The 269,792-nt window shown below is 36.8% G+C and overlaps 2 protein-coding genes across 11 annotated transcripts; one reads left to right on the top strand and one right to left on the bottom strand.

Annotated features, from left to right (window-relative positions):
* Positions 1-98,813: 98,813 nt before the first annotated feature.
* On the bottom strand, positions 98,814-117,684 carry LOC140159987 (zinc finger protein 330-like). The gene is made up of 12 exons (XM_072183254.1): positions 117,670-117,684; positions 116,837-116,851; positions 114,066-114,200; positions 112,551-112,570; positions 110,917-110,987; positions 109,524-109,603; positions 108,420-108,550; positions 107,623-107,726; positions 106,734-106,780; positions 106,089-106,206; positions 102,853-102,954; positions 98,814-100,107 (listed from the first exon to the last, which is right to left on the bottom strand). The coding sequence occupies exons 1-12, from the start codon at positions 117,682-117,684 to the stop codon at positions 99,863-99,865; spliced, it is 1,083 nt and encodes a 360-aa protein (XP_072039355.1). The 3' UTR covers positions 98,814-99,862.
* Positions 117,622-254,338, top strand: LOC140160672 (rho GTPase-activating protein 26-like). 10 transcript variants are annotated; one of them, XM_072183946.1, is made up of 33 exons: positions 117,622-118,118; positions 146,476-146,571; positions 151,401-151,462; positions 153,702-153,773; positions 157,100-157,201; positions 159,019-159,129; positions 164,157-164,199; positions 172,991-173,052; positions 177,761-177,823; positions 178,854-178,917; positions 181,539-181,636; positions 188,505-188,542; positions 192,692-192,748; positions 193,979-194,057; positions 195,141-195,180; positions 195,420-195,482; positions 196,075-196,149; positions 200,047-200,146; positions 200,912-200,970; positions 201,590-201,695; positions 203,254-203,413; positions 204,084-204,339; positions 215,577-215,618; positions 220,464-220,589; positions 223,844-223,897; positions 228,328-228,357; positions 232,936-233,028; positions 234,702-234,761; positions 242,424-242,478; positions 243,275-243,352; positions 247,759-247,854; positions 250,641-250,726; positions 252,766-254,337. In XM_072183946.1, exons 1-33 carry the CDS (start codon positions 117,965-117,967, stop codon positions 252,864-252,866), a joined length of 2,781 nt encoding a protein of 926 aa, XP_072040047.1. In that variant the 5' UTR covers positions 117,622-117,964; the 3' UTR covers positions 252,867-254,337. The 10 variants fall into 10 exon arrangements, with proteins under 10 accessions (XP_072040047.1, XP_072040050.1, XP_072040049.1 ...); XM_072183949.1 differs by lacking the exon at positions 234,702-234,761 and having other exon boundaries at positions 252,766-254,338; XM_072183948.1 differs by lacking the exon at positions 215,577-215,618 and having other exon boundaries at positions 117,623-118,118.
* The last annotated feature ends 15,454 nt before the right edge of the window (positions 254,339-269,792 follow it).

The following is a 269,792-nucleotide window of genomic DNA, read 5'->3' as shown; positions in this document are numbered from 1 at the left end:
ACTGAGCCAACTGACAATCAGCTATGAGAAGTTTGATAGTAATCCTTGATATTGCTGAATAGAATAAATCAATACTGATAGGTCTATTTATCTAATGTACGATGTTATTCAAATTGGCCTATAAACTAGGAATATAATGTGAAATGACTATCAATCGATCAATCAATCAAGTTGTCAAGTTATCAACAATCAATAATAAACCGACGTAGGCCTATCATGGAATATTACTAACTAGGCCTACTAACTAATATACCAAATAAATAAAATAAATAAATAAGTCAGTAAATAAATAAATAGGCATAGGCCTAAATAAATAAATAAATACATAATGCAGAATGCAGTTAGTATTTTAGTTGCAAAATTCCAAACATTCGATTCACACATTCTATTATAATTTTCTGCTATACACGCAAAGGACCTGTGCCTTTAATATGTCCGCGCATAATCAATAATGAGTCTTTCACCATGCTCACACACCATGTTAAACTATTGTATCCCTGCAAGTATTATACTGACCAAGTCCTAACACCTCAATGAAATGGATGCTATAACGTACCCAATCAAGCGAACATGTCAAGGTCATATCAGGGCGTTATACAAAGAATGGTCAAAGGTCAACGTTTCCAAAGAAGTATAGTAATAGATGTAGACACAAGCTTTCGTGCGGGAAACATAAACACATAGTCGTCAGTCGTGTGGTTTTTATGAGATTTGATACGGCGCTGAAGTCTATTGGCTGTCCCAAAATCAGTACCAGACCCGGTTTCCAGACGGCAATGTGTGTGTTGTTACAAGGAATGCAAACTCATTTTATCAATGAGTGAACCACATAGAGGAATACGACATCTATCGTGAGCCAATCTGCATTCTGTTGCCTACAAAAGCCGACGATCAGGTAAAAATTCTAAAAGCAGCGTGACTAGATATTTGCGTTAATTTCATGATACGTGTAAAACGCATTGAAAACGCCAAATTGCAGTCATAAAATATATAATATTAGTAAATCACCCAATCGAATGTTAACGTAGGTATGTGGAAAAGAACTGCAATAACAATAACAAACTATGTGCCCAAAGAGTTGTCTTTGGCATGTCGCTTTTTTTGAAATATGACCAAAAATATCAAATTTTGGAAAAACGCCCCAAAATTTAAAACAAACACGAACCTTCAAAAATAAATATATATTAGCACTCGGCGGCCCAGTCACTACTTGCCGCTGTGATTTGGGGTAACTCATTGCTTCCCCTCTCCAGATACCGGAACTTGAAGGTCGCTCATACCCCAGCCCTTAAGTTTTCTTAGGAATTTTTAGATTTTACAAAATTGACGCTTCTGATAGAAATTACAGATATTGTTTAAAATGGTGAATTCCAAGTTAGACCGAAACGATATGTTTTAAAAATGTGTAAAATCACTGTGCACTGACCATGTTTAGCACTTTTTCATTGTGTCCTGATAATTCAAGTAAAAAGTTACTTTCTATCGATTGTTTCCCGGATTGCTTGTGATGTTTACGAATATAGAATAAAGGATTTGTTCCGCTTGAGTGACTATAATACTATCCTTTCTTTGGCGGCAGTTTTGAATATAATCATTGTGATGTAATATTCATCATTTGAAATGTTGGTAGAGATTAATCTTGTACATATTCCGGCTGCAAACTATTGTTTTATCAGGTTAAATTGTTTTGTCAGCTGATTATTATTCTGTGGGTTGTACATACTAATGTAATACATAATGTATCAGTTGGTGTAACCCTCAAAGATTGTTTATGGAAGTGACATTTGTACTTATATTATTTTGATAGCAAGAGGTTTTTTGTTATTGCCGGGTGTCCCAGAATGATCTGTATTTTATACAGAACATACACTTTAGTGAACGTACACTTTCATACCCGGCGGTGCGTTCAATACAAACAATAAAGGGATACAATCATGTAAAAATATTTACAAAGATAATTGTAAATAAATTAAGGGATGTGGAATGAGCGTTTCGACAGTATGTTTTGTGGGACATGAGAGCACATCAGACATATCGAACCGCATTCTGAATACGAAGAAAGTCCCTCTGATATCAAATAATTTTCATTTTTTGAAATTCGCGATACAATACAAATTTTATGACAAATTATTAAAATTTGATATTTTTAAAATTTTTGATATATAACAGTCGTCGAAGTAAACTTATAAAAATCCTAATGATATGTACTTAAAGTGTATGTACCTGGGAGGAAAAGTCGACGATCAATTGAACATTTTGAACTTTCATATTGAAGATACCACGTTTTTTCCCCCAAAAGACCTAATTTTTTTGGTGTTTTGGGGAAAAAATCCATATCTTCAATATGAAAGGTCAAAATTTTCAATTGATTTTGATCGGCTTTTCATCCCAGCTACATACACTTTAAGTGCATATCAGATTTATAAAATTTACTTCGAGGACTGTTAAATATCAAAAATATCAATTTTTGATTATTTACCATAAAATGTATCTTACATTGCAAATTTCACAAAATCAAAATTATTTGATATCAGAAGGACATTATTCATATTCAGAATGCAATTCGATATCTCTGGTGTGCTCTCATCTCCCACAAAATATACTGTCCATATGCTCATACCCCATCCCTTAACTGAATGAAAATAATAAATGAAAATAAATTAAGTGATAAATGAAAATACAAAACATACAAAAACTAATATCTAAGTCTAAGACACTATAGTACGAGATAAGTCAATAATACTATTACGTCAAACACCAAGCACGCTTCAGATAACTCTTACAGAAGGTGTCGAAAATGGTACTGATGTTTTCCGTGTTCTTACGACAATCATATAAGCTAGTATTACCTAAGGTCAGTACCGGACAAATTGAATTGTTTAGCACGAATACCATTGTTATTGGTCATATTGTTTGTAAATCGAACTTCTATATAATATATTACATTAAGTTTTCTTAGGAATTTTGATATTTTACAAAATTGACGCTTCTGTTAGAAATTACAGATATAATGGTGAATTCCAAGTTAGACCGGAACGATATATTTTAAAAATCTGTCAAATCACTGACCATATCGATATCTATCGATTTTTTCCCGGATTGCCTGTGATGTCTACGAATATAGAATAAAGGATTTGTTCCGCTTGAGTGACCTAATACTACCATTTCTTTGGCGTCAGTTTTGAATATAATCATTGTGGTATGAGATTCATCGTTTGAAATGTCGGTTTAATCTTGTACAAATTCCGGACATATTCCGTTTTATCAGATTAGATTGTTTTGCCAGTTAAAGTGTGTTTCTTTGCTGATTATTATTCTGTGGGTGGAACATTATGTAATACATAATGTATCAGATGGCATAACACTAAAAAATTGTTTATGGTAGTGATATTTGTAGTTATATTATTTTGATGGCAAGAGGTTTTTGTGTGTCCCAGAATGATCTGTATTTTTACAGAACATACACTTTTAGTGAACATACACTTTCATACCCGGCGGTACGTTCAATACAAACAATAAAGGGATACATATAAAAATATTTACAAAGATAATTGTACATAAATTAAATTTAAATAATAAACGAATATAAATTATAAGTAATAAATGAAAATACACAGGTAAACTAATATTTAAGATACAGTAGTACGAGATAAGTCAATTACCTCAAATACCAAGCACGCTTAGTCTTATTTCCTAGGATTAGTACCGGACAGATTGAATTGTTTAAGCATGAATATCATTGCTATTAGTCATATTGTTTGTAAATCGAGCTTCTTTAAAAAAAAAAGTACATACATTAAGTTTTCTTAGGAATTTGTAGATTTCACAAAATTGACGCTTCTGATAGAAATTACAAATATTTTTTTTAATGGAGAATTCCCAGTTAGACCGAAACGATCTGTTTAAAAAATCTGTCAAATCACTGACCATATCGATATCTATCGATTGTTTCCCGGATTGCCTGTGATGTCTACGAATATGGAATAAAAGGTTTGTTCCGCTTGAGTGACCTAATACTATCCTTTCTTTGGCGGCAGTTTTGAATATAATCATTGTGGTATGAGATTCATCGTTTGAAATGTCGGTTTAATCTTGTACGTATTCCAGATATATTCCGTTTTATCATATTAGATTGTTTTGCCAGTTAGAGTGTGTTTCTTTTCTGATTATTATTATTTTGATGGCAAGAGGTTTTTTGTGCCCAAGAATGATCTGTATTTTTACAGAACATACACTTTAGTGAACATACACTTTCATACCCGGCGGTGCGTTCAATACAAACAATAAAGGGATACATATAAATATACTTACAAAGATAAGTGTACATAAATTAAATGATAATATTAAATGAAAGTGAAATTAAATAAGTGATTAATGAAAATAAAAAAAAACATACTAAAACTAATATTTAAGCACAGTAGTACGAGATAAATCAATAATACTATTACGTCAAATACTAAAGCACGCTTCCGATAACTTTTACAGGTGTCGAAAATGGTACTGATGTTTTCCGTGTCCTGACGACAATCATAAATTATAAGCTCGTATTAACTAGGGTTAGTACCGGACAGATTGAATTATTTTAACATGAATATCATTCCTATAATATTAGTAATATTGTTTACCGTTCGAACTTCTACCTATATAGTACATACATTAAGTTTTCTTAAGAATTTTTAGATTTTAAAAAAATTGACGCTTCTGATAGAAATTACAGATATTTTGTAAAATGGTGGATTCCATGTTTGACCGAAGATTTGACCGAAAAATCTGTAAAATCGCTGACCATATTTAGCACTTTTTCGTTGTGCTTTTTCATTGTGCCTGTTCTTCGAATGCTTGTGATGTTTACAAAGCAATCCTTGTATGGAATAAAGGATTTGTTCCGCTTGAGTAAACTAATACTATCCTTTCTTTGGCGACAGTTTTGAATATAATCATTGTGGCGCGAGATTCGCCCGGGAGATTCGTCATTTGAAATGCTGGCAGAGATTGATCTGGTACCGTATAGTTCGGCTGCAAACTATTGTTTTATCAGGTTAGATTGTTTTACCAATTAAAGTGTTTTTCTTTGTTGATTATTATTCTGTGGGTGGTACATAATATGTAATACATAATGTATCAATTGGCCTGACCCTCAGAATTGTTTATGCATGGTAATGACATTCGTAGTTATATTAAACACCTCAAATAAAGAAAGTCCGCAGTTACGTAACCCATCCTACACCAAATCTTGATCTTGTTATGACAATTTGATTGATAAGTTCGTGTGCAGAATCTTGTTAGCTCCAATTTGATACCAAATTTGCTACCAAATACTCTAAATTGACAGAGATTGATACCAGTGTATGAAAGTTGGTGCATTTTCAAAAGTTGCAAATCAGAACGGTGCAAATGAAAACGATGCGCGAGATCAAAATTGCTATTTTGCGTGGTCACGCTTGCTTGCGATGGACCTCCTGATGACTATCCCACGTGCCGGTACAATGCGCGTTTTATTCAATCCAATTGTTTAATGGAAACGCATGGATGATGAGAGATGAGAATGAGGCGCCGCTGAGTGGCCGTGGGAAACGCCAAACTTCGAAGATATTGATATATTGGGAAGAACCACTTTTACAAGTGGCAGTTCTAGAGCACGGATAGACTAAGCCATAGTCGAATTTTATTAAAAATATGTTATTATTAGTCATGATGAACCCAAAATTATACTGATGTTTATTAAAATTAAAGTATTCAATAGTAAAATGGTCATAAAGAGTTAAAAATATCAGATGATTAGTGACAATAAAAGTAATTGAATGCAACATTATCTTGCATACTTATAATGGCTCACTTTAATACTGAACAATTCTGATTTTGGAATCTACCAGTTTATTGATAGCGAACCCCGAAAATCTAACAAACAGAGGGAGTGCGGTGACTGAAAAGATCAGATACAGATGTGAAAATGTGAACTCCATTCTTTAAAGCCAAATAAAAGTACTGGCCTTGATGAGATCCCAGCCAGATTTTTGAAGGATGGTGCAACAGGTTTAAAAGATCAATTAACGCACATTGTGAACTTATCATTAACAACTAATACAGTTCCTGAAGAATTGAAATCCGCCCGTGTTCGGCCACTTTTCAAGAAAAATAGTAGGTCTGAAGTGGGTAATTATAGACCCGTCAGTATTCTTTGTATAACATCGAAAATTCTTGAAAAAGCTGTTTTTGTTCAAATTGATTCCTACTTACGGGAAAATAATATTCTTTATGGACATCAATCTGGTTTCAGGAACTCATTTTCAACAGATACATGTTTAATCCATCTTACAGATTATATAAACAGTCAAACTTCAAAAGGCAACTACACTGGACTAGTCTTATTGGATCTCCAGAAGGCATTCGACACTGTCGACCATGACATTCTATGTGGAAAACTTGGGGCCATGGGTATTGACTCGGTGGAATGGTTTAGATCATATTTGAGCGGTCGGAAGCAGATTGTCCACGTGAACAAGGTGGATTCTAACCCCCTTCCAATCTCTTGTGGAGTTCCACAGGGCAGTATCCTAGGGCCACTCCTTTTTTGTGCTATATAAATGACATGGCCGTCAGTGTCGAGTGCAAACTCCTGCTTTATGCAGATGACAGTGCTCTGCTAGTTTCAGACAAAGATCCAAAGTGTATTGCTGATAAATTAAGTAAAGAGTTAGACTTGTCGTCAATGGCTTGTTGATAACAAACTTTCCTTACATCTTGGAAAGACTGAGAGTATAATTTTTGGTTCAAAAAGAAAGGTGAAACAAGTTGAAGATTTTTCAGTTACATGCAATAGTAATCAAATTAAGCCTACTAATTCAGCTAAGTATTTAGGGGTAACCCTTGACGATTCGTTATCTGGGGAAGAAATTGCCCGTGATATTCTTAAAAAATCTGGCGCTAGACTGGCTTTCTTGTATAGGTATGGTCATTTTTTGAATGAAAAGTGCCGTAAAACTCTGAGCACTGCCCTGATTTTATGTCACTATGACTATGCATGTTCTTCATGGTTTTCAGGTTTGTCTGTACATTACAAGAAAAGGTTACAGACAATGCAAAACAGAGTGGTAAGATTTATTTTAAACTTAGGTCCTCGCTCTCATATTGGACAGAGAGCGGGATAGAGTTGGATTTCTCTCAGTGAAAGATAGGGTGATTCAAATGAAAATGAATAACGTTTTTAAAATTTTTCAGGGTACCGCCCCAGATTATCTTAATTCCAATTTTACCCGTATTTCGTCCATTCACAAATATAGTACCAGGGGTAGCTCAGGCAATTTCATTGTCCCCAAAGTCAAAGGCCAAGCATACAATACTTTTTATTTCACTGCTATTCACCATTGGAATTTGTTACCCAAATCAATCAAAGAAATTGGGAATTTGCCGCAATTCAAACGTGCTGTGAAGAAGCACCTTTCCGAACAGGCTTGGCTAGCTGAACGTGATATTATGCATCACGAAAATTATTAGGCCCTTTTTTGCTCGTTTGTTTTTCGTCTTTGTTATGTTTTGCTCGTCCTCCTGCCGTAATCATTGCTGCTGCTGCTTTATTGTTTTTTGCCTTACAAGGACCCCAATGGAATTAAGATTTCTTCGGAAGGCTTTTTGGGCTATCCTTGGTACTCATTGGTATTTATTCCATTGTCACCTCGTGCAATAGTTTATTCTGGTACCATGAATTACATACATGTACAGTAGATTTTAAAGTATTTTATCCATAATGTGCAATCTATTGTATTTTCTTTTTGTTTGCAATTTTTGATGTATATTGAGTGCTAAATAAAATGAAATGAAATGAAAAATCTAACAGTTGCACACAAATCATAAATCAGAGTTTTATGCTTAAATGTAATAGCCAGAGTATGCAAAATGGGCAAGTGGACTACGGAGAAGTCTAGAGCGAGGATATTATAGTTTTAATTTGGCTAGCATGTGTAAGGCTGTTTAAACTTAAACCTGGACTTTATTACAATCGCAAATTTCCAATTTGCGAGTGTTCTGTTTTTGGTCAGTTCTTCTTTCTTTCTTTCTTTCTTTCTTTCTTTCTTCTGTCAAACTTTTAACGAGCCATTGTAGCCATATGCTTTAGGCCAATGTAACCATATTTGGTCACAAGGACCATTGGGTAGGGGCACAAATGTTACATGACCAACTCGAGGTCAAAGGTCATCCAAAGGTCATTATGGCCAAAATGTGATTTTCACTAAAAATGCTTCTTCTTCCACAAATTACATAATACAATGACGTCACTTGCATACCTGCATCGCCTTTAGCCAGTGTCTAAAAGTTGTACAAAGAATTGGGGTCAAAGGTCATTAAGGGGGTAAAATCTTACAATATTGCATTATCTCGACATCCATAAGGGATATGGGGCTCAAACTCGTTAACAACAAATATCATGACCAGGGGAACATTTTACAGGGGTCAGGTCAAAGGTCAGCAGAGGTCATATTTTAGAAATGCATTTTCTGTACATCTGTACGGGGTACGGGACTCACACTCTGTGACAACAAACTTGATGACCAGGGGAATATATTGGAACACTTTGCAGGGGTCAGGTTAAAGGTTATCTGGGGTCAAATCTTATAATTTCTTTTTCTGGACATCTGTAAGGGGTATGGGGCTCAAACTCAGTGATAACAGATCTCATGACCAGGGAACATTTTGCAGGGGTCAGGTCAAAGGTCATGCAGAGGTCAAATTTTAGAAATGCATTTTTGGACATCTGCAATGGGTACGAGGCTCAATTTTGATGACAACAAACCTCGTGACCTGTTAAACATTAAGGTTAAAGGTCAGATCAAAAGGTCATTAAAGGGTTACATGCCTGGCGATTGTCTGCGCTCTGTGAGCGCAAATTATCTCTAGTTTTAACTGTTTTTCCTCGTTATCATAACACGTTTCTTTCTCGCATTGTTCCTTTCGATGTGCTAAACCTTCATTCTCATCATTCATCCATACATTTCAAATTTACAATTGAATAATTGTACCGGCACTTGGGATAGTCGACAGGAGCCCATCGTGGTCAAGCACGCTTGACCATTTTCATATACAGCCTGTCTCCAAAAAAATTGTGCAAGTGAAAAGCGCCCTCTTTGGCAATTAGAAAATACCGTTGTGACATGATGCTTACATTAACGTCAAAGGCACAGTCTTAGCTCTACTACCGTTTGTTCTGTTCAATTTGCTCTTTTTAATCTCGAGATATGTTTAGTTAATAACGAAAGGGTAAAATCACAATTGTGCCACTTTTACTAGGGAATAGGGCTGTACATGTAAATCAATGATAGCTGATGTTGATGCGTCTAATGTACTTCTCCCTTCAGGGCTCGTGCATTAGACGCATCAACGCCAGCGTGCGTGCATTATTTTGTCTAATTTCATTAATTTGTCAAATTGCATGAACTTGTCAAAGTTCATTAACCTTAATAAGTGTGCAATACTTGTTTGTCTTTTAACATGTCTTGAATGACAAAGAGAACAGTATTTACCATGGTAAAATCATTGACATGCATGCACATGTATTTAATTTTACAGCAGAATGGGAAACATTTATTTATTGTTTAATTTGCCGTAAGTGGAAAAAGAGAATCATTATACCTGTATCATGATAAAACACTGAAAACAATTTTGTATTGTTGTGTAATTGAATAATTCTTTTGATTTCACGAAGGAACTCTTGATAAACTTGATGCTATCATTGATTTACATGTACAGCCCCTTCCCTAGTAAAAGTGGCACAATTGTGATTTTACCCTTTCGTTGTTAAGTACAAATATCTCGAGATTAAAACAAGCAAATTGAACAGACTAAACGGCATCTGAGAGCTAAGACTATGCCCTTGACGTTGATGTAAGCATTATGTCACAACAGTATTTTCTAATTGCCACAGAGGGCGCTTTTCACTTGCACAATTTTTTTTGAGACAGGCTGTATTGGTATCAATCTTTGTCAATTTAGAGTGTTTGGTACCAAATGTTGTATAAAATTGGAGCTAACAAGATTCTGCACACGACCTTATCAGTCAAATTGTCATAAAATTATCAGGTTTAATTTTGGTGTAGGACGGGTTACATAACTGCGGACTTTCTTTATTTGAAGTGTTTATTTAGTTACAGTGTCTTGTCGAATAGTTGCGGATATCAGACCGTTTCTTTTTAAAACATGTTAAAAATAATATTTAAATGAGGAAGGTATCTCGTACACGGAGTATCTTTACATAAAAATACACAATTCAAAAGTGTCATCAGTAACGGTTAAAACATTGTACTTGGCAAACATAGGTACAGTATGACTTCTCTGTAGTGATATTAAAATTTATCCTTATTGCCCACTTTTGAAGCTTGACAAGTTTGTCCAAATAGGATTAACAAGTATTTCCCTTGATATTATACTATAGTTCAAATAAGGCAAAATAAGGTACAGTAAGGAGTGAATAATGTCCGGTTTGGGATCAAGTGTTTAAGTTTGTTCATCACACCAATATTTCTAGCAATTGATTTGGACACAAAATTGTTCCATGTAAGGAAATTAGCACACCCAGAAATTTGGTATGTTTAACTCTCACAAGGCAGGTAGACCACCTGTTGCCTAAAACTACATTCAAATTTATCAAAAAAAGATATCATAATGTGGTGTTCAAAGAATCATATAACTCGTTTTGCTAGCATTAAAGCCATACATGTACGATTTCCGTGAAATTTTTATTTTATTATTCTTTACCCAAATGCTGAAATAATATTAGTAATAACTGTTCATTTTAAGCTAAAATAACAAGGTAAAGTAAAAGAAAACCCACTGGCTATTTTAGCCGTTTAACATGGAGTTCTATGGGGGACTTATGACTTTATGTCAAAAGTGCTTTGTTGACCTACAAACACAACAAATTTGGCTGATTCCATTTAGGTGTAAGTTGGGACATGTGTAAACATTTCAAATACGGTATGCCAAAAAATCAGGTTTGAAAAAAATTTCAATTTCATATTATAAGATTGTACATTATGGCTTTAACTGATAATTTGTTAGCTTTGAACCAATTGAATACATGAATACAAACACAAAAGTCCATGCGAAGTTATTTTGAGAGAAAAACCCGCGTATCATTTTAATTCCTTCAGTTAGATTTACCTGGTCAATATGGTAAGTTTTACGTGCAAATGAGTGGATTAACCTGTATTAGGTATGACGATTAGCATTTCAGGGACTTCGTGGGGTTCATTTTAAATTTTGGACTTTTTTGAATCATATACAAAGACAACAATTTTAGAATGAGATTACCACTAGTAAGATAATACAAAATAAAGCACACAGGTATGTATAATGTTGATAAGCATTCTGCCATGTAATATAAACCACACACTTTCCTTTATTAAACCCATTTTTTGTTCAAAAGTCATTCTCTAGCAATGAATGTGTTACAAGACTCAAATCATGGAATTGGGTGATTCTTTCATACATGCTATTTTCACATGCCCAATAGACACAGAGGATGAATTTGAGTTGTTCTTTCATACATATAACAGGCCTATGTATAGCAACAGTTTCCCATGCTTAACTCAATTTGGCCAAAGTATGGACTTTTGTATTCATATATTCAATTGTTAACTTATTTTAGTTCCTCATTAATTTGATTTTCCTTGTTGGGATGCGACTACAGAATATTTTGTGTCATCAGCAAAAATGATGAAATCTAATACATTTGAAGCGTTAGATATATATCATTTACATACAGTATAAAAAGTAGAGGGCCTAGTATCGACCCTTGTGGAACACCACATATGAATTATATGAAACATCATTATTGTCATCATCATCGTCATCATCATAACTGATCTTTCTTCGTCATCATCATCATCTGTTTGCTAGCTGTGAAGAAAGTGAGTGATTGAGGGAACAAATTGAAGAATAATTTTCTACTATCAGAGTGCCGGATGCATATTATTACGCAGACCCGGGACGCAACCAAGACTACTTTCGCAACTGGCATGACTTAATTCATATTCAATCCTAATTATGAAGCAGAAGCACTGATATGTCCATTTAATTTTACTTTAGACTTGGGTCTGTTTTGTTAACGCAAGCACATTGTTCTTTCTTCATCAAAACCAAATGTCAATACAGTACAATGAGATGATGTCGATGATGGTGTCTCTCGACAGGCTCTCGACATTAAATATGGTCTAGTCAACTAGCCTATATGACTCTGTTTGATCTAAAAAATTTGATTTAATTTCTGTACGTGTAGTATCTAACTAACAATAAAAAAATAGATAATATAAAGTGAAGTAACATGTGTATCCATCTTTTACTATAAAGTACACTAAACTGAAACTACTTAAACATATTCAAGCAAATTAAAATTGAAACTAATAAAACTAAGCCAAACTTACATAAATCAAATTAACTCAGTGATTCTTAAAAAACATAAAAACCAGATAATAGGACTCACTTTCGATTTATATTTTGATGTATTTGCTGTGAATTATGTCCTTCACCGTTAGTGTTGGACTATGCCTTTAGTCATGTTAGTGTTCATGGTGTTGGACTATGCCTTCAACATACGAAGCAGCATGCAGTGCTTAGTGGTGAGTTTCGGTTTGTAGACAGGGTTAAATATGGAAATTGCTTTGGAAAGAATTTATGACGTAAAAAGCCGGTAACCTGAGAACTTTTCCATTTTTTTTTTCAAAGTAGCCTCCAAGATCCTTTGAAAAGCATGCGGGTAAAAAAAAAATCTTGCATATTAATTCGTTTAGAAAAAATAGCGTGAAATTTGAATTACGTTCTGGTACACCAGAACGAAATTACAACACATTGTCTATGGAACAATGTAATACACATAATCATGCATAAAACGCAAAATCGGAATCAACTGTAATTTTGGGAATAAGCTTTTTTCGTAGAAAAAATGTCATAAAGAGGATGATAGGATCACGAAATACTCCTTGAAGTGGTATACTTGACCAGATTTTGGATTGGTACTAAAGTATAACTAAGTGAAATAAGTAAAATTACCGCCAACATTGAAGAACGGCATAGCCAGTCGCAGAAAATGTTATTTGAAGTGTAAAACAAGAATGTGATAGTTGTCTTTGACCTCCGGAACTCATAATTAAGTATTTTAAGTGTGGTAAAGCGAGCTTATTCAAAATGCCAAAATGGCCACCAGAATATCCACTATGTATATTGAAGAATAGCAAAATATCAACCACAAGACCGTAAGAATGTTACTTAAAGTATAAAAAAGAATGTAATGTTTTTTCATATATTTTTTTATTTATAACATTCGGCCGAAGCCTAGACGCTAGACTATGCCATAGTCGAATTTTATTAAAAATATGTTATTATTAGTCATGATGAACCCATTTCGTTGAACTCAAAATTATACTGATGTTTATTAAAATTAAAGTATTCAATAGTAAAATGGTCATAAAGAGTTAAAAATATCAGATGATTAGTGACAATAAAAGTAATTGAATGCAACATTATCTTGCATAGTTATAATGGCTCACTTTAATACTGAACAATTCTGATTTTGGAATCTACCAGTTTATTGATAGCGAACCCCGAAAATCCGACTATGGACTTTGAATTTTAAGCAGAACTTTACCCGGGACTTTGCTCTCTAAAACACACTGTTAAGCATACTTGTTTATCAGTCCATTAATCACAAGTACTAAGCATGGTATAGTACAAGACGCGCTAGATGTTTGATGAGAGATTAACTTTCGCGTCAACACAAAAGCGCCGCAAATACCACAGATAGTTGTGTACGGTGTAGTTAATGGTAATGGCGCGGGCCCGGAAGATTTAAACCATAGCGAGATATGGGCGACCAATCACAAGGCAGATCTATTTAAAGATGTATTACATCATGGCCAATTTAAGTTAGGCCAGAAATTGGCCTAACTCTCCATAGAGTCCCGTGTTAAAAATCTTAACCGCAAGGCAAAGTCAGTAGTCCACGTGGGAAGCTAACAAACAGAGGGAGTGCGGTGACTGAAAAGATCAGATACAGATGTGAAAATCTATCAGTTGCACACAAATCAATATAAATCAGAGTTTTATGCTTAAATGTAATAGCCAGAGTATGCAAAATGGGCAAGTGGACTACATAGAAGTCTAGCCGAAGCCAGGCAAAGCCCAATAGTGCTCAGAGGCCACTATCTATAATAAATTACTGAGTTTTTCGAGTTGCTAAGGCTAAAAACTTCTACGTTTTACATTATTTCGGAAAACGGATTTTTGCGTTGCGTGGAGTAAAGTTGTCCGCACCCCAATAAAACGTCCAATTTTGTTTTTGTTTACGTTAAGGGTGTCAAATTATGTTAATTAGTTTCAAAAGCACTAGCAGGGCACTTGCATGCTAAATTTCATACACTAATGCACAAATCAATTGCAGTCCTGGCCCCCGGGGGCACTAATGCACAAATCAATTGTAGTCCCGGCCCCATCAATTGTAGTCCCGGCCCCGGGGGGCACTAATGCACAAATCAATTGTAGTCCCGGGGATAGCGGGGACCTACCCGGGGATGTAATTTTGGAAACTGTTACAAACATGTTACAAACGCCCCATTACATCCTGGCTAAGTCACCGCTCGGACCCTGCTATTGCCAGGCCCCTTACGTCCCGGGTACACTCCCGGGGTAGATCCCGGCCTGTTTGAGAGGCATTACATCCCCGTACAGAAATTGAGCTGTTACATCCCCGGCCAAGTCCCCGCTCGGACACCGCTCGGACCATGCTATTGCCAGGCCCCTGGGGGCCGGGACTACAATTGATTTGTGCATAATGTTGACATAGCCTGAAATAGGCCTTCCCTCATGCCATCGGTGTGAGGATATCATGCCTGTAGTCTGAATTAACCATATTAACTTGGCCCTATTATTATTATACCTCAGGCATTCAATATCATTTTTTTTTTTCCAGACTCAGGGTTGCCATAATCATCATTTTTGCAGATCCAGACTCAGGGTTGCCAAAATTTTCAGTCAGAATCATAGGTAAAATCACCCAATTTTTTCAGATCCAGACTCAGGTTTGTAAAATCACCCAATTTTTATTTGCATAAACTATTGGCTTCTGGCAATATACAAAGTGTGGAAAACATTTCAAAATTCACCTCATTGGGCTACCAAATTGTGGTTTCAAATGTACACATTGTGGATAACATTTTAAAAGTCACCTAATTGGGCTACCAAATTATGGCTTTGGCAACCCTGTCAAGACTATGAACATCTCATTTACACCTATTTTGACACATCTTGAGATCAATAATGACTGTCAACAAGGGTCAATGTCCTTTTTGGATGTTGGAGTCTCCAAATGGTCAATGTCCTTCTTGGATGTCAAGACTCATGTGTCATCTCATAATACCTAAACCAACCAATGGCTATAAAATATTGATCTGCCATACACACACCTTGAACATGTACATTGTAACCTAATTGTTCTGCCATATACAATGTATACACACATTTAACATGTACATGTATGTGACCCAATGACTTTGTATCTCTCATTTGCATAATGCATGTAATGATATTGGTCTCAGCTGGATGATATTGACTTATTCTTGAGGGGCTCTTGAGGACTTTTCTTTAAGTTCAACTTTTCATGAGTTTGAATGCAAATTTTGAGCTTTTTTCTCAACTTTTCATGAGTAATTTCATCTTCTCATGATAAGTGTCATCTACACCTATGAAGACTTTGATTGCACTTTTTTCGAGCTATTTCTCAGCAAAGATGCTTGGGCAGCGTCTCTAAAGATGGTATGATGGCATGCAGCCATTTTAATAAGCTAATGAATTCCATGTACATGAATGAATAATAGGCCTAGGCCTGTCTGCCTTATGGAAATTCTATGTGATCAAGATATATTGTACATGCATTGTACCTAACTCTGCAACTTTATGTATAGGCCTATCATTGATAATTGTGTCAGAAATGTGAATAAAGGCTGTGTTCATAATTTACTTTAAAAACAATCCCCTCGCTATTGTGATTTCTAAAGGATAATCTCACTTACGAAACTAATCACAATCAAAAACATTTACACACCCAACATATCACTACAATTCACCAACCGCCGAAAGGCTGTGACCGCCAAAGATTGTGACCGCGAAGCACGGGTGACCGCTAGTATACATATATATTAAAATTCAAGGGATGCCAACCGGATATGATGGGACAGGAACATGGGAAGAGATCCGATTTTAGATACAGGAAGAATACCAGAGTTCCTGGAGAAAAATCTGCGAGGATGAGCAATTGAGCATGGATCGGCAACCAAACTCACATGTAACAACGCGGGGAATTGAACCTGGGCCGCAGCGGTGAGAAGCGAGTGAGGAGACTACTGCACTAACCCACTCTCCCTAGTTGTCTTTGACCAATGTTACCTCTCGTGTTGATCTTCATAACTCACATTAATTAATTTAGTTCTTGGACATCCTCGATCATCATTGTTTCAACTCATTTAGATTCCATTTTGATAACACTGTTTCTACTCACTCTATCTATCATGTCTATAATCAGCGATGTCTCCAACTCTCCTGATCGCTATTTTCTTGCCAGGAATTGAAGTTTGCTTTTTTAAAAGCAAACTTAAAAAGCATGTACTTTTAAGTACATGCCAGAGTCTGCTCATATGGTAGCAACGATATGTCTGGGATCTTTTTTCTCTTTGGAAAACTTAAGGAGTGAATAATGTCCGGTGTGGGATCAAGTGTTTAAGTTTGTTCATCACACCAGTATTTCTAGCAATTGATTTGGACACACAATTTTTCCATGTAAGGCAATTAGCACACCCAGATGCAGGGACAGACTTAGGTTTCAATTTTCTACTGGCCCTCCGGGCCAGTGAAACGGCAAATCTACTGGCCCTGCAATAAATTTACTGGCCCAACTTTTTCAATATGTTCTACTGCAAAAAGTGCAAATAAAGAAGCATGTTCCCATGCCCATAACCAGGGGGCAGGTGGTGAACACCCCCTCGCCAAATGCCAAAAAAAAAGTCCCCTATTTTGACCCAAAAAGTCCCATTCATGAGCGTAGCAAGCGAAAAAATAGAGGTTTTCAGTCCTTCGGTCAAAAAAGGTCAACATTTTGAACAAAAGTCCACTTTTAAAAATAATGGTTACGGGCCTGCACGTAACATGTTACTTGTTTGTTAACATTATTTTATTCTGTGCCACCATGGACCCTAAAAATCTTTTTCCAGGATCTATGGTGCCACTTTAATTCAAGCAAACCTGAACATTTTTAATTGTTTTGTACTGAACGTACTCAATATAGAGAGACTAGTCACTAGTTCAGTCAGTAGTCCTTCCTTATTATAGTTCCAAAAGTTCACAAAAGAAAAGGTTCAAGTATGCGGTATTTGCGATATCGCTATCATCATCAGATAGAGCATGAAAGAGCTTGGAAATAGTATGTAGGCCTACATCGCCGTAAAAAGCGGCCGTATATTTCCAACTTGCTTGCAACGCAAGGATAAGAATAAATAGACAAAAAATCATTAAATAAAAATATAAATTACACACAGGTGACAAGTGGAGCAGAAATTGTGTCCAATTGTGTCCATCACTGATAATATCTTGTCTCATAATAGTTATATCAGGATCAAAAATCTAGTGGCCCGCAGGGCCAGTATTGTTGGAAGTTTACTGGCCCGAGGCAAAATCAACTGGCCCCGGGCCACCGGGCCACTGCTTAAATCCGTCCCTGCCAGATGTCATATCTTGCTTCATTAACGCTTTTCCTCTTTACTCCATACAGAAGTGAAATTAGTCTCCTCCGCAGCCAGTTTGGTTACGCTCCCTCCACACAAACAGTCTGCCAATTGCCACTTATAACGCCGTTTCTGATTGGCTACACGAAAGTAGCCGTAGAGCTGTACATACGGGAACTTGATTGACCTCACTCAGCTGGCGAGATGGCAGGTCAAAATTGCTCATGAATAATAAAGTAGCCGTCTAGCCGATCGACCAATTGAAAGCTTTGTTTGACGTCAAGCTGGATGACGTCGACAGAAAACCGTTAGCGAATCAAAAAGGACCAGTTCGTGATCATTGGCAGACTGTTTGTGTGGAGGGAGCGGAACCAAACTGGCTGCTGTGGAGACTAAAGTGAAATATACATTTGAAGCTATTCTGATACCTTTTCTGATGGAACATCTGATACCACAAAGTTGCAGAAGATGTTAAAAACTTTGGCTTTGATTCCAGCACTTGCAAGTGAAAAACGCCCTCTTTGGCAATTAGAAAATACCGCTGTGACATAATTCTTACATCAATGTCAAGGGCGCATCAGTCTTAGCTCTCAAATGCTGGATGTTCTGTTCAATTTGCTTGTTTGAACCTGTCACTCTCAGTTATGGTGTGCCACAAGGGTCAGTGCTTGGCCCTCTTTTGTTTACTTGTTATTCCAACCCCGTTGGGGAAATTGTGCGCTCGTACCAATTAAGATATCACATCTATGCTGATGATTGCCAGATTTACGCATCTTTTGATCCTCGCATTCCTAAAGATATGGAAATCACTCTCATTAATATAACAAACTGTATCGCTGAAATCAGGAGATGGCTTTCAACAAATTACCTTAAACTCAATGACTCAAAATCCGAGCTTTTCATTACTGGATCTAACTACAACTTAAAACTCGTTGATACTAAAAACACCGAACTTGTCATTGGTGGCTCAAGTATCAAGCTCTCCCTTGTCATCCGGAATCTTGGCTGTTTTCTTGACGTAAACTTATCCCTCACGGCTCACGTCAACAATCTTCGCAAAACAATCCTATTCCACATCAAAAATCTCTTGCACATACGTAGATTCATTGACAAAGAAACATGTCACCATGCAGTTCGTGCTCTAGTTATTTCCAGGCTGGACTATTGTAATGCTGTCTTCACTTTACTATCTGCCAGGGATAAGGATCGTTTACAGAGACTGCAAAATAATGCTGCACGTCTTGTGTTTGCGGTTGGACGTCGAGTCGAAGCTAAACCACTTATTCATAAACTGCACTGGCTGCCTGTTGAGCAGAGAATTCTGTTCAAAGTCCTTTTGTATGTTTACAAGGCATTTAACAACTTAGCTCCTAAGTACATCGCTGAACAATTCACTGTTTATGTTCCATCCCGGCCCCTTCGATCAGCCATGGACACAAATCGGCTTGTGATACCGATGTCGGAATTGGTCACTGTTGGTTTCAAAGTTGTCGCAGCAAATGCCTGGAACTCTTTGCCGAGACAATTGCGGACTGCTGGAACTACAGAAATTTTCAAGGGAAATCTTAAGACTTTTCTATTTTAAGAACTTTGTATTTCATTTATTTGTTGTAAACGCTATGGTACCTTGTGAATAGCGTCCTAAATACCTGTTTGTTGTTGTTGTTGTTGTTGTTGTTTCAATCTCGAGATATGTTTAGGGAGTGTTCAGAAATACTTTGGTGGGGGGGTTGGTAAAAAGGGAGGGGGGCCAAAAAAGTTTTGGACCTTAAAAGAGAGGGGACCAAAAAGTTTTAGATGGTAGAAAAGGGGGGTCAAAAAAGTTTTCCCCTTTAAAAACCCAAAATTTTTGCGCGCTTCGCGCGCATTGACACTCTCTATATCACTTTTAACATGGGCAAGTTTGGGTTTTCCGTGCTTTTCTTTGAAAAAATGACGGCACTTGGTGTACACATATCTATTAATTAATATAACATTAAAGATGATCAGCAACATGCAACATCTGGGTTGTCTAAGAAATACTGTCACTTTAATATCATAGAATTTTATATCTCTTCAAAGTAGGCTACAAACATGATTATGTACCAATCTGATCAAAATACAACTAAATCAAGAAAATATTGCAAATAAATATTTTACTATTTCTCATTGCAAAATTATTTTGTACACATAGGCCCATGGGTAGATTTACCATAAGACAGAAATTAATCTCATATTTGACCATTTTGCATAAACTTTTTGCATAAATTAGTTCCAATTTTGACAATATTTGACCATTCAAGCTTCAATATGGCCAAATTTTTTGCGCGGTTTGCGCGCATTTGTACTATCATAATAGCCACGGATCCAAATTATATGCTGATGTGCCTATGATTAACCTCCAAATAAATCCTCTATTTCATTTATCCCTGTAAAATCAGATAAACACCCTAATTTGGGACAAATCTAAATTAAGTATAAAATGAAAATTTCATTGTGCTTGTATTTCATGTGCAATTGTCCCACCGGGAATGTTTCAAACATTTGCCTCCCTCAATGACATGTGACCCAGATACCACACCACCATGACCACTGGAAGCAACATTATTAAGTATAATGTTTGTTATACGATAATGGGGGGGGGTCAAAAAGTTTTGTCTGTCAAAAGAGGGGGTCAAAAAGTTTAGTGGTCCATCGAGGGGGGTCAAAAAAGTTTTCGAGGGAAAAATTGGAGTTAAACCAGCCCCCCTACCAAAGTATTAATGAACACTCCCTTAGTTAACAACAAAAGGGTAAAATCACAATTGTGCCACTTTTACTAGGGAAGAGGACTGTACATGTAAATCAATGATAGCTGTTGTTGATGCGTCTAATGCACTCCTCCCTTCGGGACTCGTGCATTAGACGCATCAACATCAGCGCGCGTGCATTATTTTGTCTAATTTCTCTCCCAACAAATAAATACGCGTTAATTAACCTATAAGTATGCAATATTGTTTGTCTTCTAACATTTCTTGAGTGACAAAGAGAACAGTATTTACCATGATAAAATCATTGACATGTACATGTATTTAATTTTACAGCAGAATGTGAAATATTTATTTATCTTTTAATCTGTTTTAAGTGGGAAAAGAGAATCATTATACTTGTATCATGATAAAACAGTAAAAACAATTTTGTATTGTTGTGTAATTGATGCATTCTTTTGATTTCACGAAGGAACTCTTGATAAACTTGATGCTATCATTGAGTTGCATGTACAGTCCTCTTTCCTAGTAAAAGTGGCACAATTGTGATTTTACCCTTTCGTTATTAACTAAATATATCTCGAGATTAAAACAAGCAAATTGAGCAGAACAAAAGGCATTTGAGAGCTAAGACTACGCCCTTGACATTGATGTAAGCATTATGTCACAACGGTATTTTCTAATTGCCAAAGAGGGCGCTTTTCACTTGCACATTTTTTTATTATTTTGAGACAGGCTGTGTATCAGGTTAAGATGTGAATGTTCTGGTCAAATCCATCAAGTCAACGACATGACCATGATGACAGTTGCCTTTGCTGGTAGTGTCAATTCTCTAAGGATCCATTGTATCTGGTGAACTGTTCTTGAATAGAAATGAAATCTGGACGCTTTTCCGGGTTGTTTTTCTTGTCCCTGCATCTGCATTCGCCAAGCTTATCGAGACAGGTAGTATTTTGGACACTCCACGGCTATCATGAAGTCCATGCATCTGGCAAGAAGCTTTTACTTCTACTACTTGCTGTCACATTACAATGTAAAAAGTTATCGAAGCTAACCAAGCTGTATCAGAAAAGCAATTCGACATATACAATGTGAGGGTAGTGAGGGTGTAACCTAAAGCACTGACCACCTTATCCTTGACCGAGAGGTATTGTCTGCCATCTGGATGTCCGAACTCCGAACTGTTCTGAATCTCAGGATGCTTTCATGTATAGTGCACACCCCACCGCACCGCTTAGGTGTGTATCTGGGGTGAGGGGCCAGCAACCACCACTCTAAGCTGCTGCGAACCACTGATTGGCCCATGTGGTTGTCTATAGTACCTATTTGCCTAGTCCTTGACCTGTTTGTTTGTTTGTTTGTTTGTTTGTTTGTTTGTTTGTTTGTTTAAACGGTCGCTCCGTGTGGAGTGTCACTCCTCATTGGCTATTGTTCACTCTAGCATTTTATTTGAATAAAACAATCCTGGGAGAACAGCAGAACACTGCCAGCAAAAGCAGCGGGTTCGCAATGGTGTCAAATAAAGAAAGCATTTTAGCAAATCTGAAGAATGAAGCTATCTTCTGTTTGTGTACAAATAATGCACCTTTTAAATTATTACAAAGGAAGACACCATTTTGATTCCAGACTTAGACAGTAATCAATATCAATCAGAGGCTGACACAAAGGTCATCTTGTATGCAAATCATGTATTGCGGAATAATGATGACAGCATAGCAATCATCCATTCACATTCGTGAGACATAAATAAAAACTTTCTTGCAGATTAATTCGTTTTGCAAAAATATCGTGAAATTTGAATTACGTTCTGGTACACCAGAACCAAATTACAACACATTGTCTATGGAGCAATGTAATACACATCATGAGTAATTCACAACGCAAAATCGGAATCAATTGAAATTTTGGTACAAAGCTTTCTTCGTGTATATCTACTGAAAAATGTCATAAAAAGAGCATGATAGGATCACGAAATACTCCTTTAAAACAATTTAACAATTTAACAACCCCGTAGATCCCCTTTCTTCTCTAATTAGCCTCGTTGCTCGCCTTTCTGCTTTAGTTAGCCTTGTTGATCACCTTTCTTCTCTAATTAGCCTCGTTGATCACCTTTCTTCTCTAGCTAGCCTCTTTGATCACCTTTCTTCTCTAATTAGCCTCGTAGATTACTTTTCTTCTCACATTTAGCTTCGTTGAATACATTTTCTTCTCAAGTTAACCTCGTTGATAGCCTTTCTTCTCTAATTAGCCTCGTTGATCACCTTTCTTCTCTAATTAGCCTCGTTGATCACCTTTCTTCTCTAATTAGCCTCGTTGATCACCTTTCTTCTCTAGCTAGCCTCTTTGATCACCTTTCTTCTCTAATTAGCCTCGTAGATTACTTTTCTTCTCATATTTAGCTTCGTTGAATACCCTTTCTTCTCAAGTTAACCTCGTTGATAGCCTTTCTTCTCTAATTAGCCTCGTTGATCACTTTTCTTCTCTAATTAGCCTCGTAGATCCCCATTTCTTCTCATATGTGGGGAATGAGTCGGATGTCGCTAATATTGTTTTGAGATATTGGCAAAAACAGTGCTCAAATTCTTTTGTTTAATATTGTTTTCAGCCATTGCTAAATTGCTCATAACTCGGTAACCAAATGTGTGATTATAATTGGGGTTTGCATCAAAATGTAGCATTTATAAACTGACAGAAAATGATGCAAAAAACTTCTAATTGAAAATTGCCGACATGTGACTCATTCCCCTTGATCATGTCACATAATTCGTCACCCTCATAACCAAAGTGCCTAAGTCATTATTACATGTTTCTTATTTGCAGTTTTGATTTTCTGAGTAATAAACCTATAATTAATAACATTTCCAGTCGCATTCTTCATCTCTTTTGATGTATTCCACAAGTTAATGAAGAATGTGGCTGGAAATTTGATTAATGGGTTTATTACTCAGAAATTCAAAATTGCAAATGAGAAACATGTAATAATGACTTAGGCACTTTGGTTATGAGGGTGATTAAGCCTCGTTGATCACCTTTCTTCTCAAATTAAACTCGTTCATCACCTTTTATTCTCAAAATAACCTCGTAGATCCCCTTTTTACTCATATTAAACCTCGTAGATCACCTTTTCTTCTCAAATTAACCTAGTAGATTCCCTTTCTTCTCTAATTAGCTTCGGTGGTAACCTTTCTTCTCTAGTTAGCCTCGTTGATCACTTTTCTCCTCTAATTAGCCTCGTAGATCACTTTTCTTCACACATTAAGCCTTGATGATCACCTTTTTGTCTCAAATAAACGTCGTTGATAACCTTTCACCTCTAAATTAGCCTTTGTAGATCACGTGTTGTCTCACATTAAGCCTCGTAGATCACTTGCACTTTTCTTTTCATATTAAGTCTCGTTGATCACCGTTTCTTCTCAAATTAACCTCGTTGATTACATTTCTTCTCTAATTAACCTCGTTGATCACCTTTTCGTCTCAAATTAACCTCCATGATCACCTTTTCTTCTCAAATTAACCTAGTAGATCCCATTTCTTCTGTAATTAGCCCGCAAATCCCATTTCTTCTCTTATTAAGTCTCGTTCATCACCTTTTCTTCTCAAATTATCCGCGTAGATCCTATTCCTTCTCTAATTAGCCTCATAGAGCCCCATTTCTTCTCATATTTAGCCTCGCTGATCACCTTTTTCTCAAATTAATCTGGTTGATCATCTTTCTTCTCAAATTGCCTACATGTAGTAGTCCCATTCTTCTCAAATTAAACTCACAGATCCCATTTCGTCTCTTCATTAGCCTCGTAGATACCCATTCTCATTATTAAGCCTCGTTGATTACTGGGGTTGATCACCTCTCTTCTCAATTTAGCCTCGTAGATCCTCTTTTCTTCTCATATTCAGCCTCGTTCATCATATTTTCTTCTCAAATTATCCTCGTAGATCCTCTTCGTTCTGTAATTAGCCTCGTAGATCCCCTTAAATTATGACGGAAAAGCTAGATATAGCTGATTTAAAAGTTATATTTCATTATTTCCGTGCTAAATGGGCGTGGCAATTGGCCATATTGATGACGAAATGTGATTCTTACTGGCATTAAGGTCAGAACTGGGTAGCTGCCGATGATGTTATTTGATAATGTTTGCACGTAGGGAACTTAGGGGCTGTCATTTTTTCTTCGGAAGGAAGGGGTCATGGATTTATTTATTTGGGAGTCAAGATAAGTATTCCCCCGTAGTGCCGCCAATGAACATAACTCTGACCCTAATTTTAACTCTAATTATAACGTAAATTGAGGAAACTATATAACTTTAGCCCTTTTCGGCATAATGACCCTCTCAAACTAATAGGCTAGATGTCCCCGCCCGACCTCCTCAACTCTAACTTACTCATTCGCTCGCAAATGGACAAAAAAACAAATTCAAAATGTGTTTTAAGCACCTTTTGTGTCCCCATGCTAAATCGGTAATCTGTACACCCTTTGTCACCCTTTGACGTACAATTTAGAGTATAAACACGTAGATGACTGTACATGATCTAATCATCCCGGCTGGAAGATGTTGAGGAAGACTCGTATACTATACATCACGCTCATACGTTATATGACAATTTGACGTACAATCACGTATGTGATGCATGGTTTGAGGTTTATTCAGCTAGTAAGTTAGACCCGTCATACACATTATTGTCATGGTATTATATTGTAATTGTATACGTCAATTTTGTTCAGTTTGATTCAACCGGCTTATAAAGTTTTACTTTACACGGAAGGGGAAAGTTAGCAAAAAAAACAATTAATTTATGAGTGTAAAAGGGGGGAGGGTGGTTTTGGGGGAAGGGGGGGGGACAAATAATATTTATAAAATTATAAGTAAGGCGAGAAAGAGAGAAACCCTGTTCTACGGGCGAACGGACCTTTCAAGTAGGGTCGGTCGGTCGGTTGGTATTTTTTTTAAAATTTTTAAATAACCCAAAAAATTACAAAAATCTGTAAATAAATTTCAATTTGAGAAAATACAAAAAAAATTGTCCTGAAATTTCCGAAATTTGGGGTCGGCATTCATTTGTACAGGAAAAATTTGTTTCCCAATTTGTTCAAAATAGAACAGGGTTTTCGTTTTTCGTCGCATAAATAAATAAATAAATAAATAAATAAATAAATAAATAAATAAATAAATAAATAAATAAATAAAAATAAATAAACATTAGTTATGTTTGTACATGGGGGTGCTGTGCAATAATCATGATCCTTTGATATCCATGATTTATCCTTGCAAATTTATAGCATCGAACCTCCAGCCAATGTTCCTTGCCAGTGCTAGCCACGAAACAAGGTCACAACTGTAGCCACTCCTTCAATGATCGCCATTTCAGTGATTGACAGTGATGTAATGCAAATATGGCGCTGGCCATCTGGTCACGTGCGCATTTATAAAAGCGCATTTATATATACAACCGAAGTCTACTGATATATGACAGCAAGAAATGGTCTTACATTCAATCGTTTTACTGTTTAAAAGAGCATTTCGTGATCCACAGCCTCATCCCACCCCCACTTTTCTAAAAAAAAGTTGAGATTTTTATAACACTGGAAACCTCTGGCTACATAATGCTTATGTATCAAATATTTCTTGCAGATTAATTCGTTTAGCACAAAATATCGTCAAATTTGAATTTCGTTCTGGTATACCAGAACGAAATTACAACAGTGGCCAATGGAGCAGTATAATACACATAACCATGCATAACTCGCAAACGCAAAATCGGAATCAACTGAAATTTTGGGAATAAGCTTTTCTCGTGGATATCTACTGAGGATGCTAGGATCACGAAATCCTCCTTTAACATGTTTAATCACCATTAGAAACGTATGTTACCCATAGAAAATCAAAGGGCATTGATTGAAATTGATGTTTAAATCAAATTACAAAAGATTTGAACCCCGGGATTTTCCAGAATGAATCTCAGAAGGTTTGCCTTTGATTTATAAACAATAAGAATTAGTTTGGGAAATTTGACCGATTTTTCAATTCCAAGTACTGTCGATTTATCGGTTTTGACCCTGCGGTGAACGCACCCCGACGCTAATACGTTTTGTGTGTGGGTGTGTGTGTGGGTTTTTTTTGCTTGACGCTGTGCGGTGAATACATGTTGACGCTGTGTGTGTGTAATATTTCACAAAATAGGTTATTGGACTATAAAAAAAATGCGTGCCGATTTAAAGCCACATTATAACATTTGCTGGGGAAGACGCCCTCACTGGATTTTTAAAATTCCCATTTTTACACGATTAAATTGTACTTTATTATACCAATATACCCTGCAAAAATCAAGACTCTAGGTGCTGTAGTTGTGTCAAAATCCGAGATTTTGAATAAAACGCCGGATTCGGCGCTTTATTATTACGATGGAATTATTAGTCGAACGCATACACGATGTTCATAACACACAGTACGTACCAGCGTGCGGAACGCTTAATTTCTTTCTGCAACCATAATGGGCCGCAATATATCAGGGTTAGGGTTATGGTTATGGTTATGGTTAGGGTTAGAGTTAGAGTTAGGGTTAGGGTTAGGGTTAGGGTTAGGGTTTAGGGTTAGGGTTAGGGTTTAGGGTTAGTGTTAGGGTAAGGGTTAGGGTTAGGGTTAGGGTTAGGATTATATTCGTATTTATTAGTACTAATATTAGGGATGACCAATGAACCATCAACTTGATTAGAACACTCCCATAGACATGCAGGGAGCTCAACTGTGCACTGCTTGCACAGACATTTCTAAATTGAGCTCATTCTTTTATTTTTCATAATTTTTCTGTAAAAATTGGAGATGTTAATGCCAATTATGTTTTGTAACTATCCTGCAAATTACAGTATCATAACTTATTTGGTTTTTCTGTAAGTGTGAGTCAAAATTGGTCAATCGCCACAGTGCGCTTAATTGCCAGTGGCCCAGTGCAGCACTGCTCAGAATGGCACAAAATATTCAGATGAAAAAGATCAGGTGAACACCTTGACCTACTGAGCTGTAATTTGGCAGAGTTGTTGTTATTACCTCTATCATACCCTCTGTAAAAAGAAAAAAAACGGACAAGTAGATCTCGAGTTAAAAATTAAATCACCAGCTTCCCTAAGGAATTTCCAAACACCTTTCGAATCATGTTAAATAGACACCTTTCTGAACATAAATGTGAAGTTTCATGCTCATTTTTGTTGTATTATTCACCTGATCTCAACCCTAAACATTTTCTTATATTTATACCATCTGCACTGACTTGCTGCTATACACGCACAGGAGCTGTACTTTTAAAATACGCGCCTAATCAATAATGAGTCTTTCACTCCATTGTTAAAGTACTGTGCTCTCTGTAGCATATGGAGTGACCAGGCCCTGGATGTGATGGTTTTGTAGCACATGACAGTATTCATTCAAGCCTATCAAGGTCTGTTATTAGCCACTTGCTGAATGGCTGGGCATTATCAGCTATCAAAGAGATACCTTATGCTGCTGCCAATCACAATAGAGGTTAAACATTTTTGTTAAAACCCCAGAAGTGATATCAGGATAAAGCTGTGCATGTTGGTACTTGATTGTTTGGATTCCTATGTTGAAAATCCCTTGTAGTACATTAGTATTTTTCTTATGTGTAGTGTATATTGTTGTGGAAAAAAAGTTCACCTGGACTTTTGATTTTGTGCCACTTTGGCCATTATGGATGATTTTTGGCAAATGTTTTCTAAAAGCATGATTTCAGTGCCTCGGTTTGAAGAAATACTTAATGCTATTGACTCGTAAAGTTCCATTTCATAAGAAACGCCTTAGCTACTTTCACAATATGCTTGTTTCATGTTTGCATATATATTAAAATAAAGAAATTTAAAAAGGTAAATATATGCTTATACCAATTTTGCTCACATTGCTATATTTAGACTTTGTCAATTTATTTCGTTCCAATGACCGGTCAGAATGGGAAACTTTGAAAATTCATAATTCGAAAAGTTTTTGACCGATTATGACCATTTAACCACCACAATACTTCTGTTGATGAGTTCTTTCCAGAAAACAATCTTTTGTAGCAAAGGGGCAACATGAAATTATGATGGTCATCCCTACTAATATACTAGTAATAGTATATTGTGTGTATGCACTTTATTCCGTAATCAATAAGTATCATAAACAAACACCTTTCTGGCACAACGAATCATAGCACAGTCGTGTAGGCATTAGACAATGGATACATAGATTGTGGGTTCGAACCCCAGGTAAACCGTTGTAGAATTTTTAATTCTATCGATTTCTTTTTATTTTATTAAGTAAGAGGAAATGGTAATAAACTCGTGTTATATCTAGCCTCATAGGCCTATAATTACATGTATGTACTATGTGTTATCGCATTGCGGCCCATTCAGCATCGAAGTGGTTACGTAATTCTCTTGGTTACCGGATCACGCTATTTTGATATGCCTTCAAGTGCCATATACTTTGTGTGGTGATTGTTTCGATCGTGGTTCATAACTCAAGCGCGTGATCCCGTTGACATAGTAACATTACGTAACTTCGATACTGAATTATGGTTGCAGAAAGAAATTACGCGTGCGGGACGGTGATATACACAACAAAGGGTCGTACCACAACATGACCGAAGGAGTGGTAAGTATTGGCGACATGTGCGCTGTTAGTAAATTCCAATTTTCGTTGCTTTGCCGTAGTTGTTCGGCTCAAAATTAAAAGGGGATATATCTGGCAGTAAAAGCTAACATTTTATGGCAAAGAAATGCTAATCTATTTTGTTTGAAAATGTTATAATTATATAATATGGCTTTAATAAAAGGAACAAGAGTATCCTATTTCCTGACGCCGCGCCATACAGGGTGTCCCAGAAAACGGGTGGATGAATTTGGACGTAAGTCGAAAAATAGACATCAGAATACACAAATCTAAAAATCAGCGTGTAGCCCATGTTATTCTGTATCTTCGACTGGAATCGGTTGACTGATTTTGAAGAAATGAGCGACTGCATAACGCATGCGTCAATTCACTTCATTCCAAGTTTGAAAGAAAGATCATTCAACACAATGCGCACTAGTGGTTAACTGGCAACGGGCTTCATATTTTGTACCGTGAAATCCTTTTCGTTCTTATAATCTATTTCTTGCAAAACATTTAATTATGTTTTATTCAAATTTGAAAACCTGCATGATATTCAAAATGAAAGCTTGCATGTAAGATGATGCTCGGTACTTGTAAATATCTTTTTCGTTAATGTTGATATAAATGTTGCATGAAGAATTATTGCAAGAATTCCCAGAATTCCATCTGGCTTAAAAAAATTCTCACACAAATGAATGTTTTTGGAATATTTACAAGAAATTGTAATGCCAAGTTTAAATCTTTTAAATCTTCAACATTAATGTTGCATGATATCAAATTTCACACGTAAAGCTATAAGCACTTGTTCATTGCCATTCTTGGCTCAAATGTTCTTTGGAAAGTTAAAATATAACACAATAAAATGAATATTAAATCTGTTCATCTGGACTTACTATTTTTTTGATAGCGACAGTATCGCGTCTCATCCAAGACGCATCATCAGGCTGACTGACCAGTTGTTGACTATTGACCTGTGACGTACTTGATGGTATGACGTCACAGGGGAGTCGCCGGGGTAGTTTCCGGATTGCTGCGTCGTAGGTCCTTGACAGGTTGTGGCGAAGTCCCCCTCCTCTGTTGAGCGAAGGTTCCTCCCGCCGGACATGTATTGCCTCCTTAACTCCTCTTTCAAACCACTTATGTTCTCTGTCGAGCACTAGCACATCCTTGTCCTCAAAAGAATGATTGGCAAATTTGAGGTGCGTATAAACTGCAGAATCGTTCAAACCTGTAGAACTGGGTCTACGGTGCTGATACATACGCTTGTGCAAGGGTTGTTTAGTCTCCCCTATATAGGAGTCCTCACAGTCAGAGTCTTTGCACTGGATGGCATAAACAATATTACTTTGTTTATTGCGGGGGGGGGGGGTGTCCTTGGGATGCACTAGTTTCTGTCTCAAAGTATTGCCCGGTTTCAAGGAGACGGGGATGTTGTGTTTCCCGAATATTCGCTTAAGCTTCTCCGAAACCCCAGCAATGTATGGGATGGTGATGTTCCTTGGACGAGTGCTCCTTGTGGCAGAGGAATCAGACGAGATGGATTTTGAGTTCTCGCGAGGTTTGAGAGCTTTCTCAAATGTCCAGTTCTGGTACCCACAAGTACCTAACGCAGCCTGATGATGCGTCTTGGATGAGACGCGATACTGTCGCTATCAAAAAATAGTATGTCCAGATGAACAGATTTAATATTCATTTTATTATGTTTATCTACCTGGATGACTGAGAATATTCAAAATATAACACAATTTGCACAACCTGAAGAATTAAAGTTGGGAAGCTTCCAATTGCAGAAATCAAAGTTTTCTCTGACAAACTGTTATTCATCTTCAGTGAAAGCGTGAATAACATAACGGATTATAAAATAGATAAATGAGATGCACAAGCTTTAGGAAGCGTTAAGCGGCGAGCAAGTATGAAAAAAGCGCCTGTTGATCAAACTTGGAATGAACTACATTGATGCGCGTATTATGTAATTGTTAATTTCTTCGCAACCATTCAGTCGAAACAAATAAAATTTTAGTATGTGATGCACAATAAAATAGGCTATGTGCTACATTTTTAATTTTTTGTTTTTAATGTCTAGTTCTCGACTTACGTTCAATTTTATTCACTCGGTATTTTTTTCTGGGACACCCTGTATGCTTAATAGCTCACAATCAATAAAACAATGGTTCCACTACCAATGACTACAGCTATTTCAACGAGGAAGTTCAGAAAAGATAATGATCTCACCAGTTCATGTCATGGAATAATAATGCACGTTACCATGTTTACCATAATTACGCTGACGACAAATTTGGGTAACAATCAACATCCGGTCTGTGCAGTTGGTATGAGAAGAGTCTATTGATTTGAATTGCACAATCACATAATGATAAAAATACATTCATTTTTACAGAGTCATACAACAAAAGCTTTAAATTTAAGACGCTCTATAAAGCAAAACCATCAGTACAAAAAACATAAAGATAGACCGGTATTAGAAATAGAAGATCGGATAAAATAAATGAAGAGATGAGTTTTAAGTTGTTTTTTGAACTGAGTCTGTTAGAGGCTGTTTGGGAGTAAATTGCAAAAAGCCGGAACAGCAAAATGAAAGTTACGTTCACTGGCCGATTTAAGATTAACACGGGGGAGATTTCAAAAATCTTTCAGTAAAAGATCGAAGTGTTCGAGCTATTTTGTAAATTGTACGTACAGAGCGTAGCAGAAAGGTAAGTTGGTAAACGTATCTTCAAAGTGCCGAAAAGAAAGAACAGCTGACTTATACTGAATCCGAAATTCTAAAGGCAGCCAGTGAAGCCATTGTGATGGGAGTGATATGCTCATATTTCCTTTAGACGACAATTGCGCCTCATATACCAGTTCCGGCCTTGATATTATTCCGACAGCCTGTCACTAATTCACAATCAATTTGAAACATTTTTGAACAGATTTTTAATGTTGAGGTCCTACTCTATTGTTCTCATAAAAACAAGAACGATCCTAGGCCTTACATGACATTTGACCCCAACTTATAATTTTATATTAAGCTTTGTTTGTAATTTAAAGGATCCTTTAGCTTGGGTCAGTGCTTCTTATGGGCAGGTTTGGTCAAAATCGGTGTTAGCGTCCGGCACTAGTATAATCTTAACGACAAATGAAGAAGAAATAACGATTTTGGAGCTTCACACCGCCTGTATAACACATAATGAAAATCTATTTTAGCTTACTCACACAGGGGTGTAGCAAGAGCATCAGGGGCCCATGGACAAGGAGCAGTACGGGCCCTTTTAACCAGGTCAGGATTAAGCCTACCTTATTGGGGCCCTGGGCCAGGCCAAAATTTGGAGGCCCCGAACTCACGTGCCGAGGAAGGTATGTGCACTCAAGTCAGTGGCCAAGTTTTGGTTTAACTAATGGGCCGGGGGACCAAGGGGGACTAACATATTTTGTTCAATTAAATTTTAGACTATTTTGGCCCCAGATCAACATAAACTTTGGTATTTGAATGCGCGCGAAGCGCGGACAATTTTACAATTTTGCCCTATTTTGACAAAAAAACATGCTGTTATTGGGGTTAAAAGAAAGATGCATAAGGCAATTTTGGGGCCCCCAAAATTTGGGGCTCATGGACCCGGGCCCATCTGGCCCAATGGTATAAAAATCCGGCCCTACTCTCCATTATCAGCCCTTATTTAATTTTCGCTTTTGTGCTCGGGGCCCCTGAACCCTCGGGGCCCATGGACTTCGTCCACCCTGTCCCCCCGCTTGCTACGCGCCTGTACTCACACCTTGACCTACCTTGACCTATGCCGTTCACTCCAGCTGGGGGTTAAGTGGTGGCATCCGCATCACAATGTCCCGCCAAACTGTTCTGTCATCTGCTGTACGACTGGCATTTACTATGGAGTTTAGGTTAGGTTGTTTCTTTTGCAGTCAGCTAGCAGGCAGTCTCTCCACCTCTTTGGTGGTCTTCCTCTAGGTCTATACATGCGAAGGCCATCTTTGGAAGGCGTGAGGGAGGAGGCATTCTCTGGAGTTGGCCAAAATAATGCAGTCTCTTCAGGGTTATTCTGTCCAAGATGGAAAAGGGTTTTGCGGATGGTGGTGTTTCGGATCCTGTCTCTCCGTGTTACTCCCATTATATTCCTAAGGCACATATTATCTCGAAAGTCGATTGAGCAGTCGATTTTCATCCTCTCTTTTCAATGTCCAAGTTTCTGCTCCGTATAGTAATATTGACAAAACAAGGACCTTGTATAGCTCAATCTTGGTGTTGGTTTGGATATTCTTAGAGCTCCAGATACTCAGTCTGTAGTCTCTGCACAGCTCACAGGGCTTTGCCTATTCGAAGTTTAATATCTTCTGAGCAGGATCCTTTTTGGGTGATCTTTCCTACCAGGTATGTAAACTCCTCCACCTGCAGAAGTTGAGTATTGTCAATTGTGATATTCAGATGGGTGTCCTCTTTGCATATGGCCTGGACTTTTGTTTCAGTGATATTTATTTTGAGTCCGAAAGCTGAGCTGCTTTGATGAATGAGGTTAACCAGTGTCTGGAGGTCTTCTTTACTATTAGCAATTAGTGCAATGTCGTCTGCAAATCGTATTTGTTCACCACTTGTCCTTGGATGTTTACTCCTATGTTGGTATCGTGCAGGGCGTACTAGTTACCTCCAGTAGGATGTTAAAAAGTTGAGGTGAGATCACACATCCTTAGCGAGCTCCAACCAAGGTTGTTAACCAGTCTGTTAGTTCCCCATTTACCTTTACAGTACTTGCAGATTTCTTGTAGAGAGCTTTTAGGAGACAGGTGATTTTGTTTGGGAACCAAAGAAGCCAAGTGCCATCCAAAGTCCTTCCTGCCACACTGAGTCGAAGGCTTTTTCGAAGTCGATGTAGCAACAGAAAGGGGCCTTCCTCATTTCAAGATGCTTCTCAACTATTTGCCTGAGGGTGAAGAATTGGTCTATGGTTAAACGTCCTGGTCTGAATCCTGCTTGGGACTCTGATAGGATTTCTTCAGTTCTTTTCATGATTAGGTGTTGTAGAATAATTTTAATTACTTTGCATGCATGGCTAAGCAAGCTGATCCCTCGGTAGTTGCCGCAATCAAGCTTGTCTTTCTTCTTGTAAACTGGTGTGATGATAGCCCTCCCCCAGTCATCTGGGAAAATTTCTGTCCCATATTTTGCTTTGAGTTCTTCAGCTGTGATGTTGTCATATCCCGGGGCTTTGCCGTCTGACTTCTTTTTAAAGGCACTTTCAATTTCCTCTCGTAGGATGGCTGGCCCTGTCTTGCAGCTAGGCATCTGAGGAACACTTTGCGTTAGCTCCTCATCTGTTGGGTTCTTTTTGTTGTATAGTTCTTGAAAGCTTTGTTTCCACCTATCTTTTACTTCCTCTGGCCATTTTTACTTTTGACTGTTTGCATTCTGATAAAGAAGAAGCGGAAAACTGAATGCGAGGCTAAAGATGTACATTACATACGCCCGGGTCGCGTTAAGGGGTACTACACCCTGCCCAATTTTGTGCCTATTTTTGCATTTTTCTCAAAAATTACAGCACATTTGGGACAAATAAGATATGTATATTATAGGGGCAAGGACTACAACTACTGCACTGGAAATTATATTCCAGCACAGATAACGGTTGTGGAGTTAGGCCTACAGTCAAAAATGAGGGAAAACCAATATTTGATCAATAAATCAATAACTACTTGCTTTGAGTTGCTGAATTTTCAGTATAGTAGTTGTAGTCCTTGCCCCTATAATATACATATCTTACTTGTCACCAATGTGCTATAAGTTATGAGAAAAATGCAAAAATAGGCACAAAATTGGCCAAGGGTGTAGTACCCCCTTAAGCAAAGTTAATTAGCCAACTAACTATAAGGACTATCTAGCTGAGACTGGGTACATAATAGCATTTTGCTAATTTTAATCTGCAAAATTAATTAGGCTTAGTTTTTTGAAAAAACAAAATCAGCTCTAATAGCCACTAATTAATTATGCAGATTAAAATTAGCAAAATGCTAAACTTACTATAATACTTCTATTTTACTTGTACTTGTTATGTACCAAGCCTTAGCTAGATAGGCTTTATATTTACCTGGCAAATAAACTTTGCTTAATTGGGCATTGTTATGTAATTTACATCTTTGTTCTCGCTTTCAGTTTTCTGCTTCGCTAACTCCGGCCTAATTGGACAGGTATTGGAGTTAACAGAGCCAAACGCCACCAACGGCAGCGAAGTGGCCAATAACGAAAAAGGTGGATACGCACGACCCACTTGTGAATATCACAATTTAGTATAGTGCCCTCTATTGAATGCATTTAAATGCTATTTGGAGTTTTTTAAATGCTGTTGCATGAAGGTTACATTCGTTCTGTTACATAATAATATTAGTTGTTAGTCAGCCGTTAGGGTTAGGGTTAGTAATTAGGGTGAGGGTTATGGATTAGGGTTAGGATTAGGGTTAAGGTTAGATTTCCATAATAAATTTTTACACTGAGCATTGTGAACGTTGTCTTAATAAAGCTATTTCCCTCAATAACCTTTTAAATTTTCCCACGTCATTTCCTTCATTCTTTAGGCCCTGCCTTCTATCGGGGGCTAATTTATAGTTTAAAGGGCATATATATTGCTCGGACAACATCATATCATTGGCAAGCTAAGTTATGAGGCCATGAAAATAACTCCTTTTTTGAGAAAATAAGACGTTTAAAATTGATATTCCGCAAAAACCAACTGTAAGAGGTGAGTTCCTTCGAACGAGACAGATTTGACCTAGAATAAAGTTGACGTCATGAAATGAAATGTGCCCGCTTTGAAAGAATGGGCTGTAAACACTCTCAATGCACAGAACGTATACTGTTGTTGTTCCAATCAAGTATTACAAATTTAATGGTTTTTAAACATATGGATAAAATCAGCCGCTTCTTTATTATATATTAGTAAATTGTGATATTACAATTCCTATGTGTATCAACATCATGAGAAATATTTGGACTAAAAAATAAAAAAATATTTTGAGCTTAGAATTTGAGCGTGATCAATCTGAGACTAGTATAATCTAGTATATTCAGATATACTAGTCTCAGTGATCAATATTGTATTTATTATGCAGATAAACAATTTCAATGGGCCAGTAGCTATAACATTTTGTTGACCATTGAAGGCAAGGGCGTAAATCGGGTGGGGGACAGGGGGACACGTCCCCCTCACTTTTCAAAGTGGGGGGGACACAATATCAAATGTCCCCCCCACATTTTGGTCCCCACCCCCAAAAAAAAAAAAGGAAAGGAGAGAAGAGAAAGGAGAAAAGGAGAAAAAAAAGAGAAAGGGAGAAAAGAGAAGAGAAAAGGGAGAAAAGAGAAGAAAAATGTTAAATTGCACGTAATTGAGTAGGCCCATCACTGCCCATACCTAAAAATCTGCACAGCCGGGTCGATCGTAAGTATAATATATTATAGGCCTGTGATTATTTTGGGCATTGCTTGAAGGCGAGTCCTCAGCCCAAAAGCCTGTACTGCGGGCCCGTCGATATGCAGGGCCCGTCACATTTTATCACCAAAGTCAGTTTTAAGACGGACTCAATGCTGACTTCAACATCAATCCATGCATGCTTTAGTAATAATTGCGAATCTCAAATCTCAAGAAAAATTTTGCAAATTGAGTGAAGTCCCTTTTTTTATGATAACAGTCAAACAGTGTAAAAATTATGCACCAAATGACTTCAATTGGACCTTCATTTTGCAAAATTTCCAACGTCTTAACATCCCCCCTCGGACACCCCCCTGTGTCGCTTTCGCTTCTGTTTTAGTGAAGACTTGTCCACAAGTTAGGCCGTCATTTCACAATTTTCAGCTGTTTCAAGCTAAAATTTTACCTAATAATAGTGCCAAAATAGTCCACCAAATGGCTTCAATTAGGTTTTCATTTTGCAAAAGGTTCTTACTTCTGACGGGGAACATCCCCCTCAGACACCCCCCTGCGTATACATAAACAAGTGGTCACTTTCGTTTCTGTTTTACTGAAGACTTGTCCACGAATGGCTTAATTAGGCCATCATTTCACAATTTTCCAGCTGTTTCAAGCTAAAATTTTACACAAAATAGTGCAAAATGGTCCACCAAATGGCTTCAATTAGGTCATCGTTTTGCAAAAGTTTCTGCGTCGCGGGGGCGCGACGTGCGGTGCTATCGCGCCGAAGTATCAATGACTAATAATTTTCATTGTGTCCCCCCACTTTCAAAAATGGATTTACGCCCCTGATTGAAGGTCGCGCATTTATACATGAATCATAGATCATCTGGATGATCTATGCATGAATGAACAGGAAAAGAGCTCTAGGCCAGATGATGGTGGATGCGATATCGCTATTTTTGACGTCGCCATTGGATTAACACATAATCATGAAATCTTCACAAACAATTCTAAATTTGTTATGTGGTGTCAAAGCAAAATTATCTTACTCTAAAACCGTTGGGGTTCTGCAAAGTACCCCACTGCAAGTATGTTAATTGTCCATTTATAATCGCTAACCGTGTATTGTGAATGGGGCTGTCAGCCCTGTATCTTCGCCAGCCTCGTACGTCCGTGTTGCGTGTCCTATGCCGCCTGCTCTAGGCCATTATGTTCATCGTGAGCATAGGGGAAAGGCGGGTAATCCCACTCTTGATATTGGTATGGTTTATTCTATCTTACGTTGTTTTAATGTGTAGTAATACTAGGCTTAAATGAAAAGATGATGGGATTACCCCACTCTCTCCTATAGTGTCCGCTTCATTTACTTGCATCATTCAGCCCGCTGCCATGAAAATTAATTTCGCTTCGAACGGGGGAAGGACCCGTACGAGGCCGAACTTTACCAACACAATTTCTCTTTTTTCAGGAGAAATAAGCATAAAAAAATTGCAACGAGTGTCAACTTGTAATGTAATTATTATTCTCTTCGAATGGAGTTAAACTTGTTTTTGCAATAGATATGCCATTTAAGCTTCATGGCTACTCAAAACCACAATCTTCAACCTTCAACAATAATTTTTGTGAGCACTATTGTTTTGGGTTTTTTTAGGGTTAGGGATTATGAATATATCATATATTTCACACAGTAAGGGGGATACTGGGTTGACCAGATGATATCCCGCTCCCCAATGGTCATTACATCACCATTTACTGGTGAGTGGGTGATTTCAAGGGCGCAGTACACCAAATCACTACGCGAAAGGTGGAATGGCGATGAGATCCGGTTAAAAGTAGGCCATGGCTTCTGCATAGGAGACAACGTGCTGTCCTTAGGGACCATGTTCTTTGTGTTCTGATTTAAATAAATAAAAGCTAGTTTATTAATCACTATATGTGACCGTCCACGGCGAATGAGCCGTAAATTCCTCCCCCGGTCAATTTTGTTTTATTTCGTGTTTAAAAGATAAACATCATAAACTTAAAAATGGTATATCATTTGACTTCAAACGATATCCAGAAGCGAGGTTAAGGTTTGTTAAACTTTGCTCCTTCAACAAAATTATAGCTTTTACGTTTTTACATGTGTCTCTTTTTCCACATTGCTGGCAATAAATATCAAACAGTCATAATTGGCGGTCATTTCAAATCATCCCCAAGTCAACGAGGTTTAAGAAAGTTCTCTCATTGTTAATTGTTGGTTATGCATACCTGTACAAAATATAATGCCTGGTAACCCACCACTTGAACAGTATTTAGCAAAAAAGCAAACAAAGACCAGAGCTATTAAAAGTTCTATAGCCATCTAAGGCTTATTATCCACTTCAACAATAGGATTATTGATTAGTTTTTGACTACCAAAATAAGACAGATGTCGGGCCAGCTTAAGTTACCGATGAATACGACCTTCGTACACATTTTACACCGTAACTCAGAATACACTTTAGGGAATTTACGGCTCATTTGTGCTGCCGGGTCACATATGGAATTATACAAGAAATCACAAGAAATGTAGGCCCTGTCCGAATTACTGTAATGCAGCATATGCTAGTTTTAGTTTTGATTCAACATTTTTAATTTAAAAAAAAAAAAATCTATAATGTTAACCAAAATTGAAGCTTAAATGAAAATTCAGGCCTTAATTAACACTGGGATCACGTAAAAAACTGAAAAATATTGTCACTTGGGGTAGAAAACGCCGCAACGTCGGGTAAAAAATGTTGATTTTACGTGCTTTCCAATGGTGAAATTATTTGGTGGTGTGCCCTTCATGCATACATCAACGTCAAGGGCGCAGTCTTGGCTTTCAAATGCTGTTTCTTCTGTTCAATATGCTTGTTTTAATCTCGATACATATGTTTAGCTAACAACGAAAGGGTAAAATCACAATTGTGCCACTTTTGTTAGGAAGAGGGCTGTACAATGTATATCATTGATAGCATCAAGTTTATCAAGAGTTCCTTCGTTAAATCAAAAGAATACATCGATTACACAACAATACAAAATTGTTTTATCATGATAGATGTATAATAATTATTCTCTTTTTCCACTTTAAACAGATTAAAAAGATAAATAAATATTTCACATCATGAAATTAAATACATGTACATGTCAATGATGTTATCATGGGAAATACTAGTAGTGTTCTCTTTGTCACTCAGGCAATGATAAAAGACAAACAAATATTGCACACTCTGTTGTAAACTAAAAATCATGTCAACAAAATATTGGATATCGTATATACGTTTGAAATTTTACTAAGCAATTGTTACATAATCATTTCTAAACCTACAAATGAATGTTCTTTTATTAACTGTATCGTACAGCTATTTGTATATAACATTTTATTCAATTTTCTAAAAAGTGGCACAAAAGGGTGTACATTTTGTGTTTAGTGAAGTATATCTCAGGATTGCCGAAACCAAATAAATGAAACAAACGGTATTTGGAAGCTAGGACTGCTACCTTGACGTTGATGTAAGCATCATGTCACAACAGTATTTTCTAAATACCAAAGATGGCGCTTTCCACTTCCACATTTTTTTGATATAGGCTGTAAAATCTAGCATGCGCAATTTAATCAGATTTACAGCTATCACACAGATATATTAGTAGTGCATAATAAGACCCGCCCACCACACTCACTGCCAAACTTAATTGTTGTAATAAACTTTAGGAGTAACCCGTCGAATTTGTCAAACTAGTCAGTATTAATACAGTTGGCAGTAGCTAAACCACAGTGACTTATTGAGGACAAATTAGACGTTTGCATTTGGCTCTGGTCTATTACAGGGTAAGTGTTTGTGCCTGATGATCTCTCTGATTTCATTTAATTCACTTCCCCGTACTACCTCTGTCGATGTCAATATTTAGGGAATGTGCTTATCTTTAATAGGCCGTGGGCACTCGAATATGAAAGTGACGTACCTGTGCCTTTCGGAGTACGACACTAAGGGTCAATCGGTGGCGATTTTTGTCGAAAAAAGAAAAGAGGGTCAGTGGCAGTTCTAAGAAAAGCTAAGAAAATGAGGGTCATTATGTGTAGAAAACGTACGTTAAAACGTAAATTGCCTCACATGCTGCAGTTTTCATATGAAATTCACTAGACCTATGTTTTGCGGGGCATAGTTTATGTTAAAACCACAGAGAACCTATTCTTGAGAGGGCACTTTATTCACGTGGTTTGCAAATGAAAACTGTCCGCACTATCGATTGATTACGTAACTGTTATGAATAATTTATTAGGTTTTTCAATGCAATCGCCTCGACCCATTAATACATATTATCTGTATTATCAAAGTACTTGGAATAGCAATCCGATGAGTTCACTGAACTACGCCCTAATACTGATGGAGTTTTAATGGCGTTAATCCTCTCCATACACAGATGAACAAATACAATAGATGAAGGTCAACACGTATGACCTCCTATGTGACATGTTATGCAAAAACCTGAATATCATAAAGATCAGTATTCGTTTGTGCATATGAACTGCACGTTTACGTTGCTAAATATTACTCATTATAATTATATTATGACAAATATTGGTATTATGACAATACGATATATACTTGTATATAAAACGACTAATAGATGTGCCCATTTTATAGGTGCACAAGTAGATCCGTGTTGTTTTTAATTTTCATTTCTTTTTAATGAAAGAATTAAGATTTTCCACTGCACGGGGGCCACAAGGGTGATACTAATTTTAATGCTATATTTTCAAAACAAATACGTGTTCCCGGTTGGCTCTATAGCGATTTCACAGAAAAGGTATTTCTAGTACAATGCAGCGTCGGACTCAAGAGCGTATACTTTGTGAATAAAAAGTTCATTACTATTCTGTTGTGTTGCTATCTAGCTGAGAGCGTAGCCTAAGTCATTATAGACTCCAATAATGGCTCTCCATACACAAATGAACGAACACAAAGGAGGGTAGTCTCCTCCGTGGCCAGCTTGATTTCGATGGAGCGAAACCATATTGGCTGCGGAGGAGACGGGTAATTTTGCCATGCAAATGAGCTGAGTGTCGTAGCCCTGGTTAAAACGCTACAGTATTTTGTTTAGTTTTCCAATGAGTTTCCAGAATATTCTATGTACAAACAATAGAGACAAAACAAAACAAGTGAAAACTAATGTATGATGACAAAATACATAACTTTTAATGAATATTATGGAATATATTCACGGGGGGCACATAACAATATTTAAAGTAGAATATATATTCTGGGGTGTAAATTTACATTAAGGTTACTGTTGATCAATGTTACATTAAGGTTACTCTTGCTTTCTGGCCAGGCGGGCCCTTCTATATTGGAACTACATTAAAAGAACTCAACTATGGGAGTATCATCTAGGTTTCATTATCATTGAGGTATAGGACTTTTTATTTTTTTTTGGAGAAGAGCAGGTAGGGCAACTACTTGATTATATTTCTACATGTTCATACTACATACTCTGAAAATGGATGGGGGTTATAGCGCCCTCAACGGGCACTCTCTCCATAGGGCTACATGTAAAGACCAGTTATAGACAAATGGCCCTAAAATAAAATGGCCTCGTTCAATTTTCCTCAAATTTTGCATATGATGTAGATTTAACATCTGGAATGTAATGCTGGTGGTGTCGTTGTTGCTCTTCTAAATTCATTTTTAAAATGTCCGGCCAGACCAAGGTGAGTCTCCGGCCTCGGGCATGCCGGTCCCGCGGCCTTGATGTGTTTTTTTTGTAACATTGACCAACAGTAACCTTAATGTAATTTGGCACAGCAGCAGAATATATTCTACTTTCAATATTGATGTTTTTAACTTTTACCCCTTAATTTCCCTCATTCTTCAAGCTTTGCCCTCTAGCTAATATTTATAGTTAAGTTTGTTGGATATCCATATTTCGCGGTTTGAGGTTCTTTGTAGCACTGCAGGGCAATCTAGTTGGATATCCAAATTTCGCGGTTTGTGGTTCTTTGTAACACTGCGGGGCTAGTTGGATATCCATATTGAGCGGCAGTTGTTTGCGGTCTTTCGCGGTTTGTGGTTTTAATTTGTTGGATATCCATATTTCGCGGTTTATGTTTCTTTGTAGCCCTGCGGGCCATTCTAGTTGGATATACAAATTCCGCAGTTTGTGGTTCTAGTTGGATACTTTTTTCAGCGGCGGTTGTTGGCGATCTTTCGCGGTTTGTAGTTTCAATTTTGCCTTAAATTTCCGACCACCCCTCCACCCCGGGATGCTTTAACTGAATTATTTTCCATTATTTAAATTCTATGGTGTCAAGAATTACTCTTGCTTGATATGATAATTTATCTTGCCATGTTGACTTGACCGTGACGTGACGTGACAAATGATCCTGCTATGCCGACATTCATATTTTGATAAGTTGACTTGGCATGATTATTTATTTCGCAATGACGACATCCAATTTTTTGGTATGTCGACTTGGCATGATAAATTTCTGGATGACGAGGTAATTTATATCGTCACGTTGACATAATGCTGATAATAAGTCGACATGGCAAGATAATTACATGGCAAGATAAATGTGAATGGCTGGCTGGCTAATAGGCATATGCCTTATAGGCTATAGAGCTGCAGAGTAATTGGTCACAGGGGTGGATTTAGGGGGGGGCGTAGCCGGCGCGCGCCCCCTCTATTTTTTGATTAACAACGGCCGCCGGCCTAACTTAAAATACAAAAAATGAAAGAAATTAAAAAAAAATGAACAAATTCGGCCATGAACAGCAAACAAAATGGGCCAAAACCGTTGAGTTTTCGAGGGGTAACCCCCTTAACACCATTTTTTCGTCGTCGACCAAAAAGCGCCCCCTCTATCAAAAATTCCTGGATCCGACCCTGGGTTATGGCTAAGTATCGTGCACTGTGTCTCTAGTTTTTCTTTGAATTTATTACTAACTTCCACAGAAATATATATACTAATTACATATTCTGGGCATAATTTTTAAGGCATTCTTCTCCCCCGAATTAGGTAATAACATTTACCCCCACTGAACCTAAAAAAAGAGAAAAGGTCAGGATTTTTAACTTCTTACCTAGAACTAGAAGGTAATATCCCATCCTCTGTTTGTGCAAAGTTGTGCATTTTCGTGTTGATGCTCATAATTATGTTTTGCCTCATTTAATAAAGCCTGATATGTCACCAATAAAATCAATTCACAATTTTACGGTATAATTTTCATTTTGCAGCTTGCCCACATAATTATCAAGATGGCAGCGGAATCGAGTCAATCAAGTCTTGACATGCTTACGTCGGCAGTGAGAGCCGGGGAAAGTGTCTTGGACGTAATTAAAAAATCCGTCGACACCTTCAACCAGATTACCGGCAGCCAAGACATTTGGGAAAAAAATCGGCCACTACAAATCACCGTACTCAATTTAGACCCCGATCGTACCCTAGTGATGGGCGATAATTGGTTCAGCACCGGAAGGTTCTGGATGACACCCTATTGGCCCATCCATCCGGGTCAGAGTACGACCTTTTACGTCTGCAACAGAGATCTCGCAATGACAACCGGTGTCAGCGGAGGTGTTCAGTTTGATCTCTACCCCAAGTACGGACATGACGACAAGAGCAACATGGATTCCAGTCATTACTATTGCACCTTCTCAAACCCGTGGTTAGGCGTAATCAAAGGGAGATGTGAATACGCCCAAAGAGGAATCGAGGAGGTTTGGAATGAAATGGATGACGACGCCATTGTTAGAGAGGATATGTTTGGATTCTACAGAGGCAATACGCCAGGAGTCACTGACTCAAAGAATGGTGATAAAAAATTGGTGTTTATTTGGAAATCAGGAGCGTTGAAATGGTAACTTTCTGAGGATTTTGATCTGAGAACTATCACTAATCTGATCACAGTTCTGATACTTTATTTTATTCACTACTTCTTCTATATAGAGCCGTTTTACTCCCTATTCCAGAAAAATACAGCACTTTTTTTTTCATTAAAAATATTATCCTGTTTTGCCAAATGAGGCATATAGCTAAATCCTAATCCATTAGTTCTAACTGGCAATAAGAGTCCAATCTTAATATTTGGCCAATTTGTGAAATAAGGACCAAAAACATGAGTTTTCAGAGTGTTTTTCGTGTGCGGTGACAATCAAGCCCAAAGACTTGTACTAAGACTTATTTCAGGAAATGCATTCTAATTTTAGGGGGAAAACATTTTCTAGTATCTTTATGACCAATTATCAAAATTAACATAAAATCATAATTTATTGGCAAGATCATTGCCTATACTCCAAATTTTGAATGCTTAGACTTGTGTCAAGTCTTTGATTTTTGTGACAATTGTTAGAAATCATGCATTATAGTATATTTTTGACCCGTTTGCCCTTAAATTGCAAAACTATTAAAATCTAACTTTTATTGCCAACTTGAACTTTAGAGGATTAGGATTTACCCATGTTTCATTTCACAAAACTGGATAATACTTTTTAATCCCAAAAATTAGTGCTGTATTTTTCTGGAATGGAGAGTAGTCATCGGACGAAATTCGACACACTAGTTTCATTCTTTGATCTTTGATCGATAACAAGGTTTTTTGATGGTATGTACGTCTAATCTGTAGTCATTTGTAAGTAAAGGTGAACAATGATGGCGCTATTTATCCTAAATCTTGTTTGCATGTTTAGAAGTGGTGGGCACTTGTATAATGGCATTAGAACATCAGAAAAAGACTAACAAATGGCAAGGAATTTTTCAAAAACTTTTTATTATGAAATGTAAGGAATAACTCATATTATTTGGCTAATTCAAATTTAAAATGTATGTAAATAGCGCCCTCAATTTGCACACAAAGTTATGTGTACTTTATAGAATAACAATAATTACCACAAAAATACATAAAAATATGAATAATTTGATATAGAAACGAGAATCTATGTTTAAAATAGCTATCAAATATCTGTGTATAATAGTGTGATAACTGTTGACATTCTCCAGGTCTAGAATTGAAAATTATAATAATGTTTTGTTTGAAAATTTAATAAATATCGCATCAAACAACCGTGACAGGAAACATGCAATACATACACATACATTTGGTGTACATGGTTAGCGGGATTTTAGTGAAAGTCTTCTTCGTTAAAAAAAAAAGGAAAATTTGTGCTTTAACTTGACAAAATATCAAATGGAACTAGTGGCAAATGGTGGTCATAGACCACAAACCTAGCTGGGGCGTGTTGGTGTTGTGGAGGTATTTGACCCCTGCAAAATGTTCCAAAATGTTCCCCTGGTCATGAGGTTTGTTGTCACCGAGTTTGAGTCCCGTATTCCTTACAGATGTCCAAAAATACATTTATAAGATTTGACCTCTGCATGACCTTTGACCTGACCCCTGCAAAATGTTCCCCTGATCATGAGATTTGTTGTCACAGAGTTTGGGCCACATACCCCTTACAGATATCCAGAAAATGAAATTATAAGATTTGACCCCAGATAACCTTTGACCTGACCCCTGCAAAGTGTTCCAAAATGTCCCCCTGATCATTAAGTTTGTTGTCACCAAGTCTGAGCCCCGTACCCCTTACAGATGTCCAGGAAATTCATTTCTAAAATTTGACCTCTGCATGACCTTTGACCTGACCCGTGTAAATTGTTCCCCTGGTCATGAGATTTGTTGTCACCGAGTTTGAGCCCCATACCCCTTACAAATGTCCACATAATGCAATTGTAAGATTTTGCCCCTTTAATGACCTTTGACCCCAATTCTGTAAGCAAGTTCTAGGCGTAGGGTATAGCCGATGCATATATGCAAATGACATCATTGTACTATATAATATGTGACAGGAGAAGCATTTTGAAGGTATTTGGGTAAATACGGGAAATGCCCCCTTAATGACTATTTACCCCAATTCTGTTTGGACCCTATGGGCACTGGATATAGCCAATACATATGTGCAAGTTACGTAATTGTAGGGTGTAACATGTAGGAGGAGAAGCATTTTGAAATTTATTGCCAGAAAGAAGAAGAAGCAAGAAAGAACTAGTGGCAAATGGTGGTCATAGACCACAAACCTAGCTGGGGCATGTTGGTGTTTAAGAGGTATCTGACCCCTGCAAAATGTTCCAAAATGTTCCCCTGGTCATGAGGTTTGGCATCACCGAGTTTGAGTCCCATACTCCTTACAGACGCCCAGAAAATTAAATTATAAGATTTGACCCAGATAACCTTTGACCTGACCCCTGCACAGCGTTCCAAAGTGTTCCCCTGGTCAGTAAGTTTCTTGTCACAAGAGTTTGAGCCCCGTATCCCTTACAGATGTCCAGAAAATGCATTTCGAAAATTTGACCTCTGCATGACCTTTGGCCTGACCCCTGCAAAATGTTCCCCTGGTCATGAGATTTGTTGTCACTGAGTGTGAGCCTCACACCCCTTACAGATATCGAGATAAGGCAAAATAGATTTTACCCCCTTAATGACCTTTGACCCCAATTCTGTGTGCAAGGTATGGGCACTGGATAAAATCGATGCACATGTGTAAGTGACGTCATTGTGATATGTAATATGTGGCAGAAGAAGCATTTTGAAGGTATTTGATTATATACCGGTAATGCCCCCTTAATGACCTTTGACCCCAATTCTGTTTGCACCCTATGGGCATTGGATATAGGCGATACATATGTGCAAGTTACGTAATTGTAGGGTGTAACATGTAGGAGCAGAAGCATTTTGAAATTGTTGTTGCCAGAAGAAAGAAAGAACTAGAGCAACTGTGCCCTTTGCAAGGGCACGAGGTAAGTTAGGCGTATGACTGTGATGACATCATCACGCAGCAATACTGTGCAACGTTGACCTTTTCGGCTTCATATTCTGAGCAACGTTAAATTTGACCTCGGATGACCTTTTCGGTTTTACACTCCCCAAGTGTTAGGGATCATTTGCCGCAAGTTGCAGCCTGATCGGAGCAACTTACAATTTGACCTCACCTTTGAACTTGGATGACCTTTCCAGTTTCATACTTCTCAAGTGTCAGGGATTATTTTCCCCGAATTGCAGCCCAATCAGAGCAACTTTAAATGTTACCTGACCTTTGACCTCGGATGACCTTTGCGGTTTAATACTTCCCAAGTGTCAGGGATCATTTTCCCCCGACTCACAGCCCAATTGGAGCAACTTCAAATTTCACCTGACCTTTGACCTCACATGACCTTTGCGGTTTCATACTCCCCAAGTGTCAGGGATCATTTTCCCCGAATTGCAGCCCAATCAGAGCAACTTTAAATTTGACCTGACCTTTGACCTCGAATGACCTTTGCGGTTTAATACTTCCCAGGGATCATTTCCCCGTCTTACAGCTCACTTGGAGCAACTTCAAATTTGCCCTGACCTTTGACCTCACATGACCGTTGTGGTTTTATACTCCCCAAGTGTCAGGGATCATTTCCCCCGACTTACAGCCCAATTGGAGCAACTTTAAATTTGACCTGACCTTTGACCTCACATGACCTTTGTGGTTTTATACTCCCCAAGTGTCAGGGATCATTTTCCCCGACTTACAGCCTAATTGGAGCAATTTCAAATTTGACCTGACCTTTGACCTCACTTGACCTTTGTGGTTTTATACTCCCAAAGTGTCAGGGATCATTTTCCCCGACTTACAGCCTAATTGGAGCAACTTCAAATTTGACCTGACCTTTGACCTCACTTGACCTTTGTGGTTTTATACTCTCAAAGTGTCAGGGATCATATTCCCCGACTTACAGCCTAATTGGAGCAACTTCAAAATTGACCTGACCTTTGACCTCACTTGACCTTTGTGGTTTTATACTCCCAAAGTGTCAGGGATCATTTTCCCCGACTTACAGCCTCATTGGAGCAACTTCAAATTTGACCTGACCTTTGACCTCACATGACCTTTGTGGTTTTATACACCCAAAGTGTCAGGGATCATTTTCCCCGACTTACAGCCTCATTGGAGCAACTTCAAATTTGACCTGACCTTTGACCTCACATGACCTTTGTGGTTTTATACTCCCAAAGTGTCAGGGATCATTTTCCCCGAGTTACAGCCCAATCGGAGCAACTTGTAATTTGACCTGACCTTTGACTTCACATGACCTTTGTGGTTTTATACTCCCAAAGTGTCAGGGATCATTTTCCCCGAGTTACAGCCCAATCGGAGCAACTTGTAATTTGACCTGACCTTTGACCTCACATGACCTTTGTGGTTTTATACTCCCAAAGTGTCAGGGATCATTTTCCCCGACTTACAGCCTAATTGGAGCAACTTCAAATTTGACCTGACCTTTGACCTCACTTGACCTTTGTGGTTTTATACTCTCAAAGTGTCAGGGATCATTTTCCCCGACTTACAGCCTAATTGGAGCAACTTCAAAATTGGCCTGACCTTTGACCTCACTTGACCTTTGTGGTTTTATACTCCCAAAGTGTCAGGGATCATTTTCCCCGACTTACAGCCTCATTGGAGCAACTTCAAATTTGACCTGACCTTTGACCTCACATGACCTTTGTGGTTTTATACTCCCAAAGTGTCAGGGATCATTTTCCCCGACTTACAGCCTCATTGGAGCAACTTCAAATTTGACCTGACCTTTGACCTCACATGACCTTTGTGGTTTTATACTCCCAAAGTGTCAGGGATCATTTTCCCGAGTTACAGCCCAATCGGAGCAACTTGTAATTTGACCTGACCTTTGACCTCACATGACCTTTGTGGTTTTATACTCCCAAAGTGTCAGGGATCATTTTCCCCGAGTTACAGCCCAATCGGAGCAACTTGTAATTTGACCTGACCTTTGACCTCACATGACCTTTGTGGTTTTATACTCCCAAAGTGTCAGGGATCATTTTCCCCGACTTACAGCCTAATTGGAGCAACTTCAAATTTGACCTGACCTTTGACCTCACTTGACCTTTGTGGTTTTATACTCTCAAAGTGTGAGGGATCATTTTCCCCGACTTACAGCCTCATTGGAGCAACTTCAAATTTGACCTGACCTTTGACCTCCACATGACCTTTGTGGTTTTATACTCCCAAAGTGTCAGGGATCATTTTCCCCGAGTTACAGCCCAATCGGAGCAACTTGTAATTTGACCTGACCTTTGACCTCACATGACCTTTGCGGTTTCATACTCCCCAAGTGTCAGGGATCATTTTCCCCGAGTTACAGCCCAATCGGAGCAACTTTAAATTTGACCTGACCTTTGACCTCACATGACCTTTGTGGTTTTATGCGGTCATATTTCAACATTTTACTTACCCCTCACCCCCCTTATTCACCATTATTGCGTCATCTGTAGAAACTATATAGTGGGATTATTGATTTTCATAAATGCATCATGGGAAGGCGTGATGCAGTTTTAGCCAAGATATCACCCACACACACCCCCCACACCCTATAGCCATCAGTGGAAATGATGTAGCTGTTTATATCTAGCATACAGGCATCACATCACAAGTTACACTCAAGATATGTAACAAAATTGGCATCTGAACATACCTCAGTTTGTTTCGTGTGAATCGCCCACTTGTGGTTTCATACACCCCAACTGGGCTGTTCCAGTTGACATTCATACCTCTCCGGAAGACATTATCTTAATCTCCCACACAGGGCGTGTGAATTTCGAATGGGCCTACCTCAATGGGTGACTCCGTTTGTAATATTCACTCCCTGTGTGGACGATTCCAGTCATGTCTTGCATGAAGGGTGTATGGATTGCAGTTGGAATAGCCAAAATTTACACGTTTTGATGTATGGATTGCAGCTGCAATAGCCAGGCAGCGACTGGTATGATAGAGCCGGCAACTTGTGAAACCGCCCGGCCGTATGACATTTTCCACACGGTTGACGATGAAAATTTACTGAATTTAGAGAATGCACGGCACTCACCACCTAGCACTAGACGAATCCAGACGAAATTTTACACGTTTTGAAGCACAGACAGCAGAACCATTGCCTGTGGTTATCTCTTGTTTATCAAAACACTAGACTAGATGTCTCCATGTTTTGCCCCTAATTATAATGGGGGGTGCGGCACATATGAGGCAAAAATGACCATTTTTGACCCCTGTGACCCCCCTGGATGACCTCCCATATTAAAACTTTTTAAGACTTTTGTAGCCACTTACCCAATACGGCTTGGCTATGCGTTTGGTCCACATCCGATCACGGATGTAGCACTAGTAGTCAATTGTGAGAAAGAAAGAAAGAAAGAAAGAACTAGAGCAACTGTGCCCTTTGCAAGTGCACGAGGTAAGTTAGGCGTATAACTGTGATGACATCATCACGCAGCAATACTGTGCAACGTTAAATTTGACCCGACCTTTGTCTTCGGTTGACCTTTTCGGTTTCATATTCTGAGCAACGTTAAATTTGACCTCGGATGACCTTTTCGGTTTTACACTCCCCAAGTGTTAGGGATCATTTGCCGCAAGTTGCAGCCTGATCGGAGCAACTTTAAATTTGACCTGACCTTTGAACTTGGATGACCTTTCCAGTTTCATACTTCTCAAGTGTCAGGGATTATTTTCCCCGAATTGCAGCCCAATCAGAGCAACTTTAAATTTTACCTGACCTTTGACCTCGGAAGACCTTTGCGGTTTAATACTTCCCAAGTGTCAGGGATCATTTCCCCCGACTTACAGCCCAATTGGACCAACTTCAAATTTGACCTGACCTTTGACCTCACATGACCTTTGCGGTTTCATACTCCCCAAGTGTCAGGGATCATTTTTCCCTGAATTGCAGCCCAATCAGAGCAACTTTAAATTTGACCTGACCTTTGACCTCGAATGACCTTTGCGGTTTAATACTTCCCAGGGATCATTTCCCCCGACTTACAGCCTAATTGGAGCAACTTCAAATTTGACCTGACCTTTGACCTCACTTGACCTTTGTGGTTTTATACTCCCCAAGTGTCAGGGATCATTTTCCCCGACTGACAGCCTCATTGGAGCAACTTCAAATTTGACCTGACCTTTGACCTCACATGACCTTTGTGGTTTTATACTCCCAAAGTGTCAGGGATCATTTTCCCGACTTACAGCCTAATTGGAGCAATTTCAAATTTGACCTGACCTTTGACCTCACTTGACCTTTGTGGTTTTATACTCCCCAGGTGTCAGGGATCATTTCCCCCGACTGACAGCCCAATTGGAGCAACTTCAAATTTGACCTGACCTTTGACCTCACATGACCTTTGCGGTTTTATACTCCCAAAGTGTCAGGGATCATTTTCCCCGACTTACAGCCCAATCGGAGCAACTTGTAATTTGACCTGACCTTTGACCTCACATGACCTTTGCGGTTTCATACTCCCCAAGTGTCAGGGATCATTTTCCCCGAGTTACAGCCCAATCGGAGCAACTTTAAATTTGACCTGACCTTTGACCTCACATGACCTTTGTGGTTTAATGCGGTCATATTTCAACATTTTACTTACCCCTCACCCCCTTATTCACCATTATTGCGTCATCTGTAGAAACTATATAGTGGGATTATTGATTTTCATAAATGCATCATGGGAAGGCGTGATGCAGTTTAAGCCAAGATATCACCCCCCCCCACACACACACACCCCCACACACCCACACCCTATAGCCATCAGTGGAAATGATGTAGCTGTTTATATCTAGCATACAGGCATCACATCACAAGTTACACTCAAGATATGTAACGAAATTGGCATCTGAACATACCTCAGTTTGTTTCGTGTGAATCGCCCACTTGGGGTTTCATACACCCCAACTGGGCTGTTCAGTTGAAATTCATACAACCTCTCCGGAAGACATTATCTTAATCTCCCACACAGGGCGTGTGAATTTCGAATGGGCCTACCTCAATGGGTGACTCCGTTTGTAATATTCACTCCCTGTGTGGACGATTCCAGTCATGTCTTGCATGAAGGGTGTATGGATTGCAGTTGGAATAGCCAAAATTTACACGTTTTGATGTATGGATTGCAGCTGCAATAGCCAGGCAGCGACTGGTATGATAGAGCCGGCAACTTGTGAAACCGCCCGGCCGTATGACATTTTCCACACGGTTGACTATGGAAATTTACTGAATTTAGAGAATGCACGGCACTCACCACCTAGCACTAGACCAATCCTGACGAAATTTTACACGTTTTGAAGCACAGACAGCAGAACCATTGCCTGTGGTTATCTCTTGTTTATCAAAACACTAGACTAGATGTCTCCATGTTTTGCCCCTAATTACAATGGGGGGTGCGGCACATATGAGGCAAAAATGACCCTTTTTGACCCCTGTGACCCCTGGATGACCTCCGATATTAAAACAGTTTAAGACTTTTGTAGCCACTTACCCAATACGGCTTGCCTATGCGTTTGGTCCACATCCGATCACGGATGTAGCACTAGTAGTCAATTGTGAGAAAGAAAGAAACAAACAGCAAGAAAAAAATAAGTTAGGCTGCACGCCTAACTTAAAGAAAGAAAGAAACTAGAGCAACTGTGCCCTTTGCAAGGGCACGAGGTAAGTTAGGCGTATGACTGTGATGACATCATCACGCAGCAATACTGTGCAACGTTAAATTTGACCCGACCTTTGTCTTCGGTTCACCTTTTCGGTTTCATATTCGGAGCAATGTTACATTTGACCTGACCTTTGACCTTGGATGACCTTTTCGGTTTTACACTCCCCAAGTGTTAGGGATCATTTGCCGCAAGTTGCAGCCTGATCGGAGCAACTTTAAATTTGATCTGACCTTTGAACTTGGATGACCTTTCCAGTTTCATACTTCTCAAGTGTCAGGGATTATTTTCCCCGAGTTGCAGCCCAATCAGAGCAACTTTAAATTTGACCTGACCTTTGACCTCGGATGACCTTTGTGGTTTAATACTTCCCAGGTGTCAGGGATCATTGTCCCCAAGTTACAGCCTCATCGGAGCACCTTCACATTTGACCTGACCTTTGACCTCACATGACCTTTGTGGTTTTATACTCTCCAAGTGTCAGGGATCATTTTCCCCGACTTACAGCCTAATTGGAGCAACTTCAAATTTGACCGGACCTTTGACCTCACATGACCTTTGTGGTTTTATACTCCCCAAGTGTCAGGGATCATTTCCCCCGACTTACAGCCCAATTGGAGCAACTTTAAATTTGACCTGACCTTTGACCTCACATGACCTTTGCGGTTTCATACTCTCCAAGTGTCAGGGATCATTTCCCCCGACTTACAGCCTAATTGGAGCAACTTCAAATTTGACCTGACCTTTGACCTCACATGACCTTTGTGGTTTTATACTCCCAAGTGTCAGGGATCATTTTCCAGAGTTACAGCCCAATCGGACCAACTTCAAATTTGACCTAACCTTTGACCTCACATGACCTTTGTGGCTTCATACTCTCCAAGTGTCAGGGATCATTTTCCCGGACTTACAGCCTAATTGGAGCAACTTCAAATTTGACCTGACCTTTGACCTCACATGACCTTTGTGGTTTCATACTCCCCAAGTGTCAGGGATCATTTCCCCGACTTACAGCCCAATTGGAGCAACTTTAAATTTGACCTGACCTTTGACCTCACATGACCTTTGCGGTTTCATACTCCCCAAGTGTCAGGGATCATTTCCCCCGACTTACAGCTCAATTGGAGCAATTTCAAATTTGACCTGACCTTTGACCTCACATGACCTTTGTGGTTTTATACTCCCAAAGTGTCAGGGATCATTTTCCCCGACTTACAGCCTAATAGGAGCAACTACATATTTGGCCTGACCTTTGACCTCACTTGGCCTTTGTGGTTTTATACTCCCCAAGTGTCAGGGATCATTTTCCCCGAGTTACAGCCCAATCGGAGCAACTTGTAATTTGACCTGACCTTTGACCTCACATGACCTTTGCAGTTTAATGCGGTCATATTTCAACATTTTACTTACCCCCCCCCCCCATTATTTACCATTATTGCGTATCTGTAGAAACTATAAAGTGGGATTATTGATTTTCATAAATGCATCATGGGAAGGCGTGATGCAGTTTTAGCCAAGATATCACCCCCCCCCCCACACACACACACCCACCCCAACCAGTTCCGATACATTTCTTCAAGAAAGAAGAAAAGTACGTGTGTGCAGTACCAGTGCAGCACAAAAGCTTTTATAGTACTAATATATACCACTGCATCACTAACCTCACAATATTCAGATCAAATCTGATTGAATGAAGTCATTTCCCACAATAGCCTATTTCACAACCACATGTAATAGCTTCTAATACCATCTCTACATGTACATGTACAAACAACTGCAATCACACCTATTTAAAGATATGACTATCTCAAGCAATGCATAATACTGTTGTAGCTGTTTATATCTAGCATACAGGCATCACATCACAAGTTACACTCAAGATATGTAACAAAATTGGCATCTGAACATACCTCAGTTTGTTTCGTGTGAATCGCCCACTTGTGGTTTCACACACCCCAACTGGGCTGTTCCAGTTGAAATTCATACAACCTCTCCGGAAGACATTATCTTAATCTCCCGTGTGAATTTCGAATGGGCCTACCTCAATGGGTGACTCCGTTTGTAATATTCACTCCCTGTGTGGACGATTCCAGTCATGTCTTGCATGAAGGGTGTATGGATTGCAGTTGGAATAGCCAAAATTTACATGTTTTGATGTATGGATTGCAGCTGCAATAGCCAGGCGGCGACTGGTATGATAGAGCCGGCAACTTGTGAAACCGCCCGGCCGTATGACATTTTCCACACGGTTGACGATGGAAATTTACTGAATTTAGAGAATGCACGGCATTCACCACCTGGCACTAGACCAATCGAGACGAAAATTTACATGTTTTGAAGCACAGACAGCAGAACCATTGCCTGTGGTTATCTCTTGTTTATCAAAACACTAGACTAGATGTCTCCATGTTTTGCCCCTAATTATAATGGGGGATGCGGCACATATATGAGGCAAAACTGACCATTTCGGACCCCTGTGACCCCCTGGATGACCTCCGATATTAAAACATTTTAAGACTTTTGTAGCCACCTACCCAATACGGCTTGGGTATGCATTTGGTCGAAATCCGATCACGGATGTAGCACAAGTAGTAAATTGTGAGAAAGAAAGAAAGAAACAAACAGCGAGAAAATAATAAGTTAGGCTGCACGCCTAACTTAAACAAACAGCAAGAAAAAAACTAGAGCAACTGTGCCCTTTGCAAGGGCACGAGGTAAGTTAGGCGTATGACTGTGATGACATCATCACGCAGCAATACTGTGCAACGTTAAATTTGACCCGACCTTTGTCTTCGGTTCACCTTTTCGGTTTCATATTCTAAGCAACGTTAAATTTGACCTCAGATGACCTTTTCGGTTTTATACTCCCAAGTGTCAGGGATCATTTTCTCCAAGTTACAGCCTGATCGGAGCAACTTCAAATTTGACCTGACCTTTGACCTCACATGACCTTTGCGGTTTCATACTCCTCAAGTGTCAGGGATCATTTTCCCCCACTTACAGCCTAATTGGAGCAACTTCAAATTTGACCTGACCTTTGACCTCACATGACCTTTGTGGTTTCATACTCCCCAAGTGTCAGGGATCATTTCCCCCGACTTACAGCCCAATTGGAGCAACTTTAAATTTGACCTGACCTTTGACCTCACATGACCTTTGTGGTTTTATACCCCAAAGTGTCAGGGATCATTTTCCCTGACTTACAGCCTAATTGGAGCAACTTCAAGGAGCAACTTCAAATTTGACCTGACCTTTGACCTCACATGACCTTTGCGGTTTTATACTCCCCAAGTGTCAGGGATCATTTCTCCCGACTTACAGCCCAATTGGAGCAACTTTAAATTTGACCTGACCTTTGACCTCACATGACCTTTGTGGTTTTATACTCCCAAAGTGTCAGGGATCATTTTCCCTGACTTACAGCCTAATTGGAGCAACTTCAAATTTGACCTGACCTTTGACCTCACATGACCTTTGTGGTTTTATACTCCCCAAGTGTCAGGGATCATTTCCCCGAGTTACAGCCCAATCGGAGCAACTTGTAATTTGACCTGACCTTTGACCTCACATGACCTTTGCAGTTTCATACTCCCCAAGTGCCAGGGATCATTTCCCCCGACTTACAGCCCAATTGGAGCAACTTTAAATTTGACCTGACCTTTGACCTCACATGACCTTCGCAGTTTCATACTCCCCAAGTGCCAGGGATCATTTTCCCCGACTTACAGCCTAATTGGAGCAACTTTAAATTTGACCTGACCTTTGACCTCACATGACCTTTGTGGTTTTATACTCCCAAAGTGTCAGGGATCATTTTCCCGACTTACAGCCTAATTGGAGCAACTTCAAATTTGACCTGACCTTTGACCTCACTTGACCTTTGTGGTTTTATACTCCCCAAGTGTCAGGGATCATTTTCCCCGAGTTACAGCCCAATCGGAGCAACTTGTAATTTGACCTGACCTTTGACCTCACATGACCTTTGCAGTTTCATACTCCCCAAGTGCCAGGGATCATTTCCCCCGACTTACAGCCCAATTGGAGCAACTTTAAATTTGAACTGACCTTTGACCTCACATGACCTTTGCAGTTTCATACTCCCCAAGTGCCAGGGATCATTTTCCCCGACTTACAGCCTAATTGGAGCAACTTCAAATTTGACCTGACCTTTGACCTCACTTGACCTTTGTGGTTTTATACTCCCCACGTATCAGGGATCATTTTCCCCGAGTTACAGCCCAATCGGAGCAACTTGTAATTTGACCTGACCTTTGACCTCACACGACCTTTGCAGTTTAATGCGGTCATATTTCAACATTTTACTTACCCCCCTTATTTACCATTATTGCGTCATCTGTAGAAACTATAAAGTGGGATTATTGATTTTCATAAATGCATCATGGGAAGGCGTGATGCAGTTTTAGCCAAGATATCACCCCCCCCACACACACCCCCACACAAACCAGTTCCGATAGCCTACATTTCTTCAAGAAAGAAGAAAAGTACGTGTGTGCAGTACCAGTGCAGCACAAGAGCTTTTTAGTTCTAATACCACTGCATCACTAACCTCACAATATTCAGATCACATCTGATTGAATGAAGTCATTTCCCACAATAGCCTAACAACCACATGTAATAGCTTCTAATACCATTGCCAACTCTACATGTACATGTACAAACAACTGCAATCACACCTATTTAAAGACATGACTATCTCAAGCAATGCATAATACCGGTACTGTTGTAGCTGTTTATATCTAGCATACAGGCATCACATCACAAGTTACACTCAAGATATGTAACAAAATTGGCATCTGAACATATCTCAGTTTGTTTCGTGTGAATCGCCCACTTGAGGTTTCATACACACCAACTGGGCTGTTCCAGTTGAAATTCATACAACCTCTCCGGAAGACATTATCTTAATCTCCCACACAGGGAGTGTGAATTTCGAATGGGCCTACCTCAATGGGTGACTCCGTTTGTAATATTCACTCCCTGTGTGGACGATTCCAGTCATGTCTTGCATGAAGGGTGTATGGATTGCAGTTGGAATAGCCAAAATTTACACGTTTTGATGTATGCATTGCAGCTGCAATAGCCAGGCAGCGACTGGTATGATAGAGCCGGCAACTTGTGAAACCGCCCGGCCGTATGACATTTTCCACACGGTTGACGATGGAAATTTACTGAATTTAGAGAATGCATGGCACTCACCACCTGGCAATAGACCAATCCTAACACGTTTTGAAGCACAGACAGCAGAACCATTGCCTGTGGTTATCTCTTGTTTATCAAAACACTAGACTAGATGTCTCCATGTTTTGCCCCTAATTATAATGGGGGGTGCGGCACATATGAGGCAAAAATGACCATTTCTGACCCCTGTGACCCCCTGTATCACCTCCGATATTAAAACTTTTTAAGACTTTTGTAGCCACTAACCCAATACAGCTTGGCTATGCGTTTCGTTGAAATCCGATCACGGATGTAGCACTAGTAGTCAATTGTGAGAAAGAAAGAAACAAACAGCAAGAAAAAAATAAGTTAGGCTGCACGCCTAACTTAAAGAAAGAAAGAAACAAACAGCAAGAAAAAAATAAGTTAGGCTGCACGCCTAACTTAAAGAAAGAAAGAACTAGTGCTACTGTGGCTCACGAGCCACGAATGTCAGGCGATGACTTCTGATTGATCTCATTTGACCTTTGACCTCGGGTAAACGTGAGTTGACTACTCATGCTATCTCAAATCAAGGATAATTTGCATCACATTTAAGCCCAATCGGGCCTATTTTAACATTTGACCTCATTTGACCTTTCCTGTCCTGTAACCTTGGATGACCTTTACGGTTTTATACTCCCCAAGTGTCAGGGATCATTTCCGCAAGTTGTTACAGCCTGATCGGAGCAATATTTATTTTGACCTGACCTTTGACCTCAGATGACCTTTATGGTTTCATACTCCCCAAGTGTCGGGGATCATTTTCCCTAAGTTACAGCCCAATCGGAGCAACTTTAAATTTGACCTGACCTTTGACCTTGCATGACCTTTTTTAGTTTTATACTCATGAAGTGTCAGAAATTGGTTTCCCTGAGTTACAGGCCAATCGGAGCAACTTTAAATTTGACCTGACCTTTGACCTCAGTTGACCTTTGCGGTTTTATACTCCTCAAGTGTCAGGGATCATTTACCCCGAGTTACAGCCCAATCGAAGCAACTTAAAATTTGACCTGACCTTTGACCTCACACGACCTTTGCAGTTTTATACTCCCCAATTGTCAGGGATCATTTTTTTCCAAGTTACAGCCCGATCGGAGCAACTTTAAATTTGACCTGACCTTTGACCTCGCATGACCTTTGTGGTTTCATACTCCCCAATTGTCAGGGATCATTTTCCCGAAGTTACAGCCCTATCAGAGCAACTTTAAATTTGACCTGACCTTTGACCTCACATGACCTTTGCGGTTTCATACTCCCCAATTGCCAGGGATCGTTTTTTTCAAGTTACAGCCCGATCGGAGCAACTTTCAATTTGACCTGACCTTTGACCTCGCATAACCTTTGTGGTTTCATACTCCCCAATTGTCAGGGATCATTTTCCCGAAGTTACAGCACTATCGGAGCAACTTTAAATTTGACCTGACCTTTGACCTCACATGACCTTTGCGGTTACATACTCCCCAAGTGTCAGGGATCATTTCCCCAGAGTTACTGCCCCATCGGAGCAGCTGTAAGATTTGACCTTAGATGACCATAGATTCACGATCCCCTTATGATTATTATATATAAGTTTTAGCCCAATCGGACAAATTTCAAACTTTGCCCCCCCCCCACAAACCCGAGTACTGGTATTCACCATTATTGCTATATCGCATTTACCATATAGCCTTAGTGTGTATGTATTGATTTTCATAAATGCATCATGGGAAGGAATATAATTTGACCACCATCCCTACCGCACAAGCAACTATATAGCATACCTTTAGTGTGTATTTTCATAAATGCATCATGGGATAGCATAATTTCCAAACCTAACAACTCTTACCTCTTATTATCAAAATAGCAGCACAATATTTACTGTTAATTTTCCTGGAAACTTAAAACCACACCAGTAGACATGCCCAAGCATGCAACGAAACTATATGCTTATCTCTTGTTATCAAATAGCTGTTTCCCTGCACAAGGTCGCTGCCTCTAATGATAGCTGCTTCATTACATTTCACGCAAATATTTTCACAAAATGACCCTATTAAGCCTTACATGAACTTTGACCCCAATCTGTGGTACAACTTATTTGAAGCTTGGGCCAGCGGTTCTTGCTGACCATGTTTGGTGGTCATCGCATGTCATTTAAAGATGCAGTAGCATTTTTAAGATTTTCACAAAATGACCCCTAATAACCCTTACATGACCTTTGACCCCTATCTGTGTAGAAGTTATATTAAGCTTGGGTCAGTGCTTCTTGTGGCCAAGTTTGGTCAACATTGGTCCAAGCGTCTGGCACTAGTAGCAATTTTTGGTTCTACTAAAGAAGAAAGAAAGAAAGAAAGAAAGAAAGAAGAAGATTTAGGAGCTTCACAGTATATCAGGCGGATAAATCCGCCTGACATAAAGAAAGAAGAATCGGAGAGCATTACAGTACCTAGCTGGGGGGTGTAAACCCCCCAGCTAGGTAAGAAAGATCGGGTAGTAAAACAGTACCTAGCTCGGGGGGTTGAAAACCCCCCAGCTAGGTAAATAGGAGTTTCCGAGCGTGTAAAATTATTGTCTGTGTTGATAAGGTGCAAAAGGCTGGCCTCCACCTACACAAAATTATAGGAAAATCCGTTTTCAATGGAATGTTTATTTTTACAATCGCAAATTTCCAATTTGCGAGTGTTCTGTTTTTGGTCAGTTCTTCTTTCTTTCTTTACCTAGCTGGGGGGGGTAGACCCCCCAGCTAGGTACTGTAATGCTATCCATTCTTTCTTCTGGCAACAAATTGCGCATTTTTTGCTCTAGCTTAGACATGCTTTGACCGATTTTGAACTAACTTGGTCACAACCATCATTGACCACGACCATACACGTCACCTGACTTTTAGTAGGTTAAAGGTTACAGAGGGGTCAAATAGGCTAAAAATGTGATTTCAGCTAAAAATTCTTCTTCTCCTACATGTAACATTCTACAATGACGTCACTTGACCATAAGCATCGGCTATACCCTGTGCCCATAGTGTGTGAACAGAATTGGGTTCAAATGTCATTAAGGGGGCATTACAGGTATATAACCAAATAACTTCAAAATGCTTCTTCTACCACAAATTACATAGCACAATGACGTCACTTGCACGTATGCATCGACTATACCCAGTGCCTATAACTTGTACACAGAATTGGGGTCAAAGGTCATTAAAGGGGTAAAATCTTACAATTGCATTATCTGGACATATGTAAGGGATATGTGGCTCAAACTCATTGACAACAAATTTCATGACCATGGAAAAGTTTTACAGGGGTCGGGTCATAGGTCACGCAGAGGTCAAATCTTAGTAATGCATTTTCTGGAAATCTGTAAGGGGTATGGGGCTCAAACTTGGTGCCAACAAACTTCATGACCTGGGGAAAATTTTGATACATTTGCAGGGGTCAGGTCAAAGGTCATCTTAGGTCAAATCTTAGAATTTCATTATCTGGACATCTGTAAGGGGTTCAAAGCTCAAACTTGGTGACAACAAACCTCGTGACCAGGAGAACAATTTGAAGGGGTCAGGTCAAAGGTCATCTGGGGCTCGGTGTCAACAAACCTCATGACCAGGGGAACATTGAACATCTTGCAGGGGTCATGTCAAAGGTCATCTGGGGTCAAATCTTAGAATTGCGTGACAATAAACTTGATGACCAGGGGAAAATTTTTGGAACATTTTGCAGGGGTCAGGTCAAAGGTCATCTGGGGTCAAATCTTAGAATAGCATTTTCGGGACATCTGTAAGGAGTACGGGACTCAAACTCGGTGACAACAAACCTCATGACAGGGAAATATTTTGGGAACAGTTTGCAGGGGTCAGATACCTCAACAACACCAACAAGCCCCAGCTAGGTTTGTGGTCTATGACCACCATTTGCCACTAGTTCTTTCTTTCTTTCTTCTGTCAAACTTTTAACGAGCCATCGTAGCCATATGCTTTAAGCCAATGTGATTATATTTGGTCACAAGGACCATTGGGTGGGGGCACAAATGTTACATGACCAACTCGGGGTCAAAGGTCATCCAAAGGTCATTATGGCCAAAATGTGATTTTCACTCAAAATGCTTCTTCTTCCACAAATTATATAACATAATGTCGTCACTTGCATACCTGCATCGCCTTTAGCCAGTGTCTAAAAGTTGTACAAAGAATTGGGGTCAAAGGTCATTAAGGGGGTAAAATCTTACAATTGCATTATCTCAACATCTGTAAGGGGTATGGGGCTCAAACTCAGTGACAACAAATCTCATGACCAGGGGAACATTTTACAGGGGTCAGGTCAAAGGTCATGCAGAGGTCAAATTTAAGAAATGCATTTTATGTACATCTGTAATGGGTACGGGACTCAAATTCTGTGACAACAAACTTAATGACCAGGGGAATATTTTGGAACACTTTGCAGGGGTCAGGTCAAAGGTTATCTGGGGTCAAATCTTATAATTTCCTTTTCTGGACATCTGTAAGGGGTATGGGGCTTAAACTCAGTGTCAGCAAATCTCATGACCAGAGGAACATTTTGTAGGGGTCAGGTCAAAGGTCAAATTTTAGAAATGCATTTTTTGGACATCTGTAAGGGGTATGAGGCTCAAACTCGGTGACAACAAACTTAATGACCAGGAGGAATATGTTGGAACACTTTGCAGGGGCCAGGTCAAAGGTTATCTGGGGTCAAATCTTAAACCATAATTTCATTGTCTGTAAGGGGTATGGGGGCTTAATTTTGGTGACAATAAACCTCGTGACCTGGGAAACATTAAGGTCAAAGATCAGGTCAAACGGCCATTAAAGGGTTACATGCCTTGCGATTGTCTGCGCTCTGTGAGCGCAAATTATCTCTAGTTGTATCTTAATTTGTATTTTACTTTGTTGTATTAATGATATATACCTACTTCTTGTACCGGCTTTATCTGCTTATATTTAATTACTTAATCATGTTGTAGTTGTTTCATTAAATTTTGTCTATTTCAAGTTATATCATGTGTAAGTTTAAGTTATATTTGGTAGTCTTAGGTTTTTTATTTAGTTGTTATGCATGTTTTTTTTGCAAAGCGCCTTGATGCTTTTTTGCATGTGCGCTATATTAAATCTTTGTTTATTAGTATTATTAATCTTATATCCCACCGATAATAGCGGGTAAAATGACGCAATCGTCAATTTTTCCGTCTCCCCGAAAAATTTATTTTGCCCCACTGACAAAGAAAGCTGGCTATGCCCCATTTGTTTACATTTCAGACAATCCTGGCGAAAAAGCTTGCCACACCAAATAGCATTAAATGGCCAACATCCTTCCCCGTTCCCCTAAGGCAATGTTGGTTTGGACAACGTCATCATTTCTACATTATAGTCTCCCAGCATTGAAAAATGGGGGTTGGGGAAGGGGAGAGTATAAGCTAAAAACGCACTTTCAATGCGGAACTAACATACTTAGCCCATGGCAGCGATATGAGACAAACTGGCTCTGGTGAGTGCTTGCTACAATGCTGGCTGGTGTAGCAACGACTTTCCGCCAGGATTGTAGGTAAAAAGTAGGCCTACTGGGCCTACTACCACAACAATATTCCACAGAGTATCAACTTTAAGCTGGACTATGATTTTTAGGCCTGCAATTGAATATATGAATACAAAAGCCACCTAAGTCCATACTTTGGCCAAATTGAGTTAAGCATGGGAAATTGTTGCTATACATAGGCCTGTTATATGCATGAAAGAACAACTCAAATTCATCCTCTGTGTCTATTGGGCATGTGAAAAATAGCATGTATGAAAGAATCACCCAATTCCATGATTTGAGTCTTGTAACACATTGATTGAAATCCAGTATGTATAAAAGTCCACTTGTAACACATTCATTGCTGGAGAATGACTTTTGAACAAAAATGGGTTTAATAAAGGAAAGTGTGTGGTTTATATTACATGGCAGAATGCTTATCAACACTATACATACCTGTGTGCTTTATTTTATATTATCTTACTAGTGGTAATCTCATTCTAACATTGTTGTCTTTGTATATGATTCAAAATCTAAAATGAATCCCACGAAGTCCCTGAAATGCTAATCGTCATACCTAATACAGGTTAATCCACTCATTTGCACGTAAAACTTACCATATTGACCAGGTAAATCTAACTGAAGGAATTAAAATGATACACAAGTTTTTCTTTCAAAATAACTTCGCATGGACTTAGGTGGCTTTTGTATTCATGTATTCAATTCTATTCCTATTTTTTGGAAAAACAATTGATTCAAGTGGCTACGTGTATTACATAGGATGATTTTTGTAAAAATAGAGCGTTAACTTTAAGGTTGGTCTTAACCCTGGAATCATAGAAACTTTTGGACCACATACCCGGCCACATAACTGCTAGACTGTTGGTCTAAAGTATAAAAGTATACATATTGAGAATGGCAAAGACTTGATGAATTCATCCGTGGGGTCAAATTAGAGCAAAAATTTCTCTGGACCGCGCAGCTCCGAAAGACCCTTGAATTTTTAGGAAAACAGATCCCAATAAGACCCTTAAAAAGCTCTTAAGTTTGATACCTATAAAAAAAGATACTCCTCACTGCTTATTCCTCTCAATGCTGTTTTTTTTTCTAGATGATTTTCAACCTGAGAATCAAGAAAGACCCTTTAATTTGCCAGTTCGCAGCACCGAAAGACCCCGTTTGACTAATACACACCAAAGACACACCATTTCCAGTTTCGCAGGGAACATACCCCGCATCAAAAAATTATGATATCCCCTCTCCCCACGATATGACTTTCCTCGACGTGATTTGCCTTTATTAAATGTGGAAAAATATTAAGTTATTCTTTTTATATGTTCATGATGATGATATTGCAGCTGTTCATAGACTCATGCTTTAATATTCATGTATATCCATTAGTGAACGCCTATAAACACTTACTGCAAGTTTACATAAAGTCTGTTCTATAGACAAAAACATGATTTATGTTTTTATCAGCTATAACAAGGGGCGGTCAATAAGTTCGTAGAACAAGGTACTCGAAAGAGTACTATCTCGCTTTTGAGCATACTCACTGCACTGCATACCTTAAATGGGAGTATTCCGATTGCTCTTTGAGCCACTCTTCATTGAAGGCTCACCAGCATTGATCAGCAGCAAACCTGATATTATGAAGGTAGGACTTAAAATTCTAAAATATGTTTCACTAACTGGAAGCCATGTTTGGGCCACAGTATGGTTGCTTTAGTTAACTGACCCCTCTATCGTGAATGACAGCTTGACAAACTGACAATAGGGTACAGGACACAATCCGAGAACAGCCCTTTTCCTACTATACCACCAACCGTCTTCAATTGATGGTTTGCCTCAATTTTGCTATCAAAATTGTATGCAATCATATAGAAAACTGCAAATTAAATATGCCCGACTTCAGACTGATTTTGCTCGATCACGCCAAATATTTTGTGGTTATCTCATCTTTGTTGTTTGGTTCTTTATTCATTAATCATTATCAATGCCACACTGTACCAGCATATATATCATTAGCGGTGACGTCAGCAAGTCTTTTGGACTTTTTGACTCATTCCATCCTCGAACTCTAATGACCATTTCGTTGCTGTTGAATATCAAGGACTTCAACATCATTTACAGCAACTGTACATTGTTAAATTTCATTTGAGCTCTCACCACCATCGGTAGACATTTCCATGATGACCCTCTGGTAGTACCCGTTAATTGTCCTCTCCATATGCATTGATGCAAAAATGGAATATTTTTGCAGTAACATTTGTTTGTAAAGGAACACTTGCTCTCTAATGAGACCAAAATCTTTACCATGTGATAAAGTCAGCATACCTTGTTCTATGAACTTTTTGACCCCACCTCGTACTTTCATCTAAAGATATTTTTATTGCTCCCAACCCGGCACGTTTTTCTGTCATAATTTATGTGGCCCGGTACGTGTCAAGCCAAAATGTCACATTTATTTCTCTATGATGTCATGGTAACCATGGTATCAACATTTGGGACATCCGAGTCATAAGTACATGAATCTCTCAGCAAATATAAGTACAGTGTGTCCCAAAGTAAACATCTCAAAAAAAGTTAGTACTAACCCCCCCTTAAACAGTGTACTTCGGTTATATTTAATACGCTTTTATAAATACGCACGTGACCACCTCCGCGCTGCCATGACAGTAAGTCTCGAAGTGACCTTCTACATAGCGAGTGGTCATCCTATGCATTTGAATGTAAAGGCGGAACAACATGAGACTGCTGTGCAACAAAATTGTCTATTTTGTACAACTTTGTGATTATATTGTAAACGTTTCCGTCGTTGAATATTTTTTTCAGTCGTCAAATACTTTCAAAATTTTGTTTTTGATAACGTATTACAAAGTCGGAATTGCAAAATGTGTAATAATTTTGCAATTCAATTAATACTTAAATTTGATGATATTTATCTACGGAGTTCCTATCCCTTTCTGTATAGTGGTCAATGCATGAGGATTTAGTCACGCTTGCTGGTCTTGGTATGTGGGTATAACCGAAGTACACTGTTAAATAATGGTCATTATTCAAAAACGGGCGATTGTATTACAAATCTGTAAAATGCGTTGGAAGCAGAATTTATTTCTTCACATTTTGACACCTAAATTGTAGCAATTGACTAAATATTGACGTCACAGCGTACATTTAAATCAATGTAACCCAAGATTTGCAAGTTGCAGTAAATTCTATTGATTTGTATTCAGTATATTATGGAAGGAAATCTGTGTTAATGTTATCTGAGTGTTTTTGTATTGTTAGAAGTGCAACTTTTAAATCAGGACCTCACTACATTAAATTAACCGGTGTTTTATTGTTTTCTGGGCTATCGTACCAAATGCGATGTCAAAATGCGCAGAAATAACTTCTGCTTCCGACGCATTTTACAGATTTGTAATACAATAGCCCGTTTTTGAATAATGGATTTAAGGGGTTTAGTTACTTTTTTTTAGATGTTTATCTTTAACATTTTGAACCATCATATCTCTCAGTCTCACGACTGTTATTGTAAGGAAAATTCAAATAATGCGCCAGAAATGGACCCTGACACTTGAAAAAAATCCCAATTTTAAAACTAAACCACATTTGGGTAAATTTAATTTTTTTTAAATAGATGCCGTATCTTATCCTGCACATTATGCCACCCCGTTGAATCCAATGTGACCTCAAGAAGTTAAGTTACAAGCATTTGATTAGACGAAGGTCCAGTTTTAAAAGTGATATATTTCACTTTTTTCCATTTTCGCCCATTTTCCTCCATGGCAATCGATCAAGCCTATGAAACAAGTATTCCTGAAAAAAATTGGTGTCAGTTCCAATTTACAATGTAATTATTATTTGAATGTAATGTTAAAGAGAAGTTTTGCACTGTAGCGCTGACAAGAACATGATTGGTAGTTCATATAATCATTAAATAGGCCCACATGTTTTGGCGCAACGTCAGCCTTCTATTCTTCAAATCTTTTCAGAGGGCGCACCACCAAATCACTCCACGATTTATGTACCAGTGAAATTCGGTTAAAATAGTCCACCGCTTATTTGAGCTTGTTGCGGCTTTATTTTCTAAGATAATTGTCAAAATTCGCCCGTTTTCAGCTCATTTGCTTCTGGCAAGTGTCTACATGAAGGAATCTGAGAAAAATCCCAATATTTTATTTCAGAGGTGAAGTTTTGGCGCAAATTTGAACAACGTCCGGTTTCAAAAATGAGTGATTTGTTAGGGTTAAATTTGAAATGGAGCCTTGATCTTTGGTTCGAGTTGTATTTTTTCCTGAATGTATTTTATGCTTTCTCTCCCCCACCAGCTCCAAGTACAGATAAAATACAAAAAGCTGAAAAAAAAAAAAAAAAAAAAAAAAAAAGATGTGGACACCGTCGGCTTCCCCCGTGTATTATTCGCCGGTGCCATTATCACGTGACTGTAGAAAAATGCTGCTGCCACCAGATATAGGCTAATTAAAACAGCGTATTACTAACAAGACTTATGTTTGAAAGCTGTCCTCAGATCGATGCGTGAAGTTTCGATATTATCAAGGCAGAGATTGCGTCTGATGACGTCATCTGTCAAAGTTGTTGATGATGACCCGGCGGTAACGGCGCCTATTTTAAGCTTATTGTTAATTTTGCACCTTCAAACCATCTCAAAAGTTAGGTCTTTATAGTAGGAAACTTTCTTTAGCAGGGGGCACCATGTCAACAATGCCTAGAAAATTTGCTTTTGCCTTGTAAAAGTACGTAATTTTTCGGCATTTCCTGGTATCAGGTCGATTCGGCCCAAACCAATTCGTCCACAGTTGACTTGGCCATATGCCAATTCATGCATTGGCCCCAAGCTAAGTCAGCCACAAACCAATTCGATATTGACCAAAAGGGATAAACGATTTAATATGTTAATGAATATATGTGACCGTCCATCACGAAACAGCTGTAAAGTCGGCTGGCGGTCAATTTTGTTTTATTTCGTGTTTAGAAAATATATCATAAGCTTTAAAATGAAAAATCATCATGATGCAGTCATGTCTACAGTAGAATTCATCTCGACCTTTGCAGGACTTAACCCCATTAAAAGCTATTAAACCAAGATAACACTCATTGAAGCAGCTCAACTGATTAAATCAGATCTTCTCTGGTTGTGCACAAGTGTCTGTTTTCAATGTGCGACATCGCAATAAAGCTGGTATTATAGCTTCAGTTGGGTAACCGATTATAAAGGAAACGAAAGGAAACAATGGTATGTGTACCTTTGTTCACGAAATGAGACAAAGATCTGCTTTTTGTTAACCAGCATTCTTCAAAATGAGCAACATAATGATTGTTGACTTAACACGGTTTGGAAATAATTTCTTCATATTTTTGGTGTTATCTGTCGTTTACATATCCTTCCTAAAACACAAAAGTGCGACCCTCTCCAAACATCTAAATTAGCTAAAAATTTAGGACATGTTACAAAACTATATTTTCTAGAACCTATTTAGAATAGTTAAAATGTAGCTTGTACCGTTTTTTGTGGCATCCTTCAGAAGTGAGCGGTCCGATACCAATATTTTCGGTCAAATCTCCATTCAATTAACACGGGGAGTTGGCTAGCTATGCCTTGCCCTCACTCATATTTTACAAAAGTGCGACTATTTCTGAACATCTAACCTAGCTGTAATTTTAGGTCATGTTAGAGAAATATATTTGCTAGAAGTTTGGAGAATAGTTAAAATATTGGCTGGTTATTTTTCACACAGTGATGTTAACTAGGCAAGTGCCCATTCTTCCAACGTACATCATTTGTAGAGGTCACGCGTCAATGGTGAGAGCACTGTGTATTGTGTATAGGAAAACGGACAGTAACTGCAGTATGTTTGACTCCAAACGATACCCAGAAGTAAAAAACAAGGGGGTTAAGTGCACAACGTACAAAAAAGTGACTATATCTCATTAACCGATGATCCTACAGATATGCGACCACTGACTTTTCTGTTCCTTTTGACATATGGCACGACTCTCTAAGATATTTGGTTACAAATTTTAAAAAAGTGACTATATCTTATTGACCAATGATCCTACAGATATGCGACCACTGACTTTTTTTTTTGTTCCTCATGACTAAGGGAAAAGTTTGACATATCTCACGACTCTGTAGGAAATGATGTACATCATCATCATCCTACATCATCATTTTATTTTCATACAAATCGACCCCGGAAATCGACATACAAAATATATATAAAAGACACAACATTTGAATGAGGAGATGCTCAAAAGGCCTGAAGCGAGCACCCCTTACACTGCCTTAAGTTACAACATACAATTACACAAAGCTAACAAATAAAAGAAAGAGGAGAAGAACATGCAAAGAAAGAAGCAATATAAATATTTATAACATTTCATATCTAGACATTCCACAGTTCACAGAAGAAATTGATAGTTGGGGTGGAGATGGTGGGGATGGGTGAGGTCATTAAATAATGCCTAAATATTAGATGTAATTTTTATTAGACTTTTCTTTATTTGTAACTTAAACTGGTTTACTGATTTTGCCATCTTTATATATTTATCAGTAATATTCCATTTCCTAGGACCGGTAGCTCACCGGAAGCCCGTGTTGTGAGGGCCACAATAACTGCGGCTACGTACCCTGCTACGTACAGATACGCGAACGCTGACTTTTTTTGTTCTTTATGACCTGAGGAAAAGTTCGACATATCACACGACTCTTTAGGATATTTGGTTTAAAAGATAGAGGGTTAAGTACACAAAGTACAACGAATTGGTTTGTGACCGAATGCCAGACATCAAGGCATCTAAATATACAGATTTGGTGTAAGAACAACGGTATGGAGAAAATCACGAAATAGTTACATTTGGCCAACTTTTTTTGTAGGCCTACATCAATATACAGGGTTCGAATTAGCATGTGGGCGAATTGGTTTGGGGCTGAATTGACGAATAGTATTGATATCGATATTGATATTTTTACCCACGTGATATTTCGATATGATGATTCGAATTGTCACGTGATCGTCAAACCTGTACTAAAGGTGTCAGTTCTGCAGGAACTGACACAAAAACGCATAATGGTATCATGAATGGTGATGGTGGAGTCGCTGGGTTTACAGAGAACGCAAATGCCCTGCTGAGATAGGTGGCTGCTGGGCCAGTAACCAGAGAAATTAAGGAGTTTGAAAGTCTGGAGAGTACTTCACAACCTGACAGCTATTATAATAGTTCTGACGCTGAATCTACAATCAAGTCAATTGAGAGATTACAATACTCAAGAGTTTTGTACAGGAGAGGCTGATTGAGAAGAAGTCAGTGGTTACGACTATAACGAAAAATAATCTCCCGTTGTTCGCTCACCAAATATCGCAGACGTCATCAAAGTCGCATATGAAGTCAACTTCACTAAAGAATAATTGATGTTGTTTTGCAACTTTTTTTTGTCAGACGCATGAGGGCAATCTGGAGGATTTTTTTGCCAACGAGAATAGTCCATAGCTCATTGATCTCTCAGATGAGAGAACGCCTTGAGGCTTGTCAGCGTTTCGCCGCTAGGGTTATCTTGCAGTCCTGGAATCTCAGCCACGAGGATCTTCTCCTGAAGTCTGACCTTCCCTTGCTCTCCAATCGCAGGGACTATGCTACTCTCTGTCACCTGTATAAGATCCTCCATCATCTTTCCTCCTCTCCTAACCCTTACAACCCTCACCCCCGGCCTTCACTCCGTAACCTGAATTCCCAAGCCATCGTTCCACCTTTCCGTCGTCTGACCTTGTGCCAAAAATCCTTTTACCCGTATGCTCCGACACTCTGGAACTACCTCCCTGAGGACATTATCCAATGTAATTCGCTGTATTCCTTTAAGTCAGCCCTTCGTGCCCACCTTGGCTAGCCAGTTCCGTTTGGTGTTTGTTTATTCTGTGTTTTTGGTTTAAGTTTTCTATTTATTTTTGATGTTTTGGCCTCCCTTTAATTTATTGCTTTTGCAATATTGGGCTGTGCCAGGCCTACGGGCCGAATGGTATAAATAAATAAATAAAACTCAATTATGGCACAAAATCAGATCTCGTGCAGTGTATTGAGCGGGTGCTATGTCCACACTGCAATATGGTTCTTTGCAACCATGAAGAGAACGATACACGGCAGTTGCTTCACGCTTCGGATGCTGCTCGGGCAGGATACCAAAAAAATTCTGATACAGACTGTTGATACTGATGTCCTTGTCCTTGCAACAGCTTTTTACCAAAAGCTTGCTGTGGTTGAATTGTGGGTCGGCTTTGGCAGCGGTGCTACTTTGCCGCTCATTATGACATTTCAGACTCTCGGTGTTGGAAAGAGTCATGCCCTTCTGTTCCACAGCCTAACCGGGTGTGATACAAAATCGGCATTCCGTGGAAAAGGAAAGAAAACGGATTGGTCCACATGGACATCTTTCCCAAAGTTAACATTGCTTTCCTTTCTACGCTAATAACGCTATACTCACCTGAATCAATCATAGCTGATGACGAGTCACTTCTTGAGCGATTCGTGATACTCATGTATGATCGAACAAGTTCAAATGTCAATGTCGCACGAAAGCAGCTCTTCACAAATGAGGCTCGATTTACCGATTCTATTCCACCAACGAAGGCAGCCCTGAAACAATACGGGAAGAGGATAATCTTTCAAGCCGCATTTTGTTGGTAACATTCTCTTCTTTCTGTATCAAACTGTGTTATACATTGCTTACACAGTGTATTCTGTATCACATTGTATTCATACTTATATACATTGCTTACACAATTAGCTTTCAGACATAGGCCTAATGCTATCTACTGAAGATAGCAACATATTCATGTATTTAACACAATATAGCTATGATACGTTAAGCTATCTACTGAAGATAGCAACATATTCATGTATTTAACACAAGATAGCTATGAGACATTAAGCTATCTATTGAAGATAGCAACAAATTCATGTATTTAACACAAGATAGCTATGAGACATTAAGCTATCTATTGAAGATAGCAACAAATTCATGTATTTAACACACAATAGCTATCAGACATTATGCTATCTACTGAAGATAGCAACACATTCATGTATTTAACACACAATAGCTATCAGACATTATGCTATCTACTGAAGATAGCAACACATTCATGTATTTATCACATAGCTATCAGATATTAATATAGCAACACATTCATGTATTTAACACACCATAACTATCAGACATGCTATCTACTGAAGATAGCAACACATTCATGTATTTAGCACATAGCTATCAGACATTATGCTATCTACTGAAGATAGCAACACATTCATGTATTTAACACACAATAGCTATCAGACATTATGCTATCTACTGAAGATAGCAACACATTCATGTATTTAACACACAATAGCTATCAGACATTATGCTATCTACTGAAGATAGCAACACATTCATGTATTTAACACACAATAGCTATCAAACATTATGCTATCTACTGAAGATAGCAATACATTCATGTATTTAACACACAATAGCTATCAGACATTATGCTATCTACTGAAGATAGCAACACATTCATGTATTTAACACACAATAGCTATCAGACATGCTATCTACTGAAGATAGCAACACATTCATGTATTTAACACATAGCTATCAGACATGCTATCTACTGAAGATAGCAACACATTCATGTATGTAACACACCATAGCTATCAGACATGCTATCTACTGAAGATAGCAAAACATTCATGTATTTAACACATAACTATCAGACATTTTGCTATCTACTGAATATAGCAAAACATTCATGTATTTAACACACCATAGCTATCGGACAATATGCTATCTACTGAAGATAGCAACACATTCATATATTTAACATATAGCTATCAGACATTATGCTATCTACTGAAGATAGCAAAAGATTCATGTATTTAACACATAGCTATCAGACATTTTGCTATCTACTGAAGATAGCAACACATTCATGTATTTAACACACCATAGCTATCGGACAATATGCTATCTACTGAAGATAGCAAAAGATTCATGTATTTAACACATAGCTATCAGACATTTTGCTATCTACTGAAGATAGCAACACATTCATGTATTTAACACACCATAGCTATCGGACAATATGCTATCTACTGAAGATAGCAACACATTCATTCATGTATTTAACACAACATAGCTATCGGACAATATGCTATCTACTGAAGATAGCAACATATTCATATATTTAACACAAAATAGCTATCAGACAAGATAGCTATGATACGTTAAGCTATCTATTGAAGATAGCAACGAATTCATGTATTTAACACAAGATAGCTATGAGACATTAAGCTATCTATTGAAGATAGCAACAAATTCATGTATTTAACACACAATAGGTATCAGACATTAGGCTATCTACTGAAGATAGCAACACATTCATGTATTTAACACACAATAGCTATCAGACATTATGCTATCTACTGAAGATAGCAACACATTCATGTATTTATCACATAGCTATCAGATATTATGCTATCTACTGAATATAGCAACACATTCATGTATTTAACACACCATAGCTATCAGACATGCTATCTACTGAAGATAGCAACACATTCATGTATTTAGCACATAGCTATCAGACATTATGCTATCTACTGAAGATAGCAAAACATTCAGGTATTTAACACATAACTATCAGACATTTTGCTATCTACTGAAGATAGCAAAACATTCATGTATTTAACATATAGCTATCAGACAATATGCTATCTACTGAATATAGCAACACATTCATGTATTTAACACACCATAGCTATCAGACATGCTATCTACTGAAGATAGCAACACATTCATGTATTTAGCACATAGCTATCAGACAATATGCTATCTACTGAAGATAGCAAAAGATTCATGTATTTAACACATAGCTATCAGACATTTTGCTATCTACTGAAGATAGCAACACATTCATGTATTTAACACACCATAGCTATCGGACAATATGCTATCTACTGAATATAGCAACACATTCATGTATTTAACACACCATAGCTATCGGACAATATGCTATCTACTGAAGATAGCAACATATTCATATATTTAACACAAAATAGCTATCAGACAATATAGCTATCAGACATTATGCTATCTACTGAAGATAGCAATACATTCATATATTTAACACATAGCTATCAGACATACCATCTACTGAAGATAGCAACACATTCATGTATTTAACACACCATAGCTATCAGACAACATGCTATCTACTGAAGATAGCAACAAATTCACATATTTAACACAATATAGCTATCAGACATTATGCTATCTACTGAAGATAGCAACATATTCATGTATATAACACACCATATCTATCAGACATTAAGCTATCTACTGAAGATAGCAACATATTTATGTATTTAACACACCATAGCATCGGACAATATGCTTTCTACTGAAGATAGCAACATATTCATGTATTTAACACACCATAGCTATCAGACATTATGCTATCTACTGAAGATAGCAACACATTTATGTATTTAACACACCATAGCTATCAGACATTATGCTATCTACTGAAGATAGCAACACATTCATGTATTTAGCACATAGCTATCAGGCATTATGCTATCTACTGAAGATAGCAAAACATTCATGTATTTAACATATAGCTATCAGACATTTTGCTATCTACTGAAGATAGCAACACATTCATGTATTTAACACACCATAGCTATCGTGCAATAAGCTATCTACTGAAGATAGCAACATATTCATGTATTTAGCACATAGCTATCAGGCATTATGCTATCTACTGAAGATAGCAACATATTCATATATTTAACACAAAATAGCTATCAGACAATATAGCTATCAGACATTATGCTATCTACTGAAGATAGCAATACATTCATATATTTAACACATAGCTATCAGACATACCATCTACTGAAGATAGCAACACATTCATGTATTTAACACACCACAGCTATCAGACAATATGCTATCTACTGAAGATAGCAACAAATTCACATATTTAACACAATATAGCTATCAGACATTATGCTATCTACTGAAGATAGCAACATATTCATGTATATAACACACCATATCTATCAGACATTAAGCTATCTACTGAAGATAGCAACATATTTATGTATTTAACACACCATAGCATCGGACAATATGCTTTCTACTGAAGATAGCAACATATTCATGTATTTAACACACCATAGCTATCAGACATTATGCTATCTACTGAAGATAGCAACACATTTATGTATTTAACACACCATAGCTATCAGACATTATGCTATCTACTGAAGATAGCAACACATTCATGTATTTAGCACATAGCTATCAGGCATTATGCTATCTACTGAAGATAGCAAAACATTCATGTATTTAACATATAGCTATCAGACATTTTGCTATCTACTGAAGATAGCAACACATTCATGTATTTAACACACCATAGCTATCGTGCAATAAGCTATCTACTGAAGATAGCAACATATTCATGTATTTAGCACATAGCTATCAGGCATTATGCTATCTACTGAAGATAGCAACACACTCATCAAAACGTAGTTCTATGTCTGTACAACGTTGCTTAAAAAGTGAAATAAAAACATTTTTATTGGCAACACCTTGTGCAATCCAAACGTGACCAAATCCTCTAGAAAACAAAATGTTTTTGACAGCTAGTGCCCAACACTCCTGGCCACGTTCGGCTTTGTTGTACTGAAATTTATAACACTGAATGTTCTATTATGACTTAATTCAAGAATATATAACCAATTTCACAGGCTCGCCATCTTCAAGACGCAGTATATGGCCGAGAAATTTGAGTTGATGAATCTTGACTCTGGCAACCAGTGGAGTGGTGTTGGTCAGGTTGTAGATGGTTTCGTTTGGAATCCGATCCACACGCTTGATGTTTAACACGACTCTGTAGCAAGATGTTGCAAATGCATTGATCTTGTTTTCCATGTCCTTGACTTTTTCATGACTCGCACCCGTACAAAAAGACAGTAACACACGTTGTCTGAAACAGCTTGATTTTTGTTTCGATTGGCAGGGACGGGCTTCTCCAAAGGCGTTCCAGTTTCCAGAAAGCTGCCCAGGCTAGTGCTTTTCTTCTTTTTAGGTCTCCAACACTAGAGCCCATCTTGGAACCCAAATACCTGAAGTCTGTGACATGGTTGATGGTACTACCATAGACTTCAAGTGCTGGTTGGGCGTTACAGTTTGCAGTCATATATTCTGTCTTAGGTGCGTTGATTACAAGGCCTAAATCTGCTGCTGCAGTTGCAGTCCTAGTAAGCTGTGACTGGGCCCGGTCTATGGAAGATTCCAGCAGGGCAATATCATCAGCAAAATCCAGGTCATTCAGCATCTTGGCAGGATACCTGCTTGACCGACGTGGGTAGGTAACAATTCCAGAAGTTGATTTCATCAGAAGGTAGTCTACCAGGATAATAAACAGGAATGGTGCCAACACATCACCCTGAAGCACTCCAGTTGTTACTTGGAAAGGCTCTTAGATACTGCCATCTACCATAACGGCACTATTAGAGTCTTTGTAGAGCACCTGGATGGCATTGACCACAACCTTTGGTATTCCATAATGCCGCAGCACTGAAAACATGACGGACCTGTTGATGGAGTCGAAGGCTTTTTTGAAGTCCACAAAAGTGACTGTTAAGGGAAGTTGGTACTCCTTGAAGCCTTCCATGATCCTCCTCAAAATGTGTATTTGCTGAGCACAGCTGCGACCAGATCTAAAGCCAGCCTGGTTGCTTCTCAGTAAAGGATCAATGTGGGGTCGGATCCTGTTCAGAAGGATCTTGTTGTACACTTTTGCGGCAATGGACATAAGCGAAATACCACGGTAGTTTGTCATGAGAGAGAGAGAGAGGTCACCTTTCTTTGGTAGATGAATGATTACATTCGTAACCCATTGACGTACAGAATTCGAGAATCATATCAATCATGCTATCCCCTCCTCCCTGAAGTGCTTCTGCAGTTATAGCACAGTCCAATCCTGCTGCCTTGTTGGTCTTCATGGCTGCTATTGCTTTGACTACTTCTTCACGAGTTGGGGGCTCAGTGATAATAGGAAGATCTTCAACAGCTGGTGCAGGAAGGTCTGAAGCTGCTGCGCCACTGTCGTTGTTAAGGAGTGAGCTAAAATATTCCTTCCATTCCTCAAGCAGTTCATGGTCACTGGTTGGAGCGGATCCATCTCTCTTTTTGACTTTCACCCCTTTCCTTGAGTTCTTCCCAGAAAGCGAGTGTATAATTTTCCAGGTGGTGGTATAATTCCCCATCTCGTCGGCCAGCTTCAGGTCTTCCATCTGCTTATTGAGGGTAGCAAGCTCATCAGATTTATAGGAGTTGTTAAGGCTGGTGTTCAAGTTCCTCCATCTTTCTCTAGATTGACGAGACTTTGAAATGGAGTACCGCTTTTTGTCTTCTTCTCTTTCAAGTTTAAGTCTGATGGTTGCATCTGATACCCAACTTGGTAGTCCGCATGGCTCTTGCTTTCCAATAACTTTCTCGGCAACTTCACGGACCGCTGTTTCGAAGGTCTCATACCTGTCAGAGATGGGTGTGGTGTCATCCATGCTCAAGATCTGGAATCTGTTTGATAGCTCCAGCTGAAATTCCTCCTTTGTATCAGGATCTTGCAACTTCTTCCAGTTGAATTTTGGTCTCTTGCAAGGTTTTCCTTTGCTAGTTCGCAGACTGGCAGCTAGACGGATGCTCACAATACGATGATCGGAGTCCTCCGTGCCTTTGCTTGGTAGCAGAACTGAATGATAAAACCCAGTTCCTATCATCTGACCAAAGTTCATCGGTTGGGCTTGGTGTAATGAGACGATGTTCTTGAATTCCGGCAATGTCAATACCTGCATCAGCACAGCCCACGAATAGCTGATGCATTTTCCCTTGTTGATTTACAGTACGGACATTATAAGTAGATATTACAAGAGGTTTGAAGGTAGACAGGCGACAATAATCAGGGCCAACAGTTCGTGATGGTGTGCCGAGTTCCCGCTGGTCCGTCATGAAGTCAACAGTAGACTGCCGCTCATCTACCCTCGGTATTTTCGAAGATTTGCTTGTAGTTTTCGTAATCATATGAATTTTGCTGGGAATTATTTTGGTCCAGTCCCAGCAGCTTTACGGGTGATCAGCCCTGTTTCAGCTTATTTCTGGACACACAGCAGCCGAGATCTACCAATATGTAGTAGTTCGCCCTGATCTGGAACATGTTGGCCAGTGTTGGAAGGTTGACCAATGATGACATGTTCAACACCAGCCTAATGACCGTTGAGAAGTAAATCTTCCTCTTCCGCTCTTTGGCCCATGATGAAGATTTAGAGCCATTGGGATAGGCTACTCCAATATGGGCAAATTTTTTGGAGACTCTGAGCTGCCCAGTAATCAGAGTCCCCCTCTTGGCCTCGTTGATGTAGTCCAAAGGAGAGCGAAGCAATACGTTTGACATCAACTTGGATGCAGGAGCTGCCGGAAGGTGTTGAAGTTCATTCACCAGACCGCCTTAGGGGCTCCACTCCGGATTTGTGTAAGGTTTACTCCCTAGCCTTTGCCTCTCCCGAGGCGCTCACAAGGCAGTGAGGTTCATCCACATTTCTACACAAAACTCTATGATTGGGACAGGAAGAAAGAAAAGATGAAGAGGAAGAGGTAAGAATAGACACAACACAAGCTGGCACCCACACTAGCTTTTACCCGACAAAAGGAAATGGACGATGATGTCCGTCTGTGGACAACCTTTTAGTCCACAGTCCGGATTTAATTGACGGCATCGCCCATTTCCTGATGCCCGTGTGGGGTTACGCTGTCACCTTCACACTGGGGATCTGTGTCCTGTACCGCCAGTGTGAAATGATTTATGTACCCATCAGTACTGGAATTCAGCGCCTTTACCCTAGTATGTGGAATAAGAACTCCCATCCTCTACGAAACTTAGGACGGAAGCTCCAATCAAAAAACAACACCAGACAATAAAACAAGCTACCAAGCCAACTAATTTGGCTCACCTTTCCTAACCAGCTGTGTTGCGAAAGGAAGTTTCAAGGTAGAGAAGGTAGACAGATAGAAGGATGAAAAGTAGAAAAGGATGAAATATAGAGTAGTGTAGGTAGGAGCATCCAAAAGGGACAAAATATAGTACCCATTAGAAAAACCAGCATAGATGGAAAGAATGGGCAAAAAGTGCCAAAATGCTGGTAAAAGGTAATTTTCAGCTCCTCGACACTGGGATAAGGTGTCTTCCTTTTATACTGTATCACTGATCAATGCTAGATCATCAGCATAGAGTAAGTGGTTTATATATGCGTCGCCAAGTTGGATTTCCTGGATGTCGGAAGAATTCAGCTGCTGACTCAAGCTGTTGAGAAACAAATTAAAAAGAAATGGTGATAATACAGACCCTTGCTGAACACCTGATAAACAAGGAAAAGAATTTGTGACTCCATTAGGAGTTTTAACATGTGCATTTAATTGCATATACATGGAACGCAACACTTCAAGGATGTTACCTGTAATTCCAGCATCTTTTAGTTTAGAAATGAGCAGTTGGTGATTCACAGAATCAAAAGCTTTACGAAAATCTACGAAAGCAATATATAATCGACCTTTTTTACGTGACAAGTATCTATTAATTACTGTATACATAATAAAAACATTATCTGTTGTGCGATAACCTTTTCTGAAACCAGCTTGTTCTTGGCAAAAGAAATTCACTGCGTCTGCCCAGAAGTTCAATCTATTCAGGAGAACTCCCGAGAAAACTTTAAATAGAACTGAAATAAGTGATATTCCCCGATAATTACTGGGCTCATCACGTTTACCTTTTTTAAAAATGGGGACAATCAGCCCAGTGGCCCACTGCAAGGAAAGCAACCAGAGCTTAATATTGCATTGAATAAACTTACAAGCATATCGAGCAAGACTTTTGGCGAATGTTTAAGAAATTCAGCAGGTATGCCATCAATACCAGTCGCTTTGCCCTGTTTCAAAGAGTTCACAGATTTAGCTACCTCATCCTCAGTTACCTCAGTGTTAAGAAACGTATCCCATTCGGTGTCACTTTTATTGGCCTCCTCGGAGTGGTTATCAGGAGGACACTCACTTTCGATAATTTCAATATCATCATCACTGGCATCATCTTTCTCTGGGTTAAAAAGATTTCTAAAATGATGCAGCCACTGATTGGTTGATATACGATCAGATACACTTTTAGGAGGTGACTTTAAGGTTAGCCGAGAGTTTTTCATGCGCTTGATTTCAGAGGGGCGTAAGTTCATAACAGAAACAGCCATGCAGAAAATGAACAAGCGAACTGGGACGTAGGCCTACTTACAATAGAATATTGATCCACGGTCAAGACATGAAACTTGGCTTAGCTCGTGCCCGGAGCTCGTGAGTCGGGGGCGGGCGGGGGGTTTATGAGGGCGACATGCCGGGTCGGATGCCGGGGAGGGTACAAGCCATTTTCGGCAATTTTCATAAGGATTTTATAAATTTTAAAATTGATTGGGGCACTTCGTCAAGCTACGCCCTGGAAAATGTGTTGATTTTGAATTTATAGCCTTGATATCTTTGATGAAATAAATCAATGCTGCTATTCCCCTGATTACAATGTAATAGGGTACAACAATAACATCAACAACAATATCAAAAAGCAATTATTTGCAAATCGAATTTGGGAAGAATATTCAAAAAGACAGACTTAGCAGGCCTACAAATTTCTGAATTAGGCCTATATAAAGTGAAAAACAAGCAATCACGATTCACTGCAGTCAGCGAATCAATCAAATAAAACTAAAAAGAAAGGAGCAAGAAAGAATAAAGAAATAGTGAAAAGAGAAAGAAAGAAAGAGAGAGAAAGAAAAAGAACGCAAAAAGAAAGTAAGAAAGAAAAAGAAAGGAAGAAAGAAAGAAATGAAAAAAAGAAAAAAGAAAAAGAGAAATAAAAGAGGAAAGAAAGGAAGTAAAAATGAGAAAAGAGAGAAAAAAGGAAAGAAAATTCAGCCACATGGGGACTCGAACCCACAAAAATTGTTCATAACAGATTCCCAGTCCAACGCTCTATCCACTGGACCATACATCAGCTTACACAATTTCTTATTCTCGAAGCGGATATGTAACTATAATTTGATGTAATTACTTGATTACAATCGCGTCCGCACAATGGCTCTTAGAATAAACACGCATGTCGGCGCTGAAATTTTGAACGAACTGATGGAGGAAAAACCTTGTTTTTTGCAATACTAGCTTCAATTTGGAGTGAAAATCAAATGGGATAGCAATTGGCAGAATGTTGAGAAATAATGTAGGTATTCAGATGTCTAAATTAACGCCCCGTTATCAAGATATCGATAATTTCACAAAACAGTTTTTCTCAGACAAGATTCTCGAAAATGTTCCCCAAAAACGGGCTTTTTAAATTTGATCGGTACTGTATTTGGTTCTTCCCCATGGCAACATTATTTCTTTAATCGATTTGTAGTACAATACAAAAAAGGAGAAAACAATCACTCGGCGTGGTTTTATACGGAGCGAACATTTGAAAAAACTGCATGGAACGTGTTTTTGATCTTGTGAACATGGTGCGTAAAAATGATTTAAACGAAGGATTTTCAAGCGGATTCTAAATTTTTTTATAAACACACAAAAATAATGTAAAGATACATCCATGCACCAACATTTGACTCACTGCGATATTTGATTGCTGAGAAAACGCGGTTTTAGAGAACAACTTTATACGTCTTTTATACGTTTTTTATACGTTTCTTCGTGTAACCTTAATTGTGCCCAGAAAGTTTTGATATCATTACTGTTGAGGGAATCAAGAAGAGCCTGTTGCTTCTCTTTCCTGAATAAATATTTCTTTTTCTTTAAAAGAATTTTATACTGCTGTTTAATGATCTTATATTCTGATAAAGCCTCTTCTGAACGACTCAATCTAAACCTGTTAAGTTTTCGCTGAACCGTATTTTTAAGCTGCAAACACTCGGCATCAAACCAGCTGTCTTGTTTCTTTGCAGTAGTTCTAACTTGCTTTTGTTGTCGGAACATACTTTTTCCAACAAAGTAGAACATGTCACCATGGTCACCAAGAATTGAAACTGCTTGATCAATATGGAGTTCACGCAAAACCTTTCTAAATCTGTTATTCATGTTGATGAAGTCTGGATGTTTCCATCTTTTCATAAATGAATGCAGGCAATTGGTATTCCAAACAAAGCGCTTCAATAAGTTATTCATGGTGGTGCCTGCCTCATCATCATCTTCTTTATCTGAAATGTTAACATTCTCATTGTCCAAATGGTTCTCAAAATGCATGTTAAATACAATGGGCATATGATCTGACTCAATTCTGTTGTAAATGGCAACGTCAGTAATAAGCGGGAAAATAGTTGGTTTGGTAAGTAAATAGTCGACGACACTTTTGCCTTGATGACTAATGAAAGTGAATAATCCGGAAGCTTGGCTATTAATTCTTCCATTCACAATTCTGAAGCCAGTTCCTTTGCTAAAATTTAACAAATCTTTACCAAAACTGTTGATTGTGCTGTCAGAATTTTTTCTCTTACACATTTCTTCATCCTCTTCATATGTCTCTGGGAGCCAACCATCAGGGCATTCATCTCCTTCCATAAAGTCGTCCTGATTACCTGTTCTACCATTAACATCACCGACTATAATGAACTTGAATTCACTGAAACGAGACTGGTAATTAGAGTATTCAGATTCGAGAATGTCATAAATATCTTCATTAACATTAAATGGGGAGTTATGGGGTGACCTGTAAACAATACACACAATTAAAGCAATACCATCATTTGATGATATTTTGACCCTACCAGACAATATGCTATCTGCTGAAGATAGCAACATATTCATGTATTTAACACACTATAGCTATCAGACATTAAGCTATCTACTGAAGATAGCAACATATTCATGTATTTAACACGATATAGCTATCAGACAATATGCTATCTACTGAAGATAGCAATACATTCATATATTTAACACATAGCTATCAGACATTATGCCATCTACTGAAGATAGCAACACATTCATGTATTTAACACACCATAGCTATCAGACAATATGCTATCTACTGAAGATAGCAACAAATTCACGTATTTAACACAATATAGCTATCAGACATTATGCTATCTACTGAAGATAGCAACATATTCATGTATTTAACACAACATAGCTATCAGACATTATGCTATCTACTGAAGATAGCAACATATTCATGTATATAACACACCATATCTATCAGACATTAAGCTATCTACTGAAGATAGCAACATATTCATGTATTTAACACACCATAGCATCGGACAATATGCTATCTACTGAAGATAGCAACATATTCATGTATTTAACACACCATAGCTATCAGACATTATGCTATCTACTGAAGATAGCAACAAAAACACGTTTTTAACACACCATAGCTATCAGACAATAAGCTATCTACTGAAGATAGCAACAAATTCACGTATTTAACATAAAATAGCTATCAGACAATATGCTATCTACTGAAGATAGCAACATATTCATGTATTTAACACACCATAGCTATCAGACATTATGCTATCTACTGAAGATATCAACATATTCATGTATTTAACACAATATAGCTATCAGACATTATGCGGCTATCTACTGTAGATAGCAACATATTCATGTATTTAACACAACATAGCTATCAGACATTATGCTATCTACTGCAGATAGCAACATATTCATGTATTTAACACACCATACCTACCAGACATTAAGCTATCTACTGAAGATAGCAACATATTCATGTATTTAACACACCATAGCTATCGAACAATATGCTATCTACTGAAGATAGCAACATATTCATTTAACACAAAATAGCTATCAGACAATATAGCTATCAGACATTATGCTATCTACTGAAGATGGCAATACATTCATATATTTAACACATAGCTATCAGACATTATGCCATCTACTGAAGATAGCAACACATTCATGTATTTAACAGACCATAGCTATCAGACAATATGCTGTCTACTGAAGATGGCAACACATTCACGTATTTAACACAATATAGCCATCAGACATTATGCTATCAATTCAATTCAATTCAATTCAATTCCCTCAAATGAGGGAAATTTATTCGGTATATAGAGGCCAATATTAACGTATACATCAATAATATTAACGTATACATCTACTGACGAAAGTATATATCTCTCTTCTTACATGCATTAAATAGATATTTACACAAATTTTTCAAGATCCTGCTATCAGAAGTCTGCATGAATTGACAATACTTCAGTTCAGATGGGTTTTCACGATAGTATCTAGGAATAAAACGTTGCCGCTCATTCCTAAAATAATCACACACTAGAACAAAATGCAGTTCATCTTCGACCAACCCAGACTCACATAATTTACAGAGACGTTCTTCGCGTGGTATACCTTCATATCTTCCTAAGACTACTTCCAAATTAAACTACCCAGTCGGAGTTTAGTCAACAAAATCTTCAACATAACATTTTCAATTATAAATAAATACTTTTCACATATGATCTCAGTCTTAAAGATTGAATAGCATAACACACCATATCTATCAGACATTAAGCTATCTACTGAAGATAGCAACATATTCATGTATTTAACACACCATAGCATCGGACAATATGCTATCTACTGAAGATAGCAACATATTCATGTATTTAACACACCATATCTATCAGACATTAAGATATCTACTGAAGAGAGCAACATATTCATGTATTTAACACACCATAGCATCGGACAATATGCTATCTACTGAAGATAGCAACATATCATGTATTTAACACACCATAGCTATCAGACATGCTATCTACTGAAGATAGCAACACATTCGTGTATTTAACACATATAGCTATCAGACATTATGCTATCTACTGAAGATAGCAACAGATTCACGTATTTAACAGACCATAGCTATCAGGCAATATGCTATCTACTGAAGATAGCAACAAATTGACGTATTTAACACAAAATAGCTATCAGACAATATGCTATCTACCAAAGATAGCAACATATTCATGTATTTAACACACCATATCTATCAGACATTAAGCTATCTACTGAAGAGAGCAACATATTCATGTATTTAACACACCATAGCATCGGACAATATGCTATCTACTGAAGATAGCAACATATCATGTATTTAACACACCATAGCTATCAGACATGCTATCTACTGAAGATAGCAACACATTCGTGTATTTAACACATATAGCTATCAGACATTATGCTATCTACTGAAGATAGCAACAGATTCACATATTTAACAGACCATAGCTATCAGGCAATATGCTATCTACTGAAGATAGCAACAAATTGACGTATTTAACACAAACTAGCTATCAGACAATATGCTATCTACTGAAGATAGCAACATATTCATGTATTTAACACACCATAGCTATCAGACATTATGCTATCTACTGAAGATAGCAACGTAGTCATGTATTTAACACAATATAGCTATCAGACATTATGCGGCTATCTACTGAAGATAGCAACATATTCATGTATTTAACACAACATAGCTATCAGACATTATACTATCTACTGAAGATAGCAACATATTCATGTATTTAACACACCATAGCTATCAGACATTATGCTATCTACTGAAGATAGCAACACATTCATGTATTTCTAAAACACAATATAGCTATCAGTCATTGTGCTTTCTACTGAAGATAGCAACATATTCATGTATTTAACACAATATAGCTATCAGACATTATGCGGCTATCTACTGGAGATAGCAACATATTCATGTATTTAACACAACATAGCTATCAGACATTATGCTATCTACTGCAGATAGCAACATATTCATGTATTTAACACACCATACCTACCAGACATTAAGCTATCTACTGAAGATAGCAACATATTCATGTATTTAACACACCATAGCTATCGGACAATATACTATCTACTGAAGATAGCAACATATTCATATATTTAACACAAAATAGCTATCAGACAATATAGCTATCAGACATGCTATCTACTGAAGATGGCAATACATTCATATATTTAACACATAGCTATCAGACATTATGCCATCTACTGAAGATAGCAACACATTCATGTATTTAACAGACCATAGCTATCAGACAATATGCTATCTACTGAAGATGGCAACAAATTCACGTATTTAACACAATATAGCTATCAGACATCATGCTATCTACCAAAGATAGCAACATATTCATGTATTTAACACACCATATCTATCAGACATTAAGCTATCTACTGAAGAGAGCAACATATTCATGTATTTAACACACCATAGCATCGGACAATATGCTATCTACTGAAGATAGCAACATATCATGTATTTAACACACCATAGCTATCAGACATGCTATCTACTGAAGATAGCAACACATTCGTGTATTTAACACATATGTGACGTGTCACGTCAAAAGGAGACACTTTTGGGCGGGTTATCAATTTCGATGTTTTTACATATCTTAAATATAAAGATATTTTGCTCCACAACACCGTTTTCCCCAATGAAACCGGACATTCCTAAGCGAAGATATTGAGTTCATAAGTTATGGTATTATAAAATTGGAAATTGAGATATTTGCCTTCAAAAATATTATTGACAATGTTGAGAGTAGGAATTACCTTGAGACATGTCTCAAAAAATACAAGATGCTAGTTATATTCCGGTCTGAAACTATCAGACAATATTTTAAACAATTATAACATCATAAATTCACAACAAACCCAAATTGTGAAAAAATCACCCCCGGGCAGACTTTCGGCTATTTCTCCATTTACGATCCTGCCCAAAAGTGTCTCCTTTTGACATGACACGTCACATATAGCTATCAGACATTATGCTATCTACTGAAGATAGCAACAGATTCACGTATTTAACACACCATAGCTATCAGACAATATGCTATCTACTGAAGATAGCAACAAATTGACGTATTTAACACAAAATAGCTATCAGACAATATGCTATCTACTGAAGATAGCAACATATTCATGTATTTAACACACCATAGCTATCAGACATTATGCTATCTACTGACGATAGCAACGTAGTCATGTATTTAACACAATATAGCTATCAAACATTATGCGGCTATCTACTGAAGATAGCAACATATTCATGTATTTAACACAACATAGCTATCAGACATTATGCTATCTACTGAAGATAGCAACATATTCTTGTATTTAACACACCATAGCTATCAGACATTATGCTATCTACTGAAGATAGCAACACATTCATGTATTTTTAAAACACAATATAGCTATCAGTCATTGTGCTTTCTACTGAAGATAGCAACAAATTCACGTATTTAACACAAAATAGCTATCAGACATGCTATCTACTGAAGATAACAACACATTCGTGTATTTAACACATATAGCTATCAGACACTGTGCTATCTACTGAAGATAGCAACACAGTCACGTATTTAACACATTATAGCTATCAGACATTATGCTATCTGCTGATGATATCAACGTATTCATCTATTTAACACATATAGCTATCAGACAATGCTATTTTCTAAAGATAGCAACACATTCATGCAATTTAACACAATATAGCTATCATCATTATGCTATCTACTGAAGATAACAATACATTCATGTATTTAACACACCATAGGTATCAGACATGCTATCTACTGAAGATAGCAACACTTCGTGTAAAACACAACAAAGCTATCAGACACTATGCTATCTACTGACTGAAGATAGCAACACATTTGTGTATTTAACACTATATAGCTATCAGACATTATGCTATCTACTGAAGATAGCATTATATTCATGTCTTTAACACAAAGCTATCAGACACTATGCTATCCACTGAAGATAGCAACATATTCATGTATTTAACACAATATAACTATCAGACATTAAGCTATCTACTGAAGATAGCAACATATTCATTTATCACACCATATCTATCATATACTGCGCCAATAAAGTACCCTTACACTTGGAAAAATAATCACAATTTCAAAACTGAACAATATTTGGGTAAATTTGTTTTTTTAATATATGCATTATCTAATCTTGCACATTATGACACCACATTGAATCCAATGTGACCTCAAGAAGTAAAGTTACAAGCAATTGAACAGACGAATGTCCAGTTTTAAAAGTGACAAACTGGCCTATACAAGGCGCAAAAAGATTCCAACAAGCGCAACAAAGAGACAACACAGTTTCTTAAATGAAGCGTTATTTAAAGCAGTTTTTATTTCATTTTTTACTTCTTTGTACTTTCATAACTTTCATTTTATTTGTCAGTTCTTTTGTTTCAGTTTTCTTTTGTTCCTTTTGTTTTAAATTAAGCTAAACGCATAAATTAACCAATCACCACTCTCAAACCAGATTTGTGGCCTGTGGAGTTTTGATAGGCGAGTTTGTCACTTTTGAAACTGGACCTTCGTCTAATCAAATGCTTGTAACTTTACTTCTTGAAGTCACATTGGATTCAATGTGGTGTCATAATGTGCAGGATTAGATAGTGCATCTATTGAAAAGAATGACTCAACTATTGTTCAGTTTGGAAATTGTGATTATTTTTCCAAATGTAAGGATACTTTATTGGCGCAGTATATATATATATGCTGTCTGTTAGAGATAGCAACATGTTCATGTATATAAAACACAACATAGCTATCAGACATGTCAGAGTATGCTATCTACTTAATATAACAACATATCTGTGTATTTAACACACCATAGCTATCAAACATATGCTATCTACTAAAGATAGCAACATGTACGTGTATTTAGCACACCATAGCTATCAGATGTTGCTATCTTCTGAAGAAGGGAACATAATTCATGTATTTAACACAATAACATATCGTTGTGAGTTCGGCAGACGGCCGAATCTGGATTCGGCTTTTGGTAAATTCACAGTGCACATGATTATCTTTGAAATAGAGAACAAGGGATCAATGCACAACCCCATAATAGAGGGCAGTATATCAACTTTTTAACGGAGATCATATGACAAACAGCGCAATAAGTAATCAAAGAGGGCGGCATACAGGGTTAGCTAGCGGTGTACCGCAGTATAGTCGAAGATTATAACCGTTAAAAATTGATATGTTGCCCTCTTATAGGTAAAGCATCGATCCCTTGTTCTCTAATTCAAAAAGAATGCATGCGATGAATTTACCAAAAGCCGAATCCGGATTCGGCAGTCTGCCGAATTCATAACGATATATAGCTATCAGACCTTGGCTTGATAGCTTGATGGCTTCTTGGCCTGTTTGGATGAGACCATATGTGACCGTACAGCACGAATGAGCCGTAAATGTCCTCAATTGTATTCTGAGTTACAGTGTAAAATGGGCACGAAGGTCGTATTCATATGTACCTCAATTTGGTGCTACGTGTACCTCATTTAATGAGATACACGTAGCACCAAATTGAAATACCTATGAATATGACCTTCATGCCCATTTTACACTGTAACTCAGAATACAATTGAGGACATTTACGGCTCATTCAGTGCTGTACGGTCACATATGTCATGTGACTTTTGGCATTATTATTTAGAGCATATCAATCAGCAGGCTACTAATTTTCTTCAAATTCAGGGGATTATCTAGTTCAAATTACAAGTTCAAAACAACACTCTTCACGGTATATAGTACTTGGTGTTCACAAACACTTGTTAGGGGGCCTGATGCAAAATGGGGGGGGCTTTAAAGTTTTGACCCTCCTGGGAGGGGGCTGAAAAATTGACCACAAATTTTCCTGGAAAAATTGAGTTTATATATGCTTTTCTATGAAAAGGGGGGCAGAACAAGTGTTCCAACAAGTGTTTGTGAACGGTCCCTAAAATTCCGTTCCCACAAACATGACAAAACCAAGAACACATCGGCAGACATAATTTTGAGATCACAAGGCCTGAGTCTTAAATGATACATACAATAAATTCCAGGGAGGGCGGGGGGGGGGGGGCACTCACTAACAATGAATGATGGGGAGGTGCTAATGCTATTTTCAGTAGATAGAGAGCATATTATTATCTCAATACACAGATGTGTTGCTATATTCAGTATATAACATAATGTCTGATAGCTATATTGGGTTAATACATGAACATATTGCTATCTTCAGGAGATATAATTATGTCAGATAGCTATGGTGTGTCAAAGACATGGATTTGTTGCTATCTTCAGAAGAAAGCACAGTATCTGATAGATTTGTTGTGCTAATACATGAATGTGTTTCTATCTTCAGTAGATAGCATAATGTCTGATACCTATGGTGTGTCTGATACCTATGGTGTGTTTTAAAAATACATAAATATGTTGCTATCTTTAGTAGATACCATAATGTCTGAGAGCTGTGTTAATACATGAACATGTTGCTATCTTCATTAGATATGATTATGTCAGATAGCTATGGTGTGTTAATGTTAAAGACATAAATTTTTTGCTATCTTCAATAGATAGCAGAATGTCTGATAGCTTTGTTGTGCTAATACATGGATGTGTTGCTATCTTCAGATAGCATGTCTGATAGCTTTGTTGTGTTTTACATGAAGTGTTGCTATCTTCAGTAGATAGCACGACTGATACCTTTGTGTTAAATACCTAAATACGAGGGGCAGTCAGTATGTTTTAAGAGTTGACTCGTGACGTCATATGTGGATTGTTTTCATGGCATTTCTCAATGATTACATAAACACTGTACCTTCGTCTTTCAAACAACACATGTAAAAATTATATCATACACATGATTATGTAACAGCATTAGCATAAAATCAATATACTAGGGACACTGCCAAATCACGCAAAAAGGCGGGCCTTTTAAATTACAGAAAAAACACGTGTTTACAATGTCCGAAAATAGCAAAAGTACAAGGTGCATATGGCTAGTTTTGGGCAGGAATAAACACTAGGTCCTCCGTTTGCATTTGGTAAAATATGAGACTTGCCATTAAACTTTGGTGGAAATGGGACGTCTGGAAACTTCAACAACTTTAGGGCTTGAATGGAAGCAAAATTATTCTGCAAAAATGGCGAAAATGAAAAAGCAGTTATTACAAATGACATTAATTATCTCCAAAATGAAACAGACTAAAATATAATGACTGGTCACGTGTGAGAGCTGGTACTCAGTGCGATGATAACTGGTGCAAATGAAACAACAATCTGCGCATGCGCAGGTGGGATGACCGATACAACATGGTGGAAATGCACGAAAATTGCTCAATTCCATGTAAATAGGGCCTAAAATATTACAAAATGCTATGAAAATTGTAATTTAAATATTCATATGAATTTTTATGGATGATCTCAACCTGAAATGAACAGAAAAGTTTTAAAAGTAAATTTCTCATTCAAACGATGGCCTCTCTCTTTGTACAACTACTTTTTGTATAAATGTAACAATGGTACAATAACAGTTATATTTTAATCACGGATTCAAATATTTTCTAGGGAGACTCGCGTTTAAATGTTTGGAGATTAGTCAACAGAACTGGCAAAAAAATTTAAATTTCCACGTTTGCAATTTTGGCAATATCAAGATTTTTAAAGAAGGAAAAGCCTTGTTTTTGTCAAAAATAAGACATATTTGACCACGCATTTTAAATAAACTAAAACCTTTACAGCCCAACAAACATGGTTTAATGAACTGGTAGTTTGTGTTCTATTACTGTTCCAAAAGGCAGCATTCTCCATTCTTTAATTCCAGAGAAAATATTGAAAATACAACAATACATCATTTCAGCCTCTTATTTCCCTTAACAAAAACGCCTCAATTTTACCAGGTGACTCTAGACCATTGATTTTATGCTAATGCTGTTACGTAATCATGTGTGTGATAGAATTTTTACATGTGTTGTTTGAAAGACAAAGGTACAGTGTTTATGTAATCATTGAGAAATGCCATGAAAACGATCCACAAATGACGTCACGAGTCAACTCTTAAAACATACTGACTGCCCCTCGTATGTTGCTATCTTCAGTAGATAGCATAATGTCTGCTGGCTATGAATGTGTTACTATCTTTAGTAGATAGCATTATCTGATAGCTATGGTGTGTTAAATACACAGATATATTGCTATATTCAGTAGATAGTATAATTGTCTGATAGCTATGTTGTGTTAATACATGAACATGTTGCTATCTTTAGTAGATAATATATGTATGATAGATATGGTGTGATACATGAATATGTTGCTATCATCATTAGATAGCATAATTTCCGATGCTATGTTGTATTAAATACATGAATATGTTGCTATCTTCAGTAGATAGCATATTGTCCGATGCTATGTTGTGTTAAATACATGAATATGTTGCTATCTTCAGTAGATAGCATAATATCTGATAGTATGTTGTGTTAAATACATGAATGTATTGCTATCTTCAGTAGATAGCATATTGTCTGATAGCTATGTGTTAAATACATGGATGTGTTGCGATCTTCAGTACATAGCATGTCTGATAGCTATATTGTGTTAAATACTTTAATATGTTGCTATCTTCAGTAGATAGCATAATGTCTGATAGCCATATTGTTTTAAATACTTTAATATGTTGCTATCTTCAGTAGATAGCATAATGTATGATAGCTATTGTGTAAAATGCATGAATGTATTGCTATCTTCAGTAATCATGTATAATTAGGGGGCTGGCATTTTCTTCGGAAGGGGTGGGTCCCAAATATACTAGGGGTCATAAAGTTTTGGAAAGAAAAGCGGGGGGGTCATAAAATGTTTGATGACCAAAATGTAGGGAGTGCTGCATCAGATTCTTGGAATTGTCAAAATATATTTGTGTCATTTGACACGAAATATGACCGAAATGACCTCCGTGCTGTTTGTGTACATGCACATGATTAGAAAGATGCCCGGTAGAAAGACGCTGATTGGTCCATGCTGCCAGACCGTGCTTGTCAATATATAAAAATGTAGGATAAGTTCTTCTAATTATAGAAGTACGCAAATAAAATCTTGCAAAGACAGATATAAGAAATTTTGAACATTTGTCCAAAATTGGGAACAATTTCTAAATAGGTCTACTAGGCCTATTAAAGTGACTAAAAAGAATGGGTTTACTATCACTTTCCTTCTTTTATTCATGCATTTTGTGTTTCTTATCTAATTCTATCAAAAGTCCAGAAATCTGACAATATTCTCACTTTCAAAAATAAGGAAATTTAAAATTTCCAGAATTGTGACAATGCTCCATTGTCATTATTAGGAAGCTTCTTACAAATTCTAGAATTGTGACAATACAGGGTGTCCCAGAAAAAATACCAGGCAAATGAATTTGGACGTAAGTCGAGAAATAGAAATCAAAATCCAAAACTCTAAACATCAGCGTGTAGCCCATCTTATTGTGCATCCTATACGTCAATTGTACTGGAATCGGTTGACTGATTGCGAAGAAATGAGCGATTACATAACGCATGCATCAATTCACTTCATTCCAAGTTTGAAAGAAAGATCATTCAACACAATGTGCACTATTAGTGGTTTACTGTCAATGTGCTTCATGTTTTATTCTGTGAAATCCGTTCTTAAACAATTTGTTTCTTGCAAAACATTTAATTAGGTTTTGTTAAAATTTGAAAACCTGCACGATATTGAAAATGAAAGCTTGCATGCAAGATGATGTCCGGGACTTGTAAATATCTTTTTTCGTTAATGTTGATTTAAATGTTGCATAAAGAATTATTGCATACAAGAATTCCAGCTGGCTTAAAGATATTCTCCCACACAATAAATTGTAATGCAAAGTTTAAATCTTTTAAAACTTCAACATTAGTGTTGCATGGTATCAAAAATCACACGTAAACTCTAGGCACTTAATCATTGTCATTCATGGCTCAACTGTTCTTTGGAAAGTTAAAATATAACATATTTGCACAACCTCAAGAATTAAAGTTGGAAAGCTTCCAATTGCAGAAATCAAAGTTTTCTCAGACAAAGTGTTATTCATCTTCAGTGAAAGCATGAATAACATAACACCGTCGGATTATAAAATAGATAATGTGGACTAAATTTAATGAGATACACAAACTTTAGGAAGGGGTGAGCGAGTATGAAAAAAGCGCCTGTAATCAAACTTGGAATGAACTGAGTTGATGCACGCATTATGTAATCGTTAATTTCTTCCCAACCAGTCGACTGAATCAAATACAATTTTCGTACGTGATGCACAATAAAATAGGCTATGCGTTACATTTTAAATTGTTTGATTTTGATGTCTACTTCTCCACTTGCGTTCAATTATATTCACTCGGTAATTTTTTCTGGGACACCCTGTATGAAAGCACTGTGCATGCATGGATATCATGTGATGCAATGAAGCCTAAGTCATTATTATACTCAGGGAATCGGTGGCTGGGCCAGCGAAACTGCCGTGGGCACAGGCCGGTGATCTTGTGCATAGCATGCGAGAGTTGGAGGTTGTTCTTTAACTTTAGGGTACGGTTAGAGTTAAGTAACATGTTTTTCCTAGATTTAGGCCACCTTAATCATGTCTTGTTCCAAATTTTTTATTCAGAACTGTACGTAGACTCCAAATATACTTTTGAAAGAAAAATCCTCAAAATTGGTATTTTGACCATTAAAATAATTGTTTGATGTATAATAGTATTTTATTAAAAATTCATAATTAAAAAAGTAAATGAGATATTTCAATTTTCTGTTTGATTTTGAGAGCATTAATTAGTCAATTTACATAAAGTAGTGCAAATAACATGGGCTCAAATTTGATTGCAAATGTGGTTTCTAGAAAAGGGGTAAATTTATTTTGTTGCAAAAGCCCTTACATTCACAAAAGGTGCGATATAAAATAATTAAATAAATAGGAAGGCTTGAAAATTGTACCAAACACTATTCTTTTAGTTTCTATTCATTAACACTTTATCCGAACCCAAATTTAATCCAATCAAACAAGTAATACTTGCACAATTAAAAAAAGCTGTTTTTTCTCAAAAAGTGGACGTACGGGCTTTTGCAACAAAGCTCTTCAAATACAGAGTACATTCACAAAGGACATACCGTCGTCTGTATTCCATAGTGGCGTATAGTGGGGCGCCGTGAATAAACAACTTTTCGAGAAAATCGGGTTTGAAGAAATGCCAATTTAAAATCGAGTTGTGTAAATCAGACATTCATTATATTTTGTAAATGATGTGAAATTTCTGTAGTAAACTAAATAGATTTTATTGTTATATATTTTCAAAAGAAATAAATACATACTATTGCTGGCAAACTGAAAATAAAACAAACAAACAAAACGCAATACCCTAACCTAACGTTAACCGTACGCCACCTCGGTCGCTGTGTAATCCCTATGGCGTTACTTTTCGTCGTTCATATTCCATAGTGGCCTATAGGTCCGATACGTGTACGCCACTATGACATACGATGTTTTTCATTTTTGCCGATATTTCATAATTATAAAATTTGTATAAAAAGTGGCGTATGGTCGATACGCCACTATGGAATACAAAAATGTCACTTTGTAACTATCGCATACATTTAATTAATTAATTACTAATTAATTAGCTAATTATGACTGATGAGACTTAGAAAAATGAAACAGAACACCCTTAAAAACATATGTCCCAATGTGCAAAAAATGACCAAAAATCACTACATGCCACTATGGAATACAGCCGACGATTACCACTGATTATACAAGTGTTTTCAAATAAAGAACAGCAACTCAACAGTGTACGTCTTGAAACTCCCAACTTGCGACTTTACGCTCATTTCATGGGAGGTCACATATGACAACATTCAAATTCAGATAAATTTCATGCAAATAAATATCAAGGTATACAAAATCTTTCAAGATATTCCTTTATTAATATTATATTCTGTAATTATCAACTTTTAACAACAATAATTATAATTTATACTTTAAAATACCAAATCTTTATCAAATATTTACTGATCCCAAGATTCACCGCTTATAATAAAACAAATGCTTCTCCTGTAAAATAATGAAAAATGTACCCAGCAAACACAAAATGTTTTACAGAAAATGTTTAAATGTCAGGTTATATAAAGGGTATAAAATGTTTTAATATTATCATGCAGAAATTATTTTTGGAAATGTGATCCACAACATTCTAATATGTTATTAAGTTCTGACAGAATATGTTACAAAAATGTTCACGAAAAACTCTTTTACAATAACATTTTGACAACACTGATAAAATGTTATTGTAGTGTTTTTCATATTCATATCAAATGTTTTGAAAATGTTTTCATGACCTTGATATAATCCAACATTTAAATGATGTTAAAATGTTATGTCCACATCCAAATAAGTTTATAACAAGTTTATAATGTTTTAAAAACATGTTTGTGTTTGCTGGGGACTTGCATTCTAACGATTTGAGACCAGTTAAAAAAACCAGGAACATGGTCATTCTTTTTTAATTATCTCGCTATCTCTTATTTCAAGTTGAACTATCCAGGTGGAAATTTGTGCACATTTACAATGTATGTTAAGATGCAGCTGAAAAAAGTAATCTAAAAATGTTAAAATCTAGTTGAATTTGACAGCTTTTGGTCCTTATTCAGGTAAATTTGATATTATTCCCAAAATATTCCACACCTTTTCCGCTTGTTTTTGAAGAAAAAACAACCATTTTTGGATCTGGAATTGCTCAAACTGTTTGATTGTAATTCCAAACTCTTCTTCAACAGGAGAGGGGGAGGGGGGTCAAAGGACAAACCCTTTTTCTCTCCTGTGAATAAACAAAAGTGGAGCATAAATTATGTTATTTTGTTAATTAAATTGAGAATAAAATAAAATGAGTGATTGGGTGAATGAAACTATAAGAAAGCTTTCGAGAAAATTCACCAAAGGGACCAACTAATCACAAGGATAATCTGTGTGGAAACTTATTATTATGTAGCAATTTGCCAACAATATGGACCAACATTTTTTTCTTCAAATTTGGCATGGATATCACTCAAGTGAGCTTGTTAATGGAAAGTCTGGAAAGAAGCACACTCCCAAATAAGGTAAAAGGTAATTCCAGTTGAAATCCATACAGCCCCTATGGAAGACATGACCTTTATCTTCCACACACAGGGTGTAGATTTCCAATGGGGGTTACTTGAATGGATGATTCCATTTGAAATCTACACCCCCTGTGTTTGACTTTAGGTGTGTGGATTTAAATATGAATAGCCCAATGTCAAAAATTCTAGAACAAAAATAAAAAAGAGATAAAAATCAAGTTTTACCTACATGTTCAAATTTAATGTGAGCAAATTATATTTTTTTATTTTAAAGTTACTCATACTACAGGCAAAATATCTAATTCTTGATCATGATATTGTACCTTCTGCGACAGTGTACCTTTTGTGGAATAACACAATTGTGCGACCTACATAACCGAACCTTGACCTTGCCAGCGATGACCGTATTCGGAAACCTAATTGGTCAATTCTCAAAAGCTGTGTTTACGTCGTAAGCGGGTGGTCTTGTGCATACCCAAGTTGGCTCTCATGATCGAGAATTAGATATGTTGCCTATAATATATTTACAACATTTATAGAACTTGATTAACTTTCTCTTGAGTTGTTTAGTATAAATTATAAATACACCAGGTACAAAAAGAAACTTGTCAGTTATATTCATCCTTGCTGTTCAATAACTTGATAATTTTGGATTATTCTGAAATATACATTTTGTTAATTGGACTTTGCTTTCTCATTTGTCACCCTGTTCGTGGAAAACGAACAAGAATTGACCAAGATATGCGCCTCCAAATCCTCAAACTCAAAAGTTGCATTTTCAACGATTTTCAATGGAAACGCATCGTGGTATTGCACACAAGCACCACGGGCCAATCAATAAAGCACACAGTGTAACAGGCACAATTGAATCGTTAAAATTGCAACTTTTCATTTTGGGGTTTGAGAGTTTGAGGCGCATATCTTGGTCAATCTTGCTCAATGTTCATCCTTTAATTGGGCTCTTCCATTTAAAATCCACACTCCCCCTGTGGAAGATTTTGGAAATATCTGCCACAGGGGGAGTTTGAATTTCATATAGCATATTAGGCAGCCCCATTTGAAACTTGCCCTCCCTCTGTTGAAGATTCAGGTTGAATCTATCTCAGAGAGAGTACGACATTTGGTTAATATGCTAATTCCATTTGAAATTCATACTCCCCCTGTGGGTGATATTTCCAAAATCTTCCACAGGGGGAGTGTGGATTTTAAATGGAATAGCCCATAGGATTATGATTTGATTTAGAGAACTAGCGTATTGTTGTTAGTTGCTGTCGTCGATCTATTGTCTCATATAATGCCAAAAAAAACAAGTTTGTTTCCTGTAGCGCGCGCATTTCGTTTTTGACGGCTTTTTTGCGCATTTAGATTTTTTTTTTCACTTTTAAAAAAAAAAAAAAACTACTGGAGAAAACATCACACATTTTTTTAATACTTTTTTTGTGTCAGAGAGACCCACTGTAAATTTCCATTCCAATTTACAGCAAAAAAGGTTTTTTTTTTCTTTTGAAGACATGGATTATAAAAAAAAATAAAATAAAAAACCGCATTTCGCATTTGACTTTTTTGACCTGCTACAGGAAACAAACATGTTTTTTTTTTTTTCAATACTGGTAACATCATTATTTTAAGTAGAACAAGGCAAAGCTGAGTTACTTTACGCCAAAAATAATGATGTCGCCTGTTGTATGATGCGATAGATGCACGACAGCAGCTTAAAACAATACCTTGATTCTCACTCTTAAACACTTCAATTCGAATAAAAATATTAATCATACCAAATTTTAATTAAATTTCATCCTACATTTTACAAAGAATTACCCCCCCATGTCGAAACTGATTCCGGTCAAGATAATGATTTATCTGCCTTGTCTTCTTTTTCATAATACTCGTATAACGCTTGTCCCGATGCATACATTGTACCCCACACCACCCCCACCATGGAGCAACTGATACCCAGTTACACGATTATGACTTATCTGCCTTGTCTTCTTTATCATAATACTCATATGACGCTTGTCCCGATGCATACATTGTACCTATGTTGATATTACCTAATTCATTAGCTACACTATCTTCTGCTTCCTCTTCTTCATCCTCTTCCTCCTCATCATCATCATTGTAATCATCATCATCATCATCGTCATCTGCTCCGCCACCATAGCTGTAGCTTGCTCCACCATCACCAACTGAAACTCCACCGAAAGTGAATCCTGAGTAAAGAAGAGAAGGAAGTAGGATTTATATTGGTAGCAGCACCTTAAGGGATCTAAAATGAGCGTTTATTGCGTTTCGAGTAGTATTTTTGTGGGACATGAGAGCACCTCAGACCTATCGAATTGCATTCTGAATCTGAAGCATGTCTTTCTGATATCAAATAATTTTCATTTTTGAAAATCACAATATAATACAAATTTTATGACAAATTATAAAAATTTGATATTTTTCAAATTTTGATATATAACAGTCCTCGAAGTAAATTATATAAATCTAATGACATATTCTTAAAGTGTGTATGTAGCAGGGAGGAAAAAGCCGGACGGTCAATTGAAAATTTTGACCTCTCATATTGAAGATATGGATTTTTTTCCCAAAAAGACCTAATTTTTGTTGGTGTTTTGGGGAAAAAATCCATATCTTCAATCGTAAAGGTCAAAATTTTCAATTGATCGTCGGGCTTTTCATCCCACCTACATACACTTTAAGTATAAATCATCAGATTTATAAAGTTTACTTCAAGTACTGTTAAATATCAATTTTAATGATTTGCCATAAAATGTGTATTAAATTGCTAATTTCAAAAATCAAAATTATTTGATATCAGAATGACATTCTTCAGTATTCAGAATGCAATCGATATGTCTGATGTGCTCTAATGTCCCACAATAAATACTGTCCAAACGTTCATACCCCAGCCCTTAAAAAACATGAATTCTCGCTATTCACAATAAGGCGCCGCCAGCGGTTTGCGATAATAATCGTGATGTATCATGGGAAAGGTCGAAATCCAAGTCCGCGCATAATCTGAATATTACCATGCTATTACATAGGAACACGTGACAATATTTTTTAGTTTGTCAAAATAAAGGTGTTACACGCGAATCGATACTCAATAATACTTAATAATGTGATTTGAAATGTGCACAATTAATTTTTTCTCTATCGATTTGCGTGTAATACCGTTATATTGACAAACTAAAAATAATGTCACGTGTTCCTATGTAATAGCATGGTAATATTCGTATTGCGCGTACTTGGATGTCGACCTTTTCCCATGATACGACCGATTTTCCCATGATACATCACGATTACATCGCAAACTGCTGGCGGCGCCTCTTATTGTGAATAGCGAGAATTGTATAAAATTAAATGCACATGGGATATGTGAAATAACTTCTTGTAGTTTACACTAGTTTGATGTGGGGAAACAAATCTACACAAGTCATACATAAGGGGAAACATGGGTAGAGAAGTGGGTAAAGTTTAATTGCCAAAGATGTATAATTCCACGGCCCATAGAAGAGTAAAACCTGCAAAAACAACAGGAACTAACAAGAATCAAGTAAACAATACAAAAGTGCAACTCTTTGATGCACTGTAATTCGCCAACGAGTGCATTATTTTGCCAACAATACTTGCTTTTTGCTGACAAATCTAGGTGTGGGGGGGAGGGGTCTCATTACATACCCCCCCCCCCCCTCGCTAGCTACAGCCCTGGCAACAATAAACCAAACAGATGAAAACAAATGATATGGTTTCATCTATTTATTGTTGGTTTAGTATAGTATGCTTAGGGTTGCCAACAATTTGAAAAGTTACCCAATTTTGCCCTTAACCATTGGTTTCTATGGGAGAGGAAACTACCGGAAGTTGCAGTAGCCAATGTTGATAAGTCGCCCAATCATTTTTTTTAATGATTAGTTTCTAAAGGACAGGAAATTGTCAAAAGTCACTGAGAAAATCTTCTGCAGTCACCCAACTGGGCTACCAAATCACAGATTTGGCAACCCTGTGTGTGCTCACATTTATTACTAGTCCCTTTGAATCCTGTTTGAATTTGAAGGCTTTCCCCACATCAAGTTGATCAGGGCATACTCAAGATCAAATCCATTGATCTTTGATGTGTTTTGTATCCTCATCCAGTGGTCTCACCATTACTTTCTTTGTATGTGAAGTAATTTTACTTCATAGATTGGTAAGTCTAATTTCTTGAGCTTGTTTAGCTGATAATCAATAAATGTGCCATATCTGACACACTACAAGTAAAATACTGCACAGTGTGATATTTTGCGCGGTGTTGATTTTTTGTGAATTTCGGGGCATTTTTGCAGTTTCATATTCATGATTGCAAACAGTTATACATTAAGGGGGTACTACACCCCTCGATTTGTGTCTATTTTTGCATTTTTCTCAAAAACTAATAACACACTGGTAGCAAAAGTTATATATAATATAGGGGCAAGGAATCCAATTACTACACTGGAATTTCAGTGACCCAAGACAAGTGGTTCGTTATTTATGATAAGAAATAAGGTACCGCTAGGATGTACCTCATTTCCTATCATATATACTTAACGCTTGTCTTGGGTCACTGAAATTTCAGTGTAGTAATTGGATTCCTTGCCCCAATAATATAACGTAACTTTTGTTACCAGTGTGTTATTATTTTTTGAGAAAAATGCAAAAATAGTCACAAATTTACTACAGGGGTGTAGTACCCCCTTAAAGCCTATGGTAACAAATATTTTGCGAGCTCTTACATTTGCAGTTCTGAAATTAAACATGAAAATATTAACGTCACAAAAATCACTGTTGCATGTTGCAAGAAATATCAAAGGCCCATCTGCAATAGCTGCCAGGTATCATATTTGATTGCGTACACTATACAATGCAGAAATTGTCAAATGTCTACAGGGCAGCTATTGCAGCAGGGCACTAACCCCTCAAAATGCACTCACCTCCACCTCCTCCTCCTCCCCCCCCTCCATAGCCTCCATAATAACCACCGTAATCATCATCATCATCACCACCTGCCTTCCTCCCATAGTCATATTTCCTCACTGTAAAGATGAAACAACATGGAAAATAGAATGACCTCTTACATACACATCCACATCCTAACCATAACCCTACTACCCTAGTAATAGATTGAGGCACCGACCACGATTGGGGGCAACGGATCTAATTGGGGGGCACAAGCTTTTTCTGCAATTTTCCCACGGGGCACAAGCTGTTTTTTCGATTAGAGGGCACATGCCCCCCCCATGACACTCACGCCACTGCTTCAGATATATGCAAATGCAGCTACTGTCTGAGTGGTGAATTAATCAGACAGCTATGTTATGTACAAAGGTATAGTATGCAAGATTCTGAAAACATAATAATGAAGTTAATCGCTTATTCTGTGTAGGCTGCAGAGTGGATTTTGCTTCTGCCCACCCAGCTAGTCAGAGTACCAAACAGCCAACCTGCACCAAAACATAAGCCAAACACAAAAGGGTTGTTGCGGGACCAAAAATACAGGGGAATAAAAGCATGGTGATGCATGGAGTACATAATTATAGAGAAGCTGGTTTTTTTTTTACCTTGACATACTAAGTTCCTTAATTTCCTGGGTCTGAGACTACACTTGGGACATGGAATTGCATCTCCTTTGTTGTATTTAATACGGCTGGGTAATCTCAACATGAGGGTCCCAAAATTGACCCTTGCGGAACACCCCATACTATACATGTTACTTTTCTTACCTGACATACTGAGGTCCTTAGTTTCCTGGGTCTGGTAACTACACTTGGGACATGGAATTGCATCTCCTTTGTTGTATTTAATACGGCTGGGCATTCTTAACATGAGGGTCCCAAAATTGACCCTTGCGGAACGCCCCATACTATACATGTTACTTTTCTTACCTGACATACTGAGGTCCTTAGTTTCCTGGGTCTGGTAACTACACTTGGGACATGGAATTGGGTCTCCTTTGTTGTATTTAATACGGCTGGGCATTCTTAACATGAGGGTCCCAAAATTGACCCTTGTGGAAGGAACACCCCATACTATACATGTTACTTTTCTTACCTGACATACTGAGGTCCTTAATTTCCTGGGTCTGGTAACTACACTTGGGACATGGAATTGGGTCTCCTTTGTTGTATTTAATACGGCTGGGCATTCTTAACATGAGGGTCCCAAAATTGACCCTTGCGGAAGGAACGCCCCATACTATACATGTTACTTTTCTTACCTGACATACTGAGGTCCTTAATTTCCTGGGTCTGGTAACTACACTTGGGACATGGAATTGGGTCTCCTTTGTTGTATTTAATACGGCTGGGCATTCTTAACATGAGGGTCCCAAAATTGACCCATGGAACGCCCATACTATACATGTTACTTTTCTTACCTGACATACTGAGGTCCTTAATTTCCTGGGTCTGGTAACTACACTTGGGACATGGAATTGGGTCTCCTTTGTTGTATTTAATGCGGCTGGGCATTCTTAACATGAGGGTCCCAAAATTGACCCTATGAACGCCCATACTATACATGTTACTTTTCTTACCTGACATACTGAGGTCCTTAATTTCCTGGGTCTGGTAACTACACTTGGGACATGGAATTGGGTCTCCTTTGTTGTATGTATTTAATACTGGCTGGGCATTCTTAACATGAGGGTCCCAAAATTGACCCTTGCGGAACGCCCCATACTATACATGTTACTTTTCTTACCTGACATACTGAGGTCCTTAATTTCCTGGGTCTGGTAACTACACTTGGGACATGGAATTGGGTCTCCTTTGTTGTATTTAATACGGCTGGGCATTCTTAACATGAGGGTCCCAAAATTGACCCTTGCGGAACGCCCCATACTATACATGTTACTTTTCTTACCTGACATACTGAGGTCCTTAATTTCCTGGGTCTGGTAACTACACTTGGGACATGGAATTGCATCTCCTTTGTTGTATGTCAAACCGCTTGGGCAATCTCGACATAAAGGTCCCAAAATTGACCCTTGCGGAAGGAACGCCCCATACTATACATGTTACTTTTCTTACCTGACATACTGAGGTCCTTAGTTTCCTGGGTCTGGTAACTACACTTGGGACATGGAATTGGGTCTCCTTTGTTGTATTTAATACGGCTGGGCATTCTTAACATGAGGGTCCCAAAATTGACCCTTGCGGAACGCCCCATACTATACATGTTACTTTTCTTACCTGACATACTGAGGTCCTTAATTTCCTGGGTCTGGTAACTACACTTGGGACATGGAATTGCATCTCCTTTGTTGTATGTCAAACCGCTTGGGCAATCTCGACATAAAGGTCCCAAAATTGACCCTTGCGGAAGGAACACCCCATACTATACATGTTACTTTTCTTACCTGACATACTGAGGTCCTTAGTTTCCTGGGTCTGGTAACTACACTTGGGACATGGAATTGCATCTCCTTGGTTGTATTTAATACGGCTGGGCATTCTTAACATAAGGTTCCCAAAATTGAACATTGTGGAACACCCCATACTATACATGTTACTTTTCTTACCTGACATACTAAGGTCCTTAGTTTCCTGGGTCTGGTAACTACACTTGGGACATGGAATTGCATCTCCTTTGTTGTATTTAATACGGCTGGGCATTCTTAACATAAGGTTCCCAAAATTGAACATTGTGGAACACCCCATACTATACATGTTACTTTTCTTACCTGACATAATGAGGTCCTTAGTTTCCTGGGTCTGGTAACTACACTTGGGACATGGAATTGCATCTCCTTGGTTGTATTTAATACGGCTGGGCATTCTTAACATAAGGGTCCCAAAATTGACCCTTGCGGAACGCCCCATACTATACATGTTACTTTTCTTACCTGACATACTGAGGTCCTTAGTTTCCTGGGTCTGGTAACTACACTTGGGACATGGAATTGGGTCTCCTTTGTTGTATTTAAAACAGCTGGGCAATCTCGACATAAAGGTCCCAAAATTGACCCTTGTGGAACACCCCATACTATACATGTTACTTTTCTTACCTGACATACTGAGGTCCTTAGTTTCCTGGGTCTGGTAACTACACTTGGGACATGGAATTGCATCCCCTTTGTTGTATTTAAAACAGCTGGGCAATCTCGACATAAAGGTCCCAAAATTGACCCTTGTGGAACACCCCATACTATACATGTTACTTTTCTTACCTGACATACTAAGGTCCTTAGTTTCCTGGGTCTGGTAACTACACTTGGGACATGGAATTGGGTCTCCTTTGTTGTATTTGAAACCTTTTCTTCTCACATGGTCGTCACAGAAACAAACCTGAAATTAGTCACGACAGAATAATGTGCAAACGTTGCTATCAGTTCCCTTAATGTTTGTATACGATAATAATCATAGTAACTCAATTTTCATAAATGCCTCCTGTGGCCTCCATGGACCAGATTGTATCACATATATAAAAATCTAATATAAATTTGACTAAAACTAGTTTATTGCAATTATTCCAATTGTTTATATATCGTCTTCTACGAGTCAATGGTATATGTCTAAAATGCTATCAGAAGTACAGTAACACATTCGCTGAAAACTACTATAATAGTGAAAGGCACTGCATAAAAGTGTATTTTGCCAACATCAAAAGGCAAGATTGCATTTGTAATATAAGTTCAAACATCAACAAATAATTCACCAATTCTTCAATGTTTGGTCTCGATCTTGTAGTATCAAGGACTCAGTCAATGTGTAGGTCTTGGTCTTAGAAGTGAAGGTCTAGGTGTTGATCTCGACTACATCACTGCTGATGACAGTGCAATGCAATAAGTAACAAGTGAATGTTACACACTTACCTTACACTTCAGACATGAGAATTGACCAAGGCGATTACACGAAGAACCTGCAAATATAAATAAACAATACAATATTGAACAAATTACAGATAAGTATGTTATAAATAGTGGTCACCATTCACTGGGATAACATGGAAACTTTAACATCAATACTAGGTTTGTTTGGACTCATATTGAATGCATTTTTCAAGCTGGTTCCAAATATGGTGATAAATTGTGATCATTTTGAATTAATTTTAACAATATTGCACAATTTGTGTCCTGCTTTGTCAACATATTTAACATAATGGTGAAGAGGGCCACTGAGGGAAATATAGCTTTTGCTTTCATTAAATTCAGGCTTCTAGCAAAAAAAAAAGCACCATTTGTTTTCTCATATTTGCCGTACAGTATGTTGATAGAGAAATTCAGATTTACTATGATCAACTCGTAATAAGCCAGAATTATTTGGTTTTTGTTATTGCGCGAGTCAATAAAGACCCAACTTATGTCCTGTGGCATAAAATCTATAAAAAAAATATGACCAGTGATTTTGTTTTTTTGCACAGGTCATTCTGCTTCCAATTTGATAGGCACTGTCCATGTTTTTGTAAATGTTTTTGATATTACTCCTTTAAAAGGCATTATTGTTGTACAGCCCCTTATGGAATCACATAATGAAAGCCTTTACACTTATTTACTCAAACGTAACCCCCATGGGCACTACTGCCTGTGTTACTGAGTTCCTGATTGCTTAGTTATATGATATCTGAGCAACCAATCAAAATATAGCTTTACGTTCTCTCAGCAATTAGCGTTCAGCCCTACTGACTTTTCTTACCATATCCCTGATTGGCTCAATATATGATATACTACTCTTTTGTACCCAATCAAAATAGTTCTTACTTACACTTAAACGAATCTCCATCTATTTGCTGACAGCTGGCTTGATGTTCAAATTGATCATCCTCACATAGGAAGCCTGCACAGAAACTACACTTGAAGAGCGCCCACCTAATAGATAAACAAAAATATCAAAACATGATAAAGCAGAGAGAGACAAATTATTTGTCTAGGCCCAAGAATCCAAAAATGATGTTTTTACTCACTGCGACCATTGGTTCAGAAATTATGTGCTGCAACGGGTCAAGAGTACATTTCCAAGTTATACAGGAATCAAATATTAAAGATCCTGCAACTTAATTAGGGTACCCATTTACCATATTAGAACACCATTTTACCATATTAGGGCATTCTTATACCATATTAGGTCTGACTTACCATGGTCACAAAACTCCTCTCTCACATTTTGTATACCCGGTATCAAACAGAGAACATTCACACACGTGTGTAGAAATGTATTTCTTGCTGTGATCATTATTAGGACACCCTTTTACCATTTTAGGTGGCAGAGCGGAACAGGTTTCGACGTATAATCAGAAGGTTGCAGGTTTGAGCCCGGCGACCCCATCTTGCTTACTCCTCTCCACCCAGCTAAATGGGTATCTGCATTCTTTAATGCTGAGAAGGTAGCAGACTCGCTGTGGAGGAGCAACATATTTCATGGTGGAGTCTGGCCTAATCACTTACGAAAGAGATATCGGAACTCTGTCCTGTAAAAATGCAGGGTTGACTTCTTTACCTTTTCACCATATTAGGGCACCTTTTTACCATATTAGGACACCCTTTCACCATATTAGGGCTGACTTACCATGGTCCCAGACTCCTCTCTCACATTCTATACAGTCAGCATCAATCAGAGGACATTCACACGCATGTGTACCAAGGCATTTCTTGCCGTGACAAACCCATGCCTCACAAAAATCACATATAGCTCCCTGAAATACCAAAAGATAAAATAAATGAAATAAATGTTGGCTTTTATAAAGTGCCTTTTTACCAGATCTGAAGATTCAAAGCTCAATTTTGCTGCCATGGTGAATCATCAACCTATCCGCACTTATAGTAGGAATTCCAATTGAATGAACGCAGCGTTCAATAGCGTAACATTTTTTGCGTACACTGTGTGACGTATGCAAGCATGTGCGACTGTGCATGCGTAACGCGGAAGTGAATAAAACCATGCCAATGCACTTGTGATCGATTAGCATTGTATCCAAGGTTGTGCGTTTACGTTGTAGTTTGAAATACGCGATATACAATCACAGTTGGATCAAGTACAGCTGTTGAAAGCTGCGTTCATTCAATTGGAATTCCTACTGTAGATTGTAACATCCACCAATTGATTGTGCACTGTGCAGCTCCCCAAATTCCATTGGGTGAAGGAAATTTTTGATAACCAAACAACTAATCACCGATTTTGAAAGATGTGAAGTTTCAACTTTGCGGTTCTGAGGTTTGAGAGGTTAGTGCAAGATAGAGAGCATTACCTGCAATAGCTGCCCTATAGACATTTGACATTTTCTACATTCAACATTGGGCAATCTCAAAATATGACATACGGCAGCTATTACAGATAGGGCCTTAACATGTGATTTGAACAATAAGAAAGTTTTTAGCGGGTTCGCCGTCGGACAAGTTTAGTCCAACAGCGAGCCCGCTAAAAACTTACTAACTGTTATGAACTGCTGTTGTAAAAGCCTATCCCAAAATATGTTTATGAACTTATTGCTTGGAAATTGAAATTTGATCAACTTGCTTTTGCAAAAGTGATGGTCATTGATTGATTGGCTAAATACTAAAAACGGAAATAAATAAAGAACATGCATGTAATGATGCGATTCGCTTTTCTGCAAACGTGATCAAGTATTAATTCACTTTCTGGTTTTATTTGACCCAATATCAACTTACCACCATCCCTAATCCCGTAGCATGAAGACCTGGATGTCTCACAACACAGTCACCACCTTTGGCCATACACTTGGTTTTTCCTACAAAACAATTGTAACATGGTGTTATGGGATAGTTTATCGACTAAAAGTTCACATTTAAATAAGGGCCAAATACATGCTTTTTAGGGTGTTTTCGTAATGCTGCGACAATCAACCCCAAAGATTTGCATGAAGATTAGTTTCAGGTATGAATTCTAATTGTTCATATCTTTTTTATAATCAGTTATCAAAATTAATGTAAGATATTACAATTACAAGCAAACTCTGCTTGCATATACTCTGGGTTGCTCCAAGTCCTTGTGTAATGTAATGTAATGTAAGATGGAAGGTGTTGTCCACCTCTGGCCTCCTTTGGCCTTTTGGACGGCTCCGCCATGCCTAATTAGTGACATGTTAATCAAATTATTCACTTTAAGAAATTTATTAATCTAAAAAAATAATCAATGAAATGTATGTAATGTTATGTATGTATTACACTTTGGCATGGAAATAAAATATCTAGATCTATCCTTTCAATATGTTTACTCCGAAAAAACAACCCAGGAGTAGCACTTGATTGAGTTGCTGGACATCAATTGACTTGCAAGAATCTACTGTATAAGTGGCAATTGTTGCACAATTAAGGGGGTACTACACCCCTGGCAATATCATGAATATAAATTGCCTATTTTTGCATTTTTCTCAAAAATTATAGCGCATTGGTGACAAAAAATAAGATATGTATATAGGGGCAAGGACTACAACTACTGCACTGAAAATTCAGCAACTCAAGGCAAGTAGTTATTGATTTATTGATCAAATATTGGTTTTCCCTCATTTTTGACTGTAACTCCACAACTGTTGTCTGTGCCCTATAATATACATATCTTACTTGTCACCAATGCGCTATAATTTTTGAGAAAAATGCAAAAATAGGCAAAAAATTGGCCAGGGGTGTAGTACCCCCTTAAGGAATCGGATATCAACGTTTGCACAGTATTTTCTTGTGGGACCTGAGAGCACATCAGACACACCAAATTGCATTCTGAATACAAGGAATGTCCTGATGATATCAATTTTTTTTTTAATTCGCTATATAACACAAATTTTCAAATGAGAAAAACTGAGTAAATTGACTCACGGATCCCGTGAATATTCTAGCCAAAACTTATTAAAGGCAAAACTTATTCTTTTGCTTCTGAACACATAAGTTCAAATTTTACACTCGTGTGATTTCACAAAGGCATGTTCAAAAACATGCAAAGTGCATTTTGCGTAGGTTCTGTGCCCTATTTCGTGTACGCCATTCTCAATCCACAATATTAAAAGTCTCGTCTATTAAAACTTGAATAATATAATCATTGTAGACCTACCACAATGGGCACACACAGGAAGTTTCTGTACGGCACTACAAAAATAACAAAAGGCACGATTCTTCTGACGACTGTGGAAAGATGACATAAAATAGAGTTAACATATTGGTTTATGATTGATTACTGCATATAGACATCAAAATTTTTTTTGTAAAATATGTAGCATAAAATCAAACAAACAAAACACTACAATTTAGAACGGAATAGATTCAAAGATCACAAGCAGTCAGATGTTATGGGTTGCTCATTTGATGAAACCACCAGTGTTACCATGAAACATCACTAAAATGTCAGGGACTGTCTTTTGGAATTTGCAGGAGAGCATTAAATAGCTCTTCTGGAGCCTTCAAGTAGAGCTGTTTAGAGCATTTACAATTGAATGCAAGGAGAGAATGGTCAACTAAGGAGAGCTAAAAATCACTCTCCTATGTCAGATTTAAGGAGAGCAGTAGAGAGCGATTGCTCCCGCTCTCCTCAAAAGGCAGTCCCTGAAATGTAAGTTAAACTTCTTCACTTTTCTTTGGAAGTGTTCAAAATTAACAAAATCAACAATATTTCCATGTTTTTAATTGTGGTAGCTATATACTGATCGAGAAAAGTCTGTTCTGCAAAAATGCCCACTTTTACAGTCCTAGATAACTTACCTGATTGATCTTTTTGTAATATTGAGTGGCAATGACTATAATCAAAGACAGAATTAAAAAGACTAGTTTGCGTCTGGCGTCATCTGTCAATCAAACTTGGGCACGGTTTGTTTACAAGTGTCGTGATGATTGAGATTCTGAACACGACAATAAAACAGCTTGCCTTATGGATGATTTTACACCTTTAAATATATAAACCATCTCAAAAATTAGGTTTTAGTAATAGGAATTTTGCTGAAGGCACTGTGTCAACAATTCCAAGAAAAGTTGCTTTTTGCCTTGTAAACGTACCATAATTTGTTTGCATTTTCTGCACCAGATGAATCAACCTTCCTTTTACGCACTATTAACCAATCAAGGGTCGTGGGGAGTTTGATTGACATTGACGTAAACTAATCTTTTAATTCTGTCTCAGATTATACATAATTAAAGTGGTGCTACACTATTTTTTCATTTTTCTCAAAAATTATAGCATATTGGTGACAAGTAAGATATGTATATTATAGGGGCAAGGACTACAACTACTGCACTGGAAATTTTATTTCAATACAGACAACAGTTGTGGAGTAATAACTACTTGGCTTGAGTTGCTGAATTTCCAGTGCAGTAGTTGTAGTCCTTGCCCCTATAATATACATAACTTACTTGTTACCAACGCACTATAATTTTGGAGAAAAATGCAAAATATTGGCCAGGGGTGTAGTTAAACTGACATTCCTCATGAAATAATCATGTGAATTTGACAATCTTTCTTCCCTTATCATTTTCCATTACCTGTCTTAGATTAAAATTGAAAAATATCACGCAACGTGTGTTTCGGTAAAGTCATTTTGTTAGTGGGTCAGAGAGACAAATGTTTGACATTTTACTCTGTACCTCACTCTATATCGGCCTATTCCAGTTGAAATCCATACACCCCCTATGAAAGACGTGGCCTTAATCTCCAATATGGTATGGATTTCAACTGGAATAGCCAATTAGGGCACTTACTGTTTACACTTGTCGCATTCCTGAAAAGAAAAATGAAACAAAATTAATGTTAAGGGCTAAGGCATACATTCACTAAGTATTAATTACTGTATACACTGCTATCTATGCTAGAGTTGGGCGACTATCACTGTTTTCCTAGTCGACAGCAAATAGTCACGACTACGACTATAGTCGCGACTATCTGTGGTCAGAATTGGACCAAAAAATTGGGTGAAAGTTTGGTGCAAATTTACAATAACAAGTCAACAAGACCATTTTAATGATGATTTATGAACTTTTTGATTACTAGTTTGTATAGTGTTACTATTGGTAAGACAATGACTAACGTTTTTATCACATTTTCATAGTTTATATGTAAGTATTTGGTTGGTTTTGGTGTGGATATCTGGCACTTTTAACATGATTTTGTAACATTTTAATTTATTTGCGTTTGACGAGTTTTGGTTTTCAATAGTCGTAGTCGCGACTACCAGTAATAGTCGCGACTAACAACTATTGGCGACTAAGTCGCCCAACTCTAATCTATTCGTACATTATTTTTCGCGGTTTGGGGATTTTTTTAAAACTGAACAAGTTCTTTATTTCGCATAATTCATGTAAGTGTAAAGATAAAAACTGTATTTTTGCATGTTGCATGTCCACTCACAAAAATAAAACCCTCACAAATAATACAGTATAAGCCCATGAATTAAGCAGGCCTCAAAATAAGAAAAAATCCAAGGGTCCTCTGGACCCTTGCCTTTGAAATTTTAAGGGTCTGAGCCCGACCCCTTGCCTTCAAATTTTCAAGAGAGAGAATTAGGCAAAGATTTAATTACTACTCCCAATTATGCAAAGTTAATTTCCTAACTAACTATAAGGACTATCTAGCTGAGACTTGGTACATATTATGTAGTACAAGTAAAATAGAAGTATATTACATTTAGCATTTTGCTAATTTTAATCTGCATAAATAATTAGGGTTAATTTCTTGAAAAAATAAAATGATCTCTAATTAATTATAAACTGATTCTGCTATTCAGTGAGGTATTTCTAGATACTATAAACCAATGTTGCACACTGTACCAGGGAAGAAATGCATTGTGGGAAGTGTAAAATATCTTCTCTGGGTATGAACTCTTAGACTTTTAGCATAATTCGGGGTACTCAAGTTTGGTTTTGGTAGGGATGTGCGCTGAGATTTTGGCAGTAGACCCATAAATATACCAATTTTTCAAGAAATTTGGACCCATTGATATACCAAAAGTCAAAAATGTTGGCCGAATTTACCCAAAATTGTCTTTGTTTTTACAAATTTTGGGAAAATTTTGAAAATTTTGGCTAGATTAAGGAAAAATTGGCCTGTTTTCCGAAAAAATTGAGAAAACTTTGAAAAAGGACCCATTCATATACCAAAATAGGCTTTGAAAAAGGGTCATTGATATACCAGAAGGCTGAAAATGCTACCCATGTTTGCATGCACGTCCCGTATGGTCATTTAAAGTACTGAGTACCCCCCCCGGGCATAATTCTTACCATGATAAAATTACAAGGTTTTTCTACAATGCTTTTATTCTCTGCTGATGTCCTGATCTCTCTCTGTCTTTCACGCTGCTTCTCAGCCTTCTTACGAGCTCCGTCTTTTCTTAGGCATTGTGACTGGTGCTGGTACTAGTAGTAGAGTAAAATTAAATTAGTATATTTCATTTTGTGTACATTCATAAATATATATGAAAATAACATTGACACAAAACTATACAGCACATGAGGCCCTCATATGTGATGCGATCAAGCAAAATCAGTCGGAACTCGGAAATATTAAATTCTTTTAAATAGGATAGTCAGGCCCGTACGCAGGGGGGGTGCGACCGCACCTCACCCAATTTGCAAAAGTACACAAAACTCCCAAAATTTATTAATTTTGCGGCGTAGCAAAAAAAAACCAGGTTTTTACGGCTTTTTGGTCAAAAAAAGGTCCAAATTTTGGGGGAAATCAGCACCCCCAAAAAGAAATCCTGCGTACGGGCCTGAGGATAGTAAAAAACCTTTACAAAGCTGCATTTGCAGAAAACCCCATTGAATTTGAACAATCAATTCTTAAGATATGACCAATTAAAGAATTTCCAAAACAACAAATAACAAAAGGAAATATTTCCTTTGTTTGGCTGTATCTCAAAATCAATATTTCTGAGTTCCGACTGATTTTGCTTGATCGCATCACATATACTCTATCACCTTACCAAGTTTGAAGTTGATCAGTTATTGCATTTGACGCTGCTGAGTGGATTAATGAGTTTGCTTCCGTCTGCATGCCCGCCCAGACAGCCGACCAACCATCCAACCCTCAAATTAACCCACGTTTAGTAGTAACTCAAGGTAACTCTTGTAAGGCGATAGAAATTTTTTGTATAGTCACACATGAAACGGTTGCGCACAAAATCATTTTTTGTCATCAAATAAAACTATTTTCCCAAAGATGTACAATTATGCCTACTGATTTTTACATAATTCTTGAACCTCAGTAGAGCAAAATCCTGTTCAAAAACTTACAATTTGGTCATGTGGTTTGGGAAATACTGGCCTAATTGGTCATAATTGGCAATAATGGCACCCACACACATATATACCATTCATAACCTCATTATATACAGTAAGTGCAATCCAATCAAAAGAGATTGATTGCCAGACCTCGCACTTATTGCGCGGTCATTAAAAACTCACAATGACTCCTGACGCGGCGCGCTACAATGACTTCACGTGCGTGCTAGGGCGTGCGTGCTAGGCCGTGCATGTATAAGCTAAGTATTACGGCAACGCACACGCCGACGCGATTCCTTTGCGCTTCTGTGATTGGTAGCTCTTGTTGTCGGCGCGAATGTTAAATTCGCCTGGTCGATTTTTTTTTGTAGGGTAGGTAAAATAATTACAAGCAACTATTGACTCGTTTTGACTAGAACGGGCATTTAATTATTTCACAACAATATTTGATAATTTTACAAATAAGTGAAGGTGGAGTTGTACTCTTTGTTCATTCATCATTATTGTTATTAAAGAGTTTAACTACCATTAAATATCCACTCGTATATCATTATTGTTGTTGATATTATTAAAGTCAGAAAATGGCAAGTAGAAGTAGTTGAAAGTTATTTTAAAGGAGAAAATTAGAAATAAAAATAAAATAATTAATTATTTTCAGATTTTCAATTTTGGACGCGGGCGGTAAACAGGAAACTAATAATCAAAAACAGCATTTTCTGACATAAAATGCCATTTTGATTTGTTCAAAATATCAGATACGACGGTAATGAATGACAATAATAACTTTGCACCTTCTATTTTGAGTTCATTGTGTGAAATTGTCAGGTTTTGTTTTGGGCCTCGGTATTTTTCCTCGACCTCGGTGCGCCCTTGGTACCTTGGTCCAAAACAAAACCCTCAACTTTCCCACAATGACCTCAAACTAGATGGTGCGCAGTTATTATTGTCTAATTGTTTACCTGAAAATTACTTCCGGTTCCAAAAGTGTTATTTTTGTGATTTCAGCAATTTTTGAAATATGAATAATGAAGAAGAAAGTAATTTTGACCCTGGATTTTTAATATTTGCATTTAAATAACACTAAAATAAACAAATACTATACCTCATGGCATCATGCTACTTCAGTTTTATTCCCACAATTATCGCTCCGTGAATATGCAAATTTATGACAAAAACAGGATTTTCCCCAAAATGGGATAAACTATTAAAAATTATCGCTCTTATGATTTTCCCATATGGGGTAAACTAAAAATTGCCAATTTTGTGAATCTTTATCTTGTAGTATATTTGTATGGATTGTCCAATTGATTTCTGGGGCCTGGGAAACGGCCAATGCAATCAGGCAATTCAAAAAGTTTTTTAAATCAATGATTTTGCAATTGCAGATGAGAAGGAACACATGAACAATTCTGACAGAAAAAGTAACTCGACCAGGAGGAGGGTATAGGTTTGAATTTCTCATGTGGCCGCCCTACTATTAAAATAATGCAGCTCAGCAAATCAGCATTATGTTCAATATGATCATGTTATATTAATGATGTTGACATGGTTGAATGTTCAGTTGACTGTGTTCCAATATCTGTGCGTGTATGTATTCATGCATTGCAAATTGAAGTTGCAAGTCAATCATGATGATCATGTCAATATTGTCATTGTCCATTGATTGTCAATCATCATGATGAGTTTCACTTTTCAAGCATGCAAGTTTAACTTCAACTTTCAAGTTCCTGTGCATGTGTACTACACGCATAATATTGATCAAAACTTACACTGAATTTAATAATCTGCTTTGTTGATCACTGTAGCAGTGCGGAAATATCATATGTTTCTATCGAATAACGTAGAAAGACACGTCTTGTTGTAAACAAAATGTGACAATCCATGTCACAATGTCACATGTGAATAATCAGTGATGCCAACGCCGCGCCTTAGGCGCACAATTGGGCTACTTGGTGATCACTTGCCGCTACTCAAAAAACCGTGCCGCTACTTGTCTAAAATTGGGCTACTTTTGCCAGTCTCAGGCCGCGGCAGTAATTTGATGTATTTTCCTTTCAATTTAGCCGATTTATAAAGGTTTTGAGTCTTTGAAGCTCTAAATTGAAATTACAATGGGTTTTGTGCCATTTATTGATCGGTCAGTAATTTCCCAGTAAGTACCGGAAGTTTTAAAGCGGGTTTTAAACCGGGGTTTTAAAGTCAAGTGCTTTTCCGCCCAATTGGGTGTTTTGCATTCTAAATTCGGGTAAATCCGCCAAAATATCCGATATTGGGCGCTTTTTTGGAAGCTTAAAAATTGGGCTACTTGAGAATCCTTTACCGCGGCCTGGCGAGTCAATGCGCCGCGCCTTGGCACTGAAAAGTTTTGGCAACACTGCATGTGATAGTACGACGGTACCCAATTATAAATAGTCTAATTAGCGTAGACACGGACGAGAGTACGGAGCAAGTTAGATGCTGAGAACCACTCCCACTTACTTGTACAATACACTTCCGGGTTGCAGGTGTGTGTACTGACCTCTTGGCACCCCTTTATCGTGAATTTTTAATGAAATAAATACAAAACGCCCCCTGAAATCAGTGAAATATTTTGAAGCCAAACCGGTTGTATAAACATTCCAAGGTATCCAGCAATAGCTACTTTGGCGAATATCACTGAAGCACAGTGGTTAGTTTCGCTCAGTTTGGGAAAGGGACTCCTTAAAAAATATCTGAAAAATATTAGGGTTTTAGAAGTTTGTAATGCGCTTGCGCACCTCATTAACTCGCCATATTGGGTTTTGGGTTGGATCATTCACAGTGAGTCAATTTTGACATTGGAATGTTGATCTACTGACTGCCTTTATAATGGCTTTTGACGATTGAAAACTATTGGAATATAACAGTACATAGTCACGATGGGTCTCCAACCATTGGAATATAGTGAATGTTACTTGGACAGTCCTGAATTTCGGGAGAATATACACGCTCATGAAGCGGAGTTAGAACGCACCAACAAGGCGATCAAGGATCTGATACGAGACAGCAAAGCTTTGCTGGCAGCAGCTCGCAGTAAGTATACACATGATACACTCGATCAGCATGATGAGTATCAATGTTTTAGCTTCGCGTTTATTTTATCAATGTTGAGTGATCAATATTGCCTTCTGTATGTCATCATTTAGATGTGAATTATGTGACGAATTTGGAGACTAACAGAACACTGACATATTATAGAGTGATAAGTTAATTTCCAAGCATGCAAGAGAAATCATCAGGGCCAGGGGTGAGGGGTGGTGTAACTGAGCCTGGGCTGGCACTCGCTAAAGTCACTGAGTCATGCAATTCAAGTACCAATATTGATTACCTGAAGTGGCCTACTGCAAATGACCAGATATAACCTTTCTGATTTTCTTGTATCTTATTTTGCAATAACAAAACCATGTTTTCCTTGATTTTGGTATGAAATTGAGCAAATAGAATTAATTGTCATGTCAATTTGGAGTTATTAGGGCAACTAAAACTGATATGTGTACATCCATATGAAAACGATGCACTTGTCGGCTGCTACATGTGTCTCATTTCACATAATGGCTAGGAATAATTACCAGACTCATCTCAAGTGGAGGTCACTTCAAATCACCCCAAGTCACACGGTAAAGGAATGTTCTCTGTATTCCTAAATCATGTGACTTGGGGGATGATTTGAAGTGACCTCCACTTCAGATGAGTCTGGTATTTATTCTTAGTTATTATGTGAAATGAGACACATGTAGCAGCCGACAAGTGCATCGTTTTGATATGGATGTACTGTACACATATGAGGTACATTGTAAGTTTTATATGTTTGGAATCTGTATTGCCTATTCTGAAGGAATGATTGCCATACATGTAAACAAACCATCCCTTGGCCCATATGGATATGGTGTACTACTTTTCAGTACCCTGTTTTCCATGGGTGACTGTAGGAACCCATGGGTTCGATCCATGTAGTTACCCTGTTCAAAAATGATCCAATTTTTGTGTAAACTTAGTGAAATTTTGCCTGTCAACTGGTGATGTTTTCAGTGGCGGCGCCAGGAATTTTTTCGTGGGGGTGGGGAAGTGAATTTCAGGGTGGGAGGCAAAGTGAATTTCAGGGTGGGGGAGGGCAAAATAACCAATTTTTTGCAAAATTGCAGCAAAAATTAGAAATTTTCGTAATTTTGGTTTTTTACTGGGGTCATTTCCCCCTGATGCCCCCCCCCCATGGCGCTGCCACTGGATGTTTTAATTGTTATAGGTTGTCGCCAACTGGGGATATCCCTGGTTGAGGGTACAATCAAGGGTAGCGCTAAGTTGCTTTTTGGGGTCCCGGACCCACCAAAATAGAGTTGGGACCCCCTGTTTTTAAATTTTCTGCAAGTTAAGGGGTCCCTGTAGACCCCCAGTTTTTCAATCTAGCGCTATTGCAGACATACTATTTATGCTGCATTTGTGCAACTGGGACTCGCCAAACTCTACTCCGGACCCCCTACTTTTTAATTTTTTGCAAGTTCGGGGGTCCCTGCGGACACTCGAGTGTTTAGTTCTAGCGCTACCCCTGGGTACAATACATACACATGCAGCCAGCAGGTAGGTGGGTGTGGGGTCAGTGATATATAATGCCTCAAAAAAAGGGTCAGCCATTCCTGTAATTCTGAAAAGTTACAGACCCCGGTAAAAAGTTATCGGCCCAGGAAATTAAGCAGGGAGTATGATTCGGGTTGAAAATAATGAAATAGTATACATGTACCAGGTACTTCAAGATGTGCTTTTGATTTTGTACAGCTTGATCACAAGACTTGACGAGAGACTCAAATCTTGACTTGTCTTGCCTACTCTTTTAAGTTTTACCCTTGAAGCTTAGAGTTAGGCCAAAAAAAATTGTTTGCTTGTCCTTCACTGCACAACTTTTTCAGAATTGGGTCAGTTGGGCAGGATTAAAAAAAAAAAATGTTTAAAAGGTCATAGCCAAAATATTCATGACTGTAGTGTATGCCTTTATAATTAGCTTTATAAATACTGTAGAGTGGGGTGAATAGGGACAGTTTTGGCTTTTGGCACTCTCTAGATTGTATTTTTTTGTAGTAATGACACACCCGTTTTCAACATGCTTTGGTTAATGGTTCTCTGTAAGGCAAAAAAACCCAAATAACTGTGGCTGGTCAAAGCGGCGGTTTTTTTTGGAACAATGATGTCAATATTCTATGCTCAACACCACACATGCCCCTGCAAAAGGCCTAAGTAATTCAATAATTTCATTAACCAGAAAATCTTTTAGGTTCAATTACTCTGTACACAAGCCATCAATAATGACATAAATTTTCATTGGGCTATTCCAATTGAAATCCATAAGTGTTCATGTAGTATGAAAGACATGACATACATTGTAGACAGGGAGTGTGGATGTTATCTGGGTTTGCCTAAATTTGTGACTCCATTTGAACTTTTCCCTCCCTCTGTGTGAGAGCATTTAGGAATTGTCTTCTATATGGGTGTATGGATTTCAACTGGAATAGCCCAGAATAAGGACTGACTTTACACTACAGTACTTTTAAGGTTATGAGATCACATTCATTGTAGTATCCCACATGAATTCAAATGGCACTGTGTGTTTATTTATCTTCAAAGGGCAAATAGCTGAGAAGTATTCATTTCTTGAAATTAGCTCAGGTATACATTTTTGTTAGGGATGAAGAACTTTGTAATTTTTGACAAATTGTGTTGCTGGTGGAGTGGTTGTCAAATTATATGGAGCATTCAGCCACAGACCCTAGAAGGGTCTATGATTCAGCAGTATTAAAAGGGCATTCCACAGCCTCATCCCCCCACTTTTTTCAAAAAAAGTTGAGATTTTTATACCACTGGAAACCTCTGGCTACATAATGATTATGTATCAAATATTTCTTGCAGATTAATTTGTTAAGCAAAAATATCGTCAAATTTGATCATTCTGGTACAGAACGAAATTACAACAGTGGCCTACGGAGCAGTGTAATACACATAATTATGCATAACTCGCAAACGCAAAATCAGAATCAACTGAAATGTTGGGAGTAAGCTTTTTTCTTGGATATCTGAAAAATGTCATAAAAAGAGGATGCTACAATGTAGGATCACAATTTTATTCACAAAATCCTCCTTTAAGGTTACGCTAAATTTCTATGGTTCTCATCCTAATGTGGGCTGTACGTAGCCACCTAAACCAATTTTTTCTCCAGAAAATAAACATCGTGAGACCTAAAAATCATAGGTCATCTCGAAGCTAACATTCTAAGCATTATTATTAATTATTATTTATAAATCTAGCTCATACACAAATGTACTTTTTCAGTGTTTCAATTTTGTTCACGCCACATGAGCATGAAGATTTTTGTGACAGAGGCCATAATTTAGTGATGTATGCCCCGATTTTGCTTTTAATTTGGCTACAGATAATAAACAGTTCAATAAAATAATGTCACTATTTAGCCTGTATAAAGCTTGTGTTGATTTCATTTTATAAGCTTAAGCATTGACAAAATTTGCATGGAATCTGGTACCACTTGTTGTCTTAAATTGTAACAATAATATTGTTTTTGTGTATGATATTATCGCCAGAATTCTTAGCTACATTATTTCTATGATACCTTACCATAACATATGTGGTATGCTAGTGTTACTAGGATTCACCAAAAATGAAATATCTGGGCGTTTAGGCACACTCCGCTGTCATTTTTTGACGGTTTTCAATTACCGAGTTACGGCCACTGCATAAAATACACGCCTAAAAAATCGCTCTTTCATCAACATCTTTCATTCTGTTGATGTCAAAATGGACATGACGATTAATGAATAGCGTTACATGCTAATCAGTAACTTACTTCTTACCAATTTGGTCCAAAGATGCCAAAATTTCAAATTATTTATCCTTCGGACACTTGATTTGAATTCAGCATTTCAGCGTGTATAACGTGTGTTGCAGGTGTGTTGATTTCTGAAGAGGTCACAAGGTCACTCACGTTGTGTGCCCTGTGACAACTCGTATCTATTACAAACTCGGCCTTATTTCAATTTGACCCGCTATGTCAAACAACTGTGTCCAATTTTCTTTGCCATTTTCTTCCTCTCCCACTCTCCTTCAGTCCCTCTTGCTTTCCCCTCTATTTTCTCTCTCTCTCTTTCTCGCAGAAAATATATAATTAATCCATAGGGCCTGCAATAGGCCTAAAACCAATCTTAAAAAATATTAATTGGCTGGCATTTTCTTCGGGGGTCCCAAATATACTGGGGGGGTCGTACATTTTGGAAAGAAAAATAGGGGGTCATACAATTTTAATGACAAAATGTAGAGAATCTGAGTCACAAGATGACTACAGATAGTGTGTTTATTTTATTTAAAAGAACCGATTTCAATACAATTTTAGCCTGTTTAGGGGAGCTTAGGGGTAAGGTGTAGGCCTATCGGTGGTGTCCGGGAAGGGGGGGGGCGCAATTTTATTGGCGCTGACTTTTTGTAAATTTGGGACCCCCCTTCCAAAGAAAACTTCACAGCCCGTACTACATAAAAGTAATGCATGAGAAAAAAAAACACATGAAAACTAGGCCTAATAGGCCTATACCTAATGGGTTGTGAAATATGCCTAATATGGAGACAAATTTTAATGGCCTTTATGACAAACAATACCCCCGCATGGCAAAAAAAAAGCATGAAATTTTTAGTAGGCCGAGAGGGCAGTGGCGGATTCAGGAATCGCGCGACCATCGGGAGGGTGTCTGAGGGGGATGTGAGCCCCGAAAACGGAGGGGGGGGGGTACCAGTGCAGGGCCTCAAATTGCAAAACCTGTTTCTTGATGACCTACTATCAAAATGATTTTGCTGGAACAAATTCGCATCGAATGGAGCAAAAGTTTAATGATATTAAAATGGACCTAAATACTCAGGCGCTTATATAGGCCTACTGCCTTGTCAATCCCAGTCCAACAATTAAGGTGATGTTGAAAAAAAATGAGACCCCTCAACTTTTGGGATTGTTACAAAATTCAGAGATGCACAGACAGACCCCCAAAAATCCTGAACTTGCAAATCGTAGCGAGCGTAGCGAGTGGAGCTCTCGCCCAGCATCCGGGGAGTGCGGGGGCCCGCTCAAGAGCCCTGGTGGGGGTAAGCCAGATGGTTTCTGCACATTTCGCACCACAGGAAACTTCTACACTTTTAATAACAAGTGCTTCCTTCTTCCAGAAAACATGCTTTAAAGTTTCGAGTTTCCTATACTTTTATGCACAAGAGACACTCTTATAAAAATGTTTTTGGTTTTATTACATGACCAATATGGCTGATGTGGAATTGAAGCAGAAAATTGGTATCCACTGCTTCCCCCACTCCACCACACCTACCGGCACCCCATCCTGGGCCTTCACGTCCAGTGTGCTTTTGGTTAAAATTTCAAGACGACAAACATTTTAGCAGATTTAGCACCCCAAAAGAGACCATTTTTGACATAAAAACCTGAGTGTTTTAGACTTTTTGAAAAAAAAAATCATTCCTTCACTCCTAAAAAAGTGGTTTTAAATGTTCAGTTTCCTATACTTTTGTACATGAGAGACATTCTTCAAAGTTTTTTTGACCCAATATAATATTAAACATGGCCTACATGACTGAAATTGATAGTACATATGTATAGGCCTATAATGCATAATATAAAAACAATGATTCATCAAATTGTCCCCCCCATCGGGATGTGGGAGGGCCCACACCGGGTACTAATGCATGAAGAATACATTGTATGATATATAAGAGTAATTTGTAAAATTCGGTATGTTAAACATACAGAGTGTCGCTACAAATTGGGACTTGAAGTAGGCCTATATCCCAAGAGAAATACATACACACACTCACTCACCCCCACCCAACCTCCCCCACCCCACCTCAAGTCCTCATGAGTACCATTATCTAGCCGAGTCATCCAGTCAGGGTTCTAAGGAATTTTCATTTTAAAATTCGCAATATAAAAACAATAATTCATCAAATATTTGACCCCTCCTCCTCTTCGGGTATGTGGGAGGGGCCCACATGGGGGGGGGTAATAATGTACATGCAGAATACACTCTATGATAAGAGTAATTTGTTGGAAAAATGAGACCAAAAGTCGCCCCCCCCGCCAAAAATCGCTTGCTCCCCCCCCTCGCGGCCCGCCAAAAAATTGGTTCCCCCCCTCCTTGCACATGCCAAATTTTTGGGATGTCAATTTACAAACTTTAAATGGTCTTTATACATGTTATGAAAGAGCGTGAAAATTTGCATATTTAAGCTTTTCCGCACGGTTTTCCTAAGCATTATTAGAGTGTTTTATTAAAAGGCGCCCCAAGAATGTGTTCCAAAAAGCCCCAAGAATGTGTGCCAAAATTCACTTGCCCCTCCTCTCGGCCAGCCGAAAATTGCTTCCCATCCCCTTTCGGCTCGAATTTCTTATCCCCCACCCCTAATTTTACCCTCCCATGGCTCATAATTATTGCACAGCCTTTAGATGTCCCCATTTTCTCTGCTAAAACAAACAAAATAAACATGAAACACCCACCCCAACGAACTAACTAAACAGAGCCCTACAAACAAATAGGCCTACATCTTGAAACGCAAGTCCGTCGGCCGTTCGTGGTATATAAAACATGAATGTAATAGGCCTACCCGAAACGATTCTGTCAATCAAACTCCAGCACAGCCCGTTATTGCCAGGATTTTAGTGTGAGGGATAGGTCGAAAAGACAAATTTTTATCCCAATTTGTAAATTTCTTATCTCATTTTTAGTCATTTTAAGGCCCGGTTTTAAGGACTCTTTGCTGTTCCCATGTATTCCTTAAAATGATCTGTGGGGGATGTTCCCCCACCGACTCCCCCTTTTTCCCCCCCTGGGTGCCCCACTCCCACCCAACCAATCACAGGCCTCAAAAAATATTGACCTGGCCGGTCGGGTTTTTTCTGGCTACATTACAATAGGGCAGTGTCTTTGAGGCCGAAAGTGCATCTTGGGTCGAGCTTGCAACTGATGATCAGTATAATTGCATGAGGCTGACATCTTTATAGTATGTTTTATAGCGATAGTTGTGTTATGCATGACAGGTGACAAGCTATTGTTTATCAATCAAATTTGTTACCAAGCATCGGTAAACAAATTTAACAATAGGAGCTGACTGAAGGTGACAAAATAAGCTAAAATGGTCATTTTACACTTTAAAAAAAAAAAAAAAAAAAATTTTTTTGATTGATATGCATGTTTTCTTACGTGTAAGATGATAATATATTTTTTGAGCTGACAAAGCCATAACAGATTTTGTTTAACCTTAACCCTAACACCCCAAGCAAACTTTTAGACTGCACTTCTGTATCTAACAGAATCCAACAAAATAGTTAACAGCACACTGCTGAATCCAACACAATCCAGCACATGGATTGTGTTGGATATAGAAGTTATAACTTACAAGAAAGTACCATGGTTCTTTCTAATAGACTGCTGTATCCAACAAAATCCAACAATATTTATTTTACGTACACACTGCTAATTCTAACAAAATCCATCAGATTTCTGAGAATGCTGCCATGCTAAATCTAACAAGATCCAACACACATAGTTGTGGTAGCAGACATTCTATATCTAACAAAATCCAACGTGTTGGATCCTGTTGGATTTAGCAGGTTGTTTAAAGGGGGAAACAATGTGTTAGATTTTGTTAGATTCTGCAGTGTTCCAAAGTGTCAAATTTGTTGGATTTTGTTAGATTCTGCAGGGTCCAAAAGTATTTTCTCGGAAGTAAAGGCTCGGAAAGCGACCATTTCTGGTTTAAATTTGGTTGTATTTTGTATTATTTTGTTCTTGTATTTTCTAAATATATTTTGTCAAAGTTAGCAGGGATAATAAGCATTTACTTACAACAAGTCAGGGTCTGGATTAGCATAACAGTATGTTAACATTATACCGCAAAGTTAAAAGGAAATAAGCAATGTTTTCACATATTTATCAAATTGCTTTTTGTTCATTGCCAATCTGCACTTAACCCAACACTTTATTGTTTTGGCCTGGGGAAAACACGGGGTACAAAATCCCATCAAAGGGTTGCCAAACTACCAAAGTTCTGCAGGATGGATGCAATATAAGGAAGAGGGTCATTCTCCTGCACCACAAATTTTGTTGGCTTGTCATGGGGCTTTTTCCCTGAACTAGGTGACTTTTCCCAGAGAGAGTTTGGTAATTTTGGACCAAATTCGAATTGCAAAAGTCTGCACTCGATTCTAGAAGCGTTTTCCCTGAAGTCCCATTGACGCAACAGTTAAGAAAAACATGCGCAGGAGAGTGAAAAGTAGCCAACTGATCGGCGGGATTGAAGAGTCGCATATTATAAGAGAGGTGGTGTCTCTCAAAAGCCAGGTTGAGGAAAGTAGAATATATATATATATATATCATTATACAGATATTTTTGGCTGTATATTAGCTTTGGGAAAGCTTTATTATGCAGAATTTTTAGGCCATGCATTTTATCTATTTTGGCATACTGCTTTTTAGGCCATGCATTTTATATTAGATTTTGGCATACTGCTTTGCCAACCCTGGTTTGGACGAATTTTCCACCACCTCTCTGGCCTAGTGTCGCAAACTAGGCATTGCAGGTCCGAGCATTATTCATGCTTTGTCGTCAGGGGAGATTTTTTGATCAGGGGAGCTTTCTTGATCAATCCCTGGACCTATGCATAGACCAATACGGCTAAACAAATTTAACTTCAAAGAAAAACTTTTTAAATTTTTAAACAAATTCAGTGTGCCAAAAGTAATTCTTAGACTAAAGCTAAGGGCCTGGAGTTATCCATGGACGTATATTATTTTCCTTACCCACAAGTTTCTGGTATCATATGCTTACCAGGGCATTGAACTTTATGTGTATCTTTCTCAAAAGTTAAGAGGGTTGAATGACCTTTTATGATCATTGATTATTGATCACTAAAAGATCATCCAACCTGCCTAATTTTTGAGTGCTCAAAGATGCACACAGTTCAATGCCCTTTTGAGCATATTTCTAGGTTTTTATTCTTTTAGCTTTTAATCACAGATTATAGATATAGATATAGAATAGATATAGAAATTATTATTACCACTCCTGATCATAGCTGGACATCGACATTGACATTGAACTTAAAACCAAAGTTTATATTGCCCTAATCAACTGGTGTGAAGACTTGAAGATAAGGACTTTGGTGGACTTCCTTGGATTGCTGCTTTACAATAAAGGTGAATATTTTATTTTATATAACCAAACATGAGCAAGAGACAATTTTATGTTTTTTTTCCTTGATTTAAATCAGTAAACAGATGAATCTACTGGAGAAAATAACCAACTATTTTTGTCTATCGTGATGTGAAAGCAAATAGGCTTGAATATTTCCCAAATTAACTGAAGTGTTATTATTCTAATAAATGTTTACAGAGAAGATCATGAGAACAAATTCAAAACCCTTTTAACTTCTTTTATGACATTTGTCCACTAATTTCTTAGTCATGCTAAATTGCCACTCTAATAAATGTTTACAGTGAAGATCATAAGAACAAAGACAAATATCCTTTTAAGCTCTTTTATGACATTTGACCACTACTTTCTTTGTCATGCTAAATTGCCACTTGAAAAGTATAAATCAAAAGTTTATTGGGCTGTTCCATTACAGTAAAGGGCTTTTCTAATTTTTTGTTCATATTTTTGTGTCTATTCCCCCCATTTCATCAGAAATCTACCCTGAAATAATGAGCTCCCTGAGAGAGGTTAGAGCATTACAACAATCCCTCAGCACTAAAGAAGGGCAAACATTTCTCAGATCGGCCCTAAGTGTTCATAGAGACATCATGGCAAAAACAAGCAAGAGGAGTGTGGAGAGAGGAGAAGAGGAGAAAATGGTTAAAAAGAAGAAGACCGGAAGCAGCAAGGAGATAGAAGAGAAGAAGAAAGGAAAGAAAGGAAAGAAGACAAAAGAGAATGGCCTGAAGACATCCAAAGTGAAAGCCGGAAAAGTGACAAAAAGACCAAAGAAAACTTCGGCAGCAAGCAAGAGTGATGACAAGATTGGTGGAGAGAGTGACGAGAGGCCAAGTAAGAAGAAGGGGAAGAGCCTTGTAGCAACAAAGAAAAGCAAACTCTTCGTGCAGCATCAGAAAGCAGAAGAGAAGAGAAATCTGCAGGAGGCGAAAAGACAAAGTGCCCGTGAGGCAATGCGTAGAAGGGAGACGGAGAGGGTAGAGGCCGCCCGCCCTGAAAACCGTGTTGGGCTCTACGACATAGAGGGAGAGTCGACACCTAGTGTCAGTGAAGACGACGATGATGATTCTGATGAAGACTGGAGGACGAGGATGATGATGATGATGAGGAGTATGAGGAGGAGTACGAGGATGATGTGGACCCTGAATTCCAGCCTTGTACCAGTGCTGAGAATGTCGATGAAGATGGTGATGGAGAGGTTCCACCAGAGGTTCCACAAGATGCTCCTCCAGTCAGACGCCGGAAGGCAGCCCCAGTGGAAGCCGATTCCGACGATGACCCAGACCCACCAAAACCAGGGCAAGATTATTATCGACCGGACAAGTTCGGCTGGTGCAGAAGTTTAGAAGATGTAAGTGTGCAGCCTTTCAAAGGTGCAACACCACATGGACCAACATTCCAGAAGCTTCCAGAACCCATGGACTATTTCCTAATGTTTATGTCCATAACCATCATCAGCAGCATTGCCAAATGGACCAACAAGGCAATGAAGACAGCAGGACAACATGTCCAAACCTCTGTGGAAGAAATAAAGGCATGGATTGGGATACACCTGGTGATGGGACTGGTGCGGATACCCTACTACCAGGATTACTGGTCCAAACATCTAGGGTATCGCAATAATCTGATTGCAAGCACCATGTCCCGTCACAGGTTTGACACACTGTCCAGTTTTCTTCATGGTAATGACCCAGATGTGGAACCACTTCCCGCCCAGATCAGACCGACAAGCCAGCGGTGGAAAAGAAAGACCTCCAGAAACAGCTTGGGCCAGTGATGCCGGTGTGGGAGGAAGTAATATTGAACTCCCAAAAAAACTTCAACCTCGGTCACAACGTTACCATCGACGAGGCAATGGTTAAGTACCGAGGCTTTAGAGCCACAACCAGGAAGTTTTTATGCCGCTGAAACCAATTAGATCTGGGTTTAAACTGTACGCACTGGCTGATTCCATCACTGGCTATACGGCAAATTTCATTACCCACCCATTCAATGGTGGTAAGCCATCAACGATGAAGGACATTGCCATGACCGTCATGCGCCCTTTTCTGTTCCGCTTCCATCATCTCTTCACGGATAAATTATACACATCCGTGAATTTGGCTAACGATCTTCTGGCTAACGAAACATACCTGACAGGAACTGTAAAAAGTAATAGCTCAGGTCTGCCAGAAGATTTCAAAGCAGCTTCACCCAAGATCAAGCGGCTCGGTAAATGTGACCGTGGAACCTTTTACACACGTCAGCATTCACAGCTGACGTGTGCCTACTGGAAGGACTCCAGAAGCGTGGAGATTCTTAGCTCCGCCCACCAGGGCTACAGAAACAAGAAAGACGACCACGTCATACGAAAGGTCAAAGATGATGGAATGAGGGAGCGAGAAGAAAAGGAGATCAAGGCGCCAAAACAGGCCATTGACTACATCAAGTCCATGGCAGGTGTTGACCGCGCTGACCAACTCCGGAGCTATTATACCTGTGCCCGGAAGGCTAAGCTATGGTGGCGCCAGATCTTCTACTACTTGATAGATGTCTGCATGGTCAACGCCTGGATATGCTACAAGATGCACAATCCACCTAAACGTGGCAAGGCAGCAGCCACTGACGACAGCGGGGCTGTTGATGACATCAGTAAAAACCTGACACATTCAGAGTTTGTGATGAAAGTTGCGGAGCAACTCATAAGAGGTCATACTGACCGCACAGGTGGATTTGAACCACCACAGGCCAATCCTTTACCGCTTCCACAACATGCAGCTCCAGATTGCCGGTGGGTCAACTTGCAGAGAAAGCATGCAAGGCAGTGTAGCTGGTGCCGATCCAACGACTGGCGCAACATTTCTGGCAACATACCTACCACTCGCTATGGATGCAAGATTTGCAATCAAAATCTGTGCCAAACCTGCTTCTTGGACTATCACGGCCTTCGTTGATAGTGAGTTGCCTTCAGTATCAGTGTCAATACATGGGTTCTGGAAGTGGTGGTAAATGTTGGTCTATGATACATGGTGGTGGTGGTGGTGGTGGTGGTGCACATGTGTATAACCCTAACTGTAATTAACCCCAATCAGATTAACCCAAACCTAAATTAACCCTAATCCTAAAATGAATATAATTTTATATGCTTACACTGTGTTTCTACTCTCTTTTTACAGCTCAAGCCGCTACTGACGAGGACCAGTCTGAGACTGCTACATTCTACATCTGTAGCCGTTCCTTACTACTTTGAGGAACCCCTTTGAACCAGTCAGCCTGCTGCTTTCTGAATGATTTGCCCACAACGGATGGGCGAATCTTCAGCCTCACCAACTTTTTTTTTTTACTTGCTGCAAAACGTCTGCCTTGCAGCAAGATGCCCTTGCTGATCCAGCTTCTCTTCTTTTAAGGGCCTAGCCTAAACATTAAAAAAAAAAAAAAGGGAGGGGGAGGGGGGATGGGTGGGAAGGGAAAAAATTGCTTCTATTTGCTGAGACTAAACTTTGCACTGATCGTGAGAGATTTGCCCAGCTTTTCATCCTTTATGATGCATGTAGTATTGAAATATTTTCTGTGCTTTTCAGCTTAAAAACTTTGTGTGGGGAGTAGATTCCCTGGCTTCTCAGCCTTAACTCTTTTGAGCCATTTTTGTGATTTTTGAGACCAAAGATGTGATGTGTAAAATCTCTTTTGAGCCATTTTTGTGATTTTTGAGACCAAAGATATGATGATTTTACACATTTTTTTACTTCTTGCAGCAAAATGTCTACCTTGCAGCAAGATGCCCTTGCTGCTTCAGCTTAATCTTTTATGGGCCTACCCCCCCGCCTAAACATTTTGTGCAGTTTTGCCTGGCTTTACACTCTTACATTTGAGGCATTTTGTTCCGCATCTTTGGGCGGCTTCTCAGCCTTACACTCTTGGCGGGTGGGGTATTATATTATTCTTTTTAACTTTTTGCAGGATCTCAGCGGCTTTTCAGCTTATATCTTTTAATTGGGGAGCATTTTGTTACAAGTATGCCTGGCTAAGCTTTCAGCCTCATCTCTTTTGGGTTTCACAAAAATGTTTGGCAGCTTGGTAAAACTTTTTTGTTCATGGGGGGGGGGGGTCAAAAATGTTAGGCTATTTTGGTATAACTTTTTTTTTTGTGGGGGGGGAGGGGATTCCTATCTTTTCAAACTTTGTTGTACGGTATCTTACTGGCATTGATGATATGGGTTGATTCCCAACTATGTAAAATTTTGATTCTTTATGTTTCAGTTTGCATTGTAATATCTGAGCCAGAAATTTAAGCCTACAACTTTCCGTTATATTATGGTATAATGTTAACAAACTGTTATGCTAATCCAGGCCCTGACTTGTTAGTAAATGCTTATTATAAATATCCCTGCTAACTTCAACAAAATATATAGAAAATACAAGAACAAATGCTATCCAACAAAATCTAATCCAGTTATGACTGCTAAATCCAACAAAATATAACAAAACCTATCACACCTATGAGTGTTAAGTGCAATGTTGTTCAAATGCTAAATCCAACAATATCCAACCAAATTTATGACAGTATGAGAAAGCTTGTAGTCGCCTGCTCCGCAGCCGACTGATGATGATGATGATGATGACTGCTAAATCCAACAGAATCCATCTCTACAATACTCTGCCCAGACTGCTAAATCTAACAAATTCTAACAAATTCTATCTATGGTTGTAAAGTGCATACATGCTGTTTCCAACAAAATCCATCAGTTAACTTAGTAGAACCCTGCTCAATCCAACAAAATCCAACAAGACTTATTTATAGACCCCACAATGCTAAATCTAACAGAATCTAACAACATTTTACAGTGTTTTACATTTTGTTGGATTCTGTTGGATTGGGCAGGGTTAGGGTTAAAGGCCCATTCAGGGATTTGCTCATCCGGAGGAAAGTAAAAATCATTAAAATTCAGATTTTAGCAGGGTTCGGTTTTTGCCGGCAAAAACCTGTTTTTGCCGGCAAAGTGGCAAAAACCTGGCAAAAACTGTTTTTGCCAGTTTTTGCCTGGTTTAAACCGGCAAAAATGGCAAAAACTGGCAAAAACTCACATATAGTCACTCAAATATTAAAAAGTGACACAGAAAGCTCATAAACAGTAACACACAACGTTTAACGAATCATTCAACATATTTTTTGTCTCATATAAGTCCTTAAAATGAAAAAGTTTTGAATTTGATACATGCCACATTTCGGTTAACTGCACTTGAGCTATGAAAACGCATGCCTTTTAATTTCTTAATATATTGCTTATAATTACAAAATCTGGCCTTGTTACACTCGGGAACTTATTTTTGTAACTTAATTATTTGTTTTGAGATGAAAAAACTGAACTATAAATCACTTTTTTAGTTTTTGCCATTTTTGCCGGCAAAAACTGTTTTTGCCAAGTGGTTAAAACCGCGGTTAAAACCACGGTTTTTTCCACCTGTGGCAAAAACCTGCGAACCCTGGATTTTAGCACCTTTGTTAGTGTCATAGATGTGCTAAGATATAGCCTTACAATGGTGGTTGAGGCAATGAGACATTTTACATGAATTTGTAATAAATCTAAAGCAACTACTGGTACATCATGTTGTTTTTGAATGAGGCTTCAACTTTGTCAATATTGCTGTTTTCATCGTTTTTTGCCAAATTTTTCATAGCAAAAATATGTACATTTGTAATGATAATTTCAATGATGAATCCTTCACTCTTAGGCAATTTATAAACAACTTTTTATTTTTTTAAACACTTATGATGGGAAGGGATCACTGCTGGGCCTCGGAAGTTACAAGTGTTAAAATAAAATGGCTGTACAAAAATGTCATGTGTTGTACTCTCTATGAATGTACCACATCATCAACGCACGAAGTGAAGTCAAAATGAAGAAATCAAAAAAATTCAGTTGACCATCCCTTAAAATCTGGAAATGCCCCTTTTAAAGTTCAAAGTTAAATGATAGTTGGGGTACATTATTTTCAAACTTCTGGTTATTTAGAAAGAACTGGTTTGGGGTGTTGGTTTGTTCTTCAAAATCCCCCCCCCCCCAAATCTAGCAAAAGTATTGATTCCTCAGTGAACATTTTAATACAAATTTTTCCAGAAATTTTGAACAGAATTAAATCATCAAAATAACAAGTATATTTTGGGTCTCTTTCTTCATCAGATTTAGTAAATTTTATGGGGTTTGGTTTTAAAAACTAAGCTGCACATCCCAACCTAAACCAATGTCAAGAACACCCATGGGCCAGGGGGTGGTTTGAGGTGGCCTACATGTACATGTACAATGTATGTTGCCCACCTTGCCCGTGGCCCGTGAAAAAAATTAAAAAGGATCATATTTGGATGTCAATTTAAAAAGACCTAAGTTGCAATAAATAAATGTTAATAAATAAATTTTAATTTTAATTTCAATTTACCATAATTGAAATGATAATTAAATTTGAAATGTTGAATTCAATATAAAATGATTAATTAAACATGAAAAATAGTACTACAGTACTAGAATTATGTACCACGATACGTCAATACGAAAAGAATGTATAAATAAATTGAAATCAGAGTAAAAAAATATTGGAAATAATGAATAAATTAAAATGAATAAATTCTAATAAATTAAACTAGTGTACATTACAAGTATGTACATGTATGCCAGTATCAAAAGTAAAGAAATTAAAATGCATATAAAAATTATAAATGTCCAATTTGAAATGAATGATTAAATTGACATAAATAAAGAAACGCATCAATATAATTGAAATTATGTGATTAAAATTAATTTGTAATTTTGAAAAAAAACACCAAAAATAATAGCATTCATCATAGATTTTAAATCTATGCATTCATGTAGGCCTACATGTATTTTGAATTTGCCCAAAGCCATTTGACTCTATACTGCCAACCTGACCAGTATATCCAATAGTACATTCAGTGCAGGCCATCACATCGTGGCTTCAAATGACGAGTATGATGAGTCCTGCATTGTGTATGTAGATCACAATAGTTATGCCCAATGACTTTACACACATACATGTATAGTCTGGTTGACTTACAATGGTATTTAAATTTGAGGGAGGATTTGTGCAGTATTTATGATTTTAATTATTCTAGTGGATGGCTGTGTACACCAGCGATGACTCATCCAAGCCAGGCAGTGAAAGTATTTATAGACTAACTGACAATATCAGTGATGAATTGTGATGATAAATTCTAAATATGTACCACACATTTTTGCGCATGCATTTACTGTAGGGAGACTGGGGTAATTGTGGCCCCCATTTGCATTTTTAGTTACCATTGTAAACTGTATGAACTGAAAAAGTAAATTTTCCACATGAGTGGATAGAGGCAATATAATGGATACCTATATAGCCTACATATAATTTGAAAATATATTGCAATTTGCATAATAATTAACATTTATATATATGTTGAGTTTTAAGGGCCACATGTGCAATGTATTGTGGGTAGTTTTGGGACACTTTGCCCTCTGACCTATCAGGAAAATAGTTTTTTGTGGGTTTTTTTGTGCGTACAAAATATTATTTAAATATTTTTACTAGGATTGAAATTGTTTAAAAAACATGATTAGTTCATAAATTTATTATTTATTATTTAAAATATTGTTATGATAACATTATTACAATAATAAATGAACGAATAATAATTGCAGCAATTTCCATGATATGTCAGAGGTCAAAGTGTCCCAAAACTGCTCTATCAAAAACTGGAAGTTGCAATGCCGATTGGGCTTCTTCTTCCTTATAAGTGCCTCCCTCATATGTATGAGTATTGTCGCACTGCGTACAGACAAGCTGTACTTATTTTTTACTCTGGAACCTAGAGTAGATGAGTGTATTTTGAAGTACAGTCAACATGACCGGGATGATCACCTGCTCTTTTCGAATAGCCTGTGACGTTCTTTAACGTGCACACTACATTAATGTGAGAAAATATGCATGTACACTGGACCGACAGCTGAAAGTGCCCTCCGGAGCACTAAGCAAGTAGAGTGAAGTGTCTTGCTCAAGGACACAAAGAGCCGGACCTGGGATTCGAACCCTTGACCCTTGGGTCCACAGTCCTATGCCTTAACCGCTAGGCCACGCTCTCCTCTATGAGAGCTTGATTATTATCCTGTGCATTGGGGCAATTGTGACCCTTGAACAAGGGTCGCGCTGGTGCGCGTCTGCGCGTCAGGGACGCGTGGAACTGTTGTTGGGACGCAATAAAATTAACCTTAAGCTTACCTAATGCGTTAGACAAGAATATCTCAGACGCTCAGAAAATCAGGCATGTAAAACCTTATGGACAGGGCACAAAACAAATGCGATCATTTCAGACAGAATGTCAAAAATAAATGCTCCAAGAACTATATCAGATCGTTCACTCTGAATACCAATCTGTTGAAACATTGTGCAAGTCAAGGCTCTGCGAATGAAATAGTGTGACAATTGACTCCACTTGCGAAAGAATCTCTCCTTGTATAAACTGTCAGTGGGGATTTCCCCGATCATGCATTAATGTTTACTACTGATGATCGTTTTATCGGGAGTTTTATACCATAGTAAATCATCATTTAACTAATTTTCATGTCATGCTAAGTAAAAATGGAGTTTCCTCAACACAAAAAAGTCAACTTTGTATTCTTTATTGATGGCAAATACAACATGTAGGATAAAATTGCAGTAAATTAGCGGCACATGGTAAGCTTTGGGGTGTTGAATTCTGCACCTTTTTACATTAAAAATACACATTAACATAGTCACGTCGTGTGATCATAATTTTTCAGAACTTTGCCAGTTTTGAAGGGGTTGATTCAGGTTTAGGAGGTGAAAGGTCAGAATTAGGGTTAGGACTACGTTTTCAATAATTAAAGGTTGGCGTTCTGACTAAATAAAAAGCTCCACTAACAATAACATTTATACATGATGAACAAACAGGACTGGATTGTAAAAAAACAATCCCTAGTTTTGGGGTTTGCACTCCCATATTTTGGATTTTCTTGAAGTTCAGAGGTTGTGCAATTATGAGGGTAAAATTGGGGGGGGCAAGAATTTTTGGCAGCCGGGGTCAATTTTTGGCAAGTCAAAAAGGAGGGGGGGGGGGGGCAAGTGCAAGTGATTTTGAGCACACATTCATGGGGCATGTTCAAAACTAAACGCTCAAAACAAACTTGAGAAATAGTAGGCTTATGGAAACTTTTACATTTTCCTGCTTGCATTTAATACAATTTTTAGCAGGCGGGTGCAAGCAATATTTACCTTTTTTTATCTTTTTTGAAATTTTACCCCTGGGAGGCTCATAATTATTGCACGCTGTATTTTGTTGATGTAAAATGCATAATACAACCCCATGTCCAGTATATCGTAACCTCTAATATTAGTGGGTGATGTTTCCATAGTCGGACTCGGACCCCTTAAAATTCCCATTGGACCCCTTAAATTTGACTTTTGGAGGGCTGAATGAGTCCAACAAAAATCACACGGACCCCTTAAATTTTGAAGCCAGCGCTACCCCTGCCCTTGAACAAAATAAAGAATTTCAAGGGATATTGTGAATCCAGTTATTCCTGATATCAATTAAATATAAATGTGTTTTAATTGTCATTGCAATAATTTCAGGCCATTTGAACTTGTTAATCTCCCACCAAAAGGGCATTTTAAGGGCTCTATTATGAGCATTTGGATAGTATTTTTGTGGGACATGAGAGAGAGAGCACATCAAACATATCAAATTGCATTCTGAATACGAAGAATGTCCTGATATCAAATACATTTGTAATTTTGATTTTTTCAAATTTACGATTGTTTTAATTGATGGGTCCATATGACCCAGTGATATATTTCTATTTCTATCTAGGAAGGATTCTATTAACCTTTGGTGTGATATATTTGATAAATGGTATGCTGCTTTGTATGATTCCAAAGGTCACTGTGAAGTATTTATATTGACTTGGCACTATATATATACATAGTGTTTCCAAAACTTGTCATCGCCAAGGGGCGGTGATGGCTAAATGGAGAGCTCGGCTCAGTAATTAACTTTGTCATTTAGAGGGTATAGTTTATGTGCACAATGGGCAAGTTGATAATGGGTAAAGTCTAGTTTGAACATTAACCTGTTTACCAGTCCCAGTTTACAATCCCCACCATTGCAGCAGTGCCCCAGCCCCACATTTCCTGGGATCGGGGTCGGGACTGGGGAAGTACTGAATAGTTCATTATGCATAATATACAGGGTTCGAATTCGGCTGTATCGCATAGCAGTTTGCTCCACATTTTGAAGTAACTGCTACCCAATTTTGCATTTTTATAGCACTTTTTATAGTGCTTTAGTATGGAAGTATCCTGATTATGATGAATTTATAGCCAAAAACTGCTACACAAAATTTTTAAATGAATTCGAACCCTGATAATATACATGCCAGTGGGTACGGACTGTCGATGTCAGGATTTTATAAAAAGTGATTTATTGTTCAATCAATATTGATAAAAATCAATCAATCGATTTTCCTTCCAATTTTACTCATATCGTGTAGGCCTTTCATCCATAAATTTATTTTGACATATCCCATACCTACTTTGATATAAAATTGGATCGGTTGAGCCCATATTTATTGAGTCGAGCTATGAGTTTTAAAATATTGGACGAGACGTAGTCGAGTATAATATTTTACAACTCATAGCGAGACCAATAAATATTAGCGTAAAGCATCCATTTTATCATTATTATGTTTTGGATCCAATATTATCACAACTTGGATCCATCAAAACATAATAATGTATGTAATAGGATGCATCATGCCATTTGGACTCACAAATGCACCAGCCACCTTCCAGCGACTTATGGAGTGCTATGCCATTTGGACTCACAAGTGCGCCAGCCACCTTCTAGCAACTCATGGAGCTCAATTTAAGTCCTTTCCCCAATTTTTTTTTTCATTATTGGCAACTTGTATCAATTTTCTTCAGAAAGTGATATCGGCGTTGTTGATATTATTGGCTAGCCGATTTCTTGATTTTTATCGATATATATCGACAGTCCTTATGAGTGACTTTTGTGGCTGGGCTCACTTCGCTCCCATGTATTGCCTGCCTAACATTGGCCTTACTAGACATTTTCACAACTTGCTCTAAAATTTAATTCACTGGGGTCACTGCATCTTTTATGATATAGCGAGGGCCTCTGATCAAGAGCTTAGGGGTGGACATCATATCCTGCATTGGGATTTCCTTTATAATTATAAATTAACCCATACCAATACCATTCCTCTTGTGTGTCAGCTTTATTTGTCTCAATATTTGAGTGCAAACACTTTTAGGACATGATCTGGTTCAATCTGCCCGAAAGGAAATTTCAATCACCGTATAACTATATATGCATGCCACATGATGCCAGTACCTCTTTGATAATCTGGTGTATCTACAAATTGCTAAGTGACATTTATATGTAGTGGAAACACAATTGAAAGTAAAGATCATCAACTCTTCATTATTTCACAGGAGATAGACACTGATGACCCAATAGTCTCATCTGTAGTGGCTTAGTTCAGTAACCTTCACTCAACAGTTATAACTTACAATTTAAGTAACCTCATGTTGGGGAGGATGAGTTTTTACAAAACATTCAAAGGTCTCAAACAAGGCCAAAAAAATAAAATTGGGTTGCCTTGTGGTTTTTGGTTAGTCGCTAAAGGGCAACCCAACAGTTTATATTTTTTGGCTACAGTATGTCCTGTGATATTTGAATGTTTTATAAGATCTTAATAAGGGATGTGTTTGGAGGTACTAGGTGGAATGACCCAGCCCCTAGCCAGGATTTTTTTTGGGGGGGGGGGGCTGATTTTGAAAAAGTGGACTTTTTTCCAAGCGGGGGTCCGGGTGGGGGAGGATAATTTTGTGAAAAGTGGACTTTATTCCCCAAATTTGGAGCTTTTTGACAAAAAAAGCTTTAAAAATCATTACGCTTTTTGGACTTTTTGTATACTTTTGCAAATTTGGGGGGAATGCAAACAAGAAAGCTAGTTTTTCAAATAAAAAATTTTCACCTTGAACACAATATTACCGACATCCGCTGCAATAACCTGTGCAACATTCCTCCCTATGCGTAAAGATATTCCAAATATTCCGTAATAATATACGATAAATATGCGAAACTAAGCAGCACTGCTACAAGACAGTATGGTTACGTTTCCAAACATACGAACAAAATTACCATTTTTGTTCATATTTCATAGTGAATTGAATCTGACTTCGCAGAGCAAATGTTATTGAGCAGAGAAATGAAAATTTTGCGGCACCGAATTTCGCACTGCAAAAAAAACACCATTGGTGACGACACGACCTGAGACCAATACACCGTATTTAGTGTTACATACATGTACCAGTATGTATACTGGCAAAGGTGATATTTCATTTATGACCATTTTAATTCACAAAAGCTAGACCTGATTAATTTGCTTGAGTTCCAATTTTATTTTATTATCAACACATTCAAACTCCTCACCATAAAATAAGCAATGCATGGTGTTGAAAATATTTTGTTTTCTTACAGCGGTCACTCACTTCCCCTTCCTCCAAATGACTCATCTCTAACTGGTTTCCACCATCTTTCTTTTCTGAGGTCACCATGGCAACCAAATCAATTTGATCAAAGGATGACTACAACTACTCACTGTACTAGTGAGCCAGTGACCCCAGGCCACAAAAATGAGCATGGCTATACAGGGTGTCTCTAAAAAAACCCAAAACTGGTGGAAATGTTATGTTGTTAGTATGGTATTAAAATGATGCAAATCAAAGGAATCGAATGATGTGATTTATTGAGTAATATTTTAAAAGCAGTTACCACATATTTTTAATTGGCCCATCGGTTCTTGATTTAGAACAATTTGAAAATTACACCACATTTTTAATCCATTCCATGAATCATTGGTAGAAGTTGTGTTCACATTGTCAGATTGTACCTTGGGTGTAACTCAAAATGTGAACACAACTAGAGATGTGTATTGGACCATTTGTGCTTATAGCGCTTCATACATAACTCAATGTGACTGCTGCATTGAATCTGTGGAAAGGATTCAAAATGAAAATCATTGTAAAAATCTTATATTTCAAGAATGAGTAGTCAATTTTCAAATTGAAAAGTGTATGAAATGCTGTATTCAATCTTGTTTGATTCAGGAATTAAAATACAACAAATTCTGATGCTACAGTTCTTTCTGAGACACCCTGTATGGTATTATCTATAAATAGTGTGACAGTCTTTTAAATAAATTATAAGGCATTTGTGGTGTAGTTTTGTGGTTATTCATCATTTATACATGTATATGTACATGGGGATTGGGGAAGTCCATGCCAAAATTGGAAAATGATTTGACATGAGATTTCTAATAAGTTGGCGGACATTTGTGGGTTTACACAATACACATCATTGATACAGGCCCAACCGACCCAGATTTTGCATTTTGGTGATGATTTTTTTAACAGATTGGAAGTGGATTGATTTTCAAGCTCTCATTTTAAAGGTAGACACAATATTGTTGGTCAAAGCAGCCAAAATATCGATTTTCATTATCTAAATCAATATATTATTGAAAAATTATATTTTGATGTTTTGCAAAAGTTCATTCTACAAATCATATACTTTGAAAACTTGCTTGATTTATTGTGGTTAATGAGTTATGTACGTTTTACAAAAGTGTTGTTGTTTCAGCCCTTTTTGCAACATAACTCAGGAGGACCTAAAAAAGTATATCTGTGATATTTGAATTCTGCACGTATTCTTCTGCATGTTCGTTATAAAATGATCAATGCAATTTTTGCCCAAACTCACTACCATTCGCAAGATACTGTGAACTATCAAATTGCAACAGTTTAAAGTAGTTGCTAACCTTAATAGCCTCTTCAAGAGAAAAACTCTTAATCGACCAGCCGACTCTACTTGGTTTTTTTTGGGGGGGGGGGGGGACTAGTGAGCAATATCACTGTACAATGGCAAGAATCTAAAAATTTGGAATTTTGACATATTAATAGTGTATATGTACATATGTGCATGTGGGTCTATTTGTTAGACATGTACATGTGCATATTGCACAGTGGTGTAGATTTGCGATTATTCATCAGACATGTAGCGCATGGTGTGAAAAAAAACCAATTATATGATTGAATTATATTTGAGGTGTGCTGGGTCAAATATTACAGAACATACTCATACTAGTATGAAGCAATGTGGTTTGATTCCACATTATTGGTGAGAAATATTAAAATATGGCCTTAATCCAATAATTTAATAATGGCAATTGGCAAAAGTATTTCTGAAGAATTTCTCTTATTGTACAGTAATAATATGTAGTATATGGTCATTTTCACGGTAAAGGGTGTAACTTTTGATTTTTAGGGTCAAAATTTCAAACCACTTAAATATGTTTCTGTTTACTGTAATCATGCATAGAAGCAACTTAAATTCCAGTAAAATAGTGTTTCAAGGCTTAAACCTTTTGATTTCTGATAAAAATTTGACATTTCCATAACATTTTGGTTAAAATCTAAGAAAAAATGTATTTTACATAAGCTCAGAAAATTATGACATGAAAGCTGGAATACATGTGAAATCCCATTCCAAAGTAAGTCAACAGATATAAGTTAAATTTTATACCATGTTTTGCTATGTTTGTAATTGCAATTTTGAAAATTTTTAACATCAAGGGTCATTTGCAATGGAAATTTCCCAACCTTAAACATATTTTTTAAGTTTTAATTGGGTTCCTAAAATAATTTAAATGTCTAACTTCATGTACAATACTACTTGATGAAAGGAACCTCCCAGCCAAGTTTCGCAGAAATTGGTGTTATTTGTTAGAATTGGCAATTCAAGCGATTTGTGTTTCGGAGGCTTCAGTTAACAACACAGGTGATCATAAAAGTAAAATATTTGGCTAACTACTACAAGTTGACATGAAAAAATAGGTAAAAAATATCACAATTACCAATTTTCATGCTTTGCTTCTAAGTATTGAATTTCAGTTGTGACAAAAATTAAATTATCACAGCAAGTCATTTTTTTTTTTTGTTTCGAGGCTTCATGTTTACAATGGTTAAACATGGCAGAAGTAGTTTTTTGAAAACAACACTGTTGGGATCATATAAGCTGTTATTTTCTTGTGTGTATTGAATCAATGATTCTATGCGGCAGATATTGCAGATTTATAACATGATAATTTTTTCACCCATTTGTTAAGTATGGTGTTATTTGCATGTGAAGCCTCCGACACGGGCTTTCTTGGATATCAGTATATTTTTCAAGCATTAACCATAATATCAATTTTTTTTAAAATTTATGACATTCTGCACATATCATGCAACAATTACAATGCAGATATCAATATGGAACATACCAATTTAGTATGCATAGATGATAATTAAGTTTACTATTGTTTCGGAGGCTTCATTTGTTTCGGAGGCTTCAATTGTTAACGGAAAGTTTGTATTGGGTCCCATTTTCAAACGGTGATATATATCTCCATGATTTAAAAACAAGTGACTTGAGGATCTACTTTGCTACATTTTGATAAATAGATTGGATGAGCTCTTTTATTTATATTTGCCCAAGCTTGCTGAACAGTTTGTTTCGGAGGCTTCAAAAAGTTAACGGAAAATCGGCTCTTTGAAGTCAAGATTTTATAAAAATTTTAAAAGCTTGCAAATCAACTAATTTTTGTTACCCATTTCAAGTTAAGATATCAACTGTTATGAATCAAGAAGAAGTGAAGAAATAACCAAGAATTATGAACCAAAGCTATACCCACAAAGTTTGTTAACAATTGTTAACGGAAAATGAAGCCTCGAAGCGACAAATATCGAAGTCCGGTTCTCAAAAATACAGGGCTGTTCACAATTAAATCTAATGTGGCAGTGTTTACTGAACATATGACCGTACTTTCAGGATAAGAAAAATTATCCATGAACTAACTGAAGAAAACACAGGGTTTTACAAAAATGTTACTGTTTTTTACAGTTTTTCAAAATGGCAATATTAGGTACATTTAAGCCTGCTGAAACTGAACGCAGTAACTCCCGAAGATGATTATGCTACCCAAGGTAGCTGCTAACTAGATGACTTATGTGGCCAAAAATCATGGAATTCTGTGGCTTTATTAGAAAACTACGGATCAAAATGTTAAAAATCCAAAGTTACACCCTTTACCGTGAAAATGACCATATATCAAATGTTAATTTGAGCTTGACAGAGTCTTACAGAAGAAGTAAAATGGTTTTTAAAATCTGGGAAAATACCAATTTTTCATTGTTTTTGAAAAAAAAATTGTTGTCAAACATTGGTGTAGGGAAAGGGAAAAATTAGTGATGAATAAAAATGATAAATGAATGAACTTTTGTGATAAATTAAAGGTCACTGGTCAAATTCTTTCATATTCTAATTTCTAAACTTGCAGCACACTTACGATTTAAAAAACAATCTGTTTCCAAAAAAAAATGCTGTAGTATTAAGAGACAAAAACATGTAGGCCTACATGACGTATATAACAATGAATGCCCCATGGGATTAGGATATTATACAGAACATATTTCAGGTGGGGATTAGGCCTACCGCTGTTTAGATTTGTATGTACCATGGGGTGTTTTTTTTTGGGTGGGGGGGTGTTCCACCATCTAAACAAAAAATATATTGTATCTTGCTTGTTTAATTTTACTGAGGATTTTATTGGGTGTAATGAGAAAAATATAAGCTTTCTTCTGACATCAAAATCTCAGTTTGATGAGGAAATATGGAGATGAGAGGCTGTCAATCGGGTCACACATCTTCAATGAGAACGTTTGTGATTTAAAATCATAAGCCAGGGGTGGATTCAGGATTTCTAAAAAGAGGTGGTACAAAGAGGAGCCGAGTGACTGATATAATCCCAAAACAGGCTGAATTTACATGATTTACATGTAGCTGTTATAATAAAAAGAGGAGGCATATCGCCTCCCTCTGGATCCGCTCCTGTAGGCTTTCAAATGTTGTTGAAGGCCTACAGGTGTACTAATACTATGGATAAATTAATGAGATCTTTTGAGTAGAATATTTCCTGTTCAGCCTGGTTTGAGCAAATTTGGTTTTCTAGTGAGTGGTTGATATTGAGTGTGAACTTGATCACTGTAGTAAATTGTAAACTAAATCCAGTCACCTGTCAAGACTACTGTGGACCAGATGTTGCTATCCCATAGTGCATTGCAAGCTATTGCAGCCATCAACCACAATTTTATAGAAACCCTGCTATGAAACCTGGTACTACTAGTACTTGAGGTGATAGCATATTGTGTTATGGGTCAAGTTTATTACGCACAAGATATAATATTCTGCATGCATAAAACTTTTCAAGTTTTTTTAGTATCACTATAAACATCATCCAGATCAATTTATATATTCAGATAAGAAAAATCTTGATCATGTTGATCAAAATATCCTCCTAATGACCATTATCAATCCTATAGGCCTTACAATTGAATCACAGAAAATCTGTGGTTGAATGCAGAACAAGCCCGAGAACCCCGGGGGGGGGGGTACTCAAGTTTGGTTTTGGTAGGGACGTGCCGCTGAGAATTTGAAAGTGGACCCATAAATATACCAATTTTTCAAGAAATTTGGACCCATTGATATACCAAAAGTCAAAATTTTCGCCAAATTTAACCCAAATTGTCTTAATTTTTACAAATTTTCCCAAAATTTTGGGAAAATTTTGAAAATTTTGGCCAGATTAAGGAAAAATTGGGCTATTTTCCGAAAAATTGAGAAAATTTTGAAAAAGGACCCATTCATATACCAAAATAGGCTTTGAAAAAGGGGTCATTGATATACCAAAAGGCTGAAAATGCTACCCATATTTGCGGCACGTCCCCGTATGGTCATTTGTACTGAGTACCCCCCCGGGCCGAGAACAAGCCCAGTTCGCAAACTGCGACACCCCTTGAATAACGATCGTAGCGATCCTCAAGCGTAGTGAGCTATTGTTGGAAAATCATACAGGTATCACTCAAGAGTCCACAGAGCCTGCCCTAGTTGAATGTAGTGAAAAGGTGTTGAAATAGGCTCCTTTATCAATCATGCTGGGAAGAGATTGAATCCACCTATGATTGGGGACCTCCAGGCCAGCATACTTCCATAAATTGTTGCTATGACAATTTATTGTCAAATATGTTGGTCATGCTTGCATTAGGTTTATGATTACAAAGAAAATTTCCTTGAAAAGGAAACATGTACATGACGGGGATGTGACTACTTCTCTGGTTGGAACTGGCCTGGCCTGGAAAAAATATGTCTTATAAAAGCTGCCTTATTACATTTGTTAAATGTGGTATGATTGGTCATCCATGTTGTTTTTCGACAAAAATAACCCCCAAAATCAGTAAAAATGTATAACACTTTAAATTAGTGAAAAATATTTCATTTATATGTGTATGTGTAAAAGCTAATTTGGCCAAATGACTGACTTTAGCCCTTATTGAAGCCTTCCTCGACGGCACTTAATTTGGTTTAGAACCCTTAAAATGTTGTACCTTACTGACGCGAGTATAGTCCCACCCCGTTTTTTTAAAAGTTTTTTATTTTTTCGGTTTTGTAGTGTCCCTGGACCTAGACCTAAATGCTAGGATCATTCATGGTTGACCTAAAAAAAAATTGAATTTTGCACGATGTTTTGTGTTTTTTTAAAATATGAAAATTGATACTTTGTTTTCATGTCATACTCGATTAATAATATCAAAATGCATTGAATTTGAATGCATTTTGAAATCATTAATAGAGTATGACATGAAAACAAAGTATCAATTTTCATATTAAAAACACAAAACACCGTGCAAAATTCAATTTTTTTTTATTTCTTTATTTTTTTTAAATCAACCATGAATGATCCTAGCATTTAGGTCTAGGTCCAGGGAAACTTCAAAGTCGAAAATTTGGGGGTGGGACTTTACCCGAAGGTGGGACTATACTCGCGTCAGTACGGTATTTTGTCCGTGAAATAATGAACTTTTTCCAAAAACAGCCGGCACTAGGCTACATTCTGCAATAATTTTTCAAATTCTTTTTAAATCTCATTATTCTAATACCTAACTCTTGTTTTGGTCTTTTTCTTTTTACAGATCTCTCGAAAGCACAACGGACATTTTCAGATTCTCTCATCAATTTCAATTTTGAATGCATCGGTACTTCCCAAACAGATGATGAAGTCGATATTAGTAAGTATGGTACAATGTACCTAGTGTACATGTAGATGTAGAATGCAATACCTAATAACTAGTATTGAATATCAAATGTCACACACACACATACTCATTAGGATCTAAAACATTTCCATCTGTCAAGATACAATTTGAAGGTTTGAAAGAAAGGCCTTTATGCAATAGCTGCCCTATCTTATAGATAATGTGACTATTTCTGCATTCTATATTGTACACTTTTGACACCTAGCAGCTATTGCAGGTAACCTTTTCTTGCACTACACCCTTGAATTCTACAAACACAATATGCTATTACACATAGCATAGAATCATCTTTGAATGTTTTGGCTACAACATCATACTCCACAACATGAGGTCAAGTTATGAGCAACAAAAGTTACATTTGGTTATTGAACTATGCCTTTGGAAATGAGGTCATTTTGGCAAAAAGTGACCACCACACCTCCATACACCATGAATTAAATCAGCTAGCCTGCTATCCCTAAAATGAAAATTAAATTAACATTATTGTAAGGGCTCGGATAGGGACGTTTCACATTATTTTTTGTGGGACGTGAGAGAACATTAGACATCATTAGATCATAAATTGTCACGGTACAAATGAAATTTCTCAAAGTATGTCTGAAGTTTTGCTTTGTGTGTTGTTACCTATCCAAGCAATAGGCTTTCATTTGATGTGAGTACATGTTCTATAAAATGGGCAATTAATGATCTGGATTTTAGCGTAAAATGTAAAAATGGTAATTTTTGCGCTACATTTAGTTTTTTGCTTTTCATGCAACTAAAATAAAAATGTATAAATATTCCTTTTAAACAGGTCATAGTAAGGAAGCAGATAAGATATTGTACACTTCCCATAATGCATTTCTTCAATTTCGATTTACTGTATTGATTTGCTATCCAGTGCAACATGGGTTGGTAGATGGTGACGAAATGTACCTCATTGAACAGAGCACATCCAGATCTAGCAAAATATGTTTATTTCTTGACTATCGACCCATGTTTAGCAAGTCAATTCTCAACATGAAAACAAAGGGAATCTGTACCTAAAGTAATAGTGTCATTTGATGTAATGGGATGATGCATTGTCATGTTGCAAAGGATTCTGGGAAGGTTAAGAAATCTTCTCTGGTAAGGAAGCTTAGGCCATCTAATTTAATAGTTTGTCTCAAAGCCCCCCACCCCAACAGCATTAGTAAATTCACCCACTTTTTGCGTGTTATTCCTGCTGGCCTTGAGTAAATTTCATTTTTTCAAAAATCCACCACACAAAAATCTCACTTCTGACATCACATCTTCAGATATAAAAATAGCCTACATATGTAAGTACTAAATCTTGAACAATAAAATCCTTTGTCTTAAACACAGTGAAACTATGTGTGCATATTCCCTGACATATTCTTTTCAAAAAGCTTGTCCCACAGTTTGATAAAAAAATTAAAAGTAAAAAAAAAAAAAAAAAAAAACGCATTCCGCATTAGGTTTACAATTTGGGAAGGGCTTTGAGACAAACTTGTCAAATTAAGATGGCCTTAGAATCACATGAAACAGTTCAAAATGTGCAAAGCGCTGACAATTTAGTGCGCGAAAATGACCTCTTTTCCAGTTGTTGATATTTTGTATTGCATCTGTGATGTTAATTTCATGGCTAATGAATTGCTGACTTAATAGTTGCTCACACTATATGCTAAATAGTATCAACCCTAGTGGCACAATCCAATAACCCCTATGTAACAACCAAAAGTTCAACATTGACATTCACATGAAGTTGTGGAGTATGAGTTTTTTATACCCAGCATATTAAAAGGTCATAAATGTACAAAAAACATGAACATAAAGAACTGTGTCATCAGACTCGTCACAGTCACAGATCGACTGCTCAGTGCCAGAAGTGGGTAGTGCAATAGCTGCCATATCATAGCTGCCATGTGCAGATGAGTACAATATACTGTGTGTATTACTGTGTAAATTGCCAAATGTTCATAGGGCAGGTATTGCACTTACCCACTTCTGGCACTGAGCAGTGGAGATGAGTATATTTGAGATTGAAGTGTCATGGATCCCAGAGGAACACTTGCTCAGCATAATGACATTTTATTTTAAATGATACAGTTGTCTTTTTTTCCCTTGTCTTTTTTAAGGATGAAGATGTTATTTGAATATTTAACTTTTACGAAGCTCTAGAAGTTCTGAGAGAAAGACAGTTGTAGGAAACTGTGTGGAAGGGTTGATGTTTGACTTTGAGGGTGGTTGGGATGGGAGTAGTGACAGTGACATGAAATTTCATTGATTTGAGATGCATATTGACCCGTCAAGAGGTATATGCACTAAATGTTATCAAGATTCGGTTTTATTTTGTGGATTTAGCTACTGTTTTTTTTTCCTGATTGTTGCATACCAATTTCTTGGATGTTGTTAGTTTAGGCCAGCAAACTCTGGTGGCTATTAATGTCATCAAACACTTAATTGTAACCCAAAATAGAGTGATTAGTGCAGGCTATCAAATGAAGTATCAATTTCCTATATAACCCATCTTGTCCTGTTATTACCTACTAATAGCTGCCAAGTCATTGCGTTGCGTTGATATGGCAATTGCTTGAAGCTGTCAGGAAAATAAGTCGGTAAAAGTTGACATTTTTGTACTGCATTTATTTTTGCGTTCCAAGCTGCTACCGCAAAAATAACAATGTGCGAATATATTCCTTTTGTAAATATGTGACCCATCACATCGAAACACGGCAGTTGTCGTCAAAAATGAACTTGCAGGTTTCTTTACCAGACTAAAGGACTGCTTTTAAGGCCAGAGTAATGGAAGACACATTCATCCACGCCGAATTTGAGATTTTTGATATTTATCAACACTAAGACGTATTCTTTCACTTGAAACTGATAAAATACAGCTTGCTAATATTTACTCGTATTTTTGCTTGATTTATTTCACTCTTTTCAACTCTAAAAAGTCACATGGCTCAAGACAGCTTTAGTAAATTGGCGGGAAATAATGAGTCAGAAATGCGCTGAATGCGAAAATATTGTGATTACGCTGCGATTCGCGTCGGCGTGACGCTGGGCGCAACTCTGTGCGTATGTCCAACGCAGTCCAGGCGCATTCGGTATGCTGTTAACGCCAGCAAATGTGGTGTAAACAAAACAAAAATTTGCAGTCAAAATGCCACTTAGATTTTTTAATTATTTTGAATTTTGGCGCACTGAAAGCAGACATTATAGATTCATTGGTGCAAAAAGATGCATATTTAGACCATGCACCAGATACAGCTTTTACAAGCGTGAAAGTCTTACCGTTTTAAAATATAAGGACGTTTTGTGCATAATTTTGACATTTTTTACTAAAACGTCGATTTCTCAGAGTTCACTTTTGACAATATTGCACGATTTTTGTGACAAGATAAAAAAAAAAATATGCAAGCAAAAGGTAAACTTTTTGCACTATCGTTTAGAGTACATCAAAGTCTAGGGAAGGTTTTCTCATTTTTTCAAAATATTTGTTTTAAACAAAAATATACACCATTACGTGCAATTTTTAGCTTAATAGAGTGACAAAATTGTTTTTTTCACATGTTTTTTTCAATATTTCGAAAAAATAAGAAAAATTAAAAAAAAAAAAAACCTTCCCTAAGTTCATATCTTTTCTTCATGAAAAGCTTAACTGCATTTATTTTACTCGAACGGATTTTTTTCTAAGTTGTCACAACAAAATTGGGGTAAAAAAGTGAATTTTTGTGATTTTTTCAAAAACTCGAGAGTTTTGAACAAATCTGACGTCACCATGAGATTCCTTGGCTCATTTCCTTTCCAAATATGTATAGTTTTATATAATTTGGACATACAATTAAGAAATAATGATGCTCGAAAAGGTCCATGTTCTCTCCCATTACTCTGCCCTTAAGCTTTAAAATGACACCTCTTCCATTGATGTCGTATGTAGAATGGTGATTTTATGTCACAAATAGAATTCACAAAATCCTTATTATTTTCTTTATTTTTCGGGACACATTTTCTTTATTATCTTTAAATGTGGGTTTCCGACAACTGCCGTGTTTCGATGTGATGGGTCACATATAAGGAAAATAGAATCGCAAATTTATGAACTAGGGAATTAGTTCAATATTGGCAGAGCCCGAAAAATTAATTGGGCGTAAAATTTCCACTTTTAGAGTACTACAAAATAGATATTCATTATTTTAAAAATAAAATAAATAAATGTAGATATTTATATAGCGCTTTATGCCGTAAACAGCCTCAAAGCGCTTTTACATTTATTCCACCGTCATTAGAATATGTCGGAACCATGTTTGCAGCCTACAATTGGCGCAGGGTTCATCAGTACAACGACTGTGACAACCCTTAACAGCTTCCCATTGCACCTGGGTGGGGCGAGGCAAAGCGCCGTGCCCAAGGGCGCAACACGGTGGTGGGACGGGGACTCGAACCCATGCACATCAAGTAAGCTCTCAGATTATGAGTCCAAGGTGCCCACCGTTTAGGCAACAAAACAAATCCTATTTTCCTGCCCGACCTACCAGATTTTGCATTTGAGGACTTATAGATTTTGTGATGTTATATGTTTTTGTAGAGACATTACTGATAACACACTGTTTGAATTTGAACCCGAAAATGAATTTATTTCACAATTTTCGGGCCGATTTTTAAGCTTTTTACAATTTTACAAATTTGCCCCTTTTTAAAAATTTCATAACCCGGAGCATTTATTAGGAACAGTTACAGTATTTATCTACATGCCTTCTCTATGTACAAATGTACCAAATATTTGAATTGATGTTGATTTTTGTCCAATTAATTTGCAGGCCAATCTCTCAAGGAGTTTGGTAGACTCATCGCAAATATTGAAGATGAGAGAGATCGTATGGTAAGTAGTTGTTTCTATTATCCCCAAAGAGATTATTCCCTAAGAGTACCAACTCAAAATTGCCCTGTGTGTAATGCTGTGGTAAATCCACCATAGAGATTAGACCCAAAGAGTACTGACTCAAAATTGCCCTGTGTGTAATGCAATGGTAAATCCACCATAGAGATTAGACCCAAAGAGTACTGACTCAAAATTGCCCTGTGTGTAACGCTATGGTAAATCCACCATAGCGATTAGAACCAAAGAGTACTGACTCAAAATTGCCCTGTGTGTAATACTGTGGTAAATCCACCATAGAGATTAGACCCAAAGAGTACTGACTCAAAATTGCAATGTGTGCAATGCTATGGTAAATCCACCATGGAGATTAGACCCAAAGAGTACTGACTCAAAATTGCAATGTGTGCAATGCTATGGTAAATCCACCATAGAGATTAGACCCAAAGAGTACTGACTCAAAATTGCCCTGTGTGTAATGCTGTGGTAAATCCACCATAGAGATTAGACCCAAAGAGTACTGACTCAAAATTGCCCTGTGTGTAACGCTATGGTAAATCCACCATAGAGATTAGACCCAAAGAGTACCAACTCAAAATTGCCATGTGTGTAATGCTATGGTAAATCCACCATAGAGATTAGACCCAAAGAGTACTGACTCAAAATTGCAATGTGTGGAATGCTATGGTAAATCCACCATAGAGATTAGAACCAAAGAGTACCGACTCCAAATTGCCCTGTGTGTAATGCTGTGGTAAATCCACCATAGAGATTAGACCCAAAGAGTACTGACTCAAAATTGCAATGTGTGCAATGCTATGGTAAATCCACCGTAGAGATTATACCCAGTACCAACTCAAAATCACTGTAATGTTATGGGAAATCTACCATAGAGATTAGACTAGGGCTGCTAAGAATACGCAATTGCGATATTTGCGCCGCAATTTGCGTATTTTGGCTCCAATTGCGTTTTTTGACATTTTTGAAAAAATCTATAAAAAAAATAAAAAAGTTTTTTTTTTTTTTTGCGATTTTTAATTTTTTTTTTTCAGGATTTGGAAAGTCCCTGGACCTAACATCAAGTGCTACCATCATTAAAAAAATTTTAAAAAAAAAAATTGGAAAAAAGATACAAAAAAAATTACAAGTTTGTATCCAAATGGGACCAATTTGTAACTTGTGTTCACTTCAAAATCTATCTAAGATATAGACTTGTGTACAAAACCAATTGATGCATTTTTATATCTTCAATAGACTACATTTTGTATGCAGTGAACACAAGTTACAAATCAGTCCCATTTGGATACAAACTTGTAATTTTTTTGTATCTTTTTCCAATTTTTAAAAATCAACCACAAATGATTGCAGTACCTCACTCTAGGTGAAGGGACTCTCTAAATCCGCAAAATTTTTTTTTTTAAGCGCAATTTTTTATTTTTTTATTTTTTATTTTCTTAATTTTTTTATTTTTTAATTTTCTTAATTTTTTTTTTTTTAATAATTTTTTTTAATGATGGTAGCACTTGATGTTAGGCCCAGGGACTCTCCAAATCCGTGAAAAAAAAATTAAAAATTGCAACAAAAAAAATATTTTTTTAGTTTTTTGTGTTTTTGGCGGGAAATCGCGGATTTTTGCGATTTTTTGGAAAATCGGGGTGCGTTTTTTGGCCTCAAATCGCGTAATCTTAGCAGGCCTAGATTAGACCCAAAGAGTATCAACTCAACCCTGTATAATGAATGCTATGGTAAATCTTCCATATTGGCTTGTCACTCATGGAGGGCTAATAGTGTCCCATGGGCATTTATCAGCAAAAATACTATTTAAAGTAGGAAATACATTTTATTGATCAACATGACACCATGTTTTGCCATGGCACACTAGTCCATCCCCATACGTCACTAAATTGCTGCATCTTAGAGTAAGATGGCCGGACACATGCATACTGTGGCACAGTACCATGATGGTAAAAACTAGGCCTATATCACATGGAGAGACTGATGGTAACAATGATAAATGACAATCAAGCAATAAACTGTCTGGAATATATTGTAATGTGTATGAGTGATATAATAATTGAAAAAGGCAAACATTTAAAACACCAGCAGAATTGTATAATTAAAAGTAAGATGTCACATTGCACTAATAGCAGCTGTTAATGCCTTGCATAGTTCAGACATAAAAAATAGACTGTACACATTCAATAATTATGTCTTTGCATTTTTTATTTTCCAATCCACGCAGCTGGAGCATGCCAAAGATCAATTAATCTCACCCCTAGAGAACTTCAGAAAAACACAGATAGGAGGTGCAAAGGTAGGTGTAATGAGTTTTCAATCGGTTTCACATAATGAATGCTGAACTTGTGCAATTAATTAGGTCCACTTTTCATGTATCTAATACTTACTTTGGATAGACTGTACCATGTGTAGCCTGGCTAGTATCATCCCCATCAACAGGTGATAGCTATATACCCTTGAACCTTAAATTTCAGGCTTTGTGGTCTTTCCTGTAGAGACAATACAGGAAGGGCATCACTGCAAAATCTACACAATTATGTACTACGTGTATAAGTCAGTTTCTCTCATCTGTCGTGTACTACGTGTACAAGCCACATTCTCTCATTTGTCCATCACTTCCAGTGAAGTTTACAAATAATGCTTCCTAATGAAAGGCTTTCCAAAGTGGAAAGTCAGTAAGTACATATGTTGGTTGCTCTCAGGGCTAGAAAAAATGTTAATTTCCCAGGAATCAAGCTAAATTTCCCACAATGTATTGCATGTTTTTATATACACAATTTCCCTCCAAATACCAGAATTTCCCTCCAAACAGCAACTTTTCCTGCTTCCCAAATTCCCCAATTTTTCGAGTCAGGGCTTGAAAAAATGTTGAAAATCAACCCTTTTTTGACACAAGGTCCACATTTCACATTCTTCAGTAAAAAAACATTGAAATCAGCTTGTTTTTTGGAGGAAACCTTTACAGCAAATGGTACACTTTTGAGCCCCCCCCCCATAAATCCTGGCTATGGACCTGCACTGACCGTTATCTTGAAAATCAGGAATGTTTACTATCCAAAGAACATGTAATGCCAACCCTGATTTCTGAAATTGCAGAAATAAATGGGAGTTTTTTTAAAAGTTGGAGCATTTGCGATATTATTATGAATAAAATCCTTTTGAAATGGGTGTGTACAAGAAGGATGTCAGCCTCGGAGATTTCCAGAAGGAAAGCAAGTACAATATGTGTTTCCCGTCATGACATTAAGTTTGTCAGTTTTGGGATGCGGGTGTTGATCATGTCAGATAACCTCAGGAAGGATGAGATGTTAGACTTCTCATCTGAACCATACATGTGACATCATACATGTACAGTAGGAAAGAGTGAAATAGGGATTTTTAAGGGGTACTACACCCCTGTGGTAAATTTGTGACTATTTTTGAATTTTTCTCAAAAAATAATAACACACTGGTAACAAAAGATATGTATATTATTGGGGCAAGGAATTCAATTACTACACTGAAATTTCAGTGACTCAAGACAAGCGGTTCAGTATATATGATAGGAAGCGAGGTAACGCCCTAGCGGTACCTTATTTCTTATCATAAATAACAAACCGCTTGTCTTGGTCACTGAAATTCCAGTGTAGTAACTGGATTCCTTGCCCCTATAATATACAAAACTTTTGTTACCACTGTGTTATTAGTTTTCGAGAAAATGCAAAAATAGACACAAATTTATCGAGGGTGTAGTACCCTTAAATTGAGTAAAACTGAAACCTGCTCCCACCAAACCCGGACAAAGTCGCAAGGCTTTATTTGAGATACAGTCCAATAAATGAACCACAAATCGGTAGAAATTACTACAGGAAACTGAAACTTGCAGCAGTGAATTGAAATTTGCTATGGAGAACATAAAATGTTACGGAAAATGTGAGACAGATTTTAGGCCATTAGGTGATGGGAAAAGCAACTTGTTCAACAGGACAAACTTGTCGAGTCAAGTTGGGCGGGATTAAAAAAAATTCAAGCTAAATGGCTCTGAAAAATCACAGAAAGTTTGAAAACTTTGAATAATTTTTTCAACATTTAAAAAAAAATTCAAGCAACATGAATCCTCTTCGGCCAAAAACAGCTGTTGATCCCCAAAAGTGCAAAATCTAGATCTTTAGAACAGGGTTGTTTTCGTGTCATTTTTGAGATCATAGTGACTCCTGTAGATTACGTACACTGATCTTATCTGTAATAGACACCTGAGGTTGCTGATACATAAAAACTAACAGGTCACCTTATAAAGATAGTGTTCAGTGCTTTCAAGAATATCGCCACTAATGAGGCCTGACCATCTCTCTTCCTTATATGGAAGGAAATAGGCTCACCTGGATAAAGATTCACCTTCATCAACAATAAATCTTCATTGCGCTATTCCAGTTGAAATGCACACCCCCTGCAGAAGACATGACCTTAATCTGCTACGTAAGGGGTGTATATTTCAAATGGAGTCAACCATTCAGGTAACTCCATATGAAATTCACACCCCTTGTGTGAAAGATTAAGGTAATGTCTTCAATTGGGGGAGTATGGATTTCAAGTGGAATAGCACATTGAGCTAAGGATTTCCTTGTGTGTACATAACCTATAAGATCTTGATACATGTGATGGGTAAATGACTAGACCCCTGTTAGCTGTCAAAACGGTTCATGGCCAGTTGTTGAGGATGATCAGCAAATTTAAGCTTAAATGTTGAAAGTTAGTACATGTACTAACTTTGTAAATTGATTTAGAATTTGCATAAAATTAGACCCAGTTTAGCAGAGTTTTACACTACTTGCGTGAATTTGAGTTAAATCATTGGAATCCTATATATTATCATTATATCTTGTCAGTATTTAAGTGGTTGTAGCAAAATATTTTATTGATTTTTACTGCAAAAGTGGACATTTTTGTGGTACATTAATTGTCATGCTTTTCACACGCAACACAGCTACCGCGAAAATTTAAAAAAAAAAATGTTCTTTTATCCAACAAGTCAGGTCTATGTATAGGTCTATGTAAGAAAATTCAAAATCACAAAATTAAAAACAGCCAATTATAAGCCGAATGGTACTCTTCCCTGTACCTGTTTTCACCCTGATATGGCAGTGACACATTGAAGCAGCTGTTTCGTGTGCACATCTATCTGACATCTTTAAGTGTATATGTGTGTGCACCTGCACCGGCGCTTCAAGCGAATGCCAGCGGGTAAAGTCTGCATCTAATGAAATTGGCACTGATGTCACTGCCACATCAGGGTGGAAAATAGTAAAGAATTTTGAGTGAAAACTGTTTACCACCCCCTTTTCAATGTACAGCTAAATTCTACCTTTCCAATAGGGTTATGATAATCATGACTTCAAACACCATATTGTGAATCATTATGCATGTAAATTCCCATTTGTAACTTTTATTGTATAATTTTATTAAGTGCCCCCTGAAAATGGCTGACTTGAGCACCCGGGGTGCTAATTTAAATTGAATGTGAAATGTTGTTCAATGCAAGATGTATTTTGAAACCTCACCTACTAAATTGTAGAAATAAAAATACATTTATAAATATTCAGAAATGTAACCATTGCCATTGTCAATGCTTTTTCCCCTTTGCAGGAAAGCAGGAAGGTCTTTGAAAGACAAACAGAAAAGTTTTGTGCATCAGTAGATAAACATGTTGCCTTGACAACGAAGAAGAAAGAAGCATCTTTACAAGATGTGAGTATTAGCCAGAGAGAGATTGTGCTATTCCAGTTGAAATCCATACTCCCCCTATGGAAGATAGGACTTTCATCTGCCACACAGGGGGTGTATGTTTTAAATTGGGGTTACCTAAATGGGTGATTCCATTTGAAATCTACACACCCTATGTGAAAGGTTAAGGTTGTCTCTGCTGTGGGATGGACTCTGCCATATTTGCGTGGCGCTCATGGAGGGCAAAGTAGAGTACCTCTATTATTTTAGTCCTGAGCCCGGTAATCTTTATTTGATAGTGTGTGCTTGTTTGTTTGCACTGTGTGCCCATAACACGCTAAGTGTGAATTCCGGTGTAAACATTTGTTGTGTTCAAGCTTAAAGACGCACATTATTGTTCAATTTTGGGCTCTTGCAGATAGAATCTATAAACCATTGGAGCAATTGAACTCAAAACTTGGAACAAGAATGCTTGGGAGATGGGCCTCAATACGAGGTAGAAAACACCATGTGTTACAATCAGGCAACCCGCTTTCAATGTAAGGTTTGATGTTTTCAAGCCAAAAGTGGTTGATTGTTGATGATAGTGGTGTGAGCTAGTGTACCCAGAGAAGTTATATAATCTGTACAGCAGTGAATGCATAGACAGTCTTGATCAATATTCACACTCAATTCCAGGAAATACACATCTATTTTAAGCTTCCATGTCAGTTCAAACTGTACACAGCTGTGAGAGACACCAATATGTCAGGTAGAATTGCTTTATTGATTCAGTTTTTAGCAACATTCTCAAGTAAAATGGATGACAAACTGAGCCGAATAAGCCTGAATTAGTCATATGGTTGGCATGGTTAGAGTTAAGGAATGTCAAGTGTGTCAATTCATATAATTGTTAGCTGTTTATATTTGTGCAAATAAGCAATTTGTTTTATTTATTTTTGCACTGAAGTGGATATTTGGGAACCAAATTTTCAAACAAGTACAACGTATAGGAGTTGGGTGGGTAGCGTTTTTAGTGTCAGTCGGATACAAGCAAACCATTTTTGAGACAAATATCTGTAGGCCTATCATTTGTTCTTTTCATCATTTTCTTTAACTATTACACAAATTTATTCTTGTAGTTAATAATATTAGACCTCTTGCCTGTAGGATATGACATACATGTATATAACTTGACTTTAGATTCATACTCCACAGCATAATTGTCATTCTTTCAAGATGCACTATGAATGTGGGTTACTGAACTTTGACCATTGTGCATGAGGCTGTGACCTCAAGTAGAAGCTTGTGGTCAATATAATATTGTAATGGTATTACTCATCCTGTTAATTTATGGATTACAACAAATCAAGTTGAGCTAATCAGACAAGTTTTGCAATTACGATTGCTGCATATTAATTAGTTCTGTGTCTATATATTAGGCCTTGAGGCCTTGTAACATAATTAGTAATTGATTTAGACTTGTAGTCAAAAGTCTTATGTTAAAACTAATAATAGTATATAATAAGTAATTTATGAACCCTAATACCAATAACTACCACAAAATACCACAAGCAAAACCAGTCACAAATACTCATAGAATCGCTGGTCGGGACAGCGAAACTCCATCATAAGACCCCACTCCCCAGTGAGGAAATTTACCGAAATTATAAGTAAGCAAAAATACACCATGTGTGCCACTTTTGGTAACAGAATTGGACTGCCTTGTTGTGAGCTTGAAGTGGCTCCTGGTTCACAACTTCACATGAAATTCCTTGTGAACTTGGAGCCACTTTGAGTAAAAAGGGGTTCCTGGCTGAAACATCCCTATTCTCACCCTTATCAACTTGTTTTTTGTGTAGGCCGACGCAGCCCTGGAGATGGAGAGAAGGCAGTTCCACAGAGACTCTTTACATTATGTCTTCAAACTGCAAGAAGTACAAGAAAAGAAGAAATTTGAATTTGTAGAAACGGTAAGAGTACAGTAGTGGTTAACATAGAATTGTAAAAGCATTTTTCTTGAAAAAATAATTGCTTGAAAATTGGTACAGTGGTGGGTCCACTTGCATCACCTCCCTACCCAAACCGAACTTGAGTTGTCCTCAGGCTCCAGCCGCATGTGTAACCAAGGGAAATTGGCTATATTGGATTGATGCATTTGGGGATTAACATCGATAGTGTGTACCTATAGTGTGCCATATAACTTGAAAAGTAGTAAATATCAAGGTGTTATTTTCAGAAAGAAGTGTCAACAAAGTATGTAACTCATTGAGTTAAATGATGTTGTGCAGTTCAAAAACATATTTTAAAATATTTAAGGTAGAAACATCGGCTACGGTGTCATGCACATATTTGGTTTAAAATGATACAGGATGTGTAGTTGGGTGAGAAAAACTTACCTGCCAAATTTTAATTTTTGCCAACAAAGCGTTTTTGAGTTATGCCACTTTTTATCATTGGGAAACCCCATTGACTTTGTACATAAAGCGGTTTTGACACTAAGCCTCGTTCACTATATATAAATTGGTCAAAGTTTGAAAATGGATACTATGTTTAAATGTTATTTTTTCTCCTTTCTATCCCCTTTATAGAACTGCTTTTTTGATCTTTTTATTACAAAAATGTTACCAAATAATATTAGTGACTTTTTTTCTATATATTAGCCAGTAATAAAGGGGATATTTGAAGGTAATGTTAGTACTTGCTCAAATTTTCTTGATTTGATCTAGAAACACTGAATGACCCAATTTCATAATTATTGTCTGAGCTAACCATAGGGCCAATTTTAACAAATAAGGTGTCATATGAAAGCTTATTAAATTTAGAAACTTTTCTCGCCAGCTTTTTTTAATAAAATGTTTCTATTTTAAGTTATGGGTGTTTCTAGATTTCCCTAATAGAAAAAATGATTTTTCTTAAAAAATAAACCCTTCATCAAAAAAATCTGGCGAGAGAATTTAGGTATTAGGCTTATTAACCACCCCACAAACTATGGAAACCATATCACATTCCCTCTAGGCTAGCAATAATTATTTGTGGAAAAAATTAGGAAATTTTTAAAAAATAGAGAAAAACATAAGAAATGTTTAAATTTTCATGAAACATCTATATAAATAAAAGGAAGGTTGCCCATCTTGTGCGCGAGTGTTCTCCGAATTGCCTAGACTTTCGGCTTTGATTTAGTGGGATATTGATCGGGTACATATTGCCATTTTTCCATCGGACATTCGTTTTTGCAAACTTTGATGGTAACTAAGAGAATAACATAAAAAACTGTCGTGTTGCTATGCAAAACGGCATGCAGTGGCATTCTGGGTAATAAGGACAGTGTGAACCGCGTAATAATATTTCCATTACAAAACCATACGCAGAGCAACATTGCCCTGTTTTCTGCCAACTGCGAGGTGGCCAAGAAATGATTCAGGCTATCTAGATGCACAACATCGCCAGCGTGTACTTTAAGAATGATCTTACGAGCTTTTAAGCCCCTCACGAGAGCTACGCACCCCATTTTCCGCCACTGCACCGAAGTTGGCAGCCAAGAGATTAAGGCTACGTCGCATGAATTTTATTATTTATTCTAGGCCTATGAATCGTCGTTTAGTTTTACAGCCAAATTCATACGGAAATTGAGGAATATACGGGAACGCATTGCACTTTATTTGGTTGAAAACGGTCAAGACCAAGAATTGGCCTCAAAATCAGTGAAAATATGGTTAAAACCGGGTTTTTCCGGGATTTTTTGTTGTCAAAACTGAGTGGTAGCGCGTACCGTAACTAACAGGCAGCAGCGCGTTGGCGTTAGTACGTCGGCGTACTGAGCAATGTGACGCCGCGACGTACGGGTGCATAATATGCACAGCTGAGCAATGTGACGCAAGATGTACAGGGTGCATAATATGCACAGACCAACTAACCGTACCAGAGAAATAGAAAAAAAAAAGAAAGGAAGACAAAACTGGAAAGGTATGCCTATGGATGGGTCGGGTTGTGGATTATATGCATGGTACTGGATTCTTTTAAGAGATTACCCGCCAAGATGATAAAAAAATTGTGAGGATACGAGAGGAAAGAAGGAAGCTAAAAATGAAAGACTAACTGACTGACTGACTGACTGACTGACTAACTATCAATAAATGAATAACATGGAAACGGAAATCACAAGCTAAGCAGCATGGGAACAAAATAGACCTATGCAAAAGAAACTGAGGAGAAAGAAAGGAGCTAAATGAATTAAAAAATTAAAAAAGAAGAAGACAAAAAAGGCAATGGGTAGGCCTATTATACGGGTTATGGTTACAGTAACTAAATGAAACGGGAGCAAACTAAAGAGAGAAAGAAAAAAACTAATCAGGAAAAATAAGAAAAATAAATAACAACTGAAGGAAACGGGAAATCACAAGCTAAGCAGCTAATAAAAATGAAGCTATAAAGGAAACGTATAAGAAAGGATAGATTTAGAAAATAAGGGGAATGGGGTTAGGCCTAGATAGATAAATAACATTTTGTTTTAATGGAAACAAACTGGGCCCATGCAGAAGAAACTGAAAAGAAAATGTAAATGCAAGAAGGAACAGGTTTAGAAAAATAAAATTTACCTTTCAATGATTCTACCTTTTCAGTAATTCCTCCTGTTTTAGTGATCGCTCCCATTTTCTCATCTAGCGGGGACCCGCGCAAAGCGCGGGTATCCCGCTAGTTAAAAATAAGTGGAGTAAAGTCTTATCTTAAATTGGTTATATATTTGATATAGATACATAATTTTGATTTGATGTAGTGGCTATTTTCCTGCATGGGCCTATTATACGATGCTCCTACCTTAAAGAGAAGGCCCTTTTAATAACAATTTGTGGGAACATAATAGATATCTCACACTTTCATACAGTCCCTTTCTTACAAATACCTCAATTGCAAGATCTGCATGATCTCTGTTAATTGAGGTATTTTTTGTTACCATCAACATTGCACTGAATACGGGACTGAATAGCAAATCAGTATTCGGAAGAAAGCATTTTGGGAAGTGTTGATCTTTTCTGGTGTGGGAATATACACTTGTGAAATCATGTGCTGTCAAAGGTATTACATTTGTAGCATGTAGAGGATCTGTATATGTTTATAGCTGTGAATACTATGCACCCATATGTGAAATGCCTGACAAGTCAAAGCTATTAACTCAACAATGTGGTCATGTGTATGGGAACTGCTAAGCTCATTGATGGCTTATAGTTTGGGACTTGTAGTAAACTTTTCCTACCGATATGCCTTTAAAAAATAAAGTGGAATATAAAATATTGTCTGTATTAGGCTAATTCACATTTGTTTTATACCAAAGCAAGATTCGGAAATCTAGTACAGGCTGTGTCAAAATGATTGTTCTCAAGCAGGCTGATAAACCTGCTTCTTCCAAATTCACCACTGGATCCCTTGAATCAACCCGATTTTATATCATAGTCGACTGCAGACAAAAAGTTGCAGATTTTTTTAGAAAAATCCAAATTTCAGAATTTTACATTTTCATGGCCATATTTGGAATCAGCATGTAAAATGCATTAAAATGAGTACAAACAAGCCTTGTATTGAAGAAGTGGTTCTTGAGGTAACTTTTGACATATTTTTTAGAAAATATCTCAAAATTTGGAATTGTTGTGTTGAAGCCTATGGCTAGCACACAGAGCATTAAAATCCAAAGCAAATGGTATTAGATATTATGGACCTTAAGGTAGGATCATCGGATAATAGGCCCATGCAGGAAAATAGCCACTATATCAAATCAGAATTATGTATCCATATCAAATATATAACCAATTTAAGATAAGTCTTTACTCCACTTATTTTTAATGTTTCATGAAAATTTAAACATTTCTTATGTTTTTCTTTATTTTTTGAAAATTCCCTATTTTTTTCTACAAATAATTATTGCTAGCCTAGAGGGAATGTGATATGGTTTCCAAAGTTTGTGGGGTGGTTAATAAGCCTAATATCTAAATTCTCTCGCCAGATTTTTTTGATAAAGTGTTTATTTTTTGAGAAAAATCATTTTTTCTATTTTTAAATTAGGGAAATCTAGAAACACCCATAACTTAAAATAGAAACACTTAATTAAAAAAAGCTGGCGAGAAAAGTTTCTAAATTTAATTACCTTTCATATGACACCTTGTTTGTTAAAATTGGCCCTATGGTTACCTCGGACAATAATTATGAAATTGGGTCATTCAGTGTTTCTAGATCAAATCAAGAAAATTTGAGCAAGTACTAACATTACCTTCAAATATCCCCTTCATAACTGGCCAATATATAGGAAAAAAGTCACTAATATTATTTGGTAACATTTTTGTAAAAAAAGATCCAAAAAGCAGTTCTATAAAGGGGATAGAAAGGAGAAAAAATAATATTTAAACATACTATCTATTTCCAAACTTTTACCAATTTTAGTGAACGAGGCTTAGTGTCAAAACCACTTTATGTGCAAAGTCAATGGGGTTTCCTAATGACAAAATATGGCATAACTCGAAAACGCTTTGTTGGCAAAAATTAAAATTTGGCAGGCAAGTTTTTCTCACCCAACTACACATCCTGTATCATTTTAAACTAAATCTGTGCATGACACCGTAGCCGATGTTTCTACCTTAAAGGAGGATTTCGTGATCCTAGCATCCTCTTTTTATGACGTTTTTCAGTAGATATCCACGAAAAAAGCATATGGTATACCAGAACGAAATTCAAATTTGATGATATCTTTGCTAAACGAATTAGTCTGCATGAAATTTTTGGTACATAAACATGTAGCCAGAGGTATCCAGTGGTATAAAAATCTCAACTTTTTTTTAGAAAAGTGGGGCGATGAGGCTGTGGATCAAGAAATGCCCTTTTAACTTGTGAAAAATGAGTGTAGATAAATATTGTATGTAGAATGGCCCAACAATATGAAGGTTATGTTCACTATAATATTTGAACATCCCAGTTCAAATAATAATAAGTTTATACTCTTTTCCCTCCACAGTTACTTGGGTTCATGTACAGTTGGCTGACATTTTACCACCAAGGTAAGAACAAACATTGACAAGATAAAAACCTATAAATGCCATCACAGTTTGTCACTTTATTTTACCAATGTAGCATGTGAATGTGAATGCAGTACATAATGGGCTGTTCCATTTAAAATACACACTACCCCTGGTGAAGATGGGGGAGTATGTACTTCAAATAGAATGAACAAATTAGCAGCTCCATTTGAATCTCCCTTTGTAGAAGATTCAATTTGACTCTTTTGAAGATGGTGTATGAGATATGGTCATTCCATTTGAAATTCATACTCCCTCTGGAAGATATTTCCAAACTCTTGCACAGGGGTAGTGTGGATTTTAAATGGAATAGCCCAATTAGACCATGTCCTCCATAGGGGGGGGGGATGGAAATTAATGGGAAGAGCCCATTACTATTTTGACATGTCACAAGCATATTAGACTTAGTAATGGAAATAATTCAAGGAAGGTTACAGCTCAGACTGAAAGGTTAATCAGGCCGGGTGCAATTAACATGCCCTGGTTTAATTGATTTCATTCAGAGCGCACAGCCTACGATTTAGTCAGGATAATACTCATGATAGAGGCCTGACATGAGGCAAAAATTAAGGGGAACAGGTAGCAACCAGTGAAATAGAGGGGAAATGCAGCCAGACTGCACAAGCAAACATGGGCCAGCTTTTCTCCTTTAAGAGACATCGGTCTGACCAATATGTTTTGATCTGATTTCCAAATCTTTGCATTATGAGATAAGGATGATTTACACCAATTCCATAATTCAATGGGAGTTTTGTGAAGAATTCAGTCATTGCTTGGTATCACATTGAGCCAAATCTTACCCAATTTTCAAATTGCAATGCATTTTGGGATGTCTGCATTTAAGAGCATATAGCTTACCTAGATGTATGATATTCCTGTGTGCATTTGATGTCATCATACTACTTATTTCTAATCTGCTATCAGCATTTTATTGCAATGCATTTTGGGATATCTGCATTTGAGACCATTATTTTATTCCTGTGTGCATTGGATGCATCACACTACTTATTTATTATACCAGAATACCAGGTGTTTTCCAATCTGCTATCAGCATTTTATTGCAATGCATTCTGGAATATCTGTATTTGAGACCATTTTGATATTCCTGTGTACATTGGCTACATCATACTACTTAATTGATTATCCTGAATACCAGGTGTTTTCTAATCCGCTATTAGCATTTTATTGCAATGCATTTTGGGATATCTGCATTTGAGACCATCGTGATATTCCTGTGCACATTGGATGCATCATACTACTTATTGATTATACCAGAATACCAGGTGTTTTCCAATCCGCTATCGGCATGTTATAGTCGCTGCTATTATACATTCATGCAAGCTTGTTAATATGTGCTTGCATTACAGACAGACCAATTTAAATGGTTACATTAGGTGACAAAAAATAGCCGTATATCCGTAAAAACAGCCATTTTTTTGATAAAGTGGATTAATTTCAATTGAAATTTGTTTCAAAATATGGTTGCAAAAGTCATTCAGATTTTTTAAGCTTTATGTGATTTTTTAACGATCATTTAAAGCCTCTTTCAGAAAAGAAGACGCAACCTACTTTAATATTCAGATTGAATTCAACAAATACTTGTGGCATCGAATATTTAATATAAAGACTGCACAAAATGTAACACAGCTGTTATAAATACGCCTATAAGCGCCAGAACTAATAATTCTGTTCACAATATTTTAATATAGAAACAAGGATGATTTATTTACGCGTATTTTGATATACCTCATTTGTCCAATTTCATTCAAAATTAACAACACAGCAGTGTTTTTAAAGAAACATACCCGGATTAAAAAGTTGCAGCTATTTGTATTGATTTGAACTCAGCGCGAAGATAAATGGAGGGTTTTACGTGCCACAATGTTTGTGTAATAACCATTGATCGCTGTAAACTGCAAAAGCTGCGTTACTTTTTGTGTAGACTGTAGAATAAAATATTGTGAATCCGGCCTTACTTTGTGTCCTCAATCTGAGTTTGACTTGCTAGTATATAGATTTGTGATTAGAGGATGCTAATTTGTCTGAGTAATTAATCTGCATGTATACATGTCAAGTCATTTGTATTCATTGATTTCTGCTTCTCTTCTGACTGGCCTTCATCAAAAAGTGATAAATATTTAAGTGATAATTTTCATGCAGACTTACGGGATCCAAAATGAGCGTTTATTGCGTTTCGACAGTATTTTTTGTGGGACATGAGAGCACCTCAGACCTATCGAATTGGATTCTGAATACGAAGCATGTCTTTCTGATATCAAATAATGTTCATTTTTAAAAATCACAATATAATACAAATTTTATGACAAATTATAAAAATTTGATATTTTTCAAATTTTTGATATATAACAGTCCTCAAGTAATTATATAAATCTAATGATATATTCTTAAAGTGTATGTAGCAGGAGGAAAAGCCGACGGTCAATTGAAAATTTTGACCTTTCATATTGAAGATATGGATTTTTTCCCAAAAAGACCTAATTTTTTTTGGTGTTTTGGGAAAAAAAATCCATATCTTCAATACGAAAAGGTCAAAATTTTCAATTGATCGTCGGCTTTTCATCCCACCTACATACACTTTAAGTATAAATCATCAGATTCATAAAGTTTACTTCAAGTACTGTTAAATATCAAAAATATCAATTTTTAATGATTTGCCATAAAATGTGTATAAAATTGCTAATTTCAAAAAATCAAAATTATTTGATATCAGAATGATATTCTTCGTATTCAGAATGCAATTCGATATGTCTGATGTGCTCTAATGTCCCAAAATAAATACTGTCCAAACGTTCATATCCCAGCCCTTAAGTCTGGTACTTTAATGATTGATTATTTTGTTATATTTTTTATGTTCTAATTTCTTTTTATTTAAATATGACATACTTCGTGTATCTAAGATATTGTTTTCAGAGGCTAGCTTGTAATCGTTTATTGAGTAAAAACAAAAAGTATGATGAACAAAACATTACAAGAATTCTTTCTCATAAACAGTTATACATTTTGAGATTAAAAAATTATTATCAACTTCTGCCAAATGAAACACATCTCAATCCTAATTATTCATTTTGTACTAACTGGCAACAAAATTCACTATTTGGCCAAATTTATGAATGAAGGGCCAAAAACATGCATTTTTAGGGTGGTTTTTAGTTGTTCTCATGCTGTGACAATTAATCTAAATACTTGCACGAAATCCAATTTCAATTTTATGCATGCTAATTTTTGGAAAAGATATTTTCCAATCTTAAAACCAATAATTTAATTAAAGGTAACACACAAAAAAGTGAAAATTTAAGTAAAATTTCAGCATGTTACATGTACTCAAGATTTTGAATGCTGAGACTTGTTCCAAGTCTTGGATTTTTGTGACTTGATTGTCAGAAAACCCCGGCAGAAAACATGCTGAAAAACATGCATGTTTTTGGCTCTGTTTGCAAGAAATTGGTAAAATAGTGAACTTCTTCTCTTATCTCCAGTTACAGGTATTACTAAATGAATGATTAAGATTGTGCTATGTTCCATTTGGCAGAAGTTGATCATATTTTTTTAATATCACAAATTTAGTGCAGTATTTTTCTGTATTGGGGAGTAGTATCCATCACTGCTTGCAAGCAATGCTTTCTTCTGTACGTCCATTGCAACACAACTAATTAAACCCAGCCTGGATTGGTGTCTCCCATATGCCACAACAAGGTTGACATTCAAATCAAATCATGTTTCAACCCAGGCTCCGACCTAGCTTCATCGTTGCTAGTCGTACTGTATGATTTCAGTGGAATAGGTTATTCTGGTTGATATTCATACACCACTATGGAAGACATAACCCAAACAGGGAAATGTAGATTCAAAATGGGTTGCCCATTCAGGTAATCCCAATTGAAATCCACACTCCCTGTGTGGGAGATTAAGGTCATGTCTTCCACAGGGGTGTATGGGTTTCAACTGGAATAGCCCAATATGGGTTACCACAAGAGAATCATGAATGCTTTTCCAACATGCTTTATTCCAGTGTTTCTATTCTATAAACTAGTTCATTGACACATAATTTTGAACATTTCAGGGGTCGGTCACTCACTTTTGCAAAGTATTTTTTGCGGGACCTGAGAGCACATCAGACACACCAAATTGCATTCTGAAGACAAGGAATGTCCTTCTGATATTAAATAATTTTGATTTTTTGGAGTCGCGATATTTTACAAATTTTATGGCAAAAAAATTGATATTTTTGATAAACAGTCCTCAAAGTAAACTTAATAAATCTAATGATATGTACTTAAAGTGTATGCAGCTGGGAGAAAAAGCCGTCCATCATTTGAAAATTTTGTCCTTTCGTATTGAAGATATACATTTTTTTACCCAAAAGACATCAAATTTCAATTTCGGAAATCCTCCGTACGAGAACCAAAAGATTGATTTTATACAACCTTACCATGCCCATATTCCAGGGTTTTTTTCAGGGACATAACAACTGAATTTGCTAGCAGCAATGCTGAACACATGTTCCCTATGAATATCATTGCTAAGCTACTGCTCATGCTGGTTGTGCAGCATACTTGCTACTGTACATGCTCACGAATGTATGCAGCGTTGTACACATGAATGGCAGCCAGATGGAAAAAAAATCTTGTTTGTCAATGCCAGATTATGTTATGTTGAATAATAATTTTGACACTGCCCATGTACAGATTTGACTCAAAAGCAGAAAACTTATTTTCAGATGAGAATTGATTGAGAACACATTTTAAGCCTGCCAATAACCTTTGCCTCTCTCCTTTGTACATGCCAAATTGGTTCCCAATTTGCAAACCTAAAATAGTCTAAATATATAATGCGAGTGAAGCAAGCAGGAAAATTTACATAACGTTTCTGTAGTGTTTTCCTAGGCCTTCTTAGAGTGTATTACCGTAAAACCTCATCTACAAGCATATAGTGTGCTTTTGAAGAAAGCTTAAGGGATCTGGAATGAGCGTTTTGACAGTATTTTTTGTGGGACATGAGAGCACATCAGACATATCGAATTGCATTCTGAATACGAAGGATGTCTTTCTGATATCTAATAATTTTTATTTTTTGAAAATCACGATATAATACAAATTTTATGACAAATTATTAAAATATGATATTTTTCACATTTTGATATATAACAGTCCTCGAAGTAAATTTTATAAATCTAATGATATATTCTTAAAGTGTATGTAGCTGGGAGGAAAAGCCGACGATCAATTGAAAATTTTGACCTTTCATATTGAAGATATGGATTTTTGTCCCAAGAAGACCTAATTTTTTTTGGTGTTTTAGGGAAAAAAATCCATATCTTCAATACGAAAGGTCAACATTTTCCATTGATCGTCGGCTTTTCATCCCACTTACATACACTTTAAGTATAAATCATCAGATTTATTAAGTTTACTTCTAATACGGTTAAATATCAAAAATATCAATATTTAATCATTTGCCATAAAATGTGTATTACATTGCGAATTTCAAAAAATTAAAATTATTTGATATCAGAAGGACATTCTCCGTATTCAGAATGCAATTCGATATGTCTGATGTGCTCTAATGCCCCACAACAAATACTGTCCAAACGTTCATAACCCACCCCTTAATTAATGTAGACGCCATTTATCGACAAAATTATAATATTATGGAATTTGAGCAAATTAATTACAGATACAAACATATACAAACAAGTACTATTGTAAGACCAATCTATTGTATTGGCATATGTACGGCTGTATCGTTTTAATTTAGCTTTCATCAAAAACAGTGAGCCGCCACATCAAAACATACCTCTTGGGGGCTTTTTTCAAAAGTGAGATTTCAACCTTATCAGAAAGTGTTAAAATCAAGCTTTAAAATGATACCTCATTACTGATGAATGTTTGCCTTACACATCACAGGATGTGATAAAAGACAAGGTCCAAATTTTCTTTTATTTCCTTTATAATTTCATAGACATTTTACTTCATATCTTGAAACTATAAAAGCCCCAAAGAAGTATGTTTTGATGTGACGGCTCACCTGATGCTTATAGACGAGGTTTTACGGTATTTAAAACAGTGTACCAAAAATCTCTTCCTGCTCTTTTGACTTGCCAAAAATTTTTTTACCCCCATTGGGCTGTTCCATTTAAAATCTATACTACCCCTATGGAAGATTTAACTAAAATCTTCCACATAGGTCATATAAGTTTTGAATAGAATAGACAATTGGGTAACTTCCGCTTGAAATACCCACTCCAGTTGTGGAAGATAAAAATATAGGTAGCCATAATACAGGGGGAGTGTGGGTTTAAAAATGATTCACTTTGATCAATTACATTTGAAAAACATATTCCCCAAAAAAGATATTTTCAAAATCTTCCAAAGGGAAGTGTGGATTTTAAATGGAATAGCCCACTTGAGCAGAAATTATTCCCCCTTCCCTACCTTTAGCCTAGTTGCACCCCTTCTCTTTTCAACAACCTGGGGAGACATATAATTATGGTACAGCCCCTTAGGTATGCAAACGTGTGTGTCCAAGAACGTTTTAAGGGCAGAGCAATGGAGAGAACATGGACCTTTTCTGACTTCATTATTTTGGAAGTTTAAATCCAAAATACATAAATCTATACATTTGTGGAATGAAAATGAGTCGAGGAATCCTATGGTAATTTCAGATTTAAACAAAAATGTTCAGTTTTGAAATTCAAATGACAGAAAGACACTTATTTGCCCCAATATTTGTTGTGGCAACATCCTTAACAGGGACACATTTTTTACTCATCTAAATTGTATTTTGATTGATAGTAAATGTATTGTTAATTTGCAAAACAAAATAAGCTGCAGAAACTCTTGCTGCAAGAAAATTTGTACTGTGATGTCTGTTCCTCACATTGTGATTTTGTTTTGAATTAGTAAAATATGGTGTTTTGAGATCATTGTTGTACCGAATACGCAAATTTCTAACAATTTTAATATTTGACCAAATGTTACATAATTCACACTCATGTGGGTAGCTCTTAAAGATGTAAAAAGTTTACCTTTTCTTTGCATATTTTTCGAGTTATCTTGTCACAAATTTGTGAAATATTGTTAAAAGTGAACTCTAAGCAATCAGCAATTTAGTAAAATAATGTCAAAATTATGCACGAAACGTCCTTGTAAAAATAGTAAAACTTTCGCACTCGCGAAAGTTGTATCTGATACGTGCTTATAATTTGCATATTTTTACACAGTGAATCCAAAATGTCTGCTTTTAGGGTACCAAAATTCAAAATAAGTTTAAACTGGCATAAGATTGAGTGGCATAAATAATGAAGTGGAAAAGGTCCATGTTCTCTTCCATCACTCTGCCCTTAAGAAGCACACTTCCGTACAAGGCTTTTATTAGTTCAATAATACTGTAATTATAAATACACACTGTCACACATGTCATCTAAATGTGTGGGTGGGTGAATGGATTCAGGCCAGGTGAACCAATGTTTAGTCATACAACTTGCCTCATATCCCTGCCCGTACATACATTTATGTTTATGTGTAGATTCACCAAAATGAGCATTTGATATGATTGACAGGTCTTTGAACCAAGTTTCTTAGGGATGATTTATTTTATTTTATTTTGATTGAATAAACATGAAATAAAAACTGCAAAAATGGTTAGAGTCACAGACACCATAACAAATTATGAATTTTTGTCTCTCATATTTTTATTTTGAATTGAATGACATTTGAAATTAAAATGCATCAAAAATGTTTAGTCACAGAAACTGGGGAAAAACCTGAAAAATTAGCATTAAAAATATTCCACTACAGGTAGCACTGAAACTGCCATGCGTGTGTGAACTACCTGCAGTCCTGCATGCAGGAAAGCCTGTTTTGCCTGGACGCTTTTTTCCCTAAATCTATTCAGTTCGGCGATGCTTAACATTAATTTTCTTTCCAAAAATAGATTTGATGTAGTGTCACATTATGCATGGTCAAATAGAGATTTTGTTCACTGCAAATATGGCCGATTATTGGCTGTTCTGTTTGAAATCCACACACCCCCTATGGAAAATTTGACATTAATCCCTCACATAGGGATTGTGTATTTCAAATTGAGCTACCTGAATGGGTGACTCCATTTGAAGTCTGTGGAGAGATTAAGGAGATTTTCTTCCATAGGGGGGTGTATGTATTTTAGATAGAATAGCCCATTAGGAGCGCTGTGATAAACTAGCAACCACATGTTGAGTATATGCATGATACGATTTAGAGTGCAAACCTGCCGTTGTTTTTGTACAGTAGGGATTGAGTGAGCATAGGAGACACAGCAGTAGCAGGTAATATTTAAATTCGCTACTTTAAGTGATTCATCAGATGTGCTGGGGTATGATGCGGCTATGACAGCCAGAAGATATTGCACTAGTAACATCCTCGTCATCATCTCGGTGTACTTAGCACTATCCACCAGTGCACAGTTCTGTAATCTCAATATACCTGTATGCTCACAGAATGACCTTTTGCATCATTGGGGTCTACAATATCATACTCACCAACATGAGGTCAATTTGTTTGCTTTAATTACTGTATTGGAGGTCGGTGACCGTTGTGATTAGAGATGAGTTCATTTTGGATGTAGTTAGCCACACCTTAGCCACGTGGGTTTTACATCTAGATGCTGCAACTCAATATGATGCAGGGAATATATAGGAGGAATATGGTACAACTCGAGTGGGTATTAAAGCGTAACCAAAATGTCTCTGTTTTGTTCATTTAACGTATTGCAGGTCATGAGGTCTCCACGGAATTCAAACCGTATATGACGGAGTTACAACTCAAACTACAACACGTAAGTTCCGACTATGTAATTTATGTATAAGTTGTAGCACTGTGTACAGGTGTGTCGTGCGGACTGCTGCTAAAGTGCTATGTTACAATTATCGAAATAATGTAAATGCAAATTGCATCTTGTTCTGTGTAATGTTAATTATTAGTTGACAAGCCCTAATTACAATTCAAGCTATGGAAGTTAATGGTCTGTGGTGTGTGTGTGAGAATATGTGTCTCAGGATGAATTAAGGGATCAGGTAGCAACCTTTGCACAGTATCTTTTGTGGGACCTGAGAGCACATCATACACACCATATTGCATTCTGAATATGAGGGGTTTTTGTAATTTGGGATATAATACAAATTTTATGGCAAATTTTAAAAAAATGATATTTTTGACATTTAACAGTAAGGCAGTACTGTAAAAGTGGAGGTTTTCATGCTACGTTTATTTCTATACTTTTTGCGTTCCAAGTAGCAACTGCAAAAATAACTGCTGGAATATATTCCTTTTGTGTACAAGTCAATATAAGGAAGCTTAGAGTCGTTCATTTAAAAACAACTGAAATAGTTACAAATTGACAAAATTAATCATAAGAAATTTCTACTTTTGCAGTAAGTTGACTAGAAAATAAACCCAGTTCTACAGGTGGACGGACCTTTTGTGTTGTTTATTTTATTGTTTTTATTTTTAGTAAATGACTATTAAATTTCAATTGATTAATTTTCTTCCCTTGCTTTGTACACATTTTTTTCAGTCAAATTTAATCTACTTTTTTACCCAAAACAGCTGATTTTACATGCATATAGTAATTATGGAAAATCAAACTTTATCTACAGCAAATTAAAAAAAACCCCAGGAAATCTGGGTCGGTTGGGCCTATAGAATATTTTTTCCTTGCTTAAGGTGGTAGCATATTGTGTCACATATGCATGTTTTGGTTTCCATTGTATGGCTGATTCCCTCAGTCAAGTGTAAGCACATTATTTGATGACTATGAAGACATGGAGCTAAAACACAAAAATAAACTTTTCTTCTGGTGTAACCTGTATCCATTTTTTTTTCTATTTAAAAAAAAAAATTTTGAAAAAAGGATTTAAAAGCAACTTGGTGTGATTAGTGTCAACAATCATACTATCTCATGCACTCATCGAACATGCTTTTGCCAGTGTGTGAATGGTTGTTGTGTGTTTATTTAAGGGATCTGGAATGAGCGTTTTGAGCGTTTCGACAGTATTTTTTGTGGGACATGAGAGCACATCAGACATATCGAATTGCATTCTAAATACGAAGAATGGCTTTCTGATATCAAATAATTTTCATTTTTGAAATTCACGATATAATACAAATTTTATGACAAATTATTAAAATTTGATATTTTTCACATTTTGATATATAACAGTCCTCAAGTAAATTTTATAAATCTAATAATATATTTTAAAGTGCATGTAGCTGGGAGGAAAAGCCGACGATCAATTGAAAATTTTGACCTTTCATATTGAAGATATGGATTTTTTCCCAAAAAGACCTAATTTTTTTAGTGTTTTGGATAAAAAAATCCATATCTTCAATACAAAAGGTCACAATTTCAATTGATCGTCGGCTTTTCATCCCACCTACATACACTTTAAGTATAAATCATCAGCATCAGATTTATAAAGTTTACTTCGAGTACTGTTAAATATCAAATATATCAATTTTTAATCATTTGCCATAAAATGTGTATTACATTGCGAATTTCAATAAATCAAAATTATTTAATATCAGAAGGACATTCTTCGTATTCAGAATGCAATTCGATATGTCTGATGTGCTCTAATGGCCCACTATAAATACTGTCCAAACGTTCATACCCCATCCCTTAAATTGCACCTTTCTGAACTAATTTCCGAAGATTTCGGATTAGTTGCTGACAAGCGCTATTGTATGCTTTGTTTAGTAGCTTTTTGGTGATCAAACCTACACACACATGTACTTCCTCATTGAATGAAATCAAGGGCAAGGGCGTTCATTTATAATCAATCACTAGCTAATTTTAGCTATGGCATGTGCTGTACAGGATAATATGCACAAATGAAAATTGTTGATACACGGTAGTGATGATAGTCACCATATGCATATTTGATGTTTATTTACGTAGTGTTTGTGAAACCTAAATTAGGCCAAAAGAATTGATTTGTTGCCCTCAGTGACTGACCCAAAGTCCTGAAAAATCAGGGTCTCAATTTTTTTTTTGAATGATGATTTTTACAGATATGTTCAAAAATGTTTTTCACTTAATTTTTTTTTTTAATTGATTTATCAGATTGATTAATATCTAACAAGTATCCAGTAGTCAACATTTACAAATGGAAGAAGCATTATTTAATATTTGTGGGGATTTTAAAAAACTGAAGGTTTAAAAAAAAGAAGAAGAAAAAAAAGAATGAAATCCCACCGACCAACCCAACTTTCCCATTTTCCCCACTAGATTGCAACACAATATTTTTTTCGGTCTTAAAGGGGCATTTCGTGATCCACAGCCTCATCCCCCCACTTTTCTCAAAAAAAGTTGAGATTTTTATATCACTGGAAACCTTTGGCTACATAATGTTTATGTACAAAATATTTCTTGCAGATTATTTCGTTTAGCAAAGATATCGTGAAATTTGAATTTCGTTCTGGTGCACCAGAACGAAATTACAACGTATTGTCTATGGAACAGTGTAATACACATAATCATGCATAACTCGCAAACGCAATATCGGAATCAACTGAAATTTTGGGAATATGCTTTTTTCGTGGATATGTACTGAAAAATGTCATAAAAAGAGGATGCTAGGATCACGAAATACTCCTTTAATTTAATGGTTAGATTTCCTTGGAAGTTTTAGAAAATGGGAAAGAGCACAGTATTTGGCTTCACTTTTGTCATCTCATGAATATTAATTATGAATGACATCATTTTCAATGATGCATGAATATTCATAATCATTGACTAAAAACAGAAAACTAAAACTTGCCACTAAAAGTGTAAAGCTGAATTTATACTCAATCGCTTTTGCAGAAAAGCGATTTTCACGCATGCCCAATGTTTACTTACATTTCCAGAGCGTCAAGCCGATCAATCGATTCAAATCGCGGAGGAAGAAATCTCAACTTCCCTGCGATATCGCTTGACACATGAATGCGTCAACCAATCATATACAACCATCTGGATCTATTATTTTGCTAATTAAGGTGGCTGTGTACTCTCAGACATGCATGTAGTAAAAGTGCAATAACTTTGTAATTATTCGCAAAAACATATAAAAGTATACATTTTATGAAGGCAAGACATCAATAAATCTTAATATAAATACAGATTTGGGGTAAAAACAACAATTTTGAAGAAAATCACAAAAAGTGAGTTTTTGGCAATATTTGTTAGGTACATCATAACAAAAAACACTCTTTCCAAAATATTTTATTTTGTTTTTAGCTCAATCTTGAGGCTCCATTCCAAAACGGTTTTTTATTTTTTGATATTGGCCTTATTTTTTAGATATTGACCATATAAGGCATCAAAATGAACTTTTTAAAATTCAAAACGCCTATTTGCACAAAATGATGCCCAAAATCGGAAATAGACCAAAATATAAAAAAATGAGAAAACCGTTTCTTAAGTCGATCATGCTTTTTACGATGATCATATTTGCTTACCTATAGATGCTGTATTTATTGAGTTATCGTGTACCTAAATCGTCATTTTACCGAGAAAATGAACATTGAAATAATGGCCGTTGAAGTTTAAAGTGGTCACAATTTGCACTTTCATCGAATCTCACAGGAGAATGCGACAGTTTTCGTTTTTGTAACTTATATTACGTGAACATCGGGTAAATCCACAGCCCCTTGAGAAGTTTGAGCGAAATCCATTCATAACTTGATATTTAAATCAGGGAAAGAACTTGAAAAAACCCACATTTTATCAGCTAAAACGGAGCCATTTGACCACTAGGTTTTTGTGAAATCAGTGCTTCCGTGGTGTTTCCATAAGATGCTGGCGATGCAGATAAGCGTCGCGTATGCGTCGCTTATTTGTGCGTTAACAAATTGCGCCATGCGCAACGCGATGAGTTGTTGCGCCGCGTGTACCTTGCTGGTACAACAAAGATTTTCTTTCCTTTTCAATTTCAAACACGAGTGGAATAGTGAAATAAAATCCTTAAAATATTGCAGTTGGAGTTTACAAATCTGGATTTTCATTCCTTGTATTTATAAAAAACATAACAAGGTACAAACATATCATAAAAACTCAATTTTGAGAAAGAAACAATGGCTAGAGTACACAGCCGTGTTAATTTACCTTTCTCAATCATTAATTTTTGGTGATGAATTAATTCAAAGCAATAATTATTGACAGCAACTGATGTTTTAAAAATGTATTTTGTGGCATTTAGAATATTTTAATTGTCGTCTGCAATCGCTATCGCCATGATAAGTATAAATGAAAAAGCGACGAACGATGCATCGCAAAATTCGGCGATTGCACATCGCTTTTCAAAAGCGTTTAATCGCAATCGCTCGGCGATTGAGTATAAATTCAGCTTAACAAATTGGCAAAACTATATGTTGTACAAGTCTAAAAATGATAAATTAACAATATCTGAAACCAAAGCATTCGATTTGTGAATTATACTGATTTGATGTGATTTTGAATTTATAAAGACTATGTATGTATGTTCTTGTTTATTTTGGTTTTACAGATCAGAGCAGGCTTTGATGCAACCAGACATGAAGCTGAGACACTTATGCATAAGATGTTAGAGGTAAAAAATAACAAATGAATCAATGTACCACATTTCCTTTAGTAAATGCTTCTCTTCTAATGAATGCCCCCTCCATTTATTTTCAATGAAAAAGTAACCAAAATGCAAATATTTAAAGACAGATAAAGAATATCACAAATTAGAACCAGCAGCCAATAGCTGCATCCTTTAACTTGGATTTTGTAGAAATTTATCAAGAAATAAAGACAGCATGATCCAAAATCGATCCAAATTCCCAAGGAAGATGCAAATTCAAAAGTTGCAGTTTGCTCCATTGGATGCCCTATTGATTTGGACATGAAGCCTGTGTCATACTAAAAAGTATACAAGTATTTTTTTTAACGGCGTACATGCTGCTTTGAAATGCTTATTATGATACAGGTATTGAAATTACTTGAGCATCTGGTTACATACCACTAATAGGCCTGGATGATACATGGAAATACGACGAGTAACTATTTGTTTGCATGGCATCTGAAAAGACTGCATTAAAATCGCTGAAATTGATCAAGTTATATAGCCAAAAAAGTACTTTTTAGGGTTTGATGCTTCAAAATGGTATATTTTTGTTTTAATAGTACCAAAATTCATACGCACGGCTTCAGTTTTTAATAAATATTCGCCCTACCATATTGTAACTTTCAGCTTCGAGGGCGCACTGCCATTTTAAGGTGTTTACGTTTCAGTGCGTTAAAACAAGAAAAGTATCAGGTCAACCTATGTTGAGTTTTTGATCATTTGGTATCTAAATCATATAGTTTCACCTGATATTAGTGGCATTAAACTGTGAGAGTTCTGAATATGAGAAAATTCGACCCAAAATTAGCCATTTTCCCATTGAAACCCGTATAATGCATAATTAGTGGTATGTAACCATCTGGGGTGCTTACTATGCCATGTTCAATATGTCCACTGACCATCACACTGATTATAAGGCACAGGTGTTGGGCAGCAGAATTCTGCAGTTCAGTCATATTTGAATGACAAAAAAGTTAATATTCTTGACTCCGTATTTGTTATTGCATTACAGAAACCAACTGACCACAGAAAAAGTAGTAAACAATACGAAGGCTACCTCTATGTCTATGAAAAGAGTAAGTTTGGGATTGAGTCAGATAAATGGGTGTTCTGTAAAAGTGGATATTTTTGCGCTACATCAGTTTTCACGCTTTTGCATTCCAACAGATTGTTTTTTGCATGGAAAGAACCGGGTCATGCCAATGTCACACAATGCTATGTGGCTTGTACAACAAATGAGGTGCTGATATTTCATGTCGGGGTTTATGGCAAGAAGGTCCTATCTGTAATAGCTGCCAGATGTCATTTTTTTCAGATCTGTACAATATAGAATGCACAAATTGTCAAAATGTCTATACGGCAGCTATTGCAGGTAGGGTCTTACGGCACTCATCCCTCGATGTGATTCAATTAGCCAACTAGGACGGCACTTTCATATTTACGCAGTACATATGTGTGCTTCATCAACACAAAAGTGTGCAAAACTGTGTGTGGTCTATTTCTGGAAAAATATTTTCAAATTAATTCATTTTACTGAGAAAGTGGTAGTATCCATGCTTCATTGATTTTTGAACTATTGAAGATAGTGTGAAATGGAAATATGCCTTTATACATTGAGTTCAAGTTTGGTAGTGACGTTCTTGGCACAGTATTGAATCGCACATAAACTTTAACTGAACCAAAGAATAGAGAGAGAAAGGTAAATCTACAAAACTCATCTTGTGTGTAAAAAAGTACACATTTTACCAGGAAGGAAGTCACAAAATTGCCATTTTGCTCTTCTTAGACTTGGTTATTGTGTTTGCTATAATTCACAGCTCGTACTGCAATGTAGAAACAGTGTGTATGTCTGACTACTTGTTCTTGTACTAAATTTAAGAATCATCTAGATTGCGACAAATTCCAAGTTCAATGTGACCAGTTCACTAATAATTAGGTCACAACCTTGGTATATTGTTATATACAATATAGCTAATGCAGTGTTAAGCTTTAAAAGTGTACAGGGACCTTATACAGATTACTGCTAGGATCTTGCTCATAATAGACACATCTTCAATATGCTTGAACACTCATAGTATGACCTTATGTAGAACTGGCCCAGTTTCCTCCGATTGCGATGCCCCACAATTAAGCGATATATATAACTTAAACCCAGCAACTCCTTTTTCATTCCTTCTTTCCTTTCCGATATTAAACTAAAAACCACTTGGAGCATTAGGGTTAATCTTATAGTGTTATTATACCAAGGGAAGTGTCATCATAATTGAGACAGTAGCTGTCACACAGATTAATACAAGAAACAAAAAGCTTAAAGATTACAATGTCATGCCCTATTTGTGAAGGAGGGCAAATCAATCCATGAAGTATCTTGCACAGTGCAAGATTAATCCATTCCAACTGAAATCCATATACCCCCTGTGGAAGAGATGACCTAAATCTTCCACACAGGGAGTGTAGATTTTAAATGGAGTCACCCATTCAGGTATAGTCCGGTGGCAGACCAAGGTAGGTTGGTTTTGCCAGTTAAAGTGTTTTTGTTTCTGGATTATTGTTCTGTGGGTGGTACAAAATGAGATTCCGAGGGGTGTAAAATTGTCACCCCTGGGCAATTCGAGATATCCAAGGTCAAAGTTTATACAGGGGTCAAAATTATAAACTTGTCCAATTTTGTCCAAACATATGTCAAATTATTCCTCTTGTCACGGGGATTCAGAAAATATATAGTTTCACATATCTACGACTTATCGTTGTGGAGTTATGAGCAAAAGGTCAAAGGTTAAATAGAGAACTCCACAGGGATTGAAATTGAAAAATGCTCCAATTTGGATGAAAATGGTCTCAAATTGGTCTTTCTGTACCACAACTCGAATAATGAACAGTTTGAACTACCTAGAATGACTTGTTGCCTTGGTAGCACATCAAAATAGGTCATTGTCAATTGAGTCCTACTGATGTTGACCTACTGGAACTTCTCTGAATGCTTACCTAGGTAACGAGTCATTACAGTTGGTTATAACTATTCATAATCGATTGAGATAACAGTGCCAACAATTTAAGACCATTTTCATCAAAATTGGAGCATTGTATCTCTTTCAGCTCCTGTGCTTCTTCAATGTTAACCTTTGACCTTTTGGCTTATAACTCCGAAACGATAAGTCGGAGGTAGGTCAAACTATACTTTTTCTGAATCCTTAGGATCAGAGGAACATTTTAGTATGGCTTTTTAAATTTTTAATTTTGACCCCTGTATAAACTTTGACCTTGGAAATCTTGAATTGCCCAGGGGTGACAATTCTACATCCCCCATAATCTCATTTTGTACCACCTGTAGATTAATAATCAGCAAAGAAAAACACTTTAAGTGGCAAAACCATCTAACCAAATAAAACAATAGTTTGCAGCCGGACTAGTAGGCCCATTTGAAATTCACACTCCCTATGTGGGAGATTAAGGTCATGTCTTCCATAGGGGTGTATGGATTTCAAATGGAATAGCCTAATCAATGGGCTAATCCATTCATAGTACACACTCCCCCAGGGAAGATTTTGGAAATATCTTCCAATTGCTTGCAACTTCTTTTTTTTATTATTCTTTAATTTTATTTGATAAAATCTCAGATGGAAGTAATATTGCCGAAAATGTTTGCTAACTATGTCAGTCGTTTCTTCCTTTTATCTTGATAAAAAACATTTTCCAGGAGCTATTGGTTCAAATTGGGTGAAGCACTACTGTAGATATTGGAAGGATACAAAGAATATGCGTATGGCTGCCTACAACCAGACTCTGCCAAAAGTTGTAAGTACACCAAGGAATTGATTGGGAGAATACATGATCTGTCAGCCATTTTTGTGTAATACCCAATACCAAATATAGGACACTAACCATGCTAACAATACAATATCATGTGTAGCTGTTTTTCTTTTTAAATGATCAATTCTTTGATTGATTGAATTTATTTGAATTAACAACATTACAAAGATAACAATATTGCACAAATACAGCTTAAAAGGCAGGGGAAAAATAACTAGAGGCACCGAAGGCAATTGCCCTTGATGCCCCATGCCTTTGCCTTGGTGACCCTCAAAATGTTTAACTTTGGATGTATTAGCCTTTAGCATGTGATTGCCTTGGTGCCCTTGCAGGCCTTAGCAGTATTGCCTGACTGCCCTCGCAAATGCCAAAATGAACATTTTCCCCTGAAAAATACATTAATACTTTAAAAATAAAAAGATTACAATTTCAAACAAAATGTTGTTAAAACAGGATCACCCATGAAAGTCATAAATAAATGATAGCTTATTTTCAATGTGTGGGGCATTGACCACCCCAATTAAACAAAGAACCCACTCAAATGAAGCTCCACACCCTAATACTTCAGAAAATTATCTTTGTATTTCTTTGTTTTCAAATTTTTGACCCTTTCAACTCCCTCCCCTGAAATTTATCAGTTTTTAGCTAAATCGTGTCTATCATAGCAATATTGTTTCAATGCCGTCAGCTTTGTTCACCATCACAAGGTAGTTTCCGACAAAATATTTAATGTGATCCAACAAAATCAGTTGGAAATATTGATTTTGAGATATAGCCAAATCCTTGTTTCCTATTGTTTTGGAAATTCTTTAAATGCTCACATCTTTTGAACTGGTTGTCCAAATTCAATGGGATATTTTGCAAAATGTATCTTTGCAAATGCTGTTTACAATCTTATAAGAAATTGAAAATTGAATATGTCTGACTTTCGACTGATTTTGCTTGATCACACGGTTCACACTACATATGTGACCCGCTCTGACAAAACCAGGAACAAGTCACATTTTTAAAAATGTAAGCACTAGACAATAAGCTTTAAAATGATCCCAAAATTATATAAATAGCATCAATACTTTTCAAGATATGGATAATTTTGTAAATGATACCTTGATATTGTTTTTCAAATTGCTATTCTCAGTAAGGGCCAATAAGTGTTCTGCCTTACACAGGATTGAATAGGGATTATCATAGTTCAATTGTTATTTATTAATTAAATATCCTTCTTTTTAACAAGTACTTTCAAGGATTTGAAAGTCCACTTAGTTCCACAGTCAAATACCATGAAATTAGGAATTCCAAAATTTGATTTTTTTTTTTTAATGGGAATGTCATGCCTGGCGACCTGTTCCGGGTTTTGTTGGAGCTGGTCACCTATGTCATTTACCTGCAATTACAGAGTGGTATTTGTTCGAAATAGCTTTGAATATTAATCACATGTTTCACATTCCCTGTCATAGTTTACAAATCAAGGTGCTATTAGATCTGTGGCATACATGTGCTTGTTAGCAATCGCTTGTTTGTATGCAGCTGTTTAGTCACACACACATCTGTTACTATAGAGATAAAATGGAATTACATGAATTTGTCACTAGGTATTAAGTTGTAGGTGGCTGTGTAGTAATCGGTATTAGGGACAGTCAGATAGGGATAGAGGCCTTCCTGCTGAAGTCAGGATTGAATGGGCTATTCCATTTAAAATCCACATTCCCCCTGTGCAAGATTTTGGTAATATCTTTCACAGGGGGAGTATGAATTTCAAATGGAATTAACACATCAGCAGCTCCATTTGAAACTCACTTTCCCTCAGGTGAAGATTCAGGTTGAATCTTTCTCAGAGGGTGTATGAAATTCAAATGGAGCAGCCTAATGTGCAAATTCCACCTAAAATTCATACTCCCTCTGTGGAAGATATTTCCAAAATCTTCCACAGGGGTAGTGTGTATTTTAATGGAATAGCCCAATAGGGACATACAGGTCTGCATCTGAATTACTTACATGGGCACTGTGGATGTAATTCATTGTAACTTGATAATGCACCTGTTTACAAATATTACAGGCTAACATTATGATATAACAAGATATAGTAGGCTCATGGGGGTGGGGCTAGAGACAATTTTTACTTCCTTCATTTTTTGCTGACATAAATTGTTCTCACTATGTTGTTCTGACCCATGAGCACTACTCTACTACTTTGATTTACAAGGGTAGAATGTGTCTCATTAGTATCTAAGTGTGTTTCCATACAAAATGACTGTTTGAATATGTGACATTTAGGGATTCAATCATGTTTCACCGTTGTTCATCACCGTTTAACAACTCGCGTCCGGCGCTTCTGCGTGGTTTACTTCGCGAGGGCAGCTTTAGCTGCCCGAGTAAGTAAACCACGCAGAAGCGCCGGACGCGAGTTGTTAAACGGTGATGAACAACGGTGAAACATGATTGAATCCTTTCAACAAAAAAGAAGCTTAATATCGTATAATTCACGATTATTTTACGAGGAATGTCAGTTAATCATTGCCACTCAGCCTTACAAAAACTTCGATGATTTCTCTTTTGATATCAGCAATAAAACTACAGAATAAAACGGCAATGTTTAGCCGCTACCTGAAAAATACTGAATTCAACTTGTAAGCTGGCATACGCACAAAGGTTCCAGGCATGACAAATTTTACGCGCTCTCGCGTAACGTGCAGTCTCGCTCGCGTTCGCGTATACACTACAGTAAAAGTGTGGGTTCATCACGGTTTAACAACGGTCGGCTCCTGTACAAAGGTATAGGAAGAGTTGTTGAATTACAAATATCATTTACATTTTGCTAATTAGCCGTTCATAGTTTGGGGGGACAATTTTCAAAATCTTACCAAAAGATGAAAAGCCGATAAATGCCATTTCCAATTTATTTGAGTTTTAGGCCACCAACATGCCCTATGTTTTATATTAACACCCTCCTTTCAAAATTCCACGGTAAATTTCTGGAACTGTGATAAAAAATAATACATATTTTCTTTATATTTGACTAGTTAAATTTGCCTTTATATCTCAAATTGAGAAAACGGCATATATCAGGTTTTTGCTATTCCAATTATAATCCATACACCTCCTATGGAAGATATGACCTTAATCTCCCACACAAGGAGTGTGAATTTCAAATGGAATTACCTGAATTGGTGACTCCATATGAAATCTACACCCCTGTGTGGGAGATTAAGGTCATGTCTACCACACGGGGTGTATGGATTTCAACTGGAATAGCCCTTTACGAGATCAAAAAGATCCTTCAAAATTCCTATGCAAGAATTGAGATTAATTCTCTTATTAATTAGCGCCAACATTCTAATCCTGATAAAACTAAAAGTAACTTGCATAATTGATACAAGGACACAAATAAATCAAAACGTCACCTGGCCATTTTCTATGTAGGTCAAACTAACAGGAAGCTTCCAAGAGGATGTGGGCCTCAATAAAAACTTACTTTCACTTCTATTTTTGAGCCTCTTTTGAAGGGGAAATCTACACGGTGTTGTCAGTAATCCTTGTATGCAAAATCACTGGCAGTTTATTGGTATAGACATTTTTCGTATTTCCCATCATGCACTATTCCAGGGGGTATGACGTAGTATGTTAACCTTGTAGATTATGTGGTCATCAAGGTCTTGCGATTTAGTCGTCTTACGGGATCGGATAGCGACGTTTGCACAGTATTTATTATGGGACCTGAGAGTAGATCAGACACACTAAATTACATTCTGAATGTGAGGAATGTCCTGATGATATCAAATATTTTATATTTTTTGGAATTTGTGATATGATACAAATTTTGTGGCAAATTATTTTTTTTAAATTTGACACATAAGAGAACTTGAAGTAAACTTCATAAATCTTATGGTATGTACTTAAAGTGTATGTAGCTGGGAGGAAAGGCCGACCATCATTTGAAAATTGTGACCTTTGGTATGGAAGATATACATTTTGTCCCCAAAAGACCTATGTTATCGATCTGATCCCTTAAATGTCTAACATTTTTGGTCAGTGCAACTGGCCATGTTTCTGCAGTAACCATGGTAAATAAATTCCAGCAATTACTAAATGTTTATCCTAGGATTTGGGCAGGTTACCTTGTCCTTACATATTGCAATGTTCTTTTAGACTGGTCAGGACCTTGGCAAGTTGAACACTTTTATTATCATAGATTATGTTTTGCCATTAAATGTTGAGCTTGTGTAACCTTTATAAATAAATCCAGATGTGCTGTTAACTCTTTAATATGGGCATGCTGATTACATAATGTTCCTAGATGATGCCGACACCTGCCAACGGATGTACCCACCTGGAATAGTGCATGCTGGTATATATCTAGAGAAAAAGGTCTATATCTGGCCTACATGTAGCTCCCTGATTCTGAATGACCTCAATTATTGCCTGTTGGTTCAATTAACAACTTCCCTCAAAACCCCAACAAATCAATGGATATCCCACAGATATCGAATTGGTTTGACGTCATGTTTATGTTACAAGGGATAAATGTTAATAGCTCTGTAGATGTGGTCATATTTTCGGAGAAATGTGAGGCTAATATGTACACTAGGGTGCCAAGTGTTGGTTCAGTGCAGCCAGAAGTGATTTTTAGGGTGAACTGTGAAATAGTTTTTGTAGTTTCGGGACATTCCTTTGACCTACCAGGAAAATTGTTTTGTGTGTACAAAATATCATTTTTAAAAATGTTTTACTAGAATACAAATTGTTTACAAAACATGATTATTTCATAAATTAGTTATTTTTAATGATAACATTATTACAATAATAAATGATTGAAATCAAAGTATCCCAAAACTGCTCTCAAAAAGAGGAAGTTACAATGCCGATTGGGCTTATTGTTTAATGGGGGTCACTCACCTGAAACTCTAGAAATGATACCAAGGCAGATGCAGGGTTACAAAAAAATTTCAGCCCAAATCATGGGTCAAATAATTGAAAAGTTGCCCAATTTTTGTCTTAACCATTGGTTTCTATGAGATGGAAAATTGTCAAAAACTGCAGGGAATATCTTCAAAAGTGACCCAAATGGGCTACAAAATTGTGGGTTTGGCAACCCTGGGTAGATGCACCCATGATCTGAATTCACACAGACTATGAATAATTCTATCTAAATTTAGAATTGATATGCAGAAATAGACTTTGATTGTTAAGTTTAGGTTTTCATATGGGAATTGTGTTGTTCTGCAAAGCACCTATTGGGCTGTTCCAGTTTAAATCCACACACCCTTTGTGGAAGATGTGACTTTAGTTTCCTGCTAAAGGAGCTAGGGAGTATAAATTTCAAAAGGGGTTACCTGAATAGGCGACTCCATTTGATAATCTACACACCTGTGTTGGAGATTATGGCCATATCTCATGATAGAGGGTGTATAACTGTATTTATCCTTTAGTTGATAAGAATTCTGCAATCTCATTGGTCAAACACCATTTGGATAAAAATTCGTATTACCTGCATACTCCTAATTAATATACAGGCAGATAATATTTCCCGTATTACCTGCGTATTACCTGCGTAGTCCTAACATGCGCACATCTGCGTAACATAACTCACGCGATATCATAAAATTGTTACCCTCTGTTTGTTCTCACGAAATACGGGAAAGTATCTACGGGCTGCGTAGATATTGTCCAGTATTTCGTAAACAAACGGGGTAACTATTTGTCGACAATTTGGCATGTAACACTGGCCTATTTCTTAGTTATCACTCAGTGTGACATGTCAACAGCACAAAACTGATACAATAATATTAGTAAGAGCTCCATTATTAGACATGCTAAATCTTGCAGCCTGCTTGCCAGTCAGCACACTTCTTGATGGGGAACCCTTGGCCTTGCATAAATAACCCCTTATCAATATTAACAACTTCCTCTTCTTGAAGTACAATTCCATGTTTGACATCAATAAGAAAAGTTTTATATCCATTGACAAAATGAAAGAAGTCTGCTTGGGGGACTGCAAGTTTATTTCAACAGTTACTTTATTTTCTATTCAAATGTATGAAACAACATGAATAATAAATGTAATTTATTTGGAGTTTAGGGTCATTCTGTGCTTGGGCAAATAAAATTCATAACATGTGTAGCGTTCAAAATTCAACATTTTCTTTATTTGCCGGTGTTCACATCTACATGTATGTGTGCATTTATAATTCTTGGCAAATAGGGAGGTTTTTACGAACTTAACATTCCAACTGGGGATGTACTTCTATACGGGGACCTGCCTCGGTTTCCTAGTATGTGCAGTTGGCTGCTAGTAACCTAAAAATGCACTTGAGAGTGTGTCTCGTATAAGGGAACAAACCAAACGATTGATGATGTCCTATAAACGTAACTAGTTTCGTTTCTCAGCCGACTCCCTCCCTCCCTGCCAGAAACGTAATAATGAAATGTTGACAATTTTGACATAATAATAATAATAGCTAACAATGACACATTCTTCAGACCGATGTTTTTGTACAAACGTAATCAAGCATTTTTACCCCCTCCCCCTTAAACGAAACTAGTTTCGTTATAGGACGTCATCGATCTTTTGGTTTGTTCCCTAAGGGATATAAAAAATCAGTCCGTGGATGATATGTTAAATGTCATATAAGATATTGTGTAGAATATGTGCAACCTAAAATGTCCCCAGTTTATTGATGGTCAAAAGCAGAAAAAACAACACATCCCCATTTGTATAGTCTACGACACAGAGGTCCCCCCAGTTTGGCAGCGATTATACATAGGTGTGTGTTACTAGTGTTAGTGTTTATATTTTTTCTTAATTGATTTTACAATAATTGATAAATATGCTACTGTTTGTTCCATCACCCTACAGATCCAAGAAGAAGTCATAACAGTCACATCTTGTACAAGGTAAATTTACACATGATATAAAAGCTCACTTTGTTGGATCTCATCTTAACATTGAGCTATTTCAGTTGAAATCCATACACCCCTTATGAAGCCATGCCCTTAATCACCCACACAGGGGGTGTGTATTTCAAATGGATTTGCTCATTAAGGTAATCCCATTTGAAGTGCACACTTATTGTGTGGACGTTCAAGGCCATGTTTTCCATAGGGGGTGTATGTCTTTCAACCGGAATAACCCATTTAGTTACAGTGACAAATTTGTTTATTATAAATGAAACAAGAAATGTCTTTAAAAAAGACAATGCCTCCAAGATACCAGTGGGCACCTTTTGTTATTAGTTAAGGAGACACTTATAATGCTAGCTTTGAGGTAACGCTATTGGATATAGATTTTTGTCTGATTGAAATATGTGAGTCCATTCTCTCCTGATTACAAGACTGAAAATTTTATTTTAATCGGATATTCGGTTACCAAAATATATGGCCTGTCAAAATGGCGCTTGAAGTTGGCAACAAATTTCTTTAATTTTTGTTATGCAATGATGTCAGATAGGCCTTATTTTCTAATTATATATGCAAGAATTGTACAAAGTAGAATGTTCAGATCGGCTACAAAATAAGATATAAAACCCATGAATGCATTTAACCATGCAAATTTCCATTTGCATAATTAATTAGGGCCCTAATCAACTTTTCTAATAATTGGCCCAAATTAATTATGCAAATTGAAATTTGCCAAGACGCTAACCGTAATTTTGTAGTAGGTCTACAGTGTGTGTTCTACCCATGTACCATGCCTCAGTAGGCCTACTATAATAGCTCTTTTAATTGTATCTGAAATCTTTACTTTGCATAATTCATACATGTAATTAGAAAATCATCTGGCAACTGGACTTGTCAAAATATAGAAAATAAAAAGAAAGTTGTTGCCAATTTTTTGTTTTGGGTTCGCACCATTTTGACAGGCCATATCTCAAGAACCGAATGTAATCTACAGGGCATAAGCTTTAACATATTATTTAAATAGAAAGAAAATCTAAATTTGTGCATTAGCCAATAGGGCCACGGTCACCTAAAGCCATCTTGCAATCTTGCAGATAATTCTGATGTATGAAATAAGACCTTCAAACTTTCAGATATGAAGAGTTCCAGATGCAGGCAGCCGTTTCTGTTTTTTAAATGCATATATAAATAAATAAATAAATAAAGTAATTTATATAGCGCATTATGCCAGGCCTCAATGCGCTGAACAGAGAACTAAACTTACAAATATATGCAAAAACTACAAAAGTACATATTCAAATAGGCATAATACAACCAATACAAATTAAATTATAGTAAACACATTAAAAAAAAAAAAAAATATAAAGCAATATTACACTTGATAAGAGAAACAGAATAGCATATTATAATGAACAAAAGCATGATAATTATAAACAACACACTTAAATCCAAATCACTACTCGAATCCCCAGGAATATGCCCAAGTTGTATCAAGAGTCATTTCTCGTGGAATTTTTGACTGAAAATTACGATTGTAACGCTTCAGAGTAACAAATTTTAGTATCAGATTTTTTTTTATGCCTGTTTATTATATTTTGTATTCAGGACTAAAATAATATTAATATTATTATATTTAGGGGGTCTTTTTATAGGCCATTTCTCTTTTGTATGTGTAATTGAATAAAAAATCAAAAACATTATCATGATTATTGTTTTGTTTTGTTTCCTTCATTTGTGCTTTGTCTTGCATCGAAAGGGCCAATATCAACACCTTGTTTGTGAGAAGTATTGTGTGGGGAAAGATGATTCTTGCATTTTATTTTTATTTTTATCTTAACAAACAAAAAGCAAATTTCTCAGTCAAAGTCTTGAAACGGTCATGGGTATGCATGCAAAAATATTGCAACAGTACCGTACTCAGTAGAACATAAAACACAACCACGCATGGGAATTGGGGAAGCAAATACTTTAAAACGAATTATTCGAATTATATCAACGCAATAAAATTGCAATATTTTAGTACATGTATTTGAACAGCAATGCCGGCAGCAATGAAGCCGCCATAGGCGCTGCTAGGCGTATCATACCATACATTGCAGTTCAAATGCATCGGATCATGATTGTGGCCTAGTCGAGCCTAGCATGCATGCCAGTCGGTCTGCTGACTCGCCGCGGCACAAAAATACCTCCAATTTTGCACAAAACAATCCATGATGTCAAATTATCACATCCAAAGTGTCGCCATGAACGTCAGCTTCAACTTCTCCAGCCAAAGTTTTTGCATTAATAACCAGGTTTCATGTAATCATGAAATTAAACCTTGTTTGATGTGTATTCCCATTGCCACAGCACAACGGTTTTCCAACTTGTCTTCAACGATAAAGCTGCTGATCACACGAAGGCTGATGAGCGCTGAGGCTACAACCTATAATTAAAGACCAATTAAAAAAGACTAGTTTGCGTCTGACGTCATGACAAAGGCGCGCGGTGATTGGTTGCTGACCTGCGCAGTATGGCATTTTTGGTCTGGTTTACAGGACGGCATACGCAAGCTAGTCTTTTTTAATTCGGTCTTCAATTATACAACATATGAGTTTGAAAATATTCTAATGCATAATTCATTAACTTGATAGACCCACGCCATTGGCGCCACGTGCTAGGCGTTTCTAGAATCCCTATAGAATAAGATTAATTTTAATGCTAATTTATTGCACATGCTGAGGAAGCGTGATTACCTTTTTGAACATTCGGAAATGGCGATAGGCTTAATTTATGTATGGCGCAAAGAGGTGGGGGATATATATTGGGCTCTCGATATTGGGCGGAAATTAGAGTACTTGTCAGAATATAAATTTGTACAATCGGCCTATATGCCGCGCAATGTGCGGCATTTTAGGTGTAAATTTCAAAGCATACTACCTCCTGCGGAGGCAGAAAAATGAACACAGCTGAGCAGATAAAATGCTAATATGTTTGTGGCACAAAACTTTTGCAGTTTGAAAGAACCATAATTTTTGCAGCATATATGAAGGCTTATATGAAAAAGAAATATTTCCAGCATTGAAATTTTGTGAATTTTTGAAGCTTTACACTGCGATGGAGACAATACATCAAAATCAACTCAACCATTTGGAAAATGATCAATACCAATCAATATGAAAATAATTTCATTTATGAAAATGGTTTTATTCAAATTTTGTCATGTTCAAACATGCACAGGGTTTGTATTTCATATCTTGGATAGTAAAATTTTTGATGCACCCAAGGTCACAGAACTACCAGAGGACATAATGAAATGGGAATGACACAATGATCAAAGTGAATTTTTTTGGGGGGGGGGTGGGAATCTGTAAATGTGCTTACAATATTGCAATTTTTCACAAAATAGTGAAATTTTCAATGATTGTTTATTTTGAGCAAAAGAAAAAGCCCAAGCTTTGGGGAAAATCCCTCCATGTCAATGCCACTGTTGCAATACAATGGGTCATTTCATTTCATATCCATACACACTGTATGGAAGACATGACCTTAAGGGGGTACTACACTCCTGCCCAATTTTGTGCCTATTTTTGCATTTTTCTCAAAAATTATAGCGCATTGGGGACAATAAAGATATGAATATTATAGGGCAAGGACTACAACTACTGCACTGGAAATTTCATTTCAGCACAGCCAACAGTTGTGGAGTTACAGTCAAAAACGAGGGAAAACCAATATTTGATCAATAAATCAATAACTACTTGCTTTGAGTTACTGAATTTTCAGTGCAGTAGTTGTAGTCCTTGCCCCAATAATATACATATCTTACTTGTCACTAATGTGCTATAATTTTTGAGAAAAATGCAAAAGTAGGCCCAAAATTGGCCAGGGGTGTAGTACCCCCTTAATCTTCCACACAAGGAGTGTAAATTCCAAACGGGTTATCTGAATGGGTGACTCCATTTGACATCTACACCCCTGTGTGGAAGATTTTTAAAAGGTCATCTCTTCTGTAGGGGTGTATGGATTTCAAGTGGAATAGCCAAGACAAGTAAAAGAAGCAGGTTGTATTTAAATATGAAGATAATTAACACTTGGCAAAAGTTAGCAGTGAAAAGTAAGTCTGTAAACTTTATTAATGATAACATCTTTTCCTTCTTATTGCAGACGAATGACAGATTCTATAGAAAAGAGGTTTTGTTTTGATGTTACATGCATGGAGAGGTAAGTTGGCTAGGGTTGTAGCTATCCAAAGTGCCAGCTAATTTTGCTAGCAACTTAGAGTGCATGCTCATGGCGCAATCTTTCTAGTGAACGTGAGGGATCGGGGAATAGGCTATGGAGTATTACATCCCCTAAAAAAAAGGATTAGGATTTAGCTGTTTCATTTGGCAAAACAGGATAATATTTTTTTAATCCAAAAAAATTAGTTCTGTATTTTTCTGGAATGGGGAGTAGTGCTAACTTAACTTGCCATCTGTTAAATCTATACAAGCATGTGAAGTATTGCAGACAGCATAATATGTATCATAATGTGAAGAATGGAAAGGAAATAGCTGCTGTATTGATCCTTTGCTTGGATCTGCCGTATTGCTACCTAAATAATAGACGACATAGATACCAAGACCTAAGAAGAACCCTGATTTTCTTTGTCTATGTGATTATCATTACTACTCCCCATTTTTCTGGAATAGGGAGTAGTGAACAACAGTATAAACTCACAGTTGAAACCCATGATTAATGCTAGCTTTAATAATACACATTATATACATATCATACACTGATATGACAGAATGTAACATGATCATGTATAACCCAGATAGATAATGCAACCCAGCCACACCATAGGAAGCACTGGGAAATTGAGATACAGGTAAAACAATGAGACTAAATATATGGGATGCTATCAAGCAAAATCAGTCGGAACTCGGAAATATTAAATTTTCAGCTTCTTATAGGCTAGTAAAAAGCATTTACAAAGCTGTATTTTGCAGAAAACCCCATTGAATTTGGACAACCAGTTCCAAAGATATGAGCAAGAGTTTTCAAAACAACTAGAAACAAAAGGAAATATTCGCTTTGTTTGGCTATATCTCAAAATCAATATTTCAGAGTTTCCGACTGATTTTGCTTGATCGCATCACATATAAGGAAATAGGTTGGGTTATTCCAGTTGAAATCCATACCCCCCTCTCCCATTGAAGACATGACCGTAATCTTCCACACAGGGAGTGTGAATTTCAAATGGGGTTGCCTGAATTTGTGATTCTATTTTGAAATCTACACTCCCTGTGTGGAAGATTAAGATTATGTTTTCCATAGCCGTGTATGGATTTAAACTTTAATTGCCCTTTGCGACCAAGTATCTATGCAGAGATTACTTAATGGAGTCTTTACACTAGTCTAACTCATGAATATCTTACACCAATGATATACCAATTTATTTGTTTACAGGCCTAATGTAGTGACATTTCAAGCTGTGTCAGAAGATGAGAGGAATGTTTGGATGGATGCCATGGGAGGGAAAGAACCGGTGAGTTATTTTCCAAACATTTTTTTTTAACACACACTTTATCAAGTTTTGCCGGGCATGTGGGAAAATTATCCGCAATATTATTATCACTTCTGTGCAAACATGGCAGTCAAATCTAATCTTTTTGAAATTGAAATGACCATTTCCGTGACTAAAACATTTTTTCCCCTTTTACTTCAAAACCAAACAATGTCTATGCCCAGCGTTCTGGTATTCAGTACAATTTTGCTGGTTGATTTTGAGATACAGAAAATAACTTTCTTTTTTAGCTTCAAACAATTTTTTCAACAGATTAATTCATGATTTTCCACGAAAATGTAAAAAACAAGTTTTTCAGTTGGAACGGTTGGACAGGGACAATCTTTGTTTTCTTTTCTTTTCTTTTTTTTTTGCCTAATGACCCCACCCATTGTAGTTTCAACAAATTTGTTTGTAGTAAATATGTGTCATGAAGCATGACACAGGTCACCGATGTCATCCAGACTGTGAAACAAAAGAAGTGGTCTTGGGCACCTAGCTAGAACACCGGATAGACGATGGATCAAACTGGTTACAGAATGGATACCTAAAAATGGTATTAGACACCCAAGAAGACAGAAAGTGAGATGGAGGGATAAAATTAAAATAATTTCTTGATGTGACCTGGATGAGAAAGACGTAGGATAAATCGGAGTGGGGCGTCACCTTGGAGAGGCCTTCACCCTGCAGTAGGTCGACGATGGCTTAGGATGATAATGATGATGATGATGTGTCATGAAGAAATTATGAACAGTTCCTCTCACCTCAAGTTTGGTGATGACGTCACAAGCATCGCTGTGTGTGCTACAATGTTTCAATTTTGCTGCCTTTACATTCAAAGAATGGCATGTATGTTTTAAAGATATGCAACTTAAAACTCAAAGTGATAATCAATACCAATGTTGAAGCAAGAAGAACTATAGTATGAATTTAATCTTAGAGCTAGCTTAGTTTTTTAATTTGTGATTCCTGAAATTAATCAATAGATTAAGAACAAAAAAAATTACATGTTTTTGAAGGTTTATTTTTGATACATTTTCTTACTTTTCTTGTCTTTTATTTTAGATCTACTTGAATCCTGCACAAATATCCAAGTCAAATGACAGTAAGTACATATTACAGTCTCTAAGAACTATTTTAATTGGTTACAAAGAGGATTATATCATATATAGAACCAATCAGAGATATGGTAAGAATAATAGTCAGTAGGGCTGATTGCTAACAGATTTATAAAAGCTCTATTTTGATTGGTTATTCAGATGATTATATCATGTAATTAACCAATCAGAGCGACTGTAAGATCATCACTCTCCAACTCTGTGTATTTTTCTGATTCTTTTACAGATTTACTCAATGATATAGGTTTCAATTTTATCAGGAAATGTATAGAGGCAATAGAAAGTCGAGGTAAGTAAGAATTATGATATTTAGACCTAAAAGTAACCCAAACTTACCCTAAATATACTGCCAACCATAAACTGTACAGCTTATTTAGTTTGCATTGCGTGTAACATGGTATGCAGTATGCACGCAGTGATATCGCTCCCTAGTGCAGCACGATATTCTAGGTTTATGTGTGAAGGACTCGATGGATTTGCCAATTTCGTGCACAGGAGTGACTGGTTGAACCTGATCAAAATGTCCACATAAAAGTGTGAATGTAATTTACATGTAAAACATGAGTTTACATGTGACCTGTTTAAGAAAGATAATAACGCCTTGTCCCACTTAAAATGATGCTATCTCCTGTGTTATATCAGGCAATACAGAGACACAGCTGGGTCTCAAAACAATACTTTTTAAATTCTCTAATTCAATCACAAGACTAGGCTTGTACAATTCAAAAATTGGTGTGAAATCAAAAATGGATGTGAATTAAAAAGTAGAGACTGCTGTATCATAATATGTGTTGTAATATTTTCTCATTGGGGCACGTATGTGTGCAATATTTCTGTATGATGTTAACACCCATGTTTTATTGTGTGCATTCTATCACTAGGTCTAGAAGATCAAGGCTTGTACAGAGTAGTGGGTGTCAATTCTAAAGTACAAAGGCTTACATCACTCTGCTTAGGTAAGTGTTATCAAATGGTCTGCGTGCTAGCCATAAGCTTCAACATTAAAAGTCCCAAGTTTTGAGATATTTTCTCAAAATATCAAGAGCTATTTTAAGAGCCTTTGAGCCAATACCAGGCTTGATTGTACTCATTTTTATGCATTTTTCATGCTGATTCCAATTATGGTCATGAAAATTTACAATTCTGAGATTTTTGAATTTTTAAAAATTTTTTGAAACTTATTGTCTGCAGTCAACATCCTTGTGAGAGAGTTAAAATCCACATTCCCCCTGTCAAAGATATCAGGAAAATCTTCCACAGAGGGTGTATGAATTTCAATTGGAATCAACACATTAGGTAGATCCACTTGAATTTCCTGCACCCTCTGTGAATGACACAACCTGAATCTTCCATAGGGAATGCGAGTTTCATATAGAGTTGCTTAATGTGATAGTTCCGTTTCATACTCCCTCTGTGGAAGATGTTTCTAAAATTTTCCACAGGGAGAGTAACTTAAAATGGATTAGCTCATTTGCACATTGCGATAATTTGCCAATTGGAAAAAAAATTGTAAAAGCTGTAAAACTGTTGACAACATGTTGCATAAAGTGAGCTGAGACATACTGGGCCGGTGTAAATGGTTTATTAAATTTGCATCAATATGGTATATCCGAAATCCAGAAATCTATTGTGAAAAAATTGTGACGTTATCTGTGATTTTGTTAAATGTAAAACCTCAAATGCATGTACTAGTAAAAATGGCAATATTAGTAAGGATATTAATTTGTGTTTCTAGTAACCTATAAAATGCATGTGTGTTTTCAGCTATTGTTTTTATCAAGCACTCCTTATATATTGAACACACGACCTGCTGCCACAAAATGAGTGTAAAGTCACAAATTGGTAGTCTTGAGACCTCCTGGCTGCTGTGTTGATGTTCTTTGTTTGATGTGCACCTGTACAAGCCAATAGTATGTCTCTTCAATGCCCCATTGTGTATGTTGTGCCTCATTCACAAAGGACATTCAATGTACTACTGGCTTTCAGAATGCCCCATTCACAAATGTACTGTCTTGTACAGGTGTGCATCAAAAAGAACATCAACTCATCAGCCAGGGGACTTGATACTACCAACTTGCAACTTTACTCTCATTTTGTGGCAGAAGGTCACATATTTGGTTGGCTATAATCATAAGCACCTGCATATGCTTTGGGCAAAAAAACCCCAATGTTTGACTGTCCTCCCAAATTTTAAAAACTGGAAAAAATTAATTCAGTACAAAAGTACACTTACCCTGATATTTGAAATTACAAAAAAAAAAGGATTTTTTTCTTTCTGAATTTTCACATTTTGAAATATATTTCAAAGTTTTTAAAACAGGATGTTTACACTTCTAGGCTAGCTTTAATATTCGGTAGTTTACAAAACATTTGTGTCTATAAAACTGAAGTAAATACGGCCAAAAACCCAGATATTTTTTTTCGGAGGACAACCAAACAATTAGTTTTTCTTGGCCTTCCAAATAACTTTTGAATTGACAGTATTTTTCCTCACCATTGTACTATAAGTAGACTGTTGTTTCACCATTACGCTTCATATTGTTATTATTTTTTGCTTGGCTATGTACTATATATCAATTAGGGCGCTCTTTTCCCACCACAACTGAGCAACTACAAAACAGTCCTGCTTCCTCCCCTAGACTGGGTGAGATATTAGTCTCTGATGTGATTGGTTTGCTGCACTTGCATGTACACATGTCATGATAGGATAGTGAAAGCATGGAAGGCTGTGACAGAGATTGTTCGCAAAGTGTCATTGTTGAAATTAAACGGTGACTTGTTATAAAAGGGGAAAATGGGGCTATTCTAGTTGAAATGCATACACCCCCTATGGAAGACATGACACAGGGAGTGTGAATTTCAAATGGGGTTATCTGAATGGGTGACTCCATTTGAAATCTACACTCTCTGTGTGGGAGATTATGGTCGTGTCTTCCACAGGGGGTGTATGAATTTTAGCGGGAATAGCCCATTCTGATATAAAAAGATTGCATGAGATCATTGCATGGAAATAGAGTTGAATAGAATGGGAAATTGTTTTGAAAACCTGTGGCAATTTGCATGTTTTTTACTCTTTATTGGATCTTGGAAATGGGTTAGGTTCATATGACCATATGGGTATGTGCTGCAAATATGGGTTGCATTTTGGTGTATTTATGGGTCAACTAAAATAAAATTACTTTTTCAGACAATTAATTGCCAAAATTTGCCTCATTATAACCAAACTTTAAAAGTATCTGTGAATTTGGTAAAAACTGCAAATTTGCTTAAAATTTGACAGAAAATGTAGGTTTTAGCAATGGGTCCTGTTTTGTTGTAAAATTGCCCTGTATAAATTGTCTTCAAAGTTAATACAAAAGCTTATTACATAACTTTGACATGAAAGACTGACAAGTTTTGCTACCTAGAAGTGAGCTGAAATCAGTGAGCAAGAAGAATTGAGAAAACGAGTAACAACTTTGAAATAAGTTTTTCAGACGAAATGTGTGGTCACAATCAAGCATCTATCAGATATGGCTTTGCTTTGAGAGATTAGTGCCAGATGGTCCTATCTGCAATAGCTGCCCTATGCATGTTTGACAATTACTGCATTCTGTATTGTGCACAATCTCAAAATTATCCATCTGGCAGCTATTGCAGGTAAGATTTTCTTGCCGCAACTACCCCCCCCCCCACCCCACCCCACCCCACCGGGTTAGACAAGGTTTGTGCATGAAAGCCTGTGAATTATCTTAGCATGAGATAGTATAGTATTCCTACTAAATTTTTGCTTGTAAAGTATTTACAGGATGTCTTTGCATGGAAGTGTGCATGGATTGTGAAATGCCATAGAATTGGGTGGTAAATGTTGTAATGCCACCATATTATATACATATTGTGCTTTCGTATTGTGCCACTTCATCAAGATCACAGCGCTGCTATGTATACAAATATCAGAATGAGGTCACTTCTCCAGATAGCTACTGTATGTACAGTTTAGGGAACAAACCAAAAGATCGATGACGTCCTATACACGAAACTAGTTTCGTTTAGGGGGGAGGGGGTAAAAATACTCGATTATGTTTGTACAAAAACATCGGTCTGAAGAATGTGTCATTATTATTATTATTATTATGTCAACATTTTCAACATTTCATTATTACGTTTTTGGCAGGGAGGGAGGGGGTCGGCTGAGAAACGAAACTAGTTACATTTATAGGACGTCATCGATCTTTTGGTTTGTTCCCTTACTGTGCTTAGATTGGGCTATTGCATTTAAAATCCACACTACCCCAGTGGAAGATTTTGGAAATATCTTCCACAGGGGGAGTATGAATTTCAAATGGAATGAACACATTAGGCAGCTCCATTTGAAACTCATTCTCCCTCTGTAGAAGATTCAGTTTGAATCTTTTGGAGAGGGTGTATGAAATTCAAATGGAGGTGCCTAATGTGTTCATTCCATTTGAAATTCATACTCCCCCGTGGGTGATATTTCCAAAATCTTCCACAGGGGAATGTGGATTTTAAATGGAATAGCCCATTGTGAATATCCAAGCAGCATTAGGTCAGATAAGGACAATTAGGGGTAACACCCTACTCTTTTTGAAATTGACTGTGAGATACATATACAGGTATGGTTCGTTGAACACAGGACCAACAGCTGAATTTCCCCTGCAAAGGACAAGCTTCTTTCATGGTTCATTTGCTCTGTTCTTAATGAACAATGGGCAAACCGGTGTATTGTAGCAAGAACCCTAACTGCTGCATGTGTCACGTGCTACTCCTGCTCACTGCGCTGGCTTACGGCCTTACAGTAGCAATCATAAATTATAATTGAAATAATGACGTCATTGATTGATTTGTCTTTCTAGGTACAGTATCGGAGAGAAGGAAACCGCAGAATGTGAATCTCTCAGACTCAGGAGAATGGGAGATCAAAACTATCACTAGTGCACTCAAAAACTACTTCCGGTAAGTACAGAATACTTATTTACAGCTTACTTGATGATGAGTGTCCTTGAATTACAACAGCATGCCATATCATTCTGTCCTGCATGGCTGTTCCCAAATCCATAACATCCATTCCAGTGTCCTGATTCAATACATCCATGTATTTTAGAGGACATCTACAAGAGTTTCTGTTTCCATGCTTTGGTGTTCAATGGATCAGCTTGGCTACAGGTTCATTTTTGCTTCTGTATGAATGTCCACCGAAACATGATCTCCTTTCTTAGATCTCCTGTGAAAGCTTCAGTAGGTCACCATACATCTCTTTGCTCATGATGTGTTGCTTCCAATTGATGTTGTATACTGCTCTAAGCAACTATCAAGTTCTTTACATAGTCTGAAAGACATGGTTTATAAATCACATCCATTGGTTGATTCAACAGTAGCAACAGAGTTTCTCCTTAATAGCCCCAACACAAATTCTCCCAAGTTACCCCCATGAGAACTACCTGCGGATTAGCCAAAAAGACGTTTTCATTATCAATTGGACCAATCAGCAACATTGTTAGAATAATTTCAACACACAAAACAATTGGGTGAATTATTTGCAAAGCTCCATTCTGATTGGTGATAAAAGTGAAGATATCATGTAATTTACCAATCAGAGGCAATATTAGGCAGGTAGTGCTCAGGGGGTTAAGTGGTGTTTTGTTCACCTTTTCAATAATTATATCAAGAAGTTACTCAATAGGCTTGACCTTAATTGACTCATCTTTGTTTTTTTGTCAGAAATCTGCCTGAGCCTCTTATGACATATAGGTTACATGATGAGTTTCTACTAGCTGCCAGTAAGTAATAATTAAAAAATTCTATGTTAGGATATTACATCGTACTCTGTGTGCTTAGGGTGTACAGTTTTCTTTCCTTTCCTCAGAGTGGCTGTTGCACATGAATGTGGGAAAACAGCCAGGTGCTCTCAGCTGGATTTGAACTGGCACCCTTCGGGTGTCTCTGGACTAAACTCTGAGGGAAGATACCAAATGTTACATGTAGAGTAGACTTCTGCAGTGTATTGCAGGTTCAAAAGAGTTCACATAATGTATTACTATATATGACCTTTTTTGAGAATCTGAGCTACTTCCAAATTGAATATACTTTCTCAACAACTTATATTATAATTCAGCATCTGTCAAAGACCGACTATGCTGGGGAGGCACTGCAGAGCAGGATATTTCAAATTTTTCATGATTTTGACTGCTCTGAAAAGTTTATGTATCTTTTATTTGAACTTTCAAGCAGGTACACATTAAATCCTATTGTTAATATTTTCACAGACTTTGTAAATTTCTTATTCTAAAATTAACCGCAAAAACCATGAAAAGAAAAACTTCACATTATTACTTTTCTACTCTACAGTAGTGTAACAATTGAATCTGAATATTTAAATATGTTACATTGTTTCAACAGAACAAGAAACCAAGACGTTACGACTGAATGACATCCATCACCTGATCCATTCCCTACCGGAACCAAACAAGGAAATATTAGACATGCTATGTGCGCATCTCTCAAAGTATGTCTAACTCGGCTTAAGGTTATTAATTATTTTGAACTGTTGTGATTTGGTAGTTCACAGCATCTTACGAATGGTAGTGAGCTTTGGCAAAAACTGCATTGCTTAATTCATAGCGAGCTTGTAGAAGAATTAAAATATCACAGATATAATTTTATAGGTGCTGCGGTTCTTGAGTTACGTTGTAAAGAGAGCTGAAACAACAACACTTTTGTAAAACGTACATAAGGCTAAAAAAAAAATATTGTTGTGTTGCCCTCAAGTGGAAAAATGGGAAAGTTGGGTCGGGCGGTCGGATTTCTTTTTTTTTTTTTTTTTTTTTAACCTTCAGATTTTAAAAATCCCTCAAATATTAAATAATGCTTCTTCAATTAGGGGACATTTGTCAATTTTGACTTCTGGATACCTGTTAGACATCAATTAAAGACTAGTCTTTCAATATAATATTAATTTTAAGTGAAAAACATTGATTTTTTGAACAAATCTGTAAAAATCATCATTCAAAAAAAAAAAAAAAAAAATTGCGACTCTGATTTTTCAGGATTTAGGACCGGACGGTTGAGGGCAACACAACAATTTTTTTTTTTTTTTTGGCCTAACTCATTAACAACAATAAATTAAGCACGCTTGCTAAGTATACGATTTGTAGAATGAACTTTTGCAAAACATCAAGGTGTTAATTTTCAATAATATATTGATCTAGATAATGAAAATCGATTTTTAGGTTGCTTCGACCAATAATACCTCGTCTACCCTTAATGGATTTATAACATGTGCATACACCATAAAAACAAAAGATGTTCAGGTTTACAGGGCATTGATCCCTATATTACAAATTCCATCCTGAACAGGGATGGGGGATGTGAACTTTCCAAAATACATGATTCTCTTCTAGAAAACGTAGCTTGAAAGGACAAAAAGGACATTGTCAGCAAGTAGAACTTATAATCAGTCAACCAACAGCATTACACATCGGATGACGGAGACTGTTTTTCTGAAGTTGTGCTCGTCAAAAATGTGTGTGTTGTTGACAGTTTTAAATTCCTTTTGACGCGTCTACTACAAACATTAATTTATAAACCACTACATTTGCCAATGTCACAAGGGTTGGCAGTTCGAGCCTCTGCATTGTCCTTAATCTGTTCTTGTTGGTGAAAATGAGCTTGCTTAAAATTTCTCAATGCTCAAAGGACTTGAGTATGAGTTACACTGGAGCTAAGTGTCCTGTTCAACCATACAACACATTGGGGAGTTGAACCTGGCTGTGGTGGTTAATGTAGAAGTAGGCTGATAAGAGTACTGCTCCTTTATAGTATTGCATCCCTGGATGATGCTAATTGGTTCATGTGGTGTGTCTTGGGCCCAAATATTCAGCGGCACCCTGTTACATGCAGTGATCTTATGCAGTTGCATTATATAATTCAGTGGCACATTTTTTTATCATATTTTCTTTATTTATAAAACAGGTATGTTAATCCTCTAGAAACAATTTTTATATGTGTACACAAAGTTAGCACCCAATCATGATTATTTCCATCCATTTTTATCTCTTCCACAGAGTTGCCTCATATTCCAATATAAATCTAATGACAGTAGCCAATCTTGGAGTGTGCTTTGGACCGACATTAATGAGACCAGAGGAAGAGACTATGAAAGCCATCATGGACATCAAATTTGCAAATATTATTGTGGAGATGCTCATCACACATTACGAAAAAGTAGGCCTGCCGGGAAACAAGACAATCATGTGTCTTTTTTGATTTGATCACTCTTGAGAAAATGTGTCCATATTAAACCCTTCCACCATTAACCTTAACACCCTTTCTGCTTTTTGGCGAGGGGAAGGAAAGAAGGAAGGAAGAAGATGAAGAGAAAAGTTGTTTGCTTTTGTCTGGTCTTGAACCATGTACCCCTTGGGTGCCGAGTTCTAGAGCAGGGATAGCAAGCTATCAGTGATGCGCCATTTTTGTGTGTATATGTGTGCTTAAATGATTGTGCAATCACATCATTCAAGATGCTTGCCGGTACATTGTGGCGTGGGATTCTGTTGGATTTGTCTGTGTTAGAGTTATGTAGGCATCAATTAGGGAAACAGAGCCATTTCAGTACTCTATGATTTGAAGTAAAAATTAAAGCAGTAAAATTTAAATATATTATTGGAACATTGGCTGTTCCAGTTGAAATCCATACACCCCTTATGGAAGACCTGACCTTAATCTTCCACACAAGGGGTATGAATTTCAAATAGGGTTATCTGAATAGGTGACTCCATTTGAAATTAAGGTCATGTCTTCAATATGGGGTGTGTGGATTTCAACTGGATTAGCCCATTTGCTTTGTCAGGTTTTCCTTACCAGTTTCTGGATTTGTCCAATTTTGTTTTGTCAGATTTTCAAAACCACTCCAGAAGGTATGCCATACAGAGTCACCAAGCCTTACAACCCGTCCACAGTGCTCTCAAATTCCGGTTCGTCGTCATCGTCTGCGTCCAGCACATCATCGGCGAAAGCGTCGCCTCGCAACTCAAAGCCAACACCACAGCAGCAACCTCTTCAGCCCGCAGACTTCAAAATGCAGCAGAGGTTCACGCCGCAATCGCAGTCGCCGGTAATCGGAATGAGAGATCATTCCCCACGGCGGACAGGTGAGATAGACCTTACGGGGCTCTCGTTGGACGATTTGGTTCTTGATTTTGACGATGAAGAGAGCGGCGATGAGGGTGGTTCGTTAGATTTACTAGAAGCGCTCAATTCAATAGAGCCCCCTAGTGGCCCGCTTAGGCGTAGAGGAAGCGATCCTGAATTGAGTAGTCGTAGGGAGGACAAGGGTCATGGGGTCAAAAAGAGGTCGGGGAGTAAGAAAGGGAAGGAAGGGAATCGAATTAGTCGTGAGTTGGCCGGTGTAGGTATGCTAGCTGGTGGTTTTGCGTTTGATAAAGTTGATGAGCTTAAAAGTGTCGAGGAGAAAAGTGCATCGGGTGATAGCGGGGTGGGTTACGACAAGACAAGGAGCTCGGAGGAATACAAGTTACTCCTAATCTGGCGAGGAATTCAGGTGCATCTCACTTGAGAGGAAGTCCTTATTAATATATGATGGCTATGGGCTATTCCAGTTGTAATCCATACACCCCCTGTGGAAGGCATGATGTTAATTTTCCACACAGGGAGTATGAATTTCTAATGGGGTTACCTGAATGGGTGAGTCCATTTGAAATTTTGCACCCCTTGCGTGGGAGATTAAGGTTGTGTCTTCAATAGAAGTGTATGGATTTCTATTGGAATAGCCTAATATTTAATTTGAGGTGAAAGTTTTGTGAGAAAGGAGAGAGAATTATAGTGCGAGTGACATTGTGAATTTCTGTTCAGGAAAGTGGCCTGAGGAATTCTGCAGTTTTGCCAGAATTTAGGTTTTAAATCTGTATATAAAATAAAGAATAGAGTAAATTTTCAGGGTTTTTAGAGGTATTTTTTGAAGGGGTGACAGTGCAGTTCAGGATACATTAGCATTGGGTTTTTCAGAGCCTCGCTGTATATTAAACCATGCGTATGGTGTTAGTTAAATCTAGTATTTGGTTTTAAAGAAATATAAATATGTATATTTGTTTACATACAATGATAAGCTATACTAATGTGCTCTAATTAATTATTTAATATTATATTAATATCTCTTTTGTATTAAGCGAAATAATCATAACAAATTTATATTTTTATGGACATACTAGTAATAATACGACATAAACTATTGAAATATTTAAAAAGGTGCCTTTAACCAATGGGGGAAAACAAAGAAAGAAGTACCAAACCTTGCAATCAACTTCATGTTGATCAAGCAACCTTTTCCTTTGTAGTGACCGGACCTTTGACCATGTGTTGACCTTAAAACCTGATTATGTGTGCCCCCATTCATGTCAGCTAAACTGTGTATGTTACATCTGTGCGTGTTGTCTTTGTGTGTGTTATAGATCACAGTTGTTTGTAGTTGTAATTATGTATTTTTGTAGTGTTTAGATGTTTCACATTGTATAAAATGTCTGTCATTTTCATTTTATGGTATTTTGTTGCAAAATCTATCTTTTTCATCACCGATGTATACTTTGTAAGTTTTGATAAATGTGTTTGTGATAAATTGATAATAAATTCAGCTATTCCAGTTGAAATCCATACACCCCTTGTGGAAGACATTGACCTTAATCTCCCACACAAGGAGTGTAGATTTCAAATGGAGTCGCCCATTCTGGTAACCCTATTTAAAATTCACACTTGGTGTGTGGGAGAGGTCATGTCTTCCATAGGGGGTGTATGGATTTCAACTAGAATAGCCAGTTGACACCAAGAGTAAAAAAGCATAGACTAAAGAGTTATTATAGCTCACCAACATGTGTCTGTATGGAGTGAGAATTCTCACATATTTGCGTAGGATGGTCAATTGGTCATTATAATGCCATGTATGGTGTTGCTTTGCATTTACACAGTATTAAGACTGTACTTTCAAAATAGGCCATAACGTACAGCATAGTCTGTCACACTTCATGGAATGACCAGCCTTCACTGAGTGACAGATGATATTGGACTTTGCTGCTTGGTTCACCATCTGTTTATTATTAGTCTATGAGAAAAACAACCCAATTTGGAAAAGATTACTATCAAAATTTGAAACAATGTTTTCATAGGCTTGCATGACCCTAGACTTTCCCCAAATCTCTCCTTTTTGTCCATTTACTCCCCATGTAGGGTCCTTTCCATCAGTTGGTTGAATTGAAATAATATGGAAGAAGATACAATTATGCAAATTTAAATCATAATTTAGACTTGCATAAGTCTATTCATTTTGTTATATCTTGAGAACAGGCTGAAATAATATGAACTCTTTTTTATGGTTTTAAATTTTGGTTATTTGGTTATATGAGATCAAAGCAAACACAAATAATCTGGATACGTGAAATGAGTTTTGTACTAGTCTAACTCAGTAACTTTTTAATAAAGGACAAAATAATATTAGAATGCAGGTATTTGTGGCTCTTGTTCAAAAGACAAATTATATGATTTAAAATCGGGTATAACATAATGTGACTTTGTTCAGTTCTATACTATTATTTAAAATGTTCATACTAATATCAATTTGTTGCATTTGAGGATAAGTTATTTGTTACATATTTATAACTTCAGTTGATTTAAAGACAAACTGACAATTGTGCCCTGATGTTCCCAGTACTGTAAGAGTACTCTAAATTTTTTTTAAATCTGGTCCTAAAATTGTTTGCTGTTTAATGTTTATAGAACTTGTTTCAAACAACTAACATTAAACCCAAAATAATGAATTAAAGTATTTTTTAAATCTTCGCATGTTTTATTAATCGCATTCTATTGTAGAAAAAGTGAATTTAGGGTTTATCTTTGTTTTATTGTACATTTTTATGTATAAATCATGTATTATATTCTTTCTTGTCTGTATATACATTGTGTGTTAATTCTTTCATTATACAATGTACTGGCAAAGTGGTATTTCTTGCACTGTGTATTTTCTCAATTTAAACATACTCAATAAATATCACAGTATTCTGAATTTATTGGCTTCAACATTATAAAAGAATTTTAAAATGTTGTTGTAATTAATAATTCCTAAAGAAAGAAGACCAAATGATAAGACATCTATTTGGGTGGGTAGGAAGTAAGATATGCGAATTTAAATTCCAAATCTATATTATTGAATGTGTAGGCCTGTGTCGGACACAGACCATTCCAAAATTAGCCAAAATGGAGGTTGAAATTACTTTTTTGGAGTGGAAAAAAGCCGATAGTGCAAGATATAAACACTTCTTCCACATTGGAATTTGTTAAGCACTTCAATTCTTTCTTGCACATGATTGTAAATTGTGTTATATTTGTTTTTATATATTTTTTATATATTTGTTTAAACATTTTCATTTTCCTTCTGCTCATTTTCTTAGTTGGTTGTTTATTCAACATTGAAAAGTTGTATCCCATTTCTTTTCTTACCTTATCTCTGATTGGCTCAATGCATGATATAGCCCTCCTATAACCAATCAAGAGTTGTAAACCATTTCTTTTCTAGTTTCATTATTGCCAGAATTCTGTAAAACAAGTTAATTTTTGTTTGGTCACAAATTGGTTCACTCTTCTATCAAAATTTTGCGAATTACATTGTTACAACATATAGTAGACCTTATTATATAGGCCTAATCATATTCACAGTAATATGGTTTGAAGAATCTGAGCTCCGTACAAAAATGTCTGTATTAAATTGTATGTATAAAAATTGACTTGTTTTACAGTAATGATATGACAAAAGAATTAAAAAGGTGGAATATGATGACTTGATGTCACTCAATTTATCAGAAATCCACCATATTCGGTGATTATACTGATGTGGAACAATACGCTGGCGAAGTTACGTAATAATCGGATTAACTACCATAGCAATAGGTGAAAACAATTTTTGAATATACCGCACTGCACTGATACTTTCATGTGGTACCTCTGCATTGAACCATATTATGCTGATCACTTGCACCTGTAAGATTAGTATCATTGAAAAGACCAGTATTGTGTTCAATCTATAACTGCAGACATACACATGTGATTAGTTCAACCTGCTTGTAGTGCAGCGCGATATGTTCAAAATTGTTTTCACCTATTGCTATGGAAGTTAATCCGATTTATTACGTAACTTCGCCAGCATATATAACCAAAGTCGTTTTCTCTGCCATGTATCAGATACTTGAATGACGGAGTCATCAGCATTCTTCATTTTAATTCTTATAGTGCTGATGTTGTTGAAGAAGAATCTGGGGCTGTCATCGTGCAATTTCATTTGAAAGACAAGACATACACCCATGTGGAAGGCATGAGGTTAATCTTCCACACAGGGAGTGTGAATTTAAAATGTGGCTACCTGAATGGGTGACTCTATATGAAATCTACACCCCCTGTGTGGGAGATTAAGGTCATGTCTTCCATAGGGGTGTTCGGATTTTAACTGGACGTGTATGATGTTGAGATTGTGTCAACATGGACAAACTGTCGTCTGCGTCACACAAGGTAGCATTTTGAGATACGACACTATGTGATGCAGACGATGAAACATCCTAATGTAGATATACAATGCAAGGATGTTAACAGAAAATTCTTGAAATTCTTAAAACTTGAATATATATGTGAAATATAGCAAGACGTTAGCATCAGTGAGTCTCGATGACAGTCTTATCTCATTTCTTTTCTTTCTGCACAATATATACATATAAAACATCTACTTGTATAGTACCCCATAGTCAAGCTACCCCAGTATCATGTACATATCATTGTGAACTTTCATCTGCATATGCAGTAGATATATGACAGTGTTTCTGATATTAGAAAAGCATTAGAATAAATTATGTGATGCAGCTTGTATTGAAAAGAAGTAAAGAAGACACAAAAATAAGTCTAGAGTATGCAAGTTGTATTGCACATGTGTCTAAAGTATTGAGTATGCAATAGGATAGATCAATAGAGGTAGTCATTGTGACGTCAACGCCGCCATCTTGTGGGTACGGAGTGCCTTGTTGCTAAGATCACCGCATTGAAGCTTGACTGAAGAGGTGCGTCACACGCTGCGAATTCCGCGTAATTGAGGGTGTAATGTCTAACTTATGACATGCAGAACGGCAGTACCCACAAGATGGCGGATCCCATGGAAAAGGCTGACAGCCTCTATATATTCATGTTAGAAGACAATTTAGTTTCTTGCCATTAGATACAACTCATTCACTGAAATAGATGGTATAAAATAGAAATATTGATCAAGCAACAGGTGTCAATTCGGTCCGTATTTTAGCAAAATGTTTCTGTCTCTGATGTACGTCCTTTGAACATCATTTGATCACTATTTGATTCACACAGCTTAAAAATATGCACACATACCCGCAAGAAGCTTTCAATTTGTGCTGAGCCATTTTGAAGCCCCAAACTTTCATGTGGGTAAACCCTACTGAGAAATCCCTTCTGTTCTTCTGAGCCGGTAGCACCTTTCCAACAGACTCAAAATGAGAGTTATAGATAGGCTACACCTCATAAATCTCACCTCCACTGTGCCAAGATGAATATCTATCAATTGACCCTTTTGGCAATTCCTTGAATCCTTTGCAAGGTATGTTTTCATTGATATGCATATCGTTATCGCAAAGTATGTCTTCATTGATTCGCACATTGTAACTGCATAGTACATCTGTATCTATGTGCCACATCGTTAATGGAATTAACTCATGTGGTCATTGAACAACATGTGCATAAACAATGATGTATTCTGAGTTAAAATCGCAAAGGCTTTTTGGAATTTCCAAAATGTTCCATCACTTTGGTTTCCTTGTCGTTGATATTGCTGTTGCTGCATGATCAGTCGCCAGTGAACCATTGGGCTATTCCAGGTGAAATCCATACACCCCACTTAAAATTGACACTTCATGTGTGGTAGATTAAGGACATGTCTTCCATTAAGGGTTGTATGGATTTCATCCGGAACAGCCCAATTCCTACAGTATGCCAAAGTCAGAATTAATCGATTCCTGTTGGTTACACTGATATGCAAGGTATTTTCAGGTATTACTTTCTGAATGTTTTTCTTAATCTGTTCTGTTTGCATTCTTTCCAAACATTTTGTGTGTATCAAATAACTGTTAAATATGTTCATTTCAGTTTGTTAGCATACCATATTCTTCTGTTGCTCTCTTTTTGCACTTTCTGATATCCATATGTACCCAATGCATTGGGCTATTCCAGTTGAAATCCATACACCCCCTGTGGAAGGCATGACGTTAATCTTCCACACAAGGAGAATGAATTTCAAATGGGGTTACCTGAAATGGATGACTTCATTTGAAAATACACTCCCTGTGTGGGAGATTAAGGTCATGTCTTCCACAGGGGGTGTATGGATTTCAACTGGAATAGTCTATTTTTCTTTTCATTGATGTCAGAGAACATTTTAAACATTAACACTTACATTGGAATCAGGAAAATTGTAATTGGACTCCTATCACACAACTGGTGTGCTGGTGGGAGGAATTCCATGAAACGAGGCAAAAAGGCATAAATTTTACACCAAATACTTTTGCATTGCAGTTTGTTTAATGAGACCATTGTTGATTTGATCAAACAATTTGTATAACAGATCTGACATCACTGACACAGGGAAGCTTAAATTTATTGTTAAAACAAGAAATTTAAAAAGCAAATGTGTATTTTGCCATGTTTGTCTGTCACCCATGGAGGAAAAAGTAGCACATCACACATCAAATTAACTTTCCCACTACATTTTATGTATGTTTTATGCTCTTGGGAAACAAAACAAAAAACAACCTGTTCTACGGGCGGACGAACCTTAGGGCCAGTCAGTCGGGCTTTTTTTTTTTGACAAATGACCAAAATCACCAACATTCGTAAATATTTTGAAATGTAATTCTGGGTCGATCAGACCCGTAGAACACATTTTTATTTTGTACTGTATACACATAGTCTGTGACCCATAGATTTTCTCAGGAGTCTGATTTCAGCTTTTATCATAATACCCATGTATGACAGTCCAACATATCAGATTACACATCATTATGTATGATAGCACATATGTGACCTGCTCCCACAAAATGAGCGTAAAGTCGCAAGTTAAGGGTTTTGAGACCTTCCAATTGTTGAGTTGCTCTTCTTTGCTTGAAGACGCCTACCTGTATAATAGTTAGTGGTATGTCCTTTGTGAATGGGGACATAATAATTATGCTGTATTCAATTCTGTCCCCAGTCACAAAGAACATACCACTGCCAATACAGGTGTCTTCAAGCAAAGAACATCAATTTGACAGTTGGAACGTCTCAAAACTCCCAACTTGTGACTTTACACTCATTCTGTGGTAGCAGGTCACATGTAATCATTTTCCTCCTCTTTAAGTTCTGTCAATCCACATATCTGTATCGTAGTACTCTGCAGCACTCTCAATAAATACCAGCATGTTCACAGTAGTGTATCATATCTCTCTCATTTGCTATCATTTATTTCTCTTTACATGTTTAGTGTTTTCTGTGTGTCTGTATGTTTGTTCGTGCACTCTGTTGTCTATTATCCCTATGTTGCACACAATGTTTACTCCAGTAATCAGGTCGTATTTTAGCATGTGGTAAACTGTTACCTGGACAAAATCAAGTACAGATGGTCAAATGTATTGTAGTAGTTCATGATGCTAAAACTTACTGTAATGCTATCATAACAAAAGTTCAAATTAATTTTGTGTGAGTGGCAGGTATGTTTTACAAATTCTTTATGATTTATGGGATTGTTATACATTTGTAAATTAAATTTTTTAATACTTCCGTGGTCCGCTGCTGATCGGCGCTAGCATAAAATAGCAGAGGTTTCCCCTCTGCGCCCATGACCAGTGGTCCAACTGTCTTGTTTTCATGACCGTTGATCAGCCAATCAGTGTGACCCATGTATGCTTGTTGTACAGCACAGACCATGGAAGTATTACTAATTTACTTTAATCATATAAAATTGTTTGTTTTTAAAATCCTACGTGTTTTCCCACATGCTTAAATGTGACCTGATTGTTTTCACAAAGGAAAAGGTTGATTTACAAGGCTCAAATATCCGTACATATATAAGAAGTCATCCCATCCGTCTTCCCCAAGCAATCCCAAAACTACATAAAGCACATGTATGTAAAGGAGTTTGACCCATGGTCTGTTTTATCACATGCTGTTTCTACCTAGACTGAATGACACAGACATCCGTTCACCACCTGTGAAATTGCATTTGAATTATTCTATTTTCATTTAAGAGGTACAATTTTGCACTTACAAAGTCTCATTGTATTATGACAGTTGACCTTGCCTAAATCCTATTTTGCTAATTCCATCAAACTATTTCCTGCTCTTGCTAATACCATCTAAATATTTTCAGCTGTTATATTCCACTCTGTTAATGAGGAACAGTTTTACAGTTTTGACAAGAAGAACATTCTAAAAATGCTGCTGGTAGCACCAAAATCCCCATTTTTGATAGTGAAAAAGTAGGGGGCCGGCGCTTCAGATTTGCAAAAAAATCAAACAAACTTATTTTATACCATCTGATTACAATTTGAACTAATAGCATATTAGATAGAACCAGAGTTTGCAATTTTCACTATAATGAAGTTGAAATTTCTGTCATGGTCTCTTGTTAAAAAAAAATCAGTAAATTATCTCAAACTAACGTGAGAGCTGGTAAACTTTAACAACTATACTAATTCAACCATTTCCTTTGTGGAAACATTACATACACCAAAACTTATCACATGTAATGTAAATGTGAATACAGCAAACGGCTGAAGCAGGATTCAAATGTCCAGTGCTTTACCACATGAACTGTTAATCTCTATGCAGGGTTGCCAAAAGATTTCAGCCCGAATTGCGGGTCAAATAATCGAAAAGTCGCCAAATTGTTCTCTTTACCATTGGTTTCTATGGGGTATGAAACTATCGAAAGTCGCGGGAGCCAATGTTGAAAAGTCGCCCAATTTTTTTCTTAAACATTGGTTTCTATGGGACAGGAAATTGTCAAAAATCACAGGAAAAATCCTCAAAAGTCGCCCAATTGGGCTACCAATTCGCGGGTTCGGCAACCCTGTCTCTACTGAATAAATTCTCTGCATTATCACTCTAGTCTGTTCAGTATAAGATGGAACATAACCCTATCCATTAACCTTTGTTATCGCATACACCCTGTCTAAATGGTCTCTAACAACTAAAGTATGTTCTACCATAAGCTGGCACCATGACCTTTGTTCTATTTTGAATATGATCTATTCTTTTTGATGTAGGTCATGCTCCACCATATACTGGACAGAGTTCTGTGACTAATCAGCAAAGATTGATATTTGGGTCAGACTCCTGCAATTTATCTTTTTGCAAGTTCAGCACTCTCCATATGAGCTACTGCAACCTATAATTGACCTTTTTTTGTTACTGCGCATTTTGAAAGCTGTGAAGTATGGAGTAACGATGTGTGCATCGACGTGAGGTCAAAGGACAACATCTCAATCTAACCACAAAGGATTATGGCATTTACCAAAAAAGGTCAATTATAGGTTGCAGTAGCTCATATGGAGAGTGCTGAACTTGCTATCCAGAGCTTGGCATGTTGAATACTTCTCTAGTCCAATTTCCGTTGCCTTCATTCTCTTACTTAAATTAATGAAATTGGTCATCTGATAATATCACCCAGTTAGGCCATTGGAAATGTAATGATGATATGACAGAAATGTCACATCCATTGGGTATAGATGGGGGTACTTGGTACAAATGACACTACAAGGGTGTTCTGCAAATAATGGGTCTTAATTTTTTGTTTGGGCTTTACAATGACCCTCTTTTCCAAGTCAATTTTGGTATATAAGTAGGTATTTTCTACCATTTTTTCCACAAAAAAGTACCTCAATTTAACCTAACTGAGTCCAAATTTTTTTTAAATGAAAATTTTGTAAAATTGGTTCCACTTTCAGATTGGGCTATTCCAGATGAAATCAGTAAACCCCCTATGGAAAACATGACCATACAGGGAGTATGAATTTCAAATGGGGTTACCTGAATGGCCAACTCCATGTGAAATCTACATCCCCCTGTGTGAGAGATTAAGGTCATATCTTCCATAGGGGTGTGTGGATTTCAACTGGAATAGTCCATTCTCTGAGGCATGTCCTTAACCCACACCAAACTTGAGTGCACCCCAGGCATCCATCATGCAAGCAGGCACAATGAGCACTCTCAGTTCTAGTGGCTGTGTTCATGACCTCCATGTAATAAGTATAACTCAAAATCTGACCTTTATTTGTGGAGTATGAGTTTGTGTACCCATAAATATTCAATGGTCAAGCAGGGACATACAAACATATTGGGGTTAATGAACTGTGTACTGACAGATGAGCATGTTTCAGATCCTTGTGAGGAGGGTAAGTTACAATATCATTTGTGGTGTTGCATTATGGGAATGCTCATATTTATTTATTCTAACTCAAATAGTACTGGTTCTCTGTTATGGTGTGAGTAGATGTGGGGTGTTCGTGTAGGGGTGTGTGTGGGTATGTGTCGGTGTGCGTGGACTTATTAGTTAGTATGTACACAAATATATAATATTAACTTGGATTTAACACATATTTAACTAAAAACAAGATAGAGATTGGGAACTAAGTTGTGATATGAATACCATTTTGGGAACAAATAAGTGATGGCATTTTATTATCCATCACCTTTATATGAACGTACTGTAGCAGTTCAGCAGTCAGTCTTAGCAATCTGATTTGCTTATCTTGGTATCTGAGCCATGTTATATCTCCCAAGAGATATACGAGAATACACACATTGCGCAGCAGTGATCAAGCACGCCAGCTCTTTTATTTTGCGTTCTCGCACTTGAATGAGAACCCAGTGGATTTGCCAACTTCATGCACGAGAGTGAACTTGATAAAAATAATCACAAAAATCTCACAGTGCACATGGGTTTAAGATCACCAATAGCTAACAATACACAAATAAGATTTCTTTCAATATGTTTTCCCATAGCATTGAAGCAGAGAGCACAAAGAAGCACTGCACTTAACTCATTTTCTTACAGCATTTCTGATTGGTTAATTTCACAATACGTCCATCCGAGTGACCAATCTGATTGGTTAATTTTACAATACGTCCATCCGAGTGACCAATTAAAATACAGCTTCTAAATATTTAAGCTCAATCCTCTTCAGCCCTACCATCATCTTTACCATGTGTGCTGATTGGCTCAATAAATCATACTTAGTCTTCTTGTAACCAATCAGAAGCACCGATAGATTGTCCTAACACTTCACTTTTCTTTTATTAAAAGCGAGCAATGTGGCTGCCAAGCCAGTTAGAGCTAACAAGAAAGGTATGAATGAATGACAAGTGAACAAAACTGGCATACGGTGGCAAACAGGTGTATACCTATATTCCTATTCACTACATACACTACTTGACCCGGGAGGTAGTCTGCTGCCCAGCTACTCTGCGGCTGCTCTACAGTACCAGTGTGTGTACTGTATTTGTGAGTCCGATGTGTGCACTCTACGGTACCTACACAGGTACTCAAAAGTACCAATATGAAGAAGTGGTGCAGCAGTCTACCTCTGAGAGTGGTAGCACTAGGAATCTGGTCGTGTAATATATAAGACTGTAGCACAGTGTATTGGCACAAAGTGTACAAGCTTCTAAGCACAATTAGACTGGATGGGCTATTCCATTTAAAATCCACACACACCCTGTCCACAGGGGAGTATGATTAACAGCTAACTCTATTTGAAACTCATACTCCCTCTGTGGAAGATTTAGGTTGAATTCTTCTCAGGGGATGTATACATGAAATTCAAAGAGCTGGCTAATGTGTTAGTTAATTCCATTTGAAATTCATAGCCTCCCTGTGGAAGATAGTTCCAACATCTTCCACAAGGTAGTGTGGATTTTAAATGGAATAGCCCAATCTATCAACTGCACATGTTATTGTGTGATGCTCGTTAGTAACAATTGAAAAATATTGAAAAAGTAGCGCGGCGATCGATACGCCAGTGTCTTCCAACGCTTTTGTGGCAGGACGTGCGCTGAATATTCTAAAAATATGTATTAAACTTGAGATGCAAGTCACAAGGTTAAGTTAAACACGACTGCATAGAATCAATTCCCCAGATTCTGGGGCTTAAGTCCAACACAAAATTAACTTGTATAATAATATTCTCAGTTGTCCGTCCGAACATTGACCGACCGAGGGTGTCAGTTTAGACATCAATCCCATTGGATGAGAATATGCCTGTTTGTACTATGTGCCAGTGAACACATCCTACTGATTTGTTTTTGTTATTGCTTTTGTCATCGCTGGCTGCTCATGCACATTATAGACCATCAATAGACCTTCAAGAATTGACCTTTTCAGTAAATCCCATAATTCTTTGTTGTTAGACCAGAGATGTCGTCATTTGACGTCACACCGATGCGCACATCGTTCAGCCAACATCGTAACTGCGCATTGCAAGTGGACATGACGACATCTCATGTCTAACCACAAGGAATTATGAAATTTACCGATGAGGTCAATTTATTCATTGCACATTGCTGCATGAAATTTGTAGTGCAATGTGGAGTTATGTACAAGGCTCACATCACATAGTTACATGCTTACAATATAACTGACAAAAGGCTGACATTTTTGAATGCCATACATTGGTGACTGTTTTGCAATAACAGTGTGTTTGAATATAAATACTGAGACATAAGCACAGGAAGCAGCTTGAGCTCCCCTGTGGAAACAGAATTGTAATTATGTCTAAGGAAATTCAGGACAAATTGATGAATATTCGTCATTATTGAGCCCATTTCTCACCAAGTTTGTAGAAATTGGCCTAAGTTGTGCCAGCTTGGGGTAGACAGGGTAGTGTGAGCCATAACCCTCTCGTATATTATGGGTCATTGTCAAGTTCGCCAATATCCCCACATGTTGTCCGTTGGGCTGAGCGAATACTCATCTTAATATACCTGCCTGTATTAGCAGGTGAATTGCATGTGTAATTTACATACCATAAATTCAACTAACTTTTAAGTTAACTATTTGTATTTTAGTGGAATGTTTGTACAGTCAAGGAAAAAAGTTTGGAATACTTTGATTTTTTTTTAAATAGCCCACTTTTTTGAGGTGATGTGCGTAATGACAGGGATGTATGTGTACCTGTAGCAGAAGATGAAAAATATTTCAAACTTTTTTTCCTAGACTTGTAATGTAATGAAATCCCATTACCAGAATTTAACATGTCTTTACCTGACAGTGAATATATTTTGTTATTCGGCATGGAGACTAATACATACATACAAATCTGTTTTGGTTCCTTGTTTCACTTAACAACCCTTGTTTTACATGTGAAACATATTTCCAATATAGCACATGCTTCCAAACCTATTTGTATTTGGGCTGTTTAGCACCCAGATACTTAAAGTAGGAATACCACCTCAATGAACGCAGCTTTCAACAGCTGTACGTACTTGATCCAACCGTGGTCATGTATCGCGTATTTCAAACTACAACGTGAACGCACAACCTTGGATACAATGCTAACCAATCATGAGTGCATTGGCATGGTTGGATTCTCTTCTGTGTTACTCATGCACAGTCGCACATGCTGGCGTACATCGCGCAGTGTATGCAGTAAAAAACATCAGGCTGTTGATATCTATGTTCATTCAATTGGATAGCCCATTGTAATTGGAATTCCCGCTATAATTAAGTCATATGAAGGGGGCAGATAATATTTACCATATTTTGAAGACATTGTTCATACACATTTTTTTTTCACAAAAATAGAATTAGAACAATGCAAAAAACAAAATGTCACCGCTTAATTAGCTGTGATCCAAATATCATATTGTACCTTTTTCATGCTTAAAGCGCATTGAAAGGGGAGCTTCAAGGGGCCACCACCCCACTTGGCAAGTTGGCCACTGAGGAACCAGCTTGCATCTGTTACTTTGATATCAGAGAGAATTGACATGGATAAATTCCAACCTTGACTAATTCCCTAAGAAACTCGAACCAAAAGTTATGCAGCAGTCATTGGGAAGCTGGAAAAATATACATTCCATCATACATAATGCATGAAATTTGATCAAATACACTATATATTAATACAACTCATGTGTAACCTTCACCACATGCTTGGATTGTATATGGTTGCTTTGTGGGTCCTGCTAGGTGTGTGAAATGAAAACTAGTCAAAAGTTTTTAACCAAGCAAACAACCGAATGAAATAGAAGCAATGTATATAGCTTTTAAAAAGTTGTCAAACTGTCTTGCAATGTAAATAACAGATTGGCTGTTGATGTGTGGATGCTGTGTTACCGTGGCAACACATGTATATAAATGATGCACGTTTGTGTACTAGTTGTTTGATAATTTGTTTTTTGGTTGAAAATGCGGCGCAACTTCAGAATCTGATACACCACCATACACCCTCTGATTATTGCGAGAACGGTGCATACTTATGGAAATAAAGCTCAGCTTGTGGGTGGCGAACTTTATTTAAAAAAAGGGTCAAATTGCACTTTGTAATGTAATGGAGCAAAATTGTGTATGCATAGGCTGTCATGCTTTTTACTTTGTGGTGGCACAGGCCTGCTCATATTGAACATACATTAAATATAATATTGCATGATGGGGTATTATGCTATTGCAGTTGAAATCCATACCCCCTATGGAAGATGTGACATTAATCTTCCACATGGTTGATGTGAATTTCAAATGGGGTTGCCTGAATGGACGACTTCTATTTGAAATTTACACCCCCTGTGTGGGATATTAAGGTCATGTCTTCCAGATGGGGTGTATGGATTTCGAATGGAATAAACCAATTTCATCTAACCCCATTGGGATGCATAATAGGTGGTAACAACATTAACATAGAAAAGATGGGATGTTAAAAAAAGGTTCAATAACTGAAACAAAAGGGGTATATTTTAGAGAGCAATTTTTTATATTCATTATTAACATGCTCCTTGAGCTAATTGATATACTTGGTTGATCACATTATAAAGGCACAGTCAGTGATTGGCTAAATCAGAAAATCTAAAAAAAATCATCGGAAATCAGATTTTTGCATTTAGTCGGGATTATATGTGTGCTAACATAACGTGCAAGTGATGAGACCGAACACGATCTAATGAGGGTAATCCTTCGTTGCGATCTCTGGTAGTGCCTTTCATATAGTCAAGTTTTCAAAAAGTTGATGTGCCTCAATTATGTTACTGTAAGAAGCGCTGTCAATGCATGAATGATATCTAACTAATTGCTGCTTTTTAGATGTATTGTGTCACATACTCAAGATTTCAAGAAAATCTGTGGCTGATACAATTGAGACCATTTGCTCATGTTAACAGTTCCCCAGTTCTTGAACTGTGTCATAAGGCAGCACAGTTACCTACACTTTCCATTTGTGTACTAATTGTAACAAGATTACAAAAGTAATAATTTTGTATTTCTAAGATTATGACAAAATATGTGCTGTTTTTCTGGAATCTGAATCCAAATGGCAGCTCTTTTGATATCTTCCTTAATTTTAGTCATTTTACATTGTTAAGAAACAATAAGCCAAATCGGCATTAGAAGTTTGCAATGCATTGTGGGACAGTTTTTGCATTTTTAGGACAGTTTGTCCTTTGACCTTTCACGGAAATTCAGAAAAATTGGTTTTTGTGCATATAAAATATAATCAATAAAGTTTTACTTGAATAAAAACAAATCCAAAAATATATTTATTATATAAATTAATTATCTAAATATTTTTAATTGTAACATTATTAGAATAATAAAAAAATAAATAATAATTAGAGTAATTTTCCCGAAATGTCAGAGGTCAAAGTGTCCTAAAAGTGCTCTCAAAAACCGGAAGTCACAATGGCGATTGGGCTTATTGGGCTGATTTTGAAAATATCTTCCACATGGGGAGTATGAATTTCAAATGGAAGTAGCACATTAACCAACTCAACCCTCCCTCATGGAAGTTTCAGGTTGAATTATTCTCAGAGGGTGTATGAAATTCAAAAAGAATTGGTTAATGTGTTCATTCCATTTGAAATTCATACTCTCCCTGTGGAAGATATTTCCAAAAATCTTTCACATGGGGAGTGAGGATTTTAAACAGAATAGCGCATTTCACAAATTAGCCCCTAATTAATGTTAATGTTGTCTTATCCTTCGCAGTGGTAGAGCCTCAGTACAGTTCCAGTAGCAGTAGAGAGTCGATCAGTTCTCAGTCATCAATATCAACACACTCCTCAAATTCATCGCCGCCGTCTAGCAAAAAGTCAAGTAACTCACTGTCAACAGGTTGGTATAGTGTATTTATTAATTAATTTATTTTTTATTATATTTAATATCAAGGTTATTATCTAGGCATTAACAGCATTCCTTATGCCAGGAGATTATGGGAGAAATGATCTTCTGTGGTAGACCAAGTTGGATCTTGGGATTTTCACAGCAAAGGTTGTGCAATCTGATGGAGCAGATAGGCCCTGTTAGTTTTCACAAAGCTATATTCAGAAAACCAATTGAATGAACACAGAGTAACAAGCGAACACGTTCCTGCTGCACAACCATATCATTACAAGACGTCCACGGGTAGGGTATGGGAAGCAGGACACCTGTGGAATTATGTGTGCATCTAAAGTGGCACATTGTTTTCATTCATTGAAATTCAGATTGTAATGTGATATTTTGTTCAGCAGCGGATAGGATTGGGCTCAGTTTTTCCCTTTTTATCAACTTCTGTGTTGGTTCAAATTGGACCAGCTACATAACTTGCATAAAATAGGAAGTCTCTTAAAGTCTTATTCAGATTCCCTTTTACAAATTAAGCGTACTGCTAGCCGTCCAGCGCGTAGTATTTGCACAAGGTCCAATGCACACGCTTGACGTCGCGCGCGTATACGCGATGGTTAAGCTGTCAAAATGAAATCTGAATAAGACTTTAGCGCTGACCTGCCCATCAGGATTTGAACTTGTGCAGATATTGGATATTCCAGTTGAGATCCACACATTCCTATGGAAGACATGACCTTGATCTCCCACACAGGGGGTAGAGTTCAAAGAGATTCAACCATTCAGATAACCCCATTTGAAACCACACTCCTTGTGTGGAAGATGAACCTCATGTCTTCCATAGGGGAGTATGTCTTTCAACTGAAATTGCCCAAGTGTGTGGATTTTAGCTGGAACAGCCCAATTGGGGTCTTTTTTTCATATTTTTGCACGACCATTCAAGTTACATTTGCTTGAGGGGAAATATCTTCCACAGAGGAGTATGAATTCCAAATGGAATGAATACATTAGGCAGCTCCATTTGAATTTCGTACACCCTCTGAGAATGATTCAATCAGAATCTTACAGAGGGAGGGTGAGTTTCAAATAGAGTTGGGTTAAGGTGCCAATTCCATTTGAAATTCATACTCCTGTGGAAGATATTTCTAACATCTCACCATGGTAGTGTGGATTTTAAATGAAAAAAAAAATTGCCTTGTGGTGGCTGTAAAATGTCATCACTTCAGTGGGAATTCATCGAGGTCAGAGCATCTAACAAGGTGAACGAAATTGATCACAAAGTCTGTACAACTTTTACTTTGCCTTGTATGTATGTAGCTGTTGACATCATCAATGCTGATAATGCAGGGAATAATCTTATGGGAAGCAATGACAATGTTGATAACATAATACCGCGTATTGAGTGTAAGTAAACATGGTCGGGAATGAATGCATGTATGCAAGGATCGTGAAATGATGACATGCAAGGATCGTGAAACGATGACATGCAAGGATCGTGAAACGATGACATGCAAGGATCGTGAAAAGATGACAAGAAGCCTTGTTTTGAAATTTGATGCAGGGAATTTGTTGTTATTTGATCTTTCTTCATTAATCTCTTTAATGATTCAGATAATTTGGGTTAACGAAATAATTTTTTTCCATCATGAATGTTGACCGGCTTTTACTGGTATCTGAGGAACAGAACATTACATTCTTGTGGGGTGCTTGAGAATATGAAGGAATATAAATCTCTCTGAATAAGTCTATATAAGTCTAATAAGTTTTCTACCAATTTAAAGAAATTTCGATTGTATGAAAAGCTGTAAACTCTTGCATCATCAAATGAAACCCAATGGGTTCCTAAAGACTTGACTAAGAGCATGTTGGAGACTGAGTATGATTGAAGAAAGACAATTAATGATGTCTGTTGCATTGTGCATTGAGTTTGAATGCTGACACAAAAAGTCTCAAGGATGACTTCTTCCTTATCTTCCTAAATTAGCATGTAGTTTTGAGGATATCTTAAAGATGCCATCATGATGAGCTATTCCAGTTCAAATCCATACACCCACTATGGAAGCCATGACCTTAATCTTCCACACAGGGGGTGTAGATTTCAAATGGATTCACCTGTATAGGTAGCCCCATTTGAAATTCACACTCTCTCTGTGGAAGATTAAGGGCCTGTCTCCCATAGGGGGTGTATGGATTTCAACTGGAATAGCCCAATGCTACTTCCGTTGTTTGAAGAAGATGACTTTACTCCAGGTTTCTCAACAAAAATGCAACCCAACTTTGAACCCCTGTTTCTCAAACTAAAATATCTCCAATGGATAAGTAAGTCGGGGGGAAGTGGTATCAAGTTTGGTTTTATGTGTATTGAGACACTACGCCCTGTATAATGCTTTTAGCCCAGTGCATTCAGGGTATGTTTCATATAATAAGGACACTTCATGTGAAAGTGCCACTATATTACGAGATATAGTGCCAAGGTGCAGCTTCAACGGACAAACTTTTGCTCAAAAGTGCCACCATACACACATAGTCCAATAAAGATGCTGGATAGATGCACATGCAATATTTGATGTATTATTGTCACTGTCTGCACAAGGCCAAAGTACAATAGTATTTTATTTGAGTTTATTATTAAATTTCCTACACACTGATTGTAAGTTTTTTTTATATTATGAACAAGTCTTAAATGCTGTGATAACAAATATTACAATTCCTTTTGCAAGATTTGCATACTTCAAGCATCCGCAGCAGCACATAGTTATGGAGTGCCGCTGATTGGCTGCTTGTGTCATCTGCCTTTAATTGGCAGCAGTAAGCCCGGCCCAGTTGGCAAATGGGCCATTCCAGTTGAAATCCATACACCCTCTATGGAAGACATGACCTTAATCTCCCATACAGGGTGTGTGAATTTCAAATGGGGTTACCAGAATAGGTAATTCCATTTGAAATCTACATTCTCTATGTGGGAAGGTCATGACCGTGTTCCATAGGGGGTGCATGGATATCAACTGGAATGCTCAATATTGACAGCAAGGGCTTACTCCTCGTAAAAGAACTTTTGCTTCTTGTGATCTTATTTTGCATCATTGAAAATGCAACACTTAATTAACACTCGGGAAATGCAATCAATTGTACTAACCTGCATCCATCTGCTTGTCTTTTTAAAAGGAATTCTTGTTTGTTTTTTCTTGCTTGCCTTGATTGCCATACTGGTATCTTCTTTTATATGCAATGACTATGTCTCATCGTCATTGTAATGAGCGTAGTGTTTTGGAGGTCTATACAAATGAGGAAGTATCCTAAATATCACACTTATCACGGTAAATTATGAACCCTTAACGTATCACCCACAAAACAAATCTAGTTTTATTCTTTCTGTGTTTATAGCTGGGTTATTGTTTTGTATTGACCTTGGTTTGCAAGTGATGGCAACGAATAATCAAATTACAATGAAATGTAAAAGAGAGAAAACTATAATGAAAAGGAAACAGCTTGAAAATGACCACGTCAAAAAGAAAATTATGAAAAAGAGAGAAAATAGTTTTTAGGAAAAAGCCAAGTGGGCCCTGCTTTAAAATCATATAAGGGCATGAGAAATACTTGTATCTCATTGCTTGATCAGGCATTGTTGCGTCGGATGGCTGTGGTCTTTTTTCATGAAAAGCAGGGCTTTGTTGCAAATGAGATGGCAAGTAATTTACACTCATGTGGACCTCTTTTACGTCAATTCTGTTTTCATCATGAAGCATAATTTTCATAATACGAGTTTGATAATGATTAACCTGTTTTGTAAGTTACAAAATATCCTAAAACAAGCGAGCGAGTTTTGTGATTTGCAAAATAGTTGCCATCTCTTATGATGTATTATTACCCACTCACTACGTCGTCTGCATCACATACTGTGGTATCTCAAAAGGCTGCCTTGTGTGATTTTTATTATCATTGTTGTATTTCATATTGTTATTTTATATTTCGGCATACTGCTCTCTTTCATGAATGCACATATGAGGCTGTGATATTGTGGCAGTAACTCTTAATTAATATATAAAGTTACAGTGTATCTACTCACTGTTAGATGACAATAATAAAAAAAATCACACAAGGCAGCCTTTTGAGATACGACAGTATGTGAAGCAGACGACGACTGTTATAATCCTTAGTTAATTTGGTGGTATGTGGAAAATTCTGTATTATATTATATCACACCACACCGCAATCCATGTGCCGTTAACAGATACAATGGGCTAATCCATTTAAAGTCGGCACTCCCCCGTGGAAGATTTTTGGAAATTATCTTCCACAGGGGGAGTATGAAGTGCAAATGGAATTAGCACATTAACCAACTCTTTTTGAAACTTGTCCTCCCTCTGTTGAATTATTGATTTGGGTTGAATCATTTTCAGAGGGTGAATGAAATTCAAATGGAGCTGCCTGATGTGTTTATTACATTTGAAATTTATACTTTTCTGGTAGTGTGGATTTTAAATGGAATAGCTTAATAACTTATCAAATTATATTATTACTATTAAATAATATTTTCAGATACCCACCATTCTATAATACTTAAGTATATTAATTATTATGTGATGAAACTAATGCTGGAAATAATCATATACCTGAAACTGTAAACCCATTAGATGAAGCAACGATATAAGTATACCTTTTCCACACTTAAGATATAATATCCAATGATTACAAACAATTTGCTTCATTTTTGTGGAAAAAAATACACAAACAGGACTTCAAGTAATGAAAGTGTAAATCAACAAGTTTCGTGTTGAAAAGTTGTATTACATTGTGGCATATCGATTATCCGAGTTACTAGTCCTCTGTTGTGCCTCGCCACCCTCCCCGCTGTGCTAAACTTAGATAGAAGTATTGACAAGTTCGTTTTAGTATGGTCACTTTTGTATTAATTTGTTTACCTTTATATTGGGCTATTGAAATCCATACACCCCCATAACCTTAATCTTCCACACAGGGAGTGTGAATTTCAAATGGAGTTACGTGAATGGGCAACTACCTTTGAAATTGACATCCCCTGTGTGTGGAAGATTAAGGTTATGTCTTCTGTAGGTGTTATGGATTTCAGTTAGAATAGTCCATCGTACTTGTCTGTTTTACTGTATGAATGTACAATGTATGCTTGCTTGTATAAAAGCTGTTTTATTTGCCCCTCGCTTAGTCTCGTTTTGGATATATTTTGTATTGGGTAGTTTTCAAGTGTAGTAGACTTAGCTAAGTATTTATGTTTGATAACTTTGGTTGTAGGATCTGTTTTTTGTCCAATATTGATGGATTGAATATATGTATACATGGTAGTATACATGGTGTATATACATGATGTACATATGTGTTTATTTTCAATTAAGTGTTCTGTCCTTATTGGTTGAAGCAGCAACATTACTACTTAAACCCCTCCACACAGGTGTCGCTGTCGACTGCAGACAACAAGTTTCAAATTTTGTTTACACATTCAAAACTTTCAGAATTGTACATTTTCATGACCATATTTGGAATAAGCATGAAAAATGCATTAAATTGAGTACAAACATACCTAGTATTGGTTCAGTGGTTCTTGAGATAGCTCTTGATGTTTTGAGAAAATATGAACTTTTTATATTGAAGCCTGTGGTCAGCACACAGAACATTAAAGGTACACAACCACGTCCATAACTCTCCGGATGCAAGATTTTCACATCAGCAGTGTCACATGATACAAGTTTTGCATGTGAAATATAGTTTTTATCCTTTAGTTGACAGAAATGCTTTAATCTCATTAGTCAAACACAACTTGGATAAAAAATCCATTTTACTTGCATACTCTTCATTAATATTTATAGCATAACACAGGCACGTATTACCTGCGTACGTACACCTCACATGCACTTGTGTAGGTAGCACGCACAATATCTTGAGACGCACAGCATGCCTGCATTGTTATTAAAAGCAATCAAACATTGGATTACTTTCCTGAAATATTGCCCCCAACAAGGGGTGTCTTGTGTAAATGGTTCAATGTAAAAAAGATCGAATGTTTCAAGAAATTGGGAAATTACAATTGGGAAATTACAATTCTGTAGGTTAAATAGTTTTGAAAATATGATACAAAGTTGATGTTTTCACACTTTGATTTGTAATGCAAGGAAAAAATCTTGTTACTCATATTGAAATTACTTTGGAATGGAAAGGGCCACTCCATGCATACAATATGCAAATATATAAATAGCCTTTCAAATTGATATGAATATATTTCTCAAGGAAACTTGTGGCTCTTGAGATGACATGTGCACTGTTTCTTGTAGCTTGCTTGGTAATAAATATTTGAGGCTTAAACATTTTCAGTTTAAGCCATTGCTTGACCAGAGTCCTCTGGGGCTACACCAGCACGGTGGAACTACTTCAACAACACTCTAATTTCTAAATACACACTACCTAATACCTGTGAATCCACCCTTTCCTCTTAGTACTTATAATCTGGTAGATTTCTGGGGTTTTAGTGATTGTGATATTTATACTTAATATCTTTCATCTCCTTGCATGAATATGATTATGTATTTTTCATTACTGTTCATGACAATGTTTAATTAAGTTAACTTACCAAGTCATATCTTGAACTTATTAAACACACTGATCAAATATAGTTATAGTCTGGCTTGTCCCAAGATGAGGGTAACACTGTGTTGGATTATGCAGTGGCAAATTTGAATCATGCATGTTAAGCTAATCCTGCTGGGGGGAGGTATATACACATAAAAGGGCAACTTGTCCATACACTGGCAACACAGCACACATAAACACTCTTATTTGAATATGCCGCTGCAAACTCCAACATGGCGTTACTCTTGAGACGAGAAACACTATAGATCATTCATTAAATATCTGATTTGATCTAGATATGATTTGATAATTAGTGTAATGAATGAATGTGTTACATTTATCAATTTACCCACCATGAATTAAGACTTAAAAATCTTACCTATACATTGACTGTATTCAAAAAAAGGGACTCTAACCCTAGAGCCTTGAGGGGGTTTGGGCGGGGGTACCCTAAGTGTTGCCCACCCCCGCTCACTAACAGAGTACCCCTGTTTTGGTCTCAAAATACTGGGAACTATCTACTGTCTGGTGCCATGATCCATGAAGCCAAAGGCTGAATGGAATACGGCACCAGACTCTAGATATTTTACCATCTTGTGAGAGCAAGCAGAAGGTGTTAATAATTGAAATAAATCTTTTTTGAAACCCAAGGAAATTGAGCTGAAATGGCATTTTATTGCTCTTACCATTCGTTCAATTCTTCAACAGGGTGTTTCAAACGAAAGAGCCCAATATGAGCACCAAGTTACCAACTGGGATTATAACACTAGTTTGGCTTTTAATGAAAACCGCTGTTTCATTTCCAATATTAATTTGATCCGGAGATGATATCTTACACTTCCCATAATGCATTTCTCCTATTTCAAAATTTCTGTACTGATTTGCTATCAAGTGCAGCATGGGCCTATAGTGATGAATCGTACCTTAATGAACAGAGCACATCCCGTTCTTGTAAAATATGTTCAATTCATGACTATTGACCCATGTTTAGCCAGTCTATTCTCAAAATGAAAACCTGTACAAAGTAATGGGAGTATCATTTGATGTAATGAGGTGATATTTCATGTTGCAAAGGATTCTGGGAAGGGTAGAATATCATCTCTGAATTTGAATACTACTAACAACATTGTTATTAATCTTCTTATTACAGGCAACAAAAACAGGCATTCTTATGATGGAAGTAAGACAGTGCTTTAGGCGAGGCATCCAAACAAATCCCTAATGCATTAGAGATATCCCTTTACAATTCCCTAAAGAGAAATCCTTAACGTTTTTGGTGAAATCCTTACCTTGTGTAGGTTGATACACGGGTATAGATGGTGGCTGGAAGGCTTTGAATCCCTAAGGTTGATATTGAGTTCCAAGTGATAAGACATAATAGCCTCTTGAGATGGCCAAGCACCCCAATTAGAGGTGTTGTTTTAAAGTGTCTGTAAACCCAGATTCCGTGGAACAGTACTATTGATCTTTATCATAGACCCAGTTCACATTAGAAAATATCTTCATTCAACAAGATAAATAAATCTTGATTAACTAACTAAGTGTGGGTACACATTACCCTGATTGAAGATCAAACGAAGACATTGTACCGTCAACATTTGACAAAAATTAACGAAGATCGAAGGAAGCTTATTAACGGCCAACATGATTTAGACGAAAAAAGCGTTAATTAGTGCCAGTTCTATGTGCCAATTCCTCGTCTTCTGCCCAGGTCTTACCACAAAAATCTTACCGTCGGTAATGCCATTGTAACAATACTATATTGCTTGTTCAAATGTTGTATAGCAAATTAAACTCTAAAAATATGGATGCAAGTCAATAGGCACAGCTGTGGTAGGCCTACATACGAGCTTTTACATACTGTAGGCTAGCAATTGTCCATTGCAATGCCATGTGACTTTACTTCGTCAAATGAAGGCAGCGAGCATACACATTACAAAAATAGCTTTGTCAAATTAAGAATTGCTCCGCCGAAAGTACCTTTTATGCTTCGTTGATCGAAGCAATTTTAATCTTCGTTGAACGAAGACATGTGCTTACATATTATGGAAATAGCATTTTAAATCTTTGTTCAATCTTCATTGAGCGAAGAAAATTCCATAATGTGTACAAGGTCATACACTACAAGTCGCCCATTGTCATCTCTCAAGTGGCACTTGATGGTCGTAGATAATCAATTCCTGACATGAAAGAAACTCTCAAATGGTAATTACAGGTTTGATAACAAATTCATTGGTCAAGTTCGCAAATGTGTTAACAGGGTTGCCAAACCCGCGATTTGGTAGCCCAATTGGGCGACTTTTGAAGATTTTTCCCGCGACTTCTGACAATTTCCTGTCCCATAGAAACCAATGCTTAAGAAAAAAATTGGGCGACTTTTCGATTATTTGACCCGCGATTCGGGCTGAAATCTTTTGGCAACCCTGTGTGTTAAGGATTTGTATCAAATTGTAGTGCAAACACTTGTGTTCAAACCCTTAAGATATCTTTCCATGTCTCCAACGCACTAAGGATTTTACTTCAGGAATTCCCTTACGCATTAGGGATTTGTTTGGACGCTTCGCTCTAGTAACCCATCACCACTTGAATTCCTTTTATTTGTGTGTTCATATATTATATGTATTAATATTAATTGTGGAAATGAACCAAAATGTTTTCATGTAACAGCCAAACATAGTTTTAATTCTTCACCATACCATCATTCCAGTTAAAATCCATACACCCCCTATGGAAGACATGACCATAATCTCCCATCATCCATGGGATGAAGATTTCAAATGGAGTCACCCACTTGGGTAACTCCATTTAAAATCCATACTCCCTGTGTGGAAGATTAAGGGCATATCTTCCACAGGGGGTAGGCCTATATGGATTTTAACAGGAATAACCCACTATTATTGTCAGTTAAATAGATCATAGATGACCCCTACCCCCACACTCATGTTTATTGTAATTTTGACTATCATTGTGAAATATACCAGACATTGTTACTTGAATTTTCAAACTTAATCATTCAAGAGTTTCATCAGAAACTGTTCTCATATTCCTATGGCAAGATGTACAATACTACAATCTGCCAAGTAATTCTAAACCCACATAAGATATAGGCCTAGATGTGAAGTATTGTCATTTGATTCAAACTCCCCTCCCCCAAATTGTCCCTCTCCACTCTGATATCGACTGCAGACAACAAATTTCAAATGTTTTTTTAAAAATTAAAATAATTTAGAATTGTACATTTTTATGATCATATTTGGAAACATCATGAAAAATGCATTAAAATGAGTACAAACAAGCCAAGTATTGGTTCAGTGCTTCTTGGGATAGCTCTTGATATTTTGAAAAAATATCTCTAACAAATTCTTATGTTGAAGCCTATGGCTAGCACTCAGACTATTAAATGTAGTAATGGTGCTGATGTATGGTTTTTTCCACTACTGGTATTTAACATGGACCTCATGCATCAGAGTCAAAGCATTACCAGTGTGTCATGTTCTACATTTTGTTAATTACCATATTATTTGTAATAAACGCCTGGGGCATTTTTTCAAGATGGCGGCACCCGTGGAACCATGTGGAACATGATATTTTTGTGGTAATTCCAACAACATTTGCACACATCCATAAGTGCATCATTAAGCAATAATCTGATGAAATCTACCACAATTAAGTAATGAACTGGATGGAAGTTTGAGTCATGATAGGGATTTTGTCCATTTAATAGCTATCGTCGCTGACATGACTGATGCAAGTTTTAAGTTAATATTCACACGATATGTCATGGACATTTTTGCATTTTGTTCATTGAAAAATTGGTGCAGGCGTTTCTTACATGGGGCGTTCAATACAAATAATATGCTCCTTGATTAATGGTATGGTCTACTTTTGTTACGTTTCACTCATTTGGACCTAGTGAAGCCCAGAATAAGTGCATGTCTAGTGTATATCTGGTGTTATCGTCCTATTTGTGACCATGAATGGGCTGTAATGTCTGCAGATCTATTTTGAGATTTGGTCCACTGTACCTCTCAAAAAAAATAGAAGACCAAGGATTTCCTAACTGTTTAACTGATTTGTACATTACTACCATGCAAACAAGCATCAAGAACATGTAATATATCAATGTAAAGCTTATTTTGAGAAACATTTCCTGTCCAATAACTCAAAAAGTGGGAATGCCGACATTGCAGCCTATTTGTTGTGGACGATCACATTTGAAATTGTGATTGACTTTTGCAATGCCACACAAAGCATCTCCACTCAAGATTTTGTTTCACATTTGTGTTATTGGTGCCAGTAACAGCTTCAGAGGGCCCATGTTAAATTATTTCATTGCATGTTATGTAATGGGTTATTCCATACACCCCTATGGAAGATATGACCTTTAAAATCTCCCACACAGGGAGTGTAGATTTCAAATGGAGTTACCTGAATGGGTGACTCCATCCCCCATTTGAAATCTATACCCCCTGTGGGAGCGATTTAGGTAATATCTTCCATAAGGTGGTGTATGGAGTTTTAACTATAACACCCATCAATAAAGTTCCAATTTCACTTGCAAATTCACAAAAGTGGAGGTTAGGTACACAAATGTGCACTTTGTGATCTCACAAAAAGTAACTCAGCCCTTATAAATATGCCTATATCTTTAAAAACTATTAAATGTATTTGGTATAATTTTGAAAATGCCAGGAGAAGAAAACTTTAATTTCGGTAATTTTGACACTTTTTTGAAGTAAATTTTATAATAGGAGGCTTTATATGGTACAATGCTTGAATTTAATAATCATTTATCGCTGTAAATGCAACTTTTTAAATTCAGGGTTATTTTTTTCTTTTAAGTTTTTAATATTCAACAAATTTTGGCGAATGGGGTATTAAAGTGTATGTAAATTAATGATCTTTCTTCCAATGTTAAATTATTGGGAATTCAATTAATAGTTCTGAAGCTGTAGGCTTTTAAAAGCTGAGTTACTTCATTCATGCTTATTAGCGGAGATACTTTTTGTGAGGTTGAGTCTTGCCTAATAGGACCTGAACAAAGTTACATATATGAAAATGGTTGGTTGAAAAGACTTTTACTTCCAAATCTATTATTTGGACAAAGTTATATTTGGAAGTGACACTTTTTTCATTATTTATATTAGAATCAATGTGACTACCAGTTGTTGTACTGATTGAATTACACATTTTGTTACGGTTTTCTAACATGAATTTTTGATTTAGGTAAGGCTGAATGACTGAATACGAAGTCTATATTAATTATGAAGAAACACAAAAATGTATATTTTCATGATGAGTGGTGTTGTTTAAGACACTGGGTTTACTTCATGGTCTATTCCAGTTGAAATTCATACACCCCCTATGGTGGACATGGCATTAATCTGCCATACAGGGAGTGTAGATTTCAAATGGAATCGCCCATTCAGTGTCGTCTGCTCCAAAATGGGCTATTCCAGTTGAAATCCATACACCCCCTATGGAAGACATGTTCTTAATCTCCCACACAGAAATTTTAAATTGAGTCACACATTCAGGTAACTCCATTTGAAATTCACACCCCCTGTGTCAGAAGATTAAGGGCTATATTTGCCACAGGTGGTGTATGGGTTTCAACCGTAATAGCCCAACAATTGCACGCCTTGCACAACCAGGAAGCACCTATAGTAAGTAGATATTGGAGATAATGTACTGTCACCATGGTTACAGCACCAGGCATCCATTATTGTTGTATATATTTGATTCCACTACTCCACAGGCAAGACACCGCCCTCAGGGTTGGAGGATCCGAACATTACCCCGCCGTCAATACGATCGTCATATAGACCTCCTATTGAAATAGCGCGTAAAGGTAAAGAAGAGTTCCTTATTAGGCTTATACATATAGAACTCATCACTTGGGGGAGGAAACCATTGGGATTAAGGCTGGCATTTTCGGGCAGGCTCGCGGGTACCCGCCCGAGATTACATTACCCGGGCAGGAAATACCCTGCCCAGGTGCCTGAAATTTTTAAAAAAAGTGTTGTTTTTTTTGGTTTTGTAGTGTCCCTGGAACTAGACCTAAATGCTAGGATCATTAATGGTTGACCTAAAAAAAAAATTTTGCATGATGTTTTGTTTTTTTAATATGAAAATTGATACTTTGTATTCATGTCATACTCTATTAATGATATCAAAATGCATTCAAATTCAATGCATTTTGATATCATTAATAGAGTATGACATGAAAACAAAGTTTTGGTGTTTTTTTTTGCAATTTCGGGTACCCGGTTACCCGCCCGAAAAATGCGGCGGGTACCCAGGCACAAAATTACCCGAAAATGCCAGGGCTAATTGGGATCTTTCATACAAGTCAATTTTAAGGCCTATTCAGTGATTCGCTCATCTGAAGGATCGTGAAAATCATCAAAATTAAGAGTTGGGCAACATAACATGGAGAGAGTTATCCATGGGGGACTTTAGTCAAAATTGCTCTGTTCATGTGAAACACACAATAAATTTGGCTGATTCCATTTAGGTGTAAATTGGGACATGTGTAAACATAAATATGCCAGAAAATTAGGTTTGAAAATAATTAACCAATTGCATATTATAAGATCATACATAATGGCTACAAGATACATGATAGTATTTTCAGCTTATAATACTTTTTTGCATGAAATAACTCATAACATTATGCTTGTTGATACTTAAACACATGACACATTTTGGATTTTTTTAAACCAAAATCATATCACCAATTTCAGTTTTCATATTATAAGAGAATGGTCTGATCATTGGGCTATACCAGTTGAAATATATACATGGAAGGTTTGGTCTTTGTCTCCCACACAGGGGGTGCAGATTTCGAATGGAATCCCCCATTAATGTAACCCCATTTGAAATTCACACTCCATGTGTGGAAGATTAAGGTCATATCTTCAAGGATTTATGGCTTTCAACTGGTATAACACATTGTGGCTATGTTGCACAATTCCTCTATCTACCATGTGTACCACTATTGATGATGGTAAACTATACATGTGTATCCAAATTGTTGCACAAAAGTAAAGGCTATTAAAATTCTTTTGTTTCTCTTATGTAGACTGTTTAACTTATTGGGCTTTTCCAGAAATTAACTCCCCCCCACAATAAGGTGTGTAATTTTGTACTTAAACCTAGACCCCCCCCACAATAAGGTGTGTAATTTTGTACTTAAACCTAGACCAACATTTTTATTGGGACAAAATGAGAATTCCCAGTTTGGGAAAAATTTCATTGAAAAATTGGTATTTCCCAGAAAAAAGGTTCAATTTTACAAAGATATTTTGGAAAACCCATTCTTCTTCAATCGTTTAAAATGAACATAATACATTTTTTGGAATTCCCAGTACTAAATGACTATTTTTCTTGGGAATTCCCATGGAGAACAGAGAAATGTTGGGAATCCCATATGTCTTCTGTAATTTCTGGAATAGCCCATTATTGTAAGAGGGAAATATTTTGATTTTTCTGTGTTATTCCCTGCAACTTCTCATGCATCAGGTTTCATCATATCCGAACCAGGATCACCAAAAATAGAACACAGAATGCCGATTAACACATGTATGTCAGCCAAGCAGGCAAATTGGGCTATTCTATTTGAAATCCATACACCCCTATATGTAAGACTTGACCTTAATCTCTCTCACAGGGATTGTGTATTCAAATTGAGTTACCTGAATGGGTGACTCCATTTGAAGTCTTCACCCCCTGTGTGAAAGATTAAGGCCATGTCTTTCATAGAGGGTATGGATTTCAGTTGGAATAACCCATTTATTGCACTCATTTCACCTCGTAAAAATATTGTAACTCTGACAGTGGAATCTTTAAACACACATAAAAAAAAAATCAGAAAATATATCCCCAAAGAAATTGTATTTATTTTGGACAAGTCTTTTGCAGATGTTTATCTTGGGAAGAGAAGGGTCTATTCCATTTAAAATTCATACGTCCCCTATGGAAGACATGATCTTAATCTCTCATACAGGGAGTGTGCATTTCAAATGGGAGTACCTGATCGAGTGAGTGGCTCCATTTGAAATGTTCACTCCCTGTGGGGGATGTTAAGGTTATGTCTTCCATAGGGAGTGTATGGATTTCAATTGGACTAGTCCGATGTTATAAAACCACTGACAGGGGTGTATGGGTGTCAATCATCTTTTCTTTTTAATTTAATTCTCTATTCATAATTAAATGTATATTTAGTAATCTTTTTCTTCTCACATCATAGTTATAGTTTGTAGATTACATAATCATTATGTTGATACATCAGTTATGCTATGTTGTATCTCACTGCTGATTAATATAGCTTTATCATTGCAAGCTTCACTGAGCTTATCTGACCTATGTTGTGTTGTATTGTAGTCCACCCAGGTGGCATATGCAAGGAATAAGCTACACTGAGGAAATCACATGGGTGGGGTAGGTGGGATAATAAATGACATGTGGGGATCTTTGATCATGATGGATAAACTGATCAACAGTAACCCAAAGCATAGGGCAAATGTGTACAAGTACTGGTAAATTGATGAACTTGCATCAGATTTGAAACACAATATGTTGGCCTATTCCAGGAGTACACATCCAGTGAGAAACCCAGATTGTGGGTTCAAAACTAGAACATTGTAAAGATTCGTACACTTTCCTCTGCATAAGCCACTTCACATAAACCACCAGTTGAAATCCATACACCGGATTACACCCCTATGGAAGACATGACCTAAAGCTTCCCCACAGGGGGTGTAGATTTCAAATAGAGTCCTCCATTCAGGTACCCCGTTTGAAATTCACATGCCCTGTGTGGGAGAATAAGGTCATGTTTTCTATAGGGGACGTATGGATTTCAACTGGAATACTAGTAGCTTATTTTGCCTTCAGTCCATCAGCCCCTTTCAAATTTTGCACAGGTTAGTGCTTTTATTGGGCAGTTAACCTAATTCTATGCTTCTCAAACTAGTATTACCCAGATGCACCTCCATTTCTGTTATTTGTCTTTTATGTGCACTTGATCAATTGCCTATCACCATCACTTGCTACAAATTATATCCATATGTAGTTGACCCCATTGTGTTCATCACCCCAGTCCTGATTTTTTTACCTTAGAGCACCTAGGATAGGGAGGCATGACACTGATTACGACCCTCTCCCCCCCCCCCTTTTGATGCTTTCTAGTGAGTGTCTGTGGGAAATGTCCAGGTTTCACTTCACATACAGTGCTTTTGCCCTCTGTGTGCTTCCCGAATTATAAAAATATGGTTATACCACTGCATCCCTCATTCACAACAGCTGAATTTGCTTCTGTTGTTTCTGCTATATGCACACCATAGTGTGTCTCGTCCTCAATGCCATGTTGGATATTGCACTGGAATCGGTGCGTTTACGCAGTTGCCTTACCAGCGTATGGACAAATCGCCCTTCTACGCGTGTGTATAGGCCCCACAGGATTAGGCTAGCGCACACAATTCAAATCTGAAACTACATAATCCAACATGGTGTTACTCTCAACTTGAGACAAGACAAACTATATATCAATTAATGATGTAGTATGTGATTGGTATGGAGCTAATCCATTTTAAGTCCACCCTCCATCTGTTCAAGATTTTGGTGATATCTTACATAGGGGCAGTATGAATTTGAAAAGGAATTAGCCCATTAACCAGCTCACTCACCCTCTGTGAAAGATTCAGGTTAAATCTTTGATCAGGAGCCTTCCACTATCCCATGTACACACAAACACAGCCAAATTAAAAAGTCTCCACTAGTTCCATCCCCATTTAATCAGAGTCTGATGAGTTTATGGCAAAATAATTCAAATAATAATTTTCTATACACTTTCCTTTGAAAGTTGATACCAAATTTGATATCAAAAGTTTAATCATCGTGAGCATAGGAACCGTTGTTTGGAAGTTCGTGCAATTTTAAAAATGACATAGGGAATTGTATCACGTAGCTCCGCTACGTGAGTGCCAAGAATTAAAGGTTTACCCATGCATGTCAATATGCAAATTAAATACCCGCTCTTTCAATTGTGCGCAGGCAAGTGTACAATGATTCCTGTACGGGTTGCTTCAGGCCACACAATAGGCTGATACCATGCATTGTCTTTTGCGTGGTCAAATCGTAATTTGTCATTTTTAAAATTGCATGAATTTCCAATCAACGGCTCCTATGCTAACGATGATTAAACTTTTGATATCAAATTTGGTATCAACCTTCGAAGGAAAGTGTATAGAAAATTACTATATAAATTATTTTGCCATAAACTCATCAGACTCTAAAAATGGGGATGGAACTAGTGGAGACTTTTTAATCTTGGCTAGTTAAAGATCACTAGTTCTCTTAAGTGTCTCATGACAAATATATTTATGTGGCTTGCATCCTTCATTTGCAATCCTTGCATAATTATGTTAATTTTGTCTCACATGCGATTCCAGTTGAAATCCATACACCCCCTATGTAAGACACAGGGAGTGTGAATTTCAAATGGGGCTACCTGACTGGGCAACTCCATTTGAAATCTACACCCCCTCTGTGGGAAATAAAGGTCATGTCTTCCATAGGGGGTGTACGGATTTCAAATAGAACAGCCCATTGTCTTACCTGCTTTGTTAAGCCATCTTCAGCTTATAACAATGTTTGCTTCATTATGCTTAGCAGAGACTAGCATCTAATGCAGGGGTTCTCAATACATGCCGGCATGCCAGATCCAGCCCGCCAACCAATTATGGTTGGGCCCTTAAGTTGACTGTGCACTCTCAGATATGCATGAATTAAAAGAGTGCACAGCCACAGTTTAAACAGCTTCGAATTGTACAGTAATTATATCAAAACAAGGTGTAATTTGGCCCTCAAATATGAAATGATTTTGGGGTTCCTTGGCATGCAGGCAGCTGTAATTGAGAACCCTTGATCTACTGGTATAGTAGAAGGTACTGTAGTCTAGTTGGTCCATTTATGAAGATGTGGGCTTATTTCATCAAACAAATCTAATCAAGTTAATCAAATGTGTGTATGTAGAATTTTGAATGTATTATTATAAACATGTATTATTTTGAAGACTTGAAAAAGCCTAATGAATATTCTGGCTAAAGCTTTCAATGTATGTGCTACCCTTCATCAATGACAACTCGTGTTTTATTCTTTGCATGTAGAAGAAATGTGATAAGAAGTAGACAGCATCATTTTGTCAGCTTGTGTTGCATGCTAAGACGCTTGTAAAAAGCTTTGTGTAAAAGCGTCACCAAGGCATGAAAAGGGATGCTTAAAAGCCTAGTTGTAGTTGTTTAGTTGAGAAAAAACATTCCATATAATTTGATGTTTGCAACCATAGTTTACCAAATGTTGATGTATATTATGATTCATCCAGTCGTAGAAACAGAAGGTGAATTATGAATAAAATACTGGAATAACTTACGAATTTTGCGATTGAACCAAAGTCAAGCTGCATAGATTCTTCATACAGGACCGGACTATAAAATAAACAAAAACTATGCTTCTACAAATACATGTAAGAGGAAGAACAATGACAGTGTGATAAAACCTATGGACATGAACCCTTGTAACAAAGGAACTAATTTAAATTTTGATGCTAATAGTGTTTTCAATGTTGATACTTCTTCAAATCCTGATTGTGCAATTTATCTGCAAATGCCAAGTAATTGTAATTCAAATGTGTTTAATAACCATGTTTCTCCAATATGTAATGAAAATAATAATATGTGCAATAATAGTGTAAATAATTACAGTGACACAACTAACACAGTTAACAATGCCATCCATTCATCCCATCAACCATCTCATTGTAAAGTCACAAGTGATAACAATACAATATGTGCTGAGTGTACTTGTAAGATAATCCCATCTCATCAAACCATTTCATGCATTCAATGTTCATTGATGTTTCATAATAACTGTGTCACTGATTATAATAACAATGGCCCATATTGGTGTCAATCATGTTTCTATAGGACATGTTCAAATGAACTCCCCTTTTGTAATGAGCCATTTATTGATCTCAAGTGTGTTCTCAATAAAGGTCTAAAAATTGCTCATCTTAATGTACAAAGTTTAAGATATAAAGTAGATTACCTTAATATTCTTCTTCATGACAACAAAATAGATATTTTATGTGTAACTGAAACTTGGCTGACAGATGATATTGATGATGGTGAAGTCAAAATTAATGGTTATAACTTGTGTAGAATTGATAGAGTATACAATACCCATGGTGGCATTGTTTGTTATGTAAAGGATAGTTTGAATTATCGTGTAAATAGTGATTTAAATATTAATGATGTTGAAGCTCTTTGGTTAGAAATTTGTCTTCCCCATACTAAACCAGTTATTGTTGGTACTATTTATCGTGTTCCTGATGCCAAAGCCGACTATGTTGATAAAATTGATGCTATGTTTCAAAATTGCTCTTCTAATTATGATGATGTTATTATTTTAGGTGACTTTAATCTTGATGTAGCTAAACCTGCTGATGCTAAAAAAGTTTCACGTGTTGCTAATCATTCTCAGCTCACTCAACTTATTCATGATTTTACTCGTGTCACTGATAAAAGTAAGACAATTATTGATCTTGCATTTGTGTCTAGACCTGAAATTATTTGTGCTTCTGGTGTTCACAGTCTGGGAATTAGTGATCACAATCTTATCTTTGTTGTACGTAAGATTAAGCAAATTAAGTCATCTCCTAAGATATGTAAATCTAGGTCTTTCAAGCATTTCAATGAACATGAATTTGTAAATACAGTAAAAATATAGATTGGAATATAATCAATAATTATACAAATGTAGATGAAGCTCTCCAAACATGGACAACAATGTTTAATGAAGCATGTAATACTCATGCTCCAATCAAAGAGAAGCGTGTGAAAACCTCTCAACCCAGTGGATAACAAGTGAATTTTTATCTATTTGTAAAGATCGTGATTATTATTATGCAAAAGCACATAAAAGTAATGAACCTAATGACTGGCAGATGGCCAAAATATACCGTAACAAAGCCAATAATTTACGTCTAAGTCTCAAGAGGAAATTTTATTCTGATTCCATAACTAATAATGTAAATAACTCTAAGAAATTATGGTCTACGATAAAGAAACTTTTACCATCTAAATCTTCATCAACTACCACTACTGTTAAAAATGATAATGAATTTACATCTACTGTCAAAGAAACTGCTAATGTATTTAATGATTATTTCACTTCAATAGGTTCCACACTTGCAGAAAAATTTGATAATGTACATATTAACAATAATATCAAAGATTCTGATAGTTCTTTCAGCTTTAATTCTATTTCTTCAGATTTTGTTTATAAGCAAATTTGTGATATTCCTAACAACAAGTCAACTGGTATTGATGATATTAGTGTCAAACTTCTTAAACTTGCTGCACCGTATATATGTCATTCACTTTCTTATATTTGTAATCTTTCTTTTTGTACATCTATGTTCCCAACAAATTGGAAATTGGCCAAAGTTACTCCAATCTTTAAAGCTGGTGACAAATTAGATGTTGGGAACTATAGACCTATTTCTGTTTTGCCTCTTATCTCAAAAATTATTGAAAGATCTGTTCACAATCAACTTTATTCATACCTTACAATCTCTGGTATACTATCTGATAATCAGTCTGGTTTTCGTACAAATCATTCCACTGCAACTACTCTTATTGATGTTGAAGATTATATATTGAAAAACATGGATAGTGGAAGTGCTACTGGAGCAATTTTTCTTGACCTTAAAAAAGCATTTGATTGTGTAAATCATTCTCTCTTGATTGAGAAACTGTATTGTTATGGTGTTCGAGGTAATGTATTAGAGTGGTTCAAGTCGTACCTTAATAATAGAGCTCAAGCTGTAAATATTAATTCCACACTGTCTAACTTTAAAAACATCAATATTGGAATTCCTCAAGGATCTATACTTGGTCCACTTCTCTTTATTATTTTTGTAAATAGCTTACCTGACACTGTAAATTGTAAATGTACTATGTATGCTGATGATACCACACTTCTTTGTACTGCTAATGACCCTTCTACTCTTCAATCAGAACTCCAGACAAACTTCAATATTATTGCTGATTGGTTCAAGAGTAACAATCTTACTTTAAATGCTAAGAAAACCAAGTTTATGGTCTTTGGTACTCGTCATATATTAGAAAAGTTCAAAAATGTTCACGTATATTATAATAATGATAACATTGAGCGTGTCGAAGAATTTAAGTACCTTGGTGTCACATTTGACCCTATCTTGTCTTGGTCAAATCATATTAATAAAATGTCTTCTTGTATTTCTAAGCGTTGTGGTATTATCAGGCGTATTAAATATTTTGTTCCAAAAGATACTCTCATCATGCTTGCTAATGCACTTGTCATGCCAAACTTCGACTATTGTAGCTCTGTTTGGTCAAATTGTTGTGCTGATCTTTCAAACTCTCTTCAAATTCTGCATAACAGATTAGCTCGCATTATCTTATCTGCTGATATTAGAACACCTGTTAATGATATGATGAGTATCCTACAATGGAACAAACTAAATGATAGATGGTCTAACCAAATGTTGGTTCTAATATTAAAATGCCTTAAAGGTATGGCTCCAAGTTACATATCATCTCAATTTAATTTCATGTATAGCATGCATTCTAAAGGCACAAGGAGTCAAACCAACTTTAATCTCCACGAAGTGTCATGGAATATTAATGCAGGGAAAAGGACTTTTAATTCACGTGCTGCTAAAATTTGGAACAGTCTTTCTGCTGATATTAAATGTAATTATGAATCCATGAGTCTCTCTCAATTTAAGCATAGGATTCATTCTGCATAATTTTGTTTATTCCATCTGCATCATAATCTATCTGTGTGCTCATAGGTAATTTTTAAGTTGTATCGTAAAATAATTTATATTATTTACATGTATGTATTTATATGTAATTTTAAATTTGTTTTTAACTTAAGAATGTTGTACTTTTTGATGCAGGGCCTCCTTGGAAATCAGTGTTTTAGCATTGAAGGGGCTACCCTGCCTAAAGAAAGAATAAATAAATAAATAAATCATATGTGACAGTCATGTGATCTATTTTTGCAAGTCATGTGATACTATGGGGTCAGTAAGTAATGTAAATCTTGTGTGATACATACACATACATAATGTCTTTATGTTACATCTCATTTTAGAGTGGTATTCTCATATTTGGTTAATATTTGCTGCATTTTTAGGTCCTCCAGATAAGGCTACGAATTTGAGACCGCCTCTAGCAAGACCAGATGAAATGTAAGTAGTACTCAAGCTAAGGTTCTAAAAACACCCAAATTGTGTGATTTTGAGGGCATTTTCCAATATGCACCCAAAAATACTGTGCAAACATTGCTATCCAATTACTTTTGTTGAACAAAATGTAATATTAATTGGCCACTTATATTGTACTTTGTTTTGATGTTCCAAGTACCGTATTGGTCCGAGTATAGTCCCACCCGTTTTTTATGTGAAAATTTTTTCACAATTGGGGGAAGTGGGATTATACTCAATTTCAAAAAAAAAAAAAGAATTTTTATTTTTTTTTATTTATTTTTTTAAGTTTTTTTTTTTTGGTTTTGGAGTGTCCCTGGACCTAGACCTAGATGCTAGGATCATTCATGGTTGACCTATAAAAAATTAAAAAAAAAAAAAAATTCAAGATATTTTGTATTTTTATTATGAAAATTGATAGTTTGTTTTCATGTCATACTCTATTAATGATTTCAAAATGCATTCAAATTCAATGCATTTTGAAATCATTAATAGAGTATGACATGAATACAAATTATCAATTTTCATATTAAAATACAAAATATCTTGAATTTTTTTTTAAGTCAACCATGAATGATCCTAGCATCTAGGTCTAGGTCCAGGGACACTCCAAAACCGAAAAAAAAACTTAAGAAAAAAATTTTTTTTTTTTTTTTTTTTACAATTTCTGAAATTTTTCGAAAAATGGGGGGTGGGATTATACTCGAACGTGGGACTATACTCGGACGAATACAGTAATGAAATTGAGTTGACTAATATTGGAATATTTTGTTATCACCAGAGATAATCATGATATGCCTATAGTACGGGACAAGACATCATCGACAAGTTCAAGCACGAGTAGCTCATCCGCCTCACAGTAAGTAAAGCGTACTCAACGGCAGTTTCAGATAAAATCATAATGCCGATAATATCTAGTTTGGTTTTCCTTTATGCCTATCAACCAGACAAATAAAAAAAATGTCATACTTTCTACATAACAGACTAAAAAGAAGCGTCAAGTAACAGACTCAGTAAAAAAGTCGCAAAATGGAAAATTACACGCTCGCCACGCAGTATTTTAAAGCTGAAGTAAGAAGCATTTTTGTTTCCATATTTAAAAATATACATTTCATGGTTACCATGGAGATTTTGGTGTATTTAGCTTCATGGCTACAAAAAAAATATTAAAACTATTTATGACCCACTATATGACCTACTATAAGGCATAGGAATGCATGATTAAAGCTAATTTGGGGAAAGCTTTTGTCATTTTTGGGAGATAGGGGAACCCCAAGTTTCATTGCCCCAGGTTTTGGTATATTGATTCCAGTTGAAATCCATACGGCCATTATGGAAGACATGACTTTGATCTCCCACACAGGTAATCTCATTTGAAATTCACACTCCCTGTGTTTAAGATTAAGGTCATGTCTTCCATATGGATTTTTAACTGGAATAGTCAATTCTATCATAACATCGGTAATTGGATAATCAATTTGAAAAATATATCATTCTATCATTGTACTGAAGATTCTGGTTAAATTAGGTTGTGGCCCCATAAAACCATTTTTATCCGCCAAAGCCCGGTCAGCCCTGGGATATCTGCAGTTGGATACCAACCCTAAAGAAGTGTGTGGTTAAGACACCAGAACCGAATTTGTTTGATCCTTGGATCGACTGTTGATGCTCCTTTGATGCATGTTTTTAATGAACTATCAAACTAAACTATTGAACAAGCATCTATGGTTGATCAAAAGATCAAACTTATTTGGTTCTATTGCCTAATCCAAATCAGCTATTGCAGTTGAAATCCTTACACCCCAATGGAAGACATGACCTTAATCTCCCACACAGGGAGTGTGAATTGCAAATGGGGTTACCTGAATGTGTAACTCCATTTGAAATCTGCACGTGTGTGGAAGATGAAGGTCATGGCTTCATTGGGGTGTATGGAATTCAACCGAATTGCCAAATGTGGGGGTGTGTATGTAGGTGAGGAAGGGTGTGAATAAAACACACCAAATATTCTTTTCCGTAAAAGTTTTCAAAGCAGGATATATTCACAGGTTTGCGTAAAGTGATGATGTCATAAATAACTTGGTTTGCTTTGCCGTGTTTGCATAATAACAATAACACCTGTTTTACACTAACTACTGTATAAGTGGTAATTTTCGCATACATTTCTTTTCGCGATTTGAAGTGAGAGATACATTTTCGTAAATGTTATTTTCGCTGTTGCCCAATCCTGCCCTATACTTGCAATACATTATTACATATATTCACCAAGGTGTTGATTTTGGGGTTGGAACTCCATTTGCAAAATTCGCGCAAAATAAAACCCTCATGGAAATTACCACTTATACAATAAACTTGCCTGGAAACATGTCTGCTTGCATTGAGATGATATTGTTCTGAGAAAATGTATGCTTTTGATATTCATAAAACATGACACGTAATCAAAGAGATCAAACCGAAAGAGTACCGACTCAAATTTGGCACAGTGTGAAATGGTATGGTAAGTCCGCCATTTTGGATTGTCGCTCATGGAGGACAAAAAGTAATTTTTTTTTAGATTAGTTGTCTTCCTGTAAGTCAACATGTCTCCAGGCCATATAAGCACACTAATTCCAAAACAGTAGTAGCAGTAACAATAAAATTGGTTATTCCAGTTGAAACTCATCCACCCTAGAAGACATGACCTTAATCTTCCAATACCGGGCTTCCATACAGGGGATGTAGATTTCAAACTGAGTCACCCAATCAGGTGACCCCATTTGAAATTCACACTCCCTCTGTGGAAGATTAAGATCATGTCTTCCATAGGGGGGATGGATTTCAACTGGAATAGCCCAATTAACACATGCTTATTTAACAAGTAACAACAATGATAAGTTCTGTATGCATGAAACAACAGAACTTGATAAATAATCAAACAATAAGAAAGTCCAAACTTGTTTGAGTGGTATAGCAAGGTACCAAATTTTCGGTAAATGCCATAAGCCTTTGCGCGTACACCTGAGATGTCATCATTTGACGTCATGCCGATCTGCGCCGATGCGCACATCGTTTTTCGAACATCGTTACTGCGCATTGCAAAGTCGGCGTTACGTCAAATGCGACATCTCAGGTGTACTCGCAAAGGCTTATGGGATTTACCGAAAAGGTCAACTGCAGCTATCAAAATGGTGATGTTACATACCTATTTGTTCATTTCTGACCCAGCCATCAGAATACAAGATTAGCAAACACTGGTATCGAACTCAGTCGAACAGAAACATTAACGTTCCTATGCAGCCTTATATTATACATCTTATTTACACATCCATACGTAATAATAAAGCTACCGGATATTCAGCAGATATACATAGACGAAGTATTAGACGTATTGATACACACATTGAACGATATAGGTACTGGAATGAAACAGCGATTATCAATGATTTTACCTCATTTGTTAGTTAACAAAATAAAGAGGACACAGCAAAAATTCAAATCACACATTGTTGCAAGTAACATTTGTAATATTCAACTCATCCATAGATCCTATTAATTTGATTAAAACATTGATAAATTAAAATCATTGATAGAAAATTATATGGTAAAACAACTTGCATGGACCATAACCATGATGGATTGAAGCATGTTTATCTTGTGCAACAATAACAAACAAATTGCAGTGATCATAACATTAACATTATAATGTATGTACAGTGATATAATAAATGGTCATGTAATAAAATTGCCAGTCAAATGACTACACTGCAAATTAAATGATTAAACGGCAATATAAAATCTGTGGAAAAGTAAGATTTAGGGTAGATCTGAATAATATGTACACAGTACTTAGGTAACCCTGAGATATGTGAACTAAACCTCGCAGCTCAAATCCCTCCTGTCCGTCACTCCGAATCTGGCTGCAAATATGCTGCACCAAACCCCTCCCTCCTTATTATGCAAGTTTGAAAGCACTAATTGATTTTGTGCCTAGTATATTGAAATATTATTTCTTATTTTAGATAATTTCAACTAGTTTGAGAAATATTTTTATTTTAATTAGTATAATTTTGATAAATTTTCTCCCTTTTGTCGTCTGAAATTTCCTCATCACAGAACTTTTGCATTTAGGGTCATGCAATGCATCTTAATTCTAGTAGTTCATGACCATACAATTTGCCATTCAAGACCATGCTTGAGATTATGCTATTCCTTTTAAAATACTCACCCCTTTGGAAGATTTTGGAATTCAATGTTAAAGTTTACGACATTCCAGTGTAAAAGGCGTGTAAGATTTTGGAATATTTCTCTGTTGGGATAAATGCTGACCAGAATTTTAAAATTTTCACCAAAGTTATCTCAGGGCCCTGACACTCAGTTCAGAAGTATGTTACTGTTTGGAAGCGGCCATTGACCCTGTAATCGCGTATCCTGGAACTACCGGTCGCGAGGCGCACTGTATGCGCCCTATACGCGTTATTGATCGCGTTGGACGCTTGTGCTGGCGACGCGTTCATTAGCACCCCAGCACCCATTAGCACCCCATGGCAGCGCCCATACGTGTGCCAATTTGTGGTTCGCGGGATCTTTTCTTCAGACTCTGTAGCGTGCAAATTTAGTTGGTGCGATTTTACAGTCTACCGTGTGGTTATCTTTAATTTAACATGAAGCAGTTAACATTTTACAGCTATGTTGTACATTTAGGTCAGCTGGATTGAGAGAGTGGGGTGCTATCTATCTTCCAAAGCAGATTTGGATTTGCATAGCTAATCACAACATTGGCACCAAAAAAATGCAAGAGATTTGTGATGAAATTTTAGTATTTTGTCAGGTTTTGCTGTTACCCTAAATAGTTCAAATATGTGTACATCCATATCAAAAGGATGCAGTTGTCAGCTTCTACATGTGTCCGTTTTTACATAATAGCTAGGAATAAATACTAGACTCATCTCAAGTGGATGTCATTTCAAATCATCCCCAAGTCACATGGTTTAGGAATGCTCTCTGTATTCACAAACCATGTGACTTGGGATTATTTGAAGTGAGCTCCACTTGAGATGAGTTAGGTATTTATTCCTAAGCTATCATGTAAAAAGAGACATGCAGAAGTCGACAAGTACAATCTTTTGATATGCATGTACACATTTATCTTTTATACCCTCTTTTTTTCTTTATCAGTAACAAGCATTATGATTAGTTTTGCATTTTGTTGTTATCTTCCATATTATTCTTTCTTGTTTTTTTTTCTTCTTCATCCGTGTGTGCTACCTCGATCCTCTTCTCTGCCAGGCTAAATAGCTTGGAATCTGGTTTTGTTCCCGGTGTCGGAGAAATTACCAAACTCCTGGATCCTAAGCCGGGTGCTAAGTCCACTCCGGACAAAAAGTAGGTCATCGACCCTGGTAACCAGTAGTGTTTCTAGACTGCCTGCATCTAAGCGGCAGTGTTTCTACATTTTGATCTGTTCAAGTTGTATCTTCTGTTTTCACAACCCTTGACATTATTTGCATTGATTTAATAATTATAAGAATAAGGTTTTGGAAACCACTGTTTATGATGAAAATGTTTTTATTAGTATAATTTAAAGCTTGCTTCAAATTTTGTTGAATAATATCAGTTACATTTTGCACAATTAATTAATAAAACTTCACTGATTGATTGAAGAGAGTCACATTTTGTCACCTTTGCATGCACTTTTAACGCATTCATTTGCACGCATTATTTGCATTGATTTTATTTGAATTGAAAATTACTGATTATGTTCTTCTAAAATCACATAATTACACAATTTATTGCACAAGTTCAAAATTAGTCTACAAATTCTTGCATTACTTGGTATCTTTATGTATACTTCTGTGGACTACCCACTGAGTACCTCAGACATGACAATTGTCAGGCTTTTGCCCAAATTTGGGCAGTTTAAAAAAAAGCCATTCTCATGCCTGGTACCTCTGTAGAACTACTGAGTACCTATGATGTACCTTCTGGTTTATGCAGAGTTTCCTTTTAGGAACATTGGGCTGTTCTAATTGAAATACATACACCCTCTGTGGAAGATATTACTACATGGGGGCTGTAAATTCCAAAATGGAGTCACACATTCAGGTAGCCTCATTTGAAATTCACACTCCCTGTGTGGAAGATTAAGGAGATGCCTTCCCTTTGAGGTGTTTGGATTTCAATTGAAATAGTCCATTCACTGTGTGCACTTGTTTAGTATCAAAGGTTCACCTGAATCATCTATTGTATACCGCTAATGCAATGGAACCTCTGCAACACGTCATCAGCAGGGCCATAAATTTTAGTTAACAGGAATTTGTATGACTACATTTTGAATTTGAGCATCAGACATCAATTGGGCTATTACAGCTGAAATCTATACACCACCTATGGAAAACATGACCTTAACCTTCCACACAGGGGGTGTAGTTTTCAAATGGAGTCGCCCATTCAATTTGAAATTTGCACTGCTTGTGTGGGAGATTACAGTTGTGTCTTCCATAGGGGTTGTATGGATTTCAACTGGAATAACCCATTTCAGCTTTTTAGTTTATGCATGTATAAAACTTTATCTTAAGTTTTTCTTTGGATATTGAAGATTGCTGTAAGCATGCTGGATTACAATATGGAAAGTACATAATTTTGGGTATAAACCTTTGAATAATCTACACATTACAGGAATGTAATGGAATCCGAAAAGTCTTATTTTATGATGTTAATGCTGAAATAAATGCATCTTATGCATTCTGGAATATTGGCTCTTGTATCAAGGAATTGAAATCTATGTCAAATATGTTCAGAGTCACAGGTCAAGTTGTGATCATGATTGAGTGCCAAAACGCAATGTACATGCAGGGTTGCCAAAAGATTTCAGCCCAAATCGCGGGTCAAATAATCGAAAAGTCGCCCAATTTTTCTTTTTACCATTGGTTTTATGGAGCAGGAAACTATCGGAAGTCGCGGGAGCCAATGTTGAAAAGTCGCCCAAAATTTTTTTCTTAACCATTGGTTTCTATGGGATCGGAAATTGTCAAAAGTCATGGGAAAAATCTTCAAAAGTCGCCTAATTGGGCTACCAAATCGCGGGTTTGGCAACCCTGTGTACATGTACCATAAAGCTATCATTGCAGTTTCAATTTAAAATTGCATTTATCTAATTTCAATTTAACTTTTAATTTTTAGAATTATTTTGCAAAGTAAGCATAGCATCATGTCCAAGTGATTTTGATTTTTAGTTATTTTGTTTATGATTCCTTTTTAAAGCCTGCACCCAGTGGCGTAGCAAGCGGGAGGACGGGGTGGACGAAGTCCATGGACCCCCGAGGGTTCAGGGGCCCCGAGCACAAAAGCGAAAATTAAATAAGGGCTGATAATGGAGAGCAGGGGCGGATTAACCCAAAAATTGCCCTATGCATCTTTCTTTTCACCCCAATAACAGCATGTTTTTTAGCCAAAATAGGGCAAATTTGTACAATTTTCCGCGCGCATTCAAATAGCAAAGATCATGTTGATCTGGGGCCCCAAAAGTCTGAAATTGTTTTTTTCGCGTGCTTTGCGCACAAATGTCCTAGTAACCTCGGAACAAAATATGTTAGTCCCCCTCTGTATTATACGTAAACCAAAACTTGGCCACTGACTTGAGTGCACATGCCTTCCTCGGCACGAGAGTTCGGGGCCTCCAAATTTTGCCCTGGCCCAGGGTCCCCATAAGGTAAATCCCGCTCTGGTTAAAGGGGGCACTTACTGCTCCTTGTCCATGGGCCCCTGATGCTCTTGCTACGCCCCTGCCTGCACCTTGTGAATGAATAAATAACCCTTTAGCCCTCAACATAGCTCAAATTGAAGAATGATTGCACGTCTTTAAACGTACTAACCCAATGAACAGAGAATGCACCAATACTAACCCTTAAAAGAAATGACAATTAGAAGTCTGCATTAGAAACAAAAAATATGGTTGAAACACTTTTTGGTGTATCAGCGGTGATCATGCAATTGTCCTATTAGTATACTAATTTTGTATGTTGGTCCAATATGTGTAAAAAATGATTTATTTTTTATGTTTAAGTAAGACTTACTGGGTGATTTGTTAGCATTTTTCTTGTAGGGAAATGATATCAAATGATGCTTTATGAAGTCTTTTGTTTTAACATGATTGTGTTTGCACTTTTCAGGGGAATTTGTGTACGGACTTTGTATGCGTGTGATGCAGACAACGAGTCGGAGTTATCATTTAGTGCTAACCAGATTATAGTCAATGGTAAGTGGATTTAAACCAAGTTATAGTCAATCATACGTGGGTTTAAACCATGTCTGCATGTGATGCAGACAACGAGTCAGAACTCAGAAATATTAAATTTTCAGTTTCTTATAGGATAGTAAATAGCATTTGCAGAGCTGCATTTTGCAGAAAACACCATTAAAATTGAACAACCAGTTCCAAAGATATGAGCAATTGAAGAGTTTCCAAAACAACAGGAAACTAAAGGAAATATTGCCTTTGTTTGGCTATATCTCAAAATCAATATTTCCGAGTTCCGACTGATTTTGCTTGATCGCATCACATATGTGTGATGCAGACAACAAGTAAGAGTTATCATTTAGTGCTAACCAGATTATAGTCAATGGTAAGTGGATTTAAACCAAGTTATAGTCATCATATGTGGGTTTAAACCATGTCTGCATGTGATGCAGACAACGAGTCAGAACTCAGAAATATTAAATTTTCAGTTTCTTATAGGATAGTAAATAGCATTTGCAGAGCTGCATTTTGCAGAAAACACCATTGAAATTGAACAACCAGTTCCAAAGATATGAGCAATTGAAGAGTTTCCAAAACAACAGGAAACTAAAGGAAATATTGCCTTTGTTTGGCTATATCTCAAAATCAATATTTCCGAGTTCCGACTGATTTTGCTTGATCGCATCACATATGTGTGATGCAGACAACAAGTCAGCGTTGTCATTTAGTGCTAACCAGATTATAGTCAATGGTAAGTGGATTTAAACCAAGTTATAGTCAATGATACATGGGTTTAAACCATATATGCGTGTGATGCAGACAACAAATCGGAGTTATCATTTATATAGTGTTAACCAGATTATAGTCAATGGTAAGTTTTTATGGATCAAAATGGTTGGACCTGGAATACGTGTAACTGTTGATTTAAGTTGGAAGTTGCCGTTAACAGCGATGAATGGTTATATGCAAGGATTGTGGCAGGAAAAAACTGCCATAAGCTGCGCTAAATTCAAATCAATACAATTAAATGCAGTTTTTATATTCAAATACCGTACTGACGCGAGTATAGTCCCACCTTCGAGTAAAGTCCCACCCCAATTTTTTTTTTAAGTTATTTATTTTTTCGGCTTTGGAGTGTCCCTGGACCTAGACCTAAATGCTAGGATCATTCATGGTTGATTTAAAAAAAAAATGCATTCAAATTCAATGCATTTTGATATCATTAATAGAATATGACATGAAAACAAAGTATCAATTTTCATATTAAAAACACAAAACACTGTGCAAAATTCAATTTTTTTTATATAATTTTTTTTTTAGGTCAACCATGAATGATCCTAGCATTTAGGTCTAGGTTCAGGGACACTGCAAAACTGAAAAAATAAAAAACTTTAAAATTTTTTTTTTTTTTTTAAATTCGAGTATAGTCCCACCCCCAATTTTGAAAAATGTTCACCCAAAAACGGGGTGGGACTATACTCGCGTCAGTACGGTATTTTTTCTTTAAAAACACTACTGTGTTGTTAATATTGAATTTGAAAGGCATTGGACAAATGGGGTATCAAAATGCACGTAAATAAACCATCCTTCTTTGTATATTAAAATATTGTGAATATGATTAGGGAACAAACCAAAAGACCGATGACGTCCTATAAACGTAACTAGTATTGTTTCTCAGCCGACCCCCTCCCTCCCTGCCAGAAACGTAATAAAGAAATGTTGAAAAATTTGACATGATTCATTCTTCAGACCGATGTTTTTGTACAAACGTAATCGAGTATTTTTACCCCCTCCCCCCTAAACGATTCGTTTATAGGACCGTCATCGATCTTTTGGTTTCTTCCCTAAATAGTTCTGAAGATATAGGCATATTTATAACAGCTGCGTTACTTTTTGTGAAGTCTTTATATCGATCCATGATTTATTTATTTTTCACCAATTTCGAGTTGAACAAACTAATTTTATAGTCATGAGACTGTTTTCAGTTTATATATTGGTTCCAGAGTGAGAGTAATCGTAGTATAATATTGTGTATTTCCACTCTTTTCTCTCCACAGTGCGGGCTTCAAAGGAGCGTGGGTGGTTATTAGGGACTTTGAATGGCAAAACAGGCTTAATACCAGAGAACTATGTGGAACCGCTATCTCTGCAAGAATAACAGAGGGCCATGGGAGGGCGCTTGTCGACTGATGCCCTCCACTACGCAACTTGGGCATTCGCAATGCAACAGTTGTAACCTAATGATGCAAAGTGCTTATTTAATGAAGTCATTAAATTATAAACTAGAAACGCTTTGAACATGGTGTTTTTATGATGTAATTTCCATTTTTCTACTCTATGTGGCTTTTAAAAAGCTTTAAAGAATTAATGAAATATATTGTGATTGTTTGTACAGAGGACTGTATACTTGATGTGTAAGAAATTGCTAACGAATGCGAGCTTTTTATGACCTAACAAACACAAATCTAGAAACACCATGCACAAGGTTTTGATTGACATATTTTACGCACATTTTAGTGTTTCTATTCTATAAATAGCATTATGTAACCAATCCCTGAGCACAGCTCTTATTTTACCATGTTTAATATGTGTAATGTGAACTTTGACCTCTGTGATTATTTTTTTTTATCACCCTGTATGACTGGAGAACAATGATAAGTTGTAACCACAAGTGCAAAAGCAGGTAAATTTGAATCCATCATTGCAAATTTTCATATTTTAATTGGATTTTAATTATTTTGGCCTTATTGTGAGTGAGAGAGTCGACACTATTCAAAAAGAATAGAATCAAATCAGCTGTTCCAGTTGAAATTCACACCCCCTATGGACGATATGACCTTAATCTTTCACACAGGGAGAGGGAATATCAAATAGGGTTACCCATTCAATGTTGTCTGCTCCAAAATGGGTTATTCCAGTTGAAATTCACACACTCCCTATGGAAGATATAAAATAATCTTCCACACATGGAGTGTGAATTTCCTCCTCTTCTTTGTAATAATGCACAACATCCAGTTTTGGAACTAGATGAGCAGGAAAAATTTCAAATGTGGTTACCTGAATGGGTGATTCTATTTGAAATCAACATCCCCTGTGTGGGAGATTTTAAGGTCCTGTCTTCCTGGGGCTGTATGGATTTCAACTTGAATATCCAATTCACGGAACTGCCCCCTCCCGAGATTTTAGTTCAAGAATATTTGTAATATTGTTAATCTTCGCAAAGTGCACTTTACTTTTTTGGGTACAGTACATACTTTACTTATTTGGGTATGGTATGTATTGTATTTGTCAGTGCCACTGTATGTAAATGAGATGATTAAAATTAGATGCTAAAATGTGTGCATAAAATTGGAAGTGATTTGTACGTTGTTACCAAAAGGCTCTTGAGTATGTTTGGAAGATTAGGTATTTTTGGTATTTTTAGGAGTGAAGAAAATTTATTGTACGAGCCAAATAATAAAGGTCTCAAAACTTGTTAGCAATTTGTAAAAGAGTAACCCCTACTCCTTGTGTTGACTAATAAAAACTGAACTGAACTGAACTAATTACAATTGTATCAGGATTCAGACACATAGTTCAGGATTTTTTTGTGGGGTATGCAGAGCTTCTAAAATGGGAACGGTTTTTTCTTTTGAAGAATATCTGCTTGCATATAAAATCAAACATTTGCACTAAAAAGTAGATCAGCCTAGATCTATGTGAAGTTTTCTTTCAAATGATATCATTTTGGCTACATTTTAAAAACAGGTTGCGTAAAAAGAAGACCTTTGGGGTGTTAACTATGAGCCTGCTGGGATTCATTTTCAACTTATGCATTGGACTACAGAGACCAAATTGAACGGAAAGTGCATAAAATAAATATGGTACCTGCTGTCCAAACTAGCTATTTTTGTACATTATTTATATGTAATAATATATAACTAACAGTGCATGTGTCAAAGAGCCCTGCTATTAATTGATTTGTATGGAGAGATTTAAAACAGAAAATTAAAAAGTATGAAAGAGTTATGATGAATAATAATTTAAAGACCAAACTTTGTATAAGCTATTTTTGATTTGCATGTAATATGCAAAAATAATGTTTATGATTCATCCAATCTGCCCATTTATATGCAACATTGGCTCTTCCATTTGAAATCTACACCCCATGTGGAAGATGATGACACTGCTATCTATATTATGTTTAAATGGGCTATTCCAGTTGAGATCCATACACCCCCATGGAAGACATGACCTTAATCTCCCAGATAGAGGTCTCAAATTCGTTCTCCCTGTGTGGAAGATTAAGGTCATGTCTTCCATTGGGGTTGTATGGATTTTAATTGGGATAGCTCAATCCAGTTAAAAACAATGTAAAATGTTGATATCTAGATTTCAACCCATTTTTGGCCCTATATGAGAAATTTTGTTTCTAATTCCAACACCTGATTTTGTATGAAAATTTTTGGATTGGGAATGGCTAAAACTTCAGAAATTGTTGGAATTCCAAAATCTTGCTCAGGGGGAATGTGTATTTCAAATGGAATAATCCAAATAATCTGTAAACAAATTTTTAAGTACGACATTTATAAAAATGTGAAAAATGTTTATAACCCAAGAAGTGTAATATAAAACTTATGTGAATATGACGTAAACTTTGTGGCTGCATTTGTGTAAATTTTAAAACAAAATGTCCAGTAAGTCAACCTTTTATGTTGAATTGTCTTGGAAAGATCTGAAATGTATTTGGAGTTTTTTTTTTACTAAGATTTTGATTTTATGACGATGAGGTTTTTTGTAGGAAAGTTTGTATTGCACTGCCATAAAGCAGCATTAATGTGTTGTGTTTTCATCTTTTTTCATTTAAATTCTGTGAGAAATAAAAGCAGTTGGAGCATCTGTAAGAACATTGAGAGTTCATTGGGGACAAGATGGACCCATCTACAATAGCATACAATGGCTGCCCCTTTGTTACTTTTATGTTTTTACCAAGTGCTTAACATGCCAAATCTAACAATATTACAGCTGGCAGCTATTGCAGATAGGGCCTTCTTGCCTTGCCATGCACAGTATGTGAGGAATATTGTGACATGTCAGGGAGTAAGTGTTGTCATACAAACCAGCAAAGAATAGGAACCAACTGCACCTTGTTTTGGCAGACGACAAGTTTCAAATTTTGTTGAAAAATTAATTTCAGAGGGAATGAATGCATTAGGCTGCTCTGTTGAAATTTCATACACCCTCTGTGAACGAGTCAACTTGAATCTTCAATTGAGGGAGGGTGATTTTCAAATAGAGTTGGTTAATGTGTTAATTCCATTTGAAATTTGTATTCCCCCATGTGGAAGATATTTCGAAAATCTTCCGGGGGGTGGGGGTGGGGACTTAAAATGGATGAGAAAATATCTCAAAAGTTGAAGCCTATGGCTAGGGCGCAGAGCATTAAGCTACCAAAACGAGCTAAAAGTCCAGGGAAATTATGTTTAACAGCCAGACTATCGAAGTTACTAATGCCTCCAGTGGCTTCAAAATATGGAAATATAGTCGTCTATCATGCCAAGTGAAATTAATACAAGTCCATTACTTACGGCCAGTGTACATGTATAGTATGACATTATGCAAGCATTTCGCCAGTGTGTCAGTTGCGACTAATGCAGGGGTAATTTTGCTGCACGTTTTGAACTTCTAGAACACAGTTCCTTGACCTCAATATTCTCCTACACCTTTGAATGTATTATACTCATCCTCTATAGCTTGAGATCAAATATCAAGCTTTGCTTGTTTAATAGAGGTCATTGAGCTATGCCATTGGGAATGAGGTCATTATAACTCACAGTGGAAGATGAAGGTGCAGAATTCTGTTGCATTTTCAACTTTCTCCACTTGGGTGTCGTCTGCAGGCGACAAGTTTTTTAAAAAAAATCAAATTTTCAAAAATGTCAGAATTGTAAATTTTCATGACCATATAATGCATCAAATGAGTACAAACAAGCCTGGTATTGGTTCAGTGGTTCTTACGATAGCTCATGATATTTTGAGAAAATATCTCAAAAGTTGGACTTTCTATGTTGAAGCCTATGGCTAGCATGCAGACAGAGCATTAACCAATCAAGCATTACAAGTAAGTTATTGGCGATTGTCATAAATATGAAGAGTAATTGTATAATAATATATAAGTATGTAAATTATAAATATTTTGGGTATGATTATGGATAATTTTCTGTCTTGTCTATTTGGCCCAAGATTTTACCTTGATGAGGATATTTACAGGAAAACAAAGAAACAGATGTTATATAAAATTTGCATAAAATTTGCATAATTATTAAGCATGCAACTCTGTACATATTTTGAGAGGAGAACTCACCAACGTTTTTTTTTTTCATTGTTAGATACATTATGGCAACGTGTAGTCCTGTAATTAGCCAAGTTTGTTCTATTGTATATTTGCATATCATCAACATAAATTTACATAATATAATGTAACTAAGGGTCAGTTGCAGCAGACATTTATGATCATTGGTATTTATTCAAGTTAGTATCTATTGTTTATTACTTATTATATTCACTGATCTTTATTTAGTATCCAGTATAGTGGGATATTTTCACTGGGTAATTTTTTTTGTAATTTTGGAATACTAGACAGTTTAGTGGGTGTTTAATTCACATTTCCAAATATATACACAATGACATTAAGTACTATGTGTAATAACTATTTTTGCGGGGTTAAAAAGTTGACTGCAGTAAGAGTGAAAATTAAACCCCAGCGAAAATGTTCCACTATATGATATGGTAAAGCTGTGCTTTCCATCGTACCTTATCTCTATATTGGGCTATTCCATGTAAAATCCACATTCCCCATGTGGAAGAATTATCTAAAGTCTTCTGCAGAGGGAGTAAGTGTTTCAAATAGAATAGACAGTTGGGTAACTTCCATTTGAAATACTCACTCCAATTGTGGAAGATATAGGTAAAGCAATATAACAGAGGGAGTATGGGTTTCAAAATAATTAACCATAGACAATTCCATTTGAAAAACATGCTCCCACTGTGGAAGACCCAGTCCTGTCAGCTGACATCCATCTGAGCAAAGTTGGTAAACAAACAAACAAACAAACATAATCGATTAATTGACAAAGGACCCAGTATAGCAATTAGCTTTTTGCTAAAAACTGTTTTTAAGATGTGCATCTCCAAACTTGGCCATTTTTTGAAATTTTATGGAAACATTTTTAGTTTGCCGGACTCCATCACATAGTAAACTGTAATTGTTTCCCTTGATTTATTGTGAACTTGACACAATACACTCTCACTCGTTCATCCATTTGCTTATTTCAAGCCCAGTTTGTTTATACATTATATTCTTTATTATCTTTTAATGGGAGTTTCTACAAATGCAGTATTTTGATGTAATGGGTCAAATACGTTTAAAGTGGAAATTTTCCAGGTTAATAATTTGTGCGCTGCAGCTACTGCAATTTTTTTTAAAATACACAAATATATATCGGGAAAAACTCGAAATAGTTCAAAAGCATGAACAACTTTTACAGTTTAATGTTCATATGTGATAATATTAAAAAATAAGAATTGACTATCGCAGCATAACTTTTTGTAGTTTTCATTTTAATTTGTATTTTTTTTATTGTTTCCTTTGTCTCACTAATTTTACCTCATGAGTTCTGTCTGCTGATCGGCTACAAGAAGATTATTCTGAAATATTAAGCCAATTAACATCGTGGTAAGAATGGTGGTAAAGCTGAAGGAGATTGGGCTTAAATTTATAAGTTGTATTTTAATTGGTCACTCAGATGGATATATGGCATAAATTAGCCAATCAGAAAGGCTGTAAGAAAAGATTAAATCTCATAGGTTTAAATATACTGTAAAACCACTTAATTTCACTAGGGATGTAATTTAGCTGGAAGCCTTAATTCACTAAATTAAATACCCACAGTTTTACATGGAATTGTAAACATGAATTGCTGGATGAGCGGAATTAAATACCCACGAAAATTGGTGGTCATTGGCGAAATTAAGGGATCTAAAATGAGCGTTTATTATGCGTTTTCGACAGTATTTTTATGGGACATGAGAGCACCTCAGACCTATCGAATTGCATTCTGAATCTGAAGCATGTCTTTCTGATATCAAATAATTTTCATTTTTGAAAATCACAATATAATACAAATTTTATGACAAATTATAAAAATTTGATATTTTTCAAATTTTTGATATATAACAGTCCTCGAAGTAAATTATATAAATCTAATGATATATTCTTAAAGTGTATGTAGTAGGGAGGAAAAGTCGACGGTCAATTGAAAATTTTGACCTTTCATATTGAAGATATGGATTTTTTTCCAAAAAGACCCATTTTTTTTTTTTTTTTTTTGAAAAAATCCATATCTTCAATATGAAAGATCAAAATTTTCAATTGATCGTCGGCTTTTCATCCCACCTACATATACTTTAAAGTATAAATCATCAGATTTATAAAGTTTACTTCGAGTACTGTTAAATATCAAAAATATCAATTTTTAATGATTTGCCATAAAATGTGTATTAAATTGCTAATTTCAAAAAATCAAAATTATTTTATATCAGAATGACATTTTCGTATTCAGAATGCTATTCGATATGTCTGATGTGCTCTAATGTCCCAAAATAAATACTGTCCAAACGTTCATACCCCAGCCCTTAAGTATTAGGGAAATTAAATAGCTTGACAATATCTCATTATCACCAGTTGGATCCAGACTTCAAAATTATTTTATTTCTGTAGTCTTCCAAATTGCTTTTACTCAAAATGAGGCCAATGTTTTATCATCAAATTAATTTTTTGTATCATTTAATTGTATTTATTTTATTTATAGATAATATGGTATATCCCTACACAACTTGAGTATGACCAGGGTTGCCAAACTCCCCAATTTTGTAGCCCAGTTGTGCGACTTTTGGAGATTTTCCCCACAACTTTTGACCATTTTCTGCCTAAAATGGGTGACTTTTTAACACTAGCACTTGCAACTTTCAGTAGTTTCATGTGCCATAGAAACCAATGGTTAAAATTAAAATTGGGTGACTTTTGGATGAGTTGTCCTGCGATTTGGGCTGATAATTATTGGCAACCCTGAGTATGATAGAGTTTTTATAGCAGATATTATTAAGACAGTGAAGATGATATTAGAGTGTTATCCCGTTTCCAATATTACTTTCTGTATAGAAATTAGGCTATTCTTGTTGAAACACTTACACCCCAGACATGACATTAATCTCCCAGACAGCTAGTGTGAATTGAATGGATGATTCAATTTGAATTTCACACTCCCTGTGTGGAAGATTAAGGTCATGTCTTCCATAGGGGTGTAATGATTTCAACTGGAATAGCCCAATGCCTTTTGTAACCAATGGGCACTGTTGCTTTACTTGTCGGATAAATTATATGTAAGAAATGCACATGTGAATACCTATATCACAACTTAAAACATGTTATTACTTGACTACCTGTAATAGCATCAGGAACTAAAATTACGAGTTGTCATGCCTTGACCAGAGTATTTTGGACCCCATGAAAAATTGAATTTAGCACATTAATAACTCATATTTGAAACTCATCTTCCCTCTGTGGAACATTGTTCTCAGAGGGTGTATGAAATTCAAATGACACTGCCTAATGTGTTCATTCTATTTGAAATTCATGCTCCCCCTGTGGAAGATATTTCCAAAGTCTTCCACAGGGAGAGTGTGGACTTTAAATGGAATTTCCCAATTGAAGTGACATGTTCCAAGTGCAAGACAAGACTTCAAGGCCTGATTTAAAACCAATATTTTTTATTCATTTCAAAAATAAAGTCATTATTAACAATTTTGAGAAAGATATATATTTTAGTTTTAAAAAACATACAACGAATAGTTACATTCTGAAGAATTTAAGAAAAATTTTAGTAAAAGAAGTGGAAAGCATGCAGCTATACTCAAATGAGTGGACAATGTAGAAAAGAAATCATAATTATGTATTTTTTTTTGTCATTTCTTACATACTTTTCCTGATTTTTTTAAATCTGTGACTGTAAAGATTTTTTTACGTATATAAATATAAAATGTTTAACAAATCAACATACGACAAATTGTCCAACTTGGATTATTTGGGCTATTCCAGATGAAATCCATACACCCCATATTGGATGACACAACCTTAATCTCCCATGCAGGGGGTGTAGATTTCAAATGGGAGTCACCCATTCAGGTAACCCCGCACTATCTGTGTGGGAGATTAAAGTCATATCTCTAATAGAGGGTGTATGGATTTCAACTGGAATAGCACATTCCACAGGAGAGAATCATGCCTTCCCATAATGCCATTCTTCAGTGTTTCTAGAAACTAGTAGTACATTGTATAATTTTGAAAAATTATGTGTAATTTTGACAAATTTACGATAATTTCTTTGAACTGAGGTTTGAGATAACTGTTGCAATATGCCCCACGATATGCATAATTGAGTTTGTTAATGTTCTGTGAACACTTACCATCCTATTTAGTATATATAGCAAAGGATAGCCATGTTCGATGTCTGATTTATCACAATTCAACAATGCATTATGGGAAGACATGATAAGTGGTGTGGGATAATTCTTAATTGGTCCATTTTTTATGACGCATCAATGGCCCACTGAATGTTGCCAAAATGTATATGACTTGTATGGGTGAATCAATAAAGCCTTTAACTGGTCAACACAAAACATGGAAATTGTGTGTGTGTGTATGTTTATTTCTTTCACATGGAACTTCTCGTCTCGGAGAGATAATAATCTCTCGCAGAGCAGAAGTTTCATTAGGTTTCACTACCTGAAGAGAATTGATCAAAATTGAAATCCCTCATGAGGTTAGTATATTACTAGGCTGTCATTATAGCTAGAGGCAGTATATAACACAAATGGGTCAATGAGTTACATAAAAATGACCTTGTGTGGTATTGAGTTCCCAGAATTCAAATATTTCAGAATTGTAACTTTTCATGTCTAGATTTTGAATCAGCATGAAATTACATTAAAATGAGTACAAACAAGCCTAATATTCGAGTGGATATTCATACGTAGTGGTAGATAAAATGATTAAAGAGTTTAACTTCAACACTACACTATTTTGCCGCTCACCTGGAGCGAAAGTTATCCCGATCGTAGACAAGATATCATCACAGCATCACCATCTGCTGAAGATGCTAGTCGAACTAGTGAAAACGTTCCAGGTGAGCGAAAAATAGTGTAGTGTTGAAGATAACTCTTTAATCAAGCCTAATATTGGTTTAGCGGTTCTTATGATAGTTCTTGATATTTTGAGAACCGCAACTTTGGGAGCAAACATACTTGCCAACTGTCCAGTTTTACCCTGGATTGTCCTGTTTTTGTGTCCCAAAACACTGGATTGTCCAGTTTTCCATTTGTCAGGAAAATTAAAAAAATAAAGGTTAGGTTATCTATATATTTTTATGAGTTTGTAGTGTCCCTGGACCTAAAGGTAAATGCTAGGATCATTCATGGTTGACCTACAAAGAAGAAGAGCTACAGCTGAGCTACACAGACTGTACAGGTCTCAAGTATAGTACTTACGGATGAGCGGCCATGGTAAATAAACTCCTCAACAAAAGTTTGGAAAGTTTTTTCAAGCATCTGTATCTCCAATTATTTGTGACATATTCATATCGTGTTGCATATCACTGGATAGCTACAATACTCCCCTTTACAATGATACCCCATTTGAAACAATAACATTTTTCACGGCTAGTTTATACGTTTTCCGGGTTACGTTTATAGGACGTCATCGATCTTTTGGTTTGTTCCCTTGAGAGGCCCTCAAACTTTGTGAAAAATGGAGGTCTTTTAGGGGCTTCAAATCAATGACATCTTGTAGGGAAGCAACCTCAAGTATAATGATGGTTAATGACCTTGTCACTGCCAGGCATGCTCCATGGGTAATGCAGTGGGGGTATGGGTGTCAATCCTGGGGGATATGACCCCACCTTTAGGCAAAATGGTCCATTTATTGTTCTTTTCAGCCGCCTTTTGACGATTCAGCTTGAATTCCTCCCTCCCCCCATCACACATTTCAAGACGGCTTGATGCTTATAGGCCTACCTAGGGGTAGGCCTAATGCCAAAGGTTTAATCTTAACCATCATAAACCATGGCTGTTAGTACCCTTTGGGTGTTACCCAGGAGTGTTACACACAATACACTGGGTAATAGAGACAATAGTTTGGTTCGGGTAGGGGTGTGCCACTGAGAATTTGATTGTGGACACCAATTTTTCAAGAAATTTGGACCCATCGATATACCAAAAGTTTTGAAACAAATTTGTGATGCAATCATGCAAAATGAGATATAACCAATGATATTCAACTTCCTTAATATTTTATTGTTCTGAGCAACACTAAAATGGCTATATCTCTGGAACCATATGTTTAATTATTATGATGGGGTTTTCAGCAAAATATAGCTCTGAACATGTCTCATCTAATGATATTGAAAACTTAATTTTGATTTTGATCGACATCAGACTCATTTTACTTGATCGCATCACATTTAACAGGGGAAAAAACATCGAAAAAGGGTTGAATTTTGACCTGCTGGCTTGGATAAAGCCTTTTGGATAAGGGGTACTCTTTAAGAGTAATCTTTGACGTTTAGGGTTGTAATTTTAAGGCCCTTATTCGCAGAGTGTTCATCATGTGATTTCTGGACATGATTCTGGAGATGACAGTACGGTACACAAGTAAAAAAAAAAGCAAAGAAAATTAATCAATGCAGTTCCAGTGTATCATCTTATGAGTACTAATAAAGCTTAAATAAACAGAATATTGTCTTTACACATTACACCATTTAGAGTTCCGTTTAGTGTCTAACACCATTAGGAGGTAAATTTTCTAATATCTTATGCCAGTAAGGGGTGAAATTTGCTACCCTTGAAATACCCAGAGTCGAATTTTGAGATGCTGTGACAATGTGTGAGTGAACCAGGGAGCTAGGTAAATAACATGTTAACTGGATGGGCATTTCAAACTGCATTTGCCCACCCAGTAAATTCAACTTGCCCATTGCCCAAAAGTGCCCACCCAGTAAATTATCTTGCCCACAAATAATTACTGCTTTTTTCCCACATAGGAGTAATCCTGAGTGATAATTAGTATAAGATTTCTAAATACCCAAAGTGATATGTTATACAATTTTTCTTGAAAGTTGCTACATGAATATGCTAAAAATTGGCAGAAGATGCATTTAGGGAGAGTGTAATGTCCACTTTTTAGCCAAATTATGCGGAAAAACAGGTCTACATTTCTGAAAATCCAAACGCCTGGATGCCATTAATTATCGCTGCCCACCCAGTAAATTATTTTCCATTATTTGAGGGCAAAAATAAATGAAATTGCCCACCCAGTAAATTATGCTTATTTACCTCCCTGGAGTGAACCCTGCCCTGACCCAGAGTGAGAGCATTTACCGGTATTTCTGAAAATGGGGGTCATTTAGTGAGAGAGCCTTTTGCAAATGGGTGTCATTAGCAAGGGCATAAATCCACTTTTGAAAGGGGGACACAATCAGGGACATCCAGAAATCCGGATTTATCCAGCCAGGTTCCCTGAATTTTTATATTGTGTTAATTCTGGATTACTTTTTTTAAGTTTTTTGGTTTTGGAGTGTCCCTGCCAGGGACTCCCTGCATGACCTAGAACTAAATAAGCTTTAATAGCCTTATCGCGGTGCAACTTGCACCCAAAATGTGCCATTATTAGCCATTGATACTTTGGTACCATGTAAGAGTGTATGAGGGTGATCCTGTATCCAGGATTTTCTGGGGGGATTTTGTGAAAAGTGGACTTGCTTCCCCAAATTATTGAAAAATAATGTAACTGTACCTTTTTAGGGCACCAACAGGGCTACAGGTGTAGGTGGTGTTGATGTAGAATGCTATCTTTACAAAAAAAATTGGTGGGAAAAAAATTTAAATTCAAATCCGAATCCCCTAGGATTGCTAAAGAGCCCCCACCCACTTTTTAGATTTTCGAGAGCCGTCCTGGCTGGAAAAAAATTGGGTAAAACTTTTTGGGCTTTTTCTGTAACGCCGGCAAAATTTACATTTTCTTTTTTGATAGCCCCCTGGGGTAGGAGCGGCCACAGTACAACACTGGCTCCAGCTGTGCAACTCTGAGACCTGCTAGAGAACTGGAGCAAGGGGTTTTGCAATAATTATGAGCCCTGGTGGAGAGTAAAATTTAGGAGGGGGAAAGAAATTTTTGGCAAGCCAAAAAGGGGGGGGGCAGGCAATTTTTGGCAAGCCGAGAGGTGTTAGACATTTTTGGCACACATTCATGGGGTGCCTTTTGGATAAAATGCTCTTAAAAGGCTTATAGGAAAACAGTACGGAAACGCTTAAATATGCAAATTTTCCTGTTCGCTGCCCTCGCAACATGCATTTAAACCATTCAAAGGTTTGCAAATTGGGATCCCCCAAAAATGGGGGGGGGCAAAGATGTTTTGGCAGGTCAAGGGGGCATAGGCCGAGGCTAGATCCTGCCATCCTGGGGATGGGGGATAAATCCCCCCCCCCAATATTTTGTCAGGGGGGGATGGTCCATACAATCATCCCCCAATCTTGACGCCTGTATGTGGGTTTCTGACCAAATTAACCTCATATTTGGCCATTTTAGCCCCAGAAGTGCAAATTTTTGCGCGTGTTCACACACATTTATTCCACTTTTGCAAAATTTTCCGCCAGTTTTAGCTTTAGTATGGCAAATTTTTTTGTACCATAAGCATTTTCTGTCGCCAAAAGGTGCTGGATTCACTATACTCAGTGTTTTCCATCCCCATCCCCCCAATGTCAAAAAGAAATCTACGCCACTGGAGGGGGACAAGCAATTTTGGCAAGCCGTTTGGGCTCATAATTAGGCCTATTGCACTAATCCATCTTGCCATGGACTTGTTGTGAGTTCTGGATCAGACCCTGTTCTGGATGTCTCCATCTGAAAGTTTTACGCTCAACCTGAATCATGGCATCACAAAAATTTGTTGTTGTTTTTTGTTTGTTAGGGGGCTGGCATTTTCTTCGGAAGGGGAGGTCCCAAATATGTCGGTGACCGGAGTCAATTTTTTTATGACCCCCCCTATCGCGGGCAAAATTTTTTACGACCCCCCTATCGCGGGTCGAAAAATTTTATGACCCCCTTCCAACTACACAGACTCAAGAAAAATTATTCATTGCCGGAACTAAGGCGCGGAGCCCGTCAAAACTTAAAAGTGAAGAAAGTGTGTGGAGCGCGGTAAATTTTTTATTGTAAGTGTAAAGAAGTCGCGCGGATCGTGTAAAAATTTTGCATAGATTGTATGCACATTTCGACTGTGAAGTTAAAGAATGCGCGCGCAGCGTGCGAAAATTTTAAGTCACCAGCCCTAAATAATTCTATATCCCCCTCTATTTTGGGTGTTAAAAAAATTATAACCCCCCTATTTTTGGTCTGAAAATTCTATGACCCCCAGTATTTTTGGGACTCCCCCCTTCCGAAGAAAATGCCAGCCCCCTTATTTCTCTTTCTTTTTTCTCTCTTTTTTTCTTTCTGTCGTTTTGTTTCTTTTTATTTCCTTTTTCTTTCTTTTCTTTTTTTTCTTTCATTCTCTCTTTCTTTCTTTATCCTTTCTTTTCCTTCTTACTTTCGGTTCAAGTTCAGCTCATTCTAGATTTTATTTATTTATTTATTTATTTATTTATTTATTTATTTATTTATTTATTTATTTATTTATTTATATCCAAAAGGCAGAGTTGTATTTACATTCCAGCTACACTCAGTTTTATTGTTTGTTTTATTTATTTATTTATTTATTTATTTATTTATTTATTTATTTATTTATTTATTTATTTATTTATTTATTTATTTATTTATTTATTTATTTATTTATTTATTCATTTATTCATTTATTCATTCATTCATTCATTCATTCATTCGTTCATTCATTCATTCATTCATTCATTCATTCCCTATTTTTATTTCAGGGATTTAAAAACTTTCCTAGGCCTATAGGTGTCTGCATGGAAAACGGGCAAATCATATTGAACATTTTTAAGTTGAAATATCATTGAATTTTTCATTTCAAGTATTCTTGGTGATATTTCAGATCAAAACAAAACTTTTGAATACATACCAAGGACCACGTTGTATTATTATTTTCCCGCGCAAACTGTTCAAGGTCAGCTGCTGTGCACCACGTGCTGTGTGTTTGGCGAATGGTTCCTACCCATAATGCCTTACGATTCCAATTACATCAAAAATGGCGGATGCTATTTACCAGTACGAAAGTGCAATTAAAGTTTCTTGCACGAGGTCGTACGGATTCATATTGACATATTCACAGCTAGAATTGCACAAGAAGTTAGATTGGGGTCTATTTTTGGATTCTGGGTATGTATATTCTTTGTGCTGTGCTGTGAGAAAGTGCACTTAATGATTTTATCACACGTAAGGTGGTGAAGTGTGCTATTCATGACGTCATGATAACAGATTGTATATAGGCCTGTGGTTTTCAGAATGGGCGTAGTTATAAAATTTACCATTTTCGAATTATAAGAATGTATCTCAGAGGATGTTTTATAAGTAGTGTGGTTCGTGATATTTTTCTTTAAAAAATTGCGAGGATTGTCAGTTATCCTGGCCTGTTATGGACGTAGCATTTCGCCAGAAGTTACGTTCAATGTGTACGTGCAGTGTATGCATGGTATCCCTGCATTGTGTGGATGGTGATATTTTGTATACGATACTCGATAGCAGCGAGATACGCCGCGATCCCGAGGATAGGGGAAAGTGAGTGCTAATTTCTGGCTGGGAATTGGGGTTGATGTGCTTTGATAATAATTATGTTATATATTTCAATTCTTCATGTTTTGAACTCAAGTTTAGGTTGAAACTTAACATGCTGGAAAACAAAATTGACTTGATTTTAAGCTTTCTTAAATTCATTTTTGTGGCCATATGTCCATCGTATGTAGAAAAAAATACACCTGTTTGATTTAAAAAAATTTAAATACATACCCCCCTGCCAGTTGCCATGCCCCTATAGATATGTTACTGATAGTTTTTTATCCAATATTAGATACAAAATCTTATCTTCCTTTTGGTTTATTGAGCTGAATACCAAATTTTGTGACAATTGCTACATGACCTGGATTGAGACATAGGATGGCTGGTGGAGATGTTGCTACCAGGGCTGAGGATCCCGGGGGTAGGATATGCACGAACCCAGGCAAGAATTCATTCAGTTGAAAACATGGGAGTAAATTATTTCCAAAGATTTAGTGCGTATTCATGAAATGCTACGTACGTACTAGATTGTGGCCGGGGGAGGTATCATTGTGTATGTAAAATTGTCAATCTTTTTGCCTATACGCCCTAGTTGGGAGGGGAATTAAAAATTCCAAGTTTCTTGGACAGAATATGCCATTTTATCACCGAAATGTGAAAATATTGAAACCCTGATTTCATGTGTATTTGAATAAACTGAATGGGGAATAGAATAATTTCAGTTGATTCCGATTTTGCGAGTTATGTGTGATTTAGTTGTAGTAACTACAAATTTCGAACGTTCGAGGACTTGTTCTCAAGTTGCAGATACTCCCGTAGGGTGCCTCCAGGGTTTTATTTTGGCAAATTTGCATTAGTATATCTAGTAGAATACTCACTTCAGAAACCTGTGTCACTGACTGATGATACATGTCATCTGTGATTACTCAACTTATTCTACGCATCAGCTTTTGTCCAAAGAAATATTTAAAAAGATGATTTTTGAGTGATTTTTTTTATGAGCAGCGAAAAGTTTACATGTGAATATGGTGATCATGGATGCATATGCACACTAAATCGCAGCGACACATATACACGTAGCTCCTTGGAACTCACGGTCAGAGCCGTGATTACCAATTATTGGAACTATGTGTGATTTAATGTGTATTTAATACACTGCTCCATAGACAATGTGTTATTTCGTGCTTGTGTATCCTACCAGAACATTATTCAAATTTGACGATATTTTTGCCTAATTAATTTGTGACACGATCTGGTCCATGGGGGCCAAAGGAGGCATTTTTGAAAATAGAGTTACTGTAATTATTACATTAGACATACAATAGGCTATCATTTACTGAAAACACCAAAGGTCTAGCATGCTTGGTTCTAAAGTTATGAAGTTTTTTGATGTCTATTTTCAGTATGTATTTTCTTATTTTTTACTCCATATTTTTACCTTTATCTCAGTTTCAAATTTGCCGCCTTTGGCCCCATGGACCAGATCATGTCACATTTTAACCACAAGACATTGTTTGAACATAAACATTATGTAGGCAGAGGTTTCCAGTGGTACCCCAGTATATAAATCTCAACTTTTTTTTGAGAAGTGTGGGGTGCATGATGCTGTGGATCACGAAATGCCCTTTTAATACACAATACAATAGTCATTTGTTTAATCACTGCTACACAAAAATAAATAACTGTGCTCTGGCTGTACCTTAAAGCCTGCAGTAAATAATGTCAATTTGTAATGTATTTCCTGTGATATTAATGTTACTTAAAACCCAGGCATAGAACTAAAGGATTTATAGTAACATACAGTCAGTCGATCAGCACAATAACTTATAAGATGAATCATGATGACCTTTAGCAAAAGTGGGGTTGATTTTGAAAATCAAAGTGACCATAATGACCGCAAGGATGTTTTCTATGATTTGATATTAGTGAAGACAAGTGATGCAGACTTGTAATGAAGTTATGAATCTAAAACTGTTAGAAGAATAAAGACTGTCTTGTGAACAGATTCGAAAAATGCACCCTTATTGCGCATATGACATGTATGACAATAACCACAGAGTGCGAATTCGCCTGTATCGTGTAGCAAAATGCTCCACATTTTAGACATTTTGCTACACAAATTTCAGTTTGTATAGCAGTTTTTACAATGTAAAATCATACCAAGTTTGGCCTCATGAAGAATGAACCGAAAATTGTTATACAAAATTTTCAAACAAATTTGCACCCTGAATAACCAAATTCAATATGTCTAATGTCATGGTGAGT

The sequence above is a fragment of the Amphiura filiformis genome, chromosome 9 (genome assembly GCF_039555335.1).
Source record: "Amphiura filiformis chromosome 9, Afil_fr2py, whole genome shotgun sequence".
NCBI classification, from domain to species: domain Eukaryota; kingdom Metazoa; phylum Echinodermata; class Ophiuroidea; order Amphilepidida; family Amphiuridae; genus Amphiura; species Amphiura filiformis.
This window is presented reverse-complemented; position numbering and strand designations above follow the sequence as displayed.

What these genes read in the sequence shown, in the direction of transcription:
- LOC140159987 (XM_072183254.1), bottom strand. An exon ending in GAATGCGACAAGTGTAAACA is followed by an intron (nt 110,988 to 112,550) that starts GTAAGTGCCCTA and finishes ATCTTTCCACAG; the next exon opens with TCGTCAGAAGAATCGTGCCT. An exon ending in TCCTGTGTGTGCCCATTGTG is followed by an intron (nt 109,604 to 110,916) that starts GTAGGTCTACAA and finishes ATTGTTTTGTAG; the next exon opens with GAAAAACCAAGTGTATGGCC.
- LOC140160672 (XM_072183946.1), top strand. Translation starts at nt 117,965, where the DNA reads ATGGGTCTCCAACCATTGGAATATAGTGAATGTTACTTGGACAGTCCT. An exon ending in TTATGCATAAGATGTTAGAG is followed by an intron (nt 177,824 to 178,853) that starts GTAAAAAATAAC and finishes ATTGCATTACAG; the next exon opens with AAACCAACTGACCACAGAAA. An exon ending in AGAGGCAATAGAAAGTCGAG is followed by an intron (nt 195,483 to 196,074) that starts GTAAGTAAGAAT and finishes TTCTATCACTAG; the next exon opens with GTCTAGAAGATCAAGGCTTG.